Source organism: Crocodylus siamensis, chromosome 7, assembly GCF_052110815.1.
Source record: "Crocodylus siamensis isolate JL-2025a chromosome 7, ASM5211081v1, whole genome shotgun sequence".
Classification (NCBI taxonomy): domain Eukaryota; kingdom Metazoa; phylum Chordata; order Crocodylia; family Crocodylidae; genus Crocodylus; species Crocodylus siamensis.
In genome coordinates, this window is record NC_143401.1 from 449,192 (window position 1) to 733,595 (window position 284,404).

General features: G+C 54.1%; 1 protein-coding gene across 4 annotated transcripts; it reads right to left on the reverse strand.

Annotated features, from left to right (window-relative positions):
• Positions 1 to 14,575: 14,575 nt before the first annotated feature.
• GRIK3 (glutamate ionotropic receptor kainate type subunit 3) lies at positions 14,576 to 182,727 on the reverse strand. 4 transcript variants are annotated; one of them, XM_090056717.1, is made up of 18 exons: positions 182,522 to 182,727; positions 92,121 to 92,297; positions 88,630 to 88,887; positions 87,133 to 87,314; positions 83,083 to 83,136; positions 78,281 to 78,454; positions 76,701 to 76,844; positions 74,036 to 74,143; positions 66,778 to 66,891; positions 61,092 to 61,295; positions 44,549 to 44,772; positions 37,387 to 37,505; positions 33,008 to 33,225; positions 21,113 to 21,335; positions 20,646 to 20,896; positions 18,855 to 19,988; positions 17,928 to 18,008; positions 17,730 to 17,770 (listed from the first exon to the last, which is right to left on the reverse strand). In XM_090056717.1, exons 1-16 carry the CDS (start codon positions 182,634 to 182,636, stop codon positions 19,794 to 19,796), a joined length of 2,760 nt encoding a protein of 919 aa, XP_089912843.1. In that variant the 5' UTR covers positions 182,637 to 182,727; the 3' UTR covers positions 17,730 to 17,770; positions 17,928 to 18,008; positions 18,855 to 19,793. The 4 variants fall into 4 exon arrangements, with proteins under 4 accessions (XP_089912844.1, XP_089912841.1, XP_089912843.1 ...); XM_090056715.1 differs by lacking the exon at positions 17,928 to 18,008 and having other exon boundaries at positions 17,633 to 17,770; XM_090056716.1 differs by lacking the exon at positions 17,730 to 17,770 and having other exon boundaries at positions 17,780 to 18,008.
• Positions 182,728 to 284,404: the final 101,677 nt, after the last annotated feature.

The window sequence follows — 284,404 nt, forward strand, 5'->3', positions numbered from 1 at the left end:
CATCCTAAGGGATAGCCAGCACGGGTTTGTTGCGGGTAGGTCTTGTTTGACCAATCTCATTTCCTTCTATGACCAGGTGACCTATCACCTGGACAAGGGAGAAGAGATTGATGTCATATATCTTGACTTCAAAAAAGCTTTTGATCTGGTATCCCATGATCACCTCTTGGCCAAACTGCCCAGTTGTGGCCTTGGCTCCACCACGATCCGCTGGCAGGGAAATTGGCTTTGTGGTCGGACCCAGAGGGTTGTGATTGATGGCAGTCACTCATCGTGGTGCCCTGTGACCAGTGGGGTCCCTCAAGGCTCTGTCCTGGGACCCATCCTGTTCAACATCTTCATTAACGATGTGGACATTGGAGTCAGGAGTGGACTGGCCAAGTTCACCGATGACACCAAATTTTGGGGCAAAGCATCCATGCCAGAAGATAGGCGGGTGATCCAGGCTGACCTGGACAAGCTCAGCAAATGGGCAGACGAGAACCTCATGGTGTTTAACACCGAAAAATGCAAGGTTCTCCACCTTGGGAGGAAAAACCTGCAGCACCCTTATAGGCTCAGCAGTGCTACGTTGGTTAGCACTACAGAAGAAAGAGACTTGGGGGTCATCATTGACCACAAGATGAACATGAGCCTGCAATGCGATGCTGCGGCTAGTAAAGCGACCAAAATCCTGGCGTGCATCCATAGATGCTTCTCGAGCAAATCCCGGGACGTCATTCTCCCCTTGTACTCGGCCTTGGTGAGGCCGCAGCTGGAGTACTGCGTCCAGTTTTGGGCTCCACAATTCAAAAAGGATGTGGAGAAGCTTGGGAGAGTCCAGAGGAGAGCCACGCGCATGACCAGAGGTCAGGAAAACAGATCTTACGATGACAGGCTGAGAGCCATGGGACTCTTTAGCCTGGAAAAGCGCAGGCTCAGGGGTGATCTGATGGCCACCTATAAGTTTATCAGGGGTGAACACCAGGATCTGGGGGAACATCTATTCACCAGAGCGTCCCAAGGGATGACGAGGTCGAACGGTCACAAACTCCTGCAAGACCGTTTCAGGCTGGACATAAGGAAGAATTTCTTTACTGTCCGAGCCCCCAAGGTCTGGAGCAGCCTGCCAGCGGAGGTGGTTCAAGCACCTACATTGAACACCTTCAAGAGTAAATTGGATGCTTATCTTGCTGGGATCCTATGACCCCAGCTGACTTCCTGCCCTTTGGGCAGGGGGCTGGACTCGATGATCTCCCGAGGTCCCTTCCAGCCCTGATGTCTATGAAATCTATGAAACAAGCTAAGGACGATAGTTGGGGATGCACTGAGGTCCTGGAGGGGAGGGGAGCCAGGTGTCCAAGGAGAGTGGTCGCTCCTTAAGGAGACGATCCTCCAAGCCCGAAGGAAGGTAATCCCAATGAGAATCAAAGGGAGCAGGAGAGCACACAAGCCTCCGTGGCTCACCAAAAGCATCCGGGAATGTCTCCTTGCTAAAAAGGAGGCTTACACCCGGTGGAAAGAAGGGGTCATCACCAGGGAGGGCTATTCTGCAGTTGCTCGGGGATGTAGAGGGGCAGTCAGGAAGGCCAAGGCAGAGATGGAACTGGGACTAGCTTCCCAGGTTAAGGACAATAAGAAATCCTTTTTTAAATATATAGGGGGCAAAAAGAAGGTCCCGGGTAACATGGGGCCCTTGCAGGACGCATTGGGAAATTTGGTCGTCACGCCAGACAGCAAAGCTAACATGTTTAACGATTTCTTTGCCTCCATCTTCCTCAGTAGGGACCAGAACAGCCACCTCCCTGCTGGGCCCCCCTCGGGCCCCGGGGGAGGCACACATGGGCCATGGGTTAGCAAGGATTTAGTTAGGGAGCTTCTGGAGGGATTGGACGTATTCAAGTCAGCCGGCCCAGATGATCTCCACCCTAGAGTACTAAAGGAACTGGCCAAGGTCACTGCAAGTCCCCTGGCACGGCTTTACGATGTGGGGGGACGTGGGCACATTGGAAGGATGCAACAGGCTACAATCAGACCTAGACAGGTTACAAGGGTGGGTGGACGAGAATAGGATGGGATTCAACACTGACAAGTGCAAGGTGCTGCACCTGGGGAGGCACAACTGGCACCATACCTACAGGTTGGGGAACTCCCCTCTGGTCAGCACAGAGGCAGAAAGGGATCTGGGGGTCATCATTGACTCCAAGATGAACATGGGCCGGCACTGTGGGGACGCGGTCAGGAAGGCCAACCGCACCTTGTCGTGCACCCACAGATGCATCTCGAGCAGGTCCAGGGAGGTGATCCTCCCCGTCTATGCGGCACTGGTCAGGCCGCAGCGGGAGTCCTGCGTCCAGTTCTGGGCACCGCACTGCAGGAGGGATGTGGCCAGCATGGAGAGGGTCCAGAGGAGGCCACTCGCATGGTCGGGGGCAGCAGGGCAGGCCCTACGAGGAGAGGCGACAGGACCTGAACCTGTTCAGCCTCCACAGGAGAAGGCCGAGGGGGATCTTGTGGCCTGTTACAAACTAGTCAGGAGGGATCAGCAGGCACTGGGGGAGTCCCTGTTCCCCCGAGCACCGCCAGGAGTGACCAGGAATACCGGTCACAAGCTGGCAGAGGGGAGATTTAGGCTAGATATCAGGAGGCGCGAGTTCACGGTCAGGGCGGCTAGGGTCTGGAACCAGCTTCCAAGAGAAGTGGTGCTGGCTCCTGGCCTGGGGGTGTTTAAGAGGAGGTGGATGAACACCTTGCTGGGGTCGTTTGACCCCAGTACTCTTTCCTGCCATGGCAGGGGGTCGGACTAGATGATCTGCTCAGGTCCCTTTCGACCCTAGAAACTAGGAAACTTGCTAAGAAAAACAGCATAGCTTAAAAGGGCAGCTAGAATAAGTGAATTAAAAGAAAAATAATAACAAAGCAGATACCTACCATTCTGGCCCAGCTTTGGTAGCTAAACCGCTGCCCAGAGAGAGGGGTCTTGCAGTGTTTCTGGAAGATGTTGAGGCTTGGCCTCGGGTGTCCAAGAGCGGAGGGGCAGCTGCGGAGAATGACCGCTGACGCAGTTTCACCAAGGCCTTGGCACGCAGATGGCACCTGCAGGGACTGTGATGGGGCGTAAGAGAGCAGGTGATCCCGCAGGTATGTAGGGCCTTCTAGGTCAAAACCAGCACCTTGACTTACACCCAGATACCTGCTGGGGACACATGCAGATGCTGAAGGAATGGAGCTACATGCTTCTGACACATTGGCCCTGCGAGAAGGTGGACCGACGTATTTTGCATCGGAAGCAGTGTGGGTCGGGCCGCTAGGCGTTAGCAGCTTCCACCACATTAATTAGCCTTGTAGATAGTCTCAGTCCTTCCAACTGTGTGTGCATGTGGAGCTCTTTATTCTCTGGCATGCATTCATCTTGCCGTTTGCTTTGCAGGCACGGGGCAGAGACTTCAACAGGCTACAGACCCCGTGCGGGTCGGGCGCTGGGGTGTCTCTCCCAGGTCAGGCTTGTGCACAGGGATTTTGACGAGGCAGGGGCCTCTTGTGAACCTTTCAAGGAATAAAGCACAATGTTGATTTTACGTTTCTCCCTTCAGGATTTTACTGTGCAATGAATTCATGTTGCAGGTTTTGTGGCTCCATAATGCGGAGACAAACAGGTCAATACCACCATAACGTGAAATATGAACTTGACTAAACGTTTAATCTGAACTTTTTCAAAGAGTTGCAAAGATTTTTATTAGCCACCCAACTCTCATTAAAGTTAGTGGGAAAGGCAGCCTGGCCATTAAAATTAACAGGATCATTAAATCAGCAAGCGCTAGCAAGCTGAATCCTCGGAAGCTTTGGAAATTTAGGGGGTGATTTTAATTTGCTGAGTGATGTACACTTTCGGTGGAGTTTAAATAATTCCTCTTCTACATTTTTATAGCTGTTTATTTCCACTAAAGGGGTCTAGAATTAAAACAACATAAAAGAAATCAGTTCACCAGAGAAATGCAGCCGTCTCTGGTGTGGCCTATGGCAGAAGCTCGACAGCAACCACCAACGCTGTATCCCGCCGGGGAATTTACCCAGCTGGGCAGCCGCCCACCATCCACCACGCTCCCAACCTTGGGGAAGGGAGGAAGGGTCCTTTCCTGAGCAGACATGATTTAGGGTCCTGATTTTACACCTCATTTGAAAGCCTGCCTTACTTAGCTTGATGCTGGGAGGCTCTAGCCCTGTCGGAAGTAGCCTGATTCAGACATAACACTTCAGCACACTCGTGAGAAGTTTCCTGGACGTGACTGGCCCTTAAACGTGCGCTCAAAATGAAGCGTGTCTAGACGTTTTTTTAATAGGGGTGATCACATGCAAATATTTAAGTGTTTTGCTGAACTACCGTGTTACCTAATTGCTGATTCTGAGGGAAGCGCTCTAAATACAGAATGGGAAAACTAACAGCTTGTGTTTTTAATTGTCTCTTTTAATTGATGGTTTGCAATACAAAATAACCATCCCGTTTTCCAGCAGGGGAGGGCCTCCTGGAAGCCACGGTGGGGTTTCCTCCGCATTTTCCTATGCCCTCTTTACAGGGCAGTTGATCTTCCCCCCAAAACAGAACCCACAATTTTCTAGATAACGCTTCAGAGAGAATTCTGAGTTTGTTTTTTACTGATCATTTTCATAAAAATGATTTTTAAGGAAAATCACTACGAGGCTGTCTTCGAGCAGGCTGGTTTTTGGCTGCTGCACGCTGGCTGTGGAGATCTTTCATAACAGTTCGACGACCACTTTCACCGTGCACGAAAACCCCAAGCTGGAGCTTTCTGGCAGTCGCAGGGCGGGTCCCTGTTGTGTGCGTGGTTGTGAGTAACTTCAGCTCTTGCGAACACAAGATGCTCCAGGTGCTGCCTGGGCCTGCTACTCTCCGGCCACGCGCACGCCCCCCTCTGCAAGTGTCCTCTGGTCTCTGCTAGCTAGCAGCGCTCGGGGGCGAGCCTCAAGGGAGGTGGGAGAAAAGAACAAATACAACAGGTTTCCAAATCTCAGATTTGTATTTCACAGCCACCACAATAGTCCTTTGGGCCCAGTGGCAATGCTCCTCTTGTGGGTGAAGCTAAAACAGGCGAGGGTGGGAGTGGGCTTCATTCAAGTTGTGTGGAGGGGCCAGAGCCCTTGGAGAAAATCTCCGTTTTGTGCCCGCGTCGGTGGGTGCCAGAGGGCGGCTGCTTCCAGGCTGCTCACAAGCCCGGAGAGCCTCTGGTGTGCACCATAAATCCTGTTGGAAAGACATAAATAAAAGCCCGACAAGCATCCAGTCATCGGGATCCCAGTCAGTTTTGTCTGTGTTGTTTTCATTTGCCTGGATAATCAAATCTGTTGAAATTAGGGGGTTGTCTGGGTAATAACATTTTCTAAAGCTCAGGAACACATGAGAGCTGTGGTGAATACCGATGTAAAAAGAGTGCTATATTGATTGGAATAAACTGGCCCAAGATAGCATCAATTACCCACTCGTGATGGATGTTTGCTTGCTGCCTGCCAGGCTTGGCTTGCATAGCATTAGCCACCATTGCTATCTGTTGTTATTGCTCCAAAAATGTGTACCTTAGCATTTACTAGGTTTTTTAATGGCCTGTGAAGAAGAAAACCCGGCACCGCTGAAGAAACTGGGGGAGCCGGTTCCACACGATTCCTATTGAAATGGGCCATAAATCTTTGCACTGGCTGCCCGTCAAATTGCATATTGATTTCAGGGCTTGCATTCAAAGCCTGAACGTCTGGGGCTAGTCTACTTAACTAATTGTCTCTCTCCTAATGTTCCTCAGCGATTACTGACGTCTGGCTCTGCGGGACATTTAGTTTATCTCCAATGATGGGATCAAGGCAATGCAGTAATGGTTTGCACCAGTAAAATAAGGGCCACGCGCTCCATCTCATTCTTCAAAGGGAGGCTTCGGCTACAGGTTTCTTGCTGCAGACGTAATGCAGGACGAGCGCCCACACCACTCACCGGGGTTGTATCCTGCTGCTGTTCACACTGGCAGAAGAGCTGACTAAATCTATTTGCTTGGATGATGCCAGTGGCAGAGCCGGACTCGTCCCCCACCCAGGCCTCCTGGATCTGCCCAGTGCCCGAACTGCTAGACCGCGCTGCCTCCTCGGGTATAAACCCGGGAGTAAAAATCAACCGCGGTTCGAGCACCGCCGGGGCGCAGGGCGGGAGGCATCCACCCCGCAACAACTCGGCTGTGCAGAAAAGCCAGAGGAACGCAGGGACGTTGGTCTGGCTCGCTCTGTAAAGAGGTTGGCACGCTCTTTGCTGGCCGCCGCTCTTCTCTCGCTCCCCGGTGCCGGCCAGCCGTGGGTCCGAGCCCCAGACCTGGCGCCAGGCCTCCTGTGGCCTCTCGAGCTCTGCAGCCCGCGGCAGGCACCGTCCCGGGGCAGGAGGGGAGTTACGGTTACGGTCCCACGGGCCTGGCGGCTCCCTCTCCCTTTCTGAGAGCTCCGGCAGACCGAACCAAAGTGTTTCAAAGGCATCTGTCATGATTAAAACAAAGTTGCGTTGCCATTTTGCCATTTTGCTGCAGTTTCATTATCTTATGCAAATGAGCTGTCTATTCCCTTCTGCCGTGTGGGCCGCACAGAGCCAGAAGCCCCAGCGAGAAAATTTCTTGCCAGGCACTCGGTCTCCGGATTATCAATCGCAAATGAAGGACGGTAAATACATCTCTGAGAGCAGCTCACGCCACACTAATATTCGTGCCCCGAGGTATGGGCTCGGCTGTTCCTGCTCAGTCTGAGCGCTCGAGAGGAGCGGAGAGCCGTTCCCCGAGGGTCTCGCTCCCCCGCGGGGCCCAGGAAGCATCAGAGCATCGGTGGCTGCAAGCTAAGTGCTGCATTTCTGCCCTGGCACCAAGCCCGGTGTGTCGTGGAGCTGATTGTGCAGTTGCAATAGATAATTTGCCTGCAATTTTGTGTGAATTACTGTCGTCTTGTTGCACCGTAAAACGTCACCCCACACACTCAGCTGGGAGTCTCCATCTCCACAATTCACTTTTCTGTGCAAGTTTCATCTTCTTCCAGCTTGTGTGCTTCCGCTCTCCGCCCTGCCCCATAGCCGTGCTGGGAGGGACGAGCCTCAGGGTCTGGGACCTCTTTCCAAGGTCCAGTGCTGCACCTCCCAGGCTACTGTCTGGACACCTTAGCAAGCCCAAGACACCAGGAGGGCTCTGCTTTGAAATCAGCATCCACCCTCCACTCTTCTCCTGCCCCAGCCTGCTCCAAAGCAGGATCACTGCTTTCCTACCGAGGGCCAGGCCATGAATCACCCTGCAGCCTGCTTTACAGGGAGGGGAAAGGAGCCTGGGTAATCTGGAACTGGAACTTGAAGCAGAAGCAGGAGGAAAGAAATGTGAAAGCAAGCTCAGGAGCAGCTCTTCCTGCCTCTAATGCCCCAGCCTGGGGCCTTCCTGCTGACACCGCCCTGCAAGAGCAGCAGACGCCTCTCTGCTTCCCCAGACAGCAGCTTGGCCCCTATCAAAAGCTCCGAGCCTAGCCAGGAGCAGCCGTCCCCGCTGGTTTCCCTGGTGGGAGGTGTCTGGCTGAGCCTCAAAGCACCCCGCACTGCTGCTGGACATCCCTGGAGATGCGGCAGCCACGTGGCTGCAGGGATCCCGGGGCCAAGCTCGGCTCTCGGGCTGCAGAGAGCTGGCGGCTGCATGCATCCCGCGCTTGCGTCGCGCCTCTCCCCGCCATGCGCAGCATGGGGTTGTTTTTCGCCCTTGCCCCCAGGACCCAGTGCTGCAATTCCCTGCAGGAACCGTGCCCTCTGACCTGCCAGCCAGCTCCCGAGCCTGGGTCCGTGGCTACCGCATGCTCACGATGCAGCCAGGCTTGGACCAAGGTGGATTTTTACCTCCCGTGTTTATAACCGAGGTGGCAGTGTGCTCTAGCAGTTAGGGCACTGGGGCTTGAGCTCTGCCACTGGCTTCCTCTCTAGCCTGGGACCCAACCCTTGCCTGTTTCCTTCCTCCACTTCATCTGCCTCATCGGGATGGACGGCTCTTCTTCCAGTGTGTGCATGCAGTGACAAGCTCAAGGGGGTCCAGGTCTCAGCCGGAGTTTCCAGGCAAATAGAAATAATAACACCATGAAGAAACCAGAAAGAAGAGCCACTGAGCCATGCACGCTGGTGCAGGGGAGCTGGCACTCTGCTAGAGAGGCAGCGTGTGTGCATCCCGCACCCTACGGCAAGCGGGACAAACAGGTTCACGGAACAAAACCATTGTGCGAGTGAGCAGCACGCGGCTTCCAGGGGAAATGAGTCTGCAGAAGGCAATGAGGGGAAAAGGGAACATAACGACAATTGGTGCTTGAGGTCCTGGAAGCAGACAGGCCCTGCTTGCAATTGAGTGCAGGGAGTTTTTTGCAACGCTTCCTCTGACCCACGGTCACAGAGACCTTTACGGAGCGACTGCGTGGTGCTGGGAGCCAGCATGACAATGGCAGAGGACAGCTTTAATTCAGCAAGATCACAGGGGCTGTTGAGACAGGAGCGCCTCCCAGCTTGCTCTTTGGACGTTCACCCATTCCTTGCCTGCAGGCCTGGCTGGCCCAGAGCGTTTGACATTGCAGACCAAATACTCAGCGGAGCTGCTCGAGTACAAACAAGACTGAAAACTGATGCCTCTTAGCGTGAATAAAAAAGAACTGAAGCAATGCCTCCTGGTATGAACAAGGTCTCCAGCTCTCCTTCACCTTTCCCAGTCCCAGTAATCTTCAGTGATAACCAGAGAGGGGAAGTGGTGCCGGGGAGGAGCCAGAAGCACATTTTGGGTGTCAATTAGCAACAGCTAAGAGCCACACCTGCCTTTTTCTCCCAGTTATGCAGAAAGGTCCGTGGAGCTGAGCTGAGGTGTCACCAGGGGTGCGGGCACGGGTGCACCTTGTTCTGCGCGGTGGGTGGTCGCTGGGGTGTGCAAGTGTGATCTCTGATGCTCCTTGAGGTCCTGATGCTACACCAACAGCTCGGGAGGATGCTCCTGAAGGGGCACGTCTTTGGAGACAGCGGGCTGGGGTCTGCGCTCCAGGCTCTCTGAACCCCCAGCAAGACACACGGGGCTGACTCGGGAAGGTTTGTTCTTGCCTCGAGCCTTGCTGCCCACTTGCCCAAGGGCAGCGACGAGGTGTCAGCGATGCCCAGCCCCAGCCGGAGGCAGCCGCCTCGCTCAGGTCCCTGGGCAGCGCAGAGGAGCCGCGACTCGGTTGTGCTGGCCTCTGCCCTCCTCGTTCTGTTCGGCTTTCAGTGTGTGGTTTAACCTCCCAGGACCTTGATTTCTTCTAGAGCAATGCTAGTTGTCTGCTTTGCCGGGCTCTTGCGAATGTTAATTTGTCTTTGCTCAGCATGCGGAGACCCCGGGTGAAAGATGCTATTTAGATACAAAGCAATTTTTTTTTTTTGCCCAGTGTTGTTAGGAGACGTCCCTGCGAACCAGCGCTTTGAGCTTTTGGTGTCGGAAGGAAAGCAGCTGCCTTGTCCTTTCTCGGCTCGTTCTCTCCCCTCCTTCCCTCCCGGCGAGCCCCTCTGTTCAGCCTCCTTCGTCCACGTGGAGAATTCAGCACAGCCCTGGCATGTCCTGTCCTCTCTGCCCAGGCAGGACATCTGGGTGGCTGAGACACAAGTCTGCTCACAAAGTCACTTTGCTAACCCACAGACGCCCTTCCCGGGTGCAGGGAGCCCGCGTGCTCCCAAGTGCTGCCAGAGGAGCTCATGTTTACTCACTTCCCACGTTCACCTTCCCCCCGAGCACGCGCCACAGCTTCTGTCCTACATGGTGCTAATGCACTGGCTGCTGCCGAGAAACTCCCATGCAAGCAGCTGAGCACTTACAGGCATGGTGACACCCCGACTGGGGTCACGGGGAGCCCCAGGGGCTCAGCAATACATCAGCCACAAGCAGGGCCGCCTTGTTCGTGGCCTGGACCGTGGCACGTCTTGTGGACTTGCTTTGTCTCCCCTTGTAGGATCTTCGCACCCCCCGTTACACATGTATCATCCATCTGGCAGCCCGGCAATGGCTTGCATGGAGACTAGCATCAGGAATGTATGGAGGGGGCATGTTTCAGCTTCTCTTCATGCCTTTTAGTGGCTGGAGACGAGGTGCAGAGGGTGCATCCACGAGCAAGGGGTCCACAGCCCTGCGCGAAGGTGTAAGGGTGGCTGCCTGGCTCCCCCTCCTAGTCCCTCCTTGCGGTGCTGGTGCCCGATGTCAGTTGCTGCTTCCAGCTGTGAATGATTTGTGCTGCGAACAGCTGGAGCAGGGCCTCAGAAGAAGGAGGACACAGACATTTCCTCCCCCCTGTTCCCATGTCATTAGCAGCCTGGACCGTGCCCATCTCGGCCACAGCACAGCCATCCCGGAGCTGATGTGAAATCTCCCCCGCCCCGTGCTGAGCCCCAGACCCTCGGCAGTGGGGCAGGGACGCCGGCTCTTCATCTGCACATCCTTTCCTTCCTCCTGCTTCTTCAGCCTGGCAAGGCCAGGATCTGACATGCCGCCGCATGAGCAATGATCTGCAGAGCCTGTAGCCTTGCTCAGAAACGCTTTTGCAAAGGTGGGTGCCAGCCTGCCCGGACCCCTTTGCTCGGGTATGTGCCAGGAAGGCGGCAGTGCAGGAGATGCCAGCCCCAAGCCTGATGCTCACCGAGTCCTGCTTGTGTCTGGGCAGCGCTTCGGGAGGAGCTAGGAATCGGTCCCTTGTATCTGGCAGAGCAGATCTGCTTAGGAAGACGCCTGCCTCCTGAACCAGCTCGTCCTCGAAGTGCCACCGTGCCCTGCCCTCCGCCTGGAAACTTGTCCAGGCTGCCCTGCATCTCGCCTGCTCGTCCCGAGCGAGGTGCCTGCGGACAGTTCGCCTCTGCCCCGGCCCAGGTGGTGACTGTGAAAACACAGGGTGTTTTGCTGAGGAAGGAGCTCTGAGCCCATCGCAATGGAGAAAGGGAAGCACCGGGGTGTGCCCTGGGGGACACGCAGGGCTGTCACCCCTGGGACTGCGTGTGAACGGGGCTGGGGACAGGGAAGTGCATCCCTGCCGCTCCTCTCTGTCCTCCTGTCTCATCCTGGGGCAGGACTGGGTGACTGAGGATAACAAATTTCCCCCTTTTTTTGAGTGAAATCTGTTGTTGGATGAATTATTCATGCGCGGCGTGATTGGCAGCGGGGGGCGGCGGGTTCGCAGTCAGCAGAAGGTGATTTGTTGAATGACAAGGTTAATGGTTCTCCCACGTTGCTGGTGATTAGTGATTGATGGCGACAAGCCTTCGCAGCATGAACGCCGACACAGGTTTGGGAGGCAGGGTCAGACATGTCCCTGGCCCGACCTGAGCAGTCACCTCTTCCTTGATACTCGGTGCACACGAGACTTTAATTACCAAACAGGCTGCTTACCGCTCAGGGTTTTGTAGCAGGAGCCCAGCAGAGACATCAGTAGCTTCTCCCTGCTGCCTGTGTTTTATTTTTTGACATATTTTCTGCATTTTGATCTGAGTTCAGGATAGAAAAGCAAAATCCAGTCCTCTTCTGAAATGCTGTTCTGGGAAGGAGTAGCAAAGGCAATGACTTCCAGGTGCTGGTCAAGAACAGACATGAGGGACCCTTACGTTAATTAATATGGGGCAAAGCTGGATGTAAATCCCAGCGCATAGTCACTGAAAACAGTTGGGGGTTTTTGGTTCAGGCCAGGGGATGAGAGGCTGAATTTTGCCCCCAGAAAGCCAGGATGGAGGAAAATGTTCAGAGTGATACAGGAGCCTAAACCCCTGTGTAGCCGTCGTGTCTCTGTGCACATCAGCCCCAGGTGCATAAGGGAGCAAGGTGCCGAGCTCCCACCGCAGTCGCTGGGAGAAGGCCTGGGAGGCTACGGCCAAGAGACTTCCAACGATGGGGTCATCCCTAGGAATCAAAGCCACCGTTAAAAAGCAGGATGCCCGCTCCTGTCGTGTATGTGAATGTAGCCCAGTGCAGGCCATCAGGGCGGTGCTTGTCGCTGGGCAGGGCTCTTCTCTGAGCAATGCCCTCGCAAGAAGCCTCTGCGTCCTGCGGCCCGGACTTTCACCGGTGCCAAGCTTGGTCTGATTGGCACGGGCGGGTGCTCGGCGCACGGCTGCACGAGTCTCTGCACACTGCAAGCCCGGCTGGGACGGGGACTAGAAGTGAGTGCACGTGCACAGAGTGCCTGGCACAGCGGGTTCGCAGCTCACCTGGGGCCTCTGGAACGATGTTTGAACCTCCCACGTTGTCCCCTGCCTCCAGAAGCAGGGTTTCCATTCGCGCGTCCCCTCCAAATGGTCCACGTGCGGGTCGGAGAGCAGGATATTCTCCCCACCCCTTGAATCCGCGCAACGCTAAACTCCCTGCTAGAGCAGAGCCGTAAAGACTCGGAGATAATAAACATTGGCCTTTTGAATCCTTTAAGGTTTTATTAAACTAATAAGATTTTTAATTGCATTTTGACTCGCACCAAAAAGAGAACGAAGGACGTAAACGGATTTTCTAGGTCTTGGAGCCTCCGGGAGTGCGGGAGCCTGTGCAAGCTCAGCTCCAGCCGGGTGGTCGGTGGCTGCCCGGGGAGACATCTTCCATGCAACCTCTCTGCAGAGTGCCAGGGCATAATCCCCTCCCGCGCACAGGACTCCCGGGGGAAGGGTGGGGGCCTTAGGCCATGTGGTCAGTTTGGCTCTTCCTCACTCATCAAACGTGGGCAAATGGGAACCTTTTCTTGAACTTCAGTGAGGTTGGGACCAGGCCTTTGATCCCGGTTCTCCATATTTTGCTCAGAACATAACTCCCATTGACGGATCAAAAGGAGCAGCCCGGGGCCGGGCCGGGGGCTGACTGCTAACTTTTGGGGCATGAGTCGCACATTTTCCTATGCGTTCTAGGAACCCCCCCAAAAGGTCCATTCCTCAAAAAAGGGAACAAAATAGAGCTGTAGTATTAAGAGTTATTTGGCAAATGGCATGCGTGTTATTCCATGGAAAATCTCCAAAGCAAAATGTCCTGATTTTCTTTTTTCTGACGGTCACTTTAAGAAAGGCTGAAAAAACCAAAATGTGGATTTCAGTTTTCCTTCCTTATTTCCTCCTTCTCTTTTTGTGGCACTGGAAAAGGGAATCAGGGGCTTTGCAAAAATTCCCCCCTGCAAAATGGGAATATTCACGTCTTTCTTCCCAGTGGGGGCTGGCGAGGCTTAATGAACAGAGGTCTCTGACTCTCGCTCCAATTTCTAGTCTGGATCCCGGGGAATGGCTGTGGCAGCTGGGTGGAGAAGGCATCACAGAGCAGAAAGGTTTTCAACAAACTTCCAGCCATCGGCTCCACCGAGGGGTCGGGACCACGGCGGTTCGTGTTACTGGAGATGGTCCCTGGGTTGGCTGTCAGCACCGAGCTTTGGCTGCCAGGGCTGTCCCAACACATCGGTGTCCTGCAACAAGCATCTCCCCTCCTCAGCAGGTATTGCGCGAATGGCAAGTGCATTGGCCATGAAACAGCCCTGGCGCTCAGCCCACCAAATCCAGCTAGTGGGAGGGCGCAGGGCACCCCAGAGGCTTTGACCCCGACCCTATGTACACAGCTCGGCCCTGCTCCCCTGCCTGGCTCTGCTCGGCAAGGAGCCTGGATGCGTGCGGTCTCCTGCTCTGTCTCCCTCTGAGAGCTGTGCTAAATTAGGCTCAATTTATCAGTCAAAACATTTCTGTTCTTGTAAAGCTCACACAAAGCCATCCAAGCTGCCTCCACGCAAACAGAGAGCGGCGAGCACGGCGCTTGGTTCAGCAGCGACACGCTGCTCTGGGGTCTCTTGGAAAGGCTCCCGACTGGGGGCGCAGAATAACTGACCGGAGCGGCCTGCAGCGCCGTGCCAGCCTGGAGGGCCCCCGATTGAGGGTGCCTTGCAAGAGGAAAGCTCCCCAGCCTGGCTAGTGCGAGGGTTTGCATGGGCCTGCTCCCCGGGGTGGTTTGGGAGCGCAGCCGAACGGCTTTGCTTCCCGAGGGCCCTGGGAAATGCAGCAGGGAGCAGAGCAACCCCGAGGCTGCTCTAACCATGCCCCAGGTCCTCTGCAGAGCCCACAAGACAGGTGGCAGAAAGGAGCCTAAAGTATTTCCCTTCATCAACCATCACCCCCACCCCAAACGCAGGGAAGAGGCACTGAGCACCAGGTCTCAGAGTCCCCTCATTTGCTCGCTCGCTCGCGTGCAAGTGTGTGTGATGGCGTGGCCTGCCATAGGTCCTCTCCCCACCTATTCGGTACCAGTCTGCGGCTCTCCTCGTCTCCCTCACTGTGGCGCCCGCCGCGCACTCGGATGCACACGGAGAAACCCTCCTGGTTTCCATGGAGCCTGCTGCTCCCTCCTTCGGGGGTAAAACCTTTGTGAGAGATAATATTGGTTTGGTGTTGGTTGATTGCCTGGCTTTGTTTGGGGATGTCTGGACGCTTATCTAGGCAGGTGAGGGAAGCATTAACCGGCTCCGCTGCTCCTTGCCGGATGAACTCAGGTTTCAGCAAGGGAGAAGCAGCAGCTTTAAAACAAAGACGGCCACCGTGTCTTTGTTTTCTAGAAATGTTTTTTTTTATTTAAAATTTAAAACCATATTACCTCATACAGCAAACTGTGCACTTTTGATATATCACAGTGTCTTAAAAAGGAAAATAATCAGAATTTTTTCTGTCTCTTTTTTTTTTTGTTTTTGTTTTTTTGGAAATTGTATTTACATCAGCCTAGAATGATCAGCAAGTAACACAGTTACTATGAAACCAAAATCGTTACAAAATGTTTACAAAAAAACTATATTCATAGAAATTCTGCATGTCCACAAAGGAAAATCCCCTGAATGTCGTGGAGACCGTTTTTGTTGTTGGTTTGTTCTTTATTTTCTTGAGAAATGTCAAAGCAAGGGAGAGATGGTGGAGGGCATCTACAGCAGCGCTCGGGGATCCACCCCATCCCAGCAGGCTTGCTAGCCGCGGCCCAGCGGGCGCTTCCCGGAGCAGGGGAGCTGCGGGGAGTTCAGTGACGCGCGTGTGGGTTCGACTCGGTCTCTCACAGCAGGTCGGCACGTCGCACGGGGCTGCTGCCTTTGCAAGGACACCAGTGCTGCAGCCAGAAGGTGCAGGACGCGTGTCTCCAGGTTGATGTCTGCCACCCAGAGACACCGTGGGGCTCAGTCCTGGCTCAGTCTCCTGCCACGATAACCTACCGGAGGACTGGACTCAGTTGCGCACCTTGGAAAGAGGAATACCTTGAATCATAACCTCCCCACCCTTGTATATCCAGCCTGCTTTCCTAGACCCTAGGCTCGGGGTATACCCAGCTCTCACCCAAAACACAACCCACCCTTGTGTTACTTCGTTGGTCTAAATAGAGGTCAAAATGGAAAGAGCAAATACAGTACAAGATAGCAACTGTGAACTGAGACAGCAGCATTTTTAGCAAATTAGAAGCCAAAATTTGCTAAATTTAGAAGCCAAAAGCTGCTTTTCCCCTCCCAGAATTCGCAGAGGTGCATTTTAAAAATGGTGGAGGCCTATCTATGGTCTTCAAGAAGCACAATCCTGTGTCACAACATGGCTTGCAAAGTGGCTTTCCTTTGGATTGACATTTCTACGTATCCCAAAGATGCCTGTGAAATCTCTGCTGAGCTCTCAGTTCACTGTCGCTCATCTCCAGTTAGACACTGGTGCGTCCAATTGTGCAGGCAACCTGGCGTGAAGAGCTGATGCACGCTGAGTGTTTGTGCAGCCTGCTGGGCTGGCTTCTGATCCCAGCTACGGCAATGCAAAGGCAGAGTAACTTGAAAGCTATTTCGGCAGGGCTGCTGCAGCACAAAGAAGGTTGGGAGCTGTATTACCGATCCCTAAACTCTGCTGGAAACAGACCAGCCTAATGCAGAAAACCAAGCTGCTGCCATTCCCTGAAGTCGGTGGAGCAACATCAGCTTACGCCGAGTACCTGGGCAGGGACATGCCTCGCTCGGGAGGCAGGGGATCTCATCCGTGACTCTGGGGGGCAGCCGGGACAGTCTGAGGAAGCTGCAGTTGCAAACTGCTAAATGCAGTGAGCAGAGCAGGGCCTCACGGCGGGCTGGACAAGGGAGCGCACTGCCTTGGCGCCGCGGCCCACCTCGGTCCCCACCCGGGAGCGTTTGGAGCTGCGGCAGGGGAGAGGAGAGGATGTGATCTCCGCCCTGGCTGCTGTTGCAAACGGGGTTTCCAGGAGGCAGGGGAAAAATGTGATGGCACTCTTACGATAATCTGCATTTCATTTATCAGAGCAGACGTGTGTCTGCAGCATATGCTGGTAACAGCGGTGCACTCTGCTCTTTGTCTTCCTCTCCCTGCAGTGACTGCGAGAAGCCGGCCCCAGGCGTGGGTGGGAACGAGGAGGTGATCCAGGGGAATCCGCTGTCATTAGGCCCGGGACCAGCACCCGTCCTCTCTGCTGTCAGCGCAGGATGGAGGTCTGCCCTGTGCAAAGGAGGTCCCTCTCCATCCAGCACCTTTCTCATGTCAGATTCATCCAGGTGACAGCAAGTGCTTCCTGGGCACTCGCCCATCTCAGCCCCTGGATATTCCTGCCCGCGCCCTTTTGCTATCCACCCCGTGTGCTGCCCGGGTCTGCTGCATGTCCAACACAATCCGAAAGGGCTGCTTAGCCATGGTCCTGTTTGCTTTTGTCTCTCATGCACAGTCCAATCTAGGTTTGGCTTTTGGATATTTCCTCTGCTTTCCAAGTTGTTATTTTCACCTGCACGGAGCATTTCCTTGCTGCTGTGTCGCGCGTTTTAATAAACAGGATTTTTAATGTAACACCATAGGTTGGAGGTGTGTGATAGGTGACCATTTCATGGCCAGTTTACTGCAGTTGTCGCGTTAGGAGAGAAAAGGTTAATCTGCAGGGATTTCTCTTGCTGGCAACAACCACTGGGGACTCCAGATGGTCACCTGCAAATCTGGAACAGTGGAGAGTGAAACTTCGCCCGCCTCTTGTTGGTGATCAATAAATAGTGGCTGTTACATTTATTCATTTATTCAAAAAAATATTCTGAGTACAATGGAAGCTGCTTTGTCCAGTGTTTTGTTATCTCTCTGGAGGTCTGAGCATTTAAAGAAAGAAGTGGGTACCCAGAAGATTTCAGGCTTTGCTTTTAGCTTCCTTTTGGATTTTGAAATCTGCTGTTTCCTACAGGTTAGAAAGCCCCGAGGAAATGTAAAAAATGCGTGTCAGGGCAGCGGGGCCGTTTGCTCAGAAGTGCAGAGGGAAGTTGCTAGCTTTGGGAAAGGGAGGTGTTTTTTCCTGGCCACCTTCTGCTCTCGATATAGATCTTCCTTTCTCATCGTTTCAGCGAGAGAGACCAAGTTACTGCTGGGATGCAACCTATGTGCCTGGCACCCAGAATCTGAAGTCAGCCGTTTCTTTGAAAGACGAACCGGAGTTGTCTAAACTCAACTCGAGCGAGGCTGGAAATGCGAACGCACGTTCGGGCCTACGGTGGCAAACTAGGAAGGCTGCAGCGTCCTTGCCTGCTGCCGTGAAAGGCGGCTGTCGTCTGCGAGGCTGCATTAGAGCCCCGCGTGGCGTTTTGGGGGCGGACTTGTCTTCTCCGCGCGGGCCCCTGAGCCCAGGCTCCACGGACGCCTCCTTCCATCCCGTCTCGAGGGCAGAAGTGGGATTTCGGAAATTGCCACCTTTCTTATTAGCAGCCGGCTGAGAGGAGCCTGCCACCTTTCCCCTCTCATTTGTAATGGCTTCTACAAAAAAGAAAAATATGAAAATCACAGTAAATTCTCTGTGTGTGTTTTACCTGGGGGGAAGACAATACAGATTAGCATCTTTCTTTCCAGGCTCTGCTTGTTTTTACCTTCTTTTCATTGCAGGGACAATGAAACCCAAGCCAAAGCAACTTACGTTTTCCAGGGCAAAGCAGCAGCGCTGCTCCTCAGAGTGCATTTGCTGCTTCTGAGCCCAATCTAATCACCACTTTGGAAGCTAAGAAAAGAAAAAAAGGGGAAAAATCCAGGAGAGGGAAAACTATGAAATATTTTAAACCAGCTACAAACAGCTCCATTCCTCTGGGCTCAGGCAATCTGTCTACAAAGTGCTTTTGAATTTGAGGACAGCAAATTGGGTCAGTTTGGCAGCCAACTTCTGCTGCATCAGTAAGCCCTGGCTACGGTGGCACCAGCCAGGCGAAGCCCCCCTGCAGAGCCGGCAGCAGGGCCGGAGGGGGCTGCCCGGGGCGCAGGAGGGACCGGGGCTGGTCGGGAGCCAGACTTGACGGCGCGGGCGGCCGTGGGCCCATGCAGCAGACTGCTATCCCGGCACGTTAACCACGCGGGACGTCATCTTCCCCTACTCTGGCATTTAGGTTTTCACCCCAACCTAGTTCAACGAAAGCTGAACGTGTTTTTGGCACTCTTCCCGCAGCCTTGCAGGGAAGTCTCTCTGTCGCCTGCTCTGCTTTCAGAAATGGCCCAGGAGAAGGAAATGCAGCAGTGACCTGCCCGAGGACAAAATCGGGGATTTACCTCCCAAACAGCAGACGGGTCTTTGGCAATTGGGGCTGAAGTCGTGTGGGTTGCACAGTGGGGCGGGTGCTGGAAATCAGGGTGGGCTCATGGGACAGTGTTTTAACCTGTCTTCCCCCCACCCACAATCCAAGGGGCAATGCCGCGTGTGGGGCAGAGGCATCGCTGGCCAAGGGGCACGGCCTGCTTGTCTAGAAACCTGGGATGTCCTGGGAATACCCCAAACGAAATGCTCATTTTGTACCGAACCAGCTGCTCCTCCCCCCCGCCTGATGTGAACACCAACACAAAATGGCCAATTATTCACCGCTGTCTGGTTTGTTGGTGCAAGTGACACTGGCTTCCTGGAAACGGCTCTCGCACTTCCCCTCTCGCTCACGTGGGAGTGTGCAGACTCGCCGGCGTCGTGCGCTCCTTTGCTGCGACCCAGCGGGGAAGGGGCTGGCACCCGGCGCCCACAGCCCCGCCGCGGGCAGCGTGCGGAGACCGGGCACCCGGGAGCGCGGGCTGCTTCCCAGCGGGCGCAGCGCCCGCCACGTCCCTTCCCCCGGGGGCTGCAGATCCAGGCCTCGGGCCCCTTGTTATCTCTGACATATCTCAAGACCCCTTTGGCCTTCTCCCGTCACGCACGCGTGGCCTTCCTGCGCCTGGCCACGCAAAGCCAGCACCGCGCTGAGGTAAAGGGTCGCAGTGAGCGGCGCTGAGAGAAGGGGCCGCTCCGACCGCCGTTTCTTCTTCTTTTCCTCTTCCTGGACATGACGTGTGCTGCGTGTGTCTGCCTGGAACGGATGCTCCCACGGACGGTCCGTCGTTCCACGCCGGCACGAACAAAAACGGTTCTTTTTTATTGCCATGCTAAAGGAAGCCTTGGGTTTGTGGGGGGGGGTCCTCGTTACCCACTGCGGGTCCGTTTGGCTTGATTCTTGCTCGCCTTCGTGCGTGCAGACGTCGGGGTTTGGTCTCCATGAGGCGTGTAGGGCCAAAGCCTTTTCTGAGAAAAGAAAATGAAGCCAAACCCCAAAACTACCCCCCAACCAAAACCAGAGCCCCCCAACACCCCCACTCCGGTTACAGCCCATGCGTTGCAGTTCCCGTCCCTAGTCCGGTGACTGATGGAGTTGTGTCTTAAAGGCCTTGTTCTTGAAACTGAACCAAACCAGGCTTTTTTTTTAATGTACTTGTATCCCTTCTCCCCTCGTCGAGAGGGCGTCCCGTCCCGGCCCGGCCCGGCCCGGCCCCCCGAGCCCTACGGGAACACGGGCGTCAATCCGGTGTTGCACGTCAGGTTGTCCTTGCCCGGTAGCCGCCGGTCGTTGAACGTGTGCATGTTGATCACCGCGTCGGTCTTCACCATGACGGGGGGCTGGGGTTTGTGTTTGACCCTCCGCTGGCAGGTGAGCGAGAGCCGGATCTCGTCCGCCATGGCGCTGCAGAAGGAGCGCTGCGGGGAAAGCACAAGCAGTCTCAGCAAAGCGTTCGGGGACACGGGGGCTGCGGCTCCGCGCCTGCCAGGGGCACGCGCCCGGGGCTCGGCCCGTCGGGCTCCAGTGAGCCGTTTCCCGGCTCCCCCTGCCCGCGTTGGCATGTTGCTGCCTGGGCAGAGCTACAGGGCGATCGACAGCGGTGCCAGGGATACCCCTGGGAGCTGGAGCTCGTCTACAGCCCGCCGAGCCCTGGCCTTTGGGACTGTGTGCCTGGCTAGCGGCTGGTTTGCTGGTGGTTTTGCTCCTCGTCAGCCTCCCCCGTTGCTGAGGGCGTGCGCCTGATCAATAGGCACCCGCGCTACGATGCAACCTCGCTGGGCACCAAACAGGCCCCGGGGTGGAAGACCCCTGCTCTGCTCTGCTCTGTCATGGGCTGGCCTCCCTGCATGGCCCGCAAGGTTTTGCAGCCTCTTTGGCCCGCGGCAGCTGCAACCTGCAGTCCCTGCTGGAGACAAAGCCCTGCGAGACTCGGGGGCACTGGGGCGGGGGTGTCGAGACATCCAGGTCCCATGGACTAGAGAGAGCAGCACTGGGCACGGCCCCCAGCCTCCGTGGACCCACCGGGGTCAGCCAGCACCCCTCCCCTGGGTTAGGGAGAGCACGAAAGCCGATACCTGCTCGCGCTCTGCCGTTTTGCGCAGCTTGTAGAGAAACTCGACCATGGCCACGAAGACGGAGAGCACCAGGCCGGCCGCGAGGACGATGAAAATCCCCCCGATGTTCTGTATCCCCAGGGCACTGGCCTCCTTGTTCTCCTCCTCCGGGCAGCCGTTCCCTCGCCACCACTTCTCTTTCAAGATGTGCAGCTTGTCTTCCTCCTGGAGCTGGAGGATGGCAATGGTGATCTTGTCCCGGTACGGCGAACCTGCGGAAGAACAGGGGAATGGACGGGAGTCGCCGGGGCAGGGAGCGTGCCTCCTTGCAGCAGGGCCGGTCACGCTCCCGTTCGCCGGGCAGACACCGTGGGCTTTGCTGCGTGGAAATACCCGCCTGGGAACCAGGAGCCAAATCCCATCTGTTGCCTGTATGCTAAGTAGCTCTGCTCCCAGGCTGTGTGTACAAATTGCACATTGTCACTCACCCATGGGAGTTCCTACGCCGTAGCCCTTGGAATCAATTAGCCCTCCAATCTGGGTCAGGTTGCAATTCCTTTGTGTGATATATTCAATCGTGGTTGACTCCATTAGCAGGGCATAATCAGCCGTGAGGGTTCTCTGGATGCCTTCCTCATTATTTTTAACAAGGGCGGACGGCTTGCTGCTCATGAAAGCCCACATTTTTTCAAACGTGGAGATCTTGGATTTCTGGAACGACAGCAACGTGCACCCCAAGCCCCACCCGCCCCCCAAAAATGGATTAATTTTTGCTGGTCGGTACACAGAAACATTCAAATTGTGACTGTTGTACTGGGAAATGCACAGTCGCAGCAGAGAACAAAGCCACGCGGGGCTGTGCTCGGGAACGACAGCCGCACCCGGTGAGGACCTGCTATCGGGGAAAGGACGAGGACGGGATTTGAGAGACTGGGTCCCATGGCTGGTACAATCCTAACCGCTGCTGACAACACTTTTCACCTTTTAGTAGCATTTTTTCCAGTGGAGGATCTCCAATTTTGTTGTGCTCATCAGTAAGTGTTAGCCAGCGCCAGCCCCACCTCCAATCCGCCCCTGCCAAACGGCAGCGTAGTGCAGTTCCTCGAGGCCTTAGCTCCTTGGATAATAAACCACATGAACTCCTCTCTCCATGTACTGATGTAGCTCTCAGGAGCCCTTGGCCAGGATGGGACCCTCCTCGTGCTTGGTGCTGTACATACGTGGCACAAGAGGACTTCCAGCTCACTACAAATACAAGGTACAGCAATGCATCCAGCTTCATCCGGCCTCGATGCCCTGCAGAAGTTGCTCTTGTGACAGGCTATCAACATGTCTGTTAAATGGCTTGGTTTCCAGCCTGAATTCTGCTTATCTCTGAACATTTCTACCCAATGAGAGAGGAGAGGGGCTGTTTCTGCGAGCATGTTTCTCTTTCCTGCTTTTCGTTCCTCATTATATTTCTGTCCATCACAAGGGAGCCTGTATCCCTTCTGAGATACGTATTACTGTCAGAAAAGCTTAACGCTTCTACACAAACAGATGTGCAGAAACATTAGTGAGGAATCTGCTATATTTTGCAACAGCTAAAAAAAAAAAAAGGAAGAATAAGGATGCTATTCCACTAACAGCAGACATCCTATGAGAAGAAGGACGGCGCATTTTCCAGACTGTCATATTATATGAATTTTTATCTTTATTTGCTCATTCAAAAATCTGTTAGGATGGAAAGGAATGAGGTGTTTTCTTTGCATTAAGTGTTAAACGTGATGCTCAGCGGTTAAGTTCACCGCTTTGAGCTGTCTGTTATACAGGCTGTAACCAAAGGCAGTGACAGCCGGTGCCTTTGTCTGAGAAGGCTGCGTGGAAGTGTGCGCGGGTGGGAACCTCACACACCTGTCTGGCTCCTGTATCGCAGAGGGGAGTGTGCAGGGCATGTTAGCAACAGCTGGAGCAGCACAGGTTTCAACCTACCCATCCAGACCCGCGGGAAAGACTCGCTGGCTGCGTCCGAGCAGCTCCTACCACATGCAGGCGGGTGAGCTTGCTGAGATGACACAGGTTGCAATCGCACCGGGGATCGCAGGGTGGATGCACCCTTCGTTTCACAGCCAGGCATGCTGTTGCAGCCACAAGTGTGTGTGGATGTCTAGAGCAGCCATTTCATTCATGATTGATGTAAGCGCACTCAGGGAAGTCCAAGTTCAGCCCTCCATATGGTTGGTGGATGCACTAATTAGCCCACTGCATCAAGCAGCCACCTTGCCAAATGCTGCAGCAGAGCTGGTGAGGGATGGGGAACGGGAGTATCAACACGCGACGGGAGCGACGTGTGCCGGCTCCGCACGCTACAACGTCTGGTACGGACGCCGTCACTCTTCAAACCCCGGCCTACGCGCAACTGAAACGTGCGTCCTGGCTGGCCTGAGGGCCAGCTTGGGAAAGCCGGTGTTTGGCAGTGGCCCAGAGCTCTGGGGTGACTCGCTGGTGAAAAGTTGATGAAAGGACACAAATCTGTGCAGGGATGGGACCTCCGGCTGTGAGATCTGCAAGGTGGGACCCTGCAACGTGTGCCAGGAACCAGGCAGCCCTAATGCACCTGTGGCAAGAACAGCAGCATGGCAGTGACAGGGGGTGTTGCAGAGCGGGACCCAGGAGGATAACGCCCACGGGGCTCAGCAATGCAGACTAGGCCAGGCTCCTACTTAGGGCTCAGCACATAGCACCAGCCTGTTAGTATGAGCGACAGGTCTCCTTTCTACCACGCCACTTGTCTGCTAGGATCACTGAATCGTGGGTGACATCTAGCGGGACCTCCTGCTCCAAGCGGGACCGGCCCCAGCCCCAGCCCCAGCTACTTCATCCCGTGGTTGTACTGCTTCTTGCCAGAGGAAGAGAATGCAGGAAAGTAGCGGAGCAGACTTCATGCCGCCTCTGCCACACAAGATGGAGTAGATGGGGCAAACGTGTGCACTGTGTCCTTTGCAAAAACACCCAGAGGCTTGTGCCAAACCTTCAGTCCAGGATCTGGGCCAAAGTTGGGCCAGTACAGGAGCTGGGGCAAAACTGCACTCCCCTTCTCCCTCCCTCTGCATGCACGGCTGTCTGGTCAGACGTTGGGTCTGCAGCAGAGCACAGGTCCCACGAGAAGGCAGGGCACGACGCGAGCCCGCCGCTCCGTTCCCGACCATCCCGGACCGGGGGATATCGGGGAAAGTAGGTTTACTTGGAGGAGTCCCCAGCAGAGCTCCCGCGTGGACGATCACGGTCCGATACCCCTCACACCACTGCCGTTGCTCCCCCCAGCCTCGGCCTGGGGGCTGAGGAAGATGAGCAAGCTTGCCAGGAGAGGAGAAAGAAGACCCCGGAGAGGGGCATTCAGCAACATCTCCTTAAGAAAAGGGTACAGGGATGTTCGTGGTGGTGCTTCCAGCGGGACTAAGCAAGATGAGGTCCAAGGATTAAAATCCAGCCCTTACTGAAGTGTTCATCAGTGCTGCGTGGAGCCATCCCCCATCTTGCTTCATTGCCCCCCCTCAGGCTGCTTCCCCTTGCACGCTCAGCCCGGGTGTGATCCTGCCGAGGCCAACAGAAACCCACTTGGCCCCGGGGCCCAGGAAGCCGCCACTGGATTTGGCAGTTTTACCCCAGCTCCTGTACTGGCCCAGGGCACTGAACTCGATGTGTTTTGTCTATTGAACCTCAAAGAGCAGCAGCAAACTCAGCCCTCGGAGGATTATTAAATATCTGCACATTACAATGCATAATTGAAATGAATAACACACTCGCCTCGCTGATAAAGACTTGTTTAACATTTTTACAGCTCACAGCAAAGACCTCGGAGTTCACGAGCACTCCCCTTCTCGCTCCCTCTGCATTGAATGCTGCTTGGATGTTGACACAGAGCTCTTTAACGGCATCCGTGTTCTCCCAGTTTAAAGCACACAGCAAAGTAAACTGGCAAAAAATCAATATGCTGCATTTAGTGAAGCTAATAGGACTTGCATGAGGCATTGTAGCTCTTCAAGCAACTTAAATTACATGCGACAGGCCGCCCTGCTACAGAAAAACCATTTTTTCTCATCTCTCTCCTTAAATTGCTCCCCTTCACTGACTGGAAGAACTTAATTGCATTTTGAAATGATGGGATAATGCTGCATTTTTTCCCTTAGCTGCTGTGCTACTGCTTCGTGCCCCTCTCAGGAGCCCGCTTGGTGGAGAGGGAAAGGGCATGAGGATGACCTTTTGTCTCCCCGCTCTGGTCTGCAGCATGAAGCATGAGCCAGGGTCAGTGGCAAGGACGTCCTTGTCGTTACAACGCACCTTGATGAGTGCACTTCGTTTTGCAAGAGCTCCTTACAGTGGCTCACTCGTGCCTAATGAACCAACAGAAGCAAGACCCAGGAACCCCACACGGAGCCACTCGGAAGAGCAAAAGTGGGAACAGCCCCTCAGAGCTGCAGCGTCAAACTCGTTAGCGCAATCCACAGCTGTCCCTCCTGCTCTCTTCACCGCCGTGAGTTCAGCCACAATGCCTCTAGAGCCATGGCTCTCAACCGGGGCGCTGCACGGTCCTTTTGGGGGTGTCCTGGGGAGCCGTACAGCATCGGCACTGCTAGCTGTGCAAACACCTACATGTGATGCACAAAATTGCAAATAGGAATCCACAAGAGTCAAAACTATCCTGATGTGTTGGGCTCTGAGCTCTTTGCAAGAGAAGAAATACTGCACAACTTCCCGCAATCAGGAAACGAGTGAAAGCCACGGCTGGCGTTTTCCGAAGGGCGCCTTGACTTTAACGATGTTGAGAGTTACTGGATTGCCTTCACCAGCATAAAATGTGTGTTCTTATCTTGTGTTAATGAAGATAAGCAAACTAACATGGGGAACAATCCTAGTGAAGATAAAGCACTTGGACCGTGGGGAGCTCAGCTTCCCTTGACCCTGATAACTTGTGCCCAAGTAGATCTGCTCAAGCATTTCCAACAACCAACTGCCTTGTTTACCCTGGGATTTTATCTTGCATTTGCTACCCAGGCATCACAGCTCATGTATGCTAGGAGCACACTTCTTTTTCTAGTGAAGAAGCACCCATTGTGACTTCGAACGTCATAGCAAGGGTTAGTGGGATAAATAAAGACCCAATTAAAAAAATGACTATTGTCAATGTGAAAAGCTCTTCCATACATTATTAACAGTAAACCCAGAACATAATACAGAGTATATCAGATCTGGTATAAGGTCTTCAGAACTTGTACAAGTTTCCTTTTGTTCTAAGTAGTAATAAATATTGCTATAGTCACCTAACTGGTGGCAATTGTCTGATTGCAAATCTGAGCAAGGAGAGAGGGGGTGGGGAAAGTAAGTGCATGGGTCTATAAGAGGTCAGTGCAAATGGTGGGTGGTGTCCCTTACCCCTTTCCCAAGGGGCAGTAGACAAAGGCAGCTAAGCAGTGCTCAGGGAGGTCTGAGACACGGACTTTATTATTTCTTCTGTATGGCAGGAAATTCCCTATCCTAGAAGGCGACTTCTGTTGGAGCAGACTGCGTGAATAGGGCAGTCCCCCGTCTTGCAGGGCTGGAGGAATGGAAAAAGTTCAAGATAAAACTGTCATGGGCTCATGCTCTTAATCCTCCTCCTCCCCATCCCCTGAAAGCCTCCAGTCACACTTCAAAGAAGAGCCTCTCTAATGAGGGTGAGATTGCAATTGCATAGGAAGCAAATCCCTTTTACGTTATTGTATCACCCCAGACAGTACATTCATGGGAATCAAAGGCTTCCTGAATGCACACAGCGATCACTTGGTTATTAAATAGGTGGTCACTAAAGAACACCATTAATTGGGCCTGCTTTTGGAGTTAATCAGCTGCCCCATCACCTATTGATCTTAACAGCTAAGTAATGATTTTTAAAAGTTTGATTAGCATTCATCAGCCAGCCTAAAAAACAAACCAAAGCCTTGTTGAGCCATGGTTGGATGCTAAAGCCTCTTTGAGTAGGGAGCTGCTGTTCAACGCGCGCAGGCTGTTTTGGGCAAATGAGTGAACAACGCCTGCCTGCAGCCAAGCTGCCCTGCCCTGCCCTGCCCTGCCCTGTCCTGCTGCAGGGCTATGAGGCTTCCCATCCCCTGGAGGGAGCTTGGGGCGCACCGCACCGCTGCACGGGGTCAGCGAAGGTTGCTCCCAGGCATGAAGATCTAGAAGCTGGCCCCGGCGGGGAGCTTCGCGTGGTCCAGCATCCCGGCACGCATGGAGAGGACAGAGGCTACCTCTGAGATGCAGCACACCAGGGCAGGTGCTGACCCACAGCCAATAAACCCCTGGCTGCTCACCCAGGTCGTGGCTGCTCACCCGTTCACACCGAGCTCACTGCTGACATCAGCAGCATCGCTCCTCCTCTGACATCACTGCCGCTGACATCAGAGCCCAGCCTGGTGCCGCCGACCTCTCCGTCGCGCTCCAAGTCCACGGCTTTTATGACAACGCTGAACAACAGCCCCACACGACAGAGCAAATGCGCCGGACGCTGCAGATGCCTCTAAATCCAGTCCTTCTAGTCACAGCTCAGAAGCTGCCTCTAATAACCAGTGTTTCAAGACCAGTCACCCAAATATATTAATGGAATAGTTTAGAGGAGCCAATATGAGGCAACTTGCCAAGACATACATGCTTTTTTTTATCGTGAAATTGGCAAGAAAGTTACTTTCAGGCTTGCGGTTTTCAATTCCAACCCGTACAAAGAAATGAATTGATTTTCACCAACTGAAGATACTTAATCTTGAGAATTTTACATTTCTGTACAAGCAAATACATATAACACAAGCAAGCAAAGCAAAGCAAAAAAAATACAAGCAATATATATATATATATATGTACGTAGGTATATATGTGTGTTTAACATTTATAATTTAGCATTTCTCTGTGTGTGTGTCTATGTGTATACACACAGAGAAATGCTAAATTATAAATGTTAAACATATATATATTTTGCTTTCCTTGCATATAATATAATATAATATAATTGCTTGTATATTTTTTTTGCTTGCTTATATATATAAAATACTCCAACAGGCACACGAAAACTGGCATTTCTGTTCAGTGAGAGATGGCATCCTTCTCAAAACACAATGCAGGCCTTCTGTTCATAACGCAAACTAGACACTGTTCCTAAATTAATTGCTCCCTCATATTCTTGGCACCCTCATTGTCCAGCTTATCCGATCCGCATGCCCAGGCAATGAATCGCTTCTCAAAAGTGCTTTCCACGTGGCTGAAACCCACCAGTGAAGTCAGCAAAACGCTTCCCGTGGTTCAGCTCAGCAGCTGACCTGACTCGCGGCTGCAGATGTAACGCAGTGCCCAGAGATAGCCTCTGCATAACCAAGTCCAAGGCCTGGGCCTAATTCATAGGCACGCGCTGACCTGAGCCAAAGGGCATCTTTCCAGCAGGCTTTGGACAAAACCCTGGGACGGTCAATGCCGCGGCGCGCAGACGGGGCCCTTCTCTGGCTTGCTGTGGCTCTTCTTGGGGGGAGGAGGGCAGGGATTTCTAGCTTTGCTCCTTCTCTTGCCTCTGGCTCTGCTCGCAGCTGATTAGTCCTGACCTCCTTGGCTACAGCTCCACGATGCTGCTGGAGGCAAGGCAAGCTGCAGACCAAAGCGATGCGCCGTGTCTTCTTCACATGGGAAACGAAAGGGCAAGTTGCAGGAACCAGGGAATGGAGGCATCAGGAATACAGCTCTGCAGGTGGGCAAAGGGAGCTTCCAGAGCCAGGGACGGCTGAGCTCCTGGCCCAGGGGATCAGGCATGGGCCCCTCGTCCTGAAATGAGGAAGGTGGCAGCTCTGGTCTCCTTCTAGGTGTCTCTGGTCGGTACAAATCCAACCCGCAGCAGTGACTGCCCTGAGCAGGGATGGTGCCTGCATCCTCTCATCCAGGATGCCCACGGACTTCGTTAAATACATCTCAAGAATATCTGCCATAAAGCTGATAGCATTTGCAGGGCAACCCCCTCCCAATGCAGGACGAAGACACGCCAGACCCGAGCGTCGGCTGCACTGAAGCAGGACCCGGGCCGGGCTGGGGCGGGAGGGTCATCACGAAGGAGACTCAACAGCATTTCCATTTATGTGAAAACCAGATGAGGCGTCCTGCCCATCCCACTGCTTGGAGAAGTGGTAGGGGAATTTCCCCATTGGAAATCAGTAATCAGGGCAAAATAAAATATCCTGCGAAGTCTCAGTATGCTCTGCTAGGTAGTTGTGGGCTGTCCAAAGAACGAGCCTGACGGAGAGGGATTAGGAGCTATAAAGGCATCGTGTCCTCCATGATACAAATCAGCAAAGAGTTTTCCTTATTTCCACAGAAGACTCCTATTAGGCTAATTAAACTCCGTGTAGAGTTGGTTTCTGCCTCGCGGCTGCTCTCCTGCTGCACTGAGTGTGCAGGTGCCGCAGCTCGGGGGCCGTGCAGAAGGAAACCTGACCTCTAGCAGCAGGAGTTTGGTCTTTGAGGCCCTATTTGCAGAATTAAATCAACAGCAACAAACATTGCATTTTTTTAGCAGCCCGTGTGCACAGCCTCCCAAAGCAAGCCCGGGACTCTGGACAGCAGAGCCGTGCTCCACCAATGTCACTGCCGAGAGCAGGCGACGGGGCTGCTCCATTCACTCATTATTAAAATTCAGAACTTCAACTGCCTCTAATGAGTCTTGGCTATTAAACTGCTGATGGCCTAATCTAGATGCCGTTATTTGGTGCCCAATGAACTCATGATGGTATTCCAGGCACAGGCGGGTTCTGAGATGCGAACTACTTTTGTCACGTTTAGGTCCGTGTATTTTCCCGTGAATTAAAACAATGCAAGGGGGAAAGGCGCGTTCTTGAGGCTGGTTGTGCAGGAGCCTGAGCAGAGGCAGCCCCATTCCTGGCTTCCAAGGCCAGGGAGCCGCCGTCCCCCCCCGCGTGCTGGTCTCGCCGCGCTAGCAGAGACTTCGACTCCTCTGCCTTGCACGGGAGCTGACATTGAAGAAGGGTGGACGTTGTTAAAGAGCAAAACCCAGCACAGACGTTTGCTGGGGATGGAAAGCGTGCCCCCCAGGGTGGACCTGCACGAGGAGCCATTTACTGCCTGGTTAAGTCTGCAGCCAGGCTGTATTAGGACATCTGGCCATGCACGCTATACCAGCGGTGGGTGAAGAGAGGAGAGGGTGTTTCACTTTGGGCAAATCACTTCATCTTCGATGAATGCCCCATGTGAAAATGGAGATAGCTCTTCCTGCCTGAGAGGGTGCTGGGAGGATAATGTTCATTAGCGACGGCAAGGTGCTCAGATGCTGGTGCCGGTGTGGACTTAGCTCGGCGATGCTGTGTTGGGATGTCTGCCCTCGTTCCCCCTCGGTCACTGAGCGGTCCTGGGGTGTCACAACCCTGTCGTGCTCGGCGCCGATGCAGCGAAGCCTCTGGTTTGGCATCGAACTCGCTGGCCTGATTCAGATTCCTACCAGGAGCACGGGCTACAAGTCTGCATCTCCCATTTCCAGCCTCTCCCTCGTCTGAGCGTACTTAAAATTCATCCTCACAACTTAACAATAATAATAAAAAAACCAACCAGAAACTCATGTTTGCTAGGGACCCTATTCCCCCAGATAATTTCCCCCCTTTCCTTTGCTTTCTTCTCTCTCTCCATAACACATTCTTTTACAACCCAACTGTGGTTTCAAAGGCCTTCTTAAATCTCTCAATTAATTTTCATCTTCTAAGCAGTTGTAAAATGTGAGAGCTCTTTACATGTTCTCCACGGTGTCGGACAACTTCTGAAATAAAGTTCCCTTTAATCTGAAGGAATTAATGTAATTTCCTTCTCGGGGTGGGCTGCAGTGTATTGGTGGCACTGTGCTGCCGAGTTTTTGCAGGCGTGGTCTACCAGTTTTAACACAGAATCGGAAAGGAAATCGCTGAGAGACAAAGTGGATCCGGTTCCCCTCCCCTGGCTCGTTGGGTGTCTGCTTCTCCCTTCCCTTCCCTTCGACTCGCATCCTTTCCTCCAAGGCACTTAGCGTCTGATTAGCTATTAACGCCAGCTGGACGCGTTGCTCCCCAGATCCTGTTAGCTCTTGTTCTAGGATTTCCTGAGTGACAGTGTCTCTTGGGTTACCGATTCTTTAATACACTTCCTATTAGAGGAGACAATTACTTACTGCTTCTTTCTCTTTGGGTTTGAGAGGCAGTGTGATGGAGAGCGTGGAAACCTCTGAGGTTGGTGGCTAAGCAGAGTGAAGTCCCTCCAAGGCTAGTTTGTGCTTTCTCGCATGTGCGGCGCGTGCTTGGCCTCCTGTTCCTGTTCTGGGTGTTGCCAGGTTGACCAGAAATGAGCTGATGGTTGCTCTCTATGGACTTCCCTCACCCTGTGCCTTCTGAAATCGGTGTTGGGGGGAGGATGTGAGCTGAGCTGGCAGGCATGGCGTGGCCGATTTGGAGATGGGAGTTTAAAGGGGGGCAGTTTTGAGACAGGACGATCGTCCTTCTGGGAATCCCTCCTTTTTCAGACCTCTCTGCTCAGGCCCTCGCGGTCGGGAATGCCGGTTGGTACCCAGGGGCAAGCGGACGGCATGGCACAATACAGTGCCAGCTTCCCGAAATGGGGGTGAGGGCAACGCTGTACTTCTCAGGACATTACTCTGTTCACTTGTTTTCTGGAGATCATGGTAGAATGGTCCTGGAAATATTCTGGTTTCTTGCAAGTCCTAAGCCTCATCTGTGCTGCGCAGCTGACCTATTATTAGAGGTAGATGACAAGCCACCTGCCCTGCTCTATTTAGGAATGGGAGAAGGGTGCAGTTATTACAAGAACTTTGTAGCACGGGAATAGTCAGGCACTACACAAGCTTAGCGTTTAAGAGGCCCAAGGCAGACCTTAAGGGCCTTTTACTTACTAGTAGTCCATAATTCCTGGTAATGATCTCTCTAGAGGATCAAACTTCTGCAACATAGTGGTAAGTGAATAATTTATGCAATGAAGTTCACCTCTTTTTGTGTTTGAAAATGGACAGCTCTTCTCTTGAATGTAATTTTCTACCTATTCTCACGATGTATAAAAGATGTAGTTCTATTAGTGGGTGCTCAAGAGGCCCAGGCAACAATTACCCATTGTAGCCTGCTCGGTTACAAACAAAGCACCATTCATTGCAAATTAGGTTGGTAAATGCCACAATGCTCCTAACGAAGGACAAAGACAAAGAATTAAAAATCTGCTCTGTGCATTAAGGAACCATGAGCAAGCCTTGGCCTCAGATACCTTTGCTGCTCGCTGTTTTTTTATTCTCTTGGAGCAGGGGTGGTTGGGCATATCAGACATCTGATGGTGCCTCTGGCCCCTGATTCAATACGTGTCCCTTGCTGTCTGGAAGGCTTGCAGAAAATTGCAATCAGAGAGCTTTTGTACTAATAATACTTGATTACATCAGTGTTTCCATGAAGACTGAATAGCCTTAAAAATATTGGTGGAAAGGATGCATAGCATTTGTCTAGATCTAGTTTTTTTTCCCCCTCCACTTCTCTCTTTCTGTTTGATTTTGAATTCACTTGGAAGCCAATCATTTTATCTTCAAGGGCTCCAGAGAGTCATTACTGAGAAGTAGCCGAGGGATCAGGGAAGAGATGCAGGTCAGGAAGATGCTGGAGGAAATAAGACTTTCTGGAGGACTAGTGTGTGTGTATTTATATAACAAGACAGAAGCTCTGCTTTGATGTGGGAATGCATCTTCCATCTTGGGTCATCTGAACCAGCGTGGAGTGGAGGTCCCTGTTTCAGAAGCCATAATATCAGTGCAATTCAGCCTTAAGATACATACCTATTAGCATCTGGGAGACGGGGTTTTGGGTGCTCCATAGTCTGAGTGACGCAGTGGGACAGACAAGGCCTAGCAAAGATGCAAGTGTGACCAGTCCCCAAGGACGAGAGCCACCCAGCCGGCCTAGCAGATGCCTGCCTGGTCTTACTCTCATCGGTCTAAGACAGTGATGCTCTACCAGGGTGCCCAGGCACCATGTTCACTCAGTCTTAGGGTGTGCAAACCTGATTCACAAGACATACCTGGAGATTTCAAACAGGAATCAAGACTGTTAAAACCATGCTGACCTGGTGTGGTCTTTCTGAGTTCTTTGCAAAAGAAAAAAAATGCTCTATTATTTTTATTTTTTTTTGTAGTCAAAAAAAAAAGGGGGGGAGAGAAAAGGAAGAGTCGGCATTTTCCGCGGGCGCCCCCAGTCTGGCGATGGGTGCCTTGGGTCTACAAAGGTTGAGGACCGCTGCTCTGAGCGCACAACCCAGGCGCTGCTCGTGTTGGCGTCTCCGCCAGGAGTGGCGAAGCATATGAGGGGTCTCACCTTGAAGAAGGTCATTGTCGCTCCATCCTTCACAGCGCCGTACTCGATTTTCGTTTGCTTTGCCAGATCGTCTGCGGAGTCGATGGGAGACTCCATTCTCTCCACGGTCAGGAAGGCGGCCAGGTTGGCCGTGTAGGAAGAGATGATGATTAGCGTGAAGAACCACCAGATACCGCCGATGATCCGCGTAGACAGCGCTTTGGGCATCAGCTCAGACCCTGGGGGATGAGCAGAGCAGCGTGAAAAAGAAAAGAAAAGGAAAGGTAAACACCCCAGGGAGAGAGCGGGGCAAGAAACCAATATATGTATTTCAAGCACCAGGCCACATTGTCAGGCTGTAACAGCTACACAACTTCAGCCAACGGCTCTTCACACACATTACCTGGCCGCCTTGCTTGCAAGGAAATCGGGGGCCTTTTGGGGTTTTTTTCCTTTAGCATTTCCAAAAATTCTTCTCTCTTTCTTGCTGACCTTGGGTACAGTGCACAATTCACAGGAAACCTTCAAACCGAAGTAATTAACTCGGCTGCTTTTATCAGATTTAAATAGCAAGCCATTTGTGAACTTTTATGAGTGTTTTGTTCTGCCATTTAAAAAGCGCTTTGCTTTTATACGGATTACTTTTCAAAGCACTCACTCCAGGGAGAGTGTTCAAATACACAAGGCTTTTTAAAAAAATAATAAAAAATAAAATCAAACAGTGAAAGAGGGAAATGATTATGGTCCGGTACTTTGAACAGCAGCTGGAGGTGGGACAGGAGGAGTTATTATAGCATGAAAGGGGTAACAGGTCTGGAATGACTTTTATTGAGCAGACAGGAAGGATTAAATGGGCTGTGCTATTTTTGCAATCACCTGAGATACTTGTTAAAGATGGGGAAGATGACTGGGTTTGAAGCTATTGCAGCCAGAGGACATTTCTGACCTAGAACCTGCAAGGGAAGATGGGCCGTACGAGGCAATGTTAAGCCACATGGTATTAAAACAGAGCACAAAACATAGTGAAATCCCACTCTGGGTGCAAGGTGGTCCTGATTCAGCTTTCAACAAGTACATTTTCTGCCCTCACTGCCTGCTGGTGAAACGGGGATGGTGTGACACTAGCACAGCTTTGCTCTCTTGTCATCTCCGACGTAGAGTTGAGCTAGGAGCAACACGGCTGTCCCCACGGGATCCAGGGCTCATTCTGCTAACCCACCCTCTTTGATACCAACATTGTTGATGGGGGCATCCCTGCTCCAGGGAAAATATTTATAACTCGCTGCAATATTGCCAGCACAGGTGTCCAGAAGAGCATTTTTTGCAGGAGCCACTAGGCTAACGGCCTGGGTACCGTTGATGTCCAGTAGACCAGAATGACCGGGGTAACACGCTTCATACCTCTCGTTTATTTCTGCTCCTGAATTGGGCTCACCTGGGTCATCATTTTCCTAAATTTTCTTCCTCACCAAACAAACCCGTGCAATTGGGACAGCAAATCGTGCCCTATTTCATCCTTGGGATTGCATCGGTTTGGGACAGGACAGGGTACCCCCAGCCTCTGGCTGAATAACAACATGTTTCTGATGTGATGTGATGTGAATGGTCATGGCTATGAGTGCAATGGTGGGTCTTTTCACTGGCTCTGCTGGGCTTTGGGCCGGGCCCTCACTGAGCTGAGTTGGTGAGGCGCGTTTCACCATAGCGTTAAGTCTTCTTGCTGCAACAGAGCCTGCAGGGTTTGTAAGCCTAAGTCACGCTAAAAGGCCTCATTCATAATCTGAAGTGACTTTAACCTTGTGTGTTTTCCAGGCAGAACCTGGGCTCTCATCTGGGAGCACTGCACCCGATGCTGCTCAGCAAGGGGCAAACGGGTCGGACCGGCCGAGCAGAGGAGACGTGAGGTCCTCTTAGGAGCGCAGCGGGATGGGGAAGGGGCTCCCGGTCCTTGCAGGCTCCCTTGCTCTAAATGTGGATCATGGGCACATTGTGCAGGGCAGGTTCAGAGATGCAGCATGGCCTGCAGTGCCCTCCTGCATGGCACCGTCCTGGGACTGAGCCCTGTTTCCCCTCCTAGCTCAAAATTGCTCCATTTTTGGTCAAGGTGGGTTAGTGCCTTGAAAACAAATCCAACCCAGCTACTGGAAAACTGGCCCCTTTGGCCTGAAAAACAGCTTAGTGTGAACCACTCTGGGAGCTCAGTTTCAGCAAAGGGAAGGGCTCCCATCAGGTTGGGATTTCCTTGTCCTTCTTTAGTTTGTCTCCTTTTGGGTCTCTGACATGGTCCATCCCACGCCAAGGCCGTGGCAGACTCAGGCATCTGGTTTGCTCACTCTGAAAGTTTGTTTCTGAAATTCAGAAGAGACCAATCAAGAAAATTGTCTTTTTTCTCCTCTGCTCTCCTCCTAAATCCATGCATCCATCCATGTACCTGCCCATCCATCCTTTCTATGTGGAAAGCCCCTGCCATCATAATACACAGACAGTGACTATCAAAGGGCTGTTCAGGAAAGTTCCTCGCAGTGCTTTTGTCAAGGGGTATTTTGAGGGGCTTTCTCAAGACCAGGCCACAGAAAGGTGGTAGGAGTATGCAGAGGCCACGCAGGGGCCTGGAGGAAACTAAAGACCATTTGGGAGGCTCAGCTGAGAAGCATTTCCATTGCAAAGGATGGAAGGAGGCATTTGGGAGTACGTGTCGTAGGACTTCATTTCATTGATCTCTGTGCCACCCATCACATCATCTCAGGGCTGCAACAGGAAGCCCCTGGAGCCCTCTAGGAATATATTGTGAATTACTGACACCAAGGACCCAGGGATGTGTTTGTAGCAATGCAACTTCTGAATTCATTGGTTTGCTGGGCTGCCCTGGCCCTGTGCCGAGCTTTGCGCGGTGGGACGCTCCGCACCCCAATGAACACACTGAGAGGCCAGCGCTAGTCTTTGCCCAGAGCAAGCCAGGAGAGGCCGAGGCCTGGCTGAAAGTTGGGACCCTGCAATTTAATAAGTCTGCTTACTGCTTTCTAGGCATTCAGATTTTCACCTCCCTCCCCGGAGCCTTTAATGCTCTGTGCACCCTCGGTAGACGCTGGAAAACACGTCGCACCGGTTAACAAAGAAGCCATCGGCAGCAGAAGCGTTTCTCCTTCTTGCCACCCTCGGGCAGAGCACCCGGTGGTGAAGCACCAGACCGGGTCCCCTCCCAGTGCCCGGCACACGCAGCCCCCTTCGCCCCTCCTCGAGCGCCTGCTCGGGCCGCGTGGGCTTGGCAGGACCCGCAGCCCGGGGGCCTGCTTTGGACCTTGGAGGATGAGGAGACATCGGCCGGGAAAGGGGTCTTCTAGAGCGTGGGCGATGGGGCAGGGGCGGCCACGTGGCCTTCAGACCCCGGCCTGCTGCGCTGTGCCCCGCGAGGCGAGGGCTTCATCAAGGGGCTCCTGTGCAAGGGAGTTGCCTGCCCTGCCTGTGCCCCAGGAGGTCTCGAGCCTCCAGCCTGCTCCGGCACCAGCACGGCTAAGGCGACACCTCGCAGCAGATCTCACCCTGCCGTGGCTGGGTTTGTGTCCTGGGCTGGGCCGGTCCTGCTGCTTGTCTTTCTCCCGCAGGTTTTAACGTCCTCTCTCCCCTTCCTATCCCTCCTTACTTTTCCAAGCCAGCTCCGCAAGCTCCCAAGCCAACAACACAGCACGGCTCGAATAGATGCCCATAAACGAAAATGAAATTCATGGAGAGTGAATAATACCAAGCAGAGTCACCAGGACCTTGTGACCTCCAAATCATGGCTGCTTTCCATTGATCAGATTAATTCCACTGGGGCGTTTATCTAATTAACCCCTTTCCGGTCTCGTTCCCCCCAGGAAGCCTGGTGCGCGCACGCCCGCCCGCCTGCAGCCAGTTAGTGCGAAGCCCGGGATTGTGCACAATGCACACCAGCAACCTCGCTCACCCTCTCCAGGGAGCTGGCTCCATCTGAGCAAAGCCGCGTGCGTACGGTACATCTCAATCAGAAAGAGTAACGGGAGAGACAAACGTTTCACAGCACGGCGGGTACCGTGAGCTGTCAGAAGAGAGATCTCCCCGCTCCCGCACCCGCCCGCCTCTCCAGGGGAGACAAAAGCCGGTGTTGACAAGCTTTTCTGTAATTGTTAAGAGACAAAACGCCGCAGTTTCAAAACCAATGTCGCTGCCTGTCAGCGTGCGGTGACGGAGCCGCTCTCCCCGCTCCGCGGCTTCGTGGCGGCCCGGGCGGTGCTGGAAGCGTTACGCCTCCTGCTTGTTCTTCGACAAGCGCGGCCGCGTTTGACCCGGCTCCTGGTCGACACGAGCGCAGAGGAGGCGAGGCGCGCGAGGCGGAGGCAGCACCGGGTGCGCGAGCCGCGAGAGCGGGCCCGAGCCGCGCTTACCTTGCTGCATTAAGGCTCCCATCCCGAACCAGAAGCTGTTGAGCAGCGTGAAGTTGTTCTCCACGATGTCGGACCCCGGGTTGCAGGGGTGCGCGTCGTACCACTCGTATGGGCTGAACCTGCGGGGGCACAGGGAAAGCTGGTGAGGCTGGGGTGTCTCCCGGCAAACACCGCAGGGGACGGGGAAGAAACAGCCTTTGTGGGCGGGGGGCTGCCCAGCCCTGCCGGCGCCCAGCTCGTGGCGCGGGTGGAGACGCGGGGCCAGGCTCCGTGCCCTGCATCACGGGGGGGCTGGCGCCTGGAGAAGCAAGGCCTCTGTGAGGCACGTCCACTCGGGCCCGTGTGAAGGTCGGGGTGGAGGACGTGCAGCCACGCGGGAGGGAGCAGGAGGCCGGTGGGGCGCAGAGGGGCACAGGCACGCTTGCGGGATGGGGCAGCTGAGCACGCGCCGGCACAGGGCTCCTCTGCCCACAGCCGTCGTCCAGCACGGCCGGGGCTCTCCCGGCACGCACGCGCTCCCCCCGCGCTCCGGGGCAGTGCCAGGGCGGGATGTGCCAGACCCGGGGTGGGCGGGGGGGTCCGCGAGAGCAACGCTCCTATTTCTGGAGCGGTTTAGCTGTGCTTTCCAAGAGTCTCAGATTTTGCAGCAGTTGCATCCAAACCAGAAATGGCTCAATGGCTCCCGAACCCACCGCACCGACTGCCGTCATTGCCGCTTCCTTCTGAGCACCCATCCTGCCCAAAACCCACCCCGCAACAGAAGGGCAGTGTCCTCCCTCCCGCACCCAGAGTCCCCTCCAGGCGCAGCGAGGCTCAGGGAGACATCCCGTCCTTCCGCTTCGTGGGGAGACAATCCAGCCGGCCAAGCACGACTGTGGGCCAAACAACCGTATAATGGAGCTCTTTGCAGAAAGGGACTCGCCTCCTCCCCTCAGCTGTGCGTGTACATATAGCCTGCTCTATTAACGTGTCCATCACTTGGGCAATTTAAAACTAAACTGGACAAAGCACTAGACAACGACTTGCAGGAAACAGCTCTGCGCTGACAGAGGCATGGATTAGGTGGCATATAAGAAGGCCTGAATATGCCGTGCGGCTCGGAGTATATTTGTGCAGGTAAAAGGTATTTAATCGGCCAGACCATCCCTGCTGGGGAATGACCTTGCCCCCCACCCTGTTGAAAACTGCCAGGACAATTTGGTTTCACTGTCATCAGATGTTTTCCTCGGATTCAGGGTCTTCGCGGGAAACCTGACGCCCGAGAAAAGCCGTCCCTCTCCGCTGTGCTCGGCACGCCCGTGTCTGCGTGTGGTCATTGAGACGATTTCCCAGCGAGAGCCCTCAAAACATTGTGGGAACAAATCGGTTTTTCTTTTGGTGGGAAATGCCTGTCTGGCTAAAGTGGGACGACAAGCGTTCATCCTTTGGGCTGCTCCCCACGCTGCCCAGCCCCGCAAGGGGCCCAGCGTCCTCGTGCCGGGGACACGCATCTCTGTGCCCTTTCCAGCCCTGGGTGTCTGAGGCCCCTGGGACATGGGACTGTGCGGGCACCGGGGTTTTGCTCCCCGCTCTGTCAGGGACCTCAGGGTGCTCCTTTGAAGGGGGGCGAGGGCAGGGGGCAATAATAATCCTGCCTTTCCTTCCCTTTTCTTGCAAGTGATTTGGGGTAGCAAATCCTGTGTTTGCCCAATATGCCACGCTGGGGCCCGTTGCCTGTCAAAGCCTGTCCTTTAGCCATCCATCCATCCATCTCTCTTCTGCATTTTCAAAGGGAGGAAAGATAACAAAGGAAGGTAAAATTGTTCTGAAATCAAACCTGGCTTGAAACATGGCCCGTTCCTGTAATGTGTTGGGCCCTGCTTGGTCAGAGCCTTATGTTGGGAGTATGCAAAACTTCACGTACGAGCCGCAGCTCTTGAATAAAAGCAGAGTTCGAGCAGGAGATGAAAACCTTCCTTGGGCTGCCAATTGAAAGGAAATATGAAATGGAAGGGGAATCGGGAAGATCAAATGAGCCCGACAAGATGACACGCTGAACAACTTCAAGGTCTCGGAGTGAGAATCTACCGGCACGGCTCAAATTATAGAGAAATATTCAGGAAACCGCAAAGCAGCGACAACGACTTTGGTACTTGAAAGGCTGGTGGGGCCATTAAAGGAAGTGGAGCTATAATGAAGGGAAAGGTTTCAGGGTCTTTCCTCCCCATCTAATGCACCCATAATATGCAGGATTTGTCCCAAGCAGGCTTCCCTTCTTGCCGCGAGAGGAGCAGGGTTTAAATAAAATGGACCAGGGAAAAAATACAATAATTTTTTTGTCTCTTTTGTTTTTGGGGGTGGAGGGGGGGCTTTTTTCTTTCCTGAGAAGGGAACGGGAAAGCAATTCAGGGCAGGCCCTGTGAAAGGTAGGGATCTGACACAAAGCACTTTAAGGCCAAACTGCATTTCCAGAGAAGCTTCTCAGTGATGGTTCTGGTTTCAGATTAAAATGTCTGCTTAAAAAGCCCTGCGGGCAGGATGCTGGGAGTAGCAGCAATCTGGGGCTGTGCAAACCTGGGAGCAACAGGCAGCCGTTCAAAAGGAGCCCCTGGCCGCACGGCTGGCTGAGCGTCGCCAGACAAATGACCGCCGCGAATCCGCTCGGTCCCACCAGCGTTCGGGGCTCTTTGGGGACCTGGGTGGTTAGAGGCAGCGGCTCTATCAATAAGCGAGAGACTGATTAAAAGCGGTGATGGATCAAATGCGTCCTTTGCCTGTCTCTAAATAGTCCCTGAGTTGGTTTTAAGTGGCGTTGACCTATGATGATGGCAGCCGCAGCGGTCTCCCGAGCCTCGTTTGCGAGACTCATGTTTTTGAATTAAGGCTTGGTTATTTTGACTGTGTTTTCCTCCAGAGAGTAGGACTTTGTGAGGCCTCAGTGGGGTCAAGAGCAGATATTGTTTCCATTACACCTGGATGCAATAAATAAAACCAGCATTTTCCCCAGGATATCTCCAGCCCTCCACCTGCCTGTGTCAAGGTTCATGCCGGTACAGCCTAGATGTAGAAATTCATTAATGGGACATTACAGATGGGGGAAAAAACAGCAGGGGCAGTGCCTTATCATTAGAAAGAACAAGTCACTCAAATGGGGTTTGGAAATTACTGCAATCTGCCGGTAACTCGATGGGGAAAAGGCTCCTGATCTCCGCACGGTCAAGGCTGCTTGAAAGTCGCAAGGGCCTCTCTTCTGATCAGCAGCTTGGGCTCCAGAGGGAACCATTTCCTGCTTGAAAGCTGGATGCTGCCACCGCCTCGACCTGCCAGTCCAAACCCAGGGGAGCAGGGATACTGCTGGAAATGAAGCAGGACTGACGGCCCTTCCCTAATTAACTCCTTGGTAATTCCCGTCCCAGTCCCTGCTGGTCGGTGACAGGTGTTGTGATAGTATTACCCCGCCTGTCCGAGGACAGGGCAATAGGAGGCATTATTAAATGTACCTGACTGGCAGCCAGGACTTTTTGGTTGCGATGGGAAAGGGCAGCTGCAGGACGGGCAGAGACCACTGAGCCCAGCGTCCAGCGGCTGCTTCATCTCTCTTTCAAAGCAGTTCCAGAAACAAAGAAAAAGCTTCAAAGATTTCCTGACTCTTTTAAGGAAGCCCACCAGCTTCCAGCAGCCCTGCAGGACTTGGGGGCTATGAGGTTTGGCCCGCTGGCATATGCAGCACCCTGACAGCAACGCATCAACGGGCACGGTCCTGCCAGTCCTGCATTGGCACTGCCGATGTCACGTCAGTGCCTGCAGCCCCCACAATCCAGCACAGCGAAGAGATCGGCCGAAGTGGGTGGTCTTCCCATGGCAGGAGGTGGCGGACAGGAGGTCTTGCTCTCCCATGGGCTGGGTTTTCCTACCCATGCGTCGGAGTCTGCACAGGGAGCCCAAGGCAATAGTCAAGCTGGCACTCGTCGAGCCCATCCCACCCAGGGGTTTCTTTGCACCCTTGCCCCAGGGATTTTATAAGTCCCATGAGGAAACAGGGTTTCAGAGATCATGAGCTGCCTGTCCAGGCACCTGACCCCAGCTGCGGATCAGAGCACTGGGATCCCTCTGTGCACATCGCTATGGGGCAGCGAGCCGACCCCAGCCCCGTGTGTTTGGTTAGGCAGGCCCCTCTGTTTCACAGCACGCCGTCTGCAGAGCAAATCTGGACTTTCCTCTTCAGCGCCACGGTTGCACGTCACCCCGGGGCAAACAGCAAGTTGCCTCTAGGGGATGCGTGGAGCCTTTCTTCAGTAACTCTTGCAGAGGATTTTCCGTGCAGATTTAAGCAGTGCATGCACGGAGCCTGGGAGGGGCTGGGTCTGGGTGCTGCAGGTCCCCACTCTGAACTGGGAAAGATAAATACACGCGTTGATCTGGAAATGCACTTGAATTCCAGTTTCAAGACACGCAAGCAATCGAATGCATGGTGGCAATGGAGTCCATCTAGCAATGTCCCACGCTGTTAGCAGAGACACGGAGCAGAGTAGCACCATCAATCATTGCAATGAATGCTTTGCTGTTTGTAATTAGCTGGCGTTCATCTTCCCAAATGAGCTTTTCTCCCTGCTGAGAATCTCGTGCCTTCTCTCTGGCATGCGGCCAAATGGCGAAGGACCTACTCCCACTCCCACTGGACTCAGCAGCAGAGGAGGGGTGCTGATAATGCAGCAAACCGTGCGCTTCCTTCTGGCCCCCCCGCCAAGCGCCCTTGCAGCATCAGACAGCGATGGCAATGTCCCAGGAGACGAATGCCGGCTGTGCCGGGCTGCTGCGTGACACACACATGATAAACGGGGACATCTCAGCCCTTCTTGAAATTCTGCCGCGGGTGGGATAAAATTCACCAGCTGTTCATTGCTCCTGGGAGAGACGCTGCCTCATGTCATCCTCTTTGGATCGGGATGCAGTGCTGCGGTTGGGCCCATCTCTGGTTTGCAAATCTTTGGGGGCGAGGGGCATAGCGTACAAGCAATCCCAATCGTTTTTCACCTTGTGTAAACTCCTATCGAGGCGCCTGTGGCTCCAGGTGAGAGATTCTGGTTGCACCTCTCGTCATGGTCACTCAGATGGGGCTGGTCCCCATGGTGGCTCATAAGGACAAGATGTTTGCACTTTATTTAATTGTTTCCCCTCATTTCAGTTTGCTCTGAGCCTCTCCTATCACCTGCAAAAGGGCATGACCCCAGGGCAGTTATTTTCCTGCTGTATTACCCATGTGGCAGTGTTTCTAGGGGCCTGGCACATGCTAGGTGCTGTGCAAACACAAAACAGCAAATGGTCCTTGCCCAAAGTGCTTGAGCTGATGTCTGCAGAGCGCTTTGGAGCCCCGACGGGCCAGCTGCATGCTTCGCATCTTCCCCTGGTTGAGGCTCATTGTGAGGGCAGGAAAGAAGAGACCTTCCCCCATGTACGCGTGAAGCTTTTACACAGTCTCAGTCAGCTGGGGCCGGCGTGTCCTTGGATTTCAGGGGAGTTGCACCTGATAGACCTGATTGCAGGGGAGGAATCAGGCCAGGTAGCTGCCTGGCTGTCCCAGATGTTCTGCAGAGAACAAATATTCTGCTTGCTAAGCAGAGTGAGCTGACAACCGCCACTCAGCACCATTAGGGTATTGCACAGAAAAGCCCAGATAATCGCTTCCAAATGCTGCGGAGGACGTTGGGGCAGCTGCAAACTGCAGCTGGGCAGGGAGATAGCGTTTCCTGCGATCCCTGCTTGGCATGTCCAGGGATGCAGGGGCACGTGTAGAAAAGCACCCTCCCGTGAGCTCTCGGAGGAGCTGAGGTGCTCCAGAGAGCTGGCACGGACCGGCCGCTGGGATTGTAAGGGGCAGAGAGGCATAAAGCATGCCCTGCAAGCCCCTGGGACTCACGCACTTGATGGCTCTCTGCCCCGTGCCTGGAGCTAGTACATGGGGAGCAGGGGGGCATTCACCCCATTGGAAGTGATGACCTGGGCTTCGCTGTGTAATAGGACATAGACGGACCGGGGCTGCGGGGTCTCGTGCTTGTCACTGCAGAGCAGGACAGTCCCTTAAATCCCCACCTCCATGTTTTCTGTCCACCTGCTTCTGCTTTTGCCTTAGACATTCGGGCATGCTGCAGGGGACAGGATATATCCCCCCAAGTCTAGCCCCCAGCCTAGCAGCCCTATGCAGTAATGGGGGCAGCGGGAAACTGGACCCTGCCAGGGCCTCCTCCTGGACCAGTGTCACAGGCGGCCGTTCCCCAGCCAGCCCCGGATGGGGGGAGCGGGGTAACGGGGGGAGCAGGCATCCGGCAGAGCCACACGTCAGGCGTGCCGGCGCAGGGTGCTCTCCGCGCTCTCCATTTCCCTGCTTTGAAATGATAAACAGCAGAGCGTGGCCATAACCACTCATTTGCAGGCTGCATTAAGCAAACCCCAAGGACCCTTTCAGAGGAGCAAAACAAGGCAGCTCGCTCTCCTCGGGTCCCATAAATATGGATAAGTGGCGGACAAAATAGAAGCAAAGCCATTGCAAAATGACTCCATTAGGGACACTGATCAAGAGGAGAGGGGGAGCTAATGGGGATGAGGGCCTCCAGGAGACACCTGCCTGCTGCATCAAGGGGCTGCAAATGTGCCTGGCCATGGAGGGAGCGTCGTCACCCTGGGGGGTGCATACTGTGTTCTTGTAGCGCGGGCGGTGGGATTGCACGTTCCTGGGCTGCGCGGCTCCACAAAGGCTGTAGGAAATCAATAACGCATGCAAATGCATGCAAATCCCCCCTGCCTTTAAAGATAGGGAAGCTTTTAAACATGCTAATTAGATGCATATTAATTTTGTAAACAGTCGCACTGTCAGATTCATAGCAACGGGCTTGCTATTCTCTTGACACGGGGAAGGTTTCGGAGGGAGGTTGCACGTTGAAGGCTTGGGGATGGAAGATGAAAATGCTTCAGGGGCAGGAGGGATGCCCATCTCCAGAGGAGGGGAAGGGCCAGGGAGGGCTGGTGAAGGAGAAGGTGCAGGGATAGAGGCAGCTGCAGTGATGGAGCTGGTGTAGCACGTGGGCTCGCAGGGATGGGGTGGGTCCCACGGCCCCGTGCAGCGCAACGCCGGGGGAGGCGACGGAGGTGGTCCGTGATGGCGGCCAGGCCGCGGGGCGCCCCTTACCTGGCTATGACAAACAGCACGCAGCTGACCCCCAGGTAGGCGAGCAGGATGTACATCCAAATGTCGGGAGACAAGGGGTTGAGGAAGGAAAACACACTGGGGTTGGTCCCGTTGGGCTTCCGGTACAGGATGCTGACCCCCAAGGTCATAAAGGGCTTGGAGAAGTCTATCGCTTTCTCCCGCACGTGTGTGATGGTGAGAGGAGCAACAGCCAAATCCGCTTTCTGCGCGGCGACACGGAGGAGAGAGACAGAGGGAGAGAGAAAGAAGCTGTTAGAAACCGAGGCGGCAGCGCTCTCCCCCGGCGATGCCCCGCCTGGGCACGGCCTGGCATCGCGCCGAGCTCAAAGCAGGGGTGAGGTGCACGCCGAGACCGGCTTCCTTGCAGGAGGGGCAGGGATTTGGGGGCAAGGGGTGAGATGGGGAAAGTACTCGGCTAGCAAGAGACGAGTCCCTTCCCCCAGTGCAGGGACCCGCTGGCCATTGACTCTTTGTGCTGGACGCAGGGAGAGGCCGCGGCTGGGAGACCCCGGGGAGAGGCACCCCAGCGCTGACACGACAGACAGAGGGTGGGAGGGGAAACCGAGGCACGGGGAGGTGGAGCTGACTTGCACACCGAAGCCGGGTGGCAGGAGCAGGACCCGGGCTCCCGGCCCCCCCCGAGGGCGACCACTGGGCTCCCTGCGCGGGTTGTCTGGAGGAGAGACCCTGCATTCGCTGGCTGGCCCCTCCGCCTCCCGGGGGCCCCAATCCTGCGTGGTGCTGAGCCCCCTCAGATCGGACTGTGGTCCCTTGCAGGCCCCGAAGCCCAGCCTCCCTCCCCGTGGCTGCGGTCTCTGCTGTCCCGCTCCCCTGTGTCGTGCAGACTCTGTCCAGGCTTTTGCACGTCGGGGCTTTGGTGGAGCTCGGGGACGCTCTGGTCTGGACCCCACTGAAACGCACAGCAAGACTCCCGCGATCTACCAAGGGCTTTGGAAAGGGATCTGGGGGTCATCATTGACTCCAAGATGAACATGGGCCGGCAGTGTGGGGACACGGTCAGGAAGGCCAACCGCACCTTGTCGTGCATCCACAGATGCATCTCGAGCAGGGCCAGGGAGGTGATCCTTCCCCTCTGTGCGGCACTGGTCAGGCCGCAGCTGGAGTACTGCGTCCAGTTCTGGGCGCCACACTTCAAGAGGGATGTGGACAGCATGGAGAGGGTCCAGAGGAGGCCACTCGCATGGTCGGGGGCAGCAGGGCAGGCCCTACGAGGAGAGGCGACGGGACCTGAACCTGTTCAGCCTCCGCAAGAGAAGGCTGAGGGGGATCTTGTGGCCTGTTACAAACTACTCAGGGGGGATCAGCAGGCATTGGGGGGTCCCTGTTCCCCCGAGCACCGCCAGGAGTGACCAGGAATAGCAGTCACAAGCTGGCAGAGGGCAGGTTTAGGCTAGATATCAGGAGGCGCGACTTCACAGTCAGGGCGGCTAGGGTCTGGAACCAGCTTCCAAGAGAGGTGGTGCTGGCTCCTACCCTGGGGGGCTTTAAGAGGAGGTTAGATGAACATCTTGCTGGGGTCGTTTGACCCCAGTACTCTTTCCTGCCATGGCAGGGGGTCGGACTAGATGATCTGCTCAGGTCCCTTCCGACCCTACAAACTATGAAACTATGAAACTATGCACTCAGACCCCCTGTCGTGGCTCAGCTATTACCCTCAGCCCTTCAGGGTGGGGTGAGAGGCGCAGATGCTACAACTGAATTCACAAAAGCATCTTCCACCGATGGGAAGCAACGCGTCGAGGTGCGGGGGCCACCGCGACACAGGCCAGGTACGCGATGAGACGACACTAGCTCAAGTTTTCTGGGGGCCCTGCTCGGACCGGCCCTGGGTTTTGCAGAGGAGTGCTGGGCTCTGTGTTTAATAACCACCTTTAGCAACTCTCCTGCCCAGCTTCAGCTGATCCTCGGTGCAGGAAGACGGCATGTAGGAGAGGCGGGTGCTGTATTTGCAGGGGCTTTTTCCTGCACGGGTTCTGCTCGGAAATGGGTGAGCCTTCATCAGCAGTCAGCAAGATTATACTTCACAGCATCCTAAAAGGTGTCTGTGACCTTCCTTCCTCCTGCAGCACAGCACTTAGCAGCCAGCAAGTGCGTCCGCCGCAGAGGACATGCGTTCTGGCCTTCATCTCAATGTTGCTCCAAGTACACGGTGTCACAGAGGGAGGCCAGGCCAGAAATTAAGTTGCAGGAAGTAATATCCTAGCAGCGTGAGGCAGAGAGTTCATTTTCTTTCCCCACCATTGGCTTCAGGATGAAACCAGAGAGGCTTTGCATACAGAAGCCCCGAAGTGCCGAGACGCAGGGGCTGCGGGAGCAGGGTGGTGCGCGACCGCCACATGGGAAGGACAAGGTGATGCATTTCGTACCCTGCTCCTCTTCCCTGTCCCGTCTTGGCAACAGCTCCCATGAAAAGCTGCAGCTAATTAATGGTGAAATTCATAGTGTAAGGCCTAAGCACCACTTAAGCTGTAAATGGGGCCTCAGTGGGTCATGTCCTTTGTCCTGGCTTTCTGCACAACCGTGTATTTCACACGAAGAAGCTATTTGCATGGCTTCGGTGGCTGGTTTTATTGAAAGGCGAGGTCCCGGCCTTTTCTGGTAGTCTGTTTGCTTTTAGGTAATGCCTGCATTAACATCCTTGTGCGCACATTCAGAGTTCAGAGGAGCACATTACAAAAGAAAAACTAAATACCAGAAGCCCTTTCAGGCCACCGGCTGCCTGGCCGCTAGGAACGGGCAAAGTCGTTCAGCCGGGATCCAAAGCAGTTGTGAAGCATAAACCACAAACCAGCCGACCGGGGCTCATGGCTCAGGCAAGCCCTTAGTTATGTATTTGTGGTGTCACCACCGTCCTGCTGCCTGGGTTTTTACTTGAAGCAGGACCTTCAAGATACCCCGCACGAGCTGTTCCTCCAGCAACTGCTGTTTGCAGCCGTGCAGGCGGGACAGGAGCGGGGGCCTGCCGCACCGCCAGAGCAGGGGTCTCGTCGCCGCCTGGGGACGCCAGGCGCTGCTCTGATAATCGGGAGAGACAAGGGAGGTGCTCGAAGGGACCTAACGAGATGAAGGAGACTAATACAGCAGAAATCGGGACTTTTGGCAGAAAGGCCAGCCTGGGCTCTGGGTGAGTTTGGAGAGGCTAAGCTAAACTCTGCCCCGGATGCTGCCTCAGCCTCCAAATGCCAGTGAAATCCATCCTCGGAGATGAAGGTATCAGAGCACGAGCAGGGCCTGCCCCGTGTTCCCAAAAGCTGAAGGAAGCCTGTTTCCCAGCCGGCTGCTCAGGGGATGCAGGCAGCCCTGGGCCTGCAGCGCACGCTCGGCTTCCCAGCGTGACCGCTGCCGACGCGCGGAGCCGGCGACGTGGCTCTGCCGCTGCAGGCGGAGGAGGTCTCCTCTGTGGCAGGGACTCCCTGCCCTTCAGGTTCATGTGCTTCACAGGCGTTTGCAGCAGCCAAGAGCAGTGTCTGCGACCGCGCGGGAGTGTGCATCGTCCACCCGGCTTTGCGAGCAAGCTATTTGCTACGGGACTCAAACACTGCCGGGGCCAGATTCTCAGGTGTAAATGCCACAGGCCAGTTGCTCCTAAACACCGACCTGGGCCACTTAGGAGCACAGTTTCACACTGGTTTTGTCCCTTTGCCCTGTCTCCTCACTCAAGCTAGCACAGGATCTAATTTTCCCAGGCAGACTAGGCAGGCTGTAATGTTGACCCATCTGTTCCCTACAGCCAGGCTCCCCCCATGCTGTTTCATCGGGCAGCTTAAAAAAATTGCTCCAGGGATGAACCGACGCTGGACAAAAAGAGGATTCGCCAGCCCAGGCTTGTCCCTGCAGCTGGAAACGGCGAAGCCTCAGGTCTAGCACTATGCGAGTGCCCCATCTCCAAAGGTCCTTTATGCATGCGTGCCATTCAGAGGCGGGGAGAGCGACGGCTGCTAACCCCTCCGTGTGGAAGTGCTGCCCCGCGGGCCCGGGGCAGAGATCATGTGCTGCACGGCTCGACTCCAGCCCACTTCTCCCTGCAGGCGTGCTCGACCCGGACACCTCCCTGGGGGCACATGGAGACCCGCAAGCTAATGTCACTCATCCCTTTTATATTGCAGGCGCCAGGAGGCAAGGCCTGCATCTCTGACCGCTGCCTTGCACGCTGCCAGGCACGCTCAGTACTGAATGTCCACACGCAATGCTCACCCATCATCTGGTTCTGAAACACTAATTAGCTGCCGGAGCAAATGTGAAGCGTTTTAGCCCATACAAAACACATGGTCCAGCTCAATCACAGGTTGAGTGTTGCAGGCAGGGACCCCTGGGTGAAAATCTCTGGCTTACTTTGTGCTGCAAGTCAGACTGACTATCTCTTCTGGCCGTGGACGTCTATGGAAAGTGCTAAAGAAACCTCTTGGACTTCAGGTGTGCTGGCGGGGGTTATTCCCCCCTATGGAAAATAGTCTCCTCTGTGGGCCCCTCCCCATAGCAAAGGCCTCTACTCCAAAGCACAGGCTCTAGAGCTGCTCCAGGAGAAGCTGCAAGAATTTTTTTCATATATTTTGTATTCCATGTCAAATTAGCCAAATTAGTTCCAAATCTTATCAATTTGAGCAAAACTCAACCATTCCAAAAACCGTATCGATCGAGCGGGCAGAACTGCAGTCATCCCAAACTCCATGTGTGGTGCTGCAACTGGCGAGCATCCTCCACCCCAGGCCCGTCACCCTGGGACTTCGGATGCTCCCCGGTCCATCGGCAGGTATCCTACTTGCACGGCCAAGCCGCAGGTCTTGGGATTCAGATGCTCCCAGATACTACAGGCAAGCATCCTTCAGAGACGCCCTACGCTTGATGCTAGCCCACAAGAGGCCGAGAAGCGACGGGAAGCTGCAAGAATTCCCTTAGCGCGGGCAAAACCAGTTGCTCTGAGGCCAAGGCGTTGCTCGAGGACCCCACTGAGCAGCTCCCAGCTACGAATCGGACCCTCGCGCCTTTGGTGATGAATGTCACACACAGCTAGAAGGGAGGGGGTGTTCGACAGCCTGCGCAGGACAGCGTCCGACCCCCCTTCCCAGCCTGGCGCTGCTGCTTCCCCTCCTGCCAGACTGAGACTCGGGGTAACACGGGCCTTCTTATAACGGCAACAACCCTGCCCTACCCCACCCCGCGGGGCTGAAGCCGGCGCGTGACAGCTGCTCACAGCCGGGCTGGCAAACAAAGCAGGCACCAGGGTACATATTGACTCAGGAAACTGAAATGCCGCGGCACTTATTAAGCCAACCTGAGCTAGGTATTTGCACAAGCTAATTGTGTGTGTGTTGCCGGAGATATGGGGACATCGCGCACGCTCTGGCTGCACAGTTGTTCTTCCGGTGCCGGCGTGCTCGGACCGCTGTCCTGCCGTGCTGCGGCCGCGGCGCTCGTCCTCCCACGCTGCTCTGACCGGCCTCTGCCTCCTCACCTCCGTCTCTGCCTTTCGGCTCACCTGTGCCACCCTCTCGCCTCCTCCCAGCCTGCTTCGACCCCCAGCGGGATGACCCCCATCCTGCCCGGGGCTGCGCTTGCTGCCAGGTCGTGGCCTGCCCCGTCTCACTCGCCCCGTAACCTCCTCGAGGCACGAGCTGCATCGTCCTTGCTCCCGAATTACCACCACGTGCCGGCTTGGCTGCAGAATCGGTGACCCCCCTCCTTTCCCTGCTTGCCTCCTGGGGAGACGCCAGGCTCCGTCTCTCTGGCTCGGTCAGTCATAGAGCCGCAGATGAGGAGGGTTGAAGGGACCTCAGGAGCCGCATCTAGTCCATCCCCCTGCTCCAAGCAGGTCCAGCCCCGACTACATCATCCAGCCAAGCTTTAAACACCTCCAAGGATGGAGACCCCCCACCTCTCTGGGGAGCCTGGTCCAGTGCTTCACTGTCTTCCTCATGAGAAAATTTATCCTAATTTCTAACCTCAACTCCCCTCTATCTGACACTGGGAGGGGCCTCCTGTGGGCTCTCCCCCACCAGGCATGGGGGCCAGCCCCCCTTTACCGGTGCAGACGCCGGGGTGAGAGCGGGGCTTGGACGGTCCCGAAAGCTGCCCTGCCCCTGCCCCTGCCCCTGCCCCGGCCATTGCAGGAGTTGTGGGCACGGGCCAGACCTGGCTTTTCGTGGCTGCTCTTGCAACATGGGTGCGAATGCAAACATTGCTTGGTCAGCGAACGCATGTAACACTGGTGCTGAATGATGGAAGAAAACAGCCGGGCGTACGCTCAGCTCTGACCTGCACACGAACATTAAGCACTGCTGCAGGTGCTGCGAGCCCCCGGGGAGGCAAGCACTTGTTTCCTCTCTCCCACGGGGATCCTCCTCAGAGAGCAATACTGTGATGAGTCCTGAAATACCCTGGAGCCCATCGCGCCAGGGGTTGTGTTCGCACGTAATGAGAGCCTGCAACGGATTTACTATCTAAATGGGCAAGACAGGCAAGGGACGCAGAGGTCTGGGGAGGCAGAGGGACTTGCAGAAGATCCCTTCAAGTCAGTGGCAGACGCTGGACTAGAGCCCAGTATGTCTGACTGCAAACCAGAGCTCAAGGCACTGCGGTGCGCTGCCTGCCCCCCTCGCCCTTGCCCCTGCCCCCTCCTGGATGCTGCTCCAGCGCCGGACACGCAGGTGCTGGAGCGCAGCGTCACGTCTTGCTTCCCGCTTTCTCCTCAATGTCAGGCTCAAGCAGCAGAGAATACAAAATGCACCTCCGAACCGAGCGCATTACTTTCTTCCCTTCCTGGGGCGATAGCTTGCAAATGAATGCCAGGCTAAGAGGCACTTGAAACAAACGGCCGCCCAGCACAGGAGCATTACTCAGAACGGGGCCACGTGGCTGCGCTATGCAATTCCACCATCATTTACTGTCAATAAATGTCCATTTATTGTGAAAGCGTTAAATCAGCTGTCATAAATTGTCCCCCAGGACAGATATTATGTCTTCTCCGTGCTTACCCATCGTCAGGGATTTCCATTAGCAACACTGTGATTTCTCATGCCATCCGAATTCCCACGTGGAATTTCAGACTGAACGGAAATACGCTTCGTCACGTATAGCCTCAGCCCAGGAGCGGCTTTGCTTGTGTGCACACGTGCTTAGAAACCTCCAGCACACCCTTCCTCTGGGTGCAGGTCCGAAGAGCCTGTTCCTCACGAGACTTTAGGATGCCGGTTTCTCTTATAGCTTGAGTTGGTAAATGAAATTTTACACAGCACCAATGCGCAACGGGGGTTTAATTGCATTTGTTGTAACTTTTAGTGCAGGGCTGGTGAAGGCAACGGGCAGGCCCAGGGGGTGCCTAGTTTAACCAGACGGAGCTTCTGCCCCATCCCCATCCCCATCCCCATCCCCATCCGCACGCACCAGGCCTGCCCAGCATGACTGCGTGAGGGCCGTTCGGTCTCCAAAGGCCTTTCCCAGCCTGGCTTCTCTGGTGGGCAGCTGCTGGGCTGTGCTGGGCTGGGGACCGACAGAGCCCGGTCCACGGGGAAGGGACCCAGTGCCCCCAGGGCTGTTTCACGCCACCCCGATGGGCAGCTCTGCCTGGGTCACGAAGGACCGGGTGGGGGGATTACGCCCAACTCTGGCAAAACGAGCAGTAAGAGATTGGAGAGTGAACCGCCAGATTCCTGCCCCGTGGCGCTGCAGTGATGCTGCATTACAGCCTCAAAATACCTGGCATTATAGGACATCTGGGCCGGTGCATGCTCAGATTTGCTGCCACGGGGGTCAGAGCCCCTCGTTCAGAGCCGCGCAGCCAGGCGAGCTCAGCACTCGGGCCCACCTTGCCCTCCCTCCCCTGGGCTGCGGGTCCTCTCCTTGGACGCCCTTTGCAGCCCAGGCGGAAGGTCACTGTGACAGCGCGCTGCGCTCGCTTCTCCGATGTCCTCCCCGGCAAAGCACCACCTGCTCCCCCCGCCCGCTGCTGACACGTCCAAGGCAGCTCCCGGTGCCTTGCATCAGCAGCTCCCATCCGTCTTGGTCATTCCAGACACTAAACAGCCATTGCAACCACTGTAGCCTCGTGTCTAACGAAGTGTGAAATTCAGTCCGGGAGGGGGGCGAAACCCGAGTGCAGGCACCGCTGCTTCAGCTGTCTGTGGGCAGCCTGCGGCGCTCCCTCGAACTGCACAGGCTGCAAGCCGTCTGCACCGGGTGCGTATCACTAGCCCGTGCACTCAGCAGCTCACAGGATCCTGCGATTTCATGCTTTGACCCAGGTGCTCCAAGCTGCACCCACGAGGGGCAGATGCTCGAGGTGGCCAGGGGGTTGGCTGCACGTCAAATTTCTGAACCGGGTGGTCTCAACGGGGGCTTCCTCGTGTGCAGTTTCAAAGGAGCTCCCTCTCCCATTGCAAGGCTTTTCTAATCCAGTTCGGAGTGCATCTAATCTCCCCCCTGTGCAAAAATACCAGTCAATGGAGGCTCCTTCCCCACAGGCCTCTCTGTGGATGGAAAGCCCCAGCTGGGCACAATGAAATGGCTTCACTTCTCCTTTTTTAATGTCTTACATAAACACTTCTATAAAACGTAACGACTTGCAGATAAAATAAACAGTGGCTTTGCACAGGGCCGTGTGATAGTTAACAAATCACTCCAAGACAACACCTAGCTGGGCCTGTTACAGGGCAATGAAGAGCTGTGGATGCTGCGGCTAAAACTTGGGGAAACTTCCCAGATACCAGCAGCTGTGCCCCTTTGCTCCAAGCCCTCCGTCCCTTCTCCTACTATCTAGCTTAAGGCTGCCAAGACAACGGCACTGTTCGGTAGCTGGGTGGATCCCATGACGTGGAAACAATGCTGATATTTCACAATGATTCAGGCGCCCACGTTCGACTTAAAAACCCGGGCCATCTCTGCAGCTGATACAGCAACCGTGAAACCGCGCGCTGGCGCACTCCAGGAGCAGGGCGCTGGGCTGAGCACCGTCAGAGAGGTGCCCTGCTGCATCGCGAAGGGTTGGATGTGGCCTGTCCCGCACAGACATGGCTCTGTACAGACACGCACCAGGTCCAGTGAGCCGGGGCGCCCAGGAGACAGGAGACCTTCTCTGTGTCTTTCTCCATCCTTAATAGTAGCACGGGATCAAGTGAGCTAACGCCCACGATCATCACTGCAAGCGGCAAGGCTGTGGAAGCACCTCACTTCTCATCTGGGAGTGACAATCTGTCCTCCGTTTATCCTAGGCGTCAAGCATGCAGCACCTGGGGGGGCGTGCCGACATCTCCTAATTGCATGCGCGGGGCGTTATCGTCGTCAGTCTGATATTGCAAAGCCGAAGCGTGGCGCTGCTGCTTCTCCCGCGCCGGAGAGGAGATGAATGATTGTAGAGCTGCACTAAGCGATGGACGGTTGTGACCCTAATCATAATGGCATCATGCCAGGATGAATGGATTTATCTAGTATAGCCAATCACGGTTAACGGGGTCTCCTGTATCATCCTGCAATGCCCTCCTGCCTTGAGGAAATTGTTTCACGTGCTGATGATGAACACAGCAGTGGGAAAATACAGGACCTGAGAGGAAGCTACATGATACAGGGCAGGGTCTGGGTGCCGGGACACCTCCATCCATTCCCTGTCTCTGCCACAAAGCTGCTGTGCACCTTTGGTCAAGCCACTTAGTATTTCAACTACAACAAGCAAACATAAATGAGCCTATTGCACAGCCTAGATCCAGCTCTACACAGCAGTGCAATGAAGGCAGGGTGACAGGGCAGCTCTCCCAAGCACCAACATAGGGAGGGGTGGAAAGAAATGCTGCTGCTGCTGCCATGGTGCAATCGTGACAGCAGCAGCCAGAAATCTCCGTTGTCCCCACATGTTGCAGCTCCCCGGGCGCCCAGGGTGTTGCTCTGCCTCTACCTCGACGTGCCCTTTTATAGCTGAAATGTTCCAACTGCTTGACAAATGACCGTGGTCACGTGCAAGTGAAAACGGCGTGTTTTAAAAGTGTGCAGCCAGACTGGTCCTAGCTCAAGAAATGCCATTGCTGCTGTCCTGGCAGCCTTTTTACCTCCGGCTTTAGCAAAGGAAGGTTTCACAGTCTTTAACATCCGTGAAAAAGGAGCAGCCACAGGGAGGTATGTGCCTGATGGGCCCCTGTGCCCCACAACCAAGCAGCCTTTTCTTGCAGTGCAGCTCAGCGAAGTCCCTTTCAGTGTGTCAGGATCGCAGCCCCGCATCCAGGGAGGGAGCTCAGGGCAGCGCGGGACACGGACAACAGCTGAGGGCTTCTCCTCACACCAGGGGAACAGGAATGCAGCTTCCAGTGGTCTTTCCACCTCCCTCCCCTCACACCCCGATGGCCTGTAGACTTCCAGGACATGACTTTTCCCACGGTCCAGGCAGCAACCTGCGAGTCCCAAGGGCACAGAGCAGCAGATGGGAGGGCCCGTGGTGCCTTGAAAGGCATCGCTGCTGATGCAAACCCTTGTGTGAGGCTTGCACGTCAGAGCGGGCTGACTGCCGCTTAGGATCTGCCACCGTGGTCCATCCAGTCATTGGACTGATACGCTGTGGGGGGAGCATATGGTAATGTAGCCTTTTAATGGACAAGTCAGGACTATTTTTATACAGGTAAAAGCATCAACAGGCTCCTTTCCTCCTTCCACACCGCTTTGCTTTGCAGGCTTACGGGAGCCAGGCACGATGAGAACGGTGGGTCGGAGCCCGGGAATGTCTGCCAGGGCACCACAAGCGAGGTGGCCCCGTTATGAGGCAGCTGTCTCCTTTGGGCCTGACCCCCTGCCAGCCGCCCCGGTCTGCCTGACTCTTTGAAGGGAGTTTTGGTTGTGTCTGCAGTACAGATGCTGCACGCGCGAACCGCTGGCCCCTCACAGGTGCAAACAGAAGTGAGCTTCCACGGGGGCAGCCAACTGGCTTCGTTGGCTACCAGCTCTTGGGCTCAAAGCCTGTCCCTTGCAACCCCCCCGAGCACACTGCATCTGGGGGCTCGGCCAGGATGGTGCAGATAGGCATCCAGCAGGCACAGAAAGCAAAAGCACGTTGGGCAGCACTAGGGCAGACGCAGAGGATGTTGGCAGCGGTTCTTAGATCAGAGGCATGGCTCAATCCAGTCCAGCGCGACCACAAGGCCTTCCAGGGCAGCACCCAGAAGGATCTCGCTGACGTGTGCCTCTGCCTGCTGGGAAGCCGCGGGCCCTGCTTCAGCACATGCCCTGCAACGGAGACCGCGCATTGCACCCGCCATGCTGTGAGCAAGGGAGGCTGCCACAGCCACACCGCTCTAGCACGCTTTCTGGAAGGCTGCGAATTGAATGATTTCCCTTGATTCAGTGCATCTCATCCATGCCGCACACCATGCATGGGGTGGTGGAAGAAAGGAGCGGCTGGCCCGTCCCGGGGGGCGAGTTCTCAAAGCAGTCCTCAGTAGTACCCGAGCTCCTACAGTCACATCCCTGTGACACTGGTCACTTCAATGGAGTGACTGGATTTACTCCACTGGATGTGGCCCTTGAAAGTGAAGGTCTTGGGGGAGAGTGCCCCCCTTCTGATAGCACAGAAGCGTAATATATATTGCACATGGGAGGAAAATAGCTTACTACTGCTGCACAGGGAGGTGGTAGTACACAGTCTGTCCCTGGGGCAGTGTTCCTCCTTACAAACCAGAAACTGGTCAACTGCAGGAGTGTGCTGACACACTCTGCTAGCACGGCGCTCTGCCCTGAGACCCACCAGCCCACCCCTGGGAGCCATGCACATAGGGAAAGTATCTCCAGATCATTTTGGTGAATATATATAGTTTAGCAGATACTAGCATGCATATATATATATATATATATAGTATGTGTGTGCGTGTATACAGACACATACACACACATACATATATACACACACACACTATATATACTACTGTATATACACTATATACTAGTATGTGCCTATATGTGTGTAATTAATATATTAATTATTTTTAATTTATTATTATTTTTCATTTATTCATGTCATCAATTATTTTTCACTATATTAATTATTTTTATTTTTCAAAAATTGTGTGTGTGTGTGTATACACACTAAACAGCTACCAGAATCTGCTTTGGGAAGTCTGAAGGCAGTGTACCAAGCTGCAGTTTATTTATGGGCATCTTCCAGTGACACTTTGTTCTGCATCTCAATATGCTCCATATTCAAATTCTGGTCCATTATCAAGGCCTCCCACTCCAGCCCCGACCTTCTCAAGGAGCGCGTGTAATCCCACAACCTCCGAACAGCTGTTCAGCAGAGTGCATTGCATCCCCAGGGCAGAGGCAGCTCTGCTGAGTGCGTGAAGGAGACAGGGCTGCCAGGAGAGATATCCTAGACTAGGAAGGATGGGCTGAAAGAGCCGCAGCAAGCACCAGGAGCTGGGGGTAGCCAGGAAGCCAGAGCACTGTCATTTGTTCCCTGGCTTTTTCTCCCATCCTATCTTTCCAGATCAAACAAAAACAAGGTTTTAGTTTCCCTGCTAAAGCCAGGCCTTTGTAACAGAGATGGCTGGTGCAGAAAGGAACGTGTGACCTAGCAAAGCATTAGCCCTGTGGGGAAACAGCCCAGACCTCTGAGGTGTATTTTTTCTGCTCCTTGAATTTCACTGGAAGCAGAAACACAGGAACAGATGTGATCCCAAGGAGCTTGCAACAGACCTTGGCCGCCACGTAAACTGAGATGTCACACGCTACCCTGCAGCTGGCATTGCATTGCTTTGCCTTCCCTTCCACTTCTCCAGGGCCCTTCATTGCAGGAACACGGAGCTTTCCACAAATGCAGATGGAGCCCCATGTTACCTTTTTTCAAGCAGAAAATCCTCATCCTCTCCACTTGCCGATGGGAAAAGTGCAGCACAGAGATATGGGCAGCCTCTCTCCAAGGTCATAGAGGGCACGTGAAGTGGATGCAGGAACAGATCCCAGATCTCCCGACGTCCAGACCTGTGATCTAAGACAATGGTCCATTATCTATTCACAGTGTGGCTAATTTACTGGAATGAGTCACCCAGCAAATACTTTCCCATCACAGCAACACAGCTGCTACACGGAGCGGCTTGGGATTTGGGGGTTTTGTTAGCTTTTTTTGGCTTTTTTTTCCTTTGGCCTCATTCTGCTTAGGCAATGGTTTCGTATTGGAGCCAGGACCTTTAGAGGTGGTCTAGGAGGTTGAATCACTTGAATGGGATAATGACCGCAAAATCGCTGTGTTGCTAAAAAGCCGGGGCTGCTTGCCTCGCTGCAAGCAGACAGGTCCATTTGTCCTCATCTCCTCTCCCGGAGGCCTGATTCTGGGTGTGACCTCCCGGAGCAACGGGGCTGTCCGAGGCAGCTGCAGGGTCACGGGACGAGCTGGAAGCAAAGCGTCTCCTCGGGAAGCTGCGTGACCTCCGGCAGGAGTGGAGGCTGCAGACGCTGCGGGAGCGAAGCTGCTGGAGGGTCCCCGTGTTTACCATGCTCTTGGCAAGGGATGCAAAAGCAAGAGCGCAGCTGCTCTGTTTGGGGAGACGGAGGGAGGCAGGGGGGTCCCTTGTCCTTTCCCTGAGCCAAGCCCTTTGAGGAAACCGGCTGCCCTTACAAAATAAAGGAGCTGACCCCTGCACAAGGCTCCACCGAAGGGTCCCGGCTGCTTGCCGTGAGAGGGGGTCCTGAGACGAAGCCCGAGGTCCGTGCCGGGCAGCACCTCCCAGCCTGCGTGCTGAAGCTGCCCCCGCTCATGGACCCGGGGGTGTTGAACAAGGTTAATGATGATTTCACAAATGACAAGTATCTCCTGCTTCGGAGTAGCCAAAACAGCGGTGCCAATTTAAGGGATTTAAACATTTTCAGCTGCACATGAACGTGGCGGAAAGCACTCTCTGCAGGGCCCGCTGGGAAGTGCTCGTGAGAGGAAGGATGCTCTGCTGGAAAAACGACGGAAAGCCCTTCCCTTGCTAAGCTTGTGTGATAGACGGACAGGCAGCTGTGCTACCAATCCACCCCCAGTCCTTTCCCTTGCATCTCCCTATTATTTATGGCTCTGTCTGTCTCTGTCGCCTGCCTGGAGCCTTACCCGGGGCGGTGCCACCGTCCCTTCTTCTCGTCCCCCGAGGAAGTGCCAGCGGGGGGGTCTTGCACGGCCCCGCAGCGCCAAGCCGTGCACCGGAGTCTCCGGCACAGACGGCAGCGCCCTGAGCCGAGAACTGGCCGCCTGGCCCAGGCCCGCCTCTGCTCCTGTCCTGTTCCTGCCCCTCCGGGGACAGTCGCTTGCCCTGCCTGCAAACTCCGGGTAACAACTCGGGAGGCATCTTCCAGCGGTGCAGGGATGAGAGATGACAAAAGCACTTAGAAATCCTGGGACTGGAGCTGCCAGCAAAGGGCTGTGTATTATCAGCAGCAATTCTGCAAGCCTCTCCGAGCCTCTCCGAGCCGAGGCTGTGACGCTGCCGAGAAACAACCGTGGCACTTGCACGGCCGGGGGAGTCGCAGTTCTGTGCTCACCGTCAATGCCACGGGTGTTAAACACGGACGCTTGGGGCAAGCACCCCGCTGCACCCTGCTTTGCAGCAAGGCTCACCGGAGCCAGGCCAGGACATCGTGGCTCTAGGCTTCCCACCGGGGTGCTTGCTGCAGGCATTTTCTGAATATGCTCGGACCAAGGGGCAGGGAGGAGAGTGCTGGAGACCGGCTGGGATGTCTGGAGGAGTTGAAGGAAAAATTTAAGTGATGAATTTTAAGACAAATGAGGAAATTAAGAGTTGGAGTTTGCAAAGGCAGGCACACACCTAACGCCTACGGGAATCAGCCAGAGCCAGGCACATTAATACCCTTAAAACTCTGGTCTCGATGAAAATCCCAGTCGAAGTTCTCACCACTCCCTGGAGACTTTGGGCTGCCAGCCGGAAAACACGGGGAAGCGCTCAGAAACCAGCCGTGGCCATTTAGGAGAGGAGGTGGGGGAAGCCCAGCTCCGAACGGCAATTACCAGGGCTGGAACGGAGCCACGGCGCTGAGTGTAACGTCTGCCGATCCCCTGGAAGGGGCAGCGTGATGTTGCTGATCTCTACACAGGCAAGATCTAACTCATGCCTTTTAGTTCATCCTTTCCCTGCCTACTGCACTGCATGCACACACGTGCACACGCTTCTTCATCTTCCCTTTCCTGCAGAAATCCTTCATCTCAGGCACGGGAAAGGCCTTTGTAGGAAGCCTGGCGACCACAGAGCCACGGTGGTTAACATGCATCGTGGGGCTCTTCTCTAGGATCTCCGATCAACGGAGACTTTCCAACTACCAGCCGCTGCACCAGGAAGGCTGTCACGCAGCGTGAGTGACAGGCGTGCGGGACGGGGAAAAGCAGTGAGGACAGCGGTGAAGCTATAATCACACATTAAAGCGGGCCGGGCGGACCCTCCTCCTCCTGGCATGCCTGACGGTATGTTTGCCGCAGGCAGTGGGCTCTGGCAATGTAGTGAAGGGTAAAAAGACGGTGTAGGAGCTTCCAGCTGGAATTCATCTCTCTGGAAGAGGCCGGTCTGCCCTGTGCATGGTCATTGCAAAGAGATCTTGCCAGCGCCGCATCCATCCTTCTCCACCTCCGCTGGAAATACCTCCCCGAATGCATCCTATGATTGCATCTGTCCTCTCCCAGCTGCAGCACACCTTGCAGTCATCCTGGGGAGGGACTTACACGTGCCAGTCCTTTCCTTCCTTGGTCGCTCCCAGCAGCAAGTTCTCCGCTCACAGGCAAAGCCCCCAGGCGCCACGCTGCCCGTGCGCTGAGCACGATGCTTCTCTTCCCATTCGTTGCAATGAGAGAAACGCAGGGTCCATACGATTTGTCCTGCCCCCGCACCCATGCAGGCAGCACCATGGGAAGGCCATGGGGCTGGTGTGGGCAGACAGAGGAAAGACTTGGCTCCGGGATTGCATTCAACAGTGTGACCCATCAACCAAAAGTCTCCTCGTCTCTCTGGGCGCTGTTTGGTGCAAGTCAGTGGGCAGAGTCCACGTGAGCTGCTTGCCACCCTCCATCCAGACCCCTGTTCCTACCCGCTGCTGGTGAGAAACAACCCTGGCGGGCCACGGTGTTGCCCAGTGAGCGCGGACGCACAGCCATGCTCTGGGCAAGCCCCTTCCCACTGCACGCACCCCCACGGGCACCCTGTTGCAGTGGCCAGAGCCCGGCAAGCAGAGCTGGGACGCCAGCCCCTGGGGAACAGCATCTCTCTGCCTACACCCCCCCAAGCAAAGACATTTCTGCTGGAATCGATGCATCCTGCTTTGTGCAATGAAATCCTGCATGGGTCCGAGCCAGCCCCCGGCCCTGGGCAGGTGCATTTGTCTTGCACAGGGGAGACCGAGCGGAGGTGGGCTGGGCAGCAGGGGCAGGGGGAGGGGGTGCCATCCTGCTCTAGGTGTCCGGCCCTGCACGGGGGCACGCGCTGGCCTCAGGCTTCCCGAGAGGCCCGGCGGTACCCCAGCAAGGGGCCACGAGCACGCGCAGGCGCGCCGTACTTACGTGGTCGATGAGCTCCCTGACCATGCCGTTCCACTGGCCCTTCTCGTCCTGCGCCCCGTACTTCCCGTCCTCCACGAGCCGGATGTCGTAGGTGAAGCCCAGGATGTTGGCCAGCTCCCTCAGCAGGTCGATGCAGTAACCTTCGAACCGATCTACCCCAAAAAGGGCCGTGTCCGACTTCCTGAACATGACGAAGGGCTCCTCCTGCATGGGCACGAGAGAGCAAAACCAGGCGCTGGCATCAGGGGCCGGCCGCCCAGGCCTTGCCAGCAACAAAAGCAGGTGGCCAGGGCTGGGGCAGCTCTGGGCAGCATGATGCAGAGTGTCCAGGCAGGGCTGGATTCACTTTGCACCTAATTAGCAACCTCATTTACCCCCACATTTTTGTCTCTTCAGAGCAGCCAACTGTTTCCCACTCAGTAAAACTTCAGGAGGAGACAGAAGCCATTGCACACTCTGCAAATTAAAACAAGGGGCCCATATGCGGGGCATGGGTGGACTTCAACTCCGTATCCCCTGTACTGGACGTGCAGCCAAACCAATTTGTGGCCACCCTAATGTGGACTCGCCGAGCCTGAGGAGAGGAGGGGAATGGTCGGTGGCTGAGGTAAAGCATCAGGGAGTGGAGCTCGGTGAGGGCTGGCCCAGGGACCAAAGCCGTCTTGCATGCATGCACGCTGAGGGCAAGGGCATGCATACAAGATGAGGTCGGGGGTGGGAGTGGGGGTCTGCTGCTGGCCAGAGGCAGGTCAGGAGAGCAGACCGTATCTTGATCCCTTACCTTTGCAACATGCCAGCGTCTGTCACCCTGGGCACCCCTGAGAGCCCACATCTGCATCTGTGGGACAGGGCGTGGGACGGGCAGGGGCTCCCACAGTCACCCCAATGTCCAAGGAACATCCTGTCCCGGGCTCAGCCCTACTGAGGCCGTGTTGCCAGCCAGACTGAACGGCAGAGCAGCTTTCCTCTCAGCAAAGCACTGTGCCCCCACCTTGGCCCCGAGGGCACGCCTGTGAGTGCACCGGGGTCCTTCTGTGCCAGCCATCTCACCTGGGCAGCCTCGGGGGCCTGAGGCAGCTGGCATGCACTAAAGCAGCCTGGAGGCTGCTCTGATGGTCTGGGCCACCTCTACCCCCCTCGTGTTGCGCTGCGGGCAGCTCAGACGTGGCCCAGGGGTATGTAGCAGCCACAAAGAGCAATCCTTGGAGTGCCTCAAGCCAACGGCCCCGGGCAGCAGGAGATGGGCCGGGGGGTGGAAGCTCAGGCACCCCCAGCCACAGGCAAACGCCAGATGTCTGGGGGCTTCCTCTCCCCTTTCTCATCTGCTCTCAACACTTTGCATGTTAGAAAAGCCGCGGCAGGCCCAAGCATCTGCAGCAAAGCACTGCCTTTATTCAGTGGAAGGCTGCAGGCAGTGCCGGAAAGCAGAGCAGCTTCGACACAGGGACGAGGGATGGTCCCAAGCACCCGGGGGGACTGTGCTCCTCTGGGCCCCCGCAATTGTGCCTCTGCTAATGCTCAGAGAGATTAAGCCTTTCTTCTGCAAAGATGCCCAGCTTGAAAGCCTGGAAGGGCTCGGAGGTGTCGGGCTGGCAAGCCATCTCCGGCTGAATCCAGAACAAGCTGCTAGTTTGCTCTGAAAAGCCTTTCCAGGTGCAACAAGCAAACACCCTGGGGGTTGTTCAGTACTATTGTCCTTCGCACCCCGGCTTTGATTCATGGCCTGCCTGCAAAGTGGCCCCGATGACCCCCGGCTGCCTGTCTAACACCGATAGGCACTGAAGCACAGCTGCTAATCATCCCCGGCTGCTTTGTGCTCCCCTCCATTGCAGCCACCTTGTGGGGCTTGTCCTAAGCGTGGGCTCCCAGCTCTTTCTTCTCTGGTGTGTGTGCAGCACCCGGCGCTGCAGGGTCCCCTCCAGCTGGGGCTGGAAGGCAGGACTGCAGCTCCAGCATGGGAACAACTGCCCCCGGCGTGGCCTTTTCCACCACCTGCCTCCTCTTCTGCAGCTGAGCAGAAACGGGGCTCAGAGCCGTCGAAAAGCAGGCCCGGGAGGGACCGCAAGGGCTTGGGACCCACAAAGCGGAGAAAGTCAAGGCACAGCGTTGAGCAGGGGGAGAAGAGGGCGGGGGAGGCTGCCCTTGGGGAAAGGATGCTACAGCCCTTTGCAAGATGAGGGCGTCGCAGTCGCCGGTGTCTTTCATCCGCCTCGCGACAGGAGTCCAAGATCCACGACTTCACGTGAATATTGCGGGTGCCCGACTTGGCTTCTGGGGTTAGGTCAAGCAAGCGGATCCCTCCTGCCGTCACCGCGATGATCCCGGGGCAGAGCCCTGCGCTTGTCGTGCGCAGCAGTGAGGAAGCCCGAGCACGGGGGCCGGGAGTCTGGATGCGCAGGATTACAAGCCAGGTGGACAGGATCATGCCAATGTCGCTGGGGCAGCCCCGTCAAACTCCTTGGCTTTCCACCTCCTCCTCCTCGCCGTTCGTCCCTGTTCACGCATTGACTGTTTCTCTGGACTGGATGCCAACACCGGAGCAGCCATAAAGTACTGTTAATTTTGGGAACTGCTGTAGGGATTACATACATATTTAAGAGCCGAAGCACTGAGCATTAGCACGCCGCTCGCCTCGGTAATGTATCTCCAGGTCTCCTGCATTTCCTAGGGGGTAATTCTGAACTCTGCGAACCACTTATTCACGGACTATTTCACAATTTATTACTGAAAATGGCCAGACATCCAATTCACAAGCTCTCTCGGTTTGCTAATCGATTTCGCAGTGAAGGTGCCCTCAATTTCATAACTTCACAGTTCTCATATTGCTTGGGGAGAGCGGTGCTGGCTGCTGGGGCAATATTTCTCTTGCAACAAGTCACTGCAATATGAGCAAAAGCAGGGGGAAAAAAATAACCTTTTGTGCTTTTGCTTTCAAGGTTCCTCCTCTGGCTCTCCTACCATCAGTGACAAATGCCAATAAAGTTTAAGGTTGTATTTTACATCTTAGCATCCAGTGTATGAAAATGCAATTACTGCAGAACTCGGATTCCAGCAGGCGCTCGCTCCTGAAGGCAATGAAACTGCAGGCAATTGTGGTCTTTAGCCAGCCATGCGTGCCCACACACAGGCACAAGGAGCTGAGCAATTAGTAGGCGGTGATTAGCTCTTTCTACATGGTATCATTTGCACCTGAACACATTGCTCCTTGAATCAAGGGACTAAATTGCTGGCTGGAAGGAGACCTTGTGCAGGCGGGTGCTGGGCACGTCTCCCTCTGGCTCCATTGCTCTGCCTCGCACCTCCGTCCTGGCTTGCAGCGGTCTAGTTATTCAAGTCTGAGCAGAGCTATACAGGAGGGGTCACCATTGCTGGTTGATGAAGCCAGAGGAGATGGGGCAGCTGTGCCACGTTTCCATGGGGCAGGTGGTGGTTTTATTTCAGGCATCAAGTCCTCGGTCACTCCAGACGTCCACTGACCCAGCATCCAAACACTCATCCTGCTAAACTAGACCGTCGGTCCATGCAGCTCAGTACCTTCCATGTCGTGGATCTCACGTCGTGTAGGCTTGGTCCAGTGCGGCGGTGTGCGTTCGCCTCTGCGATGGTCGGTCTGTGTGTCTGTCCATCTCGCAAACACCAGGACTAGATCACGGGGACCACCTTGGAGGCCTGCGAGGTCAGGCAGTTTTCCGTGTCTCAGTGCAGGCTCCTTGAAGGCACTGAATGCAAATCCATCCGAAAAACCGTAGCTTCTGCTCCGACCCTGAGCGAGTCCACGCTCCCTTGTCATGTCCCTCCTCCCGGGCGCGGCAGCATCTTCTCTGGCTCCCTGCGGGCGCCCAGCCTCTCCCGCGTGCAGCGCAGCCGTATACAGGCCCCGGTGCTTTGTCAACCTTCATGAAGCATGTGGCAAAACTTAGTTCTGATCTGATGCCTGCTATCGCCTCCGATAGTGAGCGCAGGGACAAAATACCACGTGACAGCTGGGAGTGGAGGAGACCGGTTGCTGGGTCGTTCACTGACTTCTGGCTGGTTTCTCACCTACATGCTTAAGAGGGACAAGCTATGCCCTTAGTGCCGCTCCGGCCAGGCACGTGCTTGGTGTTCGTAGGGGTTTTCTTTGCTGCGATGGGACTCTTTCCATCTGAAGCAGACAACACCTGCTCCCCACATTGCCTCGCCTGCTATTCACTCATGCAGCCCAGGCCATGAGCCCTCACAGGGCCTTGGAGGCGCAAAGAGGAGACCCTGGCATGACGATCCCACAGCTGAAGCAGAGGGCTGGAAAGGTGCAGAAGGAGCCGGCAGCAGCCTCCCGGCTGATGGAAGTGGGGTCGGCTCCAGGCTGCTTGCACCAGCATCGTGCGGAAACACGCCGGAGTTTGGCACGTGCGCGTAGTGGTCTGTGAGGGTGGCAAAGGCAGGAGGGGCTGCAGGCCAGCTCGCTGCAGGTGCCCTTGCAGACTTGCATTGAACGTGCCTGAGCCCAGCCGGCGCTTTGTCCATGCCAAGCTCCCTCCCCTCGCTCGACTCCTCCCTTATGCCCCACTCCTTATTGCACGGGTCTGGACATGGCTGTGGGCTGGAGGTGCATCAGCCGGGTCATTTAGCATCATGTCAGGAGGACCAGCGCTCCCGTCAGAGCTGACGTGCCCGGGGCGGTTGCACGAGACACAACTGCATTTGGGCACACCTGCCCGGTGTGGGCCCTTGGCTGGGCGCTGTGGGGCAGAGTGGGGGAACGAGCTCCCACCGCGGGCTGGAGACCTCCCCAGGGAGTGCCGGGGCGGCGGGGGCCTCTCGTTCCCTTCTTGCCCCGCTCCGTCTAGCCGCCCGCGATGACGGGGGGTGAAGGAGGGTCTCAGGGAAGCAAGCGGAGGGCTCCTGCTACAGACACACGTCGTGCTCAGACCCGCTCCCCTTGCCCACGATGCCGCCCGTCCGCGACCGTCTCGGCCCTACCGCCCTCAGCTGCGCCCATCTCCCGCGCTCCCGCTCGGCCCGTGGATCCCGTGGGGGCCCCTTACGCTCATACAGGACCTCCTGCCCCTGACTCCCTTTGGGGAAGGGGCTGTATGCGAATGAGGCAAGGGGGACGTCTTCCCAGCCCCGGGCCACTTGGCATCCCTCCCTTCACACGTCATATTTGCAAAGCCACAAACCTGAAGTCTAAAGAGACCGGCTGCAGCTCCTGGGAATGGCCCTGTCTGGGCCAGCCGGCGGGGAGGGGAGCGACGGAGCCCAGGCTTCCCCCGTTGCTGCCTCTGCACCAGTTTCCTTTCCTCGCCCCTTGCAGCAGAGCCACCTGCCAGGCAGGCACCCAGGGGCTTCCACGGCTCATCTCGCAGGCAGCCAGGGAGTGGCCTTTTCTCGTTAACGGAGATTCCCTGGACGCCGCTAATGAGCCATCAGTCCCAGGCTGGCAGCGTCTGGAGCGGTACTGCATCGCACCGTCTGCCTTGTGCGCTGTGCTTGCTACTCCCAGCGCGGGGCACAGCTCTGGGACCCCGCACGCAGCTGTGGGCAGCTGCTGGTTCTTGCCGCGCTCCTCTGACAACAGCCCCGCGCGCTCGGCAGGGAGCGGGGCTCCCAAACACGAGGTGGGAGCTCAGGGAGAGGCTGCGGCCTCCAAAGAGTCAACCTTTTCCAGCTATTTCTGTATGGGCGAGGACAAAAGCCTTCTTACCAGGATGGTGGTGACAATGAGAGACCGGTTGGTCAGGGAGTCGGTGACGTTGGGCCCTTGTCCCTTGGCGATCTCTGTGATGTTCAAGCCCTCGGACGGGTTCCACACGCCAACCTGGAAACAAGCATGGAAACACATTACTAGGGGCAGGGAGCGTCATTCGGTCCTCGAGGATCTATTTCTATCTTCCCCTGAACAAGGGGTTGGTGGGGCTTCGGCTTTGGAAAGCCACCCGCTGTCCCTGAGAAGTTTCCAAAGAAATAAGGCAATTAAGAAAAAGATCCCCCAAACCCTCCAAGCCCCCAGGCAGCTCTCCCTGAGGCCCTTTTAGGCCCTAGGTAGCCAGGCAGGCCCCTGTGCTGTCCAATGCCTTGCCAAAGACAGACACCAGCTGCATTCTCCAAGAAGCTGGGCTAAGACTTGTCGCTTTGTGCGATTGCCTTCCCTGCGTCTTTCACTGCCGAGCAGAACAATGCAGGACTAATTGGCGGAGGAAGCCCAGGGTGCCTGATCATCCCCGCAGGCGCCCAGCGTACGACAGGGGCAGCAACAAGCTCAGGTCAGCCCACAGCGTGAGAAAGGGCTGAATGAATGTGGGCATGGGGTGGGATGGGACTTAGGGAGATCCCCAGCGAGCCAGTCGTGCCTTCACAAGAGCCACCTCGAAATCACTCAAGTGTGACAGAGCCATCGACGAGGACAGGAACAATGCTGCAATTACACCACAAACAAGAACTCATCCTGTGTGGCAGTTTTGCACTGTCAGACCCATTAAGGACTTGATAGATTCAGGCAATTTGTTAGTCGACGAGCGTGCATACCCTGAAATCCACCATAACAATTGGTACCAGTGTTGGTAACAAATCTTGAGCAGGCGGTGACAGCAAGCTGGCTTGCCCGGGTGATCAGAGCTTGCACAGCCAATGTGCTAGTGGTCCCTGTGTCACAGGCAGTATTCCCCAGGGTTTTCCTTCTAGCATCTCTAATCTATCAACAGGCTTTCAAATGCACCTATCTAGCCTGCTCCATGACTACAGGATGCTAAACCTGCTCTCTATATTTAAGAAGGTAAAGACAAAATGATCCAGGCAACTACAGGCTCATTAGTCTGAGCTCAATAGCTGCAAGACTTGAGAACAAATTTTGGAGGAACTGGTTTCCTTGATAAGATAACTGGTTTCCTTGGCAAAGCAACTATGGTAGATCTCATCTAGGCAGCCCTTGGTGAAGGACAAGGCCTGGTGCCACGTGGGCCATTACGAGTTCAGATGGAGGAGCCATGCATTAGACCAGGCATTGAAAAGTGCTGGTGCAAGGAAGTCAGGAGGCATCCTCAGTACAGAGGAAGGGCAGAATAGTGCCCATTACTAGAAACAGTGCTGGAAACGGGATCAAAATCAACAGCACAGAGCACACAGTTTGACACGAGGACCAAGAAGCAAAACGTCCTCAGTTGCGGTGTCTGAGCCCAGCACGTCCGCGTCCGCGCTCCGTCGGGGGGATCTGCTCTCTCATTGCCCTGCTCCCAAGACACCTCAGATGTGCCAAACACCTCAACCTCCCAACCCTGGAGAGCCCAAGCTCCCACCTCCTGGCGCTCGCTGTCTGGCACGGCCCCTTCCTGGGCGGCGGTGCTCCCAGCAAGAGGCGAGACAATGGGACCCGCAGCCGACGCCGGTCGACTGAGTGACAAGGCTGGAGGGGGAGATGGGGACCTCGAAAGACAGAGAGCCCAGGGTGCCCCCCGGACTTGAGCATGCTCTTTGCTTTCCCCAAATAGCATGATCAATCCCGCCAGGAGGAAAGTCCATAGATTTATTTACTTCTCTCTTTTGTTCAAACGCTCCAATTGCTCAAGCGGCCCACAGAGACAGCCTTGGTGTTACTGCACTGAAAAAGAGATTTTGCAATGAAAAATGCTGGTTGCAAAAACTCCATAAATTCTAGAAGAGTTTCCAAGCACTCGGCAAGAAGCCCCGAGTATCTGAAGGACCCCGGGCACTCGTCCACTGTCCCCCGCTTCGATCACACGGGTGCTGGGATGTTCAGAGACGGCTGGTGTGGACATTCAGGAGGAGAAGGAAGCTACCAAAGGGCTTTTGGCAGTGCCACACACTCAGCTCAGAGCCCTGTGCTAAGTTTCCCTCAAGAAAATGAAATATGTGGAAATCAAGGCTGAATTAATCAATTTAAAAATAAAAAGAAGTGAAAACAAAATGTAAATATCCCATTAAGAGAACTGTGTAAGTCAGATAGTCAAACGACGTGTAATTATGTTTGGTTAACACTCCTATAATCCTCTGAACATCCAGGAGGTAGAAGGATCAAGCCTCACAATCCTGAAGCTCAATAAATATAAGCTATTATACATAATGCAAAGTACACATTGGGATTCGTTTGCCGTTTGGCGTTTCATTATTCCAGATTAGCTATTGACAGAAACTCTGTGTCAACAGAGATTTGACATCGATACTTTAAAACCTCTCTCCAGTTGACAAAAAGCTTTGCAAAAAGCAGGGAGAACTCTGAAATCTCTGGAACGGCTGGAGATTAAACACAAAAGCTGAACAACCTTGTGGAATATGCATCAGGGCTTGGCAACATCCTATGGGCTTTACGCGACGCACAAGGGTAATAAATGCACTTCTTCTATGCACCTGAGAAGTATTAGCTTGACTGATAGGCAAAAGTGGCAGGTGTCTTGGATACCAAGTGAATCTGAATCTTAAAATATCATTGCAATAGCTAGCTATCGTTCCACCAGCCAGCCCGCTGCATGCAGCAGTCGTTTCTTCTACTGGGTTTGCAAAGCATCAGCCTCCAAGTGCGTTACTAGAAATCCAGAGAGCAGTCCTCCAAACCCCCCGCCCTGGCTTCTGACTAGTTGAGCAGAGCAATGCACCCCCAAAACTAAACGTCAGCAGCTCTCACCAGGGAAGCATTGGGTTAAACTCAGCTGGGCTCATCAGGAGGTCTCTGCAGACCTTCCCAGTCCATGCAGCCCAAGTTAAGGAAGAGCCTGAGAAGGCCCCTGCCACAATGCAGTTGTGGATTTCGGGGAGGATGTTTTCAAAAACTCTGATAGCATTTAAGTGTGAAGTTCATGCTGATGGGCTTGGAGGACACCAATGTCACTGGCACATCAGGACCACGGTGCCCTGGCAGAGCAGGCAGCAGTGAGCGTCACGGATGCTGAAGCAATGGGCAGCTTGGGTTTGGAGTGAGCCCTGGCCGAGCTCAGAGTAGGAAGTGGGCAGGCAGTGAATAGCAGAAGGCATTCAGCATCATGCAGTCATAGAAATGAGGGTGGAAGGGAGCTCGGGAGTCACATCTAGTCCAACCCCCTGCTCCAAGCAGGACCAGCCCCAACTACATCATCCCAGCCAAGGCTTTGTCTACTTGGGGCTTCAAAACCTCCATGTCCCCCAGCTCCCAACTATGTTTGCCCGCCGCCAGACTCTCTCCAAAGTGTTCACATCCTTTCTGTAGTGGGGGCCCACAGCTGGATGCAGGACTCCAGATGTGGCCTCCCCGGTGCAGAAGAATCGCTGCCCTCGATCTGCCGGCAACGCTCCTCCCAACGCAGCCCCGGATGCCGGTCGCCTTCTTGGCACCAAGGGCACACTGCTGGCTCCTGTCCAGCTTCTTGTCCCCTGTCCCCCCAGGTCCTTTTCTGCAGAGCTGTTGCCCAGCCCATCACCCCTGGCCTGTACCGGTGCAGGGGATTGCTCCCTCCCCGGTGCAGGACTTTGCACTTCTCTTTATTGAACCTCATGGGATTCCTTTTGGTCCGATTTGCCTAGGTCTCCCTCAATCCTAGCCCTACCCTCCAGCATATCTACTACTCCCCCAGCGTGGTCTCATCTGCCAGCTTGCGGGGGGTGCGCTCCAGCCCATCTTCCAGGGCACCGATGCTCAGCAGAGCTGTGCAACTGGGAAGCGCTGCACTCTCCAGGGCTCTGCCCATCTCCGCCTACGTCTCAGGCTCAGGAACAGCTCCTCAGCTGCTCGTGCTCTGCTTTGCCAGCCTGCAGATGTTGCTTTCCAAGTACCAGAAAGCCCCAGCTGGAAAGCAGAGAAAAGAGTCTTGCCCAGCCCTGGTGAAAAGGGGCCCAGCAGGGACAACTCTGCTGAGAGGAAGGCCAATGATTTTCATGTTTTTTAAAGGGACTCTTTCTCTAGTCTGCACCCGGCATAAAAAACAGGCCCTAAACAGGTCAATGTTGCCCTTGCAGACAACACCGTGCGCGGAGAGCTGCAGTGTATGGGAGCAAGGCGATGCCTTGCTTTGAAGAGGAAGAAAGGCAGGCTCCAGCTGCCTCGTGGCTCCCCCGCGAGCTGCTGCCCCTTGCAACCAGCCTGTTCCTGCCCAGGACCGTGATGGAAATGCTGGCTCAGGAGCGAGCTACCTGTCCGGCGAGCCCTGTTTGATTAATCCTGCTGTCTTCGCCAGGAAAGTCAGCTGTGCACCTTGCAATGGCTTGCTTGCATTTAATTGAAGGCTCCCTTGCTCGGCTCCCAGCTTGCATTTCTTGCTGTGTTCACAGCCAGTCTTCACATCCAAAGGTCACGAGATCCGTAGCGGCTGAACCGCACCTGGGAGCCTCAGCGAATAGACTCCGCTCTGGAGAGTGACTCGCAAGCCATGAAGCGACTTCCACCGACAGACCTGCCTGCAATGGCCCTGCCATGAGCAGCAGGAGCTTGTGGGAGAGCAGGGAGACGCTGACCCAGGCTTGCTCGCTGGACAGTGGGAGACGATGCTCCTGGTTCTCCCTACGGACCCAGCTGCACCAGCGAGCCGGGCCCTGTGTGTCCCTGATCCCTGAATCTGTTGGCTCCTTTATCTGCACAGTAGACACGCTTGCACGTGCCATTATCTGCGAGAGCACATGGAAGCTCATGGCCCTGGGTATCAGCTCTCCATGGCGCAGATATTTCTGTTTCGCTGGTGGTGACTTACTGCTCTGTGCTGTCTGCCAAATGATTCAACCTCACCTTGAGCCTGGTGCCTTAGGAGCTGCAGCGCTTTGCATATCACTCTTTATTTTATTATTATTTTTTTGTTTTGAGAAGCAGGTCCTGATACAGGAATTAGCACCCGAGGGTCACTCCTGCCCCTTGGTCGCATGCTCCTGTGCCCGGAGGGGACTCTGCTAGTTTGTGCTGCCCCGTTTCTTCCAGACTTCTGCCTGTGCAGCATGAGGCCAGGAAATCCTCCTGCCTGTTCTCCCTTCCTTTCCTGCCCTTCCAAGAGCAAAAACCAGGCAAAAATATATCACAGAATCACAGAAGTGGGGTCGGGAGGGACCTTGTAGCTCTTCAAGTCCAACCCCCCGCCTGGGCGGGAGAAAAGACTGGACTCAAATGACTCCAGCCAGGGAGGCATCCAGCCTCCTCTTACAGACCCCCAGGGTAGGAGCCAGCACCACTTCCCTTGGAAGTTGGTTCCCGATCCTAGCCGCCCTGACCATGAAGTCGCGCCTTCGGATGTCTAATCTAAACCTCCTCTCCAACAACTTGTGGCCGTTATTCCTTGTCATGCCAGAGGGTGCTCGGGGAAGCAAAGTCTCTCCCAAACCCTTCTGGTTCCCCCTCGTGAGTTTACAGACGGTCCCCAGGTCCCCCCTCAGCCTGCTCTTGTGAAGGCTGAACAGGTTCAGGTCCCGCAGCCTCTCCTCGTAGGGCCTGCCCTGCTGCCCCCCGACCATGGGAGTGGCCTCCTCTGGACCCTCTCCATGCTGTCCACATCCCTCTTGAAGTGCGGCGCCCAGAACTGGACGCAGTGCTCCAGCTGCGGCCTGACCAGTGCCGCACAGAGGGGGAGGATCGCCTCCTTGGACCTGCTCGAGATGCATCTGTGGATGCACGACAAGGTGCGGTTAGCCCTGCCAACCGTGACCTCGCATTGTCGGCCCATGTTCATCTTGGAGTCAATAATGACTCCCAGATCCCTTTCTGCCTCCGTGCTCTCAAGAAGGGAGTTTCCCATCTTATAAGTGTGTTGCTGGTTACTACTGCCCACGTGCAGCACCCTGCACTTGTCAGTATTGAAACGCATCCCATTTATGTCAGCCCACCCCTGCAACCTATCCAGATCTTGCTGCAATCTTTCCCTCCCTACTAGTGTGCCCACCTCACCCCGAATTTTGGTATCATCAGTGAATTTAAACAGGTTGCATTTCACCCCCTCGTCCAAATCACTGATGAAGAGATTGAACAGTGTGGGCCCAAGGACCGAGCCCTGGGGGACTCCGCTGCCCACCTCCCCCCAGGTCGAATATGACCTCCACCACCACCCTCTGAGTGCGACCCTTGAGCCAATCTGCAATCCACTGGACTGTGGAGGCATCAATGCCACAGTCGCCTAGTTTTTTAACGAGGATGGGGTGGGAGACGGTGTCAAAGGCCTTGCTGAAGTCCAGAAAGACTACATCCACAGCGACACCTGCATCCATTGCCTTTGTGACCTGATCATAAAAGGCAATCGGGTTGCCTGACATGGCCTGCCCCTAATGAAACCGTGCTGGTTGCCCTTGAGCATCCTCCCTGAAGCCGGCCCATCGCAGATGTGCTCCTTGAGGATCTTCTCAAAGAGTTTCCCAAGGATAGAGGTAAGACTAACTGGCCTCCCTCCTCCCTTTTTTGAAGATGGGGACACGTTGGCTACCTTCCAGTCGTCCGGCACCTGGCCCGAGCACCACGAGTGCTCGTAAAGCCGTGCCAAGGGCTTTACGTCATCTCCTCCAGAACCTGGGCTGCTGACATCTCCAGGCCTCGGGCAGTTCTCATGGCAGGAGATCACAGCATGAGGGGTGATGCTGCTGCTGCTGCCGCCTCGGGGAAGACCGTGGAGCACTTTACACACCATCTCCATGGCATGGAGCGGGGACAGAGCTGTTTTGCTTTCCCCACCTCCGGTGAGCATGGAAAGAAACGGCCGAATGACTGCTAGCAAAGTTCCTTCTTCCGCTTCTGCTCCACCAAGCACCGTCTATGATGCGGTAGCTGTTTACAAGGCAAATAACTGGGACATCCCGGGCGGAAGAGCATTAGGACAGGATGCGTGCACATCCCTGCGTGCAGGCCGGGAAGCAGGCTGCGGAGGAGGTTTGAAACACCTCCGCAACAGCAAATGCCTCTGGGTACCAAGCACAGCAGCTATAGAAACCGCAAGCCCAAGCCATTCTTCTCCGCATTATTGGCCTGGGAAGGCCCCAGTAACTTTTAATCAACAGGTAGGACAAACTTAACCAACCTTTTCCAGGCCGTCTTCTTTGAGGCTGACGATATCCAAGTCAAAGTCGGTCCTTAACCCGCTGGTTTTGTTGAAGACAATCCGTCCAGTTAATCCTTCCCACTGGGCCTGTGGAAGACAGAGAGGGCAGCACAGCTGTTATTTGGCATTATAAATCATCATTTGCTACTGTGGCACAATGCTTCATTTTAATTACTCCGAACACTGATACTCTTTCCCTAAAGAGCATGATTAATTAATAATCACCTCTATCACTGCTCCTGCTGCAGCGCAGGCTAGAGATTTCCATAAATCCTATTATAGTCCTTCCTACAATTTACATTTACACCTTTTGTGTTCCCCGTCTCTCTTGGGACGAGCCCCCAGCATGTTCAAACAATGCAAAACTTCCTAGTACTGCGGGAACGCCGGCAAAGCCAACAGGCGAGGCCCGTCCGGCTTCGGACGGCACTGATCGAGCACACACGCGGCCCACACCCGGCTCCGGCGGGGGATCGTGCTGGCTCCTTAGCTAGCAGATGCAAAGTGCTCCGAAGTCAGAAAGCGCTAATGACTTCTCTGCCTGCTTTTCAAATGGGGAAGTGAAGCCGAGAGAAGCCGAGACCCCGTCCACGTGTGGAAACTCTGATGCTGTAACAAAGTGCAGGGATACTAGGGCAAAAATGCATTTGCCTCGCTGCTGTTTGGGAAGAAGCAATGCTCTGGGCATGCTATCGGCACCACCTTGTCCAGAATCAGCCCGGGACAGCTGATCTCCGCTGTGCTCCTGCTTGCTCTGAGCTAACCCGCGTGAGTCCTGAATGGGCCCCGATCCCCTCGCTGTTGCCTGCCTCCAGCTGCCCCAGGCTAGCGCAGGCACACGCTCGCATTCAAGGCACCGGAGACCGAGTCCCTCAGTGGAGGCAGCACTGAGACGGGAGCTCAGAGGAGCGTCTTCGGCTTTGCCCCTTCCCTCGGCCTGTCCCCGGCTCCTCTACTGAGCACATGCTGGCACGTGGCTGCTCATTTCCTAGCTCTCCGGCGCAGGGGGAGGAGTGGCTGCTAAATGCCAGCCGTGGGCATCCCCGGGGTGGCAGGTAGCATGCAAGCAGGCTGTCTTCGGCTACGGAGAACAACCCACACTGTGCCCTTGGGGATGTCAGGGCTGCAAACTCCTGTCCAGAGCAAGGCCAAGCACGCGTGTGCACGTGTGCCACAGAAGCAAGCACTGGTGCTACCATCTAGGCGAGGCCTGGGGAATCCGGGATGCCTCGATGCCAGGAGGACACCACGACCGCGCTGCTCGCTGAGGCGGTGCCAGGAAGGGAAACGAGGGGCGGGCGCTGGGGTGCAAAGCTCAGCAATTTGCAAAAGGAGCCGACCGAACACACGACTGACACGGTCTTCTGGCAGCCGGAGGGTGCAGCTCCCTACGCAAGGGAACGAAACGACGAGCGGGGACAGAAAGGTGCTGGGACTGGGCCATCCTTCCTGCCTGCCCCCTCTGGGACGCCCCATCCGCCGTGCACATGGACAGGCTGAGCGCAAGGCAGGAGCAGGGCTCGGGCGGGGGGGCAGGGGCTCCCGGTGCTGCAGCAATACGAAGCGGGAATGAACCACGCACAGAAACAAGCAATGCTGGTGTCACCGTTGGGAGCAAGGGAGAGCCTCTTTCCAGATACCTGCCATCATAGCAGTCACGTGGCCTGATCCGTGTCCTCCCCGAGCCCCTTCTCGGACAGGGATGCCCCTGTGGGGGAGAGGCTGGGAAGCCGGGCTGCCATGGGGGGTCTCGCGCCGGCTGCCTGCGCTGTGGGGCTGTTTCGGGAGAGGGTCGGCCACAGTCCCTGGGGCTTCTGCTGCTTCCGCAGTGAAGCCAGCTGCCAGCAGCGACGTGCTCGGGACCCCGGGAGAGGGGGATGATGGCAGCTCAAAGACAACGCAGCTCTCGCTTTGGTCCCCCTCTTCCCCACTTGCTAAATCCCGGGCTCTGCCCAGCACTCGAGGCACGAGTACCACGTGCTGGTGCACACCCAGCGGTCGCTGCATCTCACGGTGGGTCACGTGAAGGCACTGGTGCAATGAAGCCGGTGCCCAGCCCAGGCCTGGAGCCTCTTGCACGCACATCGCTCACGGCTGGTTCTTAAGATTCACGAGCAAAACCATTCGCCTGCTGCCCCGTGCTGCAGCCTGCTCCTCATTAGGAGCCCTGCTTTCAGCCGCTTCATTTCCTTCACGCCGGTGCCTCCGCCTTTGCGGGCCCGAGCCCAAAGAGCGGGCATCCCGTGCACGTGCAGGGTGCAGTGCAGCCCACAGCGCACGTCCACACCTCTCGAGCACTTTTAGCTGGGCACAGGCCACGCCAGCGGGTGAACTGGGAATAGAAACTGGTTTTCCTAGTTCCCAGGCAGGACCCTGCCCGCCGGACCCCTTGCACAGGTCCCAGGCAGCCCTGCTCCCCCCCCTGGAGTCAGGAGTGCCTCGCCCAGTAAGACCAGCAGCACTGGTCACTGGCCAGAACGGCGCGCTGTGTTGTGCCACCGGGTCCAGTCCTGCAGCCCTGCTCCCGCCGTCCCTACCCCGCTGGTGTAATCTGCGCCCCAAAGTGCTGCTGTCCCCACTTTCCTCCCGCCGCCCCGTGCGGGGGAGGGTGCGAAGCAGCCATGGACGCGGGCCGCGCTTTTACCTCTTTTATAAAATTCATGAAGCGCCCGCCGAACCGCCAGGCCTTGTGTCGATGGCACTGCAGGGAGTTGACGGTCATCTGCGGGGCGCGCTGGTAGCACACCGAGACGATGTGGACCGCGTCGTACAACAGGGCAGCATCTGTCTAAAGTAAAGGGGAAGAGCATGGGGGTGGATAACTGTCCCGGAGCGAACGGGCGCTCCTGCGTTGGATGGACTTCCCTGCCTCTGAAAGCAAGACGAGCCCATTACGATCCTCCAGCCTGATCCCCGGGACCCGTAAACCTGCTGCTGCCTCTGTACGCAGCAAAGAGAAAGGCGGAGGAGCAGGAGCCTTCTCCCCACCCAGTAATTTGCACTGAAAGCCATCTCTTTAAATCACAGCCCGGGAGAATGTCAGCTGTCTCTCTGCACCCATCCGGGGGGTTTAATGCACCGGCTGCTCTATGGCCACACACAGAAGATTGCTGGCTGGCACAAAAAAAATGTCAGACAAATAAAAGACAGAATAATAGGGGCTTTTTTCCCTCTTGGGTAGCCACTTCCCTTCCCCCCTCCAACACACAACCCAGGAAAACAGTGGCATCCTGATGTCCTGGACGGGGAAACGAGGAACGGGAAGGGTGAGCAACCTGCCCAAAGCCACACGGCAAGTCTTTGTGAGCAGGAACCGAGCTCAGGTCCCTCGGTATCGGCACACGCTGCTGGCGTGCCCACGTTAATTAAGGGCTCCTCAATAAGGAAGGACACCTATTACTGCTGACAATCCTCCCCTTGGCGCACACAGAGCAGCGGGCTCGCTTTGCAGAGCCCTGTCACAGATTCGGGCCTCTCCCTTCATCAGCCTGTATTTGCACCAGCCCACGGCTGCCATGGGATGATTTGGGGGCTCTTTAATATACTGCAGAGATGTTTTTGGAGAAGACTCGGAGTGAGAGGGGAGACTAAAAGCATGAAACCAAAGAGTGAGGAGGAAGCGGGGTAAGCATCGATAGCAGCTATCAACGGAGGGGCTGGAGACCCCCGGGGACACGTTTTCATAGCCTTGCAGAGCCAGCAGGAACAGCAGGAGCCGGAGGGGCTCTCTTTGGAAACCCGTGTCTGAGCTTTGGGAGGATGCTCCTTGCCGCTGCAGAGGGAAACTGCTCTGCTGAGAGGAGGCGCCTTGGAAAGCGTATTGGGACGTGCACGGCAGAGCCGCTCCGGCCGCTTCCCGGGGGGTGCTCGGCACTCGGGGGCAGCATCGTGGCTCTCCTAACCCCCCCACCTGCCGGGGGCCACGGCAAGAGCCTGTCTCGCTTGCGAGCTTCCAGCCCCGACGTGGACCCAGCGCATGCGCTGCACCCGCGGCTGCCCGCAGGTGAGAGGGGCTGAGTGGCGCGAGGCCGGCAACCCGCCACACAATTTGGTTGCGTTTCAAAAGCAAAACAACAGCCAGCAAGAAACAAATGCCCGTTATTTAGCCAAAGCCTAGACCAATCCCCGCCTCACGCAGCCCACGCAGAGCACAGAGCGGTGGCTGTACCTAGGGCCCCCTCCGCGCATGCAGCAAACCCTCGGGGTTGTAAAGTGCCCCCGTACCATCATCACCCCGTCCAGCAGTCCCGTCTCGGCCTTGGGCGCTGACTGCAGGCGCTCCATGGACCACTTCTCAACGATGGAGGACACGTAGGGGTTCTCCACGTTGAGGATGCGGAAGCCGGTCAGGTTCACTCCGGAGTAGCGGTATGGTTCTAGGTCTAATGCATAAAGATCCTTAAAAGAGAGAAACCAGGTTAAACATTTTGTGCCTCTCTTGTCTTTGCCTCGTTTCCTCGGTGGCACACAGTGTCAGGTGGGGGGATCCAGATGCCCCGGCATTGCTCCTCTCTCACCCCCATCGATTAGTAGCATCCTGCTAGCATCCAGAGAGCTCAGGGGAGCCAGGGCTGCAGTGTGCTGGATGCTGCATGGGATGAGCCCCTTTCCCGACACCCCTGCCATGTAAAGAGCAAGGTCTACAAGGCGTGGGCAGCAAGGGAGGACGGCTGTCCCTGCTCCGCTGAGGCACACGGAGGTCAAATGACTTGCCCAGACTCGGCACGCAGGCGCTGGGAACAAAACTCAGGTCCCGGGAAGCGTGGGACTGCAGGGCCAGGCTGCCTTGCTCCCCTGCGGGCTCACAGCACGTGGGACGCACCATAGGGATTTGCCTTTTGTTTCACTCCAGGTAAAAGTAACCTGAGCTTTGGCTTCCAGGTACCCCTCAATAGAGTGAGGCCTACACCGCTGCGGCGGGCTCCCTCCCCTTTTGGCCAGCCCGTGCCTGTAGCCTGTGCTTGCCACGGCCGGCGACTGAGCCGCTCAGCCGAGCCACTGGTCCCAGGCGAGGGGCACGGGCAGCGCACTCTCCGGGAAGGGCTGTGTCTCATCGCCCTTTGTGAAGCACAGTTGCACGTCTGCAAGGAGTGGGGGATATCTGCCCCTCAATTGAGCCTTGAGCTTGGGGGAAGAATTAAGCAAAACCTCTGATGAAACACGTGGCTAACTGTGTGGATATCATGATGGGAGATGGGGCTGTCAGGCAGGGGACATATTCTCTCTTGCACTGCCATGGTCATAATGTGATCCTGGCTCTGGGGCACGGGCCCATGAGAAGCCCTGATGAAGGCGGGGAGGAGGGTTTTGGTTCAAACAAGACACTGGGCAAGTCCCTAAGAAGCCTGTGGGTCTGTGCTTGGAGAGGACAGCAGGACGCAGGTCCCGTGGGCCAGCTGCAGCACGGGAAGATAGCTCCCTGCCCCAAAAAGCTTGCCGGGCACAACGGGAACGAGCTACAGTGGTCAGCTTCAGCTCTGCCCGTCGCCTCTAGCTCATCCCCGTTGTGCCCAGCAAGCGCTGGGGGCAGGGAGCTATCGCCCCGTGCTGTGTGTGGAGAGCGCCTGGCCCCGTGGGACCCTGGCATATGTCTGGACCCTGCAATGATGCCGTTGCACTGCTGCAGTGGAACCGGGTCCCTTCTTGGCAGCATGCTGCAAAGACACAGACGTGGTTTGCAAAGTCTTTGTGCAAAGCTAATATCCCAGGGAGCACTTTGCAAGGGTTTCATGAGCTGGTCCACGGCAGCTCTGGGGTGTGCAAGCTTTGGCCCAGCTGTGCAGGGCATGGAAGCTCTGCCCAGGGGTGCATTAACATTAGAAAGATGCTCGTGGCTCTCTTTCACGCCTCCTTTCTTTTCTGGAGGGGGGAAGGGAAGGTGCTGCAGAGGTAACTGGGATTTTCCACTGATGGATCAAGGATTGTCAAGTCTCTAAGCCTCTCAGAGGCTGCACGGAGATCTCCCCTGACAATGCAGTTGTGATCTCGGTGCATCCCCAGACTGATGTAAGGACCTGCTCTCACGGAAGTGGTCCTGTCTGGAGCAGCAAGGCACTACATCCAAATAGCAATGCCCAAATCAAAGCGCCATTAAAATCAGTGCAGCCTGGACAGCCAAGCCTGCGTGCTCAGTGGGAGAGTGAGGAATTGCTGCAGCTATTTTCTTTTCATAAGCTTTTAGGGATTTTTTTTTTTTAATGGTGGCTCCCTGTTTGGCATCCACAAAATGCCCAGCTGATGGATGCCATGCCTTCCCGCACAGTTGATGATGGAGTCGTTAATCAATGTCAAGCCCTGAAGGATCAATTATTTTCCCTTGCAAAACGGCAGGCACAAAACCACAGCCCCAGTTAAAAGGGCAGGCTGGAAATCAGGCAGGGATGTCATTTTTCTAAGTGATGCAACGCGATCCAGCTCAGTGCACAGACGGGAGCCTTTCCGGGGACCTTCCCCTCTGCCCCGTTTTACCTCTCAGCTGCAGTTCGACTCCTCTCCCCCTGGAATAAAGGGCAATTAGGAATCCAAGTGGATTTGCAGAGATGGCAGAGGTGCCCCTGACACACGAGCTCCTTCCGGCCCTCCTTTTCCTGCCTGTCCTCAATCCGCATGCTGGAGCATCTGGTCCCATTTTCCAGCTCATCTGCGTTTCCTTCTGGCAGGCATCTCGGTGCAGCGAAGTCGTCTCACTCTTTTCCTGGAGCTTCCCCTCCCAGACCTGCTGAGTTGCCTCTTCCCCATGTCCCAGCTCCCCGGGGGTTTCCCAGCTGAAGTGCTGCCTTTGCTGCTGCTTCAGAGCTGCTCCCAGCTGAGAGCAGGGATCCCTGGAGCTAGGTGCCAGACAGGGTGGTCTCGCTTTGGGGCGGTCCCAATCCTGCAGACATCTGCATTGGCAACTCCCCGGCTGACTTACCCTCCCACACCTCCCTCCTTGGACTTCCACAGAGCAAGGGATGGCACTGCCAGCGGGGTCCCTGTCTGTGCATAAGCACAGCAGATGCCCCTCAGTCCCGATTTCAGGCAAGCTCACTGATGGACTCAGCGCGCTCTGGCTCTCTGACGTGCTGTTTCCTACCGATGACGGGTTTGTTTGCAGCTGGTCCCGAGCATGTGCCTAAACAAGGAAACGCGGTTTGATTTTTATTTAAATGTCTGAAAATCCAGCCCTGGGCACTCACTGTGAAGCCCCCAGATTTGCAAATCATGCCCGGGCCTTTCATGCTTTTCCGGTCATCAAGCACATTCCAGAGATGGTGGCACCGTCGCCCTGCCAGCATCCCTGCATCCAGCCCGCCTGGGCTCTGAAATGCCTTTGGGGGGATCTAGCTCATCCTTCAGTGCTTTTGCCTCCGAGCACCTCTGCAGATTCAGTCCTGGGACATCTTCAGAAGTGGCTGAGACAGGGCGCTGGTAGCATCAGCACCGTGACACCCGTCTCCTCCTTCCCCTTTACGTCATCTCCTCCGCGCCTGCCTTAGACCACTGCTGGTTTGATGGAGATGCCCAAGCCCGCAGCACTCACGCGGGCCAAGCTGCATGCACAGAGGGACGCGCGAGAGACCCTGAGCACCGCGTTCCCCCTCTGGTCATCTCTCCCCGGGCAGCTGCATGAGGGAGTCGGGGCTAGATCCGATCCACAGCCCAACACCTCCTGACGGCCCCAAGTCCCAGCGACCCCGGCGGGCGCCGAGGCTGCTCAGAGCCGGAGAGGGTGCGTGGCCCGTGCGTCTGTGACACCGAGCGCCGGCACCACGGCCTTTGCCACCTCCCACGGCTCTCGTGAGGGAGCTCGAGACAAGGCCGTTCGTGTTGAACTCGGCGAACTGTGCTCAGCCTGGCTGTCTGGCAAAATGTTGAAGCATCCTATGCCAAATGTTGATGCACTGTACTCAGTATTGACGAGGGACCTTTTAGAAACATTCAGTATAGCATAATAGACTAATTCATTAGCACCCCATGGGTCTAGTAGGGAAGAAGCTGGAGCACATGCATTGCAAGCTAGGAAAACATTGCCTCGAGGAGTGACAGATTAAAATATCTTTCCTGTGATGTAACTGTTATTTCAGGAAAGTGGCATTAATTGTGATTGCTTATCTATTAATTTATTATAATTTTTTTTCCATTTTTTTTTTTTCCTTTTCACCTCCAGGCTTTACCTACCCATGAAATGTTCTATAGGCTCAGCTGGGGCTGATTAATAGGAGGTTATCTGGGAATGGCTTAAAGCTGCTTGGAATAGATAATGGCAGCAGGAGTAATTAAAATGTCTTTTGCATTTGAAAAATAAGTTTTGCAATTTTTAAGGGTTAGTTTATTATGTTTCGTTCCTAAAGGGCAAAAAGATAAATGAGTTTTTTAACATCACATGCAATTCAGCAGACTCCCGGACGGCAGCCTCCTCAATGCAAACAAAAACGGCACGCCAAGAGAAATGCCTCCTGGAGTCGGAGGGGAACTAGACTGTATTTAATGAGACTAGAGGTAATTTCAACCTAAGGTCTCCTTATGCCAAATAAACCTGTAGCATTAAACTATCTGCCCCCTCCCTCCCTCCCCCAGGGGCAGGGCTTGCCTTGGGCTTTCGGAGCAGATGGGCACCCAGTCACGCCTGCGATGCAGCCCCCACGCACCTTGCTCCCACGGCCCTGCACCCCCGGTGCTAGTGCATGCTCAGCCAGAGGATAAAGGGCTGAAGAACTGCTGTGGGCCAGATTCTCCTCTCCTCTGCCCTCCCCGGTGTAAATCTGGGGTGCCTTCAGAGACGAAGGGTGGTAGAAGTGGTGTAAAATCAGTGGCATTCAGAGACAGTGAGAGCCGAGCTTTTAGCACAGGCATTCGGGCGGTACTTCAACAAGGGACCGCTGCAAGAGAAGAATGGCCCCTGCGCTCGGGCCAGGGCTCAGCACGGTGCTGCGGTCCCCGTTGCACAGCCCAGGCGCCCCCACCCCCGGGGGAGCTCTCCGGCCGCCGGCAGCCCCTCGCATTTCATACGCAAAGACAGGAGGGAAGGCAGAGCTGAGATACGTTACCAGAGTCGTGAAGATGAAGTGGTAGTACTCCGTCATCATCCCCATGGCCATGGCCTGAAGAAAAGCAGGGAGAACCCGGTTAGTGAGAGGCAGAGCACGACCCTCTAGCAGAAAGCAGCTAACGGCTGGTTGAGAGGCAGGGCCAAAGCCTTTGGGTGCTCCGCTAATTCAGCAAAGCGCCTCGGCAGGCGCGTCGTGTTCAGACACCAGCCTGTGCACGGTGCTGGGTCTCATGGCTTAGTTTGCACCAGTGTAGGGAGCACCCAGCACCCGCCGGCTTCAGCAGAGGTTGCAGGTGTGGGAAAAAGGACATATGACTGCAATCGTGCATCTGCGTCCGCACACGGACACTGCCAAGCAAAACCCCGGCTCTGTCTGAGCTTCTTGCTCCGGCCCGGCTGGGGCGGAGGGAAAGAAAGCGTCTGTGTTTGCTGCGCTCCCATACGCCGGGTGATGGGCAGCTGCATAGACACCGAGGCAGGGGCACAAAACAGACTGCTCCCCACGCCATTACTCTGCATGCCGACCTTGCAAGGGGAAGGGAAAAGCTTTCCCCCACCTCTTAAACTGGTGCGTGGCATTCATCTGCAATTTTATCCCCCGCAGCTTGTGTGGCTCTTTTGTACCTACCACAGGCATGCAGCTAATTAAGAAGGAAAATGACTATCTACCCATTCTTCCCGAGCACAAGAAACAGAAGAGCATAATTAGGACTCGGCTCCCTTCCTGACCCCAGGAATGTTTCCGGTTAGAGTCCAGAGTTGAAAAGAAGAAAAGAAAAGCGGGGGGAGAAAGAGAGTCATTCCTGTGCGTCATCACTAGTGTCAAATCAATTAATATAAATTGAGTAGAGTTGCCTAGGACTGGCACCGGGCTGGTCTGGCACCTGCCCCGGTGCGAAGTGCTTCCAAGAGGCCCAGCCTGGATGTCAGCAGGGCCGGGCCGAAGGACGAGTCTGTCCGTGCAGCGAGCCTGAAAGCCAAGCCAGCTCCACGGGCTGCGACTGTCTCACAGCTGCCCTGGCTCCTCGGAGCTGGGGACAGCCGCGTATCGGCATCTTCCTGGACGAGGGTCCGGGGCAGCGCCCGGCACACTGGCCCCGGCTTTCAGCATCTCCTGCCGCAGCTCCTCCGGGGCTCTGCTCACGGAGTGGAGGATTGGGAAAGGAGGCGCCGGAGCCCTTTAAAACCGTCCCTGAGAGCCACGGGGCTTCAGCTCACCTGGGGTGCAACGGGGGAGGCTTTGCTTCCCTCTGCTCTCTGCGCAGCTCTGCTAAAATTACTAGGGCAGAGTTTAGCTCTGAGGAAAAGAGACAGTTTGAAAGCAAGCAGGAGGTCTGGAGAGCTGGAAAAATGGAGCATCGCCCAAGCACCAGGCTGCAAAGTGGGACATTTTCCCACTGCCTCTCTGTGGCCTGGATACGAATGCAAAGCCAGGCAGGTCTCGAGCCCGGGCAACACCAGAGCGGCAGGGATCAGACCCAATCTCCTGTCTGGTGCATGCAGCAGCCTCCCAAGGGCAGAATAAACCCCTGCCTTTGTAAAGGAAGAAAAGGGGAGCGAGTGGGGTGATGCCGCAGGGGAAGCCACAGAGACACCGCGGGAGAAGGGAACATGGGGGCGGCGTTAACATTAACAGACCCACGCACAGCCACCCACCGCGATGGGCAGGAGAGAAGCCAGGGAGCAAATGGGTTCATCTACCAGTGATGCAGACACGGAGATCAGCGATACCTGGGGGCTGTGCGAGGCCTGCTAAGAAAGCCTGGCTTCCCGATAGATGTTGTCAAAGAATCTGCTGGTCCCAGAGGCCAAAAATGTGAATGCCTTAACCCCCGTGTCGTCCCAAGCAGCCCACGCTGGCCGGCAAGCCATGGGACAAGTTCCTCTGCATCCCCGAACGGGGAAAGGTCTTGGGGTCCCAAGTGCTAACTATGAGCTGCCTGCAAGCTAATGGCATAAGGGGATTATTTCTTACATCTTAAATAGATTCGGAGGATTTGAGGCATGACTGGTGTTCATGGGTGCCCGGGTGGGCACTCAGCTCCTGAAACTTGGATCGCTTTAAGGCAACACAGACACCCAGATCTACAACTGCTTTGGGGGATTTGGACCCAGATGCCTATTTTACTTACTTTACTTTATTTTACTTAATTTTTAGGGCATGGCCTGTAGGACTCGTGCCCTTCTTTGCATTGCATTGGAAGAGTCAGAGAAGAGGGAGAACTCAGAGGACTTGGTAGAGGTCAAATCTGCATGCGTTTAATTGCCAGTGTTTGTTAAACGGCTGGAGAAGGAAACGGGGCAGAGATGCTGTGCACGGCGAAGGAGAAAGGATCCAGGTCCAAAACTTCTCTCTCTCGCAAGCACCTCCTGCATCTTCTGCAGTCTCTTTCTTTCTTCACCAGGACTCGAGGCTTTTCACAACGCACAGGAATGCAACGCTGCAGGGTGAAAGACCCCAATGGCGAGTTGCAATTAGCTCCTCCATAACCTGTTTTGTGGAGAGGAGAGAGGCTCCTTTTCCCAGGCTTCGCTGGCTGCTCCAGGTCAGCATTTCTCACTGCCCAGCAGTGAGGACAAGAGAGGACTAGGACAGACCCGTCTGTCCCGGCACGTGTAAGCGTATGCACACCAGGCGGCTTAGCCAGCACTGCACGGCTGGCTGGGCAAATACGTGCAGGCACCACTTCAAGGTGTGAACGGGGTTTACAACACCCTGGCGCACTTCGGTGCCGGGTCTGCAGGCAGACGTAATCCATGCACCGCTGCCAAGCAGAGATCTCTGTTGTTGTCCTGGAAAAAACCCGCCGGAGACGCAGGGAAGCTTCCTTCTCTCCCACCCCCACTCCCCGCCCCTCCTCTTCCCTCACGACGAGGAGTGGAGCAGATGGCACAATAAACTATAATAAACTGCATAATAAGTGAACAGCACCAAACGCAGCCAGCATGTTAAAGTAACAGGCAGGAGAAGGCGCTGTGTCCTGGGCTCTCCGCACGCTCGGGGCATTTCCCTTCATTTTGCAGCGGCACAGGGGTTGCATGGGACAGTCGCCTCCTGCTTGCTGAGCTGCTCGGTCCTTTGAGCGTTCATTTAATCAGGGCCTGGTGTCCCACTGGGCTGCTATAAATGACACTGATGTTTGCTATTTTTTAACATTCCTTGTGCAAACATTTTGCTTGGCCTCCTGGCAACCCTGTACCATAATGGCACGTACATAAGAGGAAGAGCGGGGGGGCCTCCAAGCCTTCTGGCACGTGAGACGGAGGAATTAGGGAGTTGCAGGGAGGTGGAAAAGGCAGGTCGCTGGAAAATCACTGACATCTAGGCTCAAATGCAGAGAACAGCTCAACACAGTGATAAGAGGACCCGGGAATGTCATATTCTTCTTGGCATTTCCATTTTGACCAGATCTGTGCTCCTTGTGTCAATGCACATGTGTGTGTGTGCTCCTTGTGTCAATGCACATGTGTGTGTGTGCATGCACGCCTGCTCAAAAGATAGCTAGCCAGAGCTATAGCAGCTGGTGCCGTGCGCCAGGATGAGCGTGTTCAGACTCTGGGTCAAGGTGATTCAAAGAAGATTCAAGCAGCACGAAGCAAGTGCAGGGACACGACTACGGGAAGGGCGAGAGACCTGGGCAAGAGCAGACGTCTGTGCAGGGGGAAATAAAGTGCTGCCCGCCCGGTCCCCGGGGACCGCAAGCGTTGGGGGATCACGGCGCGCAAACCGCAGCCGAGGCAGCCGCAGCCATTTCCCTCTGTGGAAGATGCTGATTTTCTGTGGGCATTTTTATTATTATTATTTACTTGTAGTGACTTGGGGAGTTTTTCCAGTGTCACTTGGTCTTTTGATCCTTTGCAGAAATCAGAAATATTTCATAGGGTCAAAATCCCAATTTCCCACTGAAAGACCAAATTAGATGGACACTGGGTTAATCCTGAGAGGCATTCGGGGCCCAAGCAGGGACCGGCCCCTCCTTGCCCCGCCGCTCTGTGGCTGAGACGGCTTTGCAGTGGGAAAACCACGGCGGGCCCCCGCCTCGCTCACCTGCTTGAGGATCTGCGCGGCCATGAGGTGGCTGCAGTCGAAGATGATGCGAAACTCCCTGCCCCGCTTCATCTCCTTGAGCAGCGGCCGCGCGTCCTCCGTGTCCAGGGGCAGCTGGCGGATCTTGAGCCGGATGTTGTACCGCGACGGGGCCATGATGAGCTCCTGCAGCCGGATGAGGCCTTAGGCAGCAGCGGGGCAGAGAGAGAAACCGCAGCGTTATGCAGGGAAGGGCGCGCTCGTCTCACCTCCGCCGCCCCCGCCTTCGTCCTACTGGGGGGCGAGGGGGCACGGGGCACCCCATTTGCAAGGGAAGCTTTGCAGTGAAGTCACCCCAGCCCTGCACGTCCGCGCCTGCCCCCGCCCCCTCGTTAGCATTTTGAAAAATAGTCTGTCACAACAAAGGAGCTGCCTGGGACGAGCTTTTAAATTGCAGCAGTGTTTAGGGCTGTGGTTTGCCAGCCAGCCATGTCCGGTACCCCGACCCCTCGTGCCCCCGGCCCGGGAAGGGTGGCTTGGTCTCAGCCCTGGGGCTGCAGTCCTCGGGGTCCAAGAAACGTGCTCTGGGGAAAAGAGAGGAGCAATGCAGGCAGCTCGACACACCGGCCCCATTTTTGATGCAGGAGAGAAAGAATCGGCTCTCAAATCAACAGGCCCTTATGAAAAACTGACTCTGGCACCGAGCTCCCACCTGACGAGAGCGCCTTGGTTAGCACAAGCGTGCAGACCGGGGCTTGCCGTCTCCCTCCATGCTCATTTCTCACCTTTGGAGTGGGTGCGGAGCTGCCGTCCGAGCAGCTGGATAAGGGCAAGAAGAAACCCAACAGCAGCCCGCTGCAAAGAGCAAGAAACCGTGCACGGTATCCCTGCTCCTCGTGGCAGAACGGCACTAGCACGCGTCACGGAGGGAAACAGCACACGGCCCATGCGTGCCCCGGGGCCGTCAGGCCACGTTCTCGGCAGCCCTCCCCAAAGGAGACCGCTTGGTAGCTTGGCACTGGCTGGGCTGGCCACCCAGCGTGGCGCTGATCTGCAGCACGGGGCTTTGCCTTTCCCTGCCATCAGGAGCACCGCTCGCTTGTGTCATTTTGCAAGCTTGGCTTGGTGGCACGAGCCAGAAAGCAAAGGGCTTTTACATTCAGGTTGGCTGTTGGCTGGAAATTTGGCATCCTCTGTGGCAACAAGAGTCCTTTTGCACAGGGACGCGGCAGCAACGACTGCAACGGAGCTGCAGCGAGAGCACCAGAGAGGTCGTCCTGTCGCCCGGCCTCTGATCGCTGGTGGCCGTGGCCATGCCCAACAGACCATGAAGGAGAAGTTTCAGCAGCAACCCAAAGGACCCTGTCCAGTCTGGTTGTGAGCGCACGAGGACTTCCTACCTTTCTTTGCAGACCAACTGCAGGACATGGCGCGGGTTTTCTCTGCAAGGGGCGCGCTAGGACAGTCCCTACAAGGAACCCACGATAGAGAAGCTGCATCAGCTCGTCCTTCACCTACCTGTACTGTCATCATACACAACGGTAGCTGACCTCCATTTCAAATACTGTACGAGGTCCAGAATGGCATGGCTCAGAGAAGCATAGTCAGGGTAAAGGTTGACATAGAAAGTGTCCTTGTTATCCAACGGGTGATGCTTCCATCGGAGTTGTATGTGGGGGACTTCCAGTGCATTGCAAATGGACTGAACGGCATTGGTACAGGAGCCTTGAGAAGGCCCAAATATTGCTACCACCCCAAGAGCGAGCTGGTCACAGGCTGCAATAGAAAAGGATCAAGGCTGTCAATACACCAGATGACATCCCTCCCTGCACCCTCCCTCCAGGAGCGCATACAATCAGAAAACATGAGGCTTGGAAGGGGGTCACCCCTTGCTCCAAGCAGGACCATCCCCAACCAGCACAACCACAGCACAAACATCACAGGCATCTGGGAAGCGACCCCCCCAACACCTCTCCTGCCATAAAAATGATGGCATCAGGTGTGACATGCTCCAAAAACCGAAGGGCGCAGCCGGTGAGAGTCTTAGGGTGGGTTTGAACACTGGGTTGCAGCCGAAAACCTGGATATTTAGCAGAAGCGGCTAGCAGCAAGCTCTAGACGGCTTCGTTACGTTAAATAAAAAGCTGATTCACCTCGCTCTGAAAAGTGCTCTCTGCTCGTGTGGGTGCAGTGCCTCCCTTGGAAAATAAAAAGCATTTATAAGGGCATCGAGCTCAATAAAGAAAATGGTTGAGAGCGAGGCACTGGAAAAGTTGCTATCGCTGGCAAGCAGGGTCCTTGAGCCTTTACGCCTGCGAACAAAGGCCCTCCATTGACTCTTTCCCCTTGTCGGGAGGATGACCACTTGACCGAATGGAGGACCCAGCCCTTCCTGCAGCCAATCAAGGTAACAAGAGCCTTTTGCATAATCATCAGCTTCAAGGAGGCTCCACTTAGCACTTGCTCCATTCAGGGTCCGTCAGGAGAGAAGCTGAACACTTCTCAGCACGGTCCCGAGCGTTTATTCTCTCCTCTCCTGACTTTAAAGGTCTGGATGCTTTCCCCCGCTCACAACTGACTGGTGCAGGGGTGACCAACCCGGGCACACCCGGAGGGGCAGGCAGCACAGCTGCAGACCGGATAGGGAGCAGAAAGCAGAGCAGCAGCTCAGACAGGGAGAATCAGGCAGAAAATCAAGCAGAGGAAAAGGAGTGGAGATGTACTTAATTAAAGTCCATCTGTATTGCAGACATGGAGTGCAACGCAGCCTCGGAGGCTCCCGTTACCTGTCTTGGAAGCTAGATGTGATGGGCAGTGCAGGAAACAAAAAAGCTTCCTGCCGTGGAGCTGGTGGACACATGCACACGTGTGCGTGCACACGTGCTGCTATTCTGCAGCTGCCCTCAGCGCCCTTCTGCCAAATGTTCACCACCCAGCAGTCACCACCGCACGAGACACATCACGCTGGCACAGTGAAGGGTCAGAGGACCCTTAGGGAAACGTCTAAGATAAGAAAGACCAAAAAACCCGCATGGCCCCGATACCTGGCAAGCTCTTTTGCTACACGTTAGCACCTGTCTGTGTCGGTGCCCCTCCGACCCGCCAACTCAGACAGCTGGATGCAGACACAAAATATACACATCTTTCTCGTAAAACATTGCACTTTCTTTATAACCCTCGTTCTCCTTCACCCTGCAGTCCCTCATCGTGGGTAGCTGGGACAGGAGGTGATCCAGCAATGGTGACAACTCCCTGCTGGGCGCAGAAGGACCGGCTGCCTTTTCTCCAAGTGTGAATATTTTGTGGAAGGAAAGAGCAGGGCCTGGACCTCTGTGCCCAACCCTAGGGTCAGACTTGGAGAGACATCTTCCCGAGGCTCTCAAAATGTTTGGTTAAGTGTTCTCCTAGTGCCAAAATACCCCCGGAAGGCCAGTTTCTCTAAGGAGGTGAGCACAACCTGAAATGGTGCCAATGATTAACACCACAAAAAAACCCACCAAAATTAGAGAACAAGAAAAGAGAAAAGGGGAAAACTTTCTCAAGAGGCTTGAGCCTTTTTGGACTATGTCTTTGGAGGTTGTGGTACATAAATAAAATCTTGCATGCTTGTCTGAGCCACGAGCTCACGGGGACCCAGCTTTGCTGCACCGCACCCTCGCACTTTTCAAAGTGCGAACCAGAAGAACAGCAACCTTAGCAAGAAAGAAAGAAAAAAAAAGAGCCTGCATATATAACAGGCAAACACTCTTTAACATCTGGACAAACCACTAGCTCAAATGCTGCTTCATCGTCATGTTTTGTCTCTTCTTTTACTGCAAGTGTGTGTGTGTGTGCGCGCGCGCGCGTGCATGTGTACGGACTCTATTTCTTGGGCAAGATGGGTAGCCTTGAGCTAGCAATGCAGACGAGCGAGGTGATAACACATTAGTGAAACCGGAGAGCCCGGGTTAAAACCACCTTATTTACTCATCACATCCCATTAGTGTCATTTCTATGAGGAGCTGCAGACTTCAATGAGCGTTGGAGAGAGCTCGCTTAGCCCGGCAGACAAATGGCCAAGTGACTCAAGCCTGAAATTAGGACCAGGAGGTGCAGGGCAGAGCATCCCCTTGGCAGTGGCTTGGTCTCCTGGGACTGAGGTGACCTCTCGGGACTTCAAGCAGCTCAGCTGGAGACCCAGGCAATACCCCCACGTGCACAAAGGACGCTGCAGCGCCCCGGGCTTGTCATACAGAGCGATGCACTGGGAATCGCTCCTGACCCCAAGGAGAGACAGCTCCGATTATTCATGCTTCTCCTATGCTCGGAGTCTCCTGTGGTGCGAACGTCATCTAGATTGAAACATTTGCAAGAAAAACATAATGTGGTTCAACGTGTGCGCCTTGGTCTGTTTGTTTTAGTAACGAGACCATTGCACAGTTTACACCGGAGAAGCACGCCCGGGCGGAATAGCTGCAGGTCCCTGCGGCCATCCCTCCTTTCTGGCCGTGGCCAGGCCAGGGTGCAAGAGCATCCCTCCGCATGAGCGACTCTGAATGGAGCGGGGGCTTGCCCAGCACCTCCCCATGTTAGCACTCATCGGGCTGACCTCTGTACCCCCTTTATAGCATCCAGGCAGCCTCCCGTCTGCCCGCCCAACCCATAGACACGATGTCCTTCAGTGAACAGCGGTCTGGCCCAAAGGTGTGCTCCAGACAGCATGCACACGCTGTGCTGCACTGCACTGCACTGTTCTCTTCACAGGAGATGAAATGCAAAATTCATTGAGATATTTTATTGCCACAGGCTTTTACCAGTCCCTTGCAGGTATGCTGAGCCTGACCACCTTCGGGCTGCCATGGAGGAAGATGAAAATGGGCAGGAAATTATTATATTCTTAAATAAATGAAGCAGTCCATTAATAACCTTTCCATTCCTGGTGATGTGAGCAAAAGCCACCTCTGCTTAAGCCAAACAGGGCGGATCTTCACCCGAGGGTTGGCCACGTAACCGATAAAGAGCCTGCTTACCTTTCTTAGTGGCTTCAAAACTGTCGTGGAAGTGTATCCTCTGAATGTCATACGTTAGCGTTGTGTTAGGCAGCAGAGTCCTATTTCTATTAATGATATTGGCAGAAAACCTGAAGGCTTGCTCCTCGGCGCTCATCACCTGGGCGTTGGGGCCGTCCACATACTCGAAGATCCCCCCTGCAAGACAGCGCAGAAAGAAGTCGGCCAAAAGGTCCCGGCCCTGGCAAGCAAGGAGACACCCCGTGCAAAGCCCAGGCCTTTCGCAGCTACGTCAGGGCTGTAGCCACCCCCGCCGGGGCCGTGCCCCTCTCTTCTGACCCGGGCCCAATTTCCCCACCAGGAAGCATGGGGGAGGCTGCGGGGATGCGGCCCTTAGTCACTGCCACACAACTCTCCGTGTTCGGCCCCGAGACGGCAGCCAGGGCACCGGCGACCCACATCTGTCCGCTCACGGTGACCCCAAAACAGCAAGCGAGGCCTTGGAAAGCAAGGCTTTCTGGCCCCTTCTGCAAGAGCTGGTGGCCTGTAAGGCCCTGCTTACAAACACAAGCGTCTCGGGGAGAAAAGCAGTAGGACGGAGGGAGAAAATATTCCCTGACTCTTGCTGTGTCCTTCCTCCCACCATCGAAGGCAGAGGTCCCACAGGCCGGCAGTGTCCGAGGGAGGGACAAGGCTGGGGCTCTCCGAAACGTTTGCATTGATAATATTTCCTCCCTCCATCAGGAAAAGACATATTTTGACCGAAGCAAACACTGCAAGAGACTCACTAAACACCAAAAGGAAAGACTGGCCAGCAAAAACATGGCGGTATTTTTTTCAGTGTTCAGGAACAAAGCTTTCTTTTCAAACACAGATAAAAGGAAATGTCACTTAAGTTTTCTTTGGTTTTCACAAATGCTTTCTGCACCCAAGACAAACGCAGCAGTGACGTTCCCGTGAACACAAGTGACATTTACTACTAACGAGCTGTTGCGAGAAGATTACAGGGTGCAGCCAGGAGCGGCAGTCAAGAACTTTCTGATGAAACCTTTTTTCCATCAGAAAATCCTGTTTCATCCAAACCAAAACCACTTGCAGGAAAGGCTTGGTTTGGGGGTTAGCAATAATTGGGGAGGGGAAAGAAAACAAATTGCCAAACAGTGGGGGGTTTTGACATTTGAAGGGATTCGTTTATTTGTCTGCTTATTTTGCTTTGAAGTGGCTTTGATTTAGTTCGCTGGCACTAAAACCTTAGCAGAAATTCAAAGGTCAGAAGCAAAGTCATCTTCTCACGGGCTTGTCAAATGAGCTGTCTTTTCCAGAATCGTGCACGAGCAATGGTTCTTCCCATTGCTCCAGCGAGGTCCTTCGTGCAGGTCTCACCGAGGAGCTGGCAAACGAGCTGGTGCTCCCTGGTCCGCACTTCGCCGCGCCCGCGTGTGCTCATGTCACCCGCGTAGCCCTGTTTGGTGATGCTGCTTGTGACCTTGCAGCTGGCGTGCGCGGGCGGTTCGGGCATCGCACCGTGCAAAGTGAAATTCCAGATGAACAAACTGGAAGGAGCACCGATTGACCCAACCGGATTTTTTTTTATTTTTTGCATGATCTGCTTACAAAATAAAATCAAATGTCAGGATTTCTGCTTCTGGCAGCCTGGGGGGCATGTCGAGAGACCCCGAGAAGTCTTCTGGGAGGGGAGGAAGGCCAGCCTGGGCACAAACCCTTGGGGGTCTGGAGCCTTTCCTGGCCCAGGCTCCAGCTTGTACGAGGGTGAGGAGATGGCTTCCCCCGGTGCCGCTGCCTGACATGCTGTGACATCTTGCCAGTCGGCCGTGCTGCAGACAGCCGGTTCCCCTTGCCCTGCGCAGCCGTCGCGCCATGTAAATAGTGCAGAGATGTGGCGAGGGAAGGGCTCCGGGGTGCAGGCTGCAGCTGCTCTCTGCTTCTCCGCGCTTCCCTCTTGGTCCTTCCCTATTTTTAGCACTCCCTGTCCCATCTTTTCTCTCTCCTTGTCTTTTACTCTGCAAGTTCATAGCTCAGACAAGCAGAAACGTCTGAGCCTACCAACAGCTACCAGCTGGGCTGCTCCCTAATGCACAGCTTGCAGGCTAATGCCATCATAGGTCCCCAAAGGCAGCAACCTCGGGTCAGGGTATGGCTTGGCTCTGTCGGTGAGGCTCCACATTGACACCCCCTCTCACTGAGGGTGTAAATTAGGTAATGATGACTCCTCTTCTCCAAGTCACAGAAAACAGTCTCTAGCCCTTCCAGAACCATGGGAAGACACATGGACCTGGTGCTAGGTGATTAAGAAGCAAGCCAAGATAATTAAGGGATGCTCAAGATCCGCAAGTGTGGTTGGTAACAGATGGTCTCTGGGTTCACAGGCAGAAAGGCAGACGAAGTTCTGTCGGTAGATGTGATATCATTTATTAGACCAACTGAATAGTTGGAAAAATTGTTCTTTGCAAGCTTTCGGGTACAAACACCCTTCCTGAGGCACAGGGAGCATCACAGGGAGCCTGAAAAAGGGTGTTTGAACCCAAAATCTTGCCTGGGGCCACCCGGGCATCCCTATCACCAGCAGCATGGGGCCTGGCTAACACCCTCCTCTGTCTCAAGCGTGTCGGAGCCCAGGCCGCGCGGTCTCTGCACCACCCCTCTGCACAGAGCTTGCCCTCTCCTGTCCCCCTGCGAAATAGCAACAGGGCAGCCACCAGTTTCTGCCGTGACCGGAGTCACGCTGAACACTACTGAAAGGAACGATTCGGTGCAAGATAGTCAGGGCTGTCTCTAATTCGAGCATCGCATTAAAAACACCCCGTGGCTGAGATCCTCCAGCTACGAAGACGGTTCATGCTGGCGGACAGCCTCGTCCCACCTGCTGCCTGGGCCCGGGCCCCGGGCACACGTGGAGACGCGGGCTCAGCCCCGGCAGGCGCGCGGTGGATTGTCGGCCCCGGCTCTAGCCGGCGACGCAGCACTGAGCGAGGAGGAGCAAGCGGGCAAGGAGAGGGCAGCAGGGGAAGTTGCTTCTTAATTAGCTATTTATGCAATGATGAGCAATAAAGAAGTGCTTGTATCCAGGCATCTAAAGCCCCTCTGTTTGCCGGGCTTCCTGCAGCCCCGCTCCTGACCTCCGCCGGCTGCCTGCCCTTCTGCACCGGGCGGTTTGCAGCAGGGACGTGTTGGCTGCAAAGACCCTAGGACTCAGCAGCGTGTCTCCGATGGATGTGGATCAAGCCCACAGGTCGAGACCCCACTGGGGAGACCCCCGCCTCTCTCGGCCAGGCCCCTCTGCGCGCGGCATCGCTGCATGGCCCCCAGCCCACGGGCACGTCCCTGTCCTGCCGTCACGTGAAGAGGACGTGTTGCTTTTCTGTGACAGGGACACCCTCAGCAAGCGCCACTGCCTGGGCGGCCAGGCCGAAGAGCAAGGGGCCCTGGAAATAAGGGGCTGGGGGAAGCCACTCTGCACCAACAACAGCCATCGACAGGTGAGGGGGTGCTCAGGGCTCGGCATGGGCTCTGGGCCCCTGGACTCAGGCCCTCGCATGAGGATTTTCCGTGCGACCCTGTGAATTTAGGGCCAAGCCGCGAGAAGGCCGACAGGCGCCAATAATGTGCTTGTGAGGGGGGCAATGTGACATCCTCGTCTGCTTGCAGAGGGGGCAGGCGGGATCTTCCCCCTCCCCATCCTGGAAGGCACGGCGCGACTCCCCGCTGCCACCTCTCCTGGAGCGCTTGCTGCTTGCGCTCCTAGCCCGCGCGCCTTTCCTTCACAATCATTATTTAAAGAGTCTAATAACTAGCTTGGAACAGTTGATTAATGCATAATCTTCATCCCGATTACATAGCGTAATTGGCATTAATTTGGAGAGCCAGCTAATTATGAAAATAATTGTCACAGCTTCTCCCTTTTAATAAAATGGAGAAAATGGGCTGGTGCTAGAGAGGAAATGAGGGACAAGGCCTGAGTGCATGGCTCCCGCGGTTCTTGGAGATCTGCCGAGTCCAGGCGGGCCTGACACATGGGCTGGGCGGGAAGGAGGAGAGTCTGGAAATAACGGGGGGAACAGCCCTGCAAAGTCTGATGCAAAGTAGGTAGAAAAGCCAAAGCGTCCCCAGCAAACACAGCCGCCACCCCGAGGTCCCGGCAGCTCTGAGAGCAGCGCATCCAGCACCAGAACAAGCAGCGCCTATATTTTAAAGGAGAGATTTCCCCCCGGCGTGAGAGGAGTCTTCTCGCTAGAAAAGAGGCTTTCACCAGCTCATGGCAGAGCCAGATGCTTTCTGTCCCAGCTTCTCTTTGATGTGCACATCCTTGCCATGCGCGCGTGCTCACAACTGGCGGTGAGACGGCGAGGGGACAAGGCTGTGCACTTCGGCCGGTTTTGCAGCACAAACGGTGCACACGTGGCTGACGGGTTGTCCCCAAATCCCCCGCGGCTGGTAAAAGCGAAGAAGGGCTGCTCGAGGGCGCGATGTACGCTTACACGGGGACACCAGCTCGTGGGGGTGGATGCTCCCAAAGGGAGACAACGGGCACCTGCACACGACCCCGCGGTTTGCTGTATTCGACGGGGAAAACAGCCCTTAGCTGTTAGTGCAGTCAAAACCCGACCCCCTTTCTCCCAGCTTCTTCTAGTCCTTTGGCCCCTGAAGCTCAGCAGCCCAGCCCACCGGGGACCAACCAGCCCCACATTCACGACTCCACCGGGGTCATGCTGTGACCTCTCCTGAAACCACGAGCACAACAGCAACCGTCCCGGCGTCGGCACGCGGAGAGGGAGGGAGGAGAAGCAGTCAGCTCCCCCGAGCTCCCTCACGTCTCCACAGGCTGTACCTCTTGCTCTTCCCATGCTGGCTTCACCCTGACCTTGCTCTTATAAAAATATTGAAAGTCAATGGGCTATAAAAAATCAACAATAAAAAGGTATCCACTTTTATGTACTGTCTATAAATACGCTTCATACGAGGCCCCAAGAACCAAGGGTCCTTTAGGAGTGGTGCATTTCTCTAGACCATTTCTCCTTCCACTCTATTTTTTAAAGTGTTTCAAATGTCTTGGAGATTAATTGAGTTACTGTTCACTTGATTTAGTGCTAATAGCCTTTTCTCGGTGTCGTCTCCTTGTCTATTCCGATCACAGCTCTCTCCAGTTCCCTCTTCCTTTACCTCCCGTGGCTTTGCAGACAGATAAAAGATGGCTGTGCCGAGGTCTCGCCCAGTCGATTCGATTGCAGTCCTGCAGGGATGCTTTGCGGCGCCTTCCTGCTACGCGCGGCCATATCAGCTGCCTCATTCATCCTGGAAGCAACCGTGCCATTGCCTTGAGTGGTCAATGAAGCCCTCCGTTCCCCCACGGCGCCGCGATGGATTGCTTCCTGTCGATGCCGGGTGAGCAGCTTCAAGTGGAGACTGACTGTGTGTCCGTCTGCTCAGGCGGCCGGCGATGATGGATCTGGGGCGAGGACCTTCCTTTTCCTCCAGGATTGCACGCCCGGGTCCTGGGTGGCGATGGGGATGCTCACAAGAGTCAGACCCCAACCCCCACAGCCGTCGCTTTCTTCCCTTGCGTGCGCAGAGATCCTTCTGCTTTTTGCTGGCAAAACCCTATCTCCAAAATCATACGCTTCAAATCAGCCCGACTTCCCCATGCTTGCACGTGCAGCGCCCTGTGCCCGTGTGCAGGCGGACGGCAGGCGCAGGATTATTCGGGAGTACTGATGTCTCCAGTCACCGCGGAGAGCTGCAGACAGTCCCACGCCGCGCCCGCTCTGACGGGCAGCTGCCTTTCGTTTCAACACGCCTGGCCAAACCGCTGCTTTTTCCCAACACAGAAGAATATATTTGAATTTGTCCCTGATAAAGATACTCTGCTTTGGAGGGAAGGGCTTTCCAGCTGTGCATTTCTTGTCCCCAGCGCACGACTGCGCATCCATCCAGCATCCTCAGACCAAGCAACTCTGTCCACACCCGGCAGACAGATCTTGCTCCCGGTTCAGTCCACCGTGCAATTGGGGAGGACACGTTATCTGCTTGGAAAGCTGGTGATATGTGAGACTCGTTAGCTGATCTGATCAGACTCATTAGGTTTGATCTGATGAATAATTATGCCAATAGTGACAATGCTTTTCCTCCAGGTCAGTGGCGAAAGCGATCTGTTCTGCCCTCTCCAAGCAGAAACGTCAAGGCAAAGCAAAGCGGCTGCTGAAGTTGTGGCAGGCCGCGGTGGGAGAAGCGGGGGCTGGAAGAGACAGAAACTAGATCGTCAGACATTAGCCGTGGGAAACAATGGATGTTCTGCCTTGTTACTTCTGTCTTTGTGGATATTAAATATCAATCACCAGGCAGGTTAAATACCGATTCAGTTCTCTTTTGGCTTTAAAGCCGGCTAATTGCTCTCTGGAGAATGTCAATCAGCAAATGAGCAAATGGACTAATTAGAGCCAACTGTCTTTCTTTTCCCTTTGTTTTATTTTAGGCCCTGACCAGTGAAAGGGCTGTGGGAGCCGGGCCGTTTTCAGAGGTGAAAAGCCCCAAGTGAGAAGCCAAAGCGGCCGCTCCGAGCTCCCCGGGGAAAGGGAGGACTCGGACGGGCGCTGGGATGCAGACCCCGCTCTCCCAGCCCAGCCCTGCGGCAGGATCGGTGCCTCCCGTGCACCGAGGCCTAATCCAGCCTCCCGTCGTCCAGCTCTGCTGACGCAGGCGCCGACCCCCAGGCCGCAGCCAGCAGAGCCCCTTCCCCAGTTGTCTGGCTCCTCCACACCCCCGAGAACCGGGGCCGAGACCCAGCGAACCCCACGGCCCCCAGCTCCCGGCTCTCCGCTTCCAGGTGAAAGCCCAACGTCTGCCCTCTCCGCCCTGGATCCAGTTCGCGTCTCGCTGCAACTTGCCAGACGCGCTCTCGCCCCGGCACCGTTCGGCTATTTTTAGCTTTGCAGCGGTTCAAGGCCCGAGACGGTCAAAGCGTTCCCAGCATTTCCCTTCTTTCTTTTTAACAAAGAAAACAGCTCCCCTCCGGGAGTGGGCATGTCGGCAGCACTTAGCTGGTGGTGCCATCTCATACCTTTCACTCCAGATAAAATTGCTGAGTTATTTAGCTTTGAAAAACAGCTATTTTTGATAACACTTTTCTCTCTCCCGCTGACAGTGTTGCTAACACATCGAGACAGCTCCCTGACAGTCCCCTCATATGTGCCATCCTGCAAGAAACACTTGTTTTGGAGAAGCTCTGGGTGAGGATGCCGGCAGCGCTCGCCCCTGCCGAGACCGCGGCGAGGCTGCCCAGATCACGGGGCCGGGTGAAGGCCCGCGTTCGCCGCCAGCACCCTTCAATTTGGCCCGTCGCATCTTCTCCGAGCCCTGGAGCTGTTCTCTCTCCTGGACGCGGCTGCTGAGGGCGGCTTTTGTCTTTGCGCTGGTTTATCCTGTTCTTCCGCTGACATCAGCCAGGGCAAAAATGCATGGGGGGAAATTGTGAGATTTAGGGGGCGAGAAATCCCAGTTTTCAACGCGGACCCCTGACTTCCATGCCTGTCAGCCACTCCTCAAATGCTCCAAGATGGGTTTTGCAACGTGGAAATTCCCAGCTTCCAAGAGATGCAGAAGCGGGTCTCCTGTCCTCTCCAGGACTTCCCAGGCCCTTGCCCTCCACCCCGTACCTCGCACCCCGTGCGCCAGGGGTGGGGTGGGAACAAGGGCCCGCGGTGGCGCCTTCTCCTCTGCATGCAACAAGCAGCGTTTGCAAGCCAGGCCTCTGAGGAGGGCACTGAAAACCATTTCTTCAGGACACGGGGCCGGTGCCCGGCTTTGACAGAACGTGAAGGGAAAGGAGCCGGATCCCCGTCCCCGAGTGATCATGCGTCAGCCCTGTCACTTCAGCTTGGCGCTTGCCTAATGTGATGCAACGCGGCGGCATATGGGAGGCTACAGCAGCCCTGGGCTGAATGAAACAGAAACCTTTGGAGGGGATCAGCCGCCTATTACTACAGGACGGAGCAGTTCTCTGTCCAGAGGGGATCCTCTCCGCGTGGACGCTGTGACACTGCGCTCAGCTGGGAGGGTCAGAGCCCCCGGCTTTGCACGCTGCGCCCGAAATGCCATCTGCCTTCACCCGGCCTGCCCCCTGAGCAAGGAGCATGCTCCCCGCCTCCAGCTCCCGTGTCCATGCGCTGTGCGCGCACATTTTTGAAGCGTCTGAGGCTCTGCTCCGCTACCGCTGCATTGCAATGGCCAGAGAGGCATGCGGTGGGCACGGGGAAAGCTCTGAGAGCGAAGGGCAGCCCCTGCCACGGCAGGCACCAGGCTCCCAGGCCACCGCAGACCTGACGCAGAGCTAGTTCGAGGCGGCGAGCTACTGTGGGTGGGTCTTTCGCACCGGGGTGAACCACATCCAGCGGGCACCGCGCCGCTCTGAGCTGCGCTCTTGCTTTAAGTAGCATCAATTATACTTTTGAAAGAAAACCAGCACATTGGGTAATGGGGCAGAGCTGATAAACTGGGTCTGAAGCCTCCCAGAGCCCGGGATGGAGCCGTGTTTTGCAGCCTAATGAAAATCTAGGAATTTGCTCAGAAATGCCAAGAAAATGAATCCAAGCAGAAAATGAAATGCAGAAGATGTGTGTATCCTTTGCGGAGGTATCTGCTTGCTTGCCAGGACAGAAGAGCCCACTGCAGTAGCTTTTATCCACTCTGGGATACGCGTTCCCAGCAGACAATATCTCCCTCTTGCTTCATTTTGGCATTAAACATGCAAAATCTTATTTCATTTGCACTGTATTAGATACTTCATGTCACAGGGGGTGACATTCTTCTTCTGTGTATAATCTGTTTAATAGATGAGCAGTCAAGTGGCAAAGAAATACATTATTAATGTTTCTGGTTAAATTAACTGATTAAAAACACCGTAGGTAAAATGTACGTATCAGCATTTTACTCCCATTAAATGAGAAAATAATGGAATATGGAGTCTTGTTTTTAATGAAAAAACAGAGAGGGACAGGCTGAGGCAGGGCGCCATCCTTCCTGGAGACCGCAGGGTGGAGGGTGGTGGTGGCACACAAGTTGGCTTCTTCCTGAATTCCCCGAGACGGACACCCGGCTCCCCTGGGTTTTGCCTGGCACCGCCCAAGCCTGCTCTGCAATGGCCATCCAGCCAAGCGGAGAGAGGCTGGCCCACCCTGCGAGGAGGGGGACAGCAGACTAGACCCTCTTGCTGGGAAGACCCCAGGCTGGACACAGCAGCCCTGAAAGCAAGCTGGCGGGGGCTGCGTAGGGGACCTGGCTGGAAAGCGAAGGGGCAGGGGGTCACTTGAGTTGAAATTTAAAGACGTCACCAGTTAAGACTGACCTGAAATACCAGGTCTGAAATACAGAGGTGTGCACTGATGTGTGTATGCACACGCAGGCACGTGGTTTACCCCTTATTTGCAGTGTCTTGTAGGATACAAGCCTGCAGCCGGAGTGAAGGGCTGTCTGATCCTTAAGACTTGCACAGGGACATGGACGGTCCGGGCTCTGGTCCCAGCTCGGCCACAAGCTCTCCGTGACCGTGGGCAAACCTCCACGTGCCGTAGCTCCCCTCCATGTCAGGGGGACAAGAGCTGCCTTTGCCCTGAAAAATTCAAGCCAGCTACGCAGACCAGGGCCTGGTGTGGTGCCAGAAACCCCAAATGCAGCAGATGCAGGACAACTACCCCTCCATAAAAGCTGTGTCCTACCCCACCAGCCCTCGTGCCTGGAGGCTCCTACCCTACGCCGGGTCCAGCGTCCCCCCGGGCCTGCCACCCCACATCCTGGCAGCCTTTCTGCAGAGCTCGCTGGCAGGGTCTCCCATGCGGCGAGAGCAGCTGGCAGCCCTAGATAAAACTGCGCTTTGCCGGGGATTAAATGCAGGTGTTGCCGTCAATCCCAGGTCCACGGGGAAAACAAGGCAGCAAAAAGCACTCAGCTCTTGCTGCTGTTTCCAGGGCCCGGGTCTGCTGCAGGCACCACGCTGGAGGCTGCAGGTCCTGGGCTGTTTGGCCTGGCAGCATCCTCGCAGGGGTGGAGGGTGCCTGCCACGGCGCACACATGCACGGGTGCTGAGCGCAGCAGGGAGTCCCCGGGGGGCCTGGAGAAGCCCCTTAACATGCCGTCTCTTCCCTCCCACATGGCACCTTCTCTAGTCATTGCTCCCTCCCTGTGCGCCCGGTGCAGGCCAGCTGTGCCCTCCAGCTGCTGGGAGCAGGGCAAGCAGCGGGGAAGGAGCAGCCCCCACACTGCGACGCTCCACTGCTTCTGCAAAGCTCCGTTTTTTCCAACCATTTAGTAGGTGTAATAAAAGATATCACATCTACCCAAAGTCCCTTGTCTGCAAAGCTCAGCATGCAAGGCCCCATGCTGCTTTCCGCCTGTAGTCTAGGGACCACTGCAGCTGCTACTGCTCCGCGATGGGTGCCCCACGTGCCAGGGGCTGCACACACATACGTGTATATGGGCAGGACGGGCACAGCCTGCAGGAAAGGGAGTGCTGTCGTCCAGCCCGTCTCAGAGAGGGCACTCGAGCCACAGAGAAACGAAGCGCCTCGCCGGAGCTCTGTGCCCGAGCCCATTGCTATCCACGGGCATTGGATGGGCACCAGGCGCTCACGGCTTTCCACCATCCCTCAGGCCTGTCATGGAAGCAGGGTGCGACAGATGCCCTCTCCCCGCCCTAGCCTGGGACAAAGGCTGTCGTTGCGTGGAGGACTGAGGGAAACTAGTGCATCAGTGAAAACCCTTGTAAACTCCTGTGCAGGTGAGGCTTGGTGCGTGGTGGGTGCGAGAAGTGTTGGTGACTGTTCACCCTCTCCAGGGTCGCCCCGACATCTCAGCTTTACACGCCGGTGAAATGGAAACTGTGGGCACTGGCTATAGATGGGAGCAGATTTTTGGACCTCCATTCAAGTAGGCCAGTTTTCACCAGCTGCAGATCTCTCTCTACGAACATGCATGTGTGGTGTACATCTCCATGCACATACCCGTGTGTACGCGTGCACACACATGTGCACACATGTGCACGTACAGTAGTTGCTGGAAGTTAACTTCCATTCTTCGGCGTGTGACATCTAACCAGCAATGTTAATTCTGGTATTTCTTTGAGCCATCCATTCTTTTATATATATATTTTTTTAACATCTGAGAAAGGGCATCAACTGCAAACAGCATGTGCATAACCCTGATCAAGGGAGCAGATCAAAGCACTAATCTGAGATCAAAGGCCTTCAACAGTGCTACAGCAGAAACAAATTAAGTTAGCAACAGATTTCTTGATGGTATTTACACTTCTAATTTGCATAAAACATGATCAAAATGAAATGGGCATTTTTTTGAGCAAACTCATTATTTTCTTTCTTTAAAAAAAAACCCCCACAACCACCCATAATCTCCTTGGACTAGGGCCCTGTCAAGATAAGGACAATGAAAATGCCAAGAAACTTTTTAACTCAGCAAGCAAGCAGACTTTAGAAGAGTCAAGCTTTTATAAAGCGACGGGTGGCCTTGGGGTCTCTGCTGCTGCCTGACTCGCTGCCAGGGTTTGAGGATATCTTGAGCACTCGCCGCCTGGAAATCAGACCTCTCGAGGGGCGTCTCAGCTGGCGCGTCTGCAGATCTCTTTGGGACACGACAGCCTATTCGTGTGATGTGGCGAGCGGCCCTAGCAATCAGCAGACCTCGGCGGTTGCCCGGCTCGGTGGGGCAATGGACCGCTGAGCCACCAACATTGCTCGCAGACCCTCCTGTGCTCTAACCAACCCCCAAACTTCGAACTGAGACACGAGGAAAGGGCGTGGGGCTCGGGACAACCACCTGGACCATGGGACCTGCCAGCCACTTCCCGTCAGTCCCTGAGATGCTAAGCCCGAGTTTCTTTTCATAACGGGCTCCCATGAAGGCAGAACCGAAGCCTGGTATCGGCCCCCGCCGCGTCTCCAGCAGCGCTCCCACTTCTGCAGAGCCAGCTGGTTTTTACCGGCGTCGTGAAGTCGGATTCGTTCTGGTCTCGGCCCTGATGGATGCTCATTTGGAGCTGAAGGAGCCTGCTGCTGTTTCCAGACACTGGGCTGAGCTGGCAGCACGAGCAGTGAGAAACTCACACACACACACAAAAAACCTTATTTTAACTTGTGTAAACTCAGCAAATTTGCCCTGGAAATCACTGATGGGAGAATAAATCAGGCACCCAGGGATGTCATTTTTACAGCCATTCTTTGGCCCATGAGCACACTTTCAGCAGTAATGCATGGTAGGAAAAAAGGTTGTTTGAAAGCTTAAAATTATTAAGGATCTATAATACAGTTTTTTAGGCAACACGGCCATAAATATATTTTTCATTGTGTTTTATTGGCCTGCAGTGGAGTCCTGTGCTATAGGCGATGTCCATCTGGTGCACAGTCCAAGCAAAATACAGAGCAGGAAAACAATGCCACAACTGAAATAAATCCAGGGTCACGCACAAGATTGACTGGGCTTGTAACAAAGACTGCGGCACAGTAAAGGACCGTGTGTTTGTCTTTATTATGTGTTACAGAGCTCAGCACCGCCACTAAATCTCCCTGGTCGCCCTCCCTGCTTCCGGCGTATTCACCTGCTGCTGTCTTGCCATTAAACTGCACCTGCAATGGTTTTAACCACCAACGCCGATGGTGCCGGAGATGCCACAGGGCAGACGTTCCCCACGCTTACACCAGGTCAAATCCATCGTAAGAAAAAGGGCAGAAAAACGGAGAAATCCTCCCAATGACCCAACTACAATCTTCTTCCAAAACACCTTTTTTGCACTAAAATCTGTTATTTTTAATGGTGCATTTCAAAATCCCATCATTTTTCACTTCTCAGCTCGCTCGAACACCGGATTATTTTGGAGTTAGGAAAAGATGCTGCTGAAGGGGCTGAATGGCAGAGGGGAGCTTGGAGCCCCCCAGGCTGCAGGCACTGCTGACGCCCCACCTGGGCGGGGAAGGGCCGTGGGCTGCAGCCACCCCGTGTCGGCTGTCAGCTTAGGTGAAACGATGGTATCCATTGGGGCGCCTTCATCACCCACCTCCTGCAGCGGGGCGAGGGCTAAGCAGACAGCGGGAATGAATTTAGCTTGCCCAGACAGCTCTGCTCCCCCAAGCCCCCATCCAGCCAGAGTCGAGAGATTAGCACCAAGGGGCGAAGTATTTGAGAGAGGTTCAAGTCCAGTCCAGCCCCAAACTTGTGTGAATCTGCGACGCTGCCTCTTCCAGCCCCCTTCTGCAGCAGCGCAAAGAGCCGGCGCCAGACCTGTGTGTTGCTTAATGCCACTAAAGTCCTTTGGACGCGAGAGACGGACCACTGCAGTCGGCAGGAGCCTTTCCAGAGATGGCACCGGGCTCGGCGTCTGACTTGCTGCCGCCTGCTAATCTTCTGCCCGGCTCCGAATGCTCCCAGGCTGTTCACGGCCCCCAGCGTGCCAAGGAGAGCTACTTCCCAGGCAAGTCCCGGCATCAGAGCAACATAAAAAGTTTCCTATGTGCCAATTGCAATGAAGTGCCAAATAAAAGATTCTACCAAAATTAAATTAGAAGTATTGTATGTTAATTAAATGCCTCTTAATTATGCATTGCTAAGCCCTGGCTAATACATGTTAATATCCACCTGGTATTTTGCATGCAATATTAGCCTTACAGAATCTAAATTAAATCCTGTACTTCATTTACAACGTAACCAAATACCGGCAGTCAACTGATTTGTTTTCCATTCTTCTGTTACCGCCTCCAAAAGTCAGGGTTTTAAGTGAGAAGATGCATCGAATAGCAAACGCAATTCAACAAATATTATGACATGCTGTTCATCATCTGCCCTAAATATTTAACAGTTCAGCTTTATGTGCTTTTTATGCCAAATGCTCCGAATTGCTCCTAATAGATGAGGCATTTTCACACTGACGCTGTTGCACGGGTTGGAAAATGAATTCCACGCCCGCGCCGACACCCCCCGCCTCAGCCCAGTGAGGTCCTTTTCTTACCGATCTTGTCACACCAGAGTGTCTTTAAAAAGCAAAGAAAGGGAGAGAAACAGAGAGAGGGAGATAGGGTCCTGTGGACAATTTGTTTCTGCTTAATCCCCTCAACCTTGCACAGAAAGCCCTTTATGGAGGAGAAGATCAAAGGTCTGCGATAGGTTTCAACGGGTCTCAAGGGCTGCGCGGCACGGACGGGTAGGCCGAGTGCGAAGCAAGTGAGTGAACGGCTCTGTGCGAAGGGACAGGTGAAAGATGTCACTGGGAGATGAACTACTTCAGCCTCCTCATCTTCCATTTTCACGTGGTCCAAGGGGGAAACATGCCAAGTGCGTGCCAGCGCTGCATGAGAGCATGCCAGGGGACACGGGCAACGCAGCCGTCTGCTCCGAGCAAAGGGCACGGCGCTCGACCGGCCGCAGGCTGGGCAAGGAGCTGCTCAGACCAGCCAGCCAGGCTCCCTGCCCTGCTCCAGGGAGCAAGCGTGCGCCTTCCCCCCAGCGAGCTTACACCATGGACCCGGGCCCTGCAGGCCTGGTCACCCTCCGAGCGGGGAAATCAGGACTCCCCAGCACGCCCGAGGACCGGCCCGTCCTGCAGAAGGGGATCCTGCCTGGAAGAGAGGAATGGCTTCTTCAGAGGATTACGATCTTCTCTCCAACAGGAGCCAGGTAGCCCTGTCCTGCAAGCTGCCCGCCTGCCTGGCGCATGGGTACATCGCCCGTCTTCCCCCAGAAAGACAAGGATTTCTTCCTCTCCTTTCTTTTGTAAAGTGATCTGCTTTGCCCATTCTAGTTGTTCACCCAGGGACACCAAGGTGCTTCCCTCCCTTGTAGCCCCCCCCCCACCCCCACCCCCCAGAAATGCGGGAAACCATTCATTTGGCTGAATGCAGAAAACATGTCCGATTTGACCAAAATTAATATTCGCGTTTTTTTCCCCTCTGATGGGGGAGACCATGCTGAGCACGGTCAGGGCAGCAGGAGGGTGGTGAAGGCAGGTGCCTTACACACAACACTTGCAAAGTGAAGCCAAGGGGGAAATTTGCCCAGACGAGCAGTTTTCCCATTAAACACTTCCCAGGCGCTTGGCAGGCGCGACGCACGTGAGCGGGCACCTCACGTGGAGCTGTAATCTGTGCACTTGGCACGACGCACGGCTCTCGGTGACCTTGCCAGGAACACAGGGGCTTCGTCACCTTGAGAAACAGCTTCCCCCATACGGGAATCAGCCTCTCGAGCGGCGCAGCCCACCCGCCCGTGCTGCCTGCCAGCCCCAGCTCGTGCCCCCGGCTCCGCTCAGGCAGGGGCAGGACTAGGGGAGGGAAAGGCATGCGGAGGGCGCAGGAAGCTGCACGGGACCTTTTCTTACTGCAGCCAGCTCCAGGGCTGCAATGCCCCCCCCAGTGCTTGCACACCTGCGAGCGAGCTGCTGATGGGGCCGACTGAGACAGCAACCAGACTCTCCTTGAGCTCCGCGGGAGGCAAGATCAGCTCCTTCTCTGTCTGAGGGAGAGGGTCCATCAAAATCGCAGATGCCCAGGAGACTTCCTGTGAGAGCAGCTGATTTTGGGGTCAAATTCACTGGCGCAGGAAAGCAAAGAGGGGAAAGGAAGGGGCTGGGAATTGCACGTGGCTCTAGCAAAGGATCCAGGCTTTGTTTAAAAAAGAAGAAAAGAGTGGGGTCTGCAATGACATCAGCAGGGCCCTGAGGACATGAACCTGGGTGCCCACAACTGTCTGAGGCCTGAAAAACCTCCAGGTGTTTCGATGCGCGGCTGTCTGCTCCAAGGGCGCTCACGAGCTGTGCAGCCGCAGTTTGCAGCCTACCCTGGAGCGCTGCAGCAGGAGAGGAAACCCTCTCTGGAGGAGTCCCTGGCTCCGACCAGGTGAGAGCCATGTCCTTGCTACACCCCCGGGCCCCTCGGAAATCAGATGTGGGAGCGTGCTCCAAAGACACCGAGGCCTCAGCTCTTGCAGGGAGCTCCTGTTCGGGTTAGATTGGTGGTACCAGACACAGCCAGGTATGGCTGGACCCAGTGCCGGGCAGCGATACCGAGGCATAATTAGGACCCAAACAAACTACCCGTAGTTCAGGGATGGCGGCGAGGAAAGGTGTAGCCTGCAGCTCAAGACCAAACCCAGTGGGCAAAGAGCACGAACGGGGAAATGGCATTAGCACGTTCACCCCAAGTAACAAGCTCAGTGGCTTTGCAGAGGGGAGTATTGCACCTCTTGGACGACCCGGGGGTCAGGCGAGGGGATATCACCCCCAGCGAGGACCTGGACCCTGGGTCTTCCTGCAGTGGGACACAAAGGAGCCCTGATATTCCTCACTCATTCCAAGACCCTTCGATGATTTCTGCAAATAAAGACCCTGGTTTCTCAAACCACAGCTGTGTGAATAACACCCAGGGTTCAGCCGCAATAGCAGTGATTCCCACCAAGTTGGCTAATTGCATAAATCACACAGAGGCAGCACATGGCTCTTTATCGCTGCAGGCAGCCCTGGTTGCAGGGCTCTGAAAGGGTTAAAAGGGTCATGAAATATTAATTGGATTAAAATCCCTTATGGGCTCCCAAGGAGATGCTGGACCTGGAGCCCCAGTATGGCATGCGCACCGCAGGCTGGGTCTCATTTCCATCTCCTAATTGCACCTGGGAAAGGCGAGGCACTGGCAATCCACCTCCCCCTGACCGGCTGGGGCAGCTGCGGCTCTGCCGCTGGCTCCAGGCATGCCGGGTTGGGCGGTGGGCTGGTCAGAGCCTGCTGGGGTGACTTCGGGGAGGTGGGGGGTACCGCCGTGTCCTAGGCTTCTGTGCTTACCCCAGTCTGGGGGAGTAACTGGGAAGGGAGCTCGTGCCAGCATCAGGCGCTCCGCTTGGATTCAGACTGTGGGCCAAGCCCGGTGCAGGAGCTGCGGTGTCTAGGCTGCGGGCAGGTCTCTTGTGAGCCCCTGTCCCCATTGCCTAATGATGGGTCTCTAAATCGATCCCGTACTTGCTATCTTAGCGGAGTCCTGACCCCCTGGGCAGCATGCTCCTAAGGAGCCTGTCACCATCTCGCCGCGCGATGGCTGCGCAGCCCGGGCGAGCTGAGGATTGCACTAGCCGCCTGAAATGCTGGTGCCGGATCAGCCTGATCCTCCTGTCTTCCTGCCTTGTTCTCCCTCACTCCTGTCTGGAAGCAGTTGGGAAGCCTCTTTGCTCTCGCTTGTGGGGTCAGGCTTCCTCAGGGTCTCACATGGGCAGGCTCTAGATGCGGTGCTGCTCCTGCAGACATACCCCTGAGTCCACAGGCTTGGGCTGATGCCTGCGGCCTTCCTGCCACGCATGCATTGCACATGTGCTGGAGCAGAAGATGAAGGGAGGGGACTTCACCCTGCTGGACCCACAGGCAGGAGGAGATGCTGGCCGGTCTGGGGCTGCTCTGCCTAGGCTACAATAGGGCCCGTGGTCTTGCAGCTGCTGCGCTCAGCTACACACGGGAAGGCAGAGTCCAGCCATGCTGCCCGCCGGGCTCCCACAGCAGAGCCCCAGAGTCCTCCTGCACGGTGCATGGGATGGGGCAGGGTGGTGAATGCCAACCCCAGTGATAAGCAGCTCCAGAGGGCACGAGGTGCAGTTTCCAGGCCAGCGGACTTGCTCTGCAACATGCAAAGGGTTGCAATGGACCGCACCGCAAGCAAGCAACTCCCCAGCATGTCCCTGGAGAGCTCGGAGAGCAGGGAGGAGGAGGCCTCTTTTTCTGCTGACTTCCCTTTGGGGACCTGCCGACAATCAAGGGTGAGCCATTCTGCTGCTGCGGGCCACGCTCAGCTCTGCACGACCCCTCTTTCTGCACACCTGCACCAAGGCCGGATGTGCGCGGGGGGCTCCCCGGCGGGAGGAGCAGGGGTGCAGTGGGCAGGTCGGCGTGGGAATCCAGGAATGCGCTAGCAGGAGATGCGACAGGCCGGCTGCCAGGATCCCCCTTGAAGAGTTGCCAGCTATCACCAGTATCTCTTAAACCAGTGTCAACCCCGACGTGCTCTCAGGAGCAAATGCACTGCGTGTGCCGCAGTGGCTTCCCTTAATTAAAAGCAACCAGTAATTCATACACATGTATCTCAGGGCTACAATCATTACAATATATGACTGAGCATTGGGAATCAATACGAATTCCTTCTGCTCGGGGGGTGAACGCTGTAGTCGCAGTATGCTGCCACGTCTCCGCATGCAGTCCACCCCCAGTGGCAGAAGAGATGTGAAACCTGCTTGACGGTGAAGAGGAGAATTAATTAGAGAGCAAAGATCCTTGTGTCACAGGCTGCAGGCAGGCTTAGCGCAGGAGTTGCTATCCTGGGAGATGCTTCCCAGTGTGTGCGCACATAGGACGGTTCCTAATCAGCCCGGTTTCCCAGCACACCCCTGTGCTGTACGCAGCTCATATATTTGGGGGGGGATTCTTCAAATCAGACTAATTCAAGGCCCTGATGCAGTACCCTAGACAGAGCCACCAATCAGCTAATTGTTGACCTGGCCCCAGACCTACCCCATGTTCATTTTAAGGCACCATACCCACCAGCCACAAGAATGCTCTGCACTACATGTGGAACATTTTTATGCCTGGCTTGCCATTTTAAGGTGCCTTAAACTGGGTACACATGTAGCACCCTTGTCATATATGCCACAATTAACATGTTCATCATGCCATAAAATGCAATGCATGGAAGGGGCTCAAGGCTTGCTCTTGCCTTTGTCCCTTGTGCCCTCAAGGAGGGATTCATCTGTGGGCAAGGATCAGGAGGCAATAATTGGGATGAGTCCCGTGTGCAGATGCCGACAGCACTGTTCCCCTGGGGCTGGGAGTGCTTGGACCTCGGGGCCTCGCTCTAGCCCGTCTCCAGCAGCAGCCTGCAGGAAACGCAGCGTACCGATCTCACTCCTCAGGCATTACTTACACGCGTGCGTCTCAGGCTGACCTCAATTATAGCTCTTCAGACTACCCATGGGCTGGTATTTTCCAAATCCCTTATTAAGACAATGAATTCAAGTAACCCTGTTGCTTATCATCACGCCCATGGTAGATTAAGTCTCATGGAAGTGTCCTGCCCTCTCCAGAACAAAGAATATACTGTTATCCTATTACTACTTAGCCAGTGTTACACATGCCGACAAGACACAGGCTTAGGGAAAAGCCATCATTTTCCCCCTCCTGCCCTGATATCTAATTTCAGGAGGCTTTATTTGTAGCAGGGGGTGCAGTGCAAAGCACTTTCTCTGGAAGTAATTACTCCTGCTAAGCCAGCACTTGGCTTCAGCCACAGGCCTCCTTCCACCCGCCTTGCTCCGCTCCTGCGGCAGCTCCTGGCTCTCCGAGGCTTGGGATGTTATGATTTTAAGGCTCCCCCCATGCACCATGCTCAACACCTGCTGAAGGACCTTTCTTCCCGGGATCCCTCCTTCCCCTCCTGAGCTGGGTCATGCTACCAGCCTCCACCACGTCACGTGGCCACGAGTCCTACAAGGCAGCGACACCGCGGGAAAACAGGAGGGCTGGGGACCTTCCTTCTCTCACCAGGGAGGGTCCTGGCGTGGGGCCTCGGATATAGCCTGAGGACCAAGAAGGGTTCCCAGGGCCAGTGCCAGCAAAATTAAATACTCGCAAACACAAATGTAGTTAAATGCTGATAGCAAATCTAATAACGAAATACCCGACTAAGCAGTGCAGATAAGGCACGTCAAGCAACTGATTAAACTTTTATAAAGTGCACATTGTGCGGTGGCGGCTGTGCGGCAGTGTTCCTGCCTGCCACGTGGGAGAAGCAAATCTTCTTACAGGTGGTTTTCTCCTCTGTCCTACCAGCGAGCGGACGTGGAAGATGGCATGCGATGTGCATCGCACAGACCAACCGGCGGCTTCGGGAACGGGGTCTCAAGGCGGGCTCCGGCTTCCTCCACAGTGACCCTAGGTTGGCGGATGTCCTCCGGCGGGCGTTAAACTGGGCTGGTTGGGGGAAGGGGAAGACGAGGGCGGAGGAAGCCTTGGACCGCTAAACCAAGCAGCCCCCACAAGTGCAGCCCAGCCTAGCCCGACGAGCCGACATATACGCAGGTAAGCGACAGGGGCCAGGGCAATGCTGAGATCAGGGGGCCGGCGCACACATCCACGGGAGGCCTCAAATGCCTCCACACAAACGCTGGTAGTATGGGGAACGAGCAGGAGGAGCTCACCCTCCCGCTAGCTGACACCAAGCCAGACACAGCGGGGATCACTGACACGTGGTGGGACCCAACGCACGACTGGGGGGCGAATACCGAGGGCTATGGGCTGTGCAGGAGGGACAGGACAGGGAGGAGAGGCGGAGGCGCGGCGATCTACATTAAGGAGGAATAGCACGGGGTCAGAGGAGGGGCACACGGAAGTGCTCTGGGTCCGGATACAAGGGGGTCGGGGGGAAAGAGACTTAATGGTGGGGTCTACTACAGACCCCCCGACCACAGGGAAGAGCTGGACCGGGAATTCATAAGTCAGCTCACGGAAGTCGTTAGGTCAAAGGACGTGGTCATCATGGGGGACCTGAACTTTCCAGACATCTGCTGGGAGAAGCAGTCACCCAGGTCTGACCGCTCACGTGGGTCCCTAGCCCGAATGTAGGACCTCCACCTAACCCAGGAGGCGCACAGCCCCCCCAGGGGGGACACCTTGTTGGACCTGGTGCTGGCCACGGGCGACGACCTGGTGCGGGGGCTGCGGGGGCTCGACCCCCTGGGCGACAGCGATCATCGCCTGCTGGGACTCACCATCCAGCGCAAGGTGGCAAGGGCCTGCAGCAAGGCAGCAGCCCTGGATTTTAGGAGGGCGGACGTCAATGAGCTAAGGAGGATAGTTGGGGAAGTGCTGAGGTCCCGGGGGGAGGGGAGCCGGTGTCCAAGGAGAGTGGTGGCTCCTGAAGGAGACGATCCTCCAAGCCCAAAGGGAGGTAATCCCAACGAGGATCAAAGGGAGCAGGAGGGCACACAAGCCTCTGTAGCTCACCAAAAGCATCCGGGAACGTCTCCTAGCTAGAAGGGGGCGCACACCCGATGGCGGGGGGGGCCGTCCCTAGGGGGGACTACACTGCAGTTGCTCAGGGATGCGGGGGGGGGTCAGGGAGGCCAAGGTGGAGATGGGACTGGGACTAGCTTCCTGGATCAAGGACAACAAGAAGTCCTTTTTTAACTACACAGGGGGCAAAAAGAAGGTCCCGGGTAACGTGGGGCCCCTGCAAGACGCACTAGGAAATCTGGTCGTCACACCAGACGACAAAGCCAACATGTTTAATGTTTTCTTTGCCTCCATTTTCCTGAGCAGGGACCAGATCAGCCCCCACCGGCCCCCCTCAGGCCCCAGGGGAGGTGCACCCAGGCCCCGGGTCAGGGAGGATCTAGTCAGGGAACGTCTGGAGGGACTGGACGTGTTCAAGTCAGCGGGTCCGGACGATCTCCACCCCCGAGTGCTGAGGGAATTAGCAGAGGTCATAGTGGGACCCCTGGCACGGCTGTACGAGCACTCGCGGGGCTCTGGTGTGGGGCCAGAGGACTGGGAGAGGCCAATGTGGTTCCCATGTTATCCTGTCCACGAGGGGTTGGGGGGGAGGTCATGCTCAGGGGCAACCAGCATGGGTTCATTAGCGGCAGGTCCTGTCAGACCAACCTGGCGGCCTCCTACGACCAGGTCACCAGATCCTTAGACGCAGGGGGAGCAGTGGACATCGTCTTCCTGGACTTCCGGAAGGCGGGGGGTCAGACTTGATGATCTGCTCAGGTCCCTTCCGACCCGACCAACTATGAAACTATGAAACATTTTCCTAAATGCATAACAATCTTGTTAACACGTGAGAGAATTTAAAATTGCAATTTCCCTAAGTCTTAAAGCAATAAAAGGCTTCTAATAGGTGGCCAGCCTGGTAGGGAAAAGGATTTTTCACCTCGGTTTCACATTTGAGTTTTACGAGATCAAGAACCGTAGTCCAATGTTGAAGAACAAAGATTCAGGGATGAACTCAGAGTTTTGTACGCTATGGCTTGGCTAGCATAGCAGAAAACTTGCTAAATGAAGATATGGAAACATGTTTCTCTAATGGCATTCATATGCCTATTCCTATTCTATATCCCAGCTATATATTGTGTAAAATTAGCGCTAACGACTGAATGTCCTTTAAGCAAACTATTGCATGTCCATTGACCAAGTTTTATTTTTCCATTCCACCTTGAATCTTCTGAAATGCTTCACACGCTGCAATGTCCTCTGGCCCGATCCTTGCCTTTGCCTCTCCTCTCAGCCAGACTTTGCTGGAGCCCACACTATAGTATCGCCCCATTTCACCGCGGAGTAGCTGAGGGTTACTACAGTCCTCCCTGCGGGGCTGGGGACACAGGGCAGTGGCATCTGCCTCCCTGGGAAGTCCCTCCCTGCATGTGGACAGGGTGGGGGAGGCCATGCGTTCACCCCGCGGGACCCCGGATTGCACGCCCTGCTCCCAAACGATGCTGGGGAGCGTCTGATCCCTGCAGCCTTGCTTGCGGGAGGGAAGGATGAAATGCCCCTGAAGCCATGGCTGTGCCTCTCCTTCCTCCCTGACGGCCGTGTATGATTTCCCTCCAGCTGGTGCCCGGGGGCAGGCGCCGTGTCGCTGCGCCTGGGGGAAGGAAGGGAAACGCAGAGCCGCTCTCGGCGGCGTCCCTGAAGGAGCTCCTGCCGAGGGAGACTCTCCAGGCCTGGCCTCACGCCTGCTCCCACTCCCCCCTACGCTCTCGCACGGTTATTTTTAGCCGGCAGCCCCTTGCTGACACGCGGGTGTGGACAGCGGTGGCAGGGGCTGTGCTAGACGGGAGCAGCGCGGGTTAGATGGAGCTGGCGGAGGAAGTGAAATGGGAAGGCTCTCGAGCCGATGTGGAGAGCACGGCGGGGGCTGGTCCACGAACACCGGGCAGGGCAGAGCCCGGGCTCAGGGGCACCCCCAGCACCGTCCCACCCGGCTGGCTTCCTCTGAACACCACGCTTCCCAGGAGCTTGAACCAGGCCCCGGGGTCAGAGGTGACCTGGACCGTGAATCCTGCGCCAGGATGTGGACACGGCGGAGAGAGTGCAGTGGAGGGCAGTGCAAATGGTTTGGGGGCTGGGGGACAGGACAGGTGAGGAGAGGCTGAGGGAAATGGGCTGATTGAGTCTGCAGAAGAGAAGACCGAGGGGGATTGAATGGCAGCCTTCAGCTCCCTGCAGGGGCTGCAAAGAGGAGGGAGCTGGGCTGGTCTCAGTGGGGGCGGACGACAGGACAAGGAGCAATGGGCTCAAGCTGCAGCACGGGTAGCTGAGGTTGGACATTAGGAAAGTCTCTCCCACTAGGAGGGTGGTGACGCACTGGACCAGGCTCCCCGAAGAGGTGGTGGCGTCTCCATCCTTGGAGGGTTTGAAGCCCCGGGTAGACAAAGCCTTGGCTGGGATGATGGAGCTGGGGCTGGTCCTGCTTGGAGCAGGGGGTTGGACTAGATGTGACCTCCCGAGCTTCCTTTAACCCTCCTTGTCTATGATTGTATGATAAGATGGACCGGGGGGAGCAGGGATGGACCAGGAGGAGGAAGCGCGGTGACCTGGTGAATGGCGATGTGATTCTTCACCGCCGAGGCCTCGTGGCAAAAGCAGCTCTGAGGACGTCAGAGAAGCGGTAGGACAGCCCTGCCGAGCTCAGGAGGGGCCACGTTTCCAGCCCTGTGAGCTTTAGGGATTGACAACTGGCCCCTTAGATCCGGGGGGCTGCACAGGCTGCCCAAGGCAGCGTGCCCCACAGCGGACTCTCCAGCCCTCGAGGCCTGCCCCATCCACTCCGGGCCGAGGCTGGAGTAACCCGCGTGGCCACAGCAGACCAGGGCCCCGGTCTGGGTCGTGGGGGTGCACGGGACCAATCTCTCCCCACGCTCAGCGCAAGGCTGCTGGCCCCCGGCCCAGAGCCGTGGCCGGCAGCTCCCCTCGCCCCCAGCACAGATCTCCACGGGCTGCTGCGCGACGCATCTGTCCGGCCGCTGGGCTCGCGGCACGGCTCTGCCCGGGCACGAGGAAACTCGCAAACCTCCCTGCAAACGGCACTGCCTCTGCAGCCCGGGCCGTGCCCGCTCCCTTCCAGGCTTCTAATTGCCGCAATCCCTTTCAGCGACGGGATAATAAGGTGTTTATTTCCACCACAAGCATGACTGAATTTGGATGCATTTGAGCCCTGCATTTAGGTTTCAGATTTAGGAGGCTGCTCCTAAGGCGCTCACGTCAAACTAACCGACCTTTACGGATGCTGCAGTAATGGAGACGAAAGCAACGGATTGGCACCTCCTCCGAAAGACTAAAACCCCCACCGGTCTGACCTTTCCCCCACCCGCAGCGTGTGGGCGAGCCGCAATGCACCCGCGATACGGCAATACCCTCCTGGGCCGTGCTGCAGGGTCCAGCCAGCAGCCGAGAAGGTTGCTCCTGTTGCCCCTGCACCCTCGATCCCACTGCTGACCTTCCTCACTGGGGCAGCGGAAGCAACTGTGGGGTTCTTGCACGACTGCCAGACAGGCCAAGCCAGTGTTCACTATTGCACTACCACTAGTGTAGTGTGTCACAGTATATCACTACCGCTGTCCACTATTACAGTGAGACCACAAAAAAGATCAGAGCCCACTGTGCACGGAGCTGCATGATCGCACAGAGCACGGTCCAAAGAGGTGGCGAGGAAAGAGGAAGGGAGGATGTTTTCCCCATTATACAGATGGGCTACTGAGGTGCAGAGGGATTAAGTGACTTGACCCCGGGCATGCAGGGAGTCTGGCAGAGCTGGACATGCCCGTGGAGCTGGGTCCTCACTCAAAACCTTGCATCCCATGAACTGCATTGCCTGAGGTGTCCCCCGAGTCCCACATGCTGGGCTCTCCGCCGTCCTCTGCTACGGGCACCCGCTGCAGCAGATGCCAGCACTGCCTCCTCCACGCTCGGGCAGGGAAAGGATGAAATCGATGCAGCCTATTTCCATCCTCAGGAAACGATGGCCATATTGACGGGACGCGCCAGTGTCTGCAACGCGCGCAGCCCAGAGGCGGCAGCCAATAAGAGGCATTGCTCATTCATGCAGCTTAACTCACCCGTCATTAAGCAAATGGCCCATAATGGCTAGTAATCACCGCCACAGAGAAACTTGCAGCTATTATAACTCTGTTCTAATCAACGTATTGAAGAGCCGCTCTCTAAATTACGGGTGTAAGCGGGGCATTTTTCTCTCTGCGCGGCCCTTTTAGCAGGCTTGCTTGGCTCCAGGACGTGCCCCAGCGGGCCGACGCTTCGCTACCTGGGAAATTTCCTCTCTTGTCGAAGCTGCGGCCCTGGGGTCTCTGCCAGGCAGGGTGGCTGGGATGGGGTTGGTGTGGCCGCAACGTTGGGACAGAGCCTTGTTCACGGGCATGCTGAACCCCCCGGCGGCTTCCCATTCGGTTCTTGTGAAGAAGCATGGATCCGGTTTGAATGCACATGCACACACGCATGTACATCTATGCACACACACATATGCATGCGTGCTGCAGAGCTGGGACATGTGGGGCAGCCTGCAGCTGCTTCCAGCAGGCGTCTGCCCTGTGCCGTCCCCGCCTGCCCCGGACCACGGCGCCCCTCACCTCCGGCTCCCTCTTCCCTGGAGCCCCCAGCCACCACCTGCGCCACGGCCGATTTGAGGCTGCCATGTTGGGGAAGGCCGGGGCAAATAAATAAATCAAGCCCTGATACAATTAATAATGACTATTTATTCTGGCAAGCGGCAGGAGAATGCCACGCCATCTGTGCAGCCCGTGCTGCCGAGGCATGATCTAAATAATCAGGCTCGGCTCCGTGCAGCAGCTGGACGCCTCGTCACCGTGTCAGCAGCTCAAGGAAGCCAGCCCCCTCCTGCCAGCTCGGTGGGCAGGGAGCAGGGCAAAGTGCCTAATGCTGCTGGGTCTGCCTGCCTGGCTTCCAGGTCAGCATTGCAGAAGTGCTGGTGTCCTTCACTGCGGTCGCCTCGCAAAGGTGAAAGAGGTCTATAAAGAAAGGACCTCATACCATCCCCTCTTTGGAGCCCAGGCCAAAGCCTCCCTAGCCAGGGTGCTCCCTGCGTCTCCTGCCACTGGGTTTCTCTGGCCTGCCACGTGGGCTGGGGCTGTGCTTTGTTTGCTTGCACGGGGCTACAGTGCACAATAGCATCTCAGTCCACGACTTGGCCTCTTGGCACTGCTGCAACACGTGATCGACAGTCCGTGTCCATCAAATGGATGGATGGATCCGCTCACAGCAAGAGCCCCTTCCACAGGCATTTGTGAGCAAACCCTAGCAATTTTCTGAGAGCTTTCCCTCCTCTGCAGGGTTCAGCCTTTGGAAAGAGCTGCTTTTAGGCTCCTGCTGCCTGAAATCTCAGCATAAGCATACCAGTAACGCAGCCTTTCTAGGTGATGCCCCTGGCATACCCATGGCACGAATCGCAGAGGCGTGTTTTCTCCTGAACATCCAAAACCCGGTCCCAGCAGCTCTTGGCACGACCTGTTGATAACCGGAGCCAAAAGCCCAGTGCATAAAACCCGACGCCTGCCAGGAAAGAGAAGATGGGGGTAGAAGAACAAGGAAAGCGCTGAACCCGTGGACCCATCTAACCTGCTCAGTCGTCAGTTCGAGAGCCGCCCATCGCCGGCAGAACCAAGCCGGACCCTTGCTCAGCCGCCCAGCGAGGAGAAGCATCCTCCCCGCAGCCTGGGCCAGAGTTGTGCCTTCCTCGCCCCTTTCAGCATGATTTGGCCCATGGTGTAAATGCATCAAAGACCTGCAAGAGCGCACGTTTGCAGTGCAGAAAGTCAGAGTTGCTGCTGCTTGGGGCCATCCTGACAAGGTCAAAGGGGAGCCCAGCTCTCCCCCGCCGGGCTGCCATGCTGCGGAAACCTGCAATGCTTCCCTTCCTCTCTTTACTCTGTGACCAGCAAATCTACAAGCACTTAGCGCTCGGTCACAGCGGATAATCGTACAAGTGTCTTAGGACTCTTTTACAAGTAGCATTTATCCCAGACAGTAAAACGCAGCCGTATCTCCGGATGGATGTTTCCAAATCTCATAAATATGGATCGGAACATGTACGTAATTACAGCTGTGTTTATAGATATATGACCAATATGGGTTCTAATATCTTTTTTTTGTTGGGAAGTACTCAAATGCTAATAAGCCAAGCTTCTTGCTGGGTTAATAACATGGCATTCAGGTCACCTCTCCCCTATGGCAAAAGATGCATTAAAATCTCCTTAAAGTGCCAAACAATGCTCTGGGTTCTCCAGTGACCTCTGAAATCTGAAATCTGAGGCCCACTGTATACAAAAAAGCTAAAACAATATTGAAGGACGGCGCTGTCTCCAGTTCAGTAAGAAGAAGGGCCTTCCGAAAACAAACGGGGCTGGTGTGTGCGGAAAGGTCAGGGAATCGAGCAGCGCGTCGCGGACACGAGGAGCCGGGGATTTCACACCCGGTCCCCCGCTACAGCCCCATGCAGCCGTGGGAGTAACCCGGGGGACACGTGCCCAGCCGTGCACACGCTTGTGTCTGCAACACGGCAGCATCGCCCTCGTGATCACCAGCAAGGGCACGAGGCAGAGTTTAAGAGCACGGTTAAGAACATCTCATGGTCATCTCCTGTCTCGTGACCCCCGTGAGCGCACACATGCTGTCCCCCTCCGGCTCGTCCCCAAATCTCCATCCTTGGAGGATGATCAGAGGCTTTCAGAGGGATGAAGGATGGCCCGGGGCTGGCAGCAATAGCCACGTCATCAGGACAGCTGGGTCCCGGCCTCGGCTCTGCTGCAGACTCCTGGCTACGCCCGTCTTTCTGGGCCTCCGTTCCCGTGGGCGCTTATCATAGAGAAGCGGGGCTGGAAGGGACCATCCCTAGGCAAACCATGCTCGAAACGCGACACGACACAACATCACACCCAGCCCCGTCACAGGGAAAGCAAGGGAGCCAACGTCCTGCTTCAAGGAGGAAGGCTTAAAAACACCCCAAGGCATATAGCAGAAAGACTGGGGGAGCAACCAGCAATGCCAGGAAGCCTTGGAAATGCCCCCAGTAGAAGACCAGAGGCACGGCGCCTAGACCGACCCTGGCCAGTATCCGTCCGGGCCCCCCGAACCCCGTCCACGCCTTCCCTCGGCGTCTAGTCCACTGCCTCCCTGTTCTCGCAGCGTACGTGATTCTCCTGAGGTCCAATTTAAATGTACTTTGCTGCAACTTTGAGCCATGGGTCCGCTCCTCCTCTCCGCAGAGAGAGGGAAGAGCTGCTTTCCCGATTCTTTCCGGCAGCCCTTCAAGTCTTTGCAGACGGCTCTCACGCCCCTCTTGAACACGCACCTTTCCCACCAGCTGAACACGCCCAGCCTCTCCTTGCGTGACTTGCTTTCCAAGCCCCCAATCCTCTTCGCTGCCCACCTCTGCACCCTGTATAACTTCGCCACGTCTTTCTGGTCGGCCACCACTTCTCTCTGTCTTGTCTCTCTGTTTTGCTGGGCCGCTCCCTGACTGCGCCGTCTGCATCACTCTTCGTGAACGGGCTCCCGGGTCTCAGTCTGAGCCTCCCCTTGGATAGCAAGGGCTGGAGTGAGTGTGGACGGGCCCCCCGAGGGAAACCATTGCATGTCTTTTGGGCAAAGTTTGTGGGAAGAGTTCCTTCAGTTCTGCGTCCTGGCAGTCCCTGAGGCAGTTCAGATAAACAGCTGCACACCATAAATACTCCCGGTTCCTCTGGGCACCTGGCTGGTGGGGCAGTATATCCCAAACCAAGCCACCCTTCTCTACCACCGTATAACTTCTGTCCTACTTATGTCAGTGCTGCACATGTGCTGCTCACTCAGATTAATGAGAAGGCGTTTTAGGGCAAAGCATGAGAGAGCCGGCTTAATTTCCAGGTTAGAAGGTGCCTGTGGTTAAATCAAGGATATTTCCACTCTCATGAGCCCCCGTGCACCACGACTCGTCAGGGCAGTTCTAGCGGCTCCTCTTCGAAGCCGCAGGAGCGATGTCTACTGATTAATAACGACCGGTGCACGCTGCGATGAAGGGCCGAGCGTGCATTCGACTAGAAACACCCTCCCCGTCTATCTAGGGCACAGAAAGTCCCATGCAGAGGGCCCACAGCCGGGACGTAAACACCCTCACATCCTGCTGCTCGGTGACAAGGTATTATCTCATTACACAAGCCAGAAAGACACCTTGAAGCAACATATAAAATGGACGTAACATATAAAAAGAACGAATCCAAGATGAGTCCCAAGGAGAGCGCAAAAGGGAAATAAACCTTGATGTGCCGAACGGAGATGAGAAGAGAACAAATGCAAGTGGGAGAAGACTGGGAACCAGAGGACGTCTGTGCAACTAGGCAGGAAATGGCCGAGCCTGCCCACCCAAGGGGATGCATACACCTGAGAAGTGGGCGATAAATTTCTAACCTCGAGAAAGAAGAGACGCTGCCATAGGAAAATAAAAATAGCAATCTGGAACTCAGCAAAGCCGGATTTGTGACCTGATTACAAATGCATATCAGGAACCGGATACTTCTCTTCCTTCCACTTCTCACTTCAGGGGCGAGAGGGGGACCCCTAACAAGAGAAAGACCTTGGAAGATGCGCGGGGAGGACTGGACGGGCACCGACCCAGTTAGAGACGGCGCTTGACCATACTTGGGGGCAGCTGGCACAGCGGTACTGCCCGTCTCCGGGAGGGCTGCGTGCCAGGGGCGCGTCCCACGGGGCAGCTGCCTGCAACGAGCCCTTGGCTTGTTGCACGTGGGAAGCCGGCACTGCGCCCTACAAAAAACAGGGTTTCTTTACGTGTGTTATATATTTAATGAACATTGAACTTCTCCCTGCCCCTCAAAAATAGACCTCTTCCTGCGAAACCCCATGTTGCAGAAAAGTCTTTCTTTTTCATTTTCGGGGTGGAAAAACATTGTGAACCAACCCGTCCACCAGCTGTGGGGCCAGCAGCTCTGGCTGTTGCCCACCTAAGTCGTGTCCATATCAGGGCTCCTGCCCTGGGCTCGGCCCAGGACAGCACTGAAGCACGTGGTTATTTCTGAGCATATTAAAGAGCGCCTTCGACACTGCTGGGACTACTCGGGTGCTCGAAGGTGCAGAGCCACAGACGGGCTCTCAGGAGGCACGTCGGGTGCAGCCCCCGCCCAGGCAACTGCTTGTCCAGCCTGTGCTTAGACCAACCCTGGGAGCGGGGGCCTGGATGTCACCCTCCCAACGAGGCCTTTCCACGTGGCTAAACCTGCCAGGGGAAATATTAGCTGCTGCCTTTGCACGCACACGTCCCCTCGCCAGCGTCAGGGCCGGAGAGCGTCCTTAGCCCCCTCCCGCCTGATGCTGCGCGTTTCGGTGGAGAATAAAACGCAGCCCATGCCCATGCAGAAGACGGGAGATGAGAAAGCATATGCCATTAGGATCACAAATGCTCCTGGAAGACCCAGGGCAACCTCTGCACGCACAGCAACGAGCCGGGGCAGCCGCACAGGCCGTCTGCAACTCCCTGCGGGAATTCAAAAGACGTCCTCCAATCGCATTGGACATCGCAGCCGCTCTCCCTCCGTCCCCGCGCGCCGCTCGCTGTCCGGACGCTGCTTGTCACTTCTATTTGGGTCACCTCCCTGCTCTGTGCCAGCCTGCAGCTCCCTGGCTTTAAATCTTTCATGTCCTTTCTGATGCCAGTGCTAGCACTTGAAGGTGCACGAGCTTGGATGCACGTCACGAAGCCTCTTCGCGCTCAGCGACATGGTGCCCTGCAGACACTGCAACACCTGCTTCCACGTCCCTAATAAAAGTGCATCAGTTTTGGTCCAAGACAGTGCCGGTCACCTGAGAAAGCAAAGGGGCGTTGTCTAGCAGCCCTCTGTCTCCTTCCCCTGCACAGAGATGCTTACAGACTGAGACAGATGCCGGGTCCAGTGTTAGCTGCAAGGAAGCACCATCTCAGGGTGGAGCAGCATCCTGGAGGTGCCGCAGCCTGGCATCCCTGCTCAGGGAGACGAGGTCTGAATAGCGGCGAAGGGGCAGACCGTGCAGAAGGCTGCGATGGCACCAGGACGAATAAGAGGGAGACGAGGGACTCATCCATGGGGACAAAGCAGGGACCACGTCGGTTATTCCAGGGTTGATTTAGCCTTCATCATCTAGCCCATCTTTAAACCATCAGCACATCGCACAAGCCTATCAGGGCAGCTGCTTGATTGCCAAGAACTAGACCAGGGCTCCCCAGTTTGAGCCACCAGAAGCTATCTGATGGCAAGAACAAGCGGTCCCTGCCAGCTGGGCTGGGGTTATAGTGGTCATAGTGGCTTGTGGCATAAGTTTCCCTGTTTGCTCTGGGTGGAAAACCAGCATTGGGAAATGGCACTTCACCAGGTGACAGGAGAGGGAGAAAGGGAAAGAACCAGGACGAAGCTGCTTTGCTCTTTTGCTCCATCCACAAGAGAACTGCGGCGTTTATTTTTTATGAGGTGCTTGAACAACTTCCTCCACGATCCAGTTCTGGCACGGCTCTGACGGTGCTGCAATGCAGACAACGGTGCCAGCAGCAACAGCTGGTAGCCACATTTTTATCTGTCTGCAGCTTATCAGGAGTCAAGCCACAGACTTTTCCACACTCCAGCAGTGAATTATGATATAAAAATAAGCATAGCCCTGATTATTGCCTTTCTTTGTCTGCTTTCTGCAAACAGATGCTCCATTGTTTGCTGAGCTTGTTCACTAAATCGACGGACGTCTATACGGTACATGCTATTTTGGACTTGGAGGTATTGTCTTGTATCTTAATTTTTAAAGCTCATGCTTATAAAAATGCCTGACAGTTGTCTTTTGGACAGCATCTGCTCCATGTCCCCTGTCTCCCAAACGCTCTACAAGAGACGATGCAGCAACCGGCCAACCTCAGATCTCTGTTTCTACGTCCCATCAAACAAAATAGAGCCAGCCAAAGGGACATGTCCACCATGGAAACGGAGCTGACTGATGAATTTCAAGCAAGAGAAACTGAGGTTGTATTATGCTACAGCAGACCTCCGACTCCTCCAATCTGATAGCCATGTCCCGGGTAACGCAAAATCACAACGAGGTCCTGACTACTTGCTAGGTGTGAAGGAGCAGGACCTCTGCAAGAGTGCACGGTCTCGGACGCTCGCTAGCTGGCGTCACAAGCCCCTCCGGCCCAAGCTCTCGCAGGGGTTTGCTCAGCAGTCAGTTCCTGGCCCCGTCTGTGAAACTCAGGCCTCCATCCCAGTGGAGCGGGCGCTCTCTTTCATCCATCTGCAGGAAGGGAGCAAACAAATGGGCCGGTGGATTTGTTTGAAGCATGCAAACAAGCATGCACAGGGCATTGGGAACGGCCCGCAGATCCAGTCCCTGCAGGTGCAGAGAGAGGAAGAGTCTTTGGCTGTGCATGGTTCCATGTGTGAATTTTTTTAATCCCATCCCTGCCCCATCCAACGATACTGGAGTTGTTTGCCCAGAATAATGGGATTTGGTGCATTTCTGCCGTTCTCGGCAGTCCCAGTTCCCAGAGAAGCCTATGAGCATTTTTTTTCTCTTCTTACCCCTTGTCGTATAAAGTTTCCTGTCTGAATTCTACCCAGAACTCAGCCCAAAACAATATATTTTGCCTCTTTTTAAGCCAAAACATCCTGAAAACACTAACTCTTATCCGATTTCCACTCGCAAGCCTTGGTCTGACCTATGTGTTAATGATGCTAAGCACAGGGTACCAGGACCGTCAAAGGCTAGCCTGGAATCGCTCAAAACTCAGTAACAGGCGACTCCCAACTTTTCTCTGAGCCTATCCTGCATAAAATGAACTGTGCCGAACAGGAGATTTTACCACACGCTGAACTCTCCTACGAAACGTGCACTTGCATTTCTACCTGGGAGCACTTTTACAATCTTTTCTCCTGTGCCTGAGGAAGGGTGCTTGTGCCTAAAAGCTTGCAATTAAAGATTGTGGTGTTGTTGCTGTTGCAAAAATCTAGTTGCTCTAATAAAGGAGACCGACCCCCTCTGCCCCCAGTTCTGATTTCTTTTGCCTCCAGACCAATACGGCTACAACCTGGATCCCTAAAACTCAGTGAAAGTTTTTATGGACTCAGCCTGAGGGTTGGATCCGATGACACAGGTGACTCGAGGGGGGTATGTTTCTAGAGATTAACTCCCTTCCCAAACTGGTTCAGAATTTAGGACTCAAAGTAATTTAACCCTTCCTGTGCCTGACCAAGGGCCCCAGCTTGGCCTTCCCTGTCTCCCAGCAGCGACAACACAGGGCAGGGGAATTTCCACCATGTCCCTGGGACCTTTCCACGGGGAGGCCACCGGCCTTTAAATGCTCCTGTCCAACACTCCCCAACCTGCCCGGTCGTCCGGGGGGCCCTGCTCCTGCCAGGAGTCCCTGCACGACAGCCCCACGCTTCACCCCGGGCCAGACTACGCGACAGCTCTCGTACTTTGTCAAACAGCGCGTTCAGCCAACGAGGCTGTAAATATTCAAGACTCCTCTAAGCGCTTCAGTCCCCAAAGGACACTCAGCAAGAAGCAACATTTATATTAGCCTGAGTTTTTCAGTGCTAACTAGTAAATGATGGGTGCTTCTGTTTGGGGCTTTTTCTAAGACTTTAAAGAGGCCTGAAAAGGCAGATGAGAGAAGAGTGAACACACACCGTAAACTGCATCGAAAGTGTGAAATTCCTGAAAGAATTAATGAGCACTGTAAATTTTCTGAACATCTTGATCACAGACCTCTCCTTCCCCGTTTCTTCAGAGGAAAGGACTCCTTCCTTTGGCGCTTGCTAGGGTCACGTGGGCGACATCACAACAACACTGCGCTAAGGCTTCTGACAGCATTTCCAATTAGCACCAAGCTGTAACGAGAATACGTAATCGTGCGCAAGCTGCATCGGCTCGACGGGAGGAGCAGGCCTCGAGTGCGGCGTCCTCACGAAACCCAGAGACACAATAAAGCGAAGGCTTGGGCGTGCGCCCACGGGACGTCGGCTCCTGCCCTCGCACAAGGCGCTGTGTTGCGGGACGATGGCCGCCAGCTCAACAAGACGCAGGACACGGGAGAGCCGAGGCCGATGCCCCGCGGAGCCCCCCAGACGGACTCGCCGCGCTCAAGTCTGCTACGCCGCCCCGCCGAGAGAGCCCTGATCAGCACCAGGCAGCTCGTTGCAGGTTCATGAATAAAACGGGCTTCGGGGAAGAGCCGGACGAGAGCGAGCTGCACCAGCGCAGTAGGGTGCAAGAGCCTCATGTAGCACATCGTTGTGCCCTCTCCTCACACCAGCACGCTCGGCAGCCAATAACCTGCCGCCCCTATTGCTGGTGCAGCCTGGGGCAGGACTGGAAGCGGTCGCTCGGATCGATCCCAGCGCAGCGCTGCTGACCGCCTGCGGCCGAGGGTCCGGTCTGCCGGCATCAGGGGGAGGTGCACCGGTTTGCGCCCTCTCGGTCCTGGGTCTCCGTGATGGTTTTTCCCTTTCATTTGCAGCTCGTGACTCGTTCACCCTTTTGAACGGAGCCGCGGGCAGGGCAATCCGTCGGGCAGGGCCGTGCCCGCAAGAGCCGAGAGCCCGATGCAGCCCCCGTGCAACAGTGCAAGGGCAGAGCAGGTGCAGGTCCTGCACGCCCGGGACACAGGGGCTCATACCTCGCATGCATCCCAGCGGCGAGTGCTGCCTGCGGTGCTTTCTGACGTCCCTTGTCAACTTCCGCAGCAGTCAGAGGGGTCGCACCGTCACCTCCGTCTGCAGCAAGCGCACGGATGTCGCCCAGAGCCGATACAGCAGGCGCCTTTGTGCCATCGGCAGGCTGCTGAGCCATTTCTGAGCGGCCTTCATCCTTCAGGACATGCCCTGCCAACAAACCCTCCTTGCTTCCCCTCCTTGTTGTGGAAAACCCCCAGTTTTCACAACCAGATGGGAGTAACGCGAGGCAAAGAGAGACTGCTCGGGGCACGACTGGCGTGGTTCTCCCGGGACCCTGAATTAAGACTTCCCGGTGGCTGGGGCATCGCCTGCATCTAGCCAAAAGTTTCTGAAATCCCTCTAAAGGGGCCAATTTTGGAAAAAACTATTTGAAACACTCCTTCCTTTTAATGAGCTCCAGTGTTTGAACCCGCTTTGTTCCTTAATGCGTACCTCAGAGATCGGCAGAGATGCCCAGAGTGTGGGAAGGACAAGTAAGGCGAAAAATAAAAGGAAGAGATTTCTCAGCCGAGATTATTCCCTGTAGGCCAAAGAGCTTCCCAGCTCCAATTCTTTCATGAGTTTTTAGGTATATCCCCATAGCACCATAACAGGATAGCGGTCCTTGGTGTATACCTTGTGGACCTGGTCACAGAGCCCCTGCGCCTGGGAGCCACCAGAAGCAACTTTGAATACGCACATGCACACCCATACGTGTGCACTCTGCATGTGTAGGTGTCATTAGGAAAGAGGGTGTTTTGGGAACCTGCTGCGTGTGGTTTGCATTGTTGTGTAAATAGCAACAGACCTAACGAGGGCTCTAAGGGAAAGCTTCTTTCGGGCGCATCACGGTCTACCTCTCCAGGATGGCGGTGCAGCTCGGCTCAGGCACGTGACTGCACCGCCAGGGCCAAGGTCTCCAAACCTCCTAATTAGGTCTGGCTGCAGCATTTTCTGCAAAAAAAATTGATTTGGATAAAAACTGCACTCCCAGTTATAATCATGTGAATGCAGGGAGTAAGGAGGACCCGGGGAACTATAGGCCAGTCAGTCTTACCTCGATCCTGGGGAAGCTTTTTGACAGAGTTATCCTGGCGCATGTCCACGAGGGGCCAGGGGGGAGATCCTGCTTAGGGGCAACCAACACGGGTTCATTCGGGGCAGGTCCTGTCAGACCAACCTGGTGGCCTCCTATGACCAGGTCACCAAATCCTTAGCTGCAGGGGTAGCAGTGGACATCATCTTCCTGGACTTTTGGGAGGCCTTCGGCACTGTCTCTCACCCCGTGCTCATTAAGAAACTGGGGGCTGCGGTGTCGACACCCACACAGTCAGACGTGTCGCCAACTGGCTGGAGGGCCGCACCCAGAGAGCGGTGGTGGACGGGTCATCTTCGACTTGGAGGGACGTGGGCAGTGGGGTCCCGCAGGGCTCGGTCCTTGGGCCCGCACTGTTCAACATCTTCATCAGCGATTTGGACGAGGGGGTAAAAAGCACCTGTTCAAATTTGCTGATGACACTAAGATGTGGGGGGACGTGGGCACCCTGGAAGGATGCAACAGGCTGCAATTGGACCCAGACAGGTTGCAGGGGTGGGCGGATGAGAACAGGATGGGATTCAACACCGACAAGTGCAAGGTGCTGCACCTGGGGAGGAACAACCGGCACCATACCTACAGGCTGGGGAACTCCCTCCTGGTCAGTGCAGAGGCAGAAAAGGATCTGGGGGTCATCATTGACTCCAAGATGAACATGGGCCGGCAGTGTGGGGACGCGGTCAGGAAGGCCAACCGCACCTTGTCCTGCATCCACAGATGCATCTCGAGCGGGTCCAGGGAGGTGACCCTCCCCCTCTATGCGGCACTGGTCAGGCTGCAGCGGGAGGACTGCGTCCAGTTCTGGGCGCCGCACTCAGGAGGGATGTGGACAGCATGGAGAGGGTCCAGAGGAGGCCACTCGCATGATCGGGGGCAGCAGGGCAGGCCCTACGAGGAGAGGCGACGGGACCTGAACCTGTTCAGCCTCCACAAGAGAAGGCCGAGGGGGATCTCATGGCCTGTTACAAACTAGTCAGGGGGGACCAGCAGGCATTGGGGGGTCCCTGTTCCCCCGAGCACCGCCAGGAGTGACCAGGAATAACGGTCACAAGCTGGCGGAGGGCATGTTCAGACTCGACATCAGGAGGCGCGACGTCACGGTCAGGGCGGCTAGGGTCTGGGACCAGCTTCCAAGAGAAGTGGTGCAGGCCCCTACCCTGGGGGTGTTTAAGAGGAGGCTGGATGCACATCTTGCTGCGGTCGTTTGACCCCAGTGCTCTTTCCTGCCATGGCGGGGGATCAGACTCGACGATCTACTCAGGTCCCTTCCGACCCTAGAAACTATGAAACTATGAAACAGTGATCTTCATCTAATGCAAGCGTACCCTGAAAATATCCATTGGACACACCAATATGCCATTATGTGATAAACTTGGTGCCTGGTACTGTCCCTCTGTAAAATCAGTTCCCAAGCCAGAAAGGGATCCAGCGCTGAGTGCCAGGGCACAAATAGTTAAGGAAAAGGGATCTGTATGACTTCTCCAAGGGAAAATAAATAGCCCAAGAGACTGCAGCCACTTTTGATAGCCATAAAATCTTCTGTCGATACAAATTTAATACAGACTAAAGTTTGGAAGTCACATATTAGATTTATGTCACAGTAAAGCAAATAAAGAAAAGTAACCTTTATTATTAAGTCTCCCCACAGCACAGACCATCTGAGAGTGAAATCATCTGGCTGATTCAATTGGAAATAAAGCTTTCAGAAACAGGACGCATCTATTCTCACCTTCCCTAATGAAATTATTTAGCACCCTACAATTACACTGCTAGAAGAAATAAGATTCACTGGAAGATAAAAATGACACAGAGAATTGATCCGAGGATGGGGAGGGATGTGTGGGGAGCCATAGGAGAGCGAACCTGACCAGCTGTGCCGCACTCTTGTAAATTTTATATATAAACTTCCGTTTATAGCAGAATCATTAACTGCTTTAAAAATGTGCAGTGTTTGAGCTTTTCACAGTTAGTTAGAGCCCACACAGCCCTGAGAGCTTTTCATTCAGGAACACATGGGATGCATTTAATTTCCTCTGAAGAAGAATGAGAAATAAAAGAAGAAGCCGGGCGAAGGAGAAAAGACCTATAAGCAAGGAAAAGTGAACCAAATAACTGCATGCAGGTAGGGGGGGGATGACCATGCGGTGTCATTGCTTTCTGCCAGGAATACATTTCCGATGCTAATGCTCATCACCCCTGGACATTAAACTCTTGCAGAAAGCAGCTGTCAGCGCAGCGTGCCCTCTCCCCTCGGACGGCGTGCAAACCCCATTAGCAGCCGCCCTCCCAGGTCAACAGGATTCACACTCCCCTCGGGGCATTTGCTATTACACTCATCTTTGACTGCGGTGGAGAAGTGGGATGGCCAGCCCCAGCTCCGGCGCACAGCAGCCCTTCCCTCCCCGCAAAACCCTCCAGACCCACAACACCACGGCCTCATTTATTTTTCTCTGGGCTGCCTCGCCTGTTTATTATTCCCTTCCCTTCCTTCCTACTCCACAGACGTACGTGCCCTTCCACCCACGGCAGCTCGGCTGCTTTGTCATTTCATACCGAGCTACAGTGCTTGTCCTAACCCGGTGCACAGGGGCCGAACGGATCATTATAACAACAAGGAAACCGAACTGTCCTGACCCTTGTCCCCTACGGATATCTCCCTGGGGTCTTCAGCTTCCCTTATCAATTTTCTGCACTTCATAACGTCTAATTTATGTTGATTCCTAACAATCCTCCCCTTTTTCCATATGTCACATATTGCTTTTATATTTCAGTGCTAGCTTCACTTCCCCGCAGAGCCAGGAAGGGATTTTACCCAAAGTTGTGCCCTTTCTCGTTTGGGGAATCGTGGCTTTTTACCATCCTTCACTCCCCATCCATCCCCTTGCAGAGCTCCTGACTTGCATCCCCATCTTCCTCCACTGCGCATCCCGTCTGCTCCTCGCACCCCTCTGCTCGGGGGCAGCCAGCCCTTCTCCCCGTGCGTGTGCCAGGCGTGGAGACCCTTAGGCGAGGGTCAAGGCGGGATTCGCGAGAGCAGCCGGTTCTTGGATTCAGAGTCCGACACCGATGCCGTGCCAGCAGATGCCCAGAACAGGGGAGTTACTTAGAAAGATTAAACGGCTCAGTGCGAGGCGAGGCTTCATAGCCACGGTAATTTAAATGAGCCGGAGCCTGGGTGGTGAGCCAGCGACACATTAAAAGAGAGAGCTAGGCTGCAGTAAAATGGGCTTTTAACCCCTTCTGGGCTGAGGCTCTGGCTGGAGAAGCTGCCCAGCTTAAGGAGGAAAGCCTGGCAGGACTGCCCTGCTGACATGCACAAACGGCCACGCGTGCAACAACTGGTCCTGCCCTGGGCTCGGCCTCAGCTACTGCCCATCAGCATGTAGTTTAGTTTGCAACCATGCAAACTCATTTAAGACCCTCAAAACTCCTGCGTGTGTACAGCGTGACCATTAAGTCACTGAGGTGTGACACCGTTAAGCCACTCAGAGTGACATTCTGGTCACGTGTACATGGTAACGGTGTCATGTGCACAAGGGCCCTCAGTAGCGCGGCACCTAACCCAGTCTGGCCTCGGGTTATGGCTTGCTTGGAGAAACGTGCTGTGGAGAAGGGCTCCCGCGGAGCATGGAGACTCCCCGCAGCAGGGGATAGCAGGGCTGTTACAGAGACCTGGGTTACGGGGAGGGTGGTACTGTGGATGCAAGCCACCGCGCCCGGGTCTCAGCATGCGTGTCCCTGCCGGCCGGCGGAAGGGGCTCCTGCCTGATATAAACGATCGGCGCTCCCCAGTAAAGGATCCGTGAACGCAGCAGCAGGGAGCTGAGCGCAGTGCAGAGGAAGGGGCCACAAGACCGCGCTGCGGGCACGAGAGCTGCTCCTGCTCCTGCCACTGAGCAAAGCGCGACCCGGGGGAAGCCCTTCCAGCTCTCCGGGCCTGTTTCTCCACATCCTCATGAAAGACGAGGTCAGGCGCCTCCAGGTCCAGAGTCCCCGGTTGCACAAGTGGAGTAGCAGATCTTCGCCCCGCCGTCTGAGGACACGGCACCGGGGGCCGTGCTGGGACGTGCCCGTCAGCAGGGGAAGGAGCTCGAGCTCGGGCAGCTGGCCGGCGCCACGGACCACCCTGATGCGGAGGCTGCTTCTGTGTCTTGAACCTGTGTTGCGGACAGGCCGGATGGCAGCAAGCACACGGTCACGCGTGCCCACGACAGCCGCTTCTCTCTGCGAGTCCTGGGCTTGGAGGCTTTGCAGCCGTGCTGGATCCCTGCCCTGTCTCGAACGGCAGCACCTCCCCGGGTGGGTTCGCAGCGAGGCTCAGAAACGAGGCATTAGGGTGCGTCCAGGGAGACCCCACAGTGTCCTCTCTGCCCCCCAAGCACTGGGAACAACTCCGAGATTACGGTGAGCTGCGGGGAGGGCGCTGCAACCTGTGAAAGCCTCCTCCGGCCTGGAGATCCTGAGGGCAGGGGGGTCCTGGCAGAAGCCCCTGCTTTCCCTCCTCCCCAGACGCTCGCTCCAGCACGGCTGTGCTGCCTCGCGCGCTTTCATCCGGCTCCTAGGATCCAAGGCTGGAGCTGCCTGTTCTTTAAAAGCATAACGAGAGAGGCAATTTTCCCAGCCGTTTCCCGGCCTCCCTGCAATCTTCGTCATAGGGGAGGCATTTTGTGCAATTTTAGGGGCTGGCTGCAATCCTTGTTCCTTTTATACGGTTGCACGGCCAGGGATCCTGTGAGCCCTGCTGTGCGCCGGCCCTCCCAAGCAGGGGAATTAAATCGTGGCTCTAACGACCGAGGTGCCGTCTCCGGCTGGAGCGATGCACAAAGCCCGCGCCTGCAGAGCACGCGGCATGGAGGCGCAGCGAAGCTCGTCGGCAGCGACACGCGCGAGATGAAAAGCCGCGGAGATGTAAAAAGAAGAGAACAAGAGGTGAACGAATCCCTTAGCTGCGTTAACAAACAGGACATATGTCCTCTGAAAGGGTCACTGCTGGGTCCCCGGAGACGCATTAGGGGCTGTCGCTCTTCCGCCGCGTTGTCACTTCAGGGGGAAAAACTCGCAGCGCTGAAGTGATGAGAATCGTCACGTTAATTGTGCTGCGACTAATTGCTATTGGGTGCAAGGGGCAAAAGGCTCAGAAAACGTCCAATGTATTAAAGCTCAGAGGAGCCGACTGGACTGGGAAAAGCTCCTCGAACGCACGAACGCGGCGCCACCGCCTCGGCGTGGAAAGGGCTCCGCGAAGCTGAGACGAGGAGGCCGATGCAGAAAGCCTCATGCCCCGTGGTCGTGCCAGCGTCCGGCTCATCCAGTGCTGACACAGGGACGAGGCCCGCCGGGCAGCTCGCTGACTTTCCACCCACCCTCATCCTTGTCCCTGGCAGCGACGGCACGTGTAGGGGAGGGGATGGCACTCGTCCCCTGGGTGCGAAGCGCCCGTCCGAGGGGGCTCTGGCCGGTTCGGGAGGTCTTGCTGCTCACAGCAGCCTTTCCCTCCTGGCCCCGCTCCTCGTGATCCGCCCAAGCCCTGGAGCAGCCTCTGCGAGGCCTGTCGGGACAGCCCTGGGACGCAGGCTTTGCTTTCCTCCTGCTGCGCCCTGTGAAGGGGAGCTGGAAGCGCTGCACGGATGCGCTGCCACGAGGCCGTGGCCGTGCGCGGGTGCAGGACGGGAAGGGCAGCGCCGAGTCGCTCGTGCTGGCCGTGGAGCCGTGCCGCCGTGTTAGCAGGGCAGCTCCAGTCTCTGGCTGGAGACGGCGCTCCGGGCACTGACGCCGGCTGAAACGAGCTCCACGCACTGTCGCGGCCACGCAGCACCGGTGCTGTCCCACCACGAGGGCAGGCTGGTCGCAGGGCTCTCCATGCTCCCCAGGCCAGGGGCACGGGCAAGACGAGAGGGCGCAGCCAGGCCCTGCAGTGCAGTCGACGGAGGGGAAGCGCAGAGCCGACCCTGGGACGCGCCTCTCGCGCTACCTGCCAGGAGCCGTCGCCCAGCGAGCGCAGCACGCGGCTCCCAGCCCCCGCGCTTGGCAGCCGCTAATACGCAGTCGCCCCCGTAACCAGCCCGAGCCGTGGCGGTGCTGGCAGGCCTCGACACTCGCCAGGAAAACGTCAAGCCAGGAAGAGTCCCAGACCCGAGGCCGACGGACTCCAGGAAGGGGCTAAACGGAGAGAGAGATTGCACGCATGACGCAGACGTGCTGGGGCGCAGGAACCACCAGAGCCCGTCTTGCCTCCGACAGGCCCCGCGAGGGCAGCCCTGGATATGCCCGTGCTCGAGTACAGGGCTCAGACCGGCGCGCGTCCCCGAGACGCCGGGACCAAAGCAGGCAGAGCAGGGCCTTACGGCCAGCGTTGTGCAGAGGGCAGACTGATTCTCCGCGCCGTCGCACCCTGAAGAGCTCTTGGGGGGGGGAAACCGATTGCAGGGGACAACTTCAGGAGCCTGAAGATGGAAGGTGTGGAGGTGGACACGGCGCCGCGCTTCCCGGGCCTCCCGCGCTTGTGGTTTCAGCAGCAGCAGGACCAGCTGGCCCCGAGAGCTGCATGCAGCGTCCCGGGCCTGGGCCAGGCTTTCAGAAGGGCCGATGGCGATGCCCATGGCACTATCCTGCAGCTGTGGTGATCGAGCTCAGGAGCTGCTCTGCCCAGGGGTGCCGGGTGCTTGTGAAACACTAGCCCCGTGAGTCCACGCTGATTTTTCTCTTCCATGCACCCGAGAGGCGCTGAACAGGATCACTGCCCTGCTTCCAGCCGGCTCATTTGGGTCGACGCAAGCTGCCTATTCCCCCTCCCTCCCAGCCAGGCCAGGAACAGAGCATCAGGTAGCACCAGCTTCCTCCCGCACGCATTGCTGCGCTGAGCCCTTCGATTCCTCCCATCGCTCCCAAAAGCTCTTTGAGCAGGAGGACGCGACGTGGGCTGATGGGGGGACAGGGCAGAGCACAGGATGCCTCTCCTGCCCGGCTTTGCTGGCTGTGGGGCAGCAACCCAGGGTCAGGTCTGGCAGGGGCTGCTCTCCCCCACTCCAAATCAGGCTTGGCTTTGCTCTCTTGAGCACCAAAACGCAAGTCTTCCCCCGGTGCCAGGGAGGCGTCTGGCACAGCCGCACCGGCACGCGCTGCCAAGAGGTCTCTGGCAGCCGCAGCATCGATGTGCTCGGGGAGCAGATGCCACATACACAACATGGGCGAGGACCAAACACACCCGTCTGCCTCCTCGACTGCAGGCCGGCGCCCTGTCCCCGCTGCCCGGCCGCGTGGCCGTGTCTGTGGCCCCGCGCTCGTCACGACGCCACGCTGGCGCTCGCGGGCTAAGCCCCTTCTTCCGAGAGCCGAGGGAGGGGCCGCAGCTGCCAGCGGAGCATCCCAGGCAGAGACAGAGGGGCTGGTCTTCCCCCCCGTCGTGTGGGCGCGCGTCCGGAGCAGGCGAGGGCCTCTGCTAATGAAACACCAGGGTCCGGAGGCGCGACGCGAATCTTGCCACTGTCTGCAGCTCCGTCGCGGAGCGGGGCCGAGAGCTGCCCCCCGCCCCCCGAACGGCTCCGGCCCCGCAGCAAGGCACCAAACCCAGCGGCCAGACGGCTGCAGGCCGGGTGCGGCCGCCCCGGTGCTGTTCCCAGGTGTGACACGACAGCGCTGGAGTCGCAGCTTCCCCGGCTGCTGAGCAAGCACGGAAGCGCCTCGCCCTCGGTGCTCGGGCGTCGGAGCACGGCGCCCACGGGTCTTTGTCGGGGGGTGTGGCGGAGGGGCTGCAAAGGGAGGTGGCCACCCCTTGCAGAGGTGCTGTGACGCTGTGCGTGTCTGCCTTCGGCACTTAGGCGTGCGCAGGGTGTTTCACACACGTGCTTACAGCCCCTTGCCCTGGATCGCCCCTGCCAGTCCTCCAAGTGCACCCCCGCGCCGTGGCAGACCCCTTCTCCAGCTGTCGGAGCGGCTGACTGGGAAAGGGTTTCTGGAGCTTGACCACATTCACCAAGGGATCGGACCCACGCTTGGATGAAAAGGGCACCGGTGGCTGTGGAGCACAGGAGCGAGGGGCCCGGCCTCCGAGTCAGACCCTCCTAGACCTTCATGCTGGAGGCTGCTAGCAGGAGAGGAACAAGGGAGAACCCCCTGGTCAGGCCCATTCACTCTCCCTTCCAGCGCCTGCTCTCTGCCGCTGCGTGACATGGGCTCCATGACCCAGCTGCTGCCAGCGTCTCCGTGCCTGGAGGAAGAGGGCACGCGGGCGGCAAACACTCGGCCCCAGGCACGTCTGACCGACTGCTCCGACCCGGGTGCCGTGAGCCGACTTAGCCGTGCAGACCCGGAGACGGCAAACCTACCAGGGAATCTCCTCCTGGCTGTTTGCAGGCTGTCAAGCGCGTGTGGGCTGCTGCACAAGCGATGAGTAATCATCACGATGATAAATTACCTTCTTCAGGACCCATCGGAGAGGCAGCGATACGAGTAGGTCAGGGTTTCTCAGGGGATGGGAGCAGAGGGATGCAGCGTCCATGTGGACAAGGCTACAGCTGGGGTGAGCTCCCTCACCCATCTCCCACCATAATGCTACCCCTCTTTAACTGAGCTGTTGGCTTAAATTTGGGCTCAAGAGGGTTTTTCCATGACGCGGCGATGGAGGGCGGCACCTCTTCGATGCAATGCTGGTGTTTTTGCAAAGAACATGAGCCCTCTCCGGTTTCCTCGAACGCAGGAGGAATCAAACCAGAGCGAGCTTCTCTCCAAGCGTCCTTCCAGCCAGCCCTCTCGCCAGAAGCTCTCCGAGCTTTTTCTCACGGTTACGCTCCAGGTCCCGTTATCTTCCTGCTGCCTCTTCTGTGGGTCTCTGGGTCTCTCTCACACGCTCCTGCAGCCCAGGTGCTCCCTTCCTGTTGTTTCCTATCCAGCCCCCAGAAAACCACGCAGGGTCTCCTACCTGACCTCCTGCTTCAGACTTGCAAGTATTTTGGGCAGAGGTTTCTATTGCTTTGGGCTCTCTAGTCCACAATTGCTTCCCAGTTGATCCTAAACGAAGGGTGTTTGCTCTTTCCAGCACTTGCAAGGCTAGTTTGCTCAACCCCCAGAATAGCAGCCCCTTCCCTTGGTGGTTTTACTCCTAATGCCCCAGGCCGGATGCACCCAGCTGCCCTCAGCCTGCGCTGCCCCGTGCATGAAGGAGGCTGAAATCCCTTGTGCCTTTTATTGCACCCAACTAAGGGCGGGCCAGCCCAGGCCTGGCATACATGAAGAGCAGAGGAAAAGCTGGGAAGGGATACAGCAACTGTAATTGCTCCTTCCCTGCAAATGCAGACAGGGCTCTTCCCCAGGAGGGAATTAGGAAGCTTAAATTGTAACCCAGCCTGGATTCTTCTCGGAAAGTTCGTTTAATCCGTGTGAGCCGCAGGAGCCGCCTGCCAGGTCCTCAGTGACTGTGGGGGGACGACTTCTCCGCAGGGGAGCCCCGCCGGGCTGAGGCTGGCCCAGCGCGCTCACATCGACGCCCCGAGTGGTGTGTGCAACTCCGAGCCATTGGCTTTGCTGGTGAGTGACTACTGGCAAGAGGGGGGGCAATGCAATGCAGCCTCTGCAGACAGATGGAGGCTTGGGCGTGCTGTGTTTCGCTCGACGGCAAAGGGACAAGGAGGGGACATTGCACAAGTGTCCCTGTGCACCAAGGCCGGACTCTCCCAGGCCGGCGGGGGCCACATGGAGAAGTCTGGCGGGGAAGGGGCCCTTCGCAGCGCTTCTCCCAGCCTGGCGCTGAGTCTGCAGTGTGGCCTGGTGGCACCATCTTGCCCAGGGCCCCTCCAAGTGTGCGCTTGCCCGGGCCTGAGTGCCCCTCCGTCTGCGCCGTGCAGAGGGGGAAATGCCAGTCCCGCCGCCCGCTCAGCTCAGCCTGTCCGTCGCCCATCTGCAATGGGGAGGAGGCTGCTTTCTCTCCCCCACCTGCTGCAAGCTCTTCCACCCGGAGGCCTCTGGCCACGCGTCACAGGCCTGGGTGCTGGCAACGCCTTGGTTGTGTCCCTGCAGCGCTGCTCTCGGGTGCAATGGCCACGCTACGGGCAGCCAGGTGAGGCGGTCTCTTCATCTCCCCTTGCCTTGCTCCGTCCCCGACATCCCGACAGGAAGACGCTGGGAGCAGCAGCCTCTGGTGTCACAAAGCACCAGGGCTGAAAATAGAGCAGGGGAATGAGACCCGGGGAGTATAAAGGATGCTCAGACTTATCCAGAGATGCAGGTCTGAGAGGACAAAGAGCATAAACAGCCCGCCTGCGCTCACAAACGAATTGCAGTTTGGGAGCCAGGACAATGACAGCTCCTCTTATCACCATTTCAATTACCTCCTGAAGAGTGGATCTCACAAAGGCAGCAGACGAGGCCGCGGCCCCGCCACACAAAGAGGCTGGTCGCAGTCCCTTTGCCGGGGGAAGACGAAAAATAAAGCCCAGACTGCCTGGACTCACGGCAGCTCCCTGCGGGATTATTGACTGCTCCTATTTCAAGAAGGGCGGCAGAGACGACGTGACGCTGCTTTGTGCCCGTGTCACCCTGTCAACTACGGCCTTTTCTGCCGGGTGCCCGGGGCTTGGCGCAGCCCCTTGGCTCAGTAGCGGCACGGGGCCGCGACAAAGGAGGGTCCCCAGGACTGATGGCAGCTGCTGTAACATGCCGCTCTGGGGGACCAGAACTGCCATTGTGCTCAAAAGATGAGCCCGAAGGGACCGTCAGAGATTTGCAGCCACTTGGGTGCCCCACATTTGGCTTATCAGGAGCCCGAGGGTGGGGGAAGAGCATCCTTCTTTTGCAAAAGTCCTCCAGCATCAAGTCCCCTCGACAGGCAAAATTAGCAACCACATCCATCCCCCTTGAAGGAAGCCAGGTGGGGACGAGGAAGAAAGGGCAAGGAGGAAGAAAGAGAACAGGGCAGGCTTCCTGAAGGGGGGAAAGCCCTTGCTGGGGAAAAAAAAACAACCCAATTAAAATCAATTCAATGTTTGCTTTCAAATTGCCAACTTTGGTGGCTTTTGTCAGGAGAAGAAAAGCCGCTCTTTGTTTCCAAATTTACCAGCGATAATGCTTGATTTAAAGCCCTGTCTGCTTCCCATATAGACTGCACTATAATTTAAAGGACAATAAAGTTTGGGACCATAATACCATTGCCACAATAAATTAAGCTTGGCTCCCACTCCTCGGAACAGAAATTATTAATCTGTGTTCCAAATGATAGGCCTGCGTACTGCTTATTTTAGCTGTTTATGCAGCCAGCTGAGATAGCACTTTTCCCCCCTTTCTTATTATTTTTTACTTTTGCATTGAAATATGGTCTCCTCCTGCCAGAGGGGCATTTATTATCTAATATATACGGGGGCAGCCTCGTGTGTTGTGCACACAAAGCATTCTAGCACCGCGATGCAACTTTACAACGTCGCGCTGCACGATTAATTCCTCAGCTGTCCTCAGCACTAAGTGCACCGGCTCGTTCCCCGTGGGCCTGCCGTGAGCCAGCCCAGGCAGTGCGCGTGGCAGGCGAGGCCCCTGCACAGACGAACAAGGATGCTGCACGGGGGCAGCTGGGGGGAGGCAGCCCAGGGAGCCCATCACATCATCTGGTCCCATCACCTTCCCCTCCATACAGAGCCTAAAGGACCCCGCCAAGACCCCAAACTCTCTCTCTTAGGTAGAGTTTAGATGATGGGTTTGTACAGGATGGTTTGGGTGGGGATGGCCCTGCCTCAGGCAGGATGTTGGTCTAGATGGGACCATTGCTCCAGGGTCCTATGAAAGGGGGTGCCCCTCCCTGACATGCCCCCATGGTCTCTGCTGCCGTGGACTGGACTGCTGTGCCCAGCACCCCCGGTCCCAGTCTTTGCCTGCACTGGGGCCCCATGCCATCCTGCCTCCAGATCCTCCAGGCTAACCCCACGGCTCCCACAAGAGCACGATGCTGCAGCCCCACGATGCATCAGAGACCCGAGAGGTGGATGAGCCTCAGGAAGCCACCTTCCACCAGCTACCGCGGGAGAGGAGTAGCATGCTTCACGCACATGGGGCACAGCTCGTGCCACCTTGGGCAGGCCGCAGTGGCACTTGGAAGTCAATGGGCACTTGGCCCCTCAGCCTGTGTAAGTGCCTCTGGGAATGCCACGGGAGCCGAAATCCCTGCAGTCAAGTGGCCTCAGACACTCAAACGTGAGGAGTCTCCCTCGCATTCTTCCTCTCCTTCCTCATCAAGTGAGGAAGGGGCTCCTTTCCATGCCCTCCCCAGGGAATCAAGGGCAGAGCGTCTCATTTTTTTGCTGGAGCATTGCACCGGGATTGGACGTTCGGCGCACGCAATCTGTTTCCTGTCGGGGCCTGGGCCTCCACTCCCCTCTGCCTGCTGCTTATTTTAACACGCATGCTCGTGCGCACACACGCTACACCCATAGCCAGCTCAGCACTAACTGTAAACGCTTGGGGAGATCCTTCCTTCCAAAGTGATAATCTGAGACATTTAAACGAGAGCACTCGTGGCACTTCATGTGCTGGGGAAAAGAAATAGAGTCTTGAGGGAAGAATGCAAGAGACATTTTGAAACTATATTAATGTTCTCCCTTTTCTATTTACATTTCACAAATGAAATCTGAGTCTCATTAACATTCCTTGACGATGTAGCCTCCGATTTATTCGCTGCTCTCTCTATCTATTCCATTAACATCAAATCATTCTCCTGAACACCATGACCACTATGTGTTCATTCAAGCAATTTCATGTTCCTGTGAAAGTATCCACAGAGAGAGGCAGCCCTGATGGAAATAAGGCATTTAAATTGCCACAGATCCGTAAAACAATGGAGAGCTAATGACAGCTACCCCAAATTTATTAACAGCCTACCCTTTTCTCGGCAGGCTCAAAATCTGTTTTCCTGTGGTGTCAGCAATGTTGGTAATTATTGAATTACAAGGAGACAACCTCCAAATGTCTTGGTTTTGTATTCCTTTACCCTCCTATCATTTTACTTCCTTTCCCGGATGCTAAAACTGTGACAAGTCTTTGCAGGGAGAGCTGACAAACACAACTCTGCATTTGCTGAGGCAGTCTCACAGTTGATTTATTTATTTATTTATTTCCAAGGGGAGGATAAGGAGATATGTCGAATGAATCCCCCCACCCATGCACAATGCACCGTGAGAAATGCCTGGAGCACGAGAAACGGCATTCGGGTTTCCAGAGGTCAGGAAATCAAGGACAGCTCTCCCGAGCACGAGGTGTGCAGACTCTTCGTACTGGGAGTTGCTGGTGGGACCTGAAAGGGGGAAACGTTCAATTCACATAGTTTAAAACTAGTTCTTATATATTGATGACCACTTTATTTCCTTATTTTCTCTCCTCCCTACACTAATCCAACTGGATGGCCACCATTCATGCACTGGGAGATGATAGATTAAAAAATGTGCAGACATTTGAACACTTCTTATCTTGCTGTGTTTGTAGGGGCCTGAAGTTCCATGATATCAGTAAATATTTGCTGATCTTGTTTTATTTTTAAAGGAATCAAGGTGTCTTTTTTAAAATCAACTTTCTGTTCAGCAAAAGAATTCATGTTTTCATGCAGAAAAATGAGATTAAAAAAAATCAGCCACAGTTTAACAAATGCCTCTTTTTTTGGTCAAAAACGTGGACAAGGTTTATATGCACCGGAATAGCGCATAGTGCACCTTGGTCTCAGAGGGCATCGGAAAAGTCTGCAAAAGAAAGCATTGCAAGCCCCTGTTCTCCACCTTCGCTACAGCTGCCCCAGTGCTAGTGGGTTTTTGCTGGATACGGGAAGGGTGTGGGGGGAAGTGACTCTGCTGTGTCTCCGCACGCACACGCACACGCACACATTGGTGAACGCTGCCCACTTGCAATAGTGCTAAGAGTAGAGTAGCCTTCAGGTCACGTCCCCAAGTCTCTCCACGCCACTATCGACCCACTGGGCTGTCAATGCCCATTGCCAACCTCCGCTGGAAGGGCATCTTAAGAGAGCTGGTATCACCGAGAGTGCTGGCCGAGGCCTTGCACCTTCACGTGGCTCAGACACAGAGCGCCGTTGAAAGCTGCTGCCAGGAGAGGCCTGATGCTGTCGTTCTCATTTCAGTCCATCGGAGGATGTCGCACCAGGACCTGGGCATCCGTGGGACCATCGCTAGTGGCAGCCTCCCCACCCGTGGGCCTCCTGGAGTCTCAAGACTCTTTCTTCTCAGGGTAGTTTCATTGTTTCTAGGGTCAGAAGGGACCTGAGCAGATCATCTAATCCGACCCCCTGCCATGGCAGCAAAGAGTACTGGGGTCAAACGACCCCAGCCAGGTGTTCATCCAACCTCCTCTTAAACACCCCCAGGGTAGGAGCCTGCACCACTTCTCTTGGAAGCTGGTCCCAGACCCTAGTCGCCCTGACTGTGAAGTTTCGCCTCCTGATATCTAGCCTAAACCTACCCTCTGCCAGCTTGTGACCGGTATTCCTCGTCACTCCTGGCGGTGCTCAGGGGGACAGTGACTCCCCCAATGCCTGCTGATCCCCCCTGACTAGTTTATAACAGGCCACAAGATCCCCCCTCAGCCTTCTCTTTTGGAGGCTGAACAGGTTCAGGTCCCGCAGCCTGTCCTCATAGGGCCTCCCCTGCTGCCCCCGATCATGCGAGTGGCCTCCTGTGGACCCTCTCGATGCTGTCCACATCCCTCCTGAAGTGCGGCGCCCAGACCTGGACGCAGTCCTCCAGCTGCGGCCTGGCCAGTGCCGCATAGAGGGGAGGGTCACCTCCCTGGACCTGCTCGAGATGCATCTGTGGGTGCACGACAAGGTGCGGTCGGCCTTCCTGACCGCGTCCCCACACTGCCGGCCCATGTTCATCTTGGAGTCAATGATGACCCCCAGATCCCTTTTCAGCCTCCGTGCTGGCAAGAGGGGAGTTCCCCAACCTGTAGGTATGGTGCCGGTTGTTCCTCCCCACATGCAGCACCTTGCACTTGTCTGTGTTGAATCCCATCCTGTTCTCGTCCGCCCACCCTTGTAACCTGTCTAGGTCTGATTGCAGCCTGTTGCATCCTTCCAGGGTGCCCACGTCCCCCCACATCTTAGTGTCATCAGCAAATTTGAACAGGTGCTTTTTACCCCCTCATCCAAATCGCTGATGAAGATGTTGAACAGTGCAGGCCCAAGGACCGAGCCCCGGGGGAACCCCGCTGCCCACGTCCTTCCAGGTTGAGAAGGACCCATCCACCACCCCCTGGGTGCAGCCCTCCAGCCAGTTGGCGACCCATTGGACTGTGTGGGTGTCTACACCACAGCCCCCAGTTTCTGAATGAGAACGGGGTGAGAGACAGTGTCGAAGGCCTCCCGAAAGTCCAGGAAGACGATGTCCACTGCTCCCCCTGCGTCTAATGATCTGGTGATCTGATCGTAAAAGGCCACCAGGTTGGTCTGACAGGACCTGCCACTGATGAACCCGTGTTGGTTGCCCCTAAGCATGCAGTCCCCTGCTGGCCCCTCCTGCATGTGTGCCAGCATAATTTTCTCGAACAGCTTGCCTAGGATCAAGGTAAGACTAACCGGCCTATAGTTTCCCGGGTCCTCCTTCCTGCCTTTTTTGAAGATGGGGACCACGTTGGCCCTCTTCCAGTCCTCCGGTACCTCACCAGAGCACCGCGAGTGCTCGTAAAGCCGTGCCAGGGGACTTGCAGTGACCTCGGCCAGTTCCTTTAGTACTCTTGGGTGGAGATCATCCGGGCCGGCTGACTTGAATACGTCCAACCCCTCAGGTAGGATGATTTATTACTAGTAATCTGTTTGTTTCAGGGATTTTTGTTTCACTGCTTTCTTTTTCCCAGCCTGGCAGAAGGGGTTGGCCCCAGGAGTCGCTGGCGTGGGTGGACTGGTTTATTTGGTGTGGAAAATGCACCCTCTCTAATAAGCGTAGTGGGGTCCTGGCTGTAGTCTCTGGAGGGCAGCTTTGGTAGCACCGGACTCGGGGTCACACCGGACAGCGTCCCCCAGCCAAAAACCAGCAGAGAGTTTCACACCAAGAGATGCAGTCGCCTTGGCATGGCCGCGCTGAACGAGCCCATTATCATTTTCCGATGCTGCTGTGACAGTTGACAATTTGTGCATTACAGTGATTCATCTCAAGTCACAAAAGCAAGAATGAGACTTTTCAATGCTCTTCCCTTGGGATAGAAACTAATTAAGTTTACTAGTCTATGATCCCACGCTGAAGTCAGACGCTGCTCACATGCCCCACTGCTCTTGAAAAGGTAGGAAGATGAATATCGCTGCAAATGTCACCCTTTCTTTTCAAAAAAAATTGTAATTATCACTGGGAATTTCTTGATCACTCCAGGCTCATGTTAAACAAACCACACGGAAAACTTCCAAAGGAGCATACGAGAAACAGAGGAATCTCTCCAGTTTTTGCAACAAAACGCTCCCTTTGCCCTGCGTGCAGGGTCTTTCGTCTTCCCGGAGGGGGAAGAGCCAAGTCTCGGAAGAATGAGGCCGGGGGTGGGGGGAGCGGTTTTCTTCCCATTGCCATGCCCTGGCAGCGCCTCTCTTTTCTTGCGTGTTTACTTCTGAAGATCTGACAAGCGGCTCTGACCTCACCTTTGACTGGGAAGGAAGAAGAGAGGTCTGGGATCGCCAACATGCATCTCAGCCAAATCTCTCTCCCCTCCTCTCCTGGAAACAGCCAAGAGCTGCAAGAGGGGTGTCAGTTGTAGCCGTGTTGGTCGAAGGACATCAGCAGACAAGGGTCTTTGGGTAAATCTGGTATCTTTTATGAGACCAACTGAAAGAGTTGGAAAAACTGCAACATCCATTTTTCTCCCACATCTCTGACCCCACAAATATATTCCCACAAAGTCCCCTTCTGCTTTACCCAAACTCTCTCCAGGGCAGCTCCTTTGAGCCAGTAGCTCTCGTCAACCCTTCCACATCTGGGAGGTTTGGGAAGATGCCCCGTGTTCAGGGACATCCCTGCTCCAGGGGCAGGGCTGAGAAACCCAAGCATTTGAACCTGGCCGTCAGGCTCCCCAAAACCATGGGAACTTTTTCTTGAAAGAAGCGCGGGCTAGGAACGTACGACTGTGTGAACAAATGCTGAGACATGCTCACAACCACCGAACCAGCACTTGGAGCTGCGCCTTTAAAAGAAACACCAAATATTGCGAGAGTCAACAGAGTTGGCCAACTGCGTCCAGGAGATGCCACTGGATTTGTCAGCCAGTGTCCTGCACCATGAGCCATAACTTGACAATTCAGGACAAGGTTGGGGCAGAAGAGGGAACTGCAACATTTTCATGGGAAAACTGCTGCGTTTTTCAGCAGCAAAATAACTTGTGAAGAGACCAGCATGAGTTTCGGCGCTCTGTTCCCCTTTGCACACCAAGAGACGGGTCAGCGTGAACTGGGCTGCTACTAACACACATTTTGTGATTTCTTTTCAGCAAATAATCGTCTTTGCTTTTGCAGCTCCTGAAAGCTGCGGCCGCTCTCACGCGCAGGACACACACTTGCCTTCAAAAAAGATGCGTGGAAAATACAGTGCTGAAACAACCTACAGGAGTCCACACTTTTTCTTTCATGCTAATTATTAAATAACTCTGCATGGGAATCAATCACTTATTTAAAAAACAACCCCCTCTCCCCCCCGCAAAAAAAGTAGGAGTGATGCTTCATTTCATGCCAGCACTTTGTTTTGAAGCTGTGATAATCCTGATATAGCCTGAGTTTAAACGGATGACTTTGCCCCATCTCTCTGGCATACGCCTGCCCGTGTGTGTGGCGTTTTGGTGCCGGGCTATTGAGTGTGGACACATGTACAAGCTGTCAGGTTTGCTGTTACATGCACACTTAGGCACACGTGTGCACATCCATGTGCACACACTTGCAGGCCGGGCCAGGAGCAATGGGCCCAGAGATCAGGGCATCCCAGCAGCTGCTATGGCAATAACTGGGCTCAGCTGCCCACTGGCAGTGGACTGTTACAGGCCTGGGATCTGCAGTCCCTTCTGCCTCCAGACACTGCCCAGTGACCAGGTCCCTCCGTGCCTCACCAGCAGGCTGCTGTTATCCACGGGACTTCTCTGTTATTTCTGGGTTTGCAACCAGGGTTCGTATAAGAAATCTGCTTTGTGCAGCACTGGCCTAGTCCATGGCTCTGGCTTCTTGGCTTTGCAGTTAATGAACTGCAATAGTGACACTTCTCCGAAGAGGACTAGCAGGTCACTTAATAATCCTCTCCCTCCCACACAAGACAGCGTGTAATCAAAACAGCGAGTGATTACTGCCACGTGGAGCCCCATTAGGGGTCAGGAGCTGTGTCTTAGTGGAAGCAAGTGTGATTCAAATGCTTCAGACTGCTGTTGCACTGCTGATGTAACCCATGCCGCCACGCCACGTAGAAGGAAACCTGTTACAGGTGCCATCCCTGTTTCCTTACCGCCAGCTGGAATAAGAGGCGTTCGTGCCCAACTTATCACGAAAGTGCTCTCCTAGCTAAAATCACAAGAGCGCGAGACCCAATAAGTTGTTTTCTCTGCCCTATTCAAACACACGACGGCCCAGCGTCGAGGGGCTTGTGCGCGGGGGGCACGCCGGGTTTCTGAGTGAATGGGGAGCGTGAAGCATGAGAACGGTGGATGCTACGGTGAGGAAAAGGGCACAACAACCTGAGAGCTGACTCATTCGGGAGATGATTGTGCTGAACTCCACGCACCCAGTGCAATGTGGGTTTCAAATGAGATTTTAAAAAGCCACGTTTCTGTGTGCTCTGCTTAGAAAGGTGGAGAATGTGCTTTTTGCCTCTATGACCCAGGCACAAAATTGCCCTCCCTTGATTGTCCTGCAGCCTGGTGGCTGCTGTTCCTGATGCAGCGATAAATGCTCCTCCACTGCTGCTTGAATGTCAGCCTTGTGTTGCAATGATTTGGGATCCTTCGGCAGGAAAAGCCCATGTGGGAGACCAAGCCCGTTCAGTTATGATGGAGCAGCTTTTGTTGTCTAAACTTCAAGGGGTTTTTTTTTTTATTCCCCCTTGCAGCATCTGGTTCCCCCAATTTGATCCAAATGATGGTGGGATTAACGTACTCAATGGCGAGCAGAACCTGCCTTCGCATACTTTCAGACACCCCTCAGCTCCGTCCCTTCCAATTAGCTTTTCCGTTTCCTCCAACTTAATTGCAAAGTTGTCAGCCTGACAGCCTGGTCTAAAAGCCAAGGGAAGAAAAGAGTGAGGCAGGTGCCAAGGGATGTGAATTATTCAGAGGTGCAGCGTGTGTCTGGTGGGGACCTGGGCGACATCTGTTAACATGCAAGGACTTGGCAGGCCTGGGGAAGACTCGGGAATGGTTTCAGACTCAGCCTAATGATCGCAAGCCGTGGGGATGTCTCCTGAGCCCTGCCAGCACCTCCTTGTCCCAGTGCCCTCGCCTCTGCAGAGCTGATCTCTAGCTAAACACGTAGCAAGAAACTGTCTCTGACATGTCTTCCCCCCACCTGAAAAGCAGGGGCCGGTTGTTGACTGGCAAAAATGGCACGGGCCTGTCCCGGGTAGAAGCTCCAAGCACGGATAATTTATCTGCACGTCCCAGCAGCACCGAGAGGTGAGCACCACGGATCTGCTGCTGCAGACGCATCGCGCCGCATCCAGCAGCCGGGAACGGGAGGATCCCGGGCCCCTATCCTTTACGGGTCAGCAGATGAAGCAGCGGTAGGGCAGTGTTCCCTATTATAGCATAAACTAATGCATTATGTCTTTGTTATGCTAATGTCACACCACTGCACAATTTAAATAGCACTTCCAGAAAAATTAAGTATGTTCATTGACACAGTGAAATGTTTTCACCCTCCGCGTAACCTTCACAGTTTCTGTACAAAATCTATCAGTCAGTAAACTATTCATCTGCGAATGCTTACCAATTATTATGCTAATGTATTACAATACATTACGGTGGATTCTTTTTAAATGCCAGGAAATGCAGCTGTCTGGCAATCTACCTCACTGGTATTATGAAGCTATCAATAAACAACACAGTATTTGCAACTGGATTTTGACTGCATTGTCAGAACTATGCAGATTTTATGATGATTATTATTATGATTATTGTTATGGCTTGATATTACGAAGAAAGCCAGGAGCCAAAGCAGTGCAACATATTCTCTGTACAGTTAAAACAAGAGTGGTATCTTCTTGCAAAACCAAGTCGGGTGCTTCACTGAACCTGCTTGTGACTAGAGAATGACAAAAAATGGCAAAAAAGCGCTGGAAATCTATATGGCAACCCCTCTCCAAACCCTCCCCCCATTCATTGGTATGACAAATCTGCTTTTCTGGAATTGAATGATACCCATTTCAGCTGCTGCTTTGCCCCTGGATGCGTGTGACCGCTCCAGAGAGCATCGCCATGAAGTGCATGGTGGAGAATATCACTAGGTTAGACTAATGCGATTCCTTAGGCAGAGGACAAGGTCTGCTTCCAGCCACTGAAAAGAGCTACCTACTTGGTTATCTGTCAGAGAAACGGTTTGATGTTTAACATGATTGTGGCAATATGCTATGGGTGGCATTTTGTTCCCTTTGGGACTCGTTCTGGTAGATGCGGGCTTTGGCCAACTGCTGTGCCAGGCATCCCAGTCCGCTGCATGCGTGCCTCCATGGCCACCTCACTGCATGCTTGGGCTGTGCAATGGCTCATGCACTGGGGAACACAATTCCTCTGGGCATGTAAGAGCCAAAAAATGGCCACTTAGACAATGAGAAAAGATCCATTAAAAGCAACCAACTGAAAACAAGCACATTTGTATTTCCTGGAATGGGCACTTTTGGACGGGGAAAGAAAAATTGCTGAATTGTTATATTTTGGATCTGAGTGGATTCTTCACAGATGGAAGACTGGCGGCATCCCAAGTACACCTCCCCGTGTTGAAGTTGTGGTCAGGGTAGCTCTGACGCTCTGTGCCCAGACTCGTACAACAACCCCTTAAAGCGACAAATGTATATACTCTGCCATGGAGGTTTGCATAAATTTACATACAGTTAGGTATTCGGAAGTGCTTGCAATTGCACAATACTTCACTGAATCCACTCATCCCTCCATAGCATGGTGCAGAATACAGAAAGAAAAATATGCATAAATTAGATGTGCAGAAAACTGCTCGGCCCCTGGGGAGACTCTGACCAACAAGCCTGGCAAGGTGGGGGCTTTGCTGCTGATCCCTACAGTACGCCTGTCCTTCCCCGCACGCTGCTGCACAAGGAGCATCGGGTCTGCAGCACAGGTTGCAACCCAAGCAACGGGACAGTCAGCTCGGGCAGTGACCAGACCCAGGGAGCGGCTCAAATCAGGCCAGGTGCCTGGCACAGCAGTGAGGATCCCGACATCGAACATCCTGCCTGCTGGATCACGGGCAGGGGAGAGGGGCAGGTAGGAGAGTGAAGAGAAGAGGTGGGAGAGGACCAGGGGATGCTTGTGAGATGCTTTCCAGCCAGGCAAATCCTTAGCGCTCTGGTCGGCCAGGTTTGCTAAACCCCAACCCCTTCCTGCCTCTTTGCCCTGGTGAGCCCAACCTGGGAAGGTCCCGTTGCAATGGGCAGGTCCAGATGTTCAAGGGGCTCATCTCCATTTGGAAAATGACTCCAGCAGGATATTCCAGCTGCTACTGCAATGGGTGAAGCAGGACCAGCAGCCACAGCACACTGCACGAGTCGCCTTGGAGCCAGGGGCTCTCTTTTATTATGTGCACCCAGCCCCTAAAATAAATGGGGCCTCGATACACAAATGACATCTGGGATTGGTACCTCAAGGCACTACAACATTAAAATGCTCCTGCCTCAGCGATCCCCTCACAGCTCCATCGCCTCCATCTCCAATGCTCTCCAAACCTTCCAAACTCAAGCAAGTTTTCCCAGTATTACAGACTCTTCCCCGCCCCCGCCCCCCCCCGCCCCCCCCCCCCCCCCCCTTAATAAACATTGCAGGAGAAAAATAGATGCTGCTAGAGGCATCCCTCAGACCTTGTCTGGTTCCTATTTTCCTTTTCTAAGAAGCTAATATCCATGAATTTGCTTGTTAGAGTCATCATGTTGTAATTATTTTACTTAATACTCTAATTATCCCTTGTGATTAATCCTGGCCATGGCAGAGATGTCTGTGAGTCTGGAAGGCATGTTTCAATGGGTTTTGTATCATGAATATTAATACAAGTTAACAAGTAAGATGGCCAGAGGAAAGGAAACTGCAAATGCGAGGACCAGCAAGTGCTGGGCCTTTTCATGCCTGTTTTGTCCAGCAACTGGGCGGACAGGCCAGATTCCCTGCTAGCGAAACTCTGGGGGCTGCAGCGGGGCCACAGCAGCAGAGCAGAGCTTGGGGAAGCGCACGCGGCCAAGAGTAGCAACGATGATTCAGGAGCTGGTACCCCGCGAGCCGGTGTCTATGCAGCGTGTCAGCAGGCGTGTGCTGCTCTGTGGAAATGAACAGCCCACCCCGACCACACGTGACTGTTGCACACACAGCCCCGCGCACTTTGCAAGAGAGCACCGGGGTGTTAACGTGACTCGTCTGGCCAGATGACATCCGGCTGGCTTGTATGGTCTTGCATTTCCTGCCAGTTCCCAGTGGCTGCCACACCAGTCCTCAGGCTGGTTTAAATTCTGCAATAAATTCACTGATATCTACAGAGAGCTGCCTGATCACACGGTGCTGGCTCCTTCCTCTGGTTCCCAGCTGCTATGTTACACTAAAAGAAGCTCTAAGTACCTTCAGTTATTTTTTTTCTTTGTAAGCAGTTGTAAGACATGTAATATGCAATGCAGTTATAATATGTCACACATGTCCGTGGCTGTCGTGGCCATGGGGATCTATTAGAAAACTGCAGGGGTGGGGAAAGGCTGCCTGTGGAAATGTCTGTGAAAGCATGGTCCACAGACGGAGAACGTGAGTCTCTGCCCTTGACCTGTTGCACTCCCTGACTTCAGCATTGATAGGCTTGGTTAAGAAACTGCAAACTGCACCCAGGTGTAGCTGCGTTTCAGTGGTGGGGGAAGAGATTCAGATGTTTCTACCTCCTAAAAGCAGTGTTGAGGCTGCATTAATTTCTAAGTGGTTTTGCACGTCTTGTGCCCTTGACACAAGGTTCTCGAAGCATCGCAAGGAGAACAGCAGTGGGCTGCTATCCCTGCCAGGTGCTGTTTCCCTTGATAAAAGGCCACGTGGCTTTTGCAGAATACCATTACACAAAGAGCCATGAGCTCCTTCCTAACCAGATTTCTTCACTCTCGCTGTCTCTTCCCCTACCTAGCTTATGCTGCTGGTCTCGGGAGCCATATCTCCCGGCACAGGATTTTAAGCTGTTGGGTGCAGGGTCTTGCATGTTGGTGAAGTGGTGTGCCAGACTTCTCTCTGTTATATGCATGTCTCCACTTACATTCATAATAACACCAGAGTGAGACCGAGTTGAAAAGTTGGTACCCAGGTTCACGTTGAAGGTTTGAGCTGTGCTTTGGGTTTGACATTTTGCTCAGGTGCACAAAAGTGACCTTCAGGCTCTCCGTCTCTTATTCACACAGGCACGCACACTTGCATTGTGGAGGTCTCCTGCTCCTGGGATTGCATTCTGGCTACCTGCAGCATTTATGCACCAAGAGAAGAAACATGTGGCCCAGGACTGACTGCTGCTAACACAACCCAAGGAAAACAACTTGCTCTGAGGTTTTATAAAGAGGTTTTTCTGAAAGAGAGGTCATTGCAACAGCATTTGCAATGCTCCTGGATCAAAAAGCTCCACGGGAACAGGCACTCCAAGGGCTCCGATAATGGATGCAAACAGGTCTTGTCATGATGCATAACAGTGATGGAGTCGAGAGTTCACACATTATCATCCACACACAGACAAAGCTGGTAGACGAAGCCAGCGTTGCACATCTTACTGAGCTCTTTTTCCATAAATTGCCATAATTAATCATTAGGGCTTTCAATCCAGCCTCCAAAGGGTCAAAGCAAATGCTTCATAACTTTTTGTCTCTACGTAGAAAATTATGAGGCTGCAGAAGGTAGCCTTTCACGGTTGGGAATTATGCGTTGGCTCCTGGCTTCGGTGTCCATCTATCACCGTAACTGTTGGTCACTCTGTTAAAATACAAAATGAGACTCTCACTCGACAAGCAGTGGTATCTGTGGCCTTGTGTGCCACAAAGATTGAGCAAGAGAAATACATTCCCTATTCCACCCTTCATGGCATACAGCTCTTTTGCAGCCTTGTCATTTCTTGCTCTAAAGTAGCTTTTAAAAAGCAACGGATTTAAGGTCAGTTTTCAGCTCTGCTTCTCATTAATGATGCCCAAATATCTTTGGATGAAGAAAGATCCACTATAAATCTCCTCTGCCCAGTGCCCAAATCAAGCATCTTGGAGGTTCACGAGTGAAAAAACCCAAAACTTTTCCAGGATTGTTATCTCGGACCCTGAGAGACTGCTCATGCATCTAACGGCTTACAGAACTAATTGCAAAGCCTGCTTCTTCATCCTTGCTTCAAGGATTTTTACACACATGCAAAACTTGTAAACCAACGAGGCTACCGGCTGCAAAGACAGGAAGAATGAGCTTATTATTTCTATTTTTAAGTCCTTGGGAGGCAATCAGTTCCTACAGCGATAGGAGTCATATAAGCAGATGGATAGGTTGAATGAGATGGAAGAATCTGCCAAAACACATGCATATTTTTTCAAATGTCTTCGCAGGGCGGATTGACGAGAGAACGTTGGAATTTCTGAAAAGCGAAACATTGCCAAAAATATGAGTATCTGCAAGAGGTGGTCATAAAGGTGCTGTTTTTCTATGTGAAACTTCAATGAAAAATGTTTCACCAGCAGAAGGATTTCAGGAGGAAAATAAGGGCCATACATCAATTCAAAGCACTTCCCTTCTTTCCAGAGACGACCACACATCCGCATGCTGCTCGCCGTCTCCCAGTCAGGGCTCAGGACCGCACCGGGAGTCGCTTTGTGACCCCCTTGCAGACCGCGGGTCCCCTGCTCGCAGCACACGGAGCAGGGCGCAAGCCAGGTGCGCTCTCTGGCACCGCTGTAGCGAGCCCTGCGGACACAATGCCGCTGGAGAGCCCAGGGTGGGGGAACCGGGCAGCCGCAGCAGAGGAGGATCCCGGCTCCCCAGAGGGAAAGGACCACGGGCTGGATCTGTCCACCTACAGTCCCCCTCGTCTGCCAAGAGATGGTTGTTACCCTGTAGCTGCCCTGAAACCGAGGCGCCTTCGTGCTCCAGCAGCATGGCAGAGATGTGCAAAAGCGTGCCCGCCTGCCTCTCCTTGTACAGCTGGGGCTGGCAGCGGGTGTGCGGCCCAGCCTCCTTTGCATCCAAATGCTGACCCGGGTCGGCCTGGTGCCACTGCAGGTTGCATGCACGACATGCAGAAGGACATTTCCACAATGACTCTCGGCCTGCGACCGCACCCGTCTCACGTGCCAGGCGGATCGGACGTCGGGTCCGTCTGGCTGGGTCTGAGCCATGCTGCGTGGGCTGCAGCTCCACGGGCGCGCTGGAGACGCTGCCAAGAGGAGTGCAACCACAGCCTATAAATCCTCCCCTTGTCTCCCCACGGGAGCATAACTCTCCTCGATTCATTTGCCTGGGAGGCTTCCAGTCGGGTCTCCCGAGCCAGGGCCGGCTGCTGCGTGCACCACATGGAGGTCACTCCTCGTCCCTTTGGACGGATGCGAGACCAGACTTGTCCTTGGGAAGGTGGGAGAAGGAGACAGCCTTGCCCAAGGGGCTGCACCAGGCGCTGCGGGGACACCGAGACAGAGGCGCTCGAGGAGCTGACATTGCTCAGTGGGGCTCGTGGGGATGCGTGCTGGTCCGTCCGGAGGGAGTTGCTGGCTAGCACCAGGTCTGCATGTGTGAGGTTTGAGCCCAACCTGGGAAGTGTGTTGTAGAAAAGGGGGGTTGCTTTGCCCTTACCCTGGACCGGGAGGTCTGCCTGGGTCATGGATATGCAGCGAGCCCATCAGCAGTGTCTGCTCCTGGGCACCATCGTACCCACGTGGTCGCTGCTCCCAGTTCAACTTGCCCACATCGGAGCGGCTGGACATGCTGCCACACTCCCTTGAGCTGAGCTGAGGACGTGTTTCGGGCACGTTTCCCACCTCCTGAGCGAACGATGGGCGCCCCGATCTCCTCCCACCTCCACCCTCCTGCTGACCCTCCACCCACCAGCCTCGGGCCTCGTGGACACCAACATGTCCCGCGAGGGCACTGCTCCTTTGCAGCGATTTCTCAGCCCGTGGCGGCAGCTGCAGTGGGACGAGGAGCGGGGCTGTCTCCTGAGGCGCCAGGAGGAGCCGAAGGGTCCCCGCGGCGTGCAGCAGCAGCGTTAGGAGACGGCTTCTTTCCTCGAGCCCCGCAGAAGGTGCAGGGGACCCGGGAAGAGTTTCCGCCCTGCACCACGTGCTCCTTCTGTGTAACCCGGGGCGCAAATCCAAATGGGGCTGAGCGAGCTCAGCACGCAGCCGTGCGGTGGCCTGAAGTGAGCAGAAGTTGGCGCTGAGTCCTACGGCGAAGTCCAGGTTGGGCACGTGTGCTCCATGCAATCCCCCTACTCTCGGGAGCCCTGCAGAAATGCTTTTAGGCATGCAGGAAAGGAGGCCAGCTGGAGGCAGCTGCTGGGCTGTACTGCAGGATTGAATCCACTTTGCCATAGCATTGCAGCAGGAGAAGGCCCAGTGTCTTGCTAGGTACTGCTGCCCTAGCTATTCCTGAGTCACAAACCTCCCACTACGCAGGCAGAAGAGCCTGCGAGTCAGCTCCCTTCCAAAGCTGGATTTCTCTGTAAGGTCCTTTAGCAAAGACTACGTGAGGAGGGCGGCGGGGGTGCCTCTTCCCACACGCTCGCACTTCTCCTCTGTGTGCTGGAAGTCACCTGCTTGCACAAGGCTGCTGCACATGGCTCCAAAGTCAAGCCGAGGAAGCCGGGAGGGGAGAAGTCCTCCGAGAACGGCCGACAATGCCCCATCCTGACCGGCAGGAAGCTCGCACGGAAAAAAGATGGTGCACGCACTAATTAACACCAGAGGCAGAAAATATGAACGCCCTTGAACTGCATTAATGGCAGCACATGGCATTCGAGCAGCCAGTCCCCATTGGCTCTTGCTACCCTAATTTGATTAATGGTGTCGTTGACTTCACTCCAGCAGGAGCCACGTTTACAGAGCAGTGAATATCATTAAAGCCGAGACAAGTCCCTTCTCTCTTTGATTCTGGCAGCCAATTATTCATTTCCAATATGGCAGTTGGGTTTTAATTTGTGGCGGGAGGGGCATAATACAGCAGTGTCCTCTGAGTAGGAGACTGGAAAGCATTATCCGCCGAGACAGGAGCAAATGAATGGCGAGAAAGCCGGCTACAGGCATCCTACCCAGCCCGAGCGGGAAGCGGGGACTATAAATGCCTGATCAATAATCGATCCCGTGACTTTTCAAGGGTCTTCTTAAAGGTTGAGCAACGTGCAAAGAGTGGGACTCGATGCCCAGGTACACGATAGATCCACGTGTCCTTTAGCGGCTCCTCCCGTGGGCGAAACGTCACTTCTACCGCAGCGTACTTTTCTGCCACAAAGCGAAACTCGAAGTGCAGAGCCGCAGAAAACGCCGAGATCCTTCACATTTGGAAGAATGAGGCCATAAAAACCCAACGATAAAGTTAAATAATTTACCATAAATATCTAAAGCTCTAAAATTATTCTCCACATTAACTGCCTATGTTTAAAATGATCTTTGCATTCACCATGTCACAGATGGCAACACCAGACAAGAGAGTCCTTGACAAAATCTCGCTGTAATTATTCCTTCCACAGCTGCAGTTATTTTAATGCCTTTTCAGTTAAGCTGAAAGGGACGCACACATTTTATAAATAAGGGCTTTTAACCAGCTTGACAATGAAGCATTTGAAATGTACAGTGCAACCTCCCCTCCCAACACCAACTTTTGCTGCATTTTGAAACCTGGGAGTCGGCGCGCACGGAGCGAGAAGACAACTGGTCTTTCTGGAGCGATATTTAGCAATTAAAACTAAAGTTATACCAATTGTAGTGGCACCAGAGGACTGGGACTAGTGACTTGGAGTGGCTGAGACACAATTTAATCATTGCTCTTATTTTGGCTAGCAGCTACAGGAGCGTCGTGTCTGTGCTGAGCGGGGGCCCTTCAAGTGCAGACAAGTACCTCCGAGACCGACTTCCAGGAGAAAAACCGTGCTTAAATGAGGTCAAGGTTGAAGCCTGTTCAGGAGAGGAGGGCTCAGCTACAGCTGGAGACTTCTAATGGCTTTCAATTGCCAGCTGCGTAAAAACATCCCACTTCTCCATCGCGGGGGCTACCAGAGAGCAAGGCCTGGGGGCTGGCAAGCGGTGGCTTTTGTTCTCAGGGGCCCAGTCCATGGCACGCACGGCCCCCTGAACCACGCGACCCACTGCAGAGGGAGGTTTGACCCCCCCGGTGACAATACCTTTACGCGCCCCTCGTGCAAGCCCTGCAGCAATGAGACTTGTCTTCCTCCCCAAACTCAGCTGCAGACTCCAGTGGCTTCAGCTGCATCTAACTAGATGCCCATGCATGTGCTCTTGATCGCAGGTCTTTAAGGACCAGACATGCTGTATGTTTCGAGACACCCTGGGAAGGATTTCTGGCTATCCTAACGGCACGGACTAGAGGATGCACCACCCAGCTTGTAACTGCTGTCCCTGTGATGATAAAACCCATGCAATGCCTTTGGAAATGGTTGGAGTCGGACCAAATTAGCACAGCTCCAGGAGCTTAAAGGCATTGACTGGAGAGCCCAGGTGTGTTCACCACGTCCTGGACTCATGAGCCTATCTGAACACGGACTCGAGCCATAATCACAAGCGCAACGCTGAAAACTTTCCAGAAGGCCATTTGCCATAAATCAAAGAAATGAATTTCAAAAGGGAAAGGGGAGAAGTGTGGAGGGGAGAAACAAGCTTTGCTCCTGATGTGTTTGCGCTCCTCTAGCTTGAAACGCCCAAGCACTCGCAGTCAAGCTCCTATATCCATCTTCAGGCATGACATAAAAGTGCTCTGAGTTTTGGGGTGTCACGCTCGGGACTGGGGGAGCCCAGGTGAGACTTGTAGAGGAGACAGACCAAAGGGCCTGGAGCCCAGTTCCCACCGGCGGGCATCCCGGGACGCCATCCCTGCCCCCACCCACCGTCTCGGCAGCCCCGGGAGGCTTTGCTACTGCCGAAGCCACCTACATCCCACCCAACAGCAGGGCAGGTCACCGGGAGGGTTTTCCAAGCGGGATTCCCAGCGAGCATTGGCATGCAAAGAAGACATCACGGCCCGGGAGGCGAGGAGCACTGATTAATGAAGGCTATTGTCGGGGACGCCTGGCTTTTATGCACAACACTGAAAGGCATCAACCCTCAAAGCGTTCGGCCTCGCACAATAACAGATTGTGTGCAGTTAGCCTTAGAAAACGAATGTGCCGGCTCGTCCGGGAGACTGCTGAGCATCCATCACTAGCCAGCCTTAAATAACAGCGTGCAGAAGTGTGCATAATTAGCGACACGGGAAATCTAAACAATTAAGCGGCAGCACGCTAAGGGGGCAGAGAAGGCAGGTTTCCTTTTCCTAAACTTCAAAGTATGTTTTCCTCCATCCTTTCCTCTCTGCCTCCGCGCCGAGGCCTTGTCCCCTGGCTCAGCTCTCCGAGGTCCGGCTGTTTCGCAGGCAGCTCCCTCACCTTGGGTGATGCTCGGCCTGGTTTCTCTCCCAAATCTCCGCATCCTTTGTTCTGCCTTGCAAAAGGCATTGCAGGGGCTTTGCAGCCCTGCTCCCAGGATAAGAAAGGGCTCCTCCGCTGAAATCTACCCTGATCCTCTGATTAGATTTAATGGCAAATGAAATGCAACTGTCGAGCCGAAATGGGGAAAACAGGATTTTTACGAGACGCCATATGCACCGTGTTAATGGGCTTCTCGTAAACCGTGCCTTGCCTGCGCACGGTCCAGGGAGCTGTCACATCGCCGACCTGTGCTTATTTTATCTGCCTACAAAAGGAAACAAGAACATCAATTTTCTTTGGGAAAACCGAGGCTGCCATTTGTCAACCTGCTCAGTTCTGCAGTTCGCTGCTAAAGACCAAGTAAAGGCCCCGGAAATGGAAGTCTGTGGAGACCAACTCGGGAGCACGGCGGTGGCTGGGCACTGTGTGGGCCGTGGGAATGGCACGGAGGACATTTTGCAAGACCCTTCCCAGCTGCTGCAACCTGGCTAAGTCCTTTGCTCCCGCCTTTCTGCCTCCAGTGCTCCTTTACGGCTTCAAAGCGACACCCCCGAGATGACGCGAGGGCCTGTCGTGGCTGAGAAGCCACACACATTCCCTTTGCATCTGCAAGATCCTGTTGCCTCCAGAAAAGTTGCATGCAGAGTGACATGTTGCTCGTGAGACAGCCACGCAAGTTAAACCATCGCAGGAGCCACCTCGTTCTTGCTAGGACAGCATTGCCCAGTGGCCTACGCCACGCACAAGGAGGCAGGCCAAGCTCAGAATCCAGGTCATGCGGCAGGGTAAGTGTTGGGGGAGAAAAGGAGAATTATTATGTCCATTTTACAGCTGGAGAGACTGATGCACAGAGATGAAGGGTCTGACTTGATGCCGCTGAAATCAGTGGGATTTTCCCTAGGCGTGCTATCAACTTTGAATGAGGACTGGCAATCCCGTGGTGCTTCTGTTCCCCGGGGACGCTTGTGTTCCCCGGGGACGCTTGTATTCCCCGGTGCAATGCTTGAGATCCACATAAGGGGCCTGTCACAAAGCTGGATGCTGAGCCCAGCTGCCCTAAGGCCTGGTCCTCTCTCTCATCTCTGGAATCAAAGAGTTGCATTGGAAAAAAACAGAATAAATAAATAAACTTCGTAATACTTGAGTGACTGGCACAGAAATCCCACCCCCCTGGCACACCCCCCCTGTGACTTCATTTGGATGCCAGGCTGGTTACGGACCAGGAGCTTGCTGCCACGAATTAACCTCATGGCGTGGCCTGAACAGTCCCCGGACACTTCCAACTGAAAAGGTTGCTCTCATTTCAAACATGCCGGAACGACACCGAAGTTTCCAAGAGAGAAGGCGCTTGCTCAGCTGCCTGTGCCCCGCGTGGGAACGGAGCGGCTCGCAAAAGTCCCACGGCTCCGACGCGACATCCCAGCCCTCGTTTCACTGCCCACCGTGGTCCCCTGGTGCCGTGACGGCCGCTGGGACGCCGCCCCTCGAGCACGAGGAGCGGTGCCGCGGTGCCTTCCCCTGCAGCTCCCAGCACAGCCAGTGGCCCTCTCCGCTGCCACTCCAGCAGCCCACGAGAAAGACCAAGCAGCCCTAGCCTGTGGGAGCTCCAGGATCTGGAAGGGATAAAGCAGCGTGGAGGCCCCTTGGCCAGCTCCCTCCCCCCGGTCCTGGCTGCATTCAGGTCTCCTCGAACCAGGCGTCAGAGGCCTCGCCGGGCAGCTGGGAGGTGCGTGCAGCACTGATCTGATTGAGTTGGGCTTTCTTTTTCCTGCAAGGGGGGCAAGGAAACCCCCGTGATACGGCGGCACCCCAAATGCAAGCCCAGCCCCTCCGCGCTCGCACGGTGCAGACGCAAGCCCCTTGGAGAGCGACTGCGCCGCGTCAGAGAGAGATCACGGGGATCTGACTAGAAAGGCAAATGCTCTGGAGCGCCTTATAGTCGCCTTTTTAATCGTCTCAAATAGGGAGTTAATTGGGATGTAATAGAATACGCCATTGTATGTTCGTTAAATACCAAGGGATTATTAAGAGCATATTTTTTAAGGTTTTACAGCCCCGCACCTCGTAAACAGTTGTTAACTCTCAATAAATAACTTTCAAAATCAAAATTAAATAAGCCGTTAAGCATATTTAAGGCACTTGATTGTCAAGGCGCCGGGAGCCAGAGCAGCCCTGGCTGCACGCTCAGCATTTCACTGGCTCGGCAGAGCACTGCCTGCTCCCTCCCTCGGGAGAGACCCCGCAGGAGCCGTCCAGAGGCCGCTCTCAAGGGCTCGCTTGTCCTCCACGCTCTGAGACGCGGCGCTGCGGTCACCCCGGCTTCCTAGGTGGGGACCTGTGGCCCAGAGGGGCTAAGCAATTCGCCCAAGGGCACATAGAGAGTCTGTGGCAGAGGTGGGAACGCACCGAGCACCGGGCTGGGGGTACCGCTCCGCTGTCATGTTGTCAAACTGCCGGAGTGCTGCTAGCTAACTCTGGCGCTGGTCCCGGGGCACGCTCACGTCCCCGAATTCATCCCCCAGGCGATAAGCACTTCGAGGCACATCCAGCAAGACACGAGAAAGGAGGCCGGGCCTTCGGGCGGGACGAGGAGGATCTCAGCTGGCGCCGGAGCAGGCAGCTCTCGCCTGCGTCTCAGCCAGGACGGCTTCTTTTTTTTATTTTTGCCAGGTAGCATTTGGAGAACAACAAATGTAATGATGCCGGTAACCATGACGATGAATAATTTAGGAACCACTTAACCTTTCCGTGGGGGTTGATCCTGAGCCGCCTGCTGCTGGCTGCAGCCACGGTTTGATTTCAATGAACAATCAACGCATCCCTGAAGGCGACTGGGCAAATTGCCCTTCTCCATTAAAGGATTAAGCCTGGCGGCTTGCGTTTGCCTGGGCCCTGCGCGGAGAGCGTGTCCTCCAGACCCGGGTCAGGGCAGGAAACGCACGGGGCGCAGCTCAGCGCAGGGACGAGGCCCTCATGCAGCCCGCAGCTCACGGTCCGGGGAGCGCGGTGCTTTCCCGGCGGGGTCAGGGAGGCATCCCACAAGGCTCAGCGAAGGGGGGGAATGACCGTCTCTTGTGAATCCCTGGGCCTCGGCCGGCTGGGGGGCGCAACCTCGGAGCCGCACGCGAGGAGGACACGTGCATGCGGGGCCGGTTCACGCATCAGGTGTCACCTGAATAGGGGCTGTTCTCCCCCGGGCACCTCTGGGCAAGGGAGGACTGAGCAGCTGGTGTGCGCACGCGTGTGCAGGCACCTGCTGCAGAAGGAGGCATGCAGACCCCTGCGCAGTTAAGACCGAGCAACCCGACAGCCAGAATGAGCTGTGGTCATCAGAGGATGCGCTTCCAGCAGGCACAGACGTGGGGCCGTTACCCGACTGGCCTGCTCCGTGCGGTGCGAGCAGGAGAGCCGGGCTGTGCAGGGGCTGGGACCAGCTCGCTTGCGGGGGCTGCAGCTTGCCCGACAGAGGCTTGTGAGCTGGCCCTGATGCCCCCAAACAAATCCCTTCCCAGGCCCAAGGTAAATCAAGGGAGACGGTTTTCAGTCCCGGCAGACGGGAAAGGAAAAGGCCCCGTCGTGTCCGTGTTCCCGCCCTCTCCTGCCGGGACAGACCCGCAGGTAACTCGAAAGGGCATTTCTCTTATTAACTCGTATTTGTCCGTGACACGCATAATTATGTCTGGGAGATCGCTGCCACGTCGCGCCGCTAGCAAACAATGCAGTGGAAAATTCAATTTGCGGAAATGCGGTAAACGTGACATTTGGGGTCAGAGGAGGGGGGAGTTCCTCGCTCCCATCGCAGCCCGCCCGGGCGCGCCGAGACGCTCCGCAGGACGCGGGGGAACCACCTGGGCTGGGGTGCGTGGCTGCCCGGGGCGGCGTTTCCACGCGCTGTCTGGCGCGTAGACGTAAAACACACCCACGCCGGCTGGCACCAGCTGCAGCTGATCTTGGGGCTGGCGCTGGATGCTACGGGGGTGCCGCCCTGCTGGTGGATGGCAAGTGTGCGAGAGGGCTCAGACCCTTTCCACGGGCACTTGCATGCAGCCAGAAGCCCTGCCAGGCGGGTGGGCTGCAACCCCACGGCGGCTCAGCGGCACGGTCCTCCTTTAAGCTCCTCGTCAGCTCCTACGGGCCCCTCCCAGGGCACGGATCCTGCGTCCCCACTGGGCAGTCCGGCTCCGGTGCTAGTGCCTCTCGCCGTCTGTGTCACAGCAGCACCGATGGGCCCTGCAGCCAGGCTCCGCTCGCTCGCCTGGGACGAGACTGCCTGCCCCAAACACCTTCCCCCTAAGCAGAGGGGACTGACAAAGATCAAAAGGGTCGTTGTCCCCATTTGACAGATGGGCACCGAGGCAGGTGCGACTGCATGATAGCCAGGGCTGAACACGAGGTTGCTCCCAACTCCCGAGCCGCAGACCGTCTGCACTGCAAACATCTGTGCTCCACCCTAGCCGTGCGGGATGCCCGGGTGCATCAGTCCCCGGCCCGTCTGCAGGACGCGGGGACCTGGCCCAGGCAAGCAGGCTCCCTCGCCAGGACAGACCCCTGGGAACCGGCCCCCACGCCTGAGCTGCGGGCCCCTCTCCCGCTACGACTGGCGCTGGTGCCTCCTGCAAGGCGCTCCAGGGGCTGCAGATGCAAAATGCCATTATTACTGTTGCTTCGTGGTTTCCTTGCCCTTTTTTTCTGTCTCTTGGGAGTCCTCCATGCTAAACACGTTCCCAAAGCCAGTGACCGCTGTGGAGTGCAGCCGAGCTCTCCAGCCAAATGCTGCTCTCCATGGAGAAATGTTGTTATCTATTCAGGCATCAGCTAATGAGAAGACAACTCTTACTACAGTGCTTCAGAAGCCAATGAAAGGAAAAAGCCCTCCCTGTACTTTCTGAAGTTTCCTGTTCCTTCATTAAAACATAAATCAGCCAAGCTAATCCACTCAGCTGCATTGCTGAGCATGTAATGCTAGCGGAGGAACTCAGATATCAGAAATCTGCACCCGGTTACACTGTAAAATTAATGAGAAACTGTTGAGGAACGTGAATAATCAGTGTTCTCCATTAGATTCATAAAGCAGTGATGGTTATAGCAGCCTGAAGAACAGAGTCAGCTCATGCCCCCACCCATCAGCAACTCGAAATCAGTCACTGCTAATGTCCAGTGCTTAACCCTTTAACAGAGGGATTACTCTCCACAATAATGACCCATTTACAGTTAATTATTGCTACTATGAATTGAATGTGATCACTTAAATCAGCAGTCAGAATGCAAAGAAGTCCAGGCAGCGTCGCTGCAAAAGAAAAATCATTAGTTCCCCAGTGAGTTTACAAGTCATTTTCCACCAATAAAAATGCAAAAACACATTTGGTTGGACAATGATCATAAATAATCCTGGGGCAGGGTTTTTTTCCCCAAGAGCCACAAGTCCACTCCCTTGATGGCGAGGTTTATTGCCCTGCTTTCTCCGCGCTCCCTTTCCAAATGCAGCTGTCATAACAATTTACGAATTACAGTCCTGTTGGCATAAACATTCATAGTTCATATGGAAATGGGTTTCCCACCAACACTCTCAAGGCACAAAAAGCCATCTAGCCACACAAAGTGACCTTAAAAATGCAGTCAAAAATATATATATCTCAAACCGGCAGGCGAGCTCCAAATACAGAGGGCCGAATGATTGGAAAAGGAGCCCCGGCCAAATCTATTTGAGAGGCAGTTCAGTGCCTCATAGGCTGTGTAGCCAACATGGCATTGTTTTAAAATGATAAGTGGTCTGGCCCAGCCTGATGTGACCTTTCCAGTCCTTTAAAATACAGGAAAACTACTAAGTGTTTTGTTTGCCGACACCAGCTACCGAGGGAGGTGATGGCTGCATAGAAAAGCCGGAGGGAAGCAGGCACTTGAGGTCAGGCATTTTAGTGGCCTTGAGCAAATTGAATTTCTCTAAAAATAGACAAGACCTCAGTGGCCATTTTGGCCATGCATGCCTGCAGCACGCTGCAAAGGGTCGTGCCGGCCTCTCGACCGGCAGCCCGCCTCCAGAGAAAGATAACCGGAGGGAAGCGTGCAGCTCAAAAGTGGCTAAATAAATTAATGGCAAGGAGCCAGTCAGCTCATTAATCATGATTTTTATACCCACTGAGCCACTTCAGCCACTTATGTAGCATCTTGCCTAGTTCCTGTTCCTTAATTTGAGGCCAGTGGCCCAGAAAGTTTGCACAAGTAGGAAAGTTATTTTCCTTCCACTGTAACCCTGCAAGTCCCTGCACCAGAAGTGCAGTCAGACTGCATGGTAAGCACGTCTCGCATCAGCCAGCCCATCCTTTTCTCAGCCCTGGCTCAGAGAATAAGATTTCTCCCACTGAAAACTTGTCAAACTTTTAAGAGATTAAAAATGAAATCGTTCTCAAATTTAAAATTGGCAATTGTTTTGTTTTCAACCAACCACACCTCAGGATTCTCCGAAAAATTCAAAACTTCAATTATATTATTATTATTACAATTAATAATAATTTGGATGCTTATCTTGCTGGGATCCTTTGACTCCAGCTGACTTCCTGCCCATGGGGCAGGGGCCCAGACTTGATGATCTTGCAAGGTCCCTTCCAGCCCTAATGTCTATGAAATCTATTGAATCTATAATAACAGCATCATCATTATTTACTAAAACTTGTATCTGACACTTCTAAAAAGCAGCCCCATTTTCTCCCATGCACCATATCCTGCATTTTGAGATGCTAGAGCAAGAGGCACTGCAGGACCAGGGGCAGACAGATGAGTCTTTTAATACAGCTATTGACTGAGGTTCAGATGGAAACTGTGTTGGCCCAGCGTGTCCCTGCCTCAGCTGGAGCCTAACTACGTGGCCATGCCCATGCCCACAGACACTTCACTGCACTGCACCACGCAGGCCCCAGGCCCCGGGGAGCTCCTTGGCGCACCTGCCATCGCAACCCCGACCCGCTGCCCGGGTCAGCTGCGCACTCGAAGCTAGCACAGCACCTCCCTGGTAGGGGGTTTGCAGCCACGGAGGTTCACCAGAGAAGCAAGCCCGTCTCTAAAGGGATTAAAAACCCAGGCCAAGAACAGGAGAGAATAGGATCCAGCAGGAAACCTAGCAAGAGGAAGCAAGGCCTTCCTCCTGCAGACCCTGTGCAGGTCCCTGTGAGAGCCCGGGCTGCCTTATCCCACCCCACCAGAGCCCCCGGCACCCCCATCGCTGGAGAGCCGGGGGGCCCATCGCGCAGGCTGTCCCTCCGCCTCCCGTGGTGCTCACTAGTCCGACGGCCGGCGCGCGTGGCCTGGGCCACGTCTTCTTTGCATTGGTGACCTGAGAAGAAACGGCCTTGGGCAGCTCGTCCGATCTCGCCCTCTCTCTGGCGTGTTCAGAACCGATCAGCATGGCAGAAATGCGCCCGTCCCTGCCCACGTGACTTGGCTCGTCTTGTGAAGAGAAAGGAACAACTGTGGCCAATATATCAACCCAGCTACTGTTAATCCTTTTCTATTTGCCCTGCATCTCTGCACAATAATCCCGACCAGCTGCTAAGGAAGCCTGTGGATCCAATTTATTCTTTCAATAGGAGAAAATACAGATTGTCCAAGACTTAAGCTGTATTAATTTCTTCTCTCCACTTTGGAGGCTGGGGCTTGAGAAATAAAGTCCAGGTAAGCTCCAGAATGAGGATCTGAGTGGAAGGCATTAAGGGAGTTACAATAGAAAGGGAGAAAAGCTATTATTTAAGCAAGACTAAATGGCACACCACATCTGCCAAGGTTAAAATCCCAACAACTGTCATGTGGCTTTCTTGTGGCTTTTTTTGTGTGGTTCAGCTCTTGTCTCCTACCGGGCAGGGGCGGGGAAAGAGTGTCATATTCTTGGAGAAAGAGAGAAATTTAATTAGGTTAGAAATGCCTCCAAAAAGGACTAAAATTAAATGTAAATTCATAATGTAAAGCATTCTGGATAATGATATGCAAATCGGGATGGGTTACAGAATTTAGTATGCTATTGCTCTCCCTCTAATTGGAAGAAAGGGATCCAGCCACCGAAGTCTCAGCACTCAAAATGCAAAATAGTTTTGCAGAAAAGAAAGAAAAAATATTTCATGTTCCTCGGCTCAAACCTCAAATAACCAGCACCACATTAATATTTTAAAAATGAAGCCAATATTAAGATTAACTAATCTTCAGCAGAAGAGTCTATAAATAAATGGGCATGCATAGGAAACCAGTGATGCCTAATGGAAACCATCAAGGGGCATGAAACCAGAGATGACAGCAGACTGGGAGGTCATCATTTATGTTTGGGATTTGCACATGCAACTTCCTTCAATTTAAGGGTAAGCGTGTTTGATCAAGAAGGAACCTTTACTTCTTGACCGCTGATCAACTGCGGCTTCACTGGTGTCATGCAGTCCTCTGTGGGATGACTTTCACCCCCACAAAGGCCAACACAGGCCTGTACCCCTCACTTCCTTTCTACCTAGGAGAAGGTTTACAATCTTTGCATTCTCCTGTGCCTGGTGAAGGGTGCCTGTGCCTGAAAGCTTGCAAACAAAGACGAATTTTGCAATTATCTAGTTGGTCTAATAAAAGATAGCACCTCTGCCAGAAGGTCTGATTCCTTTTGTACTCCTCCTGGCATTTAAAGAGCAGCAAAGGCCTTGCACTGGCCCCTGACAGAAGGGAAAATTCCCACTTGGTGATGTGATCGGGACCCTCCCCAAAGCCAGGACACTCTGAACCAAGGTCTCCAGCCATTAGGAGCCCGAAGTCTGGCTGTCCTGGCAGCGAGGTTAGATTTGGGCTTCGTGCCAGACACAAGTAAACTTTTGGCTCTTTCTTTTTGCCATGGGCTTGTTTTCAAAAGAACTAAAAACATGCAGGTAAAAGGACAAGCACGGAGGGGACGGAAAAGCTCTTGCACACTGCTGCAATGGCTGAAGTGTGGGTTTGAGGGCACAAGAGAAACAGACTCTCTCAGCAGAGAAATACTGGTGTGACGCCCCTCAGCGCTAGGGGCTGACTTCTCATTTTCTACCTGTGTCCACCCAGGTCACGGGAGAGGTTTCCCCCCGCAACGTCACAGGATGCCACTTCCTGTGCCGCCTCGAGGAGGCAGGCTGCTCCCTGAGGCTGCTCAAATTCTGGGTGGGAGCATGAATCGTTATTTTCCCTCTGCCCGAGGATGTTGGGAAATGAAGACGTAGCATTTCCCTTGGGTTTTCCCCATAAAACGCAGAGAAAGAGGACAAACTATAACCCCCAGGAAGGTCCCAATCTGCTGCAGGGAGCTGCTTCTCTGCAGAGAGCTCCTGCTTTTAAGTTTTAATTATTTCCTGACAAGGAATAAGTGTTTCCAGGCCCACGTGGCCAAGACAAATATTACACCGCAGCAGGAATCCTTAGCATTTACGCACTCGGGACGTTGCACACATTCGAACTCGTGCCCGGGGTCAGTGGATTAGCCAAGGGAGGTGCTGGTCTGGGAGCAGGTGGATTTGGGCTTTCTCCCACCCATGCCGGCACCATTAGCAAGCAGCGCCTCCTCGCAGCACCTCTCCCCTCCAACTCGCCTGCTCAGCCTGCGATCTATTTGGGGCAGAAGCTGCTTATTGCTACCGCTGGGCCCAAGCCACCACAGTCATGCAAACGGTCCAGAAACATCCTGTCAACCCTATTCCACTGGCAGGAAGACGGACCCAGAAGTGCAATTAAATGGCTTGTGTTTCCAGGTGGCCTTGGGCATCGTGGCGGTGGGCGTAGCAGCAAGGCCCATGTGGCTTGATCGATGTTCGGTTCATCGCACAAAATCCTGCTGTCTGAGCAGAGCTGTGCAAAATGACCCGGGGGCCCATGCCGCGCACAGTGGCACTTCCAGCGCTGCGCCAGTGCTGACTCCCCCAGCAGTGCAGAGGCACAGAAGTGCATGGGGCTGCACGGCACAGCGGTGCACGTGCGCTGAAGCAGCGGCTGGGGCTGAAAAATAGGTCCTAGGTCAAGTCAGTGGCGAAGACTAACTCTGGCTTGTGGGGCAGATGAGCTGAAATCAAAGCAAGAGAAAGAAGCACGCGGGACCCCTTGATCTACCACCACTTTGCACGTGTGCCCGTTCGGTTATTTCCTGAAAGGGGCTCGTTCTCACGGTTGGGATAATCCTCCAAACATCGTGGCTGGCATCCAGATTTAGCCTCCACTCCAGATGCAGTGCTCCCTCTTGCTAGCCAGGAAGAAATGCTGATGTATTTGCACATGGATTGAAGCAAATGCACAGCTTGGGCACACGCCGACTTGGAGCTTGTATTTTTGCATTTTGATTTTTGTGAGAAAATGTTGACAGAGGCTTTTGCTTCTTTACCAAAGGATGCTTTTATTTCCTCAGAATCTGTGTCAAGCTGCACTGGGAGGTAACTGGAATCCAATTAAAAATGCACACAAAACAGCATTTTAAATGGGGTTTTTATTAATTAAATAAAAAAAAACATTAAATGTGCCAGATATCTAAGAAGAGAGAAGTTTATTAAATGTGTTTTACATTTAAAAGTTATTAATTTGCTGGTCAAAGAAAGCATTGCCTACAGCTAGTGAATAGGCAGATTTATTTCTGGTCATCACTCGCTGAAGTTTCAAAAGGTGTTTGGAGACCTACTGGGATTGTTAAAAGGTACCAGAGAGGTAAAGTGCCTAATTCCCACTGAATTCAGCCACCCTGCTCAGGCACATCTGAAAACCCCCAGGTATCTTTCTGCATTTTTAGATGTCTAGGTACCTTTGAAAATCTGTCCAATCCTCTTCAAGGGTTTAGAGTCACCAGATCTCCCACCTGGCTTTTAATCATAGACTGGAAAAGGAAAACATGATTTTTTAGCTCTCAGTCAAGTCCTCAACTTTCAGTGAACTTGTTAAGATGAAGAAAATATTTTCTCTGTACCAGGCAGCTAACATGAAGCCAAAAGTAATTCAGACAGAAGCCACCCTGAACCTAAAGTACTAACACTTGGGAAAATGAAAATATAAATACCAACATTTATTGCTAAAACTGAAAACCAGAGAGATGCTCAGTGCAGCATTTAATATTGTGACCTGCATAGAAAACATGAGTTAACTTCAGCAATCAAATGTTGTCTCTGATTGTGTGTGTGTGGATATGTATATGGGTAGCTGTATAAGAAAAGGAGTAACTTTTAATATTAAAATTTGAAGAGGGCCCAGTTATCAGCATTTTTTTAAAATTTAAATGAATTGTAATTGTTGTAAGTTTTAAAATCTAATGTTATGCCATGGAAACCTATGTTTAAGGCCCAAACAGATATGTTGTTTAATGTATTTAGTTGATCTGATGATAAATGATGGATTTTTACCACTTCCTCGAGGGGACAAGGGCAAAGCGGACCCTCTGGAGAATGAGGCGTGACAGCTGGAGCCGAGCTCCCAGGTCAGGCAGAGAAAAGGGAGGCTGGGCCAGATGCAAACCAGGGTGGGAGAGCAGAGAAGAGCAAGCTGGATCATGGGTTGCACCCAACCCCCTCTCTCCCCACACACGTGAGCAACACTGCAGCTGATTATATGCCCAGATTTATCCGTGCACCTTCCTGTGCATCCCTCTGTGCTTAAAAATGTCTCACTGCCCTTTGCATTATTGCATTGCCCTTTACGCGCAGACTGCATAAGCCTCTCACGTCCTGTAAAACTTGCAAGGCACAATATAACACCGCAGGTTCCCTGAATGCGCCATAAACAACACCCACCGGAAAGAAGCAACGCAAAAATGAAAACTTCATTTGCTCCAACAAAAATATTTTGCTCCAACAAAAATATTACAAGATGCTGGATGAAAACGCACCCACACGTACCCTTAAAATCACAGGGTAGATAGATTATCTGGCACTGATGGATCACTTTAATGTATTAGGTAGATAAGGAAATTGATTATTCCATAAATCAGTGTCTGCACTGTGAATCCAGAGGTAAGAGAAAGACAGGCAAGATATTATTATAAATCTGGGCTCGGGGAGGCAAGAAGCAGCTCACGCTGGTGAGGTTAATCATTACGTATCTTCTGTGACATGCCCTGGGAACGGATCCGGGGTTTCGGCAGTGTTAAGTCAGAGACATTCCCTCCCACCGCACGTATCCTGCCGGCGCCCAGTTACACAGCGACTGCTCTGCCCCTCCGCCCACAGAGGATAAAACCCGTGGGATGCAGCAGCACGTCTCTGCCTGGGAGCTGCTGGGCTGGTCCAGGGAGGTCAGAGGAGAGCACTGAGATGGGAGATGCTGCCTGACCCCCCACCCCAATCCTTCTTCCAGACCTGGAGACCAGGCCTGATGCAAAGTCTAGGGATGCCCATGGAGAGCTCGGTGTTTATTTTCTTGGACTTATGGTCAAGTCCAGGCCTCCTTGAAAGCATCGCATGGAGCCGTGAGAGGGGCTCAGAGATGCAGGCTCTCGGGCCAGGTCTCAGCGCTGCAACGAGGATGCTCGTGTCTGTACCACCAACAGCAGCCGCCCCAGACGGTAGCAGGCCTCCCGGGGGCAGAGGGACGGAAAAAAAGAAGCAAGCAGGAAAAAGCAGTAGCAGTGAAGCAGAATAAGTGGCAAACCCAATGAGAGAGAGAGGATGGGGAAAATGCAGGAGGAACTGGGTCGGGGAGCCCATTTTCACTGCTGGGATCCAGCCAAGAGCCCTCTCCCAATGGGAGCTTTGCCCTGCGTGACCACAGGGTCTCTGCCGCCCGACATGGACGGCGCTGGGCTTCCTCGTGCTCACAGGGCTGTCAACACCGAGCTTGCTCCTGCTTCTCGAAGCAGGGGAGGAGGAGAAGGGCTTTCAAACAAACCCACGCAAGGGTAGTCTGCATTTAAAGAGCTCTCTGGACATGCAAATGCCTTATAACTGCATTAATAAATTATAGCAAGAGCCGAGGTAATGGGCGTAGTTTAAAAAGGAAATATCTAATGGACAGATGCTTTTTCAGGGGAGAGTGGGGAGCTCTTAATGCTGTGCCTGGAGCCAGGGGGAGGGAATTCAACCATCTAGGCCAACTGGTGCTGGCACGGTGCACGGCTTGGGGACTTGTACAGCCTCCCGGTCACATCCCAATGCCATAAAGCCCACGGCACAATCACCTCTGAATCAATCTAGACCAGGACCAGGCCGGATCCTGCTCGCTCTGGCTGCTGCCCCGTGTGCAGGGAGTGAGGGCTGGGGTCACCATCCTGCCAGCCCCGTCTTGGCGGCCTGTGCAGAAAGCAGCAGGTGAGGCCGGAAAGGTCAGGAAACTCCCTCCTCTCCAGGTCTTGCTGCAGGCAAAGGAGACTGGGGCAAAACCGAAGCTGGGGACCCTGACACGGGACCCTCCTCACCATAAAACCCCTTTCTTCTCCACGGCCCGAAACCTGGACTCTGTCGCCAGCCCAGATGCTAGAGAGCTAACCAAAAAAACCCATCTCAGTCTCTTGCTATGGCTTAAAAACTGCCTTTGAGCAGTGGTCCTCAACCCTTGCAGACTCGAGGCACCCCTCAAAGTGCCAGCTCACAGTCTGCGCTCAGTTTTTGGTGACAGAAATACAATACAGCAATTTTTCTGTTGCAGACAACTCAGAAAAACCACCCCCGAGCAGCATGGATTTAATACCACTGGATTCCTGTTTGAAATCGCCAGGTTGCTCTTGTGAAGCTTTGCACCCCTCCCAATGCTAGCAATGCGGGGCACCCTTGAAAGGATCTGAGCGCACCCCTGGGCCTGGTTGAGGATCTCGGCCTGCAAGACACAGAAAGCAAGGAAAGGTTTCAGCGCTTCGCCCTTGCGCTGCAGGACAGGCAGGCGGGGCGCGCTCGATCCCCGGTGAGACACGGACGAAGGCATTCACATGTAACAGAAGCACCCGCATAACTTAAAGGAGAAAATCCCTTCTCTAGTGGTGGGACGACTTCTTCCAAACCCGGCAAAGCAGCTCTGCTTCGCTCCCGACATTCATTTTGCCCAGGCTAAAGTGCAGGCAGGTGCACAGCCCACCTTGCAGGTGCAACCTACACCTGCCTGAGGAGCGCCTGGGCCTGGAAATCTACTCTGGAGCCCTCTGCTAAGCACACGCTGCGAGCATTCGTTCTGTTGGTAATCACATCAGCCCAGCTTTTAACATGCTGCTTCTGTTGCAGCCAGTGGAAAAATCGCATAAGCCTATGTACCAAACAGCTGCAGGATCGAGCCGAGAGAGGCTTCTCTCTCCCAGGCTCGGGTGGGATCTGAAATTACTGCGGTGACTTATTTCCGAGCGCTTGGGATTCGCTGTAAAACATAGCGGGCACATTTAAGGCTCGGTCCCCGTAGGCCGCCATAACTCAGCTAAATTTGAGAGTTATTCCATATTTTATTTACTGCTGCATCACGAGAGACAAGGAAGAGACAACAGACATCTATTCATTAAACTGGAGAGACAACAGCCGACAGCAGACACTGGTCCTCTCAGCAGGCTGCACTTCCAGGCCTTGAAGAGTTTGGTTTTTCTTCTAGCACAGCTGGTGTTTTTAGATGCCTTTATATTCCCATTTATCTCGGTGCAGGCAGGCGAGCTGGGAGAGCAGAGCCTTTCACCCCTCGCCCCTGATTTAAATAAAGGACATGCTGTAGCGATCGAGTGTCATTACCAACTAATGGCTAACCAATGGCCTATGGAAGATGAGTCGATGGCTTCAGTCCTGTTCTCATTGGACATCATAAACCACCATTATATCACAAACCGCCACCACTAATGAACTCTCCTAGAGCTGGCCTCTGTGCATGTCGGAGCGACGCATCGATCCAGCTCCACAGGCCGCCGTCACGTGCCCAGCGCCGCAGACACAGGAGGCTCCTCGCGCGTGCCAGACCCCCCGGCCGTGCCAGCCACGTTCAGGAAGCATCGAAAGCCTCACCGAACCGCAAGCATTTGCTCCGATTGCACTGAGGCCCACGCTTTCCTGATGCCGGAGCTCCCCTCGAACCGGGATCTGGGGGAGCCGCCCCGCACCGCGGTGTCCCGGGGCCCTGACCCGGCGCTTTCTCCCGGCACCGGATCAGCGCCTCACACGGCTCGGCGCCTCGCTAGTCTGAGATGCCGGAGCCAGCTTGCGCTGCAGGCGGGCGGATGCCTTCTCCACGGCTCTTCTGCTCCTTGTTTCATTGAGTTGAAGCCCAGCCGCCCGATGCGGATAAGCCTGGGAGGAGCCCACCTCGGGTGACAAACCTCCCCTTCTCCGGCGCAGCTGCTCTGACAAACTGTCCTGCTCGTTCGACCACGAGCCACGGCCCAGCTCCCTGCCCCGCCGGCAGCGCCTGCTGCTTCCCAGACGGGCGCTTTGCAGAGGCTGGGACCGCGCAGGGAGGGTGCCCCAGGCTCTTCCCCCCACCCTCTTCGATGGACGGATGTGTTTCACATGGCATTGATTGCCAACCGCGGGGGCACGGCTGTGCCAGGATGCCCCACTGGAGAGCAGGCTCTGGGGGACCATTATCCTCAGCCTAAAGGGCTCCCGGGTTGGTTTCTAGTTTCCATCTTTCATAGTTAGTCGGGTCGGAAGGGACCTGAGCAGATCATCCAGTCCGACCCCCTGCCATGGCAGGAAAGAGTGCTGGGGTCAAACGACCCCGGCAAGGTGTTCATCTAACCTCCTCTTAAACACCCCCAGGGTAGGGGCCAGCACCACTTCTCTTGGAAGTTGGTCCCAGACCCTAGCCGCCCTGACCGTGACGTCGCGCCTCCTGATGTCGAGTCTGAACATGCCCTCTGCCAGCTTGTGACCGCTATTCCTGGTCGTGCCTGGGGGAACAGGGACTCCCCCAATGCCTGCTGGTCCCCCCCTGACTAGTTTATAACAGGCCACTAGATCCCCCTCAGCCTTCTCCTGTGGAGGCTGAACAGGTTCAGGTCCCGTCGCCTCTCCTCGTAGGGCCTGCCCTGCTGCCCCCGACCATGCAAGTGGCCTCCTCTGGACCCTCTCCACGCTGTCCACATCCCTCTTGAAGTGCGGCGCCCAGACCTGGATGCAGTCCTCCCGCTGCAGCCTGACCAGTGCCGCATAGAGGGGGAGGATCACCTCCCTGGACCCGCTCGAGATGCGTCTGTGGATGCACGACAAGGTGCGGTTGGCCTTCCTGACCGCGTCCCCACACTGCCGGCCCATGTTCATCTTGGAGTCAATGATGACCCCCAGATCCCTTTCCGCCTCCGCTGACGAGGGGAGTTCCCTAACCTGTAGGTATGGTGCCGGTTGTTCCTCCCGGGTGCAGCACCTTGCATTTCTCGGTGTTGAATCCCATCCTGTTCTCATCCGCCCACCCCTGTAACCTGTCTAGGTCTGATTGCAACCTATTCCTCCCATCTGGCGTGCCCACATCCCCTACATCTTAGTGTTGTCTGCGAATTTGAACAGGTGCTTTTTACCCCCTCGTCCAAGTCACTGATGAAGATGTTGAGCAGCGCGGGCCCGAGGACCGAGCCCTGGGGGACCCCACTGCCCACGTCCCTCCAGGGCGAACATGACCCGTCCACCACCAGCCTCTGGGTGCGGCCCTCCTGCCAGTTGGCGACACGTCTGACTGTGGGGGTGTCGACACCACAGCCCCCAGTTTCTTAATGAGAAGGGGGGGAGAGACAGTGGCGAAGGCCTCCGCAAGTCCAGGAAGACGATGTCCACTGCTCCCCCTGCGGCTAAGGGTTTGGTGACCTGGTCGTAGGGGGCCACCAGGCTGGTCTGACAGGACCTGCCCCTAATGAACCCGTGTTGGTTGCCCCTGAGCATAACCTCCCCCCCGGCCCCTCGTGGACGTGCCAGGATAACTCTCTCAAACAGCTTGCCCAGGATCGAGGTAAGACTGACTGGCCTGTAGTTCCCAGGTCCTCCTTCCTTCCCTTTTTGAAGACGGGAAGCACGTTGGCCTCTCCCAGTCCTCCGGCCCCACACAGAGCCCCACGAGTGCCCGTACAGCCGTGCCGGGGCCCCGCAACGACCGCGGCCGATTCCCGCAGCACTCGCGGGTGGAGATCACAGAATCACAGAAGCGGGGAGGGAAGGGACCTTGTAGATCTTCAAGTCCGACCTCCAAATTTTTTTTTTCTTAATTTTGGGGCAGGGCAGATCATCCGGACCCACTGATTTGAACACGTCCAGTCCCTCCCGACGTTCCCTGACTAGATCCTCACTAGCCCTTGGCCTGGGTGCGCCTCCCCTGGGGCTGGGGGGGCCGATCCGGTCCCTGCTCAGGAACTGCGCTGGGTGCCCAGCTTTAACCGCCAGCTGGTTGGAGCTGGGCACCCAGTGCATTTTCACACCCCCGCCCCTCTAGGGTTGAGCCGAAAGCCATCCCGCTCCCCGGGGCCACCCCTGCTAGCTACCTGCCTGGATGCCGGTGGAGGGGAAGGACCCATAATGGAAAACCCGGGCCCGGGGCTCCACTTTCTGTGTGACGCAGCTCTTTGCATGCTCTTTCCACTTCGCGGTGCCCTCCGCTTCGCTGGAACAGCCACTCCAGCCATGCAGTCGCTACGCCGGGTCCCTTCCGCAACAGCGGGCTATGCTGGGAATTGGTGTTTTCCTCCTGCTTTCTTTTCTTTTCTTCTCTCTCTCGGCAGACTAAGCATTGGCCCCAGATTACTTCCACCGCTCCCAGAGGATTCCTCCTCCTCTCACTATTTTAAACAGTGTGTGCACCAAGGGAACAGTCTCTTCTCATGCTCTTCCTTCCCTGCCTGACAATTTTCTGCACACAGCTGGATAAGCCACTCCCCGGCCCTGGGCTCAGAGCCTGTCCACCACCTTCCCAAGGGCTCTGTCCTCCCCTTGTCTGGGTCTCCAGCATCCTCCGCCACCAGCAAAGCACCCTGCAAACAGGGCTGGGTCTCATGCTCCCAGGTGCATTAACATCACCCCCATCTTTGCATTTTGCAGCAGGAAGCACTGAGGGATGAACCGCCCCTTCTTCGTGCACAATAATTCACCTGTGCTGTGACCCCCCCCTCCAAAGGGCCCGTGCATTCAGGCTCATATCACAGCACTGCTCCTCGGGCAGTGCCAGGCATTGCACAGAGCAGGTCAGCATCCTCATCTCCATTTTACAGGTGGGGAAATGCCGACAGAAAAGTGAAGCAAATTGCCCAAGGTCATTCAGTAGCAAATACAAGGGGTGGAACCGCAGCCCCAAGAGCCCCCAGCCCCGACTCTCCCCGCTGCCCGCCTTGCTGTTGCTCCTGGACATCCGCGTGTCCGTGAGCAAGGCCACCAGCGCAGACGCCGCAGGCTCCGAGCCCCCCGGTCTAGCTCCCCAGTCCGATCTCCGCTTAGGAGTTCAGAGTCCACCTATGATTCCTGCTTCTCCTTTTCTAGGTCTGGGGTGGCAGGGTGGGAGCAGATGAGAAACGAGCCCGACGGCCCAGGGAGACTCGGACAAGTGTTTTCCCTGCCCCTCCGGCTCATCCGGAAGTGCAAGTGCCCTAATCCAGCCACAGTGCACAAGTCACGGTGTCAGCCCTGGGTCCATTCCCCAGCTGTGCAAGGTGTGTCCTGAGCTGCCAAGAAACTTTGGCCCATCAAGACACTGTAGTCACATATCCCAGGCCAGCAAAGCGTTCAGTCTGCTCCTGCGCTGCAGGGGAGCCTCGAACAGCACTGGGCAAGGGAGGAAGAGGCCGTTATCAACACGGTATAAAGGAAGCTGCAGCCTGTTTTCCAGCCCATAAGCAACATGGGCAGAGAGCAGAGACCCCCTCGCACGGCGTTTGCAGGCTGGACAGGTCAGGTCCTGCCGTCGTTACCAGCTGCTTCAGAGGAAGGCGCAAGGAGCAGGAAACCGATGCTGAGAGGGAGCCAGCCTCTGGGATGAATCCCTTCCCGCTCCCACGAGTCCCGAGCTGGCTCGTGCCATGGAAGGAGAGGGCGTGCAGCTCTTCCCAGCTCGTGGTCCTCTCTGCAAGCCACATGCCTGTGCCCACCGCAACACGGTGCCAGGGTCTGCCTCTCTGGGGCCACGGCTGTCCTCGTGCAGGGCTTAGCACTACGGGCCCTCACCCACGACAGTGCTAAGTGCTGCATGGCCTTTTGGTAGCGGACGTTTGCACGGCTGCTCCTACTCCCGATTTTGCACAGGCTGAGGAGTGTGGGGGTGCACAAAGAGAAAACCCAAGCTAAGTCACGGAGTCGTTTGTGACACCGTTGTATTAAGCAACGTCTGAAAACGCCGCAGCTGTGTATTCAAGCCCAGACACCAAGGAGTTAGACCAGAACATGCAGCACTTCCCCAGGCCTGAGGATCTCGGTGCACCAGGAGCTGTTCCCCGAGAAGCCTGGGTTTCATCCGACATGGGAAACATCCGCGTCTGCAAGGAAAGCAAACTGGCGCGGAGGCGAGCATTCGTCGCTGCGCAGCGGCAGCTCTAGGCACTGCCAGCAGCGGCGGGGGCGCGTGTGGTGTGCAGGTGGAGGTCACGCGGGGCCAGGGTGTGGGGAGGTGGCGGGGAGACCAGAGGAGCCCAAGCAGGATGACAGCACGGCAGGACGGGGCCTCTCGTGCCTGCGTGAAGCGCTCCGGCCGGATGCGATTTCACGCGCAGGGTGACGACGGCCACCTCCCCGCTGTCGTCACTGCGCTCCTGCTGCGGCGCCCCGAGGCCCGTCAGGCGCGGGCTGTCGTGCGAGCGCTGCACCAGTGCGTGGCGAGGCAACCCCGCCGCGCTGAGCTGACGCCCGGCGGCGCGACGGATCGCCGAGATGGCTCCTGAAGTCAGGACGAGCCGGAGCGGATGCAGGGTCTCAGTAACTCAGACTCAAGTAGGACGAGCTTGCTCTTCAAGCGATCTGCTCCAGCAAAACCCCTCATCCCTCGCTCCACGCTCACTCCATTTGGCAACGCTGCCAGTAGCACACATTTTTAACCTCATTTTCTGCTGCTGAATTCTTCCCGTTTGCTTTTTTTTTTTCCCCTTTCTACAGGGCTCTGCTGCTTCCTGGCTGTTATCTGCAGCACCCAGAGAGTCTAACCAGTGCGTTTAATGAAAAAAAAAAAAAGAACCTGTCTAGACTGCCTCACATTAAACCTTTGGCCAACAAGAGGGAGAGAGAAGATTGCACAGTATTACAGAGACGGGAAATGCAGTACATTGGATTATTAGGCTTAATGCTCAGTGCAAACAGTCTGGGATTGTGTTCGATACCGCTTCCATCCGAGAGGCCGGCTTACTGGCCCTTCCATGCAAATGGCTGGAAATTAGCAGCGATACAAGACGGGCGCCTTCTGCAAGTGGGAGAGAGGTGGCGAGAGAGAATTTCCCCCGCGTCTAATATCTCCCGAGCCGTAAACGGAGACGCTGCCCTCTGCTGCTACTAGCAAATGAGCAGGACCGATAGCAGCCTGCTGCTGCCTGCCTGGCAATATTGTGACAGCGGGTTATCACGGGGAAATTGAAGGCATTTAGTTGTCTTAATTTAATGTAATTTCTTATCTGTACCCAAGAAGCACTCGGATTACAGAAAGGATAAGAAGAGATGACTTTGCTCCTGGCCGGGTTGGTTTTAATTCTGTCCTGTGCATTACTGAATCAAGAAAGCTTTTAAAAAGTCCTCTCGTAAAATCAAGCTTTAACTAGCTCTTTGCACGCACAAAAACACCAGCCAGAAAAGGACGTTAAGTTAAAATACAGCCGGGGGCAACAAACAAACAGAAGTACCGATCCAGCCTCCATCACAAGGGCCTTTAGGTACCAGGTTTTCTACCTTCTTCACTGTTCAGTGCTGAATGGTGAAAATCACCCGCATGCCGGGAGGCCGCACAAAGCCTGTGCAATGCACCATTTAAATCCTACACAACTCTCCTGAGCTCCCCCCGCGTGCAGAGGCTGACGGGTCAGCACACACGGTGCCCATTTCGGTAAACCAAGAGGCAGGGCCAGCTACCCCCACGCGGCCGGTGCCCCTCTCCCCACGATTCGCTAGGGTCCCTCTTTCAGTTCTGCAGTTCGGTCCTAATTTCCCATGCAAGGTTCTCCAGAGGATGCCGAGATCAAATAATTAGACTTTCGTGAGATAAAGAGGTAACATTGTTATTCAAATGTATTCAGAATTAATTTAGCACCACGCAATTTACACTGCCGTCCTGCCATCCGGCTGAAACGACGAGCCTACTTTCTGTCAGGTGAAGGATCTTGTAACCTGAAATAACGGGACCAGCCACGGTCCTGGAGACACAAACGGAAATGCAGAAAGAGCCACCAAGCCAATACAGAGATTTAAGGGGAAAAAAAACCTCACAGAAAAACTTGCTTTAACTTGCAAAGTGCAAATGCAAACAAGAATGCCACAAAAATCCCTTGGGATGGAGGGGCTGCCCCTCCACCAGATACGGGGCCCAATTCTGATCTCATGCATCCAGGTGTAACCTGGCAGCAACTCCATTTACAGCACAAGTGCGTCAGAATTGGAGGCAGGGCGCATTTTGCAATTAGCCTGGCATTGACTAACTCATGCTAACTCAGCCAGGTGGAACTCGAGTCTCATTTCTTTGTGGTTAGACCCCAAATTGAAGAATAAAAGGGCTGGGATCTGTGCAGTCAGGTTGCCTGAAAGGGAAGAGTCCTCAAATGAATGGTTTCTAAGGCTGTCTGCTGGTCCCAGGTGGCGGGAAGCCACTTGTCTAAAGCTATTTTCTTCCAGGGGGGAAGAAAACATATTGATCTTCATTCAGCTCCTGTCTGCTCCTACCCAGTGCTGTTTCATCGCATCACCGGTCACCGAAATAAATTTCTCATTGTTTTACTCTCGGCGATTCCCAAACTCAAAGACAAGTGTTCATGCCCATTTGGTTGCAGTTACGCACTGTCACAGGCTCCGGAGACTTTCCAGAGAGCGTGGGCCCGGTCCTAATCTCCTTGGCTCTGGTGGCAGTCAACGGGCTCGCTCGGGTGTAAAACCTGACGGAAACCAGATCCGAATCTGGCCCGACGTGCACGTGCGGAGCCGAGAGAAGCTTATGCACGATTGCAGTGCCAATAAAGGGCGTGCCCGACCTCTGCACGGGAAGGGCGCGTGGGGCCGGTCTCGCCAAGGGCCAGGCGATGCCCCGCGCGGGAACCGCTCCGGGGGGCCGGGGGCCGGCGCCTCCTTGCGACGAGGCAGTGCGAGCCCAGCCCTGCCCGCCCGCAGTGCTTCGGCCCGGCCCTCCTTCCCTTCCCAGCCTCGGGCTGAAAGATTGCTCCTAACTATTAATGGAGCAGGAATAGCATTCGCCCTGCCTTTCCGAGCATCCCCTCCCGCAGAGCCCGCGGCTCCCCCCCAGGCCCAGCTGGAGCTTTCCTTTCACCCAGGAAAACCTCTCCCTTCCTTCAGGGAGTTGTTGCGTTTTGCTTTGGTTTCATTTTTTTCAAATTAAACTCGACCCGGTGGAACTGAGAGGCTGGTTTAGACTCAAATCCCAGACAGGCAATAATAAGCCCTAGAAAAGCCGATCGCACAGGGGAGGATAATTATGCACAGAATTTGTTTTCTACGTATTCATATAAAATAATCAATGATCATTTTTTTCACCCAGACTGCAATCCAATTTGCCTGTTTTCTGTGTTACTTGCAAATCACCCAAACAATCGATGCCCTGACCTCTCCTTCTGGCAAACACAATTTAAGAGGAGACTGAAAAAGAGACAAAATCCTAGAACTCATCTATCTGAGACTGCTGGTTTTACGGCTCAGCTGGGGCCTGATCCCATCCCCGGTTACTTCCGGGAGGTAGCAGTGGGCCCTTTTGATAGTGCTCAGAGTATTAGACCCTGTAGCAAGAAATACAAAGGGAGATGTATTCTTGGGGGTGTGGGGTGGAAGGGAAGGATGAAGAAAAATGGAGGGGAAAGTGAAACCTTGTAAATATTCAGGAATGCAATGAAATCGGTACCACGCGACGCTGCCCCCGGTATGCCAAGCAGACGGGACATGCCTGCCCACCCTGGGGGGGTCAGGGAACCACAGATGAGATGAAAGCAGAAGTCCAGGAGGCCCAAGACATGCAGATGCTGCATTTCCGTATCCCAGTCCTGCTCTCCGTATTCACACGGGGCCCTGGTAGGCGCAGCAGGACCCCCCCGCTCCCAGCAGCTGCTGGACTGAGCCCAGGACACGCATGCTGTGGGCACGAGGTCCCGACAACACTCGAATGCAAACAAAAGCACGAACCAACACATGCGAACGTGAGAACAGTGCAGCCACTGTCCCTCCGGCCTCTCTGGGAACCCGCCCGTTCATCACGTACGACGCATCCCCCTGGACATTTTGGTGGGAAAACCCATTTCTGGCCAGTGTCTGGGGATGTGCCGTGCTGTGCCGCCGTGGCAGCGCGTTTGTTAGAAGCTGCAACGGCTGGAAACGCCGCGCGTGACATCATCCCAGGGACGCCGCTTTGCATCGTGACAGGCACGAGCCGCCGGCGTGACAAGATGGCATCGAGCGCGTATCTGCGCAGCGCTGGTGAGGGGCACTGCTCCTCGCACATTGCCTCTAAAGGAAAGGTTGGCTCAACCTGCTGCTTAAAATAGCTCGATTATATCCGCTTGGAAGCAGCCCGGCTTCGCCACAGGAGGACCCCCGTGTCCCCGATACTCACTGCCGAGGGCAGCGCCCACCACCAAGAAGGGCCGCACCGATGACGCCCTCCATCAGGGTCTGACAGCATCCCAAGCCCTCGTCCCATCGCCATCGCTACACAGCACGAGCCAATCCTACACCCGCGCCGTTCCTCTGGGGTTGCGATAGCACGACTGGAGCCGAATCCGGCCCTGTGACTGCGCATACCCCCCGCTCGGGGTAATATTTGAAAATGCTCGGTGAACGGCCCAAAATTTAAATAGCTATTGAAAAAGCCTCGGGAAAAAAATAATTAATAAAAGAACTAATAATTGCAATAAAAGGCATACCTTTTCTGCATGTGTATAAATAGATGTATAAAATATACACGTGCGTTTCTGTATGCGTCTATCCACACACGTATATGTATGTATGGAGAGTTCCTGGCTTTTCCTTTCCTCAACATCTACTTTGCTGGCGCCATTTGAAAGCAAGCTAGCCTCAAAATTGGCCCGTTTGGTTTGTATCTGATTTTTTTAACTGAAGAAACAATATCTATTTACGTGCTTCCCGTGTCCCAATTTAGCCTATTCATTAAAAACATAATTCGAAAGCCCACGTAGCTCTGCACGAAGTGCCAAGCGAATTAACGCAGCGAGAGAAATTTCTTCTTCCAGGAGAAGCCCGGCGCCGGCTGTCAGAGGACACGGCTACAGCCTTCCCCCGGCCTCCTCGCGACGGCTCCGCGCCCGGCAGCGGTGGAAGAAGCACCCGCACCGCGCGTCCTCCGGCCGCTGCCTCGCGGGCTTTCGCTCCCCCTTTCCACCAAGCGGCCGGAGCTCGTTTCTGGCCCGACACGCGAGGGCGCTGGGGGTGCCCCTGCGCCAGCCCCGCTGCCCGCAGAAGGGGCTTCCTGGGCACCGCTGAAGCCGGGCCCAGAGGGTCCCCAGACAGGGCTACTTGCAGGGACACCGCAGAGCAAGTTTCAGGCGGCCCTCCCTGCCCGGCCCGGCCCGGCCCGGCCGGCGCACCCGGAGCACGTCCAGCCCGGGCGGGGACAAGGCGCCCCCCTCCTCAGCGCGGCAAGCGAGCGGGGCCGGGGCCGGGGCCGGGGCCGGGGCCGGGGTGGGGGCGGGGGCCGCCGCGTGCCTACCGATCCGGATGACGTGCGGCATGCCCTGGGCGCCCCGCATCCAGGCGGCGCAGCACAGGAGCCCGGCGCAGTACTCCACCAGCAGAGTCGGCGGGCAGCGCCGGCGCTGGGGCATCGTCCCGGAGCGCGAGCGGCCGCTCCCTAGGGCCGCATGGTGCTGCCCGAGCGCCCGGCCGGAGCGGCAGCACCTGCGGGCGGCGGGCGGCGGCGCGGGGCGGGGCGGGGCCGGTCCTGCCTCCCGCCCCCCGCCCTCCTCCTCCGGCTGATGCGATCGCGGCTGCCGCCAAGCGCCGGAGTGGATCTTGCACGCGCACACGCGCGCCGGCGGCCCGTCGGGGCGCGTCTGCCCGCCCCGCTCGTCGGGACGACGCCGGCACACGGGAGACCGCGGCGCGGACCCGCCCCCGCCCGCGCCAGACAGCCGGCTCCCCCGCCGCTGCACCGGGCACCGGGCGGCCCTTGAGCCGCCGCTGCGCAACAGCACAGAAACGGGACCGCTCACAATGGACGTGGCACGTCCCAACAAACTGAATGTCAGCGCGCTGTCGCTGGCGTCCGAGGCTGTGCCCGGGGAGCGCGAGGCAGCCCGCGCCGGGGCCCGGGGGGCGCAGGGCCGCCGCCGCGGGGATCTGCGGCTCCTTCGTAACATGGCGCCCTTGGGCCGCCCCCGCGGGGGTAGAAATGCGCGGTGCACAAACAGAATGGTGCCGCTGCAGGCATTCATCATTTCTTTCTATATTCGTAACCAGACAGGCTTGCAATGTCCGAGCACAGGACACTTTTATTTATACGGAGTAAGAGTGCCATGCTCTTTCCTAACTTACCAGGAGCACGTTATGGTACATTAGAAACTCCCACTACATTGTTCTTACTGTGACCATACCCTGTAGCCAGGGCTGTATTTCTTACACAGGTGGGGCCTTGGCGCTCGGTACGTATTGTGTTGCTGATATACCTAAACATTGCACTGCCCTCTCACCCAGAAGCAAAGCTACAGATTTACAGGAGCCCTCAATGCCCTTCATTTTAATGCAAGGCTTTTATTTTCAAGTATAAAAAAAGAGCTGCTTACAAAAGAGGACAAAACGTTGAAATATTTTTATTAATGTCTAGGAGGGGGGGAAAAAACCCTGTTGATCAGCTAAGGACACTTTCAAATAAGATTCAGGTTTCAGAACAGTGTGGGAAGGATGAGCCTCATGGAAAGAGCCATGATATAAGCCCTTCGAGCTCCAGGATAGTCTTTCCATGCTAATAAAGTCAAAAGAGAGACTTAAAAAAATAGCTTTTAAACGAGTTCTTTTGAATTAGCCATCTCCACATGTATTTTGTTTAGATTTATATGCATCAGATATAATATAACCACAATCAAGGTGAGTTATGAGGCCCAGGGCTCACATTACTGAGATTCATGTGCCGAAGTCCTCGGAAACAGTGCAGAGTGCGTATGCAGGATTTGGCAAATACAGATTTCTGGGACTTGAGTGCCCTCTACCGAAACCTCTTCGGCTATCCGTTAGGTTTGACAGCGAGCACCTGATTGATCGACTTGCTCCGTCACACTCATTCCTGCTGGCACGTCCCTCCTTCCCTCCCCGGCTCCTTTATTCTTCACAACGTTGGGTTTTCATTCCAGCATCTTTGGAAACACCCCACGGCTTTTTAAAAAAGGAAAGAAATGAGGGGTTTGGGTAGAGTACAGACAGTGTGGCTTTGGGGGCAAGCTGGGGGGTTATTCGTGTTTTGATTTTGGTTGGCGGTGCGTGGGGCTGAGATGACGCAGAGAAGAAGTTGGACCTTGCGCTCCAAGACCTCGCCGTCAGTATTTAGCACTTACGCTGTGGCAGCAGGATCAGGCCTTGCTGTATTAGGCACTGTTAACGCGTGCGGTAAGAGGAGGGTGCTGCCCCACAGACCTCGCCCCCTCGGGTTTCTTTGTTCAGACAGAGAAGGACAAAAATCACACTTCTTTCTCGAGACGTCGCGTGTTAATGGGAGGACTGTGTTTCTCCCCTCGCATCGCTAGGGCATGAATGGGAATGGGATTTTACTGGCGCTTGTGAACTGCCATGTTACTGCATATGCCACGAGACTCGGGACAAGCAGTGCTTTCAGCAGTTGGCATATCTTGCAGACGACCCCCCAGCCCCCCAGTACCACACAGAATTAAGGGCTTGGACAAGTTCCAGCAGCCTCTCTTATGTTTTGTAAAAGGTTGCGGGGTAGTAAATGCGCTTCCTGTTGCATTAGGAAACTCAAAGCAGCACCATCATTTGAAAGTCAAAAGGAGACTTCCCACATCTTAGATTTTTGTCAAGTTTATTCTCACTAGATAATTTCCTGTAAATTTGCCAGGAGAGTGTGTTTTGCAGCAGAGCCTACAATATAAAGTCATTATTGTGCCGCTATCTAGGCAGACTAGACACTACAGTGAGGGGGGAAACCATGATTTTACTGCAATCTGTGTTACAGCAGTCCAGTATAATACCCCTAGAAGAATTGATGCTACACTACACTGCATCCATTTGTATGGTTGCATACTGTGGTGTAATAGTCGGTCTGAAATGTACCCACTTGTGCTGAATACGTTATTGTGAAAGGAAGGGAAACACACAGCGAGGACGCCGGTTGCTGTCAGGCTGGAGATCTGAATTTCCTCTGCACAGACTCTGAAATCAGGAAGGATGCTGCAGCCTACTGCTGTCCTCTTGTTAATTTTACATGACTGTTTGTGGGGGTCCAGCGCCACGGGGAAACCTCTTATCAGAGCCTGGTGTGTGGCCCATGTGTCTCACCAGATCAAAAGGCTTCCTCACTTTCATTCTGCGAAACAGTTGGCACCATCCGCCTTTGTGCAAGCCACCTCCCAGCAACACGCGCCGCAGTGGGGAGGACCGCCGTGGCAGGAAGGGGGAAGGCCAGGAGCCCGATGGTGGTCCCCCCCTTGACGCCGGCACGCGTCCGTGGCTGTCTGCTAGGTGGCACGGATGTAAAACTGGCAGAGATGAAGAGCTTGGCCCAGGTCACTAAGGACCCCTCATGTCAGCGTCCTTCGTGTCCCAAGTCCCCTGCACCCACCTTTCTCTCTCCTGCTGTTTCCCCATCCCTGCGCACGCAACGGGCCTGTTCAGAGCTGCCTCGGGCTCTGCTCCTGCCTTCAAGCTGTGAAAACCCAATGACAAGCGATAAAGGGGGGGGAAACCCTGGGAAAAGTTTGCCAGACTTTCACGCCTGGGGCTGGCTTAATTAAAGCTGCTGGAGAATCTTAGAGTGAGAAAATAATTAGGGCAACAAGGAGGGGAGAAAAAAAAAGTCCCTTTTTTATTATTAATTATGCCACAGCTTGCCTCTCCGGTGGATCCCATTCCAACCTGTGCCCATGTAAAACAACTGCCAGGAGGCCTGCTGGGTTGATGGATCGGCAGGAGCACACGCTCACCTGTGACCAGCAGGCACGTGGGGACCCACCGCTCTGCCGGCGAGGCAGGCAGCCAGAAGCCGAGCCGTGGGCATGGATGCATTGCACCTCTAGGCAGTAAATCACGGCGCGGGAGAGGGGAGACGGTGGCGTCCTTTGCCCCCTGCCACCTGCAGCTCCTCGTCTCTTCAGCATTTCCAGCCCTTTCAGCATCCAGCCTACCCCAGCCTCCTCCGATCCATCCAGGGCACCCTCGCTGTGAAGCTGCGAGGCTTGACCTTGGAGCTCGGAGATGAATGTGTCAGTGGGTCTTGATCTGAGAAAACACAGGCATATTCTCCACTAGCACAAACCGGAGAGACCTGCGCTGGATTTCACCCAAAAGTTGTCTGGCAAACGTTGCCTTGGACCTGGCTGCCTTTTTTCAGACGTGGGGGGCATGCAGGTCTATCGAGCAAGGAGCAAGGAGCAGGGGATCTTAGCATCCTCCGAGTCAAACTCTTTGGCTTCATATGCAAAATGGGTCCATCGTGTGCCATGTGCCCGCTAATCAATTGTGTACAGCAGCAGGCAAATTGGTGAAATTGTAACATGTCTCTTGCTCTGAAAAGGGTAACAGGGAACAAATGAAGGAGCAAGGCCGGCTTAAATTATTGTCTTTATCACAGCACATGTTTGTCATCTGACAAGGGAAGCGGTTTTGGCCAACCACTTCCATCAAAGTGCTCCTTTCCCTCGGCTGCAGTATAATCTTTTGAACTAGATTGAGAGGAAAGGCACGCTGGTGTCAAGCAGCCCTTCCCTACGTTTCCACTCCGGCGCTGCGGAGGTAGGAAGCTGTCCTTCTTCCCCTTTTATTTCCAAATGCTATTTCTACCTTGCGGATGGGTGGGAGATGCTGTTTGTAAGTGACGGGTGTAAATTATGCCTGCTTAGTCATTCAAGAAAATTAGAGAGCACCGGATCAGACTCCACTGGCAATTATCTGAACGTGGCACTGGTTTACAAAAATATTTGGTCTGCTTCTTGGCTTTCCCATAAGTTCTTGAGTACTTTATTTTCCCCCTGTCAGCTTCAAAGTGCGATCCGTTGTCTGAAACTCGGGAAGGGAGTTCTTTTTTCCTGTAGAAATGCACCAAATGGCTGAGCAGAAGGTTGGGCACCTGCCAACCTGTAGGTACACAGGGCAATTTACTACCCACATGGCTAATTACCCATGCGAAGACTTGGAATGAGTCTTTAATACCTATTTTTTTCTTGACTTGCAAAGGGCAAGCAAAGAGCATGTTATTTCAGATGCTTGTTAAGCTCAGACTTCAGCAAGAGGCATAGAGGATTAATTTGGCCAGCTGCATCTTGTTATCATTTTGTATCCCCACAAACTGGATTCCTGCTTCTATTTAATGGTGCTCTCCAGGCACTCCAGTGATGCAGCTCATTGCTGAGAGGATATATCTCGGGTGGGGAGGACCTAGCTAGATGTGAACCTTGGCGGCTTTTGCAAAAAAAGAAAAAATAGAAAGAAAACAAAGCCACTCCCCCAAAAAGAAGAGCACAGAAAGACAAGGCGCAGCACAGCATGAGTTGAACCTACTGCTCTCAGTGGGGGCACATGATGGACAAGGAGCAATGGGCTCAAGTTGCAGCAAGGGAGGTTTAGGAACATTTTTCTCATGAGGAGGGTGGTGAAGCACTGGAACAGGTTACCCAGAGCGGTGGTAGACTCTCCATCCTTGGAGGTTTTTAAGACCCGGCTAGACAAAGCCTTGGCTGGGATGATGTAGCTGGGGCTGGTCCTGCTTGGAGCAGGGGGGTGGACAAGATGTGACCCTCTGAGGTCCCTTCAGACCCCCGTTGTCTGTGATTGTATGATCCCACCATGCATTAGGGCCATAACTAATAGGAGTTAGGGAGAAAAGCTCCATAATGGCCCTTCACCCCATCAATGCTGCCTGCGGGGTCTCTCAGGCTGTGCTCTGAAGAAGCTGCTTTTTGCCACTGCCAGAGACGAGAGAGTAGATTAAATGGCTCTGATCCAGTTCCCATCCAGCGAGATCTGACCAGTCCACGGCCCAAAGCAAGCAAGGTACTGGCAAACTAAAAACCGATTTCAATCTAGTCACGCTGTCAAATAAATTAATTAATGAAAATCAAATTCCTGAACCCACGATGCAACTAAAAGGATTAGTGATACCCCAGGGAGCTGCTTAATTTACCCAGGGGCTGGTCAGAGTCCATGTCGTCAGGACGGAGAACAAGCGCATCTCAACGTGAAGTGGCTCGGTATTGCGTTATCGTGCGTCTCCAATAAGCTCCAAAGGGATGAGGAGGGAATGCAGCATGGGATGCCCAAGAGGAAACGGCTGCCACATTTGCAGTGTAGGGGAAGCAAGGACAGGAAATTGCCCAGCCCGGGGGGCAGAGGGGGAGCGCTGTGACAAATGTATTAAACAAATGGAGGCAGAAAAAGACATCCACGGAGGCTGCAAAGGCGTGACGTGACTTGACTCACAAGCGGGGCACCTACTGGGGTGAGATGGAGAGCCTCAGCTGACCCAAAAAACCACGGGAGGGTCAGGGTCTCTGGAGCGGAGGCCCAAGATAGTCCCCCGGTGCTCCGAGGCAGGGAGGCCCGGCAACCCATCACAAGTGAGCGGCCAGTCCTGGGGGGTCTCTGTGGCGAATACAACAGCGGTGAAGTACGGGTGAAATGGGGGTTTCCATGAGCCACGTGCGTGCACTGATTCCCACCAGCGTTCACCCCGGCTCCCCGTCCACCCGCACATCTGCCTGTCACCAAACACGGCCCTACGGCTGAATCCACTCAGAAACCAAAGATTCAGCAAAGCCTCGTTTTCCCCTTCCCCCGAGGTAATGAATGTCTGCAATTTGTGACTGGATACCTCCTCTCATCCTACCTGCCTGGGTCCCTTCCCCTGCCCTGGGTCTGGCGGGGGCTGTCTGGGGACCGGGACACGTGGCTCCCTGGTGCTAGCGCGATGCCAAGGGGAGGGCGTTGCTGTACGCGCTGGCATTCCTGACCTTTGAAAATGCTCCGGGCCTGACCTCCAAAGAGAACAGAGCACCCACCTCTCCTGCCAATTCAGCCCAAATTTAGGTTTTCGGTGCCTCTGAAAATCAGGCCACCTGCCTCAAAACCTGAGCACAAAGGCTCAGACAATCAGGGAGGAGAAAACCTCTTCTGCCAGCGGCTGTCAGCAGCACTTGCCTTGCAGCTTCGATCACGAGGAGGTCCATCGCTCCTGAAGCCTTTGCCCGAAGAGTTCAGGCTGCTTTATTCTAACCTGACACGGGGTTTCTGGGGGAGCTGCTCACAGCCACCGCGCCGCTTGCAATGCTTGTTATCCGAACCTCACGGTGCCGCGTGCAAGGTTCACTTCGGCACTTCTCAGCGGAGCCAGCAGTAAATAATGTTGTGTTTTATCCTGCTGGAAAGGCCGCGTGGTCTGTCGTATTTATAGACGGAGGGAGCGGCGTGGAGACAGCCTGCAGACACTAATGCCACTGCATGGGGTAGCGGGGGAGAAGCCTCTGTCTTGATCATCTGCTGTTTCTTTGCTGTTTGAAAGGTGAGAAGGAAACGCAGGAAGAGAAGTTGTGAAGGAATGACAGCTAATGATGTTAGGAAAGGTCCTGTGATAAACTTCAGTTCCCCTGGTTGTGAGTAGCGCCTGGCTTGTCGGGAGGGTAGGAGCCGACACATGCAGCTCAGACGGGCGAACGCCTGGTTCAGCGGCCTGTCTCCAGCTGCGCTCAGTGCCAGCGGGTTCAGGAGGGAAGGAGGCATGGAAAGATGCTGCAAGAGGCTCTCATCAAATAGCCGGTGGCCGGGGAGAGCGCACTGCTCACCCCCATCTAAAACAAGCAGGGAGGGAGGTGCCCAAGGCTGCACGGAGGGTGGGTTACGAAGGCCTGCCTGGCTCGGGGGGCGCGGGGCTCTACAGGAAGGTCCGGCCGTCTGTTGAAACGGGCCGTTCCTGCACGCGGCTGGTGCACATGGCCCCGCTGCCGTCTCAGGGGTACGTCGCGGCTCGCGGGGGTCACGTAGCGCAAGCCTCCCTCCTAGTCCCGGCAGCCAGGTCGCGGGCTCGCAGGGAGCAGAGTCCAGCATCGCCGGCCTCTGGGGCCTCCCCACTCGCTGCTGTCCGCTTCACCAGCTGCACTTTGACGGGATTGTAAAACCTGGACGTGGCTTGGTCATCGGCCATTTCTATTTCCTCCCCCAATTAAAATTAGCGCGGTCCAGCGGATGCCGATATTGCTGCCGCTGGCCCCCTGCCTCCTTGGCAAGCAGCTCTGACCTGGGAGCGCCTATCTCCTGTTGGCAATGCTGGCTGGCAAAGGGGGACGCCGGCGCATTACGGGGACGTGATCTGTCCCAATGCACCGGGGATCCTGGGGGGTAAAGCGAACGGAGGCAGGATTGAGGCCAGACAGACGCTGCTTCTGGCATCTCTTGATTTGGGGGCGGGGGTGCAGAAGCAAGCGGAGGAGAAGACCCCAAGTAAAACGTGGAGGAAACAGGATGGTAGGAGAATAGGGCTGGAAGGGACCTCGCAAGGTCATCTAGCCCAGCCACTTGCTGGAGGCAGGATAAGGGTGTCTGGACACTACATCCGAAAGCCTCCTGTTGGCTCTGCGACCGTCTGCGCTGCTCCGGACACAGCCAGCGGTTTCCCAGTCCTTCAGGGCCACTCCCTCACGAAGCTCAGGAATGACCAAAAACCGCGGCTGTGAACGAGGCAAATGCCACCGCTTCTGGGCCGGTGGAGAGCCCCCCGGGCCCGGGCCCCCCGGCACGGCTCGAGCACGAGGGCAGCCAGCTCCGCTCGACCCACCACACTCTGGCTCCAAGCCTCTCATCACGAATGCTTCTGGAAAAATAAAAGTCCAAATAAAACCCATCTGCTTTATTTACTAGTAACTCCAGGATGGATCTCATTCAACACACCAGATGGGGAGTTGCAGGGAAGTTTTTGTGGGTGATTATGGTGGGTTTTTTTCCCTTTTTTTAAGCCAGTCAAGCTATTAGAGCTCCAGAAATTCAAGTGAGAAAGAGAAGAGTGTGCGGGGGAGCTAGGAAGCCTCTTGTGAATTGTCTACTTGCTTGATTTCATGGACACCTGTTCCTCATCTCAGAGCGTCTCCCGACGGCTGCCCGTGCTTTGGCTTCTCGGGTAAAAAGGCCTGTTCCAATGAAGTGATTGACTCCAGTTTGGGAACCAGGCTTAACCCCCAAGCCCAAAGTTTGGGTCATTCAGTCTCAAAATCCCATGTTCAGGCCTCATGTCCATTGTTTTCTACGTCTTACCCTGGGCTTAGAGAAGCCTGGTTGCAAAAAAACTCCTAGCAGGAACTATGTGAGGTGGTTTTATTTTATGAAACTTGTAGTCTAGATGTCTGAACTTCAGCTGGGCATATGCCTGGAGCTGGCATTTGGCCACGGGAAAGGAATTAGCCAGCTTGTTAATTCCTTAAAACTGGCTGGAAAAAAATCCTGTTCCAAATGACTGGCAATGTTTAAATAGAAGTACCCATTTCCCACCTGACTCTTTCATGGAAAAATATGCTGGTTTAAAGAAAAAAACATTTTCTATAAGCTTTCAGTTTTGTTGGCATTTTTTTTTAAATTGCACAAGGAAAGTTATTTTTGTAAAATAATTTTTACTTTTTTTGTTTCCCAAACATTGATTTTTTTGTATGGAGATACGTTTGGGCTTCTGAGCAGAACGAGACTCTGTGCAGAAATGCTTCATGTTGGCAGAAGCTTCTTGTTTCTTTTTTTTTTTTAAACATGAGTAGAAAACCAATTTTCTTTTTTTCCAAAAAAAGAAAAGAATTCATTGGAAAATATTCGCCCATCTCTATTAACGCCTGAGCTGTTCCCGAAGCGGGGGGAACACTCCCTGCTCTTGATGCACACTGTTGTGTTATTGCTTTTAATAGCGAAAGCCCGAGAGCCCATGAAAGCAATCTGTTATCGTTCAGTGGCAAGTCGGATCTGAAGGTGTCGAGGAGGTCAGGTGTCTTTGTGTTTTGATTAGAAGTGGACATGCATCCTGCCCAGAAAGCAATTGCCATGCTAATGTAATAGCTTCACACGTGTTGCCATAAGAGACCGTACGGAAATGAGCAGGAGGGAAATGTTGCCGCTTTCCTCCCCCCTTTCCAAATATCCCATTCAGAAGCACCAGGCGAGGGGAGCGTGGAGGAGATGTCATTACAATCTCACACTCAGCAGTTGAAAGATCAAGCGAGAAGCGGTTTGACTCGAGATTCAGCATAAAGATACTCATTTATGATTTACAAAAAAAAAGAAAGAAAGAAAGAAACAGAAAAAAACCCTCCAAGTAGATTAAAGTCTTACAGAACTGACTAATAAATCAACCGCTGGCAAAATGTGACAGCCTCGCCTGCCACCGCAAAGCCGCCAGGCCAAGTTTAATAACACTTTACAAATCAGAAGCTAAATGAAGAGCAAGCGAAGGGGGAGCTGCACACCCACGGACTCCGTCACGCTGATCAGAAGTGACTTCACGCCCAGTCTAACGGCGGTGGCAATAGCCGAGGAGCCAGGTTCAAATCTCATCGAAAGCACTTGTGATGTGACAGTGCCTCAGTCACGCCTGCTGTGACGGGGGCAGGGAGGGTGAGTGTGTAGGGAAGTGTAAGCTGGGTAAAGGCGAGGTGTGAGCAGGTCCCTCCCGGCTCCGGGGAAAGCCCCGGCGTGCCTCTGTTCCTTGCTTGCAGCGGGTGATGTTGATGGAGGCTGGAGCCGGCAGGCCTGGCCTCCCCGCTACGGAGAGGTGCTTGTCTGTGGCACCGCACACTCGCACCCAGCGCGGGATGTCGGCAGCACTTGTACACGACACGGCATGGGGAGCAGCGTGCAGCTAGGCGTGGACAAGACAAAGGCCGTGCTGCCGAGACCGGGGGCTGTGTGGCTTGGGCAGCCACGGCAGACCCCACTCGTTGGCTGAGGTTTTCCCCTTGACTGCTTCTGCCTTGTGTCATTAGGGCTCCTTTGCTTGGGCTAAGAGGCCAAGGGGGGGCAGCGTGTCTGTCTGCACCAGGCGCTGCCCTGTGAAACCATCCCTGCTCTCTCTTTCAGGAAGGAAGTATCACTTCCAGCGTGAACAGACTGGGCAGAGATGCACCTTTATGGACCAACTAAATAAGATCTTTGCAAAGACCACAAGGTTTAGCAAACCCAAGTTCTCTTCATCAGATGCTTCCCCAAGTTACATAGAAAGTGGAGCTCAGATCCTGCATCTCCATCAGAGCCTGCAGGGAAGGCCAGAGACGTGCGTTTAGGGGGCCCATTCTGCTATTGCAAACAGTGATAGTAAATCATGCCTGGGATACTGCCACCTTTGCCATTCCCGCATGCTCGGCCCTAGCCCTCTACCATCTCCTCCCCAGGCTTGCTGTGCTGAGGGTGCCCTGTGCCGTGCCTGCCGTCCCCTCAGGTAGGCAGGGCTGGAGGGTACCTTTTAGCGCTTGACCTTTGCTGCATGGTGGTCTGCAGCGATGAGTCAATCCTGCGTCCTTGTATCTTGACCACACTGCAACAGAGTGCACCCAATGCCTCCAAGGAGGCTAGCAGGGCTTTGCAGAGCTCCCTTGGGTGCAGACAGCAGGGGAAAGACATCTCCTTCCCTCACCTTTCCCCTCAATAAGGAGCACAGCATTTTGTCCATTGGAATTGTTAATATTTGCAAGCAGATAAGTGCCAAAGGGGATTAGCATTTACCTCTTGACCCTGAAACGCTTGATGTCTCCCTCCTCCTGGAGCTAGATCCAAGCAGCCCAGCAGCCCTGAGAAGGTGCATTGCTCTCGGGTTATTGCACCTCTGTTCACATCCATTCACAAATGCCAAATTGCACCTGCACGCCGGGATGCACGGCAGTGAAGCCAGCACACATTTCAAAGCAATGTCATTAGGGCTAATGCTCTTCTCCTGAATGCTAAATTAATTCACCACTGTGATGAGCCACTTAGAATAATGTGTTGCCTCTTTCTTCTTGGAGAGGCTAATTCTAAACACATTTAAGGAGCTGGGCTGTTTTGGAAATGGGCAGCCTGCATTTCATCATATTTGCTGCAATTGCCTCGTTCATTTAAAGTATCTAATGAAGCAGCGATGCCGGTGGGAATCGTTCTGTTTGGAGAAAGTTCTGCTAATAACGTAAGTAATTGCTTGTTGTGGCAGAGCGCACCCATCTACCTGGAGAGCCTCCTTCATACTTTCGAAGCGGTTGCCGCTTCCTGGGGCTGCTCCTCTACCTCACTTCATATCAGAGCATAATTCAGATGACGTCACCTGTCCGCGAGACCACGTATGTTATACTGTCCCAGGGAGAGGGCTGCGGTCTGGCCCGTGGGTGGGGAATAAGCAGCACGTGGGGAAGACAGAAGGCCCTTGAAGGCCTGGTGGTCTCTTCTTGGGCCGGGATGTGATCGGGAGGCCGCTGGACTGGGATAGAAACAGAGTCGACTCTGAGCTCGGGCAGCAACAAGCACTTGGTTTCTGTAGGGTCTCTCCTAATTCCCCGCAGTGTGACTGAGATCAGGAGTGGGTTGTCTCCAATAACATCTCCAGCTGCTGCGTCTCCCAGGTTTCCAATGGCTCTGCAGCAAGTCATCCTGCAGTCGGCGGAGCTACCCGCCGGATAACGGATGCGACTGGGAGAAGAGATGTGGATGCCATTAATTACCTGAGCCACAGGTGCAGTTCCTCAAAGGATAAAAGAGAGGGTGGGAGGAAAGGCCAGCAGGTGCCTATGTCTTATACTGTGTGCACGCACTTGAGACTCGGTGCCTGCACACGGGATCGCTGGCCAGGCGGCAGCTCCAGGTGACGTCAAGGGGGATTAGCCCTGGCTAGACTGTCATTTCCCAGGGGATGCTGTGTGTACCAAGGGTGGCTACTGCTACGGCCTCCTTTGGACACAGGAACGTCACATGCACGCAGTCTCCATTACGGTTTCATGTCTTCAGATGACCGTGGCGCCTGAAACCACAAAAGGGCCCGCACCAGTTGTGTCTAGATGCTTTTTCTCATCGTGCCGGTGGTGACTGGCCCGTGCTCAGAAGGCGAGCAGGTGGCAATAGGGAGCTGAACCCACCTCTCCATTATTTGCCTCAACTACCTCTCTGCCTCCCACGGCTCCCGTCGGGCCCAGCACGGAGTGGATGCACCAGATGCGTCCGCGATGGGATGCAGGCACCGGGCGGTGATCTCTGCTCTCTCTGTCGCAGGCTCCCCGAGCAATGCTGTGGGCCAGTTCAAAGGCAGATGGCCCATTGCTGAGCTCATGCTGGCAGGGGCTGCACTTCCAGGCTCAGCCCCTTTCAAGACTGCAGAACAAGTTCAATCTTTCAAAGGCGAGGGAGCTTGCATTGTCAGCACTGTTTGATCCAAGTTTTGAAGGGAAAATTGAAACCATACTTCACTGGGTTCAACACATTGATCTCTAGTAAAAGAGCACTTGTAAATAACCGGAGTGAGGATGTGTCATCCGCTTAACCACGCTCCTCCGTGAGAAGGTCAGTCCCCGGCTCTGCTCATTATGGCCAGAGACCGGACGAGCATAGAGGACTGCAAAGGAAATCGTTCGCCCCTCCTTGGCCCGCTCTCCACCCGATGCACATAGCGCAGGCTCCCGATCACCGGGCGCTTGGGAAGAAGAAGGTTCGACGTGGCAGTGGGAAGCGTTTCGGAGCCCGTCGCTGCCTTATTCTCCCTGTGGGGCTGTTGGGAGAAGGGTGGGAGCCTGCCCCTCTTGCTCACGTGGGTATTTATTTATCTTCTTTCTTTTGGCTTTATCAGAAATAGCAAGTGTCACGCACAGGCACTGAGCACTCTGCCAGGCCCTTGAAACGACAAGCCCCTCTGACTGCAGATTAGTCAGCACTGCCCATCTGTCTGCCTCCTACCTGGTGGCAACCCCATTTGTCTTCGCAATCCCTCTGTCTCTCTCCAGACGCCAAGGAAATGCATTCTCACCAGACAGGTGTTGGCAGAAGTCCCGCTGAGGCTCCCAGACCGACCCTTGGGTCCAGCTCCACCGCCCCACGCAGCCATGAAGGACCCACGGCCGGCTGGAGGAGCTGTCGGGCAGGACCGAGGCAGGGAGTCAGACCATGCAGCCCTCCTGCCCTCGCTTTGCAGGGAGGAACGCAGCTCCACTGCCATGGGGCTCCATAAGGGATATTTAAGAGCGACTTAAGCCAAGAGGGAGAATAGGCCATGCTAGAAAGTCCCACTGCCTCTAAAGAGAAGATATCCCCGTTCTGACTACGTGGGCTTATGGGCCTTAGAAGTACAGATCTGTTTCCCTTTCTCCGAGTGACCCACAACAATCCTTCCACACCTTTGTAGATGGCACTGAACACAGCTGCTTGCAATCCAGATGTTTAGGAGGGGTTATTTTTTTAATCATGTGCATTGGGAGTGTGTGTAGGTGGGTTGTGCTGCCTGTGCAATAGGTTCATACAACGTCCTTCTGCAAGTAGCTGTGACCGAACCTCTTCCAGGCCAGGACCTGTGAGGTTCGTATCCAAGCCAGGCAGTTGCTTTGCCTTTGACTTAAATGCTTTGCAGGATCAAGCTCTGTCAACATACTTTGCAAATAGATTTTTTTTCAGGGTTGGCGTTCATAATGGCAAGGACAGAAGAGACCACCCCGGCCATCGTCACACCGCGATTCTGCCCCAGGTGACAGCTGGCCGCTACCCAGGGCTTGCGTTGCAACGCATCAGTCTGCGACTTCCCCTTAAACAAATCCAGGAAGCATGTCGCCGAGCTCAGGAGGAAAGCCTTAAAATTGGCAGGGTGGTTCACGTCTAGGCTGCTGTCTTCCAAGGAAGAAAGGGGAAATGTTTCCTCCGTCGGCCCCTCAGCCAAAATCAGCAGATGGGGTGAACAGCGGACAGTAATGGGGCTGCTAGACGCATTGACATTGCAGCTGGCTATTTAAATGCAGGGGGGTCTGTAGGGGGACGGGGGAGAGACCTTCACCTCTGGGTGACTCAGGGCAAACACTCAGTTTGCAGTCTGAGTTTTTTTCTAGTTAATATTTTACATTTTGTTTTAAATTAAAATGAACATTTTTGGGGTGGAGGGTTTTTGAAATGTAGGTAAATTCTGAGACTCTGTGTCACCCTGAAACTAAAACATCACACTGTTTTGTTTAAAAATGTCTAAATAAATAAATGTTTCAATGTTGTTTTAAAAATCTTGGCTGAAACCATCTAAGTTTGACATGCATTTTACACATCGTTGCCATTGATCCTTTTTTTTTTGTTTCCTCCTGGGGAAAAAGGCTTTAAAAATGTTGCCCAGCCCTGGGCACGGAGTTTGTTGTGTCACTGCTATCTGATCCAGTCTGCAGCACCCGGTCGCTGCTGTTAAGTGCTGAACATTCACAGAATCCAGCATCGCTTTCATTTCAAGATAAAGACATATGCAAACTTTTTAAGGGCCCTCACTGTTGATTTAACAGCTCTGTTTCACCGCAGACTTGTATTTCATAAAATATAGATTAGCAAACAAAGCGTGTGTTTCGTGACAGCTAAGATCACTGCAGGACAGGACACCACCATCCACACAAAACCTTAAGAGTGAAGAAATGAGTTCAGGGAGGGACCCGTGCACTCTGCTCCATCTTGATATTGCCCGAAGCAATAACACACTCCAGTGCCGCAAACGGCTGTCACTGCCGTCCCCAACAGATACCCACAAGCAATATATACCCCAACGTTCCCAGGTTTGCACTTGAATGCAAAACCTTGCCTGTGATGGTATCAGCTGATCGGTGAGCCGTTCTGCCTTAGCACAGTTGAGAGGACCGTTAAGGTTTTGCATTTGGGAAGCCAAGATCCTGAGAGATTTGGAGCCTGGTCCAAAGTCATATTGAAACCAGTGGAAGCCTTTCTGTTGACTTCAGTGACGCCTGGGCAATGCCCAGCAAGCGCTTTTTCCAGCCCCAGGGACAGAAGACCTGCTGGAAGGGTTTGGTCCTCTGCCGCGATGCTACGGCCTGCCAGCACTCTTGGAGGCGCGGTCCCACATTCGTGTCATTGCAGATCCATCCTGCTAAGGCCCGAGAGGAAGAGAACTGGCCAAAAGCAAACAAAGGGTGAGAGAGACGGGGGCACGATTTGGAAACAAATGAAGTCATGCCCAGGGAAGCATCTTAAAAGTAATTTTGTCACTTTTACTCACAAAAGGAAGCGCTGGTGTAGGCATTACATTATTATCTCTTGCTGTTTTAAAACCCAAGCCCCACCACCTGCTGAAAGTGGTTCTGAAAAGCGCTGTGTCTTCCCTTGAAAGCACAGCACTCCCAAGGATGGATTTTTTAATCCATGGGGCTCATAGCTAATGGATCAGAAAAGTTTAGAAGATGGCTTCTAAACTGAAGGCATTAATAACTGCTGCATTCGGTCAACTAAATTGATCAGAAAATTTAGTTTATTTCTGAATGATCATTGTAGGAAAGTGGAAAGCAAGCCAATATTTAAAAATGTATCTGCAAGCAATAATACATGATTGCAGGCTCTGGCAGGCTGGGTAGCAGGGGATAGCAGGGGATAGGCTAGATGACATAACTGATCATTCATAATTGTCAACCAAATTGCATCGTTGATATTGAACTTAAAAAAATGAACCATAAAAAGCCTTTCTTATTGATTTTGTTTCATTAGAAACAATATAAGGCTCCTCTATAGAACTGGGAACTGGCTGCAATTGATTCTGTTTCCTTTTGAACAACTTCCAGTGGAACTTCAGATCTGATTTTAATTTAGGATTTATTAATGCCTTTTCTCTCCCGCCACCCCCCTCTCCTTGCTGGAGGTCACAAGGCAGAAGAGTTGAAGTAAAACTTAGGCGACTGTGCGGAGGTGAGACCTCCTCCCTCGGAGCTGGGCTTTCTCACGGGCGTGCAGAAGAACTGGCTTTCTCACCAGCTTCCCACAAATACGTAAATGCATCAAATGGCCGGATCCAGCCCCATTCTCTCCCAGGATCTCCAGCAGGCCGGTACTATTCTGGTACCTTCACGTAACAAAGTATTGGCCCACGCTTCCAAACCAGGGGCCTTATTTAGGCATCTGCTGTTCACATCGCCGGGTGGATTTTGTGGGCGCTCAGTATCTCCAAAACCTGGGCCGCTGCTCCTGCAGCCTGAAGCTGGGTTTAGGATTCTTGTGCTAGCTGCCCGATCTCGAATGCATTGGTCTTCTCCGCTTCCTCCAAAACCTGTACCCCTCTTTGCTCGCATCACTCCTCCTCCTGCCCTCTGGTCATGCCGCCTATTTGCTTCCAAGCACCGTTTAGCGCAGCGGCACGGCGGGCGGGGGGGCTTCCTGGTCACAGCCTGGGCCGTGTTTGGGGACCAGCTCCCATGAGCCAGGCAGGATCTGGCCTGTTACGTGCTCGGCCCTCGCTAAGCTCTTGTCCCGGAGCCCGGTGCAAGGGGAAGAGGGACGGTGGGCCAGCACAAGGGACCACTTTTGTCCCGCTGAAACCTCGTGTTGGGAGGACTCATGGCATCTGAGTGGCGTTTCGTCCTTGTCCTGACCCTGGGCACGGGCGCTCGTCACCCGGAAAGCAGGCAGCGTGGCTGCAAGCTCACGCGTTTCTGAAGGCGGCGGAGATTTTCCGCGTGCGTCCTGCTTTCCAGCCAGACAAATGCCTGCGCTCTAATAATATTGTTATTGCTTCCATTTGTATCTGAGCCATTTCACATGCCTCCCCTTCTAAACATATCCATTTGCCTCTGCATTTTCCATTGCCGGATAATAAATATACAACACCTCACCCATGAAGGGTACGCCATTCTGCTTCCAATGGGAGAAGCCCATAAGTCCCATCATTATTTAAGGTCTTTTCTTACATGTGAAAGAAGCATAATCGCCCTTCACGGGTGACAGAGTCCATGGGGATTTGTTCCACATTCCTCCAAATTAAACTGGTTCACTTTCAATTGTAAGTGCCTGCCGTTCAAAGGGGATCACAGACAAAAGCTGCACACCTGCGTCACTCGATTCCTGGTTGGGATACTTCTGGACACCGCCTGCACGCAGAGAAGAGCTGCTTTCCAGGCCCCCGTAGACAGAGCATCCAACTGGCGTCAGAGAGAGAGATTTAAATTATTTCTTTGAGGCTTTGTGTCAGACTCTCACAGAAATTAATAGGAGCTATCGGCCATTTTACATCGTTTGTGTAATCCCTCTTCGCAGCCAACAGATGAGCAGAATGGGGGCTAACCAGGCGAACATATTTTTATGGGATTCAGAGCCTGGATAATGTCTCAAAATGACTTCTAGGACTTGAGCGGGTTTTACAGCAGCCCCGTCTTGTCGACCTGCAGTAGGCGTGCTGCAGGCAGCGGGATGACAGTGGCGCGCGCTGGGACCGGTGCAAACAGGCGTCATCCCCAAGAAAGAGCGTGCAGGACTGCTACCCTCTGTGCCCCAGCAATGGCCCCTTGTGCTGGATGCGGCCTCCCCGGGGCAGCAGCAAGACGTCAAGGAGGGAAAATAAATGCTGGGACCAGCACTAGAGCCAGCCTGGGACCTGGTTTTCAGAGGAAAGGAAACATCCCTTGGATATTCACCCACAATTCAACTTTGGCCTGGGAAATTGTGCAATTTAGGGCATGGAAAGGGAACCCCGGGCCTGTGATCTTAAAGTCTCTTGGGCAGTGTAGCCCAGGGCAAGCCTGGATGGGACGGGGCCCCGAGCCTGCCACACCGCTCCCTCCTCCACCTGCGAGGACCAGAATAAAGTCACGCCAGGAATATCACAACGCTGGGTAAATACCCCGGGACCGGGCTTGGGGGTTACCATGCACGTGAATGCAGGTAGCTTGTGAAGGGATGTGGAGGGCAACTTTGAGATTAAGACCTCGGGGCCAAGTTCTCCGCCAAGCTGCACTGGTGTGAACGCAGTCAGGCCACTGACTTCTCAGAGCAGAATCTGGCCTTCAACCCCCCGCTCACTTTAAATACTTCCAAGACACAAACGCTGCCAGCCCCAGAGCCAAAAAATCTCCAGCAAACAAGTAAAGGCACAAGCAGAAGTCGTCACACGTAAGTGCCCTGCCGTAAGCCCTTGAATCCACATGTAGGAATTGATATGAAGCCACCTGACTTTTGGAGGCGATGCATGCCTGCCGCTCGCTGCGAGCTACGGTGTTTTGTTCACCCCTTGTACAAAAATATCAAGCTCTGTTTGACGCCCAGCTTTGACAGTCTTGGCCCTGATACACCTATAAGTCATGGTCTCGGTCATTTGTACTGAATGCTCCTCCAAGCCAGCATGAAAGTTATTGCACAGAAATTCTGAAACTTTGGGGGGAGAGTTTTCATCAAAATTTAGCTTCTAAAAGTGCCGATAGCTCCACGAACGGATAGGAAACCAGCAAAATGAACAAACACATAGACAGACAGACAGACAAAAGGTTCCTGAGAATTTTTGCAACTTTTTTTTCTTTGAAATTCTGAGCAATCCGGTATTTTAATCCTCTCCATCTGAAACGTGCATTTGGATGGTGTATATTGTGTAGGGTACCACAGCTTCCCCACTTCCATATGTGCCCGGGGAACAATTCAATGATACCCTTTCCTGTCTCCTGCTCCTGACCGACTGCAGCTTCTCGATGATGCAAAAGGATTGTGGCTGAGGTCAACCAAAATAAATCGCCCCTCCTTCCCTCAAAGAATACCCAGCTGCCGTTATTTTAACCTTGCTTTAAAAATCTTTGGGGCTTATTTCTTTTCCGTGATGAAATGCTTCCCCACAGCCCATGGAAGCAGGATGCTCGACTAGCTTGCCTGGCCCCTCTGGCAGCACCTGGAGGAGGGCAGGGAAGCCAGGCTGCGCCGGCCGCGGTGCTCTGGTTGCAGGGATGCCAAGGAGCCATTTTTTAATCTGATGATAAATGCTGCATTTGGGATAACCCTGAGCAATAGAGGTGCTTTGGCAGTTCACAGCAGCGCAGCAGTCTATCTGTCTAATCTATGAAGAAAGGCGCCGGAAAGTGGATTAGAGAGCAACAAATACTATGAATTGGGAAGCAGGCATCAGGCAGGCAAAGCGACTGGCACTCGGAGCCAGCAGATCCGAAGAACAATCGCGGCATACGAAATCCTGGGCTGCCTCCTTCGGGCGCTTTGCTATCAGTCAGTAAATGGAGAGACCAAAGATTATCCCTGAAATTTCAAAAGGGTTTTAGCTACTTAACTTCCATTAACTTCTCTGCTCTGAAAACGCGCCCTTCTGTATCTTCAGGATGAAACAGCTTTCTGCTGTGCTACACAATGGTCCATGCACTCCCCGCTCCCTCCTCGCGCCGCACCCGGGCTCCCCGGGCCTTCTGCTGCCGGCCCGCCTGGAAAGGAAGCCGCGGTTTGTCCCGATGCAAAGCAGGCACCGGCCTGGCCAGCGCGTGCACCGAGAGTGAAGTCTGTGCCGATGCCAGAGCTGCTGGGCGTGGGCCGGTGGGTGCCTGGGGGTGGCCTGGGGTACGGGCATGGGTCTCCAAGAGCAGACCCCTCACGACCCCATGGCCGGGGGAAAGCTTATAGAGCAGCAGCAGAAAGGCGAAGGATTTGTTGCCCGTGGACATGCTTGGCAGGAGAGGAAGTCCAGGCTTGTGGTGGGAGCACTGGGCTGGTTTCTGGAGTGGGCTCTGTCTGCTGCGATTTGGGTGGATCGCTTAATCTCTCAGTCTCAGTTTCCCTACCTGTAAAATGGGCCAGCAGCCCATCCTCCCTCCCGCACGCCTGCCTTGTCTAGTGAGATGGTAAGCTCGTCGTGGCAGGCAGCGTGTCTTACCCTGTGGGCAGCACCTGCTCCAGCGGCTCTCAACGGGAGATGACGTCCAGGTAGGGGAGGCAGCCAAACCTCGTTTCTGTGCAGGGCCGTCCAGACCGCGCCGTGTGGCCCAACGAGCAGGCAGCTCTTGCCAAGCACCCCAGTCTCCGTGCTGTTGTCTTGCAGAGCCAGTAAGAATTCAAGATTGCAAAATAATTGCCGTGTCGGAAGTATGCACAAACATTTGGAGGCCCAGAGCCGCTGCGAGCCAGTCACATTGACATGCATCAGCTGGTTAAATAATTCAAGATAAGCAGATTGGCTTGTTACGCTCCCGACAGAAACAATCCTGGAACGTAGCAGGTCTCAGCGCGGGGGCAATTACAGACGGGATCATCCTTGTTTGTTGACAGTGACATTCAAGTGACAATGGAAGTGGAAAAGCACCTGGAGGTGTTGCTTCCAAAAATACAGGGAGAAATTAAAGATGTCAGGAGCTTGTCAAGAGCCCGGGGAGGGAGAGCAAAGACAGGCGCTTCCGTTCGCAGGCTTAACTTCTCCTGACCCGAGGAGCTGGCAGGGGATGATCAAGCAGTTACTGTATCTTGGTCTTAATCTGGCGCTGGCAGATTAGTGGGGTTTGCCAGCATACATCTCATGGGCTTCGGCAGGGAGGGCGGACGGCAGCCGGAGCGGCTCGCGCGCTGTCGGATGTCAAACACCCCGTTGCAACGCCTGAAGGTCTGCCGCATGTTCGCGTTTGACTCTTGCTCGCTCGGAGGCTCTTGGCCCTGGGCCTCAGCCAGCGCTTGCCTTTGCAAGGGGACTGGGGGGGTTCAGTGCCAGCACGGCAGCCGTCTTGGATGCAGGAGGCCACGCTTCCCCCGCCTGCCCCCGCTCCACGGGGCTGCATCGAGGACTCATAAATACCCCGTGGCCCCGGCAGGCAATGGAGTCCGCATGAGCTGCCCCCTGTTACGTAGCAATGGTGATTTTTTTTTATTTTTGAGGCTCTGGATTTGAAACCAGCGGCTTCTTTTGCAGCCAGATCTCTGCATAAAACAACACAGTGCTGCTATGACATGAGGTGGTAAGAGAGAGTGGGCGCTGCAGAGCCACAGCACGTTTGGAGGGAGCGGATTTGCTTCTCTGAAGGGGGAAATGGTCCCTTGGCTGGCTCATCATGGGATCAGTCACATGCAGAAACATGCGGCCTTCGCAGCCACAGCGAAGAAAAGCCGACCCTCGAGCAAGTGGGAAAGCATGCTAATTCAAGCGTGGGGCGAAGGGGAGGGATGGCTCAGCAGGCGGCATGGGCTCAACATCCTGCCCCTGCGTGACACCGCCAGGCCTCTCGATCTCGCCGCGATCCGGTGCCTTTGCTCTGCCCTGCACAGAAAGGGGCATTAGCAGCGGCACAGGGCTCCAGCAACGGGGGCTGCTGCCATGCGGTGCCGCGTGTCCGAGGAGAGACATCTTCCCTCCCCCTGAACTGCAACGGAACGGAAAGGATCCAATCCTCACGGCGTGGGAACTGGGCCAAATCTACCAGGGGCTTCCAGTGGGTCAAAGGCAGCATCGTTGGCAGTCAAGACCATGCAGATGCATTAAAGTCAAGCACTTAGGGGGCCCTAATTACTTTGCTGAGCCTATTTCATCCCTTCTCATCACAGGATTAGACGAAAGACCCAAGGGGGATCTGTTTCCCTTTCTAACTATCCCAAATTGCCTTAAGATTAAACATAGCCAGGGCTTTAAGCGGTGCAGAGTTCAACCTACAGAACTGCCTCTCTGAGCCTGGACGTGATCCCCGGATAAAGCCTGTTCTGCTGCTGGAGATGAAGCAAAGCCGATGCGCTGGTCACAGCTGCGCTGATCAGACCTGGACAATTAGGAAACCGTGCGGGTGCGTTGGCAGAGCCTCCCATGCACACTACCGGCGCTGCACCTGCTTGGCGGCTGGCCCTGCCGGCAGACCCTCGCTCGCGGAGGCAGAGCCGGGACCCAGGCTGAGTCCGGAATGAGTGTTTTTTGCCAGCTCCATGTTCAAAAAGCAACAACTGGCACTTGTCTCGAGAAACCCACATGCATTCGGGAAGGCCCTTGCCATTGTCTGCATCCCCTCCAAAAACGGTCGCTCTGGATCGGAACCAATTGGCCATGGTTTTCCCTTCAGGGGCTTCCTAGACTTCTTTTCTCATAGGGAGAATGTGTCCTTTATTCAGAAATTAGCAATGGCTGCAGGTAGAAATGGTTTCATCTCCAGATCAAGGCTCTAGACTAAAAAAATCACTATAGGGGCTCTGCGGGTTGCGGGCTCCATTGGATCAGCTGCTCTGATCCCACTTGCCAGGGCGTGGGCTCTGACAGATGTGCAGCCGGATGAAACATGCTTTCAGCTCTGATGGTCGTTTTACTTCTCATCCCGCGGCCGTAGATGGTCGGGGGCATCGCCATTAATGAGCAGAGCTGATCTGCAGCTGGTGCAGGTGTGCAGGGAGGGATTGGGTGCAGGGCAGGGCTGTGCCCGGATGCAGCACGGCCGAGGGTGCTTTGTGTGCACGATGGGCACGGTGCTGCTTCCACTAAGCCTCACAGTGTGACACGGCTAGTAATTACCGGGGTGGGAATGGGTGCGGTAGTGTCACAGGCAGGGATGCAGAGAGCGGCTGTTTCTTTTTTCCAATGTAAAATGAAAAGACAGAGGCCGCCAGCCCTAAACTTCACCCTGTCTTTGCATGTGAAAATCCTGCCTTGCCCTGCAACAAGCTGGCTCTTTCTTTCTCTACAGCTTTATCCCCACGGTTGGTTTCCCATCGTGCGCTCAGTCACATAGAAGGGAGGATCAATGCTTTTTTGTGTCAAACGGAGACAGTATCTGAGCACCGTTGCAGGGATATTGACAGCTTGGTTTCTTTTCTTGCATCTCCCATACTTCATTTGTGAAAAGTACTGTAATTATCTTCCAGTAGTCATCAGAGAAATGGTGTATAAATTGAAAAGAAATGAAAATGGGTACACCTGATTGCAAAGAAAACACTTTAAATATTGAGCGGTTCTTCCAAAGGTCTAGATTTTCCATTTGTCTCGACACTTAGCACCTGTATGGCAGGCTCTGGGCTTTGTACCAGCCTGAGCGGAGATTGTCTGACACAGAGTGTATTTAATTTAATAAAAAGGGGGGGTTTATTAGTTTTCCTAGCTACTTTGCATCTCTCCTTCCATGTTCAGCCAGGCAATTAATAAAGCCCTTAGATCTATTTTTTACCCCACAAATCCATTCAGACTTCCCTAATCTAATTGTCAGGCAGTCTTTTATTAAGCTTTCTGTAGACTTTTGATCTACTTCTGTGGAAGGGCTTTTGTGCTCAGCGTTCGAACCAGCCAGTCCCCTGTTTACAAGACTTACATCAAAATAAGGTTGCTGGAAAAAAGAAGAAAATCCAGCTTAGCAAAATAAAAATTGTGCAAAGCCTCCAGAGAACAAATTCATCTGCATTTCAGCAGAAAATAATAAAAAAAAGTAGCATAAGGAAGATGGGCTTCGCTTTGCAGTGCTGCGACGAGAAAGCAGAACGTTCCACCTTTCGGTCACGGGGCGGCTCTGCCTGCGCCGCAGGAGCAAGGGCGGCATCGCCATCCAGCCGCGAGGCGGAGGTCCTTTCTTAGTGGACAGGATACGCAGGGAGGGCGAGCAGAGGAGCTACGGTTAAGTTGGCCAAGGTGTCTGAACTGCACTCTCGCCCCTCTCAAAGCCGTGGTAAGGCGCATTATTAGGGGAATCTTACCCGGCTGTTGCTGTCCTGCTGATAACGGAGGACTCCTCTCCCCAGAGCTGTCACTCCATCTCTTTTTAACTGGGCTAAATTCCTATGGAAAAAAAAAATCACTGATTATAGTCAAGAACTTTTATCTGAAGAGAGGCCTTTAAAACAGCTTGCCTGTGCATTTCTGTGCTTTGTGCAGGCTTCTCCTTGCTCGCATATATCTCTTGCAGGTTAGTCAGTCTCCGAACTTTTATTGGAATTCATCTACATTACCCGTCCTTAAGCCATTCTTTAAGAAATAATGTATATGCATGCACATGCTGTTCCTTGCCAGCAGACTACACAGTATTTTCACTGAAAGAATGGCAATGGAAAAATTAAATTATGTGCTGTATTCTCTGATGTACCATAGAAGAGTATTAGCAATCCTTCCACAAAGAGGCCTGCCTCTCTTTCTCTCGAAGACAGCTGTTAGAATAGTCATTAAATAAATTATTCAATGTAAAATTTCTATTTGCTGAAGGTTGAGTTCACTGACTAATATCTGGCTAGCTCGAGTTACCTGTCCCTCATTCTTATTAAAAGTGCTATTTATTACAACTGCTCCCAGAGGTTGCAGATGGGATTATAGTGCCATCTTGCCGTGGGTTCAGCATACGCAGAAAGGGAAAAGATCCCTGCCTGGAACATCTTACAGGACAGCTGAGCAAGAAGTGCAGAGCGTGGGGGAATAGGGAGTCTCCAAGGAGGCTGGAGCCGGGCTGGTCTCAGTGGGGGCAGACAACAGGACAAGGAGCAATGGGCTCAAGCTGCAGCAGGGGAGGTTGGGGTTGTATATTAGGAAAAACTTTTTCATGAGGAGAGTAATAAAGTAATGGGACAAGCTCCTCAGAGAGGTGGTGGAGTCTCCATCCTTGGAGGTTTTGAAGACCCAGGTAGACAAAGCCTTGGCTGGGATAATGTAGTTGGGGCTGGTCCTGCTTGGAGCAGGGGGTTGCACTAGATGTGACTCCTGAGGTCCCTTCAAACCCTCATTTTCTGTGATTCTTTTAGTTTCTGTGATTCTATCCCTGTTTCCCAAACAGGGGAAACAAAACATGCAAAGATTAGGGGATTTGCTAAAGGGCAACCAGGAAGCCTGTGGCAGAGTGGGAGTGTGAACCTCTCTCTCTTGAGTCTCGGGCTGCCGATCTGCTCCCTGAGATGTGCTTTGTTGCCCCAGGAGTCATACAGGACATCTGCAACCAGAGCCAGATCCCTGGAGCTCCAGTCAGTGCTTTCATCCCTGGCTCTCCCTTCTCCCTGCTGAGGGGTGGGAGTCAGCGTGTGCAAGAGTGGGCCCTGTATCTATGGGATACAGCGTGCACATTGTGTGTGAAACGCTCCGGTTCAGAGAGTTAGATGCTGAAAACCTGAACCAAGGACAGGGGCGTTTCAAGTTCATGCCGGTACAAGGCTGGGCACACTGCTGCTCTGGCAGGCCTGCTGCTTCCATATTCAGCGAAGGAAATCTGAAGGGTGAAGTCCCCCCTGCCAGCACGAGAACTAGGTACTGCGCATACGTGCAAAACAGGCAGTAAGCAGGACTTCTGCGGTGCCTGAGCAGCGTCTGGAGACTGCCGAGAGGCGCTTTGTTAGCTGGGAATTTCATGCATTACTTTCACACAAACCTGTCAGCTTCCAGGATCGGGGTTGCAGCTCCTGCCCTGGAGCTCCCATGGGGGTCGTGCAAACACTGGAGAAAGGGAAATCACCTTTACCAACTTTTTTCGTCTTAACATGGAGAAAAGCACTTAGCAGCTGACAACAGCTGAAGGAAACTATTCCAATTAATTAAAAGCACAGTGACTTGCATGGTGACTTGGCTCTGGCAGGAGACATATCATAGCTAATTGGGAAGTCAATCCCCATCTAATCCGAGAGCACATATTCAAGTTAATGATAAATGACTTCTTCATTCAGGGGTAGTTTCTAGTTCATTTCCAGGGCCTGGTTTTGACAGGTCAGTCCGCTCTCCTGGAAGTAGCAAAGCCGTCCGCGTGCACGTGCTGCTCGGGAAGCAGCGATGCGCCCTTACAGACGAACCCAGCTCCATCTGGAGGCTGGCAAAACATCTCCAAAAGAATCCAAACTCTTTGCAGTGGGGGAGAGGAGTCGTGTTGTCTGAGGAGGAGAGGATCTATAAGAGAAAAGCTGCAAGGAAGGGGTAGGCGGTGAGGGAGACTCCTGGGGAATCTTCCTCTAACTGTAAGGAGCCGAGCAGGGATTTCCCAGAAAGTTGTACTGACAAGCACCAGTGCTCGCAGGGCGGCACAGAGGAGGGGACAGCTAGCTGGAGCAAGGGAGGGGGCACAGGCTGCGCCCATTGCTCCTACCAGGGCATGGGAACACTGAGAACACTGCACCATCCAAAGCCAGACCCCTCAGTCATCCCTCCATTTACTTACTCCCGTGCTCTGCCTTTCTCCTCCACCAGCTCTAGCCAGGACGGCTGTAGAAGTGCCGGTGCACATTGGAGACCCTCGGGGTCCTGACTGAAAGGCAGGGCAGGACGCGCCCTAACGAGGCTGGGAGCTGGCCCAGTGTGGATGCTCTTCAGCCAGGTTGAGGGCCTGTTTCTGTGGGTCTCTGGTGCCACGAGGTTAAAGAGCATTGGGGGCAGCTTGTGGGGTTTAGGGTACTTGCATGCAAAGACCATCTGTGTTCTGCGTCCTAGATACCCTGCAACCTCTGGTGCCCTTCTTGTGCCCCTTAGCCAGGTCCTTTTGTGATGAAATGCTCCCGTCAAGCCTTGTTTCGCTGAATAAACCCTGCTCAACATGGATGGTAAGGTGAAGGCAGTAAAAGCGGGTCAGTCTGGAGTGCTTTCTAGGTTAATAGAGTCTTCATTTAGGAACAAGCAGTGCAAAATCCCAGAGGCTCAGAAAAAAATCTTTATTTCCTCCCCTTTTTTTCTTGGCACAGCCAAGATCTAGCCTGGATCAATCCTTGTGCAGGCTTGTGCAGCTCCCCCAGAAGGTCAGCGTGCTCCGAGCGTGCACTAGCACCATCCCTTCTTCTACGGCTGTGACAAGAATTAGAAAGGTATTTCCCCCCCACTTTGCATGCAATAGTTAAGGATGGGAGAGCAAAGAGCCATAAAGTTTCCTTTTATAGCTGTAGCAGACAGCAGCAGGGTGTGCTAAAGAGAGCGAGGAAAACCCAAGGTGACATTTAATTTTAGTGATAATAAGCTATGGCAAAATTCCTGGTTAAAGACCTAAGGCAAAAATGTTCAGCTGGTCTGTTCTGCGAGGAGCAGAGAGCGGTGCGGGGCAGGCGCCCTTGCAAGACCGAGATCCCGGCTTTCGTCTGAGGGCCGAGGAACTCGAGCGCCTTTGCACAGGCAGTAAATGGAGAGCGGCCGTGACAGCGAGAGAGAGAGGGCTTGGCTTCCTCGGCTCTGCTCTCACACCCCGGCTCCTGCGCCCGGGGCATGGGAGCGGATGCAGGGCGAAGCCACGCTGGGGGCACATCTGGGGTGGGGTTGAGGCTGTGGTGGTGAGCTTCCCCCCATGCACACTGCCCACACAGCCTCGTGCAGTAGTTTGGAAACCTAGACCCGAGGTTTAAGAGGGACACGTGGAAAGTGCTTGGCATTCACAGTCACAGAAGGAGACTCTTTGCTAGCTGCCTCCGCTGCACGGTCACAAAGTGATTTGAGGGTTGTGGGCACGGCCTGAGAACCGCCCGTCTGCCCCAGACCCCGTCCTGCTCAGTACCAGCCCCGTCACTGGATTTGCTAGCTCAGGCATAAATCCTCCTGCCTGAACCTGTTGGATGGGAAGAGTTATTTTAATAGGCCTCTTTGCCGGCATTTATTTCTTGTGGCAGCTCTGTCAGTAGATAATTGCACGACGTCTATTTTGGCAGCAGTTTCTGGAAAAGAATGAATACAATCTAATAAGGCACTTGGTAAATCACACCGTTGCGCTAGCTGGCTGTGCACCAGGGCAGGTAACGTCCCCGAGTGCTAAGCCTGGCCCTGTTCCCTTAAAGGACTGTCCCCTTGGGAGAGCAGGGCGCAGGGGCAAAGAGACGGCTTTCTGCCCGCTGCCCCTCCTGGGGCTGCATCCTGCACGTGCCCAAAGCACCTTCTCCTGAGGAAGACTCAGGTGTCCATAAAACGGGTCAGTTTGCCCCGAGCGGGGCCTCTGGAAAGAGAGGATTTGGATGCATCTGCCTTAATCCTTCCCATGGCTGCTCCAGCAAAGCCCAAGCTCTGGCGCTGAGATGGGGGCTGAGGCAGCGGGTCTGGGCGAGACCGCATCCGAGGTCCCTTCTGCTTCGCCCTTGGGGCTCCCCAGGGAGCTGGGGACTCACGGCCCTTTTGGCAAAGGGGTGCAGAAAGGGCGGGTGTCCGAGCCGAGGCGGAGCAGGCAGTAATAACGTTCGCTAGCACGGGGCTGTGATAGCTGCGAGCATTGGGCGACTCGCCCTTCGCCTTGGCAGCCGTTCCTGCGCGGAGGTGGAGCGCGCTGCTGTGCAGGATGCTCAGGGGGAGGCGAAGGATGAATGTAGCCCTCCAGCTCCGGCCACCTTCATTGCTGCAATGCAACAAATGGCTTTACTGATGCCATAGCATTTCACCTCTTCCATCTCCCACCAGCCCCGGCATGTCGTCCAGGATGCTCACGCTCTGCTGCCTGAGGGTCCGCAGTGGCCCCGCGAGGACAGGCCGCGAAGCCGATGAACTGCAGCGTGCACACGGCTGTTCGGAGAACCAGCAGCTTCTCTCTGGTCTTTTGCTTCCCTGCAAAATGCCCTGGGGTGACAAGGGGCCTTTGCACCCCCTGGACATGGCTGGGGCCTGAGGATGGAAAGGGTCCCGGCAGTGCGAGCACCAGCCCCCGCAGACGCACTGGCACGGAGCGGGGAGGGAAGCGCTTGCTGCTGCAAAGGGAGCAGAGCGCACGCCCCAGGGACAGACAATTCAGTGGCGAGCAGGGCGCACCGTGAGACGAGCGCGTGCTTCTGAGCGCAGGTGCTGGCAAGCTGAACGCGCCCTGGGACCCGCTTAGGCCAGGCCGTGATGGTGGCCCAGGCCAGCTGCCTACCCGGGGGTGCCTGTGAAGGGCCGGCATGTAGCAGGCACCCGCTCACCCTTCGGCTGCGGGTCAAACCCAGCCTCCACCTGGATCGGCAGAGAGAGATGCCCGCTTTAGGCGTGCAACACCCGGACCCCCGGCTCCCCTCCAGGGCAATGGGCAGCTGCAATGACATTCACAGAGATCAAAAAATGGCTGCATCACTTTTCCTGTTGGGACAAGGATCGTGCCAGGCTTGCTTGTGAGAAGGGCTTTGCCCTCTCTAACGCGCGTCACGTTTGCTGTCTCTCCACGGCGGCGCTGGCGCAGGGACGGCTCTCGTCTCGCCGCCCCGAGGGCCGGGCACCTTGCGGCAGATGGGTGACGCCAGCCGTTCTCAGAGCCGCTCCAGGTCGATGCAGTTTTCCACCTGTTCTTTGCAGCGAGGGGAGCAGCAGTCGCGGTTCCCTTTGTGAGACGCAGGGAGGGAGGGAGAAGCCAGGAGAGCGCAATTCCCTTCCCTTTGGCCTTTTGTTGCCACATAATCAGGGCCACACAGTGCTTGTCAATAGTGTGGCAGGAGGAGAAGGGGAGAAAAGGCCATTTTCTAAAATGCCCCCATTTCGTCATGTATAATACCCACCTGCGGCGTCCATCCCAAATGGCTGCTGCGCTGAAAGCCCGGCAGCCGAGCTCTCTCCCAGCGTGCTCACACGTGCAGAGAAACAGGCGTCTCCTGCCTCGCCGAGCCGCAGCGTCGATAACCAGGAATAAATGCACGCGGGCTGCCGAGGCCGTTCCTGGCTCTGCCTCAGACTGCTTGTGCAGTCCTGGCACGTGGCCTCCTCGCTCTGTGCCTCACCTGCTGCTTCTGTACAATGGAGCCTTTGCCTGCCTGTTGGACATAACCCTGCGGTGGCTGAGGGGGGCCCGCTGAATACCGGCACCCGCCTGCGTGCCTTGGATGCCAGTGGGCGCAGCTCTCTCGGTGGGAACAGAGCTATGCTGAATTACACCAGGTGCAGATCAGACCCATCTACGACTACCATGTCGGGGACCACCTTGGACAGCTCTTTGGGCAAGAAATATGAGCGCCATGTTATTTAATTTAAGTAACATTACTAAGCCACTTAAGTAATGAACTGCTTAATTTATTGTTGTCTGGTGGTATTTATTCGACAGCCATATACACGCTTTCTTTATTCTGCTAATGACAAAGGGGGGGGCAGGTCTTAGGCCAGGGGTCTTTCACTCTATATTACCGACATATTTCAGATGCTGGCAAGTGAGTGTTTTAAATGACTTCATTAGCCTGTCCTTCCTAGCCTAGATGTGATCTACCAGGCCGCAGCTCTGCGTACAACCGGGTAGTGCAATGTTAAGGTCCAGTATGGCTGCAGAAATGGGGGCTTGGACCTAGCCAGCTTTCAGACATCCTCCTTGGGCAGAGCGGGGAATGAACGGTTGTTCGGCTCAGGGATGGTGCCCACCGGGAAAAGTTCCCAAATTCCCATCAGGCTTTTGCTTTGCCTTTTGCTCCTCCTTTGCTCCACGTGGGCTGGGGTGCAAGTCAGGAGTACCAGGGTGGGCTGGGGAGCCCGGTCTCTGAGATGAATGGGAAGGAGCACTCCCAGGAGGGTCAAAGAGCCTGGGAGGGTGAAGTCGCGTGTCCAGCGCAGGGTCTCTGAGCCAGTGGAGGAGTGCAAAGCTGGAAGGAAGGACTTCCTCTTGGCCTGGGGCTTGGAAGGGAGGGGGTGCCACTCCCTTCTCTGCCACTGACTGCCCGTTTTGACCTTGGTCACATCACTTTGCTTCAGCTGTGACTAATGGGAATAGTTACCCTAACCTGATTCTTCAGGGCATGCCAAGGATGAAGACACTGGAAGGTATTTATCAAGCTGCTGTTGCCAGATTACTTGAGTCCTTTGCTCTCTTTAGGGGCAAGATTGCTCCTCTCTGAGCAGTACTTGGGGGGTTTCACTGGGGCCAAACCCTGCAGTTCCTAGTGGAGCTGGTCTCTCAGAAGGTTTCCTGCAGTGCAGTGGGACAGACTGTAAATGGTCAGTGCGGAGGAAGGCCCTGCACTCGGGTTGGATCCGTCAGGCTGCAAGGAGAGAACAGGGCTGGTCTGCTCTCCTGGGTTTCCGTGCACGCCGCGTTTCCTGTCTCCTTCCACGCTCCTCTCTGAACAATGCCGGCAGATCAGGCATTGCCTCCTCGGGCCAGGTCTTCACGTCGGGGCACATCGGTGCTGTGCAGTGGGGTGTGGGGTGACCGCACAGGCCTTGACGATGCAGGTTTCCGCACAGGAGGCAGGCAGGCGGGCGCTTTCCGGGGCAGCGGCTGGCAGGCAGGGTCCTTGCAGGGCCCGGGGCATTAAGGCAGGTGTCGGAGGCCGGGGAGAGGCCGTGACTGCGAGCAGTGGGCCGTGTGGGTCTTGCTGTGCTGGGGCTGTAATTTGGGACGCGTTGGCATTCCAGCCAACGCTTCCCTGACATTTCCAGTGAGTTTGTCACAGGTAAACTCTGAATAATTCATTACTTGAAAAACTGCCTCTGGGCCCAACCTTGCATATAAACACTTTGCAAACTGCTGCTGATGACACGAGCCTCCGAAGAGTCCCAAGCAGGCGGCTCCAGGGACCCGCAGCCCCAGCCCGGATGGCGAGGTGCAGCGGGCTTTGTTGGAACGGGCTGCGCGGCGCGCTTGTCTTCGGGAGGCTTTGCCTCGAGCCATCCTTGCTAACAGCAAGTGGCGAATGTTTTTGTGAATCCCGTCTCTGAAGGCCCTTTAATGTGACAGATAAACTGTGTTGTTAGAGTTGTCAGCACAGCGCCAGGAAAGCAAACCTTTAGGATGGGTTTAAGTGTACGTGCAAGGAAGCAATCGTTTTGGGAGCCACGGGAGAGGCTGGATAGGGAAAAGGGAGGCAGAGGACCATGCACTTCAGACACTCAAGGCATTTTTTTATCTTTCCAAGATGAATATTTCCTCCCCAGTGTCAAGTGCTCGGGACTAACTTGGAGTCCAATAGTTTGTATGCTCTAGCCCACAGACAGAGGCGGGGGGGAAACCCTACCAGGGACCACACCGCATGGCTTATCCCACTCTTTTTCTGTCTTATCTACTAATATTGTAAATGAGTTTGAACGGGGACTATCTTGTATTATGTGTAAGAACAGCACTTTGCAAAGCAGGGCCCAGGTCTCCCCTGGGACCTTGAGATGCCATCACCAGTATAATCAAGGTCAAAAGCTGTGCTGTCCTCGAGGCTGCACCTTATGGAAAGGTCTTTCTCTCCCGCAGAATAAATGCAATACTGAAGAGCAGCAATGAAACACTCAAAGCTACTGCGGCCCGTGCAAAACATCCACACCACTGCTAAAAGATGTCTGAACCAGGCTTTTTTTCCCCTTTAGTTACCCAGTGAATGCAACCACGACCCAGCTTCATTGACAGAAATTGCAAAGTGTTTGAAAAAGCTCAGTGAAATGCAGCTCCTTTCCACGTGAAGTGGCATTTGCCAAAGAAATATGCAAGTACCAGAATGAGCATTTATTCCATCTTCTTCTAGATGCAAAGAGGAATTCTGGAAAATTTCTCTGGGAAGGCCCAAACTTGTGCAGAACAGGAAAAACACCCAGTTTTCATGCAAAAGCAGAGTTGGTCACACAACTAGCAGCAACATAGGCCCCGAATTCCCATTTCACTTGAAATTTGGTTGAAATGGATACAGTTGCATGGAAAACATTGGTTTCTTCTAAATGACATTCCCTGATAGACCATGGTTTTGATGAACATTTCCCACCACTCCTAATGGATCTGGTTATTTGCAAATAAATTATTCACCAATTGAAAGAAAAAAGTCATGAATAATGTATTTGACAAATATTATTTGGCCATCGATAGAGTTGTATAAATAAGTGGAAAAATATATCCACAAACGATTTTTTTTCCCTCTCCGTTGATGAAAGAAATTAGTTGAATTAACAATTCATGAATATTATTCTGCCAGCTTCATTTAGGTGAAAATCATCTGGGTGCAGCTCATACAGTCCCAGGAAAGTGGTTAATTCCTGCTTCATCCCGACAAGGGGTGCATCACCTGGAACTTGTCTACACTGCTACCCCCTTGTACGGCCCAGCAACGCTGCCCTTCTACCATCCAGCTCCTTCCAGCTGCCCCAGGAAGCGAGCAGTATTAGGACCTGTGCATTTTTGCCAGCAGGATCCTGTCTACACTAGGGCAGGAATTGCACCGCTTTGCCTCCCTGGTTCACACAGATGTTGGCAGATGTTTGCAGGGCAGACATAGGTCCTTGAGGGCTCCTGGTGTCGTGCCCGGGGGCTGAGGGTGTGAGCATCGCTCCGTCGGGCCGTGGCAGCTCCCTGAGGACGGGGGTGTCAGTCGCATCACGGAGGATGTCACCAGCAGTAGATCCGGCGGACCGGAGTCTACCGCCCTTCTGTGATGTGGGTGCAGGTGTCTGTCACCGCCGCTCGGCCAGGCGAGCCTGGAGACAAGGTCCCTGCCTTCAGGAGTTCCTAGTCTAAGTGAGAGCGATAACAAGACGAGACGTATCACGAGGCTGGGGCAGGGCTCGGTGATGACTTCCAGCTCCTCGCGAGCTAGCTTCAGGCAGCAAATAACCTCCCGTCGCTCGACAGCGAAGCAGCAAGGAGGCTGATGACTTTCACCCAGGGGAAATCATGGGAAGATTCAGGTGGCTGAACCTGACAAGCTCCCGGAGACGCCGTCCTGGGACTCTGCGTCGCGGTGGATGCAGCAGAGACGAGTCTGCGTCCAACCCACTTTCGAAGCGCGGATCCGATTCCTGGGCCCCGGCTCAGTCCCGCTCCACATCTTACGGAGCCTGGGCTGGCCCCTCGCCTTTACCCTCTTTTTTAAAACCTCAGTGGCAGGAGGGCTTCCCTGGTTGCATTTTTCCTGCCATCCCTAGAAAACCTTCCTGTTGAGCGTGGCCTCCCTGGAAGCTAGCATCCTCGTGATGGGGCTGGCTGGCATGTCTGGAAGTGCCTAGCACAACTTCAGACCACGCTGGTGTGTGTGGATCCCATCCTCACCACTTTCATTACCTTGCATGATTTATGCTGCGCTCTGCTTCGAACAGAGCCAGCCAGGGCCGAGTCTATCCTGAGATATTCAGGCTGTTCTAGCTCCTGTCAAAGCCGTAAGGACGGAGGCAGGGAGAACAGGGACAAGTGAAGGGTGGCTTCATGGGTAAATCTGTGGCAGGGATTCAGCAGACCTGAGCTCAGGTCCTAGCTCTTCTCTGGCCCCACTATATAACCTTGGTCAAATCCTTTAACCCACCTGCCCCGTACTTCAGCTCCGTACGTATAAAAAAAAGGGGGACTGCTGTTTCATTCCCTCTCAATCATAGTCTTATGTTGACAGGCATGTGGCAGCCCCGTCCCCGCTGGAGGTATCTCCAAATTCATCAGAGCAAACTGACCTGACCTTTTCCTAACACGGGGAGGACGTGCACTGGCTTGGATCACCCTCAGCACCCGCACCTGAGTCACTCGCACCTGCACGTACGAGTTGTACGAATTGTTCTTGACCGTCCTGCTGTGCTCGGGGATGGAAATTGGAAGCCAGCCCTATTTATATTCGAGTAGCAAGAGTGGACTTGGTCCCGCTGTGCTCTGCCGTGCCACGTGGTGACTTTCTATCCCAGGTGCAGGAGGTATCGCTGGATATTTGTTCAGCCTGATGGAAAACAAACTCTCTGTTCTCCTCCCTGTTAAACTGCACGACGTTTCGGCTGCTGCGTAGCGTGACCTGTTGTGGGGAACGCACGCTCCGCCGGCAAAATGGGCTGTGAGATTAAAGTGATCCCGTGCTAAATTGAAAGGAGTCTCCAGGCACAGCTGGCGCATGGCCGACAGTGCAGAGGCTCCCCAGAAATTGGGATGCTGAAGCAGAACCGAAAATTGGCCTCCGTGGTACAGAGAGGGGGTGCCCGAGGAAAACTGCCACCTCGAAGCCGAACTCAGCCATCCCGCTCTGAATGGAATTGAGTCGCTGGTCGCCCACGGCTCCTGCCTTATCACACATCCTTGTGGGTTATTCGTCCCCCACAGGGATGCTGTATTAGGAATGACAGATCACGACCATCGGCTGTGCACCCACAGGGCTGGTATCGTTGCATCTGCAGACAGTGCTCCCCGCAGGCCCTTGGAAGCAGAGGTTGGATCATTTCATAAGTGCTGGGCCCACCACGCTTGGCTCGGATGGGGAGCTGTGTGCGGAGGGAGAGGACAACGTGCTCTTCGGGGCCTGCCATGAGACTGATGTTATAAAAGAAGCAGGTTATTTCATATCGGTCGGCGGGAGTCTGGAGCAGTGCAATGCAATAACAGCATTTGATTTTCTGTTATAAACAGATAAAATGATGGGTCAGGTCCTCAGCTGGTTCAACACCGCTAACTTCCCTGGAATTACGCCAGCTGAGAAGCTGGACTTTCCTTTTCAGGCTCTTGCAACGGTACCTTGTACAGGAAACAAGCCTGGCTGGAAATTCAGCATTTGCTGGCATGGGCAGCTGGGACCTGAAATAACATTTAAGCCACCTTGGATGACACCCTGGGCCTTTGCAGGGCATTGTGGAGTGAGCAAAAGGTGGCATGTTAGTGTGGCGGGCCAGTAGGGGGCGCTCCTGCGTTGAGCCACCCACCCCCTTGCGCCCGACCCCCTGCCAGGCTCTGAGCGCCTCCCCGGGGTGCCTCACGTCCGGCCGACCCCCTTCCTGGAGCACACTCGCTAGCCTGGGGGTAACCTCGCCGCCGCCACCCTGAGAAGGGACTGTCTTGGCTCTGTGTCCTCAGAGAAACACAGGCCTAATAGTCCGACGGGTACTCGACCCAGTACAGGCACTTGGGGCACTTCCCCAAGTCCGGGGGCAAAAAGGTAAAGTCTCCCTTAGTCCACAGACCTAAGGGGTCTCAGCATAATTTAGACCCATCCCTCAATAAGTCTCCCACACCGGTCACAAAGGAAGACTTTATTGATTACAGGGGTAGGGTGAAAATAGGGTACAAGATTGAGCACTATCTTAGAAATCCAAAAGAGCAAACAGTGTGGCTGAGGTAGCCTTTTGATCACGCATCTGCGTTACTGCCAGCTAGATCTCTACCCAGATCTCGAGTAGCGTACTCACACCCTTCATCCAAAGGCAGGCGAGGTTTCGCTCTGGAGGCAGGCAGTTCCTTGCTCATGAGTTTTGGGGGAGAGAGCCAGTTTCAGATGGCAAGGCTCCTCTGCGTCCCCCGCATGGCTGCCGCCCCTCCACCTGGGCAGTCCTAACTTATATAGCCCCTGTGACCTCATTCACCCGGTCCAGTGGAGGCCAGCTCCGGCTGGCTGTCCGCCAACCCATTTGAAATACATCACCAGTTGCCGGGCAGATTCCAGCTCACGAGGTAGATGCCCCCCACCCAGGTGGCGGATGCCAGTCACGTAGGCAGAGGGGTTATAGGATCCCAGCAAGATAAGCATCCAATTTACTCTTGAAGTTCAAGACTTCCTGCCAGATTCTGGGGAGAAACCAAGATGGCTTTCTGCCACAGTTACGGAAAATGCTTACCTCCAACCAGAACGTTTCCATTTAAATGAACAGGATAAAACCCCCAGTTGCTGCCCATGTGCACGGGTGGATTTGCTTGGCCTGGTAATGACCATCTTGTTCTCTGACATATTGCAAAGCACTTTGAGCATTGAAGAGCGGCTCCGTTACGAGGCAGCCTGCAGATGCTGCATGCAAGCGGTCCACAGATTGTACGTTTTGAGGCACCAAGGTCCAGCAGATCAGAAGCCATCTCCTGTCGGTGCCAGAACAAGAGCAATGCCACCTGTCCTGCCAGGGACCAGGAAACACCAGAGCTGGGACCCCAAGCTGCCAAAAGTGTCTGGAAACATTGTTCCTGCATCTGTGACCATGCAAGAGGGAGGCATTGACACAGGCTGGAGATGCAACAGCCAGGAGCGCCCCGCGCAAGGCATCAACACCCGGGAATCAAGTGTCACGGGACTGCAACAAGCTCATTAACCCAGGTGCTGATAAGTTAAACTACCGCCCAAGCGCTGACAGTCTCTCTGAGATGCTGCTGGAGGATGTGTGGACTTGACATGCCCTTGTCAGGCCTTACACGTTGGCATCCGCCGTGTCCTGGGGCCAAGGGCCTGATTCAGCACGTGCCTCATTTGGAGACTGTGGTCAGGAGCCAGGCTGACCAAAGGGCTTACCGGGCGGCATGCATGTGGGTGTAAATATGCCCCATGCGGAGACAGTCAACCCAAAGCTTGGGGTGGTGAATAGAAATCTTTCCATTCGCTCCCATGGTCTTTATATCCGGCTACGAGCAATGGTTACTGGGCCCAGTCCAGGAGTAGGAGCGCAGAGCTGCACCAAAGCCAGGCGAATCCTGTCTGCTTCGGTCAGGTTTCCAAGGGAATTATGAATGACATTAAATCACCTTTCCAATGCACTTAGGGAGCTCCAGAGAAGTCCCTTGGGCTGGTGACACATATCTTCGACCTGCCTGATTTGGCTCTGCCATTGCGCTAAGGGGCTTTTTCATCTTTGTCCTTGATCAGTACGCGATTCCTGTTAGTATTCAGGACCCAGTGCCCTGGGGCGGGCTGGAGGTCTTGCTACTGGACAAGCAATGCCAAGCTGCAAGGTGCCCAAAACGGCCGAACCACAGCTGAGGAGTCACTGCCACTCATTGCACCTGCTCTGGGGTCTGCGGGCTGGAGGCTGCACTTGCTTTGTGCTGCTCCAGCGATAATCCTGACTTGCCTGCCCTTTAAGCTGGGTTTACAGCCAAAGCATCTCAGCCGCGGATGCTGGACCGCCGGCCTGGTCCCCGCGGGGAGCGATCGCAGCCGGCGTTGTGCCAGGGAGCAGCACACACCGGAGCAACGCGCTTTGTGTTGCCATTGGACTCTGGAAATACTTGGGAATTAAAACCTTATGAACAAATGGGAGGAGGAAAGGAATCATAAATGATGATCTGCTTAGGTCCCTTCCGACCCTACCAACTATAAATAGAGCTCCAACCAGCCCTGCTCTGGACAGAGCAAAAAGCCAGCTCGGGACATCCCAGCCAGCCAAAAGGGGCTAAAAACTAAGTCAGTTTAATTGTCCTTTTTTAATTAGTAGCTCTCACTAAGTTAATCCCAATGGTAAGGGTGTGCCCAGGATTTTATTGGCGGCTGAATTTCCTCAAAAAGGGGAAAATTCCCGATTTTGGGACGTGTTGGGCTGGTTTGTTTCTGCTCATTCTGGGGTCCAGTCAGAGCCTTTTCTCTCTGTCTGGTCTCTTTGAGTTCAAGCAATACCAGCTTCTCCTGCTTTCCTCCAACCCCAGGCTGCATTTACACATCTCTTAGCAGTTATACGACTCAATTGTATTAATTGTTACATTAAATTATATGGTATTGCTCAAAAAGAATGTTAATTTAATTTCCCTACAACAGTGTTCAACTTAATTTTTAATCAAAACTGACAGCAGCAATTTAAATCAGGTGCGGCACTATCTTGGCTCTATGAGGACCAAGAACAGTATGAATATTAAACCTATCAAGACAGTTTGCAACACTAATACAATTTAAATATGAACAAGCCACTGTGCTATAGATTTTAATTATTCATGTTCTCCCAGCAAGCTAGACTTCACGGAGAAAGAGCAGCACAGAGCTTTTCCATTAGGACATGAAAGACAATATTAGATTTGTGTGCAATGCTGGTATTCAAGAGGAGTGATTCGGGTTTTGCAAACACAAATGGATTTAACAGCTGGTCTGTGAATGAACCCCCAGCAAACGCATGTGCCCGCTAGAAGATTTAGAGTAAAATTAGATTAGAAGCCAGGCTCCAGTCTTTGTAACCTAGACAATAATACATGAAAGGTGGGGTGGGAACCAAAGGCAATTGCAGAGGCAGAGCAAGCACAGATCTTAAGTTGGAAGCAAACCCAGCAATGTTTTCCAAGCAGCTACAATATCACCGCGCTTTTTCAACTGAAGGACCTGCTTTCAAGTCAGGCCAAGTATCTGCATGGTTCCCGTTCGGCATGTCCTACGGCCGATCCGCGCTCATTAATCACTCGTCGGGGGAAAGGCCTGCTAATGGGGGGAGTTTGGCTAATCTGACAAATGGCAAGCACCTGGCTTGTAGGTTAGTCCCTCCAACCTGCTTCTGGAAAGGCTGAAGGACCATGGGACTTCTCAGACTTGCATGCACGTGCGTAGCTTTTATTCTCTGGTTTCTGGAGAACATGAGTGCATCGATCTGCTGAAAATACTCGTGCTCTTTTTCTTTTTGCAAAGGTGACTGGGCATGCATGGGAGCTATGTGTGCTCATCCCAGAATACAACTCACATGCCAGCAGTAGGCATGAAGTGTTTTCTTCACAACGAGACGTACGTCTTTGTACGTCTCCTAACGGGAAAAGTAAGATCTGTATAAATTCATAATGGCCACCATAATCTCTCTTTGCTGCGAGAAGCTGGCATGAATAAGGAACGTCACAAGCTATGAATTTTATTGTGGTGATCTTCATTATGTGTGATATACAGGAGAGGATGATGCAGCTTGCGCAATGAATTATATTTGTTGCAAAGAGTAGAGCTAAGTGGAAATAAATTATGCGTGATGTGCTTTAGGACGCACCACATTCTGCAGCAGGGTGAGAAACCAAAACCACTGGCTTTGGAGGTGGAGAAGAAGAGGATAGACCAGAAAGAGAACAAGGAAAAGAGAAATTCTATCCTTTACTTGCACACATGTGCACTCGCATACGCATGCACTCACACGCGCGCGCACACACGCCCCTTGCCGTACATTTGGATTAAGGCTGCAACAATAATTAAAGGAACGCCCTTCTTCTCTCAAAATGGACAGAATGAGGGTAATTGCTACCTGCGGTTGCTGTGGGAACCATAACTTTGCAATTCCAGACTTTATGAGCATAAAATCACAGCCAAATGTGTTTCACTAATATAGCTTGTGGCCTGTTGTTACAGGAAATTGGCCAACAGGCGATTAATAGGAACTCACTAGGAAGTGGTCATTTTTTTCTAAAAATAAGGAATGGTTTTCTTAAAGCAGGAAAGAAATCTGTCCATTAGTGCTTCAGGAGCAGCTCCAGCAGGGCCTGCAAGCTTGTGATCATTGAGAAGGTGAAATCCCCTTGCAATGCTTCCCTGTGCTGATGGCATTGGGACCCTCGGGCTGCTTTGCCACGCTTGCCCCCACCCGCCATGGTCCTGATTCCTGGTTAGCCCTGTAATAGCCAGCCCCCAGCCCACAGGTCCTTTCAGAAGGGCAAGCTCCTGTTCACGGGGATGGCATTCATGCCAGGCTGTATTTGCTATCCTGGGCCCTGATGGCACTGGTCATTCACTGCCTAGACTGATTTGGGGTCTTGGATTTGCAGGAGCGTGTGGAAAGCTATGCCCATTGCCCAGCCCAAGAAGGCAGGAGCGCCGAGTTCGGGTCTCAGCTCTGACACCGACTCCAGGGGAAGTCACTTGAGCTCTCTGCCTCGTTAGCAAAATACCAACAGCCCCGACCTGCGCTGCAGGGCTGTGGGGAGAATGAATTCCTGTTTGCAGCATGCTCTGAGGAGCCCTCAGGTACCCCATTGGTGCTAAGTATTATAATTATAAAACCAGCTCTTCCTGCCATATATTTAACTTGCCTCTGGAAGCGGCTGACATAGCTTTGCAGTGCAGCGAAGTCAGGCAATGAAAGCCTGCGCCTTTGTGTTGTGCGCGTAGCTGTACTTGTTATAATTACTAATCACTTACAGCTTTATTATCTTTTATGTAGGAATCACTCACACAATTAAAGGAAAGTAGTTCCCTTTCAGCATGCAGGCTGCCAGTGACATTGTTCCTGAGCTGCTGAATTTATGAGCAGCTGCATGGAGCACGGGAGATAATAAAAGGCAAAACGTTTCCATTCTTGGCCTCGGTTGTGGACACATGAGCATGGGACATAGACTTCCCTCAGATACCCGCAACCGCAAGTGTGCTTTTAGCATTTCATTGTTCATCTGCATCTGCAGGTACATCCACCTTCTCCCTTGCACTTGCTGTCTCTGCCATGGGCAGCTTCCTTTATGGCAGCCTTTATGACTTCCCTTCAGGGAAATTAATACTCCAACTACACACTGGTAATTTAGATGAACCATCCTTTCGATCTTATTTAGTTTTGCCAAAAAATGGTCCACTGAAATGGAACAAAAGTAAGGGTGAATGTTTCCTTTTTATCTGCGCTTTGTGTTGTCCTTTTAAAAAAATAAAATGGCATGTTTCCTGGTTTCTAGAAAACTGTTATCTCAGCGTTAACTAGGCCGATCTCTCATTGCTGACAATAGTAATGAAGGACCAAAGAGCAGAAATTTGCATTTGGGTCCCAAGAGTTTTGTCTGTATCCAACCAGAGGCAGAAAATCTGAAAGGAAAAACCATCTTTGGTTTGTGAAAAGTGTTTGTTCTAGTTCTCTTGATATTTCAGCACAAGGCCAGGTGAAAGAAATAAAATGCATCACAGTTGCAAGCTGTGTACTACCCATGTATTCCCGGGCACCTCTACACATGCATTAAAGCACTTTAGTTAATGCCCATTAAATCTAGTACCTCCATTGTGAGGTACTAGGAAAATGCACATTAGCCTGTCTTAATGCACACCAACTAAAGAGCATGGTTTTTTAGTGATGTTTTAATGTACATTAAAATTGGCTAATGTGCATTAAAGCGCACGTGTAGACATGCCCCCTTCCTATTTCCTTCAGAGGGGTGAGGTGTGGAGCAAGGAGGTTATTTGCAGCAATGGAAGCTGATCAATGAAATATGAGTCAGGTGTCTAATTCCAGCCTCACTTTACGTTACGAGGCACAAACACGGTCTCACAAAAATGCCTATGCTGGTTTTGCCACGTGGGCCAAATTCCTACCTCATGCAGCAGGCTTAATTTCACTGGAGTCGGTGGAGCTGTTCATTAGACTTGCATAGTAGTTATTTCCCATACCAGGGATGAAACCCGGGGCCCACAGAAACCAGAGGAGTTTTGTCTTTGATTTCAGCTATGTCTGTTGCCTGTTTAAGGTAGTTTGCACATAGCTCTACCACAGCTGCACGTCTCCCCAACCTAGGAAATCCACAGCCAGAACCTAAACTCTGAATGTCTTTATCCAAAATTGTGAGCATAAATCTTCAGACTTTCAAACAGTCCTATATGTCCAGGAAACCCAAATACCAGTGGCTGATATATCTGGGCAGGCACATTTGCTAGGTGGATGTTTCAATACCTGATTTTTACTCTAAGACATGCAAAAAAAATAGGTTCATGCAAAAATAGATTGCATCTCAAATCCCGTGCCCCTCCAGCTTGTCTCCAGCCCTTGCAATGGCAGGCTGAGGACACGGGGAACATTTGGTCCTAAACAGTGACAGATTGTCCTGCAGCTTGCAGTCTCGCTGGGAAAACAGGTAGCTCCTGTGCTTCTCCTGTAACAGCTGATAACATTGAACTCATTAGTCCATGCCATCTCATGTGATTCAGGAGCCCGTGCAAACTTGTGCCCAGCAAAGTAAACCATGACTAGGCATGTCGATTTTTCCATGTATATGTATGCGTGGTACAATCTGAATGATTAGAAACCATCTGAACCTTTTACAAAATCTATTATAAAAAAAGCCACGAAGAACATCTTGAAAGCAACAGTGCTTTTTGCCCAGCTGCAGGCAAGCAGAAAAGAAGGTAACAACGTTATGTCAGATTGTTCAAGTTCAAAAAGTGAGCATAGCTGAACTAACACTTAAGGAAAAGAGGTCCTTTTATTGTTTTTACTGCATGGATTAAATATTCAAGGGATGAGCTGGGCGACCCATGAAAAGTCCCATCAAATCCAAATGGTTTTGCAGTTCTCCTCCTATGGCTGGAAGTAAATTCTGGGGATCTAAGTCTCCTTGGCAGCTTCACAAAATCACCGTCTACTTCTGGGAGTTCAAGAGCAGTGAAATCCTGGCGTCAGAGCGAGGGCAGAGGCAGTGCTGGACTCTCGTGCTGGTCCCTAGCGCCCTTGTGAAGCCTGTTTACACATTTTCATCTGCCGGGCATGCTTCACGATCTCAGCAGTCAGTCCTACAGGGCTGAGACTAGGACCACGGGAAGCACATTTCTTTTGCCAGGCTAGTAAAGAATTTCCTTAATTTTTGCCATAAAAAAGACTTTTATTTTCCATCTGCAGAATACAGGATTTCTTTCCCTCACCCTCTCAAAGTCACAAAAGTCTCCATAATGGATCACTACAAAGTCCCCCAAAAAGATGAACAGAAGAATAAAAAGGATTTCACAGACAGGACTGTCCCTTTTTTATCACACAAGCCATTGACCATTGACTTGTCTCAACTATGTCACAAAACATTTACTTTATTCCCTCTCTGGTGTTTAGCCTTTCCCTCGAAACGCCACTTGCTGAGGATGAGTTTGGTGCATTGACCGCGGGCGGGCGCGCGCCCGGTGCTTGCATCTGTTCGACATGTCTGTGCAAGACCACCCGCTTTAAACCTGCACCACCGAAGGGATGTTTGCTACCTCTTTTTTTGCTTCACACACTTGGCTAAATGACCTTTAAGGTCCAGAAACTTTATAGGTCCATTATTTTATTAGCTTAATAAAAGGTAGCTGTAGTACCAAAATTTAATGTTTCTGTGGAAAGGACAGCTAACTATCCTGCCACCGCCGGGAGAAAGAAATACGGGCTAAGCCGAGGACAGAGTCGGACTCTTCACTCAGACATCTTGTTTGGGAGGATACAATCAATTTGCTTTATACTCTGTCAATGAGAATGAGGAGGTATTACAACTTCTGGCTGTATTATTTCTTTTAACAGCTAATGTAGGGCCTGGAGAACAAGATTTTAAAAATCCTATTGATTGATTGCTCCATCAGCATAATACCCAAGCCTCTACATGCCAAGGCGAGAAAATCTCCTGCCTTCCAGAGTCTCCTTCTCCTTCTTGGGCTAACATGCAGGAGCTAGACCCAGATGTGGCACCAGCTCCCGAGCCCATCTTATCAACCAGCACACACATGTGAAATGCCGACCGCCGGCTCTTCGTACACCTCCGTGACTGGAGGGCTAATGCAAAGAGCTGCAGGAGGGAAAGCTGTTGCACTTTTCAGAGGACGACCCTGTTTTAATGGCTCGTGGGTCTCATCCTTACTGTTTCCCAGCTGGATGCATTACCATTAACGTGTAGGGCTGAGCGTTTCTGGGCCAGCATCTCTTGGAAGTGACGTTCCTCTTGAGCCAGTTGAGCAGACCTCCTGTTGGGAAGGGAGCTACACCTCAGATCAAAATTACGTGCCATCTTTGCTCTGTGTTTTTCCTGCTCTGGCAGTTTACTGGGGAAAGCCGCAATAAAAAGGATTGCAAGCTCTCCCCTCTCACAGGCGTGAGCTGCAAAGATGGCTGGTCCCAGCACCCCACAATCCATACTGAGATGAGCTCTCAACCCGCTGCTTGGGTCCTGCCGTCTTCAAGATGCTTGCATCTGCATTAAAAAATAGGGAAGACATCATGATTTTGTTTCTCGGTGTGTATATCCCACATAGCATAGAGCTGGGAAAGCCAACTGATGCTTGTCCTACATCTTGCAAGCTCTTAAATGAGTGTTTCTGAAAAAGTGGGTTGCAACCCCAAGAGGGGCAGTGAAAAGCAATCGGTTCGGAGGCACCGGAGATTTTGCTGCAATCAAAAGCAAAGAAAATCTCCTCTCCTTCACTGCCCACGCACCCTTGCTTCTCTGCATGAGGGGTTTTTTCCTGTCAGACTCCACAAATACGCACAAAAATGAGGGGCAAAGCCTGGCCACTGTTAGGTGTTCGGTACTTTGGACTTTTGCAGCTGTAGGCTTCTTATTGCAAATGAAGGGCGGATGATGGAAGATGTCCGAGGGATGGGCACAGGGCAGTGACTTTCCCCTTGCCCGGTCCCTTCAGGAGGGACTCTGGGGGTCTACCAGCAGTCTTTAGGAGGAAGGCTTGGCACTCAGAGATGACAGGGAAATGAAATAGCCTGTCCTCTTACGACCAGCCAGCGAACCCCGTCTTGGCACCGACTTCTTTGTGCAGCTTCTAAACCCAGTGGGAAAGAGCTCCGGATTAATTCATTTGCACTTTTCCTGGGCAAAAGCGATCTGGACAAAAGGCTGCACCATGACTCATCCAGCCTTGGCGCCCGGCGTGTTCCCCGTTGTGCGCGGCTTGCTCCTGCTCCGGCTCGTTGGCCCGGCTGGCACGGCGGAGCGGCGTCACACCTGCAGCGGAGGGCAGCCGTTCATCTGCCAAGGGCACAGCCCCACGGCACGGCACGGACACATCCGCGATTCCAGCGGCGCGGCCCACTGGCTGCAGAAAGAACCAGGAGCGTGTGAGGGTGTGCACACTGTGTGTGAAAGGAGGGCAAAGGCATGCAAGACGACGTGCAAGTGGGATCACGACTGCCAGACCCCCGCCTGAAACTTGGAGAGGCCTCGCATCAGCTGAAGCGATCATCAAAATGCAGGGCCCTGGTGCTTCTTCCCCAGGTGCTGGAGGCTCCAGCGTAGATACGTCTGCAGTGATGTTTTATTGATCACATAAGAGCCTTAAGGCAATGTACCTGGAGCTTGTAGAGAAGGGTTTTGTTTTTTGTTCATCGCGGTTTGGCTGCCGCGCTGCCTAGGAGAATTCCCTCTCGTTTTGGGATGCAGCTCCGGAGGCTGCAGGCGCAATAAGGCTCCGGCGCAAACTGATTAAGAGCCATGACCCTTGCACCACCGTTGCATCCGTGCTGTGGTTTTTGCAGTGGCTTCCAGGAGCAGGTTTTGCCATCCATGCACATTTTAGCCTTCCTCCAGCAGCTGCCTCAAGCCAATGCTTCAGAGGAAGAGAAAAATAAGACTAAAGTTGTACAAAGTTTTATCGGCAGGCACGATAACTTCCTTACCTTGCAGAGGGCTGCTTAATGCCCTGGGAATGGGGATTACGGTGTATCACTGCAAGCAATGCTTAACCTAGCCTGAAATTCAAGTGGAGCGGAGCACCGGGAAAAGACAGGCCCCAGACGCAGAGAGCTAACTTCTGGGCACGGCTCTGCGTGAATGCTGCGGCTGGGGCAGACACCGCTACGCGTAGGCATGGGCTGAACGCTTTGGGATTTTGGCTGGGACACAGGGGCTGGGGGAGTGCACCTGGAGAGCAGCACGCGGGGTTTCAGACTCGGGAGCCTCCCGGATCAGCTCGGGGACCCGCAGCTGGCATCAGAAAAAGCCAGAAACCGCTTTCAAAGGAGTAGCTGCTTAAGCAACTGCAGAGAGATATCAGCAGCGTCTCTCGAGCTGCTGAAAGAAATCCATGACTCAGACCCCGTAAAGAGACAATGACATCTTATAAAGGTGAAATGTCCTGTCAATGCAGAAGACATTTTGCCTCCAATTCCGTGACCTTTCGTGAAAGGAAAACCACCAACACAGCCATAATTTCTCAGAGTAATTATTGTCCTGTGCTGAGTGATACATTTTGCTGTCATCTTACATAAAAGGGGGAAATGGCTGTAAGAAAATGAGAACAAGAACTATAGCCTATCGCAAAGTCCTTTCCCCCGGGTGCAGGCGCAAGGTGAGTGCAGCCACGTGCAGCTCCAAGGAGAAGCGCGTGTCCCGACTTTGCTCATCCTCCCCGGCTTCTCTTGCTCTTTTCTCCTGCCGTTTCTGCCTCGGGGGCTGCTCTGGGGGCGCCGCGCGCGGCAGGGTCTTCGCCCCAGAAGGAAGGCAAGGGTTGGCCGTGCACCCCGTGGACGCTGGAAGAAGGAAATGGCAGGGGCACAAGACAGGCAGGGGCTGGCATGGCCCTGTGCAGACAGCCTGATGCCAAGGACTCGTCATGTCTTCGATACGCCCATGGGAGCACACTGCTGCCAGCACGAGGTCTCATTAGGAGGCACTGGAGAATGACAAAAAACAAGAGTGTGCAGCTACAAAGACTTTATGGAGCGAGGGGGAAAGGTCTTGACCACCCGGTTTCTGCACTGAAGAATATTTAGCATTGCCATAAACCTGCCTGCACCGGTTGTGACTCGACAATCAACCACGGAGGTGGCGACATCCCGTAAGTCGTCCGCTGGAGCGTGTGAAGAGAAACCAATGCGCTCTGCCGGCGGCTGGCACCGGTGCAGCGTCCCGGCGGGATCGGGCAGCAGGCGTGCTTCTGCTGCAGGGGCGAGTGCCTCCAAGCCGCCTTCATTCAGCCGTGGAAAAAAGGCCACTGGTGCTAAACCCGTAAGCACGTCTCCCTTCCCAGTCCCTGCTGGTGCCCAGAGACCACAATGATGGACAGCGCTAGGAAAACCGAAGCAGGCTGATGTGTGTTTTGCCACTTTGGGGTCTCTAAAAGACGTAAGCAAAGGGGAGCCCTCTAATTCCCTGGGGAAAGGGTGCTGAACGGCCCCCATCCCGCCGGGCTCTGCATCTCTGAATCACGCTCTCTCTCTCGATTAATCCAGCTCCAGCGAGGAGTCGCCGTGCGTGGTGTCCGGGGTGGGGTCAGAAAGCGACTGACTCATGGTCCGTGACCGACGCGCGGAGTTGGTGGGGGTGACTTTTAGAGGACGAGGGGGAAGTTTTGCCTGCTGCTGTCGCCCATGCAGATGGACAAAGGACTCCTGTCTTCAGGGAGGTGCCCAAGCATGAAGTTCCTCCCTGCGGACGGGCCAAAAACGCGGTCTCTGTGCCTGCTGGAGAGAGGCCGGGAAGCAGGACCAGGCCCTGCACCCTCGGCGAGCATTCACTGCAGGAGCAAGAGTTAAACCGCTTGGCAGGGAGCGCTTTGCTATCTATGCCCAGGGCTGTTCCAAGAGACCTTCTTACATACGAAATAAAAATAAAACCAATGGACCATTTGATCTCTCTCTGCGCTTGCAATCCCCAGAGCATGTACTGCAGAAAACTGCATTCCCCCAGCGTGGGGCATCGCAGGTTGGACCTGCTGCCTCTGAGCCTGAAGGGCCGAGCCGGCTCTTGTCACTCAGGAGCGGAGGCCGAGCTCCATCTGGGCCGGTCGTTTCTGAAACCTGCTGAAGTCTCAGCTCTGGAGTTCTGCTCCCTGGCTAATGAAGACTCATTAGTCCTCTGAGCAATCATTGTCTTCGAGACTAAATTAGAATCCAGTGCGCATTCCCAAGGCAGCATCTTTTATTAGACTGACTGGGAAGGCTTTCGACCCGCAAGGTCGCCGATAGGCAAGGTCACACCAGCTGCAGCCTAAATTCACAGTCATCTTCCGCTTAGCTTGCACGGCAGCCTTTGCAGCAGTAGGAGAATGAGTCATTCCTCTGAGTTAGCTGGGGCGAGGAGATGGCAATTTTACCTCCTTTACATAAATCCCATCGTACCCACAGACAATGAATCTGTGTGTTTCCATTGCTGCCCACGGAGGAACTTCTGGGATAAGGAACAAGCAGGTTCCAGCTACTCTTGCAAAGAAAGGATGCGCTGGATTTTGGCAGGCTGAGTATGATAGTCGGGTAATTAGATGCTGCTCCCCGTTGAAGACTGACAACCTAGGAAGAGGGCATCTCTTTTTATCCGCCTCGCAGCAGCAGCAGGACCATAGCTGGCTCAAAGCTGATGTGCAGGGTCCATGAGGAGATAGGAAGGGCACCGCTGGCCTGCCAGGGCTTCCAGCGCCGGTAGCCCGCTGCCCCCCAAGAGCCAGGCACGTAACGCCTGTGACATCAACGGGACATGATTGTAGAGCAGGTTAGAAAATGAAAACCTTCCTAACAAGAAATGTCAAGAGAAAAGTCTCTCCTTGAGATCTGTGGGTTGAAAAATGCCAGCGTACTTCAGGAGAGGAGCACTTTCACTCTCACTATTTGTCAAACTTTTCCAGCTTAAAAAATATATATCTGTTAAACAAATGGGGGAAAGTGCTCAGTCTTCTCCAGGGGTCCAGGTGTTCCCTTTTTTCTCCCCTGGGAAGAAGCAGGGAGAAGAGAAGGAAGGAAGAAGAGGGGGACAACGAATCCACTGATTGAAAAAGGGAAAGGAAAAAGTCAGTCCCCAAAACCAGATCTACCACACTATCCGACACCAGAGCTTTTACATGGAAAGGCAGAAATCCAGACTCCGACTTCCCCGAAACAAAGCAAAGCAAAAAAAAGAAAGAAAGAAACAATCAAAATGGACATTTTCCCGTGACAATTTTTAATTAAGCGATTTCCCAGCAGCAACTCTTTTTTTCTTTTTTTTTGGTCCAGAGAGCCAGGTCAGCTCTACGTCTGGCTCCGTGCTAGATTTGGACCAGCCATTTTGTAATCTATCAGCACCCCACAAATAGCTGTGTATGATCCCTGCCTTTTATATTTAAATTTATATTCATGCATTCATTTTGCAACGATCCTTAGGTTGGGAAAGCAAAGGGGAGCAAAATCTGGGTAGAAAGGCTGAGCTCAAGGCACTTATTAGCTGGGGCAGACTCTGGGAAGGACTGACATGCTGGTAGTAAAAGCGAGGCAGCAGGAGGAATGAATCTGAGCGCTGTGTAATGAGAGCCTGTGAATGAAGATGAATCCTCCTTCTCGCCAAACTTGTCTGGCTGGAAGGAAATGCAGAGGCAGCCACTCTCCACAGACCTTTGAAAAGGCACAGATGTGGTGCAAATGCTGGAAGGGAAATCAGGGGGTCCTCGCGCCTCTCTTACCCTCCACATCTCTGGTTTTGGGGTGGGGGCTCGAGGGATGGGGAGATGGCATCACCACGTTTGAAATGCAGAGCACAGAGGGGAAAAAAGTCACATCAGGCAGAAATTAGTTATGTGAGTGATCTTTCCAGAACATTTAAAAATAAGTTGGGTTTTTTTGTGTTTTTTTTTTAAAGGAGAACAGATGGGCTCAGGCTACCCAGCAGACACATCTTGTGTCTCGGAGTCAGGAGTATTTAGCAGCGGGAAGAAGGCGGCACAGGCATCTCGGTGAGTCATGCAGGCAGCGGGACGGAAAACGCTTCCAATCGAAACCCCTTTCAGAAAATACAGCCTGCCTGCCTGGCCGCCGCGGCAGGGACGTGCACACGTGTGACGAGGAGCCAGGGCCTGACAGGCGGTGTTGGTCTGCGGTGGCGCGGGGTGTCGGGGCCCTGCTCCCGACCTGGGGCTGTTGGCTGGGAAGGATATTGTTGTTTGCGTGGATGCGGAAGGAAGTCGTGTGGGCTTTGGGCAGCTGCCAGGGATGCCGAAGCCTTCAGAGATGCTTTGAAGGTGGCAGAAAAGCATTCAGCTATAGCTGACTTCCCTCTTCCAGCTCTCAAGGAGTTTGAAGGGGGCTTCTGCAGTCTGCAGCATGCAGGCCTCCCATCCTCTGCCCTTTTGGTTACATCACTTTGAAAAATAGCCCAAAGCAACTGCACGAGCATCAGAGGTCGTGAGTGACCCCACTGCATCCGCGCTGCCTTTAGTGCTGGGGCCTTGCCCGGACTTGGGGGAAGTCCGGTATCTGCAGGAGCCGCACTGCCACGGCCGTGGCCTTTGTGGGTTTTGCTCCTTCTCCGTTCAGCTCCTCTTACCTTTCTCAGCACGTGCTGAAAGGCAACGTGCTTCCCTCCAACGCGCCGCGCAGGCCTGCTTCACGGACTGCCCTGGCGCGAGGGGATGCGTGCCCACTGCAGCTCGGCGGAGCAGCTGGTGGGACACGTGCTTCGGGCCCTGACAGATCTGACATGCGCCGAGGCAGACCCGACCCATCGATAAACTCTCCTCTGTCCTTCCCCGCGCCTGCAGGACATGCCGCCACGTTAGTCACCGCGCCTCTAATCGCTAATGAATTGCTCACTTGAGGGTGTTCGATCCAGTGGGTTAATCCCAGCAGCCACGAGCGAGTAGAGTTCGGAGGGGAAAAGTTGCTGACCGGCCCTTTCTTCCCCTGTCAGAACTAATCAACATCAGAGGAGTTAATGGGGAACACAAAACCTATTTAAAAGCTACATTTACCACTTGGCTGATTCCATTACATGGTGCAATATCCAGGTGTCACATTTCCTTTCCAAATGTCTGTCTTAATGCTTTCCCGGGCTGCTCAGATTAGCGAGGCACCGCCGGGTGCCACAGCGGAGCATCCCGCCTGCCCTCCCGTGCTCGCTCCTGGAGAGCTCTGCGGCTCCCAGGAAAAGGCTGTCTCCATGTGACAGCAATCAGGTTGCAGACGAAAGAGAAAGTGAAAGCAGACAACTTGGTAGGCCATAATTAAAGAGCCGTCCGTCCACGAGATGAGATGGGGAATGGGTGAGCAGAGCTTGTCTTGCAATTCGGGGAGCTTGGACGTGCCTGCTTCTCTATGTCTGCTTGACCACCAGCGAGGAGAGGAGCATGTTTAAAGTCAGGGACATCCATGGCTCTTCCCCGGAGACCTCCTGGTCCCACATGCTGCCTGCTCCCCACCCTTCAGCCCTTCTCATGGTCCAGTGGGAAGTCGCTCTGCATTGATCCCGGCCACCAAACGGCTGAATACACTGGATCTTTCTCATGCTTTGTAAACGATCTTCATTAGCATTGAATCGTATGAGACACCAAGGGAAATAGTTTCTCACCCATGTGTTTAAAGGTGGGGGGGAAAGGGTTTCCAGTGGCTCCACTGGTCCCTGCCTTCCTGGAGTGGACCCGCTGCTTGGCTCCAATGGACTATGGCTACTTCTCTCTGGATTCAGCCAAAAAATGGGACCTGGCTGCCAAGCTGACAACAAGGGCGTGGGAAAGGCCATGTAGCACTGATTTATTGCCCGGTTCTGGGCTTTATAACGGGAGTCTTTCTCTTTACATTTGAAGAGCGTCTGACCTGCTTGGAGCCTCACCATATGGTGCAAATTTAAGCTCCGCAAAGTCAGACTTAGGTACTTTTTTGATGGTCTCTTCACATGCCCTTGACAGTTCCTTTTTTCAGACACGTCATGTGTCTGGAACCATCTGAAATAGCTCATTTCCACTTTGAAAATATTCATCTCTAGCAAATGGATATTTTTACAGGGATCCTCACATTTGTGGAGGATGGAAATGTCATTAGCGTTGCCAAGTGCAGCTTTTCCCCCTGGAAATTTCCCATGGCTTGCAAATCATCATCCAGCATGAGACCAATAAACCAGTTCTGTGCTATCACCAGCATGGGACCCGAATGGTGCGTGGGCCTTGTAGGGCTCGGGGAAGTCAGTAGTGCCTAGCTGTAGCTTCATTTCATGTGGGGGAATTCAATGCCAGGTGAGCAACAGCACTTGTGCAGCAGGCATCACGGTTGTGTGCCACGAGTCACTCCTGTCCCACGATGCATGGACTTCGGGCCGCGGTGAAATCTCAGAGAAGGCTCACAGTTTATTTCTTTGAATGCCAGGCTTGCCCCCCACCTGATCCCTGCTATTGCTCAGAGCTTGTTCTCTGCCCTGGCCAGGACTTTCAAAAGCAGCGAGTGACTTTGGAGGCTTGGCTTCACGTGCCTTAAAGGGGTTTGCATTTCAGAAACTGATGCACGCCTCCTTTGCAAAGAAAGCCCCTTTGGGCTGCCTCAGGTTGGGGCTGTACTATCACTAGGCACTTCCAGTGATCCTGACTCCTGTTCTACAGACCTAGATTAGAGACGTGATTGCTGCCTTCATCTTAATAAGGTCAAGTGAGAATGGTAGAAACCCCAAGAAAAGATTTCGCAAAATACGCTTTGGTGGGTTGAGCAAATGCCCGCATCTAAACAGAGCTCTTTGCTGAGGATGGCAGCTGTATGTGAAACAAGGAGAAGCAATGGATCTGAAGAGCGCGATGCCAAGGTGAGCTCTCGAGCCGAATGATCTTGTGCAGCATCAGGCACCACGGGTCAGATGAAAGTGTTGTGCTTTTCCTTCCAAGGACGGAGCCGGCGTGTCTGCAAGAGAGGGGAGTGCTGCTCGTGACTCCGTGCGCTGCAAGGAGCTGATCCACTTAGGGAAACAAGGTCAGGCTTTCCTGTTATTAACTTGGAGCAGAAAAGGCTGCTGGAATCACTCAGAGTTTTGCTTCTGGAAGGTGACATGCATCCATGTGCCGTTTAAATCCTCTTGACTCTGCACCTGGGCAGCATATCCAACCCGGAGAAGTTGCCCCAGCATGAAAGCAGCCCCTTGCAGCACAGGGTTAGCAGGCAGGCTCCTATACCCGTGCCTTCCTGCTAGTGCAGGCGTATGGCCAAAGGAGAGTTGCTGTAGGGAAGCTCCTATGTCGCCTGCTATGCTTGGGGCCACTTGCTCCCTTTTGTTGGCAATGTCAGCAAGAGCAGCTCCTGTGGCCCTTAGGATCACGGGAGTGCAAAAATGAGACTTTCCAGAGTTTTCTGAACTACATTCATGCAGTCGTCTGGGAGCCCGGCCTCTCCCCCTCGTCGCTTTAGGGACCCCTGCGTCAGCAGGTGGAAGCATATAAGAGAGGGGGCCTGATGCCTTCCCCACTCCAGCGGCGTTCCCCCAAAGCGCAGTCGCCTCTGGCTGGGGAAGGTGGAAGAGGCCACGTGAAGCAAACAACATCAGGATGCCGGAGCCAAGGGCCAGGGCAGCGGCATGAGGATGGAGAGCTCCTGCTCCCTCGCTGCAGGCCAGGGGCTGGAGTCCGATGCCGGCTCTGCAATGATTCACAACACCAGGCGCACACGAGCCGGCCGGCTAGCGCACCGCTGTATAATTTAGCCCCGTGCTCCATGCGGCTCCCTGGCTCCAGTGCTAAGGACATGAATGATTAAGTACACGGAGCCCACAGTTAATGCGAAGGGGAAGGAGAGCTAGGAGGGAAATCCAGCTCATTGTGTGTGCAGAGGAGGAGCCCAGCCCGAGAAGGGGAACGGTAAGAGCATATTTTATATTGCCGAATCCTCCAGAATATGTGATTAGCCCAGCGCTGCCCCTCTCGGAGAGGGGCGTGAAGCAGGAGGATTTAAGGAGTCACGGCGAAGCTGCTCATTTAGGATTTTAGAGGAGAATCCTTTATGAGAACCTGAAGGCTGGTCTGGGGATACATTCCCATTATTGCTTGCAGAAGAAGCGATAAGCCGCTCTTATGGATCGATCACTGCTAGCGTGATAGCTTCCCGGGCACGCTCATGACCCAATGTGTGCCCTAGAGCAGAGCCTTGCAGACGGGGCGGGTGGCCTGACCCATCGGGGCCACGTCCAGGCAAGCTTGCACCGCCCTCCGGGATGTGGGACCACGAGGTTCGACCTTCCTGGACACAGCCGTCGAGGGCCTGTGCCCCCCTCGGAGCGTCTGGGCTGGGCAGCTGAGCCATGGGGGGACCTGGGGGTGACTGGGGCAGAGGGCGGTGGGCAGGGAGAAAAGACTCAGGGCCGGTGCGCCTCTGGAAGTTTTGCTGGAAGGGCTAAGGCGAGAGCAGAGCTGAGCAATTCAACTGCAAAATGTCATTTTGGCTTCATTTGGACTTGAATACTCCGGTGACGTCTCCGGTGTCTGATGTCCCAGGACAGCTGCTCCGCAGAACGCCCTGGCATTGGGCTTCCTGCTCTGATTCGGACCAGAAACGAATTTAGAAACGCTGTTGTTTCCCCACCAAGGAGAACCCCATGCCTTGGCCGACTCCATGCTGCATCTGGTGCGGCGGGGAGACAAAACAAGGAGCTCGTTAAGAGAGATGGGACTGACGAGAACAGAAATGGCAGCTCCTGAAAGGGTCAGGAAGACCAGGTGGAACAGCACACGGGGCACAAACTTAACTTAAAATGATGTGTGGGAGAATAGCTAATATGTTGGAAGCAGGAGCTCTTCAGTTGACACAGCTAAAGAAATAATAGACAAATACATGAAGGATAAAGTCAGGGCATAGCTAATAAACTGTGAAGTAATAAGTGCACGGTGTAACTGCACAGAACACAAAGGAAGACATAGGAGTTTTGGCTTCATCTCCTCTGAAATGTCCTCTGCTCCTCTGAGATCTGGGAAGGATCAGTCTCTGAGAAAGAAAAATGTTCTTCTTAGTGACCTTATGGATTTAAGATCTATTTCTAAACCAAATTTTCATATAAAACCTGCCACCCAGAATCTGGAGCTTAAACCTCATTTTATTTTCAGACAGCCATGACCTTTCCTAGCTTTGGATATTAAATATCACCAGACCTGCTGCAATTTAAGCTAAAGATTTTACATTTAAATAAATGTAACTTAAAAGCAAAGCCCTGCTTCTCTGCAAAGTGTGTGACACGAGGGAATACGGAACTGGCGGCGAGGCAAAGTTTTCTTTCCTTTCCTCCCGGCGCCTTATCTACGCCGCCCGTAGCCCCTCACAGCTGGCATGCAAGTCCCAATATCCAGGGGACAAAGCAACGCTGATGTTGTTTGACCTTCGCCTGCTTTGTGAAGAGACTCACAGGATGGCAGCGCCTGCATCCCTTGCTCAGGCTGCTCCACAATTTAGCATTGCTCAGACTGGGACTTGGCAAGGGCTAGAAATTCATGTAACCCCCCATTTCTGAGGCCACAAATAGACTCCCTCTCCACCCCTCTTAATACACCAAACTGGCATCCCTTCTAGCAAAGATGCAGTAAACCTGCACCATCGTACCGTCATATACATGCAGGGTGGGGAAGGGGCCTCATCCAGCCCCACACACAGCTGGGATCATCTGCACCGAGACCGTCACTAGCAGACACCATCAGTTTTCTCATATAAGATGCCCGGGAATACCGCACCCACCTTGTTTGTGAAAGGCAGAGGGAAGACAAGATCTTTCCTTGTAGTAACTGAGTTCACATCAAAAGCAGCACGGTGCATGCATCCACCTTGTGTGTAGGGAGAGGCCCCTGGACCTGCCCCACTGCCTGAAAACATTTCAGAAGAAACTTCCAGTTTCGATATGGGGGGAAAAACGAAGATTTTGGAAATCGGAGGGAATAAACAACCTTTGCAGCCCACTGCCCAGGCACAGGATGATGGGTGTGGTGTGCAAGCCTATACTAAGTATTCACATAAGAACTGCCCCATGTATTCACAGATAAGATGAAAATGGTTGGGGGCTGGGGGACAGGACTGGGGAGGAGAGGCTGAGGGAAATGGGCTGATTGAGTCTGCAGAAGGGAAGACTGAGAGGGCGTGGCGGGCCAGTAGGGGGCGCTTCTGCGTTGAGCCGCCCACCTCCCTGCGCCTGACCACCTCCCAGGGTCCGAATGCCTCCCGGGGGCCCCTCATGCTCGGCCGACCCCTCTCCCGGAGCACACTCGCTAGCCTGGGGGTAACCTCGCCGCCACCACCCCGAGAAGGGACTGTCTTGGCCCTGTGTCCTCGGGGAAACACAGGCCTAATAGTCCGACGGGTACCCGACCCGGTACAGGCACCTGGGGCACTTCCCCAAGTCCGGGGGCAAAAAGGAAAGTCTCCCTTAGTCTGCAGACCGAAGGGGTCTCTTAGGCATAATTTAGACCCACCCCTCAATAAGTCTCCCACACCAGTCACAAAGGAGAACTTTATTGGTTACAGGGGTAGGGTGAACTAGGGTACAGGGTTGAGCAATATCTTAGAAATCCAAAAGAGCAAACAGTGTGGCGGAGGTACCCTTTTGATCACGTGTCTGAGTTACTGCCAGCTAGATCTCTACCCAGATCTCGAGTAGCGTACTCACATGCATCTTCCAACAGCCGGTGAAGTTTCCCTTTGGAGGCAGGCGGTTCCCTGCTCATGAGTTTTGGGGTGAGAGAGCCAGTTTCAGATGGTCAGGCTTCTCTGTGTCCCCCGCATGGCTGCTGCCTCACCTCACGGCCTCCTCGCCCGTCCTAACTTACATAGCCCCCGTGACCTCATTCACCTGGGCCAGTGGAGGCCAGCCCCGGTTGGCTGTCGGCCAACCCATTTGAAATACCTCACCTGTTACCGGGCAGATCGCAGCCCCCCAGGTAGATGCCCCCCAGCCGGGTGGCGGATGCCAGTCCCGTGGGCAGAGGGAGCGGGTTCCCCCACCCCAGGACTGCAGCCAGCTCCGGTTACCTGGAGAGACCCGCCGAGGTGTGACTCCTCGGTGCTGGCCCATCTAATCACGTTGTCGCAGGGCAGAGATTTTGGGGAGAAACCAAGGTGGGTTTCTGCCACAGGGGGATTGAACAGCAGCCTTCAGCTCCCTGCAGGGGGGCTGCACAGAGGATGGAGCTGGGCTGTGCAGGGCACGTCCGGAGTGACCCATCCCCTGCCTGTCCCGCCTGGCATCTGCCATCGTTGTAGGACTGTGTCATCTCCCTGTGGACCCGTCCTCCAGGAATTTACCTACTCCTGTTTTGCGCCTAGTTATACCGGCCTCACCCCGACCGCGTGCCTCTAGAAACATAGCAGTTCCTCGCAGCTTAATGGGAGGAAAAATGATTTGAGTTCAACAAGTCAACAGGCTCCGGCACTCTTGGCTTCTGGACCATGCAGCCCAGTTGTAAAACAGTGTTTGTCCAATTTGCAAGGACTTTACACTTCAGCAGGGTTTTTTTTCCCCTCTTTTCATCATGGAGAGATGCCTTTTGGCTAACAAATGCTTTGTGACAACAAATCAATGTACTCCCATGTAACAGAATTAACTGAACTTACCCAGCTAAAGATCTGCGCTTTGATTATTGTCAATAACTAATCTTTTCATGGGTGAAATGAAGAGCCCCCGTCTCATTAGCACGTGCTTTACTGAACATAAATTATCAATAGAGAGAATATAAAACCTCCAAAGTGGTTGAGGCTGTTTAGGTAGGGGAAAAACATTAAACATGGAGAAGCTGTACTGGGTATTGCCTCAAAATTGGGGAGAGGTTTGCAATGGAGAGGAAATGCTGAATGCTTTTCCCAGAAAGTTGATTCCCTTCCTTTCTGGTCTAAAAAGAGCACCTGAAATCTCAGGAGAAGACAGCCACTCCTTCCGCTGTCGGATCATGAACATCGCTTTTTGGGGACATTATTGCCACGGTAGTGTCACAGGGGCATGATGACTACACGAGGTTTTACGACGGTCCCAAGAGGAGATTATCATCCGCCATGGATGGGAAGCAGGGCAGCGGTGGTAGCAGAGACCCCGGGAATTCATCCTGTAGGGAGTCGGCAGGTTGGTTTGAAATCCCACAGTTATTTCTCATATGCCTTAGAGCAGGAGAGGGGAAAGAGCTCGTAGGGAAAAGCCGATTAAAATCAACGTTCAGAAGAGGCGTCGTGGCAGAAAACAGAGCGCCAGATTGCCCGGGGCGGCGAGGCTGTTGCAGATAAGGGGAAGGGGTCGGGGGAGAGCTGCAGACGTGCGAGCGAAGGGCAGCGATGAGAAGCCGGGGAAGAAATCTGGAGCAGCCCCACGGACACGAGGCAGCAAAACGAGCCAGGTCTTTGCGGCCCACGGTAATTGGAGGGGGCAAGCGGAGATCCAGCTCCCTCCAGACAGCGTCCTCACGGCTTCTCCAAGCCAGATCGCTCCCTGCTCCCAGCCCACCCTGTTCTCTGTAGACGTCCCTGGACCGTGCCCTGCCACCCCGCTCCCCGCAGCCCCTCGCCGGTTTGCAGGAGCTGAGAACCAGCCCCTCCTGCACCGTGTCCGGCTCGGCCCAGCCCTCCCCAGGGAGAAGCGAAGCCACTTGCCGGTCAACGCCGCCCTCCCTTCGCGCCGCCTGGCAGCCTGATTGCTGCTTTCGTGGGTGCGCGGTTTGGGCCGGGCCTGCAATCCCTCAGCGGCACCCAGGTACTCCTGGAGTAACCCTAATTTCCGAGCTCGTCTATTCAGGCCACATAAGCAAGTTGCCATGGAGATCTGCTGAGTGCAGGCACGATTCACTGGTGATGGAGTCTCACAGCCAGAGGCATCTGTTAATCTTATTTTTATCAATTTTTAAAGATGGGATGATGGTGAAAAACTCATTCCCCCTCCCTCCCATCCCCAGCCTGTCTCTTGTAACAGCCTGGCATTTGCACTTTATTGCAAGCCCTGGCTTCAGTGACTTTGAAAACAAACCTTAACGAACATGAAGCACTTGCTTGAGGAACATGCGCTGGGAGGGATGGAGTTTAGTAGCGGGGAGCTGCTACCTTTGACATATTGCTCTGCCTTTAATGAGGGAAAGATTGACAACCCGAGATAGAGGGAAATGGGAAATGCGCCTTCGCCCTCTCCTTGGGTGGTCGCAGCTAAGCTAGGCCCCGCAGCCAGGTCAAGAAGAGGAAATGGAGCTTTTATTTATGAAACTCCTAGCCAGTTGCCATCTTCAATGGATCTTTTAATTGGATTTTTTTTATTCCTGCCTTTCTCTCTCTGCTCTATGATATGCATGCATTTCAACAACACAGTTATGAAGCAGATGGAGAAGAGCAGTCTCCATCCAGCAGCTGGGCCCCTCTTCAGCAAAGCCCTCGCGCTGGACGTTGAGCACAGAAGCGTGTTACTCAACGGCAATGGGCCGCGCGCATGCAAAGGCTTCGCTGAGCAGAAGCCAGGGACCCGAATGGATCTATCCATTACCTGCTCAGCCACGTGCAAGACCACGGCCTCAAACCAGGCTCAGGAGCCCGGTTCATTGCTGACAGAAGCCCAGGGAAGGGAAGAAATGAGCCTGGAAGAGTGCTGGAGAGCTGAAACCAAGAGGAGGGAACGAGACCCAGGGATGGGATGCTCCTGCCTGGCTGCTTTTACAGCCCACAAAGCACTTTTCCGGCAAACCGGCCCTGCCAGAACTGCAACGACAGCTCGTGCTGCCGACGGTGCTTCTGGCTGGCTCTGGGCGCGCGACGCGCCCTCGTGCCGGCACCGACAGCTCTGTTTTGCGGGGACGGGGCGCGCCTGTAAATCTTCACCGAGGCACCACGTGAAGGCAGAGCACTAGCATGGCACTGGCGGAGCGGTGATTTAGACATGAAGTCAATATGCCTCTGCCTGCTCCTCTCGCAGCTCCTTTAGCCAAACACCGGCGAGATCTCAACTAGTTGCAAATGTCTGCTTGTGCTCCAAACAAGCCAAATAAAACGCGTCCCTCCTGGTAGTAAATCATTGCTAACTCCACAGAGGCTATTATAAGCCACTATAAAAATGACACAGAGCAGCACACAGGGCTCAAGTCAAAGCTGGTATGGAGGAAAATAAAGCAAAGCTTTACAGCCCGTATCACTCATAACCTGCACGTTCAGCATAGCCTCCCCAGAAGGGATAGGCATAAGTGGCCTTGCTACGTCTCAGGCTCTGGTAGAAACGGTGTTTCGTCACCCCCAGATGACATCCTTATTCTTTTTCGTGCCCAAAGAGGCCCAGCCAGGCCTGGCCCCGCTTGTGCAGCCACGGTGTGAACAGCTAGTGACAAATGGAAGACCATAATCGCAATTTAAGACGAAACAAGCCAGCCAAGGCGGTGGGGGAAAGATCCAGGTTTTCTCCATCGAGGGTTGTGAAGAACCCACAAACACCAGGGTGGGCTTTTGACATGGGTGTGAGATGCACGAACCTCGAGCCGTCTCCACGGCACGGTCCGGCCTCATCGGTGCCACTGGGAGCTTTCCCGTTGATGTTGGAGGGGTCAACGCTTCCTCCCCGGGAGGAGGTTGTGTTGCGGCACCGGACCCAGAGGTTCAGTCTGGGCGGAGGGCTGCGGCTACCTGGACACTGAAGATCGATGCCGTTGATGGACCCCGAGCTCCAGCAAGCCCCTGTGCAGCCCATCCTGCAACCCTGGGCAATGGCCAAGAGCCGACGGGGCTAACGCGTGTTTCTTCTGAAAGACTCTGGGTGAAATCTCTAGGGAAAGGCGCCATCTGCCAGCGCTGGCGCGGAGCCCCCCAGGAAGGCTGCTGTGCAGCTCCGGCGAGGGTCTGGGCTTTGGGGATATTTCTTCCACAAGCAAATCTGCAGCACAGCCCCACGCGGCCGTTCCCTGGCGCTGCTCTGATTTAATCCTCTTTATTTATCGCACCGTGGCACCTGTTTATTATTTTCTATTTTCCTTCCCGGCGTTCCACCCCGGTGCACCTGCCACTTCTGATCGTATCGCAACTTTTAAGTGAGGACAATGAAGTGCGTTTGTGTCCTTCCCCGCTTTGATAGGGAATGGGCGGGGGGGGGCTGAAATAAAGGAAGGAAAGAGATGCCGGAGAACAAAATACCCGAATGATCTGTTGCAAAAATAACATGAAAGATTTCCCCGGCGCGTCCTACAGAACTGTCTCGTTAGAGGCGACTCTGTGCCCGCTTCTCCCCGGCGCAGGATGAAGGACGGTTGTGTGGATGTATCAGGACTGCTCCTTCTGGAAACCCCCACGAGCTTGTTGCAAAGTCCCAAATCCTCCATCCCGGCACAAAGCGAGTCCTACAGAAAGGGCCGAGGGAGCCAGCAGCGCTCAAGCTCCTGGGCCTTGCTCTTCTCCAGTTGCTAAGGTGTAACTCCGGAATAGCACCATTGAAGACAGAGGGGTTGCACGGGGCTCGCAGCAAGGGAGCCTGGGGCTAAACTGACCCCTCTGCGTTCATGCGAACGTGCTGGCGGGGGAAGCAGACCCCTCGGGCGGGTAGAGCTGCGGCCAACGACGGGCGTTGCTGGCAAGGCCTTGTGCTGCTCCAAGGGCACGTGCCTCTTCTTCTCTGCTCTGTGATTGCTTCTCCCTGCGTTTTATCAGGGAGGGAGAGGCAGGGCCAAGCTGCCCCCTTTCCTTCTGCTGCGTGCCCATGTCCCAGCCTGGCCCAGCCTCTACTGCTGTCTCACGCCAGCCCCGCAGTCTCCTGGGGTCTCTGCCAAATCGCTTCCCACCCCCATCCCGGCGAGACGTGGAAACCTCCTGTAGTTTTTAATCCTTGGGAACAGCTTCCCCGGCCAGCCGGGGGGCTTCTAGTCCAGGGAGGACCGCAGCCCCCGGTGTCTCTGTAGGAAGCCGGCCCCTGCCTGGGCACTTGCGTGTTCGCGTTCCTGCTCCCGGGGGCATTTGGAAACAGCCGAGCGCCTTGCACCCAGACGCATGGCCGTCCCCCGGGGAAAGCACCCCTCTTGCCGCAGAGGGGTTTTCTTCTCAGCAGCGCCGGCTGGTCTGCAATCTATCAGGCCTAATTATACCAATTATCCCACACGCAGCTTCAAGCCCAGAAAGACTTTCTGACCTAACCATAAATATCTGTGCTAGGCAGACCGGCAGAAACCTTCTCTTCAGATTGTTGCTAACTAATCAGCCTCACGGGTGAGAGTATAATGTAGTGCGCAGGCCAGCGCTCCGGCTATAAATGTTTCATTCGGTTGCTGGTTTAGATGCCCTGCTTTGCAGGATTGATATCAATCCTCATCCCATCCCAGCTCTTCTCCACCGGGCTCCAGTCAAGTGGAATTTTCTGCTAAATAAGGTGTTATTAACCTAGCTCTCCGGTTCCAGCTTTGCCACTGAAACTATTCTTCACTGATGAACCCTGCTTAAGGAGCGATTAGCAGGCACGCCGGCACCAGGAAAAATGCAAAACCTGTGACCTTTCCAGCTCTCAGCTGCAGTCGCACATGTAAGATATAAATGTGCTTCTGCTCCTTGTTTCAGGCAGGGTTTTCAGAGCCGGTGTCTTCAAAGCGCAGCTCTGCAATGGCTCCGTTTCTGCTTCCTTGTGAGCGGGTCTCAGACCTTTTTCAGACAGAGCGGAGCACAGCACTCAAGAGCCCTGCTCTTCGGCCTCTCCGAGCCATTTCCCACCATTTTCTATGGGGTGACGACATCCCCGGCTGCATATTGCAGCGATCAAGGTGAACCCGTTTCCGTGTGCTTGGCTCAGGGCACCACTGGGACCTGAAGTCTGTTCCTGTCCGGTTGGATGCGCACGGTGCAATCCCCTGGCCAGGCTGGAGCGTGCAGAGCTGCGCGACTTGCCCAGCGTGACCCGATCAGGCAAACATGTTTTGCTCGTCACCAAGGCACTTTGAACAAAGCATATTGCACATCTGCGGGGAGAGCGATGTCTTCCCATCCAGACTCAAGGAGGAAGTCTGCAGACATGAACACAATGCAGGAGGGATGCTCCCGGCCTGGGAAGTATGGCCTGGGGCCAAGCCAAGGATGGTGGGAGCGCCCTGGAGATTTGAATCAATTCACTCTGCCTAGGTTTGGGGGTTTTGGGGGTGGTTTTTTTTGTGGGGGAGGTTGCAAAATTCACTCATCACAATTGGATACCTTGAGTCCAAACCTGGAAAACCAGTTGTGTGAAAGTGTCAATTTTGAAGATGTTCCCATTTCACAAGGCCCACAAGGAGCGAAATGCCTCTTGCTTCAAAATGTCATGTTTTTTTTTAAGGATTTTGAATTTCCACGTCCCTGTTTTCCTTTCCCTCTCTGCCATGGAACAATATCAAATAGATAATGCTCCAGCTTCCTCACCCACTTTCCCCCTTTACCAGTTTTGCAACTTATTTTCAAAGAAGGAACGTATTGAAGATGCCAGGAGCTGGGGGAAAAGGGAGAAACCTCTGTGAAGAAAGAAAATGCCCAAGGAAATGCACTCTGGTGCATCCAGTAACAAGCAAACCAAATGAGCCCCTTGCAATAAATAAATAAATAATAGTTAACAGACAAATTCAAAATTTCAGACCTTAAAAAATATATTACATTAAAAAGATCCAAGAGCAATGAGCATTTCAGCTTGTCAAAATCTAAACCTTTAATCAGAAGCACCATTTTGCCATGAAAAGTGTTGATGTCAACTAAGTCTGTTTTTTTCAGAAGGAAAAATTAATTAGCTGTACACTTTAGCAAACAAGGAAGAGAGGCAAGATGTTGTATTTTGCATGAGTAAACCTGCATCGATGCAAATGCTGGGGCCTGTTTGCCATTGGCGCAGTCCCTCATCTCCGAACGGGCGCATGCAGCACCTGCTACGGCTACGTATCCTTTACCTGCTCCTCCTCCTGCCGGAAAAGCTGAATGCAGAGGAGCCAACCTTATCAATCACAAAGTCTACTGTCTTTTCCCACATGTGCCAGCATATTACTTCGCTGAACATATTGCAGAGGCAAACTGTGCTTCTGTATTGTGATCACTAAAGTGACATAATGGAAACAGAGACATGCTGCCTGCAGCGGCTTCTGGGCAATTCAGGAAGAGGGCTCCTGCCGCTGACAAGTCAGACACAGCCCGATCTTTACCTGCATCTTGATATGCCAGCTTTGCCTTTCCTCTTCCAGAGTGCGTGAGCCTTGAATGTACATCCCGTATGCAGCAAGATAGCAGGGTTTCTCAGGTGGAAAGGCAGGTGGGGGCAGGAGGGTGCTGGAATTAAGATTAACACTGGAAGGAAGGGCAGCAAACCCGGGCTCCACTCCCAGCTCCACAACATGCTCACTTTGCACCTGACACCATGTGGCACCATCTCTTCGGGCTTTGGTTTTACCCTGTGCAAAAGGGAGCTAGAGCAACTCTTACTTCTCTGCCTTCCAAGGGAAACTGAAGGCATTGATGTTTAGATGCATTAATGATTAATGTTTAGATACCATGGTGATCATGAAAGCAATAGAGATGCCTATATTGTGCAAATGCATTGAAGTGACATCCAGGAGCCTTTCTGAATGACAGGCGTCTTGCATCACAATAATTTGAGGCACCAACTCCTTGCCGTTGCTGCAATAATGAATCTGCTATTGACCAGAGCTGGACACAGAGCAGAGATTCTGCTTCTTGCAGGATTTAGACATGTCCAAACCTAGCGTTGCTCCAATGTGGAACTCAAATGCTCCACCAAAGAAAATAATGAGGGGGGCAGCATGTAGTTTTATTTCAATAAAGTGAAATGCGTAATTTCCACTTGATGGTTTGTATTATATATTGCATTGCACCATGGCAGTGAGAAGCACAGAAATGTAGGGCTGGACAGGACTGCACCAGCTCTGCCCCTGCTCTGCGGCATGGTCAAGGGCACGGCAGCCTTCCCTGACTCTGCGTCTTGCCTGGTCTTATCTGCCCCTTCCTTACAGTGCCAGGGTGGCACCTGCACCAGCCTGTTCCCATATTTCACTGGCCTTGTACTGGAGGTATTTTCCCTCCTATTCATCCTCGCTCCTCTTTGATGACAATCCGATTTCTTCTTGCTCTTCCCCAACCTTTTGACATACTGGAAGGCTGTTATCGTATCTTCTCATTCCCAGGCTAAACTAACCCAGCATCTTCCATCTTTTAAGATATCACAGGTCAGACTCTCCTGCTGGGCTCAGGGCTGTCCTCCAGCCTGGCTCTCTGCAGTTTGCCCCTACCTTCATTAAAGCAGGCTGCTGCAAACTGGACACATCACCCCAGGTCCAGCCTCACCAGCACTGAATAATGGCCTCGTGGGTACAGTGTTCCTCTTCACTCATGAGATTTGCCTGTTTTGCAACAGCTTCCCGCGCTGGACTCACTCAGCTCGGGGTCTGCTTTTATCCCAGCTTCTTGTCTGCTGGGAAGCCCAGCCCGATATTTGCCATTTGCAATTGCGCTGTTGGAAGCGTGGCGTTCTCTCCTGGTCTGCTCTGGGAGACCCCGAACTCTCCCTCTCTCAACTGTCACGGTTGTGCCAACATCTGGCAGCGACCCCCAAAACGGCTGCAACCCACTTCCCAAGCAGGCGTCACTATTCCATCAACCAGGTCAGTAGCGGAGACGTGGGAGTGAATGGCGCTGAGGCTGGCGCTGTGGGCCCCCACCAGAGCTGACCGGGGGCCGCTGGCAACGAGTCCCTGGGAGCAGGTGTGCAGCCAGTGGATGGGGCTGCACAGAGACTGCACTTCCTTAGCCTGCCTATGCCAGTGTCATGTAGAAAGTGCCAAAAGCCTTTTGAACGGCAGGATACATCACATTTATTCCTTCCCCCTTATGCACAAGGCCAGTTTTGCTGTCAAAGAAGGAAATTAGATTGGTTCGACATGATCCGTTCTTGACAAACTCATGTCAGCTGTCCCCCATCACCTTATTATCTCCTCGGCACTTGCAAATTTGGATTCCAACAGAACAGTGTTTTCCTGGTGGGAAACCGCTCCTGGAAACCAGCTCTGCTGAGCAAGTAAATAAGGGTTCATTGAGAAGGGCGTCGATAACTTAAAGCAGCAATATCATCATACGACAAAAGCACTTCCCTGCGAGGCTGGGGTGGTCCAGCACTGTGGCGCCGGGGCCCAGCACGTTGCCGTCAGTCTCGGCTTGTGCACATTACTGTAAGGTGAGACGTAGCGAGTAAGGTGAGAGGGAGCAAAGCCACGCACGCCTCCGCACCCGAACCCGCCTCTGAGCAGCAGCCTGCGTGAGAGCGGAGAACTGTAATTATTAGTTTGAGACACTCAGAAAACTTTTTAAATGGTCGAACCCAACAGCAAGTTTCAGCAAAAACCAAGCATCTACCGCCCAGACACTGGCATGCTTCTCGCCCCTCCACATTGTCACCAATAAGGACATGATAATTAGATATTTTTTTAAAGGACAAAATTATTTTATTTGTTTCCCTGCCAGTTTTCATGAGGCCATCAGTCATTCCCCACGTAGATAAGATTTCTTATGTACATTGACAGGATAAATTATATGGCTCTCGTTCCTGCAAATCAACATTACTGTGCAACATTATCTCTAGCAAAATGACATCTGAGCACATCATAAATTCTATCCAGGTTTATTAGATCTGTCTTGTCTTCACATATTTATTTTATCCTAAGCTGAGGTATGTTTTCCCTAATTATTAATCATATTAATAAAGGCTTGAGGGAGAGGGAAGGAGGAGATTTGCTTTGAAGCAAGGCACTGAACTGATGCTTTATATGTTCACAGGCTTTTCATTGCAGAGCTACTAAATCTGACCACAGATGTAGCAGGGTGATGGGTGCTTGCACGGTGCGGGGAGAAACGCTGGGTGCTCACGGGAAACCGTAGCATGAGGGGTGAACAAAACCGGTGCTTCGTGAGGCTGAGAAAGGAGGTGCTTTAATCCTAGCTGCTACAGCAGATGGGGAAGCGTTTGCTCTTTTCTCCCCCTGAAAAAGATGAAAATGAAACATTTTTCGTTTTTGCTGCACTTTCCCCACAGTTTTGTCAGGCTCTCATTTAAAAGGACAAAATGACCAGTTGTCAGCACCCCTGGAGCCCAAAATATCCAATTGCTTCTTACCCTGCAAAAACTGGAAGACTTCAGCCCATGGAGGTAAATATTTGGGCTGGGAGTGTTCAACAGATGCAAAATTCAGCTTTAAAAAAAAAGGACAAATTTCAGTTTTGGGAGCAACACTGCTTTTGCCAAAAGTCCTTCAATGGACAACGTTGCTCTGTTCAAGTAGGTTTAACTTGGCTAACTAACTAGCTGTTGCCTCCACCAGGCCCCATGCACAGCTTGACCCTGGGAGCTTCCAGGTGAAGGGCATGAGACTCTCGCCCATCTCACTTCCATGCACCCCCCGAGCCACACGCCACAAGTGAGGTGACCTTACACGACTGGGTGCGGGGGCGGCTGCCAAGCTCATTTCTTTCCAGGGAGAGATGGTGGTATACCTTCTTTCGGTCTTGCTCGGCTTTAATGGCCTGCACTGAGCTGAGAATAGCTGGACTTGGCTCTCTGGAGTGCCTCGGGGACTGGTCCGGCCAAGAAGCCCTTCAAGGGGCTGGGGGAGCGGTCCCCTCCAGCCCACGACGCAGGCACAAGAACAGAGCGTAGAGCCCTGCTCCCTTCCTCCCGGTTGTAGCCGCGTTGGTCTAAGGACATAGGCAGGCCAGGTTCTTTGGGTGGAGGCGATAATCTTTTATTAGACCAACTAAATAGTCAAAAAAATGTCCTTTGCAAGCTTTTGGACACAAACGCCCTTCTGGACAGCTCGGCTGCCCCCCGGCAAGAGCAGCCCAGCGGTGGGTGGGGGTCCTGGGGGCAGTCCCTATCAGCCTATGGTGAGTCTAAAACACTTCAGGATCCATAGTTTCATAGTTTCATAGTTTCTAGGGTCAGAAGGGACCTGAGCAGATCATCGAGTCTGACCCCCCGCCATGGCAGGAAAGAGTACAGGGGTCAAATGACCCCAGCAAGGTGTTCATCCACCTCCTCTTAAACACCCCCAGGGTAGGGGCCTGCACCACTTTGCTTGGAAGTCAGTCCCAGACCCTAGCTGCCCTGACCGTGAAGTCGCGCCTCCTGATATCTAACCTCAACCTGCCCTCTGCCAGCTTGTGACCGTTATTCCTGGTCACTCCTGGCCGTGCTCGGGGGAACAGGGCCTCCCCCAGTGCTTGCTGATCCCCCCCGACTAGTTTGTAACAGGCCACGAGATCCCCCTCAGCCTTCTCTTGTGGAGGCTGAACAGGTTCAGGTCCCGTCGCCTCTCCTCGTAGGGCCTGCCCTGCTGCCCCCGACCATGCGAGTGGCCTCCTCTGGACCCTCTCCATGCTGTCCACATCCCTCCTGAAGTGCGGCGCCCAGAGCTGGACGCAGTCCTCCAGCTGCGGCCTGACCAGTGCCACACAGAGGGGGAGGATCACCTCCCTGGACCTGCTCGAGATGCATCTGTGGATGCACGACAAGGTGCGGTCGGCCTTCCTGACCGCGTCCCCACTGCCGGCCCATGTTCATCTTGGCATCAATTATGACTCCAAGATCCTTTCCTGCCTCTGTTCTGACGAGAGAAGAGTCCCCCAGCCTGTAGGTATGGTGCCGGTTGTTCCTCCCCAGGTGCAGCACCTTGCACTTGTCGGTGCTGAATCCCATCCTGTTCCCATCTGCCCACCCCTGTAACTTGTCCAGGTCCGATTGCAACCTATTCCTCCCTTATAGCATGCCCACATCCCCCCACATCTTAGTGTCATCAGCAGATTTGAGCAGGTGCTTTTCACCCCCTCGTCCAAGTCGCTGATGAAGATGTTGAGCAGTGCGGGCCGAGGACCGAGCCCTGGGGGACCCCACTGCCCACATCCCTCCAGGTTGAGAAGGACCCATCCACTACCACCCTCTGGGTGCGGCCCTCCAGCCAGTGGGCGACCCATTGGACTGTGTGGGTGTCGACACCGCAGCTCCCAGTTTCTTAATGACAACGGGGTGAGAGACAGCGTCGAAGGCCTTCCGGAAGTCCAGGAAGACGATGTCCACTGCTCCCCCTGCGTGTAATCCAGCACAGGCCGGGGAGGCAATGCAGCGAAGTGAGGTGTGCTGTTGCATTTGCAACGCCCTCGACACTGGACCTGGAGCTTCCGTAACAGCGGGATAAAATGTGTGCATTGGGAAAGCTGCTGATTCTCATGTCCTGCCTTGTTCTCCAAGGCGCGAAGTATTGTCTTGTACTCCTAAAGTCAACAGGTGCTTAGCCAGCACCAGGGGCCACTTGAGACCTTGCTAAACAAAGCCATATTATTAACAAAAGGGAATGCATGATTATCGATGGATTATCGATGATGACGATGTATTAATATCCATTTCTATAATAAATACACAAGGCCCTCCCCCTCCTCCTCTCAATGTTTCTTCGGCAGATTTCCAAAGACCGTCTCCGCCTTCCCATCTGCCCAAGATCTTCTGTTGCGTTGGGGCGGGGGGGAAACACAGACGTCCCAGAGGCGCTTCGCTGAAAACCAGCAGCATGAACTCCCGTACGACGGAGCCGCAGAGAGCTGCAAATGTCACCGAGACTCGAGAGCCCGCCACAAGGCGAAAGGCTTGAAAATGAGATTTAGGCGTGAACCGGGGAGGGCGGTTGGCATTCAAGAGCCGCACGTCTGATCACGCCACTGTGGCACGCTGCCAGGGCAGCCCTCGGACGGACGCGCGGGAGCTGCGGCTGGGACGTCACCGGGTGACAGCCCCGGACCCCGCGGTCACGCTGGGCTGAAGCTCGCTGCGCTTTCTCCACGTAGAAGCCAGAGCGCTGTAACCTCCCTGCAAATTAACACGTCTGAAGTATTTTCATCACGGTGCCTGCATAGGTGCTACCTGCAACTTCCCTGCGCCTCTCTCCTAACAAGGGAGTCATTAGCTCTTACTTTGACATCTGTGAAAGCAAAAAGCAAACAAGGGACATGCTAAGTGCAATACGGCATTGATGTAAAGCGGATGGCGCTGCTGAATGCAGGGACTGCCGTAAGGGGCTGGCGGGCGCGTTGCTCTGAAGCTTTCTGCCTGTAACACTCAGTATTACTCACTGTCCTTTCAGCCTGCAAACTCAGCAGGACATTTGAGGGTTGAGGATGGACAGGTAGGAGAACCGAATTGTGTTTTAGCTTGTTGATTGAGGAGAAGGAAATGGCAGGGGAAATTACAAGCTGGGTTTCCTCCGGTGAGGTAGAGATGGATGGTTTGTTAACTCACTGCTTCAAAGGAGAGGGTAGGCCAGCCGAGCAAACCAGCCCAGGGCAAATGTGCTGTGTCTATGTACGTGCGGACCTGTGTGAGCTGGGTGTCTTGAAAGAGTTAGATGATTTTTTCTTCAAATGTATGAAGCATAAAGCAATGATGAGAACTTTTTTGTAAAACAGGCAAGAAAAATGTTAGAGGCCATGGCCCAGAAGGCTAAAAAAAAGGGGCAGTGGGGTTTGGATGCTCCACCCGTGATACCCTTGCAGGGCTGGTTTCGCCCTCTGACATGCAGGCCACGTCAAGCTTTGCAAGGCTGGCGCCTGAACAGGGCTTTTGCCTTGTCGCTGCTGGTGGGCAGAGCTATGAATTAAGGCCCCCCTTTCAGGGAGAAAACGGAGCGAGCATCCTGCTGGGCAGAGCAGCCTGGGGACAAAAAGGGACACCGGGATATCTGTCTCCGTTCCCGTCCTTCCCACCTGAATAGCTGCCCCAGTTCCCATACTTTTACTGTGACTTTACAAGGAAAACCAGTGATTAATTTTAACAGCAATGATGCTCCTCCATCATCCCATAAGCTGCTGGACCATTGCAAATGAAACCCATGCAGTATATCAGATAAATGGAGCAGGACAGACCATTTGTAATGTATGCTTTACTCAACAAATTTAGAATCTTCTTTGATGCAAATTCCCTGCAAACAAACTGATTTTTTATTCATTTGTTCAATCACATTAAACTGATTAATATGTGGGAGTGTGTTTCAGCATCTGAGAGGCTCACAAATTTTTCACCACACTCGATAGTTAAAATCCCAGAGCTGGCTCCTGGGTTTGGTGAACCAGGCGCTGCAGCGCTGTTTCTTTTCCATGGTTGGATGTCCTGCCTCTTACGAAGGACTCCCGCTTCTTCAAGTCAAAATGAATTTCATTTTGCTCTTAAATTAAACCTTGGCTCGGGGCCCACAATTTGCTTTCCAAGAACTTGAGTCATAAAAGGACGTCTCCCACCTGAACGTTCATGAAAAGTCAATTGTGGCAGTGGTTACCGAGATTCATTTAATTGCCAAAAATTTTTTTTTACCCCTAACGAGCAGATGCCAAATCATTCACTAATATGTTTTTCACATCGTCTGCTCTAAGGGCCAGCGATTTCTCATCCTGTCGGACTGAAATGATGCGGGTGTCAGGCTCCTTGCGGGGAATGCGCTCTCATTAAATGAGAGGGGTATTGTAAGGATGCCAAGGTTACAGCAGGTCAGGGCACTTTAAGCCAAGGAAGGTAGGAAGGCACGCTGCTAGATGAATAGCGTTTCAAGCCACAAACCATCCTCTGGCTGACAGCGCAGCCTCACGTGGGCCTGTTCATCCCTGCCCAGATGTCACAGGCCGGCTGGGAGCACGGCGCTGCCCCACGTCCGCATGCAAAAGGGAGCGTCGGGGAGCAGAGCAAAGGCGAAGACGGCAGCAACCCGGGTTATGTCCCGGAAGCAAAACCAAAACGAACCAACTTGTACATGCAATCGTCCCACTCCGGAGAAGTCTCTCAGGATTTTTCCTGGTCCAGGGAAGATTCCCCTTTTTGTCCAGATCCTGAACTGACATAAACCAGCATCGCTCCACTGAAGTCAATAGTCTCCTACCAGTTTGTACCAGCCAAGGAGGCAGCATTATTCTCCAGGTGCCTTGAGTGTATTACACTGCTTTGATCATAATGTGGGTTTTCTGTAAGTGTTGTTAATACGATCCAGTGAAAGAGCTGTAATATGTAATCTTGTTTGAAAGAATAATGTTCTTCACGGCCTCCCCAGTATGGCATAGTCATAGGCCAAATTGATTTTCAGAGGACTGAGGCTCTCATTCTACGATAAAATGAGTTTGCATCTCATTTCCTTATATACAATTTGGGTGAAATGATGCCCTTAAGTGTAAATGGCTGATGCTAACAAAGAAAGGCTTTTGACTTTTGTATTAATTTCCCACTAGGATTTCTTTACCACATGAACACCGCATGGTAGCTGGGAAAATGCAACAAATGCTGGTGTCCGGAAACCACAACAAGGGCTGCTCAAGGAGGAATGCCTAAATAAATAAGAAAAATACAACGCAAAGAAACCACCGATGGCATTTGGCTTTATGCTCAGATCAGCACATTTCCAGAGGAGCAAGAGCTAATATTTGTTTTAAAACATGACCATAGTGAAGGTGGAGCTTCCTGGGGGGGCTTCCTTGTGGTGTAATACAACTGCATCGAGCTGGGGGGTAAGGTCTGGTGCAGGCAGCACCGACTTGCATCCTCTGGGGACTGGGTCTGAAGACTTCAGCTGAATTTCCCACGTAGCCCAAGGAAGAGACCCCCCGGCTGAGTTTACAATTCACAGCTCCAGGAACTGGAAACAAAGCAACATAACGCGGCTGATTTCTCCCTCTGAGCTTCAGGGTTTGACACCTGCAACCTTTCGGCCCCCAAAGGAGGGCTCCACAGCAGATGATCCCACCAGTCGGGGCCAGAGACGCGGCCACTACACATACGCTTCTTCTTTCCGAGATACAAAAACATGTCATTGCATCTCTCATTAGCCACTTCATCAGCCTTGCACTGTCGGCTAATTGCACTCACCCTCTCTCCTCTCCTCTGACAAAGCTACATAACAAACAGCTGCTGTCACCCTTTAGGTACCTGTTCTGCTGAGCCGTGTAGCGTATGGAAATGAACTCAATTAAAAAGGCTTTGAGAGCCAAACTTTGGAGTCCTCCCAGCCCTCGCTTGCCATTCACAACGGTCCCATCCTGCTGCTGGCCGTGAGTGGCGGTGTGCGATGTCAGGGTTGTGTGCAGCTGGTGGCAGGGGAGCCCTGGGCAGCGAGCGGGGTGGTTATGGGGTACTCCCAGAGTGCTGCCGTGTGCCCTGGTGTCGCTGAGAGCCTGGGGGGCTTCGGGAGCTGTGGCTGGCCTGGGATCTCTGCACTCGCGTGGCAGGCGAAACCCTCTCTTCTGCGGCGGCCGAGCTCGGGCTGCAAGGAGAGCTTGTTTGGAGACCAGACCCGCTTGCTCCAGTGCCCCAGCCAGGAGTGAATCCAGCAGCTCGGCCCCGCTGCGTTCAGGCCCAGATGTGCACGGGAACTCGGGAAGGGCCAGCAGCGCAGGGACCGTCCTTCCTCGAGCAGTGGCTGTGCCCTCCTGAGGTCCCTGCCGCCCCGGCTGATTCACAGATACCAGGTCAAAAGGAAAGTGCTGGCCCTCGGGCACTGTACATCCATCCCCACCCTGAGACAGCACCACGTCTCAATCCAAGAGGAGAAGGAGCGAGCCGAGCCAGAACAATATTAGTGTCTCCGTACAATTTATTTACACAGTGCATGGGACCGGCCCATCCTATAACTCATGTGTGAGTCAAGAAGGTCAGTGCGCTAAGCCCAGAAATAAATTGTCACACATTCTCCCACTTCCCCCTTTTTGCTTATATGATCATTACCGTGGTGCGGTATTTTTTATTAATACCAAGTGCCTCATTACCTGATGCATCTTATTTTGCTGGATTTATCGGAATGACAATGAAAATAATCATTGAAAAATAAGTAGCTAATCATTAAATCTCTTGGTGCTACTAGTGAAGAATTCATTTGTCCTTAATGAAAATGTGATATAAGGGAAGTGCACTACAGCTAATTAATGGGCTATTAGTGGAGAGGGTATAGATTGAACACCTATACATGAGTGCGGCTCTCTGGAAATGGAAGCACTTTAGGAGCAACTAAGAGCTTTTAAGCTGAAGAATGGAAGAGGGCATTTTTCAGAGCCCTAGGAGTCCACCCATGTTAGATTGATGGTGAATGGGCCGGATCAATCGGCACAGCTCCTTTAAAGTCACTATGTCAAAATCAGACGCCGCATGGGGTATGAATTCGTGCAGCTCCACTGCTGTCAACGAAGCCGAGTCTGCTCCACCAGACACGGGTTTGGCCCCGAGACTGCTCTGTTGTGCCCTAGCGTGAACCCAGAGTAACTCCACCAAAATCAAGAGCCACCCTGCCATGCACGAGTCCAGGAGCAAGACCTGAATCTGGCACCAGAGGCCTGGGGGCTTCGACTTTCGTGCCATGTCCTCCAGCCTCGCTGCCCAGGGCCTGGCGGCCCCTTCCGCTCCAAGCTGCGCCCTTCTCTTTGCTTCTCGGCCAGGAGGTCCCTTCCAGCCCTCGTTCCTACCGCTGTCGGGACCCAGCCCGAGCCTGGACAGAGACTGTCCATGGGGCAAGAATGGCACCTTGGCCATCGCAGGTAAAATCCTGCTTTTTCAGTGTAATGAGATGTTCAGCTCCTGATTGGGCCTGTCAGGCTTTCTCGCCATTATCCTCTGCTCCTCGCCGTCCTGGAGCATAGTCACAAATTTCAAAGGGCTCAGATGAAGCTGATCGAAGATGGATGGGGAGTGTTTTTCTCCCCTGACAATAGCCATTGTTAAGGCTTTTGTGCGCCGCTCTTCAGCTTCTGAGAAATGAGCGTGTAATCTCTATTCTGACACGCGAAGGAAATAGAAAATCCATACAGGCCTTTTTAAACCGATAGATTTCAGCAGCTTTATGCACGCGGCAGGGGGCCGAGCGAGATGCCAGGCGCCGATTGGGAGGGAGGTCTGCGGTTCTCTCCTTCGCTCTCCCCGGGGTAGCTGACGAACAGAGGCGCTACCTGGCAGCTGCCGTGAAGGCGCACGTCGGGGCGAGGTGACGGAGAAGCTGAACAGCGGCGTTGCTGGGGGGGATTTCTGGTGCCCGGGGGCGGTCTGCATGGTACCGGAGGTCAGTCTGGATGACCGAACGGTGCCCCGTGGCCTCACACCTTTTCCCGGCCTGGGGGGTCTCAGGGCCTAATCCCAACCCCTTGGACATTGGTGGCCTTTGGCTCAGGCACAGCCTTAAATGCAGCAGATGCGGCATGCACCAGACACTCAGCTGTGCACATGCACAGCTTCTCCCGCTGGGCACTGCTGCCGGGAAGACCACCCGGCCGGGGATGCTTTCACTTCTCCTTTAGTGCTGTCTGCAGGGCAAAGCCCCCAAAATGAGAGCTGCTTGTGGAACAGGCACCAGCATGATTCTCAGCAAGGTGCTGGGGATCCTACCAAGGGTGCCACGGGGTGCTCCGCAACGTTAGCATTGCTAGATGTGCAAACGTGGCTCCCAGGCTAAATCCAGAGATTTCAAATAGGAATCCAGAGTGTTAAAACCACGCTGACCTGCTGCGGTCTTGCAGAGATCTGTGCACCAGAAGAATTGCCTGTATTTTTCCATAGTAAAAAAAAGGTGAATGGAAACTAAGAGCTGGCATATGCTGAGGGGATGCCTGGAGTCTAATTAAAAGTGCCTTGAATCTAATGATCAAGAACACAGACCAACTGCAGATGCTTCCTCAGCCTGATGAAGGGTATTTGCACCCGAAAGAGCTTGCAAAGAAGAAATTTTCCAGCTTGCAAAGAAGAAATTTTCCAACTATTTGAGTTGGTCTAAGAAAAGATATCACATTTACCCAAAGAACCTTGTCCGCCTTGAATCTAACGAGGGGTGGCTTGTGTCTGACAGGCTGAGAACCACTGCCTTAAAGTTGAGCTCTCCTTCTCCACCTGCTGAGCCGGGCTCGGGCCCCGGGCCCTGGGCAGTGCAGCTCTGCGCTGCCTTGTTCAAGGTCACCCCTATGCTTGGCACCTTCCTTTTCTCTTGGTTTTGCATTTTGCTGCCTCTGTGCATGCATTTGAAGAAGCTCCTCATTTGGGATTCAGGGCACAATACAGAATACTTAGCTTAATCAATGAGACCCTCCTCCTAAAAAGGCTGCCTTCGCCTTTGCACCACGCAGGCAGAATACCAACATTTGAGGGCTCTCTGCTCACCAGATACGGGCTGCTGATTGCAAGCAGAGGGCTGGGGGCAGCAGCAGCATCCCCTGCACCACGGTCACCCAGTCCGAGAGAGGGCTTGGTTGGTCTCTAGGGATAAGAAAGCACCACCCATGTGCATTTTTGGAGACTTATTTTAAAAGATGCATTGGCCGCTTTCAGGAAGCTGGTGAATGGTACGATTACCTCCCCCCTGCTTACGGACCAGGTTCAGTGAGCTCTGTAAAAAAGTAGGTCACTACTAAAAGAGAATACATTAGTTTTAGGGAAACAAAAACTCGAAGGAGAAAATAAAAAGGTGCCCAGGAAGTCCAGGTACTTCTGCAGGAGGGAAGTATTGAATAGCAACATTACAAAATAAACTTGGAAATATTGTTGTTCAAGCTCCCGGTGCTTTAGGTAATTAGCACAGGAGATTCTCCATTCTTCTCTGTTTATATTTAGCTCAGCCCTTTGCAACAGCTGTAAAATCATTTGGACTAATTTTAGAATCCCCCTAATTTCTTTATTACTTTGCATTTCTAACTAACTTTACAGGCTTTACCACTAAGACAGTTGACTAGAGGACAAATTAGAGTCAGTGCTTCCTTTGTCTGTTTTAATAAGTAGCTGCCATTACTCCTGAGGTACTTCCAGGACTGTGAGTTTCTAAATGCCAGTTCTCCACAGAAAAGATATAATTGTAGCTTTTAATGTTTAAAGATTAATGATATAGTAGCCTCCCTGGAAACCCACAACTTCCTTTCCCCTTTGTTTGTAATGCAATGTTTTAAAATAGTTAAGACAGCTCCAAGTCTCCCCCAGCAAGGCATTTATTCAGGTGCCCCGGTCCAGCTGCCGTGCATTTGTCCTGCGAAGAGGAGGGGTGGGCAAGGTGGACTGCGGCCTGAATGACCGGTCTGAAAGTCCAGCTGGACCACTGTGGTGCAAAGGGCGACACTGAACCCTTCCCAGACAGCACGAGGCACTGGCGTGGCTGACGTCCCAGCTAAGCGATGAGCGGTGCATAGTCCTGGTGCTGGACCCTCTGCACGGGGAACCCCGGCCCCTGCCCTTCTCAGGTCTGTATTTCTCCCTGGACTCCCTGCTTCTGATTTTCTCAGCTCCTGAGAAGAAACAACCAGCCCATGTCTGCCCAAAGGTAGAGCCCAATGAAACCACCTGGCACAGGCTCAAATGTATACTGGAAGGCCATTATCAAATGCCAGTTGGGGGTGGGGGTGGTTATATCTGTATAGCCACACTAACGGGATGAGTGTCCATCCCATAGGAACCATCCTAGTGAACATCACCAGACAAAATAAGCCCCTGGAATCCGTCAGAGCAAGGAGCAACGGGCTCACGCTGCAGCAAGGGAGGCTGAGGTTGGAGATTAGGAAAAACTCTCTCACGAAGGGGGTGGTGACGCACTGGACCAGGCTCCCCAGAGAGGTGGTGCAGTCTCCATCCTTGGAGGTTTTCAGAACTCAAGTAGACAAAGCCTTGGCTGGGGTGATGTAGCTGGGGCTGGTCCAGCTTGGAGCAGGGGATTGGACTAGATGAGACCTCCTCCGGTCCCTCCCAGCCCTCGTTTTCGGTGGGTCTGTGTTTCTGTGAACTAGAGGCTGGCACAGAAATGGGTGCAGAAGGGTTTTTGCTCTACCAGTTTCCGTGGGAGAAGCTGCGATTGCTTCTGTGCAGCCCTGTGAGTTCAGTCCCCACCAGACCCCCGGGACTTTCCCATGCCCAGCCCAGACAAGGCAGATCATCCCGTTTAGTGGATTTCCCAGGGCTCCTCCTTGCAGCACGTCCTGGTGGCCTTTGTCCGAGGCGGTCCAAGGAAGCTGGTGTGACATGGAGAATGCAAGTGAGAAAAGTTACTTTGAGATCAATCTTGGCACAATATGCAGCGCACATGCATAGCCCAGGCCCCTCAGGCTGACCGCTTTCAGGGGCTTATTTTATCTGGTGATGTTCACAGCACCCAAGTCCCTTATACGTGCCCTGACCTGGCTGCACATTCCCTGAAGGACACAGTCCTGCAGCAGTTTGGGATCCGGGCTTCTCTTCTTCACAGGAAAGTACGCTCCATATTGTGTCAGCATAGCACCTGTTATCAAAAGTAATTTTAATATTTAAGATTCAAGTGGGGGGTTAACCATTATTTAAAATAAAATAGCTCTGCACTTGCTGCCTCCCAGCCACTCCTGGATGCACACGTTTGCCACTGGCTGATTGATTCTAGCACTTTTGCTATTATAGCTAAACTAGGACATTGAAATCATTCATTTGCTGCATGTTTAAGGCATAAAAAAAAGAAGGGCTTCTCGGATTTTTTAAAATAATTTTAAGGGTTCTTTTGTGACCAGCTGCAGAGAAATATTTTAAATCAAAATAATGAGGTATGTACATGTGGTTTCTCTTCCTTGTGCCTCTGGAAAGAAACAGTCTAGACACTTGCCAAGGCCTTTTTTTCTCCTTGCCTTGTATAGTGTGCTGTCACCTCTCATTGTATTTACCTCCCAAATTCTGGATGAATGCAAAGTGTAAAAGGAAATTACCTGCAATTCTCTGCTACATTTGGAAATCAATTAGAAGGAGCTGAATTACCTCTCTCTGCTTTTTCCCACACAGCCCAGCTGACTGAGCTCTCTGCGGCAGCAGCTGCCACAGAAATTGATAGCAGCTGTCACGTCTGCAAAGAAGCTCTCGACCGCGGTACCGCATCGCACCGCTTACATCATGCCACGTCACCGTGTGCCATGAATGACGTGATGGCACTGGCGCGTGGCGTAGGAAGGGGACCGGTTCCTGCCACGGGAATGCTGTGGCTCTTGCACAGCAGTGAAGGGAGCACCAAAGAAAATGCAACTGGGAAGAAGCAGGCCACTTTGTGGGCAAGTCCACCCAAACCATCTAAAGCACAGCCCTGCCCCGCCAGAGCCGGGTGCGACCGGCTCCTGACTGCCATGTGCACCGGGCAGGAGGAGGAGTCGGTGTCATCACTCGCCGATCCAAAGGAGGACACTGCATACGGCACTGTGGGCTAAAAATCGGGAGCGTTTCTCCATCTGTTCTGCTTGCATTATAGCACAGAAAGCAAACTGGGCGTGAAACTGGGCTGTCTGCCCCTGGGGGTGAGGAGAGAAGGAAAAGCAGGGGATGGGGGAGCCCCTGGTCACCGTCCCTGCTAACTTTGCTCCTCTTCCACCGACGAGGGAGAACAAGGGAGCTCCGAGTTTGCGCCCATCCTGCTCCGTGCTCCGGGAGTTTACCCCTTGCTGCTGGGCAGACGGGCAGTGCGCTGCCCCGAGCGTCCGTAGTGCCCCATGCCCTCGTCTCCTCTCGCCACCGCGCTGCGGGGGCTGCCAGGCGGGCCGGGCTGCGAGGATGGCAGCGCTGACGTAGTTCAGGGCACAGGAGGATACAGCAGCCCTGCAAGCCCTGGGATAAGGGGACCGCAAAAGGGTGCTCCCCGCGGTGGAAACAGCACCATTAAGGATACCGGCTGGGGAGACCGCAGCCACGAGTGGGGCTCCGATGAAGCACAGGTGTGTGAGCAAGAAGAGGGGCCAGGCACGAGCCGCCAGTCTGCGCTGGGTGCAGACTCCTGTCTGGAGGGGACCGTGCAAGAGGAGGCACAAGGTGGACCCAGGCCTCCAGCGGTCCAGCTCACCGTTGCCACCCGCGCTGCATTTCAAGGTCTTGGGAAGCTCGGCCAAGGCCCTCCAGCCGGGGTCGGTTAAGCCAACGCTGGAGACTCGTTCCCTGCCTGTGCCTGGCGCAGCAGTCAAGTATGAACTCGTGGCGGCAGGCAGCAGTGGGGAGGGTTCGCTCTGCAAACTCCTGGGGCTGGGGCGGGGAGGATTATGGATGCGATTATTTTCGTGAATAATAGGCAAGGAGGTTGGATTTCCCTGGGTGAAACTACAGCGTTTTCCAATTCCCCCCAAACCCACCAAATAAATCTGAACGCTGCACTCCTCTTCGTTTCGACTCCAGCGCTCAAACTTATGTGTTTACTTCAGAGAGAAAGCACTCTTTGTGGTTTCCAGTACAATGCAGCTCATAATTTTTTCACACCTCTCAGAGCAGGTGACAGCTTGCTTGCAAAGCCTAATTCATTCTCGCCCAGTGCACAAAGCTGTGTTTGTAATGTATGCACAAATAACACATCAAATTAAGGTTATAGACAGAAGAACCCCTCCCTGCGCCCAAAATATGCATTTTGTGGAAGCAGTCATCCAAGAGGAAAGCCATACAAAAGCAGACACCTCAAACTGGCTCAATATTGAAAGGAAGCAATGAGAGGGGCCTCACTCTATAATTTCCTCTTGGACAGAGCCCGTTTGTAGTTAATTGCAGCAGGATTGTTATGCTAATTGTCACTGTGCCTGAGTTAATGCTGCAGTGCTGTACGTCTAAATTTAACTTCCCCTTTCAGCGGGCTGGTGGTGCCTGCGCTCCCCACACTGGTGCAGGGGCATTTTTGCATGCAGCCAAAGGTGGCCTTGCCCAGCTTCCCCTGTTTCCAAGCAATGAAAACCCCACTGTGGTGAGCAAGACACCCACTTGTGGGATGCTGAGTGGCTTTGGAGCGGTTTTTGGCATTGTGGCACTTCCATCAGTCTCTGGGCTTGCTCCGGGAACAGAGCCTCTGTGCTCAGCTACCACGGGGATGGGCACAACATAAGACCCTGTCAAGAAGAGGCGCTTTACTGTCATCAAGGCTCATGCACTGAGAGGTCCCACCTGAGACCCATCGAGTGCCACTGTTTGATCCCAGAGCTGCATCCTACCGCAGGTGCAATGAGGAGGTGCAAGCTATCGTGGTTCTCCAGGCACGTGGGGGAAGCCGGGGATGGAGGGACATTGGATCCAGGTGTCCCTTTAGGATGCACAAAACATCCCATCCTACAACAATGCAATTCCAGCTCACTCCTGCCCTGCTGAGAACGAAACTCACCTCTGGGGCCTGCCAGAGCCCCCCAGTGCTCCCCACCCGAGGGTGCAAAGCACCCACAACCCTGCAGCCATCCCACCTGCAGCCAGGTGCGGACCCCTGATTTCCAGGGCCGTCCAAACAGCCCTGCTTTCTAGATACGTTGGAGGCAGGGAGCGGGAGGCTGGGATTCCTCATCCTCGCTGAGGCGCCACGAAGCCCCCAAGCAATAAAATTCTTTGATGTGCTATAATTGCATTTAGTCAAGTTTTAGGTGTGTTTTAACAGTATTGATTGTTAATAACAAAGCCGCAGCTGTTTAATGCCAATGGATGATTCATTGTCAGTGGAAGCAGAAAGTCTGGGGGGCAAAGTATTATTTTTGACATTCAGTCATTTCTCCTTGCAAGGGTTTTTTGTTTTTACTGACATCTGTGTATCAGCGACTGATTAGCTGGGCAAATTTATTGGACTGTCAGATTGTAATTTTCTCCCATCACGCGAGGTGCGGGGACAGTGATTTGCAGTGAAGTCACATTGTCAGACCTCTCAGGGCTCCAGCTCCGGCACTTGGTTTCCACACAGAACCTGAACTTTGAAATCAAATCATCTGGAGCTGAAGGAGACGGCAGGAAGGGGAGGGGGAAGGACCCTTTTGTGACTGGGGTCGTCGGGGTGGCACGGGCAGTCCGGCAGCTGCGTGGGGGCATTGGATGGGGGTGCCAGGCCTCTGCAAAGCAAGGCCGGTCTCTACCCTGATTTAGACCAAGAGGCATCCAGTGTTAAAGCTGTTGGTCAGCTCCAGAGCTACGTCTGCCATCACCCAGCCGCAGCTCACACCCGTCCCCGAGAGCAGCGGTGGACCCAGGATGCTGCAAAGGGGGTGCGGTGCTGGCAATGCGCTCAGGGCACACACATCGCCGCTGAGACTGGAGCTCTCGGCAGCGCAGGGGGGCCTGGGTTCGGATCTGCCCCTACCCCCCTTAGCCCTTGCCCGCACTACAGTGATGCCAGTGCCAGGACCCTTACTGCAGCTGAGCCCCTACTAGTGTGGACACCACTTTCCTGGGATAAAAGTGCTTTATGCCTGTGCAGTTCTTCCTGTGCAGGAAGGAGCACCACCTACCTACCGACAGAAATGCATCCACACTAGTAAACCCCTCCCCGCACCCAGCACAGTTCCCCCGCACCGGCTGTTACCCCAGGTCCTGCAGTGGCTCCTCCCCTTGTGCAAGTACTGGCGCGTGGGTTGAAACCCCACTGGCGTCCCTGGGTGGTCCCGAACAGCAAGGCACTATGCTGGAGCAGGGCCAGGGATGGGGTCCGACCGGGCCACTTCTGCTGGAGCGGGTTGCTCCCGGGGCGCAGCACAGAGCACCGGCGTCGCACCCCCATGCCCCTCGCTCTCCCAGCCAGCCTCGCCAGTGGAGACCCCCGGGGCCAGCTCTTCAGTGGTGGGAAACCCTTACCGTCCCACTGAACCCGGCCTGCTGAGGCTCAGCCCTCTGCCCCTTGGTCCTGCAAAGCAGCCACAGATTCGCACTGGCATTCACTTGGTTTTGGCATAAGCACAAGCAGACTGTTGTCCTTAACTATTATGATTCATTTACATTATTACTGGATAGGACAGCATCTCCATCCGGTGCGAGTTCATGAAAATCCCCATCTTGACCCCCATCCTCCCCATTTCCCCCTCTCCCCAAGCAGGACGACAGCAGCAGGGCCTGCACAGCACTGGTTGCAACGAGGCCGTGGTCTTGGCTGGAGACCCAGGAGATCTGGGGTCTGTTCCTGGCTCCGCGGCAGAGGGTCCGTGTGCGCTCAGGCCTCCAGCACTGAAATGGGGTGCTCGCCCTTTCCTTCCTCTCCCCTATAGCCTGTCTCATCCATTCAAACTGTCGGATATCTGAGGCAGAGACTCCCGTGCACGGGTCACGTCTAACCTGTGGGACCTCTTTGTACTGTTGTCTTCCCGACAATCACAAGAAAACGAGATCGCCATCCCTCCCATCCCATCTTTCCCTCTATTCCTATTGGTTAATCCTCACGGTTAACAAAATAACTGTTTCTGGTCAGGTTTTAACTTGCAGATTATTTCCGTGCATGGGAAGTGTATTAAAGTGTAGTGTACTTTTTAAAATTAGATTTTTTTTTTGTGATAAGCTCTGAGGCAGCAAATGCATTTCAGTCACACTGGGAAGATGAAAGAGCCTGAGCTACTGTATTACTTTAAGTAATCAGGCTTGAGGCTAAAGGTACCTTTCTTTTTAGCTGACAAATAGAAGGAATAAATAACCCGGACACTAAAAGTTGCATTAGGCAAATAAACATTTCCACAAGAATTATTTGTGACATTCAAGAGAAAGCAAATAAACCCTGACTTATGGGAAGTGATCAAACCTCTTGCAGAATTAAATAACAGAAAATCATTATGTAGCATTTGAGGCAAGCTGGTAAGGACTGTCCATTCCTGCCGGCAGTATTATAAAGGAGGCGTGCTTGCCATGGAGGAGGCAGCATTGAGGAGTTCTGGGACAATCCTGCTTTATAGACAAGTCCTTTTAATTATGGGAGAGAAGAAGAGAAAGCTGCACCCCCTGGGCTTTCTTTGCAAACTGCGCTGCCTCTCAGAGACGTTTGCTAACGCACCTCAGTCTTGACATGTCCCGGTCCAGCCCCAACTCCATCATCCCAGCCAAGGCTTTGTCTAGCTGGGCTTTAAAAACCTCCAAGGATGGAGACTCTGCCACCGCTCTTCGGAGCCTGTTCCACCCTGCCAGTGAAAAAGTTTTCCCTAATAGCCAACCTCAACTTCCCTTGCTGCAGCTTGTGCCCATTACTCGTTGTCCTATCATCTGCCCCCACAGAAACCGGTCCAGCTCCATCCTTTTTGCAACCCCCCTGCAGGGAGGTGAAGGCTGCTGTTCAATCCCCCTCGGTCTTCTCTTCTGCAGACTCAATCAGCCCAGTTCCCTCAGCCTCTCCTCTCATGTCATGTCCCCCAGCCCCACAACCAGTTTCATTGCCCTCCACTGGACTCTCTCCAACGTCTCCACATCCTTTCCGTGGTGGGGGCCAAGCTCAGGCATTTGAGCTTCCAAAGGCAGGCGACCGCCCTGGAAGTACGGCAGAACGGCTCCCGTTCCTTACATTGCTGGAAAAGGAAAAACCTCTCACAAGAACACATTTTGCTGCCTGTATTTTGGAGCAAGGCCAGTTTACAGAGAGAGACTGGGCTGAAACTCTTGGAACTGAATAATTTCCAGGGAAAAATTCTCCAAGATGCAAACTCTGAGTCAGTTTAAAGCGAACGTGCCTTTCTGGGGAAGAAAGAAGGATACAGACAGGCTGTGAGCAGGTAAAAGGAAGAGTCAGGCCAAGACGAATCCAGGAACGGCGAGGCAGGCAGTGGGCTGGAGAGGACAGGTTGGCACTGGGAGAAAGGGCCGAAGGGGATGGTGTCCAGCGCTAGTGACTGATGAGGGCTCAGCAGCTCAAGAGTAAACTGGATGCTTATCTTGCTGGGATCCTATGACCCCAGCTGACCTCCTGCCCTTTGGGCAGGGGGCTGGACTCGATGATCTCCCGCGGTCCCTTCCAGCCCTAATGTCTATGAAATCTATGAAATCTATGAAAGGTGTCTGCTTTCACAGTACGTAGTACTTAGGGTCGGAAGGGACCTAAACAGATCATCAGGTCCAACCCCCCTTCATTCAAAGGGCTCAGATGACCCACCTCCCACAGGAGACATGGAGGCATCCCTGGCTACCGGGCACCGCGTGGCGCGCCTGGGTCCCAGGCGTGCAGGGTCTGAGCAGAGGGGGATGAGGTTGAAGCTTGCCCCTCGGGCTGGTGATGCCCCAGACACCGAGCCACCCCTGAAGGACCCTGCAGTCCCATTTGGGATCCACCCAGATGAGATCTGCCGCATCCCGCTGGGGAGCGGTTCCCGATAGATGCACAAAAAAGAAAAGGAAGAGAAAGCTCAGAAACCCGAAAGCAGATGCAGGTTCTCACCCTCTCTCGGAGGCGGTGGGAGAAAAAACACCTTTGTGCGTTAGGTAAAACAGCCTGCAGCATCAAAAGCTCTGTATCCAAAAGGGAGAGAAGACTAGGTAGATTAAAGCGAAATTGAAATGAAACTCGGGCCCTGCACCAACTGCTTTGTTCAGCAGCCAAACGGCAGATCTTTCCCATTTCGACAATGTGCCAGCTGAGAGCATTGCAGCCGGGCGCAAGTCTGCGCGCTGTCATCTGCGCTGCTCTTCTGGCCTGTTGTTTCACTTGGCAGCTCGAGAGGCACAACCCTGGCCAGTCTAATCGTTTCTGCGACCGGGGCTGATTCATCCGAAATAAGTAACCGGGGCTCTCGTGAGCCATCAGGAGTTGTCTGGGGCTCTGCTGTGTACCCTCTCTTCTTCCTGTGGCACTACTTTTTAATAAAACTTTCTATTTCTTAATTCTGACTGTAAAAATTTAATCAACTTACTTTAATGCGATGGCAGCATCCAGCTAAGTAAGCAGCCCCAAGAGTGTTATTGCAACGAAATAACCAGTTAATATTTAGTTTTAACAGCAAATATTATGGCTTTCAATTTAGCAGATGATACTTCTGGTTAGTTATGTATCGTATGTGCTATACCTCTCTCTCTGGGTGGTTTCCTCCATCAGCTGCAATAGCAGTTTGCCAGTTATATATATATTTTAAAAATGCCATTTTCTCTGAGAGCATTTTCTATTTACTGATCCAGTGAAGCAGCATTGGGATCAGAATCATGGTCCGAAAAGTAATGGATGAAATCAGCTACACTGAGCGCTGGGCTCTTGATAAAAGTGTTCTCCAGCAAGCCCAGGAAATGAGCAGCGGGATGACATCAGCCGCTAACCCGAGCATTGCCCGGCAGCTGGGGGGGACCAGGGCTGTGGGATTGGGGGTTTCGGTGGCATTCGCGACCCGTCATGGTCGCTTGGTGAAATCCCGGCACGGTGAGCGCGGACGGGGCGCCAGAGCAGCTAGGGAGGGCAGGGCTGGGACACAGTGGGGGATTGCCAACCTGTGCTGGGGCGGGGGATACTGGATTGCAGCTCTGGATGCTCCAGTTGTCCATTCAGCTGCCCGGTGCCACCCAGTGCCCCGCCGGCGTGGATGACATCTTGCGGCAAGGAGTTCCTTACACTCCCTCTGCCGGGCCCGTTGCTGGGTGCATTTGCATCGGTCCCTGTTTCCCCCTATTTAAGGTGCCCAAAAGAGACGCAGCAGGACAGACGGCACCTGGACTGCTTCCGAGTCCTCAGACACGTCCAGCCGGTGAAGCGAACGGGGCTCACAGGAGCATCTCGCAGATGCTGCAGGCGAGAAAGAAATCTGCGCCGAGCGCAAGGAAGACCCGTGTCCAACTCAGAAAGCCCTGCCTTTGCCTAAGCCAAGACCAAGCGCCCCTCACACTTTGCCCACACTCAGTTCCTCTTTCTCCAGTTCGGCTCCCCTCGCCACAAAGGCGGTGGGAGCACGACGGTGCCAAACTGGCTGAGGCCTGTACCCGGCGCGGGCCGCACTGCTGCGTACAGACCAAAGGCAGCCAGTGCAGTCCCCGCAGCCAGCGAGCGCCCCGGGGGAAACCATCTCCCAACAAAGTGCCCATGCACAGAGGACGCAGAGAGCTTACCCCACAAGCAGTGCTCAGGCCGGCGGGAGCGGACAGCGGGACGGCGCTGTCTGGGAAAGCGGCACAGCCAGGTCAGCCCGTGCTAGAGATCCCCACCGCACGCGGCGTGCCCCGGGGCACAGAGCGCGGCCCCCAGCCCCGGTCCTGCCAGCCCAGAGCACGCCTTGCAAGCAGGCAGGGGTGGCAGCCACTGGCAGTCGAGAAGCGCGCTCGGTTTGAAATGCTGTAGGCGTGCGGGGGAAAGGAGAAAAAAAGGGTGGCTAATGGCATGAAGTGGCTGTGTTGACAGGCTGGGTACACGGTGTGTACTGGGGCCGCTAACAGTCACTGAAAGCTTTCTCTGACTATCTGCGTTACGTTCCTGATTTACCCCTCGCGGGCCCGTAATGTGGTTTAGTTAGTAGTTAAGATAGCTGTTTATTTTTCCCGTGTGCGGGGTGAAAAGGTTCTGCGCTGCAAAGGCCCGCTCTAGAGATTATTTTAAATTAATCAATTAGGATAAATGAGCTTTGTGATGTAAAATGTCCTTGCTCCATGCAAGTCTTTTGAACTATTAGTTCTCCGGAGAAGATTAATTACGAGAGTGCAGCGCTAATGCCCTTTTAATGGAATCGGTTATTTAAGTTTAAGGCGTGCTAGGTACTGAGTGCGTCGGCATTAAAGATTCATTATGTAAGTTCCTCATCAAACGAGGATGAAACTGGCCAAGAAAGGTCTCCGTAGTCACGGGGGGAGCTGTGACTCATGCGTGGATCTCGTGTAAAGTCCAAACCCCAGTGCACATTAGTGGTCTCCACTGCCCATGAGTCCAGAGATGAGTTTCTAACCTGGAGCTAAATGGGCTGTTTGCTAAAGAAGTGTATTTGCTTCTGAAACAGCCAGTCCGTAGCCAAATAAAGCAGAGCCCAGGCCTCATCGCGGGTCCCCGTCACCACTGTGGGGCAGGTGGGTTCCTCTTAACACCCTGCCTGGTGCCCTGTGTCTCTCCCTGCTGCTTTTGGACAGGATTTTGGGGGGCTCGGTTGCTGGATGCATGCTTGCACCCTCGCTGAGTGTGGAAAGAGTGTGCTGCACATGCAAGAGCCCGTTACCAGTTGCCCCGCTGTGCCAGGCTGTGCACAGGACGCGAGCTGTTACTACTCCCCCCTGCAGAGCCTGGCTTCTGGAGCGCAAGCTGTCGCAGTCGATGTATTTAGCTCTGGGGTTCGTTCCACTGAACATGCCCGGGGGGTCGGCAGAGATGGTCCCCATCTTTCTTGTGTGCCTGACAAAAAGGAGAGAGCCCTGAGTGCTGGGAACCTGCATATGCTTCCTCACCTCAGGATGGGGGAATTGCTGGGGTGAAGGAACCAGCCAGCTTGATTTGCCGTGCGGATGTACATTGCAAATGTGGCCTCTGTTTCCAGCACCCCAGCTCCTAGGATAATTCATCCAATGACTCGCCTGATCCAGTAACCATAAGATCAGCCTAAATGTTCTAGGCCGCTCTAGAGCAGCGGCTTTCAACCTTTTTTCATTTGCAGACCCATAAAAAAATTTGAATGGAGGTGCAGACCCCTTTGAATTGTAAGTGGGGTTTCATTGATCACAGTCATCTTTTGTGGACCCCGTAGATGTAGCCTTCAGACCCCCGGGGCTCCACGGACCGCGGGTTGGAAACCACCGCTCTAGATCACTGGAGAGATGAGCCCTTGCAGCAAGGAGCATCGCTTAGACTGACCGTGTCAGTGGAGAAGTGGGGCTGGGAGGGCCCTCCAGCAGCCATCCTGTCCAGCCCCTGCCTGAGGCAAGAGCATCCCTTTAGCATGTCAGACTCCTCCCTCAGCGATGCAGTTGGTCCAATAAAGCATATCACAAAAAAAGCCTCTGGAAGTCAGATGGAAAGAGATCCTTGCAGTGAGCCTGGAGCCTGAGAGGAGTTTCTACCACTTTTCCTAAACCCGCCGTTCACCCGCCCTAGCGCTGCTCTTCTGCACGGCAGCCAGGGCTGGTTTCAGCGCTCCCCGCCTTTTACTGTAGAAACAAAACACGTTCTACACCGAAGATGTTCATTAGCACAGTGTAGAAATAACCCAGTATTTTAGTTTCTATTTGCCCAATTAGGGTTTACTGGGGTTTTTTTCTTATAGTATCAAGTGAAACAGCTGAACAATCAATTGGGTGTATTAATCAGGCCTGTTTTGGAAGCTTTAAATAGAGAACGTGCTTGATCTCCTTTTCCATTAAGGAAATAATGGCTGATAAATGGACACACATAACATAAATTACCCCCTTTAACAAGGCAGGAAGACAAAACAGTGATGTGTAAATAAGAGAAACTGGAGTATTTACTGGAGAGTCATTGGGCTTCCGGCTCTCAAACAGGAGAGCAATCTAATTCGAAGCCTAGGTAGGAACCCCGCGCAGCATGCTGAAATATGGCCGGTCGGCTGCTTTTAACCACGGTCCAGGAGAAATGATTGTTTAAGCCGCTGGATCATCTATCAAATGTTATTTATTATGTGACTTGCACCTTAATAAAGTTCTAAAGGGAGGAAATAGTATCTCCAGAACAAATGTTTCTAATAATAGTACATGAAAATATATATATATATTTTAGGGGGGAGAAAAGCAGTCTGGAAATGCTGGACACTCTGTCCAAACTCGCCGCAAAACAAATAGGAGTTTTCACTGAGAGAAATCAAATTCCTGGAGGAAAATGGCAAAGTGCAGCTACTTCTATTTGGTTTGCGTTCTCATGTCACACTCATCAGTGGGGGAATCTGGGTGTCTTCTTGCCTTCGGGTGATATCCAAATGCTGCCCAGGATGCCAAAAAATCCCAGGTCCTCTCTCAAAGTCATGCACATACGCGCAACGTCCCTTGTTTCAGCAGAGACATCAGCCACCTCATCTGCAGACACAAATACAAGGGGGGACTTATAGAGAAGGGGAATGCATGTAATTATGAAGTTCCTGTCGTGGTTTGGGTCTCCAGGCACAGATCTGAGCCTCCCTGTTTCGGGGCACGCAGGGCAGGCATCAGGCACAGCACAGCAGGTGGAGGGGCTGGGATGGGGCAGAAGGCTGGAATAATCGTGCCGATTCAAGCAGTCTTCAGCCTCTGCATCTCACCCATGGAGAGTTCACCTCCACATCCATTCCAGCCTCCTTTGCCCACAGCTGAGGCATGAGCATGCGTGGCCTGTATCTCGGGTGTTTTTGTGTGCACTGTGCCTTTTTTGGTAGCGCCAGGTGAGGAGAGGCAGCACATCATAGACTCGGAGAAAATTGGGGTTGGAAGAGACCTCGGGAGGTCACATCCAGGGGGTTGGACTAGACGCTGCGGTCTGCAGGCTAACACGAGGCTTCCTAATTTGCCAAGACACATGACATCAGGGTCAGCTCTCAATGATGGAAGCAAAGGGTCTGGAGGTCACTGGGCCTCCCCAATCGCTGTGCAAGATTAAGACAACTCGAGAGAGGAGGAAAATCTGAATCTAACCAACTGGATCTGCAAACAGAGAGCTTTCACGCCCCGTTACCCAGCAAGGTCAAATGGGTTCTTGACCATTTATAGCTGAGCAACTCTTATATCTGACCCTGAATGTTGTAGCTGACTAGAATCAGACAAAAAATATTCTGGGTGGGTGCAAGGCAGACGGAGACATACAGTTGATATAATATTCTTATTTGCAAAGGTTCAATAAACAAATGTGAGGGTTGTTGCAAATTATTTCTACCATCCCTTCTTGCAATGAAGTTAACAGCTGAATGAGTCCAAATACATCAGTTGTATAAATGTGTAGGGCATTTTCATGTTTCAATCTAGTTATGTATTTCTAGTTGACCAAACATGTTCAAATTACCATTAACTGCAATGCTATCCCTTGGTTCACTGAGCAGGAAGGCAATATCTGTATTTTAACTGTTGAAGAGCTGTGTAGCAGGAGAGGGGGGGAGCGTGTGCTTGTGTAGGAGGAGAGCAGACAGAGGGAAAGGGGGAGAGGGATGAATAACCAGAGAGAGAGAGGGAGCAAGCACACGTTTAAGCTCCTGTGTTGACATGTAATAAATTACTCATTATTCATATAATGTGACTCCAGGAAAATTATTTTGTTTTCATGCAGCTTGTTCCAAGGCCTCGCCTTTATCGCAATCTGAAGTGACAGCCCAACGCGTTCGCTGTCTCATCTGGCACCGTGCGGAGAGCATGGGGGGCTGCCCCCTCACCAGCTGTTACTCTGGCGGGCGCTACGGGGTCCAGAGTCAGCTCGGGCCGGCCTCAGTAAGAGCTTTGCCGCATGCCTCTGTGCCCTTAGTCATTGGCATTCACAGGGCCAGCCCCAACGGAGGAGCCAGCCGTGCCAAATCCCCCCCAGAGCGGGCAAGGGGAGCGCCTCCCTCCCAGCCCCAGTCCTGTAGCGTAGCGGCGTCTCTCCAAAGACAGGAGAGGCCACGGGACCGTCTGCGCCCGCGTGCAACCCTGTGCACGGAGCCCAACCCCGCGCTGCGCCCTGCAATACCCTCCGCAGCCCCGGGAAGCCCCGGGGTGCAGCCTCGGCCCCTGGGGCAGTGTTTCTCAATCAGCGGGATGCGAAGGTTGTGGAGTCGGGACTTCAACTCAGTTGAAATTTTCCATCAGTGATTAATATAATGCTAAAATGCATGTCAATGTAAAAATATACTTCTCGGGAAAAGTGGGGTTTGTTTTTATCATGGTGGGACCAGGGTTTTTGACAAAAAGGTTGGTGGGGCATAAGGGGGAGACCCGCAGGCCTCGGGGGCAGAGGCGCGATGCTCCAGGACCTCAGGTTCAGGGCGGGGAGCCCTCACTCTTCCTCAGTTTCCCCAGAGGTTAGCCAGGGACGATGAATGCGCAGCTCTGGGCTGTCACACTAGGTTGGGTAGAGAAAGGCAGAGTCACGACTGGATTAGTGCCTACTCTCATTTTTGCCACCCTGCCGGCCTGCTCCCCCAGGGTCCATGGCCCCTGCCTGCCTTCTGATGCACATCCACCACCCTCGAGAGCCCCACCGCCCTGTTCTCCTTGTTTATGGGGGTCGCACACATGGCCCTGGCAGGGAGTCGAACCCCCGGGGAGGTTTTTCTGGCTGCACCTCCTGCACCGTGGGGCATTAATATCCAATGGGGGGAAAGGTCTGGGGAGGTCTGTGTCAAGCTGTCTCAAATGCCCCTGGCTCCTGCTGTGAGTGTGAGCAAAGGAGCGTGCCCTGAACCTCCACAATGCTCCAGACCATGCTTCACAATGCTTTCAGACTCACTCTGTCTCCAGATGTCCTGGCCTAGGAGCGGTGAAGCCCATTTCCCAGGCCCTTCGCCAGCCCACCCAGAAAGCCGTGATGGGAAGCAGCCTCTCCCCTCCTTGCTTTAAGTTCCCTTCGGCATGGATCACACTCAGATCCTAAAAATAATTATCAACCCTTCTTCCACCGAGAGGGGCAGGGACAGTCTTGAGCTGCACGAGCCCCACGCTGAGCTCAAAGGGGCCTCGATCTGATGTGTCATAGCAATTAATAAGAGCCACCAAACTGTCCCTGCCCACTGCGGCCTCGTGCTCTGCCAACACATGGGAAGGGCACATCGGTGCACATGGGTGAGAAAAGTGCTTTTCCTGAGAAGATTAACCTGCTCAGGAAGTCTGCCCAGAACAGGCAATTAAGAGGACAGCATGGGAACACAAGCACAGATCTATTAACGACAGAAGCAACACAATGGACAGCAAGAATGAAAGTCCCTTCAAACGGTTTGGGGTTTGGATGCAGATAACAAACAGCGGAACAGACTCCTGTTTACGGCCGGCTCCCCACAGGCAGCACAGGCTTGCAGAAAGCTCAGTAATGTGTCCGACCACAATAAGATGGGGACAAGCCTCCGTTTATTTATTTCGCAGCCGCCGTTGCAGTGCTGCCTTTTCCACAGGGCTATAAATGCTTTTACGAACTGTATCCTTTCCTGAAAGACCAACCGAGGGACGCCACTCGCTGCCTCGGCTTCCTGTGAATTATTGAATATGCCACTTAGACTTTTAGAGCTGCAGCATCTCACGCCGGCAGAGTCTCGAGCCAGCCTGGCCTCCGGAGCCAGCATCGCAGGCGGTGCCTCAGCCGGTGATTTCCGAAATGCCGCGTCCTTGCTGCATAGACGCGGCGACTTCCTTCGCCCTCGCCCTCTGGCACCCTGTCGCTGTCTGCTTTGTCTTCCGCATTAAGTCGATGAATCTTTTATGGACTTATATTTTATTTACTCTTACACATGTACCCTCACATTGGCAATAAAAATAAAGATATTCTTTGATACTCTCCCTTGTTGCTATGTACATGGGTAACCCGGTGGCAAGCCTCCAGTGCTAGGAATTGCCTGAATTGCAGATGAATTATGTGAGCAGTTACATTTCATTATCTCCTCTCCCTGCCCCAGCAGCGGCTGCAGAACCATCCCAGGGGCAAAACTGGTGCTGTCTATTGTGCAGGTCTTTAAATGGGGAAAGCAGAGCTGTCACGGGGCTGGAGGCAGTTCGGCCAGGACAAAATGCATCATTCTCAGTAGTAAGTGTGGAGGACAGAAATATATACCTTCCTGCACATCCTCCTCCCCAAAAGGGAAGAAAAGAAAAGGGAAAGAGGAAACATCAACATTTTGAAAACATACAATTTTCAAAAAACAGCATTCCCAGTAACAAGTCCAACAAACAGAAACCAGGTCCAGCTGGAAGCCGGCGAGATGGAAACAACATCCAGGCATGGCAACAATTGCTGCAAAACTCGTGTTCCCTTCTTCCAGCTTGCGGTACCCACTCATTTCCTCGCTAAGCCCTGGGCTGTCGCCACGTCTGGTGCAGAGCTGGGATCATTTCAGAGCGGGTTTTCATGAGAGGGCAAACTTGTTGGCAAATTATTCTTGACAACCTTTTCATGTAATAATCATCAATGTTATCTAGCCAGACAGGCAGGAGCGCTCAGCTCTCATGAGTGGGATTGCTGCCTTCCTGCTCCAGACTGGGTGCAGAAGCAATGGATGATGATCTGAGACTGTTCAAACGCAGCCACGCGTCCATGCACGCAGCTCAAGAAGGAAGATGAAGGCAAGAAGGATAAATAGCAAACTTCCTTCTGCTGGGACAGCCTCTTCTGAGCTGAGCAAAAAGTTCTCAGACAGGGTGCTGACCCCACCGCGATAAAGGAACAGGAGCCGGGAAGAGAAAGCAGAAGCGATAACCAAACCTGTGAGGAGCCCTCCAACTGTTGCACGTGTTAGTTAAGAGTCACAAAAAAACCCTCAGAAAACCTGGAGTAATGAAAAATGAATAAAAGGAACATCCCAAAGAGCTAAAAACTCTTTAGAACGATCTCCCGCCTTTCAACACTACATCTGCTGGCGACTGCTAAAAAATTAATTTAGTACAGATGATGACAAAGCCCATTTCTGAGAGTGCATTACCCTGAGACGTCCGCCTGCAGCACACAAGCACATGTTAAATGAAATGCTGGCAGCGAGCAGAGGAAATCATCGTGGCCCTTTGTTATTGCAGGGCTGGGGAAGCAGAGACTCGTGAAGGGGCGTTTGTCCACGCAGCGTTTTCTGCCCCAGGCTACTCCGCAGCATCCCGCTGCTCAGCCCTTCGCCCTGCTCGCATGCACGATGCCCCCAGGATCGGGTCTCTAAGGTCGCCAGAGAGGTTTGGCGCTTGCAGCATGTGCTCTGCGGTGCCACGGCCCACGCCAAATGCCGCCACGCCTGCCAGGGAGCGGAGAGAGAAATGAGAGGCCTTTCATGCCAGCCAGGCGCACGGAGGGCTCGGCAGACCGTGCGGAAAGAGGGTGCAACCGGGACCCTCCAGCAACACGGTTCTCCAAACTGGTTGCCCTTTGCGGTCCAGAAAAGAGGGACTTGGGAGAGTCCTGTCTGTCGGTCTAATCAGCCAGATCCACCTGCCGCTACCCACCCCAGCGTCCAAGCAGGGAAGCCGGCTGCGCGGCAGGGGCTGGCAGGATGGGAGCACAAACTGGTCTCTCCGGCTGGCCGTGTCACCCACTGGGCCCTCTGGCACGTGTGGCGGTGTTCGGCGTGGGCCGTGCCACTGCAGAGCACGTTTTACAGAGTGCATCCCCCTGTCCACAAAACCCGTGGCCTTCCTGCCTCAGGGGAGCATAAAGACCCAGGACGCAACCGGAGGACGGTCACTGGGGTTTGTTGACAGGGGACCGGTGCCGTTAAGCCCACGTTGGCTTGATTCTGCAGATTTTGCAAAGCAGAAACACGCCGGTGAACTCTGAGCCCAGTCGTCATAAACCTTTAGAGCCTGAAGAAGCCAGCGGCTCCATCACGGGACCCTCCAAGAGCTCCCAGCACTTCCTGCAGGTTGCTAGAAAAACGGCAAACCATTCACCAGAAAACATTTCCACTTACATAAAGCCCTCTGGTCTCCTGGCTGGTAACAGAGCAGGAAACATCGTTACCGTTCCTGTAGTAAGTGGTTTTAATATGGGCTTTTCTCTCCTTTGAAGGCAAGTGCATTCTCTCTCCTGAGAGACCGCTGTCTTCTTCCTCTTCGGGGGCTCTAATCAGATACTTCATGCATTAATAATTGCCTAGGAAGGAGCTATAAATATAGAGGAAACTCAAATGGCTCCTAAAGGCACCAGGAATTATTTTCAGAGAAATTCATTACATGTTAAAAAGTGAGATGAGATAAGAGAGAAGAGAAGAGAAGAGAAGCAAAGGAAGAGAAGAGAAGAGAGTAACACTTTCTCCAGGCATGGGACAGGTGAGCGATTCATAGGTTTAAAACCAAGGGGGAGAGCATTCAATCACCCAGAAGGACCGGTGTTCGCTTATAGGAGACCATCACAGTTCACCCCATCAATAACGTGCACCTGATGAACTGACAGCCTCGGCTGCGTTTTGCCAAAGCGTATCCATCAAAAAAATGTAGGCAGTCAAAGGAGAAATTTGGCCCTAATTTTTAACATGATGAAACGGGAAGGACCTCAACTGCCCAAATTCTCCAGCTCTTCATGCCCCCAAATCCTGTGCCTGGCCTTGGCTTCCAGCCACCGCTGCCGGTTCTGCCTTTCTCAACTCGATGGACGACCTCTGCAGCGCCCAGCGTCTCCTCCCAGCAAAGGCACAACGTCCCGGAGTCACGTCACCCCTCTGCTTCCCGAGAGCAGAGCGAGCTCGGTGAGGTCTTCGTGCTCCAGCTCTCGAATCCTTCCTGGGACTCTCCAGCATCCTTTTCTGGGAGCAGGGGCCGCGTCTCAGTCCTGCAAACACCTCCCCTGGGTATCATCCTCTTTGCCGCAGCCGCACATTGAGATCTCGCACCCAGGTGCTCACGTCGCTAAATCCGTTCGGCTGCCCCGTTGTGCCGCTACGCCCGTGCCCTTGCTCCTGGGTAGCTGCACCGCGTTCGCGAGAGCCCCCTCTGTGTAAAGGGAGCGGCACCGCAGATCGCTCTGCTCTGCTCTTGATCTCTGCGCCGGTCTTTTCTGTCGCCTGCCAATGTTACCAGCAGAGAATTTATCTTCACTTCCCAATCGCGGATGGGAACGGTGACTGACACCGGGTCCGGTGTTGCAGAACCGACTGGAAACAGAGATGTTTTCTCACTGACAGTTGCGTTTTTGAGATCTGTCAGCAAGCCAGTTCTTCATCCAATTAACATGTGCTTAATTGGGTGGTGCTAATTTTTTAATTGGAATGTCCTGCCGCACTAAGTCAAAAGTCTAAATATATGACATCTCTGCAGTTCTCTTATCAGCCAAACTTGTGATCCCATCCGAAATTGGAACTGGGCTTGTTTGACAAGGCCTGCTTTCTGCAACATGGTGCCTACTGGCATTAATTATATAACTATTTTTAACTGAATATCAGTTGAATCCCACATGAGCTTTTCTAGTGATTTTAGAGTCATAGGATGGTAGGGCTGGAAGGGACTTCGGGAGATCATCTCGTCCAGCCCCCCGCCCAGGGCAGGAGGGTCCCTACCGAAACCATCCCAGACCCATGTCTTTTTAACCTGCACTTGAAAATGTCCCAAGCAGGAGATCCTCCACCTCCCTGGGCCCAGGCAGCCTGTCCTAATGCATAATCATGCTCCAGGTAAGAAAGTTCCTCCTAATGCCCAGCCTAAATCTCTTCCATTGCAATTTAAGACCAATGCTCCTAGTCCTGTCTTGTGTGGCCACAGAGAATAATGTCTCTCCATCCTCTGTACAACTATCCTGCAGGTGTTTGAAGACTGTTAGTAAATCCCCCCTCAGTTTTCTCTTCTCCAGATTAAATAGTCCCATTTTCTTCAGCTTTTCCTTGCAAGTCATGTTTCCCAGACGTCTGATCGTTCTTGTTGCTCTCTGCTGGACTCCTTCACATTTATTCACACCCGTTTGTAAGTGTAAGGCCCAATACTGGACACAGGACTTTAGAGGAGGCCTCACCACTGATGAATAGAGCAGAAGAGTCACTTCCCTTGATTTGCAAGCGACACTGCTGTCACTACAGCCCCGTATGCTGTTGGCTTTTCTTTTTCTGCAACACGAGCATGCTGTTCGCTCCTATTCAGCTTATGGTCCACTGCGATCCCCCCAGCTGTTTTCTGCGGTGCAGCGTCTGAACCAGTCATCCCCTTGTCTGTATTTGCAGGACTTTGCATTTGTCCTTGCTGGGTTTCATTTGATTGCTTTCAGGCAATTTCGCCAGTCTGTCCAGGTCATTCAGGTTCCCGGTGTCCCAGACCCTCCAAAGCATCTGCAACTCCAACCAACTTGGTATCATCTGCAAATTTGCTAAGTGCACACCTAAACCCATTGTCAAAATCATCCATGAAAATGGTAGACAATCCCAAACCCCCGGGAACCTCACTCCATACCTCTTCCCAATAAGGCACCAAGTTACTCACTGAATGTGATGATTCAACCAGTTATGTATCTACCTGACAGTACTTTCATCTAGTCTATATTCTTTTATCTTACTAATGAGAACGTCGTGGGAGACGATGTCAAAAGCCTTTCTAAAATCAAGGCATATCACACCCACTGCTCCCCCCGCCCCCATCCACGGAGCCCGTCGCCTTGTCACAGAAGGAAATCAGGTGCGTCAGGCATGACTTGCTCTTGATGAGTCCACATTGGCAGTGTCTGATCACCTTGTTCTCTGCCCGCTGCTTAGAAATAGGGTCCTTGATGACCTGCTCCATGATCTTCCCAGGCATCACGGTCCGACTGCCTGATAACTGTCACTACCTGTGTCCTCCTCCTTCCCCTGTGTGAATGCTGGCACAGCTGTGAAACTCTTACCATCTTCTGGATGCCTTGCAAGAGCCCCTGAAAATGGACAGCAGCCAGCCAGGAACCTCCTCGGCTGTTTCTTTTCAGGCTCGTGGGTGCAGGTGGTCCAGACCCAATGATTCAAAGATGCTTATCCCAAGCAGGCATCATCAAGCACCTTCCTCAGTTACTAATGGACTGGAAGGTATTTCCTCCCCTTCACGGGTACGTCATGCCACTTCTTTGCAGACATGGAAGAGAAATATTTAATGACAGGTCTGTCTTTTCATCATTAGCATTTCTCCCAATCCTCCTCTCATTAATCACTTTGCTGTAATGACTAGTCCCTTGCAGTAGCACAACCCAGCCTGCAAACAAGGCTGAGCCATTGAGCCATGGCTCTGGGGGTGCTCTTCTGTCCCAAGCTGTCGGTTGGATCATGTTTGTTTGCTGCAGCTCTTGCCAACAACACTCACCTTCCAAGAGAGAGGGAGGAACGGGCCTGGCTGGTTTTGTTTTAATTAGTGCCTAGTCACTGTTGCGACTTGACATCTTCATTTAATTCTGTTTGCAATATTGTGTAGTGGGGAATGATAATGTAATATAGCAATGATCATTCCTGAGACAGTCGCTTATTCAAAATATTACTCCTGCTTAATCAGTGCAGTCGAGTGATTTATTGACTTGCATAACCAGTCTTGTCTAGCATTTTACTATAATTAAAACAATGACATTTCCAGAGTCCATCTGCATATAATAAACTGGAAGAACTGTCAGTGCAACATTAATGCTGATGTTTTGCACGCACAACAAGTAAGTTATCCCAAGGTAGATTTATTGCTGCTCCTATAGTGGGGTTTTCTCGCCAAGGCACTGACCTCTGTGACCTTGGCCAAGCAAGCCATGTGGGCCAGCCTCAGCAGCCTGGAAATAACAATCCTCCTTCCTCCCTCTCTTGGTTTGCTGCCCTTATGTAGAGTAAGCTCTTGGTCCAGAACAAGTCCTGTGTGGATGATGGGAGCTCACCTCTCCCTCTGAGCATCTGGCCCATCCCCTGCTGCAAACAGGAGGGTTGGGAAGAAGCCAATTCCTCCAACTTTTCAACTTCCCCACAAAAGCCTTGTTCATACTTCGCTTTTGCCTTGTTCAGCCCAGAAGAGAAGAGGAGAAGTCACTCATGCATTCATTTGTTTTAAAGACTAAATAACTGGATGTTGTACTTTGCCTCGGGTGGTTTCCAGGGTCCTGATTTCATCTTTTCTCAGCAGCTGCCAGGACCCGAAACTTGGGTTCCACTTTGTTTGCATTGCTTTTCTTTCTTGAAAGGCAAGTTCAAATGGTCAGGCAATGACAGAACTCCTGCAGCGGAGAATTTGAGCAACCCAGTCAACACCGGAGGCTTGTGGGAAAACCCTCAGAGACAGAATCACAGATTCAAAGTCAGGCCAGGTGAAAAAATTTGGGGGAGGAGGGGATGTGGCAATGCAGTGTCATTGAATCTCAGAAAATGAGAGTGGGAAGGGACCTCATCTTGTCCAGCCCCTGCTCCAAGCAGGACCAGCCCCAGCTACATCATCCCAGCCAAGGCTTTGTGTGCCCGAGTCCTATAAACCTCCCAGGATGGAGATGCCACCAGCTCTCTGGGGTGACCTCTCCCGCTGCTTCACCACCTTCCTCGTGAGAAAGTTTTTCCTAATATCCAACCTCAGCTTCCCTTGCTGCAGCTTGAGGCCATTGCTCCTTGTCCTGTCATCCGCCCCCACTGAGACCAGCCCAGCTCCATCCTCCTTGCAGCCCCCGGCAGGGAGGTGAAGGCTGCTGTTCAATCCCCCTCGGTCTTCTCTTCTGCAGGCTGAATCAGCCCACTTCCCTCAGCCTCTCCTGGAAGATGGAAATCCCCTGCCTTTTCATAGCTTGGGACCAGCTGGGCCCGCACACACCGACTTGCTGGCTGGGGCATGGCTCTCCTGCCTGGGCGTGCTAGGGAAGCGGCCGGGGAGATGACCGAGGGTCCGTGCCACGTTGCTACCTCTGCAGTGTCTGTGTGCCAGGGGGGTGGCACCTCCTGCCCCTTGGCGCGCCGGGAGGTGCAGACAAATGCCTCTGTAGCTGGGCAGGCCCCTCCGTTTCTCTCCCCGCGAGCTGGGCGTTTTAGCTGGGCGCAGAGAGCAGCAGCTGGCGGTGCCAAGCCCTCTCCGGCAGCCAGTGCTTTCCTGGCCTCCCAGGCAAGAGGAGGCCATAAAATAAAGGCTTTGAAATACAACTCTCAGCCCGGCTGTAAAAAACACAAAATAAAAGTTAATGCCCTGTCCCTTCTCGCCCTTCCCCATCAGTGCACATTACGGCGGTGTCTGCCGGAGCCGGGCTCGCGCCGCAGCGGTGACAGGCACGGCTGCCCTCACTCGTGCCGTCTCTCCAGGGCCCGTCTTGGCTAATGCGGGTCCACGGCTCCCGGGGTTTCGATCCTCCTGGTACCATCTGGGATCTGAGCCTGCACAGGGCTGACATCCCTCCACCCACCCTTGCTTTCTGAGGGCTTCCCCAGTAAACAGGAGCATTGCCACCCCCTGGTTTCTCTCTCTCGTCTCTACCACATTTCAGGTCTGCATCTCGCCCCGTTCCTCCACCTTCCCCTTGACTCTCCTCCTTGACTACAGGGTATTTCCCCCCAGTACGGACAGGGCTTCCCCTGCTCATGGGTGGGAAGCGGGAAAGCAGTTTAATGTGCCAAAAGACTCAAAGCAATATCCCCCCTTCCAAGCCATGGACAAATCATGAGCCAGATACCAAAGAACCAGGAAATAATGAGATATTTAAACATGTTAAGCTTAGGATCATTTTATTTTGCCTTTTAGGGTTTGCTTTCCAGTTTTCCTTCTCAGCCAGGGACGCTAGCAACCGACTTCTTCAAAGCTGAGTGTCTGAGAGATTCACAAGGCAGCTGGAGCCAGATCTGCAAGGAATACAGCAAATATTATGAGTCAGGCTCATCAGATTCAGAAGATTTGGCAACACCACCCAAGCATGGGTCTGCTACTAGGTCACCCTTGTCATTGGAGTGCTTGGCAATATCGTTTTGTTAGAAAATTTTGACCAAGAAAAGAAAGAGAAAGTTCATTCTCAATTCATTTTTTTAAAAATGGAAAATATCAAATTTTCTCTCAGAAATCAAAAATGTCTCCCAAACTCAGGCCATTTCTTCCCAAAACTATTAACGAAAAGTGGGGGAAAGAGAAAAAAGGGGAGAGGGAGAGGCTGAAAACTCCCCCTTTTCTGGGGGGTTTCTGTTTTTTTGACAAAGCTTCTAAACTTTTGGGGGGGATTTAGTACTTCCCATTACGCTGAGCCTTGTCCTTGCCAGAGGATATTTGCCCAGCCCTTTGGGTTATAAAATCCTTCCCCTCTCCTATTAAGATCCTTGGAAGACAATCTTACTCATTCGTGAGTGATCGCCCATCATCATCATCATCATCTCATCATCATCACCATCATCCTTTATCTATTTTAGTGGCTTGGGGACATGATTGCCACTTGGGGATGAAAGTCCCTTCCCTGGAGCCATGCTAGCAGAGAGTACGGCTGAGATTTGCCCCGAGAAGCAGCAATCTGGGGACATAATAAACAGGCATTACATAAAGATCGCACTGGCTGAACCTTGCTACAAGGTTTTGGGTGCCGTCGTCCTCGTCTGTTTTTTATTAGCGCTATATTTTAGCTCCTAATGGCATTTTCCTAG

What these genes read in the sequence shown, in the direction of transcription:
- GRIK3 (XM_090056715.1), bottom strand. Translation starts at nt 182,636, where the DNA reads ATGCCCCAGCGCCGGCGCTGCCCGCCGACTCTGCTGGTGGAGTACTGC. An exon ending in GCCGCACGTCATCCGGATCG is followed by an intron (nt 92,298 to 182,521) that starts GTAGGCACGCGG and finishes GCTGTCTTGCAG; the next exon opens with GGGGGATCTTCGAGTATGTG. An exon ending in ACTTCATCTTCACGACTCTG is followed by an intron (nt 78,455 to 83,082) that starts GTAACGTATCTC and finishes CTCTCTTTTAAG; the next exon opens with GATCTTTATGCATTAGACCT.